The sequence below is a fragment of the Mobula hypostoma genome, chromosome X1, assembly GCF_963921235.1.
Source record: "Mobula hypostoma chromosome X1, sMobHyp1.1, whole genome shotgun sequence".
In the NCBI taxonomy this organism is placed as follows: Eukaryota; Metazoa; Chordata; class Chondrichthyes; order Myliobatiformes; family Myliobatidae; genus Mobula; species Mobula hypostoma.
In genome coordinates this window covers 29168499-29456856 of record NC_086128.1, presented here as the reverse complement: position 1 = coordinate 29456856, position 288358 = coordinate 29168499, and the positions used below count along the sequence as shown (strand labels likewise).

General features: G+C 41.4%; 2 protein-coding genes across 7 annotated transcripts; both read left to right on the top strand.

Annotated features, from left to right (window-relative positions):
• The first annotated feature begins 28744 nt into the window (after positions 1–28744).
• med1 (mediator complex subunit 1) lies at positions 28745–86108 on the top strand. 2 transcript variants are annotated; one of them, XM_063038079.1, is made up of 17 exons: positions 28745–28876; positions 34247–34353; positions 35546–35624; positions 38745–38799; positions 38907–39039; positions 41168–41196; positions 43996–44067; positions 45921–45995; positions 48656–48729; positions 50111–50200; positions 55490–55601; positions 60240–60364; positions 61800–61921; positions 62718–62919; positions 74559–74654; positions 75982–76087; positions 77093–86108. In XM_063038079.1, the coding sequence occupies exons 1-17, from the start codon at positions 28759–28761 to the stop codon at positions 80322–80324; spliced, it is 4827 nt and encodes a 1608-aa protein (XP_062894149.1). In that variant the 5' UTR covers positions 28745–28758; the 3' UTR covers positions 80325–86108. The 2 variants fall into 2 exon arrangements, with proteins under 2 accessions (XP_062894149.1, XP_062894150.1); XM_063038080.1 differs by lacking the exons at positions 28745–28876; positions 34247–34353; positions 38745–38799; positions 38907–39039; positions 41168–41196.
• Positions 86109–124209: 38101 nt separating this feature from the next.
• On the top strand, positions 124210–286731 carry LOC134340475 (F-box/LRR-repeat protein 20). 5 transcript variants are annotated; one of them, XM_063037782.1, is made up of 15 exons: positions 124210–124597; positions 154662–154803; positions 162898–162979; positions 177556–177617; positions 228104–228158; positions 237812–237886; positions 248789–248883; positions 263790–263858; positions 267811–267906; positions 272353–272479; positions 277588–277662; positions 280081–280211; positions 280756–280816; positions 281263–281307; positions 286439–286731. In XM_063037782.1, exons 3-15 carry the CDS (start codon positions 162917–162919, stop codon positions 286541–286543), a joined length of 1059 nt encoding a protein of 352 aa, XP_062893852.1. In that variant the 5' UTR covers positions 124210–124597; positions 154662–154803; positions 162898–162916; the 3' UTR covers positions 286544–286731. The 5 variants fall into 5 exon arrangements, with proteins under 5 accessions (XP_062893852.1, XP_062893855.1, XP_062893853.1 ...); XM_063037785.1 differs by lacking the exons at positions 154662–154803; positions 162898–162979 and having other exon boundaries at positions 124210–124398; positions 286439–286729; XM_063037783.1 differs by lacking the exons at positions 154662–154803; positions 162898–162979 and having other exon boundaries at positions 286439–286727.
• The last annotated feature ends 1627 nt before the right edge of the window (positions 286732–288358 follow it).

Below are 288358 nucleotides of genomic sequence, written 5' to 3'. Positions count from 1 at the left end.
TGTAAGTTCCTGAAATCTCAAGAATGTTGGTGTCTGGAGTTAGGTCATTTGGTGCTTAACTCCTGCTAGGGTCACCCACGTCGGTAAGGTCAGGGGCAGTGAGGGGGCAGGGGGAGGTTCCAGACAAAGAGTGATCCAGCCAAGACCTCAGCGGTGGAGCTGGCGGGAAATGGTGACACATCACAATGACAGTGAAGCTGGAGGAAGGCTACAGCAGTGAAGGATGCCCAGTCACTGGACTCTGACCCCGATCTGTCAAGGACTGTGTGATGGCTACCTGTGCATCAGCCTCCCAAAGTCACACGCTAGCGTTCTCCGTTAAAGGAATCTCCAACTCCATCTCCATCAGAGTTTTTATCAAAAACAATAATAGGAATTACTCTGTGGAATAATCCAGTGTATTTTAATCTACTGCTGATATAGTTTTGTTGGAAATAAAATTGTACCATTGGCAAGTCTATTGCATTCTCCATTGACCCACACACTAAATCCGCACTGACCTGCAGTTGATCACTGTGATTGATGCTACATGCAAGACCCTGTGTGATGTGGGACCGTATGGTTGTCAATCCCATATCACATACAAGAGGCTGAAGCAAGTCTCGCCTGGCAAATTGTTGAAAATTACATTTACAGCCAGTTTGTCAGATATTTTGCCTCAGCCAATTGTCAAGTGTTTCTTATATTTGGAAACATTAAAAATTTATTAAAATACATAATCCATTACTGTCATAGAGCACTGCAGCACAGAAGCAGGCCCTTTGGCCCTTCTAGTCCATACTGAACTATTATTTTACTTAGTTCCATTGAGCTGCACCGGGACCATAGGCCTCCATAACCCTCCCATCCATGTACCTATCCAAACTTAAATGTTGAAATTGAACCCTAATGCACCACTTTCATTGGCAGCTCGTTCCACACTCTGAGTGAAGAAGTCCCCCTCATATTCCCCTTAAACATTTCACCTTTCACCCTTAACCATGACCTCTAGTTCTAGTCTCACCCTACTTGCACTTACCCTATTTATACCACTCATAATTTTATATACGCAATCAAATCTCCTCTCATTCTTCTAGGCTTCAGGGAATAAAGTCCTAGCCAATTCAACATTTCTCTATAATGCAGGTCTTCAAGTCCTGGCAATATCCTTGTAATTTTTTTCTGCATTCTTTCAATCCTATAAATATCATTCCTGTAGGCAGGTGACCAGAAGTGCACATAATGCTCCAAATTACGCCTTGCCATCATCTTATACAACTTCAACATAGGTTAAAAGTTTGATAACTTTTTTAAAGCAGAGTTGAGTCTGAAAGGATATGCCATTGGTTATCACCCTGTAATACCAAGCGAAGTAGAACAAGCTGGCTAACTCCAGACCACAGTGAAAAATACACTTTGTCAGCTTACAGTCAGTGGCCACTTTATTGGGTAACTCCTGTACCTAATAAAGTGGCCACTGCGTGCATATCTGTGGCCTTCTGCTGCTGTAGCCCATCCCCTTCAATGTGTGACATGTTGTACATCCAGAGATGCTCCTCTCCACACAACTATTGTAACGTGTGTTACTCTTACCTTTCTGTCAGTTTGAACCAGTCTGACCATTCTCCTCTGACCTCTCTTTAACATGGTGTTAAAGCCCATAGAACTGCCACTCATTGGATGTTCTTTTTACACCATTCTCTGTAAACTCTAGAGACTGTTGTGCGTGAAAATCCCAGGAGATCAGCAGTTTCTGAGGTACTCAAACCACCCCACCTGGCACCAATAATCACTCCATGGTCAAAGTCATTTAGATCACATTTCTTCCCCATTCTGAACAACGACTGAACCCCTGCATGCTTTTATGCGTTCAGTTGCTGCCACATGATTGGTTGTTTAGACATTTGCATTATCAAATAGGTATACCAGTGTATCTAATAAAGTAGTCACAATGTGTACCTTGGCTTATTAGCCTAACCTGGTGAGGTATGATTACCTGCTTCCAATAACTTCCAGTAATTTACTTATATCTATTTCTCGTTTTCTCATTTCCATGACAGATATGGAATCCGAAGTACTTTCTGACACTTCTATTCCTGGCTCAGTATTACAGACTTTCACACCGGCCTGCCCGCTGACTGAGCTGCTATGCTTCCCAAGGTAAATGGCAAAGCTCGAGCTGGTCAATCCTAGAGAAAGAAAATAAATCCATTATTAGCTTTTACAGGTTATTTCCTGTTGTAACATCAGAGAACAAACTAGTGTTTATTAACGATAAACTAATAACAATGTCCGTTAACCACCAGGAATCTGCTGTCAGTGATAATGGAGACTTCTGAAGAGTGCATTGTTTTAATCTTCACAAACCTCCGTCCTGGGATAATTTATGGTATAAAATATTAAAATACATCTGTAGGCCCATCTCCTCGTAACATAACCTCAAAAACTGCTCAACTTTAATCCCATTTGTGTGCATAAATCTTTACTTTCAGTAAAATGTTGTTAAAAATAATTGATTTTTACATTGTGATTCATTGTCTTTTGCTGGAGAACTCTTCACCATAATTGACTGGCCAACCTTCATGAAGATAACAGAGTTCCTGATTCTCACAGTTCCTTACGGATGGTCTACACTGTAAAGTGTGTCACAGCGGACAAGACTAAAGCCACAGTGCCTTCTACAATTAGGTGAGAAGCTTTCTTTAACTGCCCATTACTTCCCTCTAGTTTTACTCCTCCTTCCCTTTCTTCCATGGTCTACTGTCCACTGTCTTCTTCCTCAGCCCTTTACTTCTTCCACCTATCCCCACCCAGCATCTTACTTTATCCCCACCCTGTCACCCACTGGCCTCAGTTATCACCTGATAGCTTGTACTCTTTCCTCTCCACCTTATTCTGACTTCTTCCTCCCTTCCTTTCCAGCGCCAATGAAGGGTCTCGGCCTGAAACATCAACTGTTTATTCCCCAAATAGATGCCAGATTGTGTTCCCCCAGCATCTTGTGTGTTTTGCTCTGGATTTCCAGCATCTGCAGGATCTACTGTGTTTTCAGTGGTGACTAAGCCCTTTCATTTCGAACTGGAAGGTCAGGTTGTTAATACATTCACTTGCACTTTCTCTTTGTTTTACTCTCTCTCTGTTTTCTAAAATTGAAGACATCGGCTTTCACAACTTTCACATGTGGGCTTTTATAACAAACTGAAGTTTCTCGTACATTTGTACTGATTGCAGCTTTTTATTCTGACTAAATTTAATTACTTGTATTGAAATTCTTCTGTTGTCACAGTGTGACAAGGAAATGGCTGTTATTCTGGGTAATTGCAACTGAGCAAACATCTCCTTTTTACAACATTACTTCACATTTGCAACCACTTAAGATTACAATGTAGATTTGAATTCTCAGAAATTATTTTAAAAATGGCAGATATTACCAAAATCTAAATCTTGGTCATCTTTCAATATATCAGTCAGTGTGATTAATTTTGACTTATATTTGTCTCTCCCGGGAAAGAAGGGTTTCTTCGGCTTGCTGAGGAGATAAAGAGGCTTGAAGTGATCGGAAAAATATGGGCTTTCCACAGGGATCAATGTCTTGCCACCAGGGTCCATCTCCTCCACAATTTTCTTGGTTATGTCTTGAAACATGGTTCTAAAAATCAATAAACATTAAGTGGAAAATTAATGATGGAAATACTTAGCAAGTTAGGAAGCAACTCTAAAGAGGGAAACAGCTAGTAAGTCATAAACAAGAGAAAATCTGCCGATGCTGGAAATCTTGCGCAACACGCACAAAATGCTGGAGGAACTCAGCAGGTCAGGCAGCATCTGTGGAAAGTTGGGAAGACAGGAACCAGGCTCGCTGCAAGGTGATAGGTGTAGCCAGGTTGGTGGGAAAGGTCAAGGGATGGAAAAGAAAGAATCTGACTGGAGAGGAGAGTGGACCATAGGAGAAAGGGAAAGAGGAGGGGGCCCAGGTAGGTGAGAAGAAGTGAAAGATCAGAGTGGGGAATAGCGGGGCGGGTGGGGGGGGTAAATTTGTTCACCGGAAGGAGAGATCGATATTCATGTCATCAGGTTGGAGGCTACCCAGACAGAATATAAGGTATTGCTCCTCCACCCTGAGGGTGGCCTCCTCTTGGCACAAGAGGAGGCTATAGATCGACATATGGGAACAGGAATGGGAATGGGAATTAAAATGATTGGCTACTGGGAGGTTCTGCTTTTGGCGGATGGAGTGGAAGTGCTCGACAAAGTGGTCCCCCAATTTATGATGGATCTCACCAGTGTAGAGGAGGCTACATCGGAGCACCGGAGACAGTAGACAACATCAGCAGATTCACAGGTGAAGTGTTGCCTCACCTGGAAGGACTGTTTGGAGCCCATAGATGCTGCCTGACACACAAAGTTCCTCCAGCATTTTATCTGTGTTGCTTTGAAACAATTGATCACTTTCCACAAACATGTTATAATCAAGAAGTGACTTGCGGAAGAAATCAACAGATCAAACAGCATTTGTGGGAGAACGGCAACTGCTGACATTTTGGTCAAAACCGTGCATCAGGCCCTGAACTGGAGAAACGTTTTGGCTTAAAGATCACATCATTTACACCAGATTCTGAATGTAGGAGCAATGAAAAGTAAGTCAATGTTCATTGAACTAGTCACTTGTGGAAAGTTACCGCAAATAGATTTTTAAAATGATACCACATAATTTTACTCTTAATGTAAAGAGCATAGTGCTAATGAAAGCAACTGAAAATTGCTCATTAAATTTGATTGCATTAGTCATAGTCATACTTTATTGATCCCGGGGGAAAGTGTCCACGGCAGGGGTGATTGATAAGTTCGTGGCCTAAGGTAGAAGGAGATGAGTTATTATCTTCAAACTTCCTGCATAATCACGCAAAGAGTTGAATTGTAAGTGCATGTAACAAGAGCTGTATAACTCATCTCCTTCTACCTTAGGCCACGAACTTATCAATCACCCCTTGTATATGCTGAGTAGTTTTAATTCTATGTGGCATAGTCATTTATTCAAGATTTAAGATTCTTTCTTTCTTTATTAATCTTTTTATTGATTTAAAAAAACATAGATACAATCAAATACAATCAAGAGGAGAATTAGTTCAAATACATATATCAGTAACCAAATCAAAATCATAGATATTGTTAAACTGGTATAAAATATATGATTTAAAAAAAATAACAATTCTCCTCTTACCAGTTAAAAGGAGAAAGGAAACAAAATTAGGTTTTAAATAGAGGGGAAAAAAAACCACTACACTATTAAAAAAAAGTACAAACAAAACAAAACAAGGGACTGGGCCGTCCATTTTGAGGATACAACCAAAAAAAAACGAAGAGAAAAACTTTCTGATCAAATCGAAAACCTCGAAAAAAAAACTTAAAAGAGTAATAAATCCAATTAAGTGAAAATATTGGATAAAAGGTCGCCATATTTTTTCAAATTTATAGGATGTATCAAATGTCCAACTTCTTATTTTCTCTAAATTTAAACAGGACATGGAGGAGAGCCAGTAAAAGACCGTTGGTGGATTAGAATCCTTCCACTTCAATAAAATGGCTCTCCTAGCCAGTAAGGTCGAAAAGACTATCATACGTTGAGCAGAAACAGGAATATGTCCTGCTTCTGATTGGATAATCCCAAAAATTGCCGTAAACAAGTGAGGTTGTAGATCCAAATCCAAAACTCTTGTTAGTGTTTTAAAAACATCTCTCCAAAAGTTATCTAGCTTTATACAAGACCTATACATATGAGTTAAAGTGGCCAGCTCAGTATTACATCTGTCACAAATAGGATTAATATTGAGAAAATACGCGCTAGTTTATCCTTTGACGTATGGGCCCAATGCACTACCTTGAACTGTATCAAGGAATGACGGGCACAGATAGATGAGTTGTTAACCAAATGAAAAATTTTACTCCGTTGATCATCTGAAAATGATTCTTGAAGTTCCAATTCCCAAGCGCGTTTAATTTTATCGTTAGATATCGTTAGATTGGGAGAAGACGGCGGTGCGACGACAGCGCGCGCGGCCACTCCGGTGATGAATATCTGTTATCTGTCAAGTAGGGGACCGTGCACAATCCTGATTTGATGGAGACAGGCGTGAGTGCATAGCGGAACATCTGGAAAACTTTGAAATGTCTGCTTTGCTACCGCTGCTACTGTGTGGTAACCGGAATCTCTGGAGCTGAAGGCCTCAAAATCCTTGGCTGTGCTTGTTTCAGCGGCCGGGGAGAGGTCGAAGGCGCTCGGCAGAGGATGGCGCTCGGGAGGTTGTATCGGAGAGGCTGCTCGGAAGCTCGGAGTTTTCAGATGGATGGACTCAGGGTTGGCTGGGGTCGGCTGCTTCCAAGGTATCGGCAAGTTGACGGTGCCTGGAGGTTTATGGCAGGGAGCTTCTCCCTTTTGCCGCCGCTATCGGGGACTCGGGGACTTTGAGACTTTTTTTTTTACTGTGCTTATGGACTGTTCTTCATCAAAATATGGTATTGCTTTGCACTGCTGTAACTATATAGTATAATTATGTGGTTTTGTCAATGTTAGTCTTTGGTCTGTCCTGTTTTCTGTGATATCACTCTGGAGAAACATTGTATCATTTCTTAATGCATGTATGCATTTCTAAATGACAATAAAAGAGGACTGAGTGTTCTCATAATCTAACCTATACTCAATAACCGTTTATAGATCATAGCTAATAGCCCTTTTTGAAATGGTTTAAACTGAAAGAGAAAATCTATCATATTAGGTGGATAAGCAGAAGTGTAATTTGGTAACAAACCACGTTAAAAATTCCTAATTTGTAAATATCTTAAAAAGTGTACATTAGATAAATCATATTTATCCACTAACTGAGAAAAAGACATTAAACAGTCCCCTAAAAACAAATCTGAAAAAGTTATTATTCCCTTGGTTTTCCAAATTAAAAAGGCCTTGTCCAAGATTGATGGTTTAAAAAAAAATTAAGATAAATATTACTGGAAAGAATAAAATTATTAAACTCAAAAAATCTACGAAACTGGAACAAAATTCTTAATGTATGTTTAATAATGGGATTAAATTCTTGTCTGCTAATCTTAGAAAACAATAAGGGAAGAGGAGCTCCCAGTAAAGAGGCCAAAGAGAATCCTTTCACTGAGTTTACCTCGAGATCCAACCATGAAGGACATTCACGTATATTTAAATAGTGAATCCATAAAGTAATATATCGAATATTAATTGCCCAATAGTACATTCTAAAATCAGGCAAAGCCTTACCACTATCCTTTTTTAACTTCTGCAATAAGGGTTTACTCAATCTAGGATTTTTATTGTTCCAAATGTAAGATGAAATTATAGAATCTATTCTGTCAAAGAACTTTTTAGGAACAAAAGAGAGAACTGCCTGAAATATATATAAAAATTAACAGCAAAACTATCGTCTTAATAGCATTAATTCGACCTATTAATGAAAATGAATAGGAGACCATTTAGAGAGCATTTGTTTGGTGTAGCCAATTAATGGAAAAAAATTATATGTGTATAGATCCTTAAAAGTTTTAGTAATTTTAATACCAAGATAGGTAAAGTAATTTTTAACAATAGTAAAAGGTACTTGATGATTTGGATCCGAGTAATTATTAATAGGAAATAACTCACTTTTATGTAAATTTAATTTATAGCCAGAAAAACTACTAAATTCAGAAAATACAGATAGCATAGAAGGAATAGATTTCCTAGGATCTGAAATACAAACTAATATGTCATTTGCATATAACGAAACCTTGTGTATTTTATCCCCTCTCTTAATACCCTGAATAGTGTTAGAATCTCTAAGAGCAATAGCAAGGGGTTCTAAGGCCAAGTTAAATAATAAAGGGCTAAGAGGATATCCCTGTCGAGTACCCCTATGTAATCTAAAATAGGGAGACTTTTGATTATTAGTTATAACCGCAGCCATAGGAGCTTGATAGATCAATTTGATCCAGGAAATAAATCCCGGACCAAGATTAAATCTTTCCAAAACCTTAAATAAGTAAGACCACTCCACCCTATCAAAAGCTTTCTCCACATCAAGAGAAACAACACATTCAGATTCTTTAGATGGTGAAGAGTGAATAATGTTTAATAATCTTCAAATATTAAAATGTCAATATCTATTTTTAATAAGTCCAGTTTGGTCATTGGAAATAACACTAGGTAAGATATTCTCAAGTCTATTAGCCAAAATCTCAGAGAGAATTTTAAAATCCACATTCAACAGAGAAATTGGTCGATAAGAGGCGCATTCAGATAAATCTTTATCTTTTTTCAGAATCAATGATATTGAAGCTTCATAGAAAGTTTTCAGGACAGTCCCAGAGGATATAGAGTCAGTGAAAATTTGACATAAATAAGGTATATCAGTATAAAATTCCACTGTATATCCATCCGGTCCCAGAGCTTTAGCTGATTGAAGAGAGGATATAGCCCTTGCTATTTCCTCTTGTTTAATAGGTGCATGTAATATATTCATATCTTGAATAGAAATTTTAGGTACATTTACTTTTTGCAAAAAACTCTTCATAAAAGTAATATTATCTGAAAATTCAGACTCATGAAGTTTAGAGTAGAAATCCATAAATGTCTTATCAATTTCATGAGGATCTACCGTTGTAGTTCTGTCAGGTCTTCTTGTTTTCAGGATCTGTCTTCTAGCTATACTTGCTTTTAAATGACCAGCTAATAATGAGCCTGGTTTGTCTCCGTGTATATAAAATTGGCTTTTGGATTTAAAAAGTTGCTGTTCAATAGGAAAAGTCAAAAGCAAATCATGCTGTAATGGAGATCCACCCTTTACTGAAAGAGATCTTCACTAGGCGTTACTGAATAGATTTAAGATTCAAGATTGTTTAACGACATTTGCGGTACACAAGTGTAAAGGAGAATGAAATAATTGTTACTCCAAACAATTAACAGTGTAAATGTGCCGTGGAAAAGTTAGTAAGTACGAAGTGAGTGGTGTTTCCAGTGTTCAACATTAAGAAATAATTAAGCCGCACTAAATGGCACCCGGACTGGATTTACCACATCTGGAAGGAATCATCTTAATTCACGCAGTGATAAATATTATGAAGAAAATATTAAAATCCCTGTAGTTCAACCAAAGATTCCAAGATGCTTACCTTTTCAAACAGGCAGGCTGGTGTACTGGCAGATGGTGAATGGTCCCCAGAGACAGGAGGTAACTTCAGTGCTGCAGCTGTCATGAATAGAGAGCAGCGAATACCACAGATCATAAACTGAGCTCCCCTTTTTTCACAATCACACAGTTTAATCATCGCAGACATTGCAAAACAATGAAACAAAGAAGAACTCTAACAAGCAATGACCAACGACAGAAATTAATCATATTTTGTGAGAAGATGGAAGGGGCCATTTGATCTATTGAGTATATACTGGCTGTCAGAGCAATCCCATCAATCAAATTTCCCTAATATTTCCCTGCAAACTCTGCTCTTACACCAATCCATCAAATTCCCCTGAATTTCCTGCAATTCACCCACATTGGGGAAAGTTAAGGCAGCTAGTTAACCTACCTCTATGTCTTTGGGACATGAGAGGACATTAGAACTCCTGTGGTCACAGGAGGAATGTCAAAACTTCACATAAACTGCGCTGATTTCAGGATCAAACCTGGGTGATCCTGAAACCTTGTGTTTATATTTATTCCAGGGAATCAAGCTTCACATTTTATATTTAGTGATCATAAAGACTAGCTTTATTCGTCGCATGTACATTGAAACATTGAAACTGATTCAAAGATTCTAGATTGTTTAATATCACTTCCAGTACACAAGTGTAAAGGAGAATTAAATAATTGTTACTCCGGATCCGATGCAGCACAAAATAAAACCATTAAGACAAAGAACACAATAATATTATTAAAAAATCACAATAAATATAAATATATAAGATAACTTAAGATTGATTGTATGTCCATAAAGTGACGCTAGGCACAGGAGTGTCTGTACAGAAGGTGACGAATAAACGTAGTGGTGGTTGGGGATGTCGGGGGGAGAGTGTCCGCCTCCAACAGCAATAACATCAGGTTGGTTGAAAGTGTCTTGGGCTCCTGGTTGAATGTTATTTCTCCATGTACACAGCTTCTGTGCGCTGCTTACAGCACAGGCTGTATTTCCAAAGTTCTTAAATCTCTGCAAGGCCATTTCAGAGATCCAAATGTAAAGGATGCTGTAAAAATGCAACTCTCACTTCACCGTCATGTAAAATATAAATAAAATTATCTCATAGAAAATCAGATTAGATTCATTTATTTATTACATGTACATGAAAACATAGTGAAGTACACTCAGTGGCTACTGAGGTACCAAATAAAGTGGCCCCTGAGTGTGTATCTTTTGTGCTGACAACCAATACAGTACAACCTAACAATGTGATGGGAGCAGCTACACACTCCGGCTCCAACACGGTATGTCCGCAACGCTCAACGCAGAGATATGCAGTTCAGAGCATGAAAATATTAGATTAGATTAGATTCAACTTTATTGTCATTGTGCCGAGTACAGATACAAAGCCAATGAAATGCAGTTAGCATCTGACCAGAAATGCAAAGAATAGTGTTATTTACAAAATAACTGCGAATAAAAAGTGCTAGAGCACACAAATATAAAAGTACTGAGACAGTACAATACTGCTTAGTGCTGTGATGTGAGGTTCAGCAGGATCACAGCCTCAGGGAAGAAGCTCTTCCTGTGCCTGCTGGTGCGGGAGCGGAGGCTCCTGTAGCACCTACTGGACAGGAGGAGAGTAAAAAATCCATGGTTAGGGTGAGATGCATCCTTGATAATGCTTTTCGCCCTGCCCAGGCAGCATTTATGGTAGATGTTCTCAATAGTGGGCAATTGGGTGCCAGTAATCCGCTGGGCAGTTTTCACCACACGCTGGAGTGCTTTGCGGTTTGATACTGGACAATTGCCATACCACACTGAGATGCAGTTGGTGAGTATGCTCTCAATGGTACAGCAGTAAAAGTCCGTCAGTATCCTGGGACAGAGGTGAGCTTTCTTGATGCTCCGCAGGAAATAAAGGCACTGTTGTGCCTTTTTGATCAGGATGGAGGAGTTCAGGGACCAGGTGAGATCCTCGGAAATGTGGACACCAAGGAATTTGAAGCTTGATACATGCTCCACTACAGTTCCATTGATGTAGATGGGGACATGAGTATGGCTCCTAGCATGCCTGAAGTCCACAATGATCTCCTTGGTCTTCTGGGTGTTAAGGGCCAGGTTGTTGTCGGCACACCACGAGGCCAGGTGCTGGACCTCATCCCTGTAGGCCGTCTCGTCATCCCCTCAGATCAGGCCAACCACTGTGGTGTCATCTGCGAACTTGATTATGGAGTTAGAACCATGTACAGGAACACAGTCATAGGTGAAAAGAGAATACAGAAGAGGGCTCAGCACACAGCCTTGAGGCACGCCGGTGATCAGGGTGAGAGTGGAGGAGGAGAGGTTGTCTCAGTTAACTGATTGGGGTCTGTTAGTCAGAAAGTCCAAGGTCCAATTGCAGAGGGATGAGCTGATACCAAGCTGACGAAGTTTGGCGATCAGCTTGGAGGGAATCACAGTACTGAATTCCGAACTAAAGTCAATAAACAGCATTCTGATGTAAGAGTTGGGGCTGTCCAGGTGGGTCAGGGCAGAGTGAAGTGCCGTGGAGATGGCGTCCTCTGTTGACCTGTTGGTGCGATAGGCAAATTGATGGGGTCCAGGGTAGTGGGCAGACAGGATTTCAGATGTGATAGAACCAGTCTCTCAAAGCACTTTGCAATGATGGGGATGAGTGCAACTGGGCAAAAGTCATTCAGGCCCGTGGCAGTGGAATGCTTCAGCACTGACACGATGGTGGTGATCTTGAAGCTGGTGGGGACAGCTGCCTGGGACAGGGACAGATTAAAAATGTCCGTGAAGACCCCGGCCAACTGCCCTGCACAGACTCTGAGCACACGGCCAGGTATTCCATCCGGACCAGCTGCCTTCCGTACATTCACCCTGCTCAGGGTGGCGCAAATATCGGAGGTGGAAAGTGAGAGAGGCAGTTCACCAGGTGGGAGATCCGCTTTGAGGGTGACCTCCTTGTTCTCTCCGTCAAAGTGAGCATAGATGTAATTGAGCTCATCAGGGAGGGAAGCGGAGCTGGAAGGGGGCACAGTAGTAGGTGGTTTGAAGTCTGTAATGACCTGTATGCCATGCCACAAGTGCCGGGGGTCTGAGGAGTTGAAATCCTCGATAAATCGCAACAGCAACTATTGATCAAGGATGGGTTAAAGGGGGGGATGTCATGTGATGACGTAGGATTGAGACGTGGAAATCCAGCTCTCCCGTAAAAAATCAGCAAAGAATCATTTAAATAAAGAAAAGTTAATAAATAGTTTTTGAAAACTACTAATAAACTACTCAAGATTATTTTAGGATATGCCTTGTAAACAGAAACAGAAGAAGACTACCGTTTTGACGACACCGCAAGATGGGACGAAAAAAGGGCCTACTACTCCGATGGAACCTTGGGCTCAGGTTGGATCTCCTTCCGAGGAGACACATTTTATCTCTGGCGTTGAAGAACGGAGGGCAATGGCGGCAGCAGCAGTCTCTGGGAAGAAGAGGCGAGAATTGCGCATGCGTAAAAAAGTAGGCATGCGCAAATCAGTACAAGGTGAACTACAAGAACCGACTGCCACTGAAAGTGAGAGTGATCTGGAGTCAGAATCAGACTCCCCGGAGAATACAGATGAAGAAAAGGAGGAAGAAGAACAAGAAGAGATTAAAAGTAAAGGACATCGTGGAGACATAAGAGAGGCCTTAGTGCAAATAATGTTTGAATTTAAATAGTAATAAAAACAGATGTTAAAAACATGAAGACTATGTTTGATAAAGTTATGAAAAAACAAGAGAAAACAGATAAGAAAGTTGAAAAGTTGGAAGGAACAATGGAGGATACCAAGGATAGAGTGGAAAAAACAGAAAATGATATTCTTGCCTTGACAATGGGAAGAAATCAGTTGTGGGAAAAAGTGGATGTGCTGGAAAATTTTAGTAGACGAAATAATATTAAGATTGTTGGTCTTAAAGAAGGTATAGAGGGGGATAATCCAATAGAATTTTTTCAAAGATGGATCCCGGAAAATTTGCAAATGGAAGAGGGAAATCGGCCAATTGAAATTGAACGGGCACACAGAGCTCTAAGACCAAAACCACAACATGACCAAAATCCGCGATCAATTTTAATAAAATGTTTAAGATTTCAAGATAAAGAAAGGATTCTACAGGCGGCTGCCCAAGCTGCCAAGAATAGAAAGGGGCCGTTGATGATAGAAGAGAACAGAATTTTTTTCTACCCTGACATAAGTTATGAACTTTTGAAGAGAAGGAAGGAATTCAACCCAGTGAAAAAAGCCCTATGGGAACATGGTTATCAATTTATATTGCACTATCCTGCAACGTTGAAGATTTTTTTGGCTGAAGGAGAAAGAAAATTTTTTAATGATTATCGGAAGGCGGAGGAGTTTGTGCAAGAATCTTTGAATACTCACCAGACACAAGAAGAAATCTAGGGGAGCAAGATGGATTAAAGATGAAGACTGGGACAGGGAATAGACTTGGTGGATTCTTAATGGCGGAAGAATATACAAATATATTCTTAATTATATGATAGAGGAGAAGAAATGTAAAAGTCTGAGGAATATTAGTTGGGAATATTGACATTAAAGTTTTTTTATATATAATTTTATTTGTTATGGAGGAGCTGGAAGAAATACTGACCAATCATTACGGGATTCGTGTGTGTAATCGTGGCGACAGCCATGGCCCACAAAATGGAGGGGGATAATGTTGTGGTTTTTTTCACTCACAACACTAGTAGGGGGGTATTTTGTTATTTTTCTTTTTATATTTTATCTAACTTTTATTTCTTTCTTTTTGCCTGGATGACTGGAGGGGAGACACATAGCAACATGCTGAAGTTTAAAGAGATTCCCCAAGGAACTATGAGAGTTGAGACATTAAGTAATGTTATAGATTGGAGTAATTTTGTTAAGAATAATGACTAACTTACTGAATTTTTTGAGTTTTAATGTTAATGGGCTTAACAGACCAGTGAAATGAAAAAGAATTTTAACACATATTAAGAAAATGAAGGTAGATATAGCCTTCTTGCAGGAAACACACTTAACAGAAACAGAACATCAGAAATTAAAGAGAGAATGGGTGGGAAGTGTTATTGCAGCTTCATTTAATTCAAAAGCGAGGGGAGTTTTTGATCAATAAAACATTACCAATTAGAATACAAAATGTAATAACTGATTCTGCGGGGAGATATGTGATTATACACTGCCAACTTTTTTCGGAATTATGAACTCTCATGAATATTTATGCACCAAATGAAAATGATGCAAAATTTATACAAGAAGCCTTTTTGAATTTGGCTGATGCACATGATAAGATATTAATAGGTGGAGACTTTAACTTTTGTCTAGACCCAGTTTTAGATAGATTAAACAAGGCTGTTCGAAAGTAGTAAAATTAACCTTATCATTGATGAAAGATTTAAATTTGATTGATATATGGAGGAGAATTAACCCGAAAGAAAGAGACTATTCGTTCTATTCTCACAGACATAAAACTTACTCAAGGATAGATTTTTTCTATTATCAATGAATATTCAAGACAGAGTGAAAAATATGGAATATAAAGCAAGAATACTGTCAGATCATTCTCCTTTAATAATGACAATAATAATAATGGGTAAGGAGGAAGCGAATTATAGATGGAGATTTAGTTCAATATTATTAAAACGTCAAGATTTCTGTGATTTTATGAAAAAACAGATCCAATTTTTTTAATACAAACTCATATTCAGTTGATGATAAATTTGTATTATGGGTTGTGATGAAAGCATATTTGAGGGGTCAGACAATAAGTTATACTCCTAAAATTAAGAAGGAATATATGGTAGAACTAGACCAATTGGAAAAAGAGATTACAAAATACGAAAAAGAATCTCAAAGACATATGACAGAAGAAAAACAAAGACAACTTGTCAATAAGAAGTTACAATATAATATGCTTCGGACGTATCGAACAGAAAAAGCAATTATGAGAACTAAGCAAAGGTATTATGAGTTAGGTGAGAGAGCACACAAAATTCTTGCCTGGCAGTTGAAAACAGAAGAGGCTTCCAAAACGATAAATGCAATTAGAACAAGTGCAAATAAAATTACTTATAAACCTTTAGAAATTAATGAAATCTTCAAAAGTTTTGACTCTGAATTATATCAATCGGAATCACAAAACGATTTTAATGAGATAGAAAGATTTTTATCACAAATAACTCTTCCAAAATTGAATTTGGAAGAACAGAATGGATTAGATATGCCTTTTACATTAAAAGAGGTTGAAGAAGCTTCAGGATCACTTCAAAGTAATAAATCTCCAGGAGAGGATGGTTTTCCACCTGAATTTTATTAAAAGTTTAAAGATTTATTAATTTCTCCTTTTATGGAGTTAATACATCAAGCGGGAAGAACACATAACCTTCCAGAATCTTTTTCGACAGCGATTGTAATAGTATTGCCAAAAAAAGATAGAGATCCTTTAAAACCAATATCATATAGGCCTTTTACTTTGTTGAATACGGATTATAAAATAATAGCAAACATTTTATCTAGTAGATTATCTAAATATTTACCAAAATTAATACATATGGATCAAACAGGATTTATTAAAAATAGACAATCGGCTGATAATGTAACTCGGCTACTTATTCATTTGGCACAAAAGAGGGAGGAAATAAGTATGGTAGTAGCTTTGGATGTAGCAAAAGCATTTGATAGATTGGAATGGGATTTTTTATTTAAAGTATTAGAAAAACACGGGTTAGGAGTACCTTTTATAAACTGGATTAAAACTTTAAACACTAATCCTAACGCTAAAGTAGTGACAAATAGTCAAATTTCAACACCATTCCAGTTAAAAAGGTCAACTAGACAAGGTTGTCCATTATCACCTGCTTTATTTATATTGGCGATAGAACAATTAGCAGAATTAATTAGAATTGATTCAGATATTGAGGGTTTTAGAGTTAATCAGGAGGAATATAAGATTAATTTATTTGCTGATGATGTTTTGATTTATTTAACAAACCCACTGCATTCGTTGCGTACACTATCTTCTAGATTGGAAGAATATGGGAAAGTATCAGGGTATAAAATAAATTGGGTTAAAAGTGAAATCTTACCCCTTACTAAAGGAGACTATAGTCAATGTCGATTAGCAACCCAATTTAGATGGCCGGTAAATGGTATTAAGTATTTAGGTATAAGAGTTGATAATGATATAAAGAATTTATATAAATTAAATTATTTATCACTATTGAAAAAAATTCAAGAAGATCTTGACAAATGGATGATGTTACCAATAACATTAATGGGTAGAGTCAATGCTGTAAAAATGAATATATTTCCTAGATTACAGTATTTGTTTCAAACATTACCAATACAACTGCCCCAGAAATTTTTTCAAGAGTTAAATAAATGTGTGAGGAAATTTCTTTGGAAAGGTAAGATGTCAAGAATATCATTGGAAAAATTGACATGTAAATTTGAGTTAGGACGGTTACAACTTCCAAACTTTAAGAATTATTATAAAGCAAATCAACTTAGATTTATTGCATCTTTCTTCGATGATCGAAAACCGGCATGGATTAGAATAGAATTAGATAAGATAGGAGAAAATACACCCAAAGATTTTATACATAAATGGGAATCTAAATGGATACGGGAAATGAAAGAATTTCCTATATTAAAACATTTGATTGATCTATGGAATAAGATAAATGTTGATAATGAAATAAAGAAATCTTTATTAGCAAGGAGACCTTTGTTCCAAAACAGGCTTATTCCTTTTACAATGGATAATCAACTTTTATATAATTGGTACCAAAAAGGGATTAGATCTATAGGAGACTGTTATGAAGGAGATATATTGATGTCATTTGAACAATTAAAGAATAAATATAAAATATCAAATAACATTTTCTTTTGTTACATTCAATTAAGGGCTTATTTAAGAGATAAACTGGGTCAAACAATGCTATTGCCGAAACCTAATGAAATTGAAACTTTAATTCAAAAAGGAAAAATTTAAAAATTTACTTCTTTTATGTATAATCTGATTCAAAAACAGACACTTAAACAAGGAATCCATAAGTCAAGACAAAAATGGGAAACGGATTTGAATTTTAATATTGATGAAACAAGCTGGTCAAGACTATGTCTTGACAGTATGACAAATACAATAAATATTCGACTCAGATTAGTACAATATAATTTTTACATCAATTATATAGTACACTGCAGAAAATAAATAGCTTAAATTCAAACTTATCTGATCAATGTTTTCGGTGTAACCAAGAAATTAGTACTTTTTTACATTCTACTTGGTCCTGTTCTAAAATTCAATCTTTTTGAATAAATTTAAGAGTTTTATTGGAACAAATTGCTGGAATTCAGCTTCCACATAACCCCATATTATTTTTATTAGGTAACATTGAAGGGATGAAACCGAAACTTAAATTGAATAAATACCAGAAAGAATTTATAAAAATTGCATTGGCAGTAGCCAAGAAGGCTATTGCAGTTACTTGGAAATCAGATTCGTATTTAAGTATGGATCATTGGAATAATGAAATTTTTAGCTGTATTCCAGTTGAAAAAAATACTTATAATTTAAGAAATAAATATGATATATTTTTGAATATTTGGTACCCTTATTTACAAAAGATAGGGTTGTATATATAGGTGCTCCGATGATAAAGATGTTGGTTCTTTGGGGAAAGAAACAAATACATATATTAAACTTATTTTGAATCCCATGGAGCATCTGGAGACCTTCCAATATCCAGGCAGTCTTTCTTTCTATTTTTTCTGTTTTTTTTTCTTTTTCTTTCTTTTCTTATAGGTAGGGGTATGTATCTGGGGGAAGGGTTAAGGGGAAGGGGGAGGGTAGATATTATTATTCCATGTAATCAAGTTTGAAAATTGAATTAAAAAATTATTTAAAAAAAGATGTGCTAAAGGATATTTCCAATCAATATCAAATTTATAAATAAGAGGTCAGTATGGACTCAACAGAACAACTCAAAAGCATTCACACAACAGGATGATGTATTTCCCAGTCACTCAGAACGTGGCCAGAACATGAAACAGCTTCCTCTGTGCAAATTCCCATCTCTGCCTTCCCTTCCGTATAGAGTCCGTGATGTTCCGTATCTATTCTATTGCTAGTCAGCAACTAAATTAGAATTGTACCCTGAAACAGGAGACATAAGTCTGGGGTCACAAACCACATTCTCAATGACTCCTTTGGATTCAAAAATCACCTTTCCTTTTCCTGACTGCCTTTCCCAGTTAATCTTGTGCACTGCTCTCTCAATTACCTGGCTCTCAAGATCAGAGCTGAATTCATGAGATGAGTTCTCAGCATTGGGAATAGCAGAGATAATTGCTAAAAGCCCAACAAGCAAAAACCTCCAATCACCACCAGCTCTTACCCCTCTGCACCTCACAACCAGCATTTCCAACGACCCCTGCAACTTGTAACCAGGACTACCTCCTCACAGACCTACCTGCCACCAAAGATCGCAGTTGTCTGACGAACCTGTGGTAAACCATATTTATTGGGTTACCTGTCTGGACACGCCCCTCTGCTGACTGCCCCTGTGGCTCCTCCCACAGACCCCTGAATAAAGGCGGTTGGGCCATGGCTCCTCCTCTCAGTCCAGGGGCAGACACTCAGCATGCTGGAGGTCACATTTTACTGCGAATAAAAGCCTTTCAGTATTTACTCTACTTCCAGTCTTTTGGAGTAATTGATAGTGCATCAGAACCCTACACCAGGTAGGCAAGGAAGATCGACTTACAGGAATTTCAAAACTCTGGATGTTCAACCTTGTATTGAAATTAATTGAATTGAATTGATTTGCATTTATTGTTCTGTCCAAACCTGTCCGATACCAGAATTTAAATCCTTGCAAAATATAAGCTCAAACACGTATTAGTCCTTTGTTTAAAAAATTATATACACATCAATCAGAATCAGAATCAGGTTTATTATCACTGACTTACGACTCAGTGGACCCCAACCTCCAGGCCACGGACCGATACCGATACAGGGGTACAGCTGTAGCCGAGATGCACCCAGCACATCTTTAAGAAAAAAGCCAAAATAAACAAGCTAATTAATTAGGTGCCGCCCAGCACGTAAATGTTGGCCCAGATCCACTGACATCATGAAATTTGTTTTGTGGCAGCAGTACAGTGCAATACATAAGGTATACAATAAATTATGATAAAATTATACTGAGTTTGATTTCTTTATATATATAAAAACAGAAATATGTATTGATAAAAGACAGCAAAAAATAGTGAGGTGGTGTTCATGGATTCATTGTTCATTCAGAAATCTGATCACAGAGGGCAAGAAGGTGTCCCTATAATGTTGAGTGTGTGCCTTCAAGCTTCTGTACCTCTTCCCTGATGGTAGTAATAAGAAGAGGGCATATCCTGGGCAATGGCAGTCCTTAATGATGGATGCCGCCTTCCTGAGGCATTGCCTTTTGAATCTACTCTTTGATCATATGTTTTTTTCTCCCCTGACTGCTATCCACAAAATTCAGTATCTGCTAAGTTGTCATAGTCCGGTCTGTGAAGTCCGTATTCCAGTTCACTGTCCGGTCCATTGACCCTTGCTCCAGGTTTTCCTGTCTACCCTGTTTCTGTCCTTGTTGAGCTAATTGAGTCAGCTGATGCTAGTTGGGGCTGGCTGCATAAATACCGCCAGAGACCAGAACATGGCTGCTGGATTTTTCTTGTCCCCAATCCTTGTATCCCTTGCTCTGCCTTCTGTCTCCTCTCCCTAAACCCTTGCCTCACCTCACCTCGCCTCGCCTTGTCTTGCCTGCAGTCTTGTCCTGGAGCCGCCCTGTACCTAGCTCCCTTCCTGTCCTTTGCCTCCGCCCAGATAAGCCAGGCCGTCTCGCCGTTACCTGGGGTTGGTTCTGTCCCCTCCTGTCCCTTGCCTCCGCCCAGGTAAGCCAGGCCGTCTCGCCGTTACCTGGGGTTGGTTCTGTCCCCTCCTGTCCCTTGCCTCCGCCCAGGTAAGCCAGGCCGTCTTGCCGTTACATGGGGTTGGTTCTGTCCCTTCCTGTCCCTTGCCTCTGTCGGGTGTTTATCCGCGCCCTGCCCCGGAGGAGCCAAGTTTCATGTCTCCAGCCTGTAGCCTGTAGACTCCAGTCTCCTGCCTGCAGCCAAGCCTAGCCTCGTGTCCAGTCTCCAGCCTTGCCTCAAGTCTCCTGCCTCCAGCCTCTTGCCAAGCCAAGCCAAGTCTCTAGCCTCTAGCTTCTAGCCTGAAGACTCCAGCCTCGTCCTTCCTGCCTGCCTGCTAAGCCTCGTCCTTGCCTAGTTCTGGGTCCGAGTCAGAGGCAAGACCCAGGTACTGGGTCCTTGTCCAGTCTCTGGCTCGGAGTCCAAGCCCAGGCTCCTAGCTCCCTTGTTCAGGCCTGTTCCAGGTTCCTGGTTTTCCTGTCCATGTCCTTGTCCTCAGCCTGTATCCTAGTCCTGTCCCTAATACTTCAGTGTCTGTGTCTTGCACTTGGGTCCGTTCCCAGCCACCACCTTATGACATAAGTATTCCACTTTTTTTTTTGATAGAGGTGTACAAGATAATAAGAGGAATAGACAGAGTGGACAGCCAGCCCCTCTTCCCCAGGGCACCACTGCTCAATACAAGAGGACATAGCTTTAAGGTAAGGGGTGGGAAGTTCAAGGGGGATATTAGAGGAAGGTTTTTTACTCAGAGAGTGGTTGGTGCGTGGAATGCACTGTCTGAGTCAGTGGTGGAGGCAGATACACTAGTGAAGTTTAAGAGACTACTAGACAGGTATATGGAGGAATCTAAGGTGGGGGGTTATATGGGAGGCAGGGTTTGAGGGTCGGCACAACATTGTGGGCCGAAGGGCCTGTACTGTGCTGTACTGTTCTATGTTCTATACAGTAAGGATGTCTCTGCTGCATTTTGGCCAACGATTGCCCCTCACAAAGACATTTCATCAGCTCACCATTTTACAGTACTACTGTTTGCCCGAGTCTGTAGATGTTAGATGTTTTATAAGTTATTTAGATTTATTTAACACGTGTATATCGAAACATACAGTGAAATGTGTCGTTTGCGTTAACAACCAACACACCCTTGGGATGTGCTGGGGCAGCCCACAAGTGTCGCCACACATTCCAGGGCCAACATAGCATGCCCACAGTGTTCAAAACATCAATATGACAAGAAAACAAAACAAAACAACAGCAAAACATGCCCTTCCCTCCCACACACACGAGGGCAGGCCTCCAGCCTCTAGTGTCCAGGTTTTGGTCACTGGGCTTTCATTTCCAAACTACTGATCAACGCTTGGGCTTCAATCTTTGGTTTTGACCCCCCCCCCACCAAGACTAGCCAGCAATGGGACCCCAAATCTCAGGATCGAACTCCAGGCAAGGCAAATGACTGGCCCACATGCCTCCTCGTGCAGAGGTCTGGACCGTGGATGTCCTTTGACACCTGTCCATATTGCTAGACTTTAAATGCAGAACAGGAAGCACAGACTGGAGGCCTCATCACTAACTGCCCCACATCCCTGTCCCTAAACCCCAATCTGACCTCTAACTTCCCACATCACTCTCCCTAAAACCTGTAAAGTACTTTTGGATAATCAGAGGCTCTCCAAAGTACGATATAAATAGAAGTCCTTCATATTATAGGACAGTAAAGAAACATGTCCATGGTACCCATATAAACTCTTTTTGCTCCACAGATGCTGGCAGTTTATTTCTTTCTCCAGATTTTAGCATCTGCAGTCTCTTGTTTCTCTTTATAATGAGGCTGCCTTCAAATAGTCAGTCAAACTTTTAAACATTAGAGTGGGGTGGTGAATTGTTATTTCTTGTCGTTTAACTTTTCTATGTTTGCTTGTTCTGTATTTTTATATAATCACCTACAAACATGTAATCGTTGAGTGAATATTTCAGTGAATAGTAGTTCAATCACTCAAGTCGAGTATGATGTTCTCCTAAGGGATTGTCTATTGGTGGGTCCTCAGGAGGTTGCAGAGCCCAATCTGGGATCCACACAAATGGAGAACGCCTGTGCACGACTTTGTTTAACGCATGGACGCTGATGCATAGACAGCCAGCACATGGTCCTGAGCAGATCAGGGTCAGGGTCCCGTGGCCCGGAGTGAAAGACGACTGGAGATCTGTCACTGCTGCAGTCTTCCTCTGCCTTCACTGCTGTTATGATGTGCCATCTTCTACCAGCTCCTCTGTTGAGGTCTTGGCTGGATCACTCTTTGTCTGAAACCTCTCCTTTGGCATCACTGCCATGGGTGACCCTACCAGGAGCTAAGCATCAAATGAGGAGCTGAGCTACAGACATCGTCATTCTCAGAATCTCAGAAACTCACTAGCCTCTCCATCATGACAAGGTGACCATTAATTACACTACAGTTGCTTCCATATTTTTCTAGAAGCTTTGTAGTTTTCTGTAGTAGGTGCCATACCACTTGAATCTGGCTATTTTATAAGTTAAGTGTGATCACTGATTTTGAGAATGAGAGGACCACGACTGTTTTTTTCTTTGTCTTACTTTTGTTCTCTCAGCTCTCTTGTTCATTTTCCATTCTTGTGTCAATTAATGACCCGGCTGGTGGTGTAGTGGCATCAGCGTCGGACTTCGGGACGAAAGGCCCCAAGTTCGAATCCAGCCGGCTCCCCTGCACACTTTCCGTCCGTGCTGGGTTACGAGCTGGTGATCTCTTTGGAAACTCACCCGGTAGAAGGCAATGGCAAACTACTGCTGTAACTTGCTTCGTACGCGGTTCCCCACTACGTCAGAGAGGCACGGAGGGAAATTGTCCACTAACTGGAGAAACTCCAGATGCGACATACCTTTCCTTTCCTATCAATTAATAAAACAGTCATAAGCAATAGGAGTTATGCCTCATTTTTGACTGCCAAAGAATCTTTGGATCACAAAGGAATCTGTATCCAACAGGGAAAATGAGGAAACAGCTTTTTATCCGGGTAGTAACTGGGGTGTGGAACTTGCTCTCTGAATGGGGTAACTGAGGCAGAATCTCCCATCATAATTAAACAGTGTTTAAATGTGAACCTGAACAACAGTAACCTGCAGAACCACAGGATGGCAGAAATAGCCTGGGGAGTTCTTCAGAGAAAAAGAGGCAAACGTCTTTATTGAAATTCATCCTGAGCAGCTGGATAACAGAGGGCAGCTCACATCATTTACCAAATGTTTAATGGATCCCGGGCCCATGTTACTTGTAAATGAGAATCATTGATTAGTACAACATAGAAACATGCCCTTCAGCCCAATATGTCTATGCCGACTATCATGTCTATCTATATTAGATTAGATTAGATTATGAGGACACGCAGTCCTCTTTTATTGTCATTTAGTAATGCATGCATTAAGAAATGATACAATGTTCCTCCAGAATGATATCACAGAAACACAAGACAAACCAAGACTGGAAAACTGACAAGAACCACATAATTATAACATATAGTTACAACAGTCCAAAGCAATACCATAATTTGTTAAAGAACAGACCGTGGGCATGGTAAAAAAAAGTCTCAAAGTCTCTCGAAAGTCCCATTATCTCACACAGACGGTAGAAGGAAGAAACACTCTCCCTGCCATGAACCTCCAGCACCGCAAACTTGCCGATGCAGCACCCTGGAAACACCCGACCACAGCCGACTCTTGAGTCCGTCCGAAAACTTCGAGCCTCCGATACCGAGCACCATCTCTGCCGAGCACTTCGACCCTGGCCCCGGCAATAGGCAAAGCCGAGGATTTGTGGCCTTCCCCTCCAGAGATTCTCAATCGCACAGTAGCAGCGGCAGCAAACCGGGCATTTCAGAAGTTTCTCTAGATGTTCCTCCGTGCTTCTCATGTCTGTCTCCATCAAATCAGGATTGTGCACAGCATCCTACTTAACAAATACAATATCATTTCAGAGCGGCCGTGCGCGCTGCGTCGCGCCGCCATCTTCTCCTCCCCTCACTTGCCTGAATTGTCTCACTACCCTTCTATGCCCTACTCATTCCGGATCTGTCCGGATACTTCTTAAGTGTTGTTACTGTTCCTGCTTCCACCACCGCCTCTGGCAGCTCATTCCAGGTAGTAACTACTCTGTGTGTGAAAAGGTTGCCCCCAGATCCTGTTTAAACTTCGTTCCTCTTACCTTAAACATGTTCCTCTAGTTCTGGACAACCGTGCTATGGGAAACAGAGACTGGCTTTCTACACTAACTGTCTTCTTCTTAAGCCCATCAGCCACATTGGGGTACGGGCTGCCGAAAGCAGCTCACCTGAGTCCTCTGTCCCGGGCCAGTCTTTCAAGTTGTCCCCAAGTGTAGCCCATCGAAGATCCTTCCTCTCCCAGGGATGAGGTGCTTGGAGCTTGTGCTGGTGTTTCTGTAGCATTGGGTATTTACTGGATGGGGTTGCTAGCCCTAAGCCCAAACCTCCTCTTTTTGCAGCCGGAATTGGGACCGTCCATGACGGAGTTATGCTAACTATGACTCTCTTAGTTTGACAAACCACTATCACGTTATCTGAAACACAAGAAACTCTGGAAACCCAAAGCACCACACACAAAATGCTGGAGGAACTCTGTAGGTCAGGCAGCATCTATGGAAATGATTAAACAGTTGATGTTTCGGGCCGAGACCCTTCTTCAGCACTGTTATCTCTCATCAGGACTTCAGGATCATGTTATCCCTCAGCCTCCTTCGGTCCACGGAACCTTGTCTTAGCATATCCAATTTGTCCTGATAACTCCAATCAAGGGTAACATACCTGTAAATATTTTCTGCACCGTCTCTAGCTTAATCATATGTTTGCTATAGGGTGGCGGGGTGGTGAAACGTCTCCACCAAAGGAGGTGTAAGGTGCTCCTTCCCTCCACTAGCCTGCAGGTCACCCTTGGGCGAGATGTAGCACCTGCTTAGCTCCCAGATCACGGTCACGTGAAGCCACGGGAACAGGTGGTGAGGTCGTATGAGCAGCCGGTGCAGATCACGAGTCCTGGTTATGCGATCACTGACGCCAGGCAGACAATCTCTGAAGAGAATCGATAATGGTTGGGGTCGCCCGTCTGGAAAGACCAAGGTATGATGTGGGTGACAACACGGCACATAATGAACGAACGAACTACATAGCAGGATTGAGGGACTTGTGTTCTAGTGGACATGCATGTGTTTAGACTTAGATACAAACTTGTCCAGATTAAACTCCATCTTATATTTTTTTCTGCATATTTCCAATTGATCCACATTCACAACTTTTCCCACTATCCACAACTTCACCAATTTTCCTGCCTGTGAATAGGTACCTGGTAGAAAACTTTAGAGGATATGGGCCAAATTTGGGCAAATGGGATTCGCATAGATAGACATATTGCCCAATATGACCATAAGACCATAAGATAGTCATAGTCATACTTTATTGATCCCGAGGGAAATTGGTTTTCGTTACAGTTGCACCATAAATAATAAATAGTAATAGAAATAGTAATAGTCATGGAAATAATAAATAGTAATAGAATAGTAATAGAAAATAGCAATAAATAGTTAAATAGTAATATGTAAATTATGCCAGTAAATTATGAAATGAGTCCAGGACCAGCCTATTGGCTCAGGGTGTCTGACCCTCCAAGGGAGGAGTTGTAAAGTTTGATGGCCACAGGCAGGAATGACTTCCTATGACGCTTTGTGCTGCATCTTGGTGGAATGAGTCTCTGGCTGAATGTACTCCTGTGCCCAACCAATACATTATGTAGTGGATGGGAGACATTGACCAAGATGGCATGCAACTTGGACAGCATCCTCTTTTCAGACACCACCGTGAGAGAGTCCAGTTCCATCCCCACAACATCACTGGCCTTACGAATGAGTTTGTTGATTCTGTTGGTGTCTGCTACCCTCAGCCTGCTGCCCCAGCACACAACAGCAAACATGATCGCACTGGCCACCACAGACTCGTAGAACATCCTCAGCATCGTCCGGCAGATGTTAAAGGACCTCAGTCTCCTCAGGAAATAGAGACGGCTCTGACCCTTCTTGTAGACAGCCTCAGTGTTCTTAGACCAGTCCAGTTTATTGTCAATTCGTATCCCCAGGTATTTGTAATGCTCCACCATATTAGCAGAATTAGGCCATTCATCCCATTGAGTTTGTTCTGCCATTCCATCATGGGCAGACTTATTGTCCTCCTCAACCACATTCTCCTGCCTTTGCCCTGTAACCTTTGAAGCCCTGATTAATCAAGAACCTATCAACCTCCACTTTAAATATACTCAATGACTTGGCCTCCACAGCCATCAATTAATTTCACAGATTCGCTAAAGAAATTCCTCCTCATCTGTGTTCTAAAGGGATATCCTTGTATTCTGAGGCTGTGCCCTCTGGTCCAAGACTCCCCCACTATAAGGGACAGCCTTTCCACCACCACTTTATCTAAGCCTTTGAATATCCAATAGGTTTCAATGAGATAACCTGTTATTATTCTAAATTCCAGCTAGTACAGGCCCGGAGCCATTGAAACCTCTTCATATATTAACCCTTTCATTCCTGGAATCATTCTCGCTAACAACTTCTGGATCCTTTCCAATGCCAACAATTCTTTTCTGAGATAATGGGCCCAAAACTGCTCACAATTCACCAAGTGCCATCTGACCAATGCCTTATAAAGACTTAACATCACCCTGGGTTGCAGTCCATCTGATGCAGGTAACTTATCTGCCTTCAGAGTTTCAGCTGCAAGCACTTTCTCCTTGGCAATAGCAATTACACTCACTTCTGCTCCCTGACACCCTCGAATTTCTGGCACATTGTTTGTGTCTTCCACAGTGAATATTGACGCAAAGTATTTATTGAGTTTCTCCACCATATCTTTTAGTTCCCCCGTTGCTACCTCTCTAGCAGAATGGATGATGAGCGCTGAAGAGCTGATTGTGGATTTTAGGAAGGGTATGATGAGGGAACACAAACTCATAGAGGGATCAGAAGTGAAGAGAGTGAGTAATTTCAAATTCCTGGGTGCCAATATAACTAAGGACCTAAACTGGAAGCAACATATCAATGCAGCTATAAAGAAGGGAAGACAAGGGCTATACTTCATTAGGAGTTTGAGATTTGGTTTGTCAAATAAAACTCTCAAAACCTACAAATGAACTGTAGGGAGCATTCTGATCTGCTGCATCACTGTCTGGTATAGGGAGCGGGGGTCTACTGCACAAGATCAAAATAAGTTGGAGAAATTTGTAAAATTAGTCAGCTCTATCATGGGTACCAGCCTCCATAGTATGCAAGACATCTTCAAGGAGCAGTACCTTAGGAAGGTGGCGTCCATCATTAAGGATCCCCATCACCCAGGGCATACCCTTTCACACCGTTACCAGCAGGAAGGAGATACAGAAGCCTGAAGACACACACTCAGTGATTCAGGAACAGCTTCCTCCCCTCTGCCATCCAATTCCTAAATGGACATTGAACCCATGAACACTACCTCATCACTTTTTTAAGCAAACAGCATTATGAAGAAACGCACGCACCCCTCATACGAACTCTTCTCCCTCCTGCCATCTGGCAAAAGGCACCGAAGCATTCAGGCTCTCACGACCAGACTATGTAACAGTTTCTTCCCCCAAGTCATCAGACTCCTCAATACCCAGAGCCTGGACTGACACCAACCTATTGCCCTCTACTGTACCTACTGTCTTGTTTATTATTTATTGTAATGCCTGCACTGTTTTGTGCACTTTATGCAGTCCTGGGTAGGTCTGTAGTCTAGTGTAGTTTTGTGTTGTTTTTTTACGTAATTCAGTATAGTTTTTGTATTGTTCATGTAGCACCATGGTCCTGAAAAACATTGCCTCGTTTTTACTGTGTACTGTACCAGCAGTTATGGTCAAAATGACAATAAAAAGTGACGACTTGATTTGTTATTTTGTACTACTTATTTCAACTTAAAATATTTAATGGGCAGATATATACTTAATGTAACTCAGATTTTTTCTTCTTTCTAAATAAATATGATGTATTTTATTGTACTGCTGCCATAAAGTTAACAAATTTCACGACATATGCCGGTGATATTAAATCTGATTCTGATTCCATGCTGTTTCACTCAATGAAAAATCAATGAATAGTCCAGTTGTCGATCGGCAAGATTACATGGTGTTATTTGGAAAAGTGTTTCATTACATATTTATCCTTTAAACAAATTATCTGCCACCAATTTAGCCGCTGTGATTCTTGTATAGCAACAGAAACGACACCTTGGAAAAACTTGCGATATACTACATTTGTTACATCGATATACAATTTCCAATTGTTTATTAAGCTCCTGCAGCCCGCAGAACAGCTTTTTCAATCAGAAGGACATATATTGCAAAGGACACAGGCCAGTCTATGTCATATACTTGAAAAAAACATTTCCTTGGATTAACAAACTGTCTGCAGCTTCGGCCCCTTTTAGCACCTTTTACCTCCCCCGCCCCCAGGATCGCCAACAGTCCTATACCGAATTATTAGTGCGCCGGAGGTGAGGTCATAATCTGCGCCGAACGAAGGGAGGGAAGGCGAAAATGGCGGCGATACAGGGGTTTCCCGTCTCGATGCCTTTTGGTTACGGCGGCGCCACGGAGCCCCCGGTCGGCGCACAGCAGTCGGGGGCCGTTGAGCGAAGCAAGGATGAGGCGACAGGTGAGTGCGGGGTGGGGGTCTGGGAGTGCACTCGGGTTCGGAGGTCGGCGTCACATCACAATTCTCATTCCTCTTCTTCTCCATCCACGACGCCGCCTCCTCTCCCTCTCCATCCGTGTTTACTCTACCCCTCTCTCTCCTGTTGCCCCCCCGTCTCTTCTTTCACCCCCCTCGTCCCCAGACCCCTTCCTCTAATTCCCGCCCCACCCCCAACCTCCCTGGCCCCCTTCCCTTCACCGCCTGGTCGAAAGTGAGCACGGCAGCAGCATCTCTCTCCAATCAGCTTAAGTGAAAATGGATTGTTCGCATAAAACCAATGTAGTAATTGTTGGAGGAACTCGGGACCTGATGCAGGGTTTCAACTTGAAACATCAGCAGCTCCTTTTCCCCCACAGACGCTTCTCGGCCGCTGTGTTTCTCCAACGGGTTATTTGTTTCCCCTGATTCTAGCATCTGCACTCAGTTGGTCTCCAGCGATTGTTGGAGGTGGCCAAGTTGATCTTTGTAATCTCCTCCAGGTCAGCAGGCCTTGTATGTGGATACACAGTCCTTATAAGGAAATTTTATTTGAAGTTTCAACAATTGGTTTAATAAAATCAAATATCCTTTTATATTTTTAAACTTAATATCGCTAGCTTAGAACTGTTTAAATCTTTCTTAAAATTATGTAGCTAATGTACTGTGTTTATGATTAATCATTGCATTTCATATTGGCCATGATCCCTCAGATTTTGTGATTGATGAATCCTATATTGTCTAATACAAATCTGTTAGGCTTGTATTAGGACAAAGTAAGAAACAACCTGAAACTGTTCCTTATTCTTCCCTTTTGAGAGTTTAAGTTTCTTCAAAGTAAGTTCCGCTTCATGTGGGAAACAAGTTGGACGCCACAGTAGTTTAGCGGTTAGCTATTACATCCCGGTGTGTTGGAGTTTGGAGTTCAATACCAGTGTCCTTGTAAGGAGTATGTATGTTCTCCCTGTGGAATGTGTGGGCTTTCTCTGGATTTCTGCTCATAGTTCAAAGACGTACCAGTTGGTAGGTTAATTAGTCATTGTAAATTGTCCTGTGATTAGGTTAGGCTTAAATCGGGGGTTGCTGGGCAGCGTGGCTCAGAAGGGCCTGTTCCGTGCTATATCTCTAAATAAATCAAATGCCATGTGTGCAGGTACACAGAACATAGTTAAACCATTGCTTGTACCTTGTTTTAGTCATAGCAGCAGAGATCTGACCCAAGAAGTAGTCTTAACATAGAACATAGAATAGTACAGCACAGTACAGGCCCTTCGGCCCACAATGTTGTGCCGACCCTCAAACCCTGCCTCCCATATAAGCCCCCACCTTAAACTCCTCCGTATACCTGTCTAGTAGTCTCTTAACCTTCACTCGTGTATCTGCGTCCACCACTGACTCAGGCAGTGCATTCCACGCACCAACCACTCTCTGAGTAAAAAACTTTCCTCTAATATCTCCCTTGAACTTCCCACCCCTTACCTTAAAGCCATGTCCTCTTGTATTGAGCAGTGGTGCCCTGGGGAAGAGGCGCTGGCTAGCCACCCTATCTATTCCTCTTATTATCTTGTACACCTCTATCATGTCTCCTCTCATCCTCCTACTCTCCAAAGAGTAAAGCCTATCTCCCTTAATCTCTGATCATAATCCATACTCTCTAAACCAGATAGCATCCTGGTAAATCTCCTCTGTACCCTTTCCAATGCTTCCACATCCTTCCTATAGTGAGGTGACCAGAACTGGACACAATACTCCAAGTGTGGCTGCTCCTATTAATACTACAAAAGAACAGACATTTCTTTAGTATTTATAATCCCAACACAGAATCAAAATACTGGAGGAACTCAGTGGGTCTAGCAGCATCTCTGGAGGAAAAAGTTAGTGATGCTTGCAGGTTGTCTCCAGCATGCCATCAGATGTGTTGGTTGTTAACACAAACAATGCATTTCACTCTGTTTCGATGTACACGTGATGATAAATTTGAATACTGAATTCTTCCAGTGTTTTATTTTGTTCTAGATTCCAACTTCAGTTTCTTGTCTTGTATCTTACTAAGGCTCAATGATTATATGTTTGCTGTTTTCAAAAATTTAATGATTTCAAGACTTGAGTGTATCATTCTTGTGCAGTTTTGAGGAACTGTTACGGTCTCAGAGGTATAGACTTTCATTATGGTGTTAAACAAGAGGAGACCCAGGGGAAAGTGATAGGCAGATGAGAAGAGGTAAGAATCCAGAGTGAGGAATAGAAGAGGGGAGGGAAAGGGAAACATTTTTTACTGGAAGGAGAAATTAATATTCATGCCATCAGATTGCAGACTACCCAGATGGAATATAAGGTGTTGCTCCAACACCCTGGGGGTGGTCTCATCATGGCACAAGAGAAGGTTATGGACTGTCACGTTGGTATAAGAATGGGAATTGGAAAGTTCTGCTTTTGATGGGGGTGCTCGATGGAATGGTCTGCCAATTTATGACGGGTCTCACCAATGTAGAGGAAGTACCGGACACAATAGACCCCAGTAGATTAGCAGGTAAAGTGTTGCCTCACCTGGAAAGATTCTTTAGGGTGAATGGGCAGGTGTAGCACTTTGGCCGCTTGCAAGGATAAGTTCCAGGAGAGACGAATAGACAAAGGACTCATGAAGGGAGCAATCCCTGTAGAAAGCGGAGTGGGACGGAGGTAAAGATATGTTTAGTGGTAGGGTCCCTTTGGAGATGACCGAAGTTGCGGAGAATAATGTGTTGGATGCGGAGATTCATGGGGTAGTAGGTGAGGACAAGAGGAACTCTATCCCTGTTGAGGTGACTTTGGAATTTGAAAGTTTGACTTAATACTATAGCACTTCATGGGGTCTGCAGCTAATGCTCAGGGCTCAAAGGGCTATTCCCCTCTGCCAGTCTGGTGCCTCTGATACGTTTGTCCTGGGAGCCATGTTACAAATAAAGTTGATCTTTTGCTAGCGTCTAAATTTTATTTTCAAAATGTCATTGTGTTCTGAGAGCACATTGTGTCAAGTTTAGCTTTACTGAATGAAGTGAGACAGGGTGTTGTCCCTTTTAGAATCTGCTTTTTATGGTGTGATGCTGTGCTGTTTTACAGCAGATGAAAATCTCAATTTTTCAGTTAAGCATAAATTGTGCAGTGTAGGATCACACAGTAGACAAGGAGCAACATTGAATTAGCTAACAACTACACTGAGTGTATGATCAATATCATCTGATCCTAGTTCATGATTACATGCATTCTTTTCAAGTTGCAGTAGACAATGTAAGTTCTAATTTCAATGTGTCATTGTGTAACTGTTTCACAGCTCTTTTGAGCTGATGAGCTGACTTATGGGTTTGATAATTCTCTAAGGGAAAAATGGGCAGTTTAAGCCCATATACTGTGCCATTTGGAAGAAGGAGGGGTGATCGTACAGACGCAAAAGCTTTCTAGAGGGTTTGACAGAGTAAATGGTGCAAGCTGTTTTCCCTTGTTGAAGAATTTAAAAATAAGTTGGATAGCTTCAGAATAAAGGGTTGGAAATGAGGTTCAGAATCAGCCATTGTTTTGAATGGCTTCTCCCACAAAGCCAATGTGTAATCCAATTTGCTACCTCATCTTGAATGCCAAGTGACTGAACCTTGTCCAACCTCCCATGCGGGACCTTGTCAAAGGCCTTATTTGTAAATGGGGGAAGTTTAACAATAGGGAAATATTGTTGCAAAAAAGTTTTTTTCCTCTTTGAAGCAAAGGAGGATGAGAGGTGATTTAATGGATGTGTGCAAGATAAGAGGCATTAATATGAGTGGGCAGCCAGCACCTTTTTCCCAGGGTGAAAATCAGGGCGTAATTTTAAGGTGACTGTAGGAAAGTATAGTGGGGATGTTGGGTATTTTTCCCCCCCACAGAATAGTGGGTGTGTGAATGTGCTGCCAGAGTGGAGATAGAGCCAAATACATTTGGAGCATTCAAGAATCTCAGGCAAGTGGATGAAAGAAAAATGGAAGCTTATGCAGGAGGGAATTATTCAATGATCTTGGAGCAGGGTAAAAGATCAGCAGAACATTGTGGACCAAGGGCCTATATTGTGCTGTACTGTTCTATGTTCTAAATGTACAATTTGGTCCCTTTATTTAAATAAAGGTATAGTGACATTGAGAAGAGATTTGACTAGGCTAATTCCTGGAATGAGGTGGTGGTCTCGTTATGTGGCTGCAGAAATTGCATCATATATTGTTTGAAGTTTAGAAGAATGAAGGATGATATTGAAACTTAATCCTGACGGAAACATTATGTGCATTTTGTGTGTGTGTTGCACAGGAAAAAGTCACTGTTTCCATTAGTGGGAGAATCTCAATGACACTTGTGGTAGTCATTTAAAACTGCTGGATGGTGGGGTGGAGATGCGCCTCTAAAGAAGATGCATAGCGCTTCTTCCCTCTGGTAGCCTGCAGGTCACGCTTGGGCAAGGTGTAGCACCTGCTTAGCCCCCCCACCATCCGATCAGAGTCACATGAAGCCATGGGAGCAGGTGGTGGATGGTCGAATGAGCAGCTGGTGCATATCACAAGTCCTGGTTATGCAACCACTAATGTCAGGCAGACAACCTATGAAGAGTATTGATAATGGCAGGGGTCACCCATTTTGTAAAGTTACTGCCCAGAAGAAGGCAATGACAAACCACTTCTGTAGAAAAAATTGCCAAGAACAATCATCATGGAAAGACCATGATTGCCCACATCATAACAAACAAACAGTTTAAAACCGAGCTACATAGGAGCTCCTTCTCATTGAAGGTGACAGATGTGTGACATTTCTACCTCAGTGTTGCGGAGGCCAGATCAACTGGGGTATGTAAAGAGGAGAGCAATCTGGGTTTGATTCCCACTGCTGTCAGTAAAGAGTTTGTACATTCTTGCTGTTACTATGTGGGTTTCCTCCGAGCACGCTGGTTTCCTCCCATGTTCCAAAGTGATATGGGCTAGTAGGTTAATTGGTCACATGGGTGTGGTTGGGCAGCAAGGGCTCGTTGGGCCAGAAGGGTCTGTTACTGAACTGTATTTGAATAAATAAGAAATAAATTGAAGGCTATATGGAACTGGCACGGAAGATGAAATGAGGCCTGGGACTAATCCACCACAATCATATTGAATAATAGGGTAGACTTGAGGGACTGAGTTGCCTGATCTCCAATTTTGTGTTCTAATGAGGCTTTCTGCTCTTAATGTTTTACTGCAGTTCAAATTAACAATTATAGAACTTAGTTTTTCCAAACTTATTTCACAGCTGCAGAGACCATTGTGAAGCACACCATTCAAAACAGCCATCCTAATAAATGTGAAACTTGTTTTCTTTCCGTTTGTTTCACAGAAGCCGAGAAATTGAGTAAAATGAACTCGTTGCTGGAAAAGCTGCATGCGAAGTATGGTCAGACAAGACCCTGGTCTGAGACAGCAAAACTCGTGCGACAAGCTATGGTAAAGTTATAGAGCAGATTTAACAAGAAGCAATGTGATGATTTGATGCTTAGATCAAGGTTTGCATATCAGTCTGAAGCTGTGTGGACTGGCATATCTCATTATTACTATCAACTATGGGATCAGACCTGATTTGGTGAGGAGTGCAGAAAGGAATGTCCGGATCAACATCAGATATAACCAAGTATAAGGTGTTAGTCCAATGCATTGGAGTACAGGAACGTAGAACAGGAAAGCTTCTCTAGCCTACGATGTTGTGCTGACCTTTTAACCTAATTTAAGATCAGTCTAACCCTTCCTTCCCACATAGCCCCCATCCTTTTTGTTATCCGTGTGCCTATCGAAGAGTCTCTTAAATGTCCCTAATGTATCTGCCCCTACCACCACCCCTGTCAGATCATTGCATGCACCTACTCTGTGTGTATGTGTTTATATTAAAAAAACATACTTTCTTCTAGACACCTTTAAAATTTTAGCATTGCCACTCTGGGGGAAAAAGGTGTTGACTCTTTATTCTATCTACGTCTTTTATGCATATCTATCAAGTCACCCCTCATCCTCTTTCGCTCCAAAGAGAAAAACCCGAGCTCACTCAACCTAGCCTCATGAGACATGCTGTCTAATCCAGGCAGCATTCTGGTAAATCTCCTCTGAACCCTCTATAAAGCTTCCGCATCCTTCCTATGCTGAGGGGACGAGAACTGAACTTAGTACTCCAAGTGTGGTTTAACCAGAGTTTTATAGAGCTGCAACATTACTTTGAGGCTCTTAAACTCAATCACCTGACTAATGAAGACCAACACTTGATATGCCTTCTCTGTTACTGCTCAGCCACAAAACTGGCATACAGTAGAGGGGCCAAAAATCTCAACCAGTGAATCAAACCTAAGTTCTGCAGTCCTACCATAGTAAATTCTAAATGGTGATGGACGGTTAATCAACTAATCGGAAGTGAAGTCTTCAAGAACATTTCCATCCTCGACAATAGTGACACCCAGCATGCAAGTGCCAAGGCTGACCCATTCACAACTGTATTGAGCCATTGATCCATTGAAATAAATTATGAATCAAATCTTGATGGTGGGTATTTTGATATATTTTGTGTAGTGTTGGTAAAATGGTAGTTGACCATTGATTCACATTAACCAATAAGGGTGTCACATTCTATCTACTATATTGTCCTGTTATATAGGAGAAACGAAGTATAATGAACACAGGAGGCCACCAGCATCTTATTGCCTGTTTGGAGACCCTGCAGAAAGCACTTAAAGGTTAGTGAAACTTTTTTTTTTGGCCTGACACTGGCATCTACAAATGTGCAGGATTTATTTTCCTTAAGGTTGTGATAATCTGTGTGTGATCTCTGCAGATCAATTCTGCCCTTTCACAAATCGTGTATATAGTCTATCTGAATTGTTACCTCCATGTATCTGAGAAAAGTTTGCAGATAGTTTTAATGATTTCAAAGCTCAAAGTAAATTTTTCAAAGTATGTATATGTTACCATATGCGTTGATTGATTTTCTTGCAGGCATTACAGGGGGAGAAAAGAAATTCAGTAGAATTGATGAAAAACTATACATAAAGACTGTCAAATAACCAATGTACAAAAAATGACAAACTGTGTAAATAAAATAATGCTGTGAATATGAGTTGTGAAGAATCCTTGAAAGTGAGTCAGTAGGTTGTAGAATCAGTTCAGAGTAATAGTGAATGAATTTATCCATGCTGGCTCAGAAACAAGGTGGTTGTAAGATAACTGTTCCTGAACCTGATGGTGTGGGACTGAGTGACTTGCATGGAATTTCAGAATACCAGTGTTTCCAATATGTGAAATCTGGACTAAAACTGGAGAATGAAAATCCTCTATTATCATTCAGTATTTTTCAAATTGTCAACAGTGGAATTATTTGTTTCCACAATTGGAAGAAAGCTGGTGAAAACGTACACAAAAACATACCATATGCCTAATGTATGTGTGCACACGTGACTTTGGCAGTAAATTGGCTATTTGCTGTTGGACAAATAATGGAAATAAAAGTGTGATAGCTTCTGCCGCATCATCTGCCTGTTACTCTCCACTCTGTCTCACACGCTAAGCTATGAGAATGAAAATGGTTTTAAATCCGGTGATAATTTGTATTAAGTTATGGTTTCTGGTACGGAAGTGGGCCCGTCAGCCCAACTCGTCAACTGTGTTGGCTAGTGAGCTGGTCCCATCTGCCCACATTTGGCTCATAGCCATCTAAACCTCTCCTATCCATGTACTTATTCAGATGGCTTTTTAATGCTGCTAATGTGCCTGCTTCAATCACTTTATGTCAGCTGATTACAAATAACCTCAGCAAGCTGTTCTGAAAATGATCTATTGTTTGCCATGTAAAGGTAGAAGAGCTGGTCTGTGATCATGTATTACCCTGGGCGGTCATTGCTGAAGTAATGTTTTCATACAGTTCCTGCCCTTTAGCCTCCTGTACTAATTAAATCTACAACAAAAGTTAGGTTAGTGCATAAACATATATCTCACATTCTCTTTCATGAGGTGTCTGAGATTGGGCAGACTAGAATTTTATACCTTGGAGTGTAATAATTAAGGAATGACCTCAGACATATATAAAATCATGGGGGGGTTGTGGGTGAGGATAGGTAGGGTGAATGTGGGTAATCTTTTTCCAAGGGAAATCAAAAACTAGAAAACATTGATTTAAGGTGAGAGGGGAAAGATTTAAAAAGGGGTTTGAGGGGCAATTTCTTCACACAAGGTAATCTGTATATAGAAGGAGCTGTCAGAGGAAGTGGTTGGCAGGTAAAATAATATCTTTTTAAAAAAAACAGTAGGGTGGGTACATAAGCAAGTTTAAGGGGAAATGTGGAAACGTGGGAGTAAATTAAATGGCTGTCTAGGTCAACATGGATGAGCTGGCCAAAGAGCCTGTATCCATGCTGTATTAGTCTTCTAATCTATAAGACATTGAAAAGAAGACAGAACAACCCTGCCTGATTTATCTCTTGTGCAGCTCGGGGGTTATTGCAATCAATTGTAGTGACCCTCTTCTCTAAGCATGGTTGAAATCTGCTAAATACACAAACCAGGATTCAACCCTGAAGTTTTCCAACCTTACACTCAATGCTACACTGCTTGCAAGGTCATTTTGACAGGAATTTTATCTGTTTTTTTGCATAACTTGGCATACTGGTACAGTTGGTCAAGCCACTGGCTAACAGCATCAGAGACTCCGGCTCAGCCCTGACATTATGTAGAGGCAGCATGTTTTCCCTGTGATTGTGTGGGTTTGATACTCCTATTTCTTCCCACGGTCCCAGACGTGTGTTGGTAGGTTAATTAGCTGCTGTAAATTGCTCTTGGCACCATATAATCTGGGGTGTTGTTGAGAATGTGGGAAGAAGAATAAAAATTGGGATTAATGTAGGATTGGATTAAAGAAGTGATTGATGATCGGCACAGAACTCCATGTGCTGTGTTTCCATGCTGTATGTCTTTGACTGACTCTCTGGCATATGCGACCTTGCATAACCTTAAATGCTCGCTCTTAAAAATACAACAGACATTCATTGATATTTATGTACAGCCATTTGTTCTCATGTGCATATATACTGGGCAGCTCCAGGTTTATTTTAGGTCCGTGATCTTTACTACAGGAAAATCTTTGAATCTGTGTATCTGCGTTTATCAGTTCCAGACCCTTGGCACTGAACTCAGCAGCTAGCTGCCAAATCCAAAATTTATCGAAAACTTTATAACCATAACAGCAAACTTCTCATCAAGAGCCTTTTCTAAACAAAATGGGTCGCTAACATTCTTAACTGACCTTTACTGGCAATCTATTTTCAGTGGATGCAGTTTAAGAGCCACGTATATAAATTCACTCCACAGCTTGTTCTCTCCTCCCACTGCAAGATTCCCAGTCCTGTCAACCTTACTGCTTCCCTCAAACTCTGGAATTCTGTTCATTCTCCTGCTGCTCCCTCTACCTCATTGGTAGCAGAGCCTTTGAACACTTTGTCTTATTCTCTGGAGCCACCTCCTTAATCCGTGAAGCTCTTTTGGAAAGCCTTCTCTAAACTGATTTCTTCACTTAAGTAGATCTACAGGCATAGTCTTGGTTTATGTAACACCTTAGTTCTTCTGTGTTGTTCTGATAAACATGGTGGGCATGCGATGTGTGGCGACACTTGCGGGCTGTCCACAGTACGTCCTTGGGTGTGTTGGTTGCTAACGCAAATGACACATTTTACTCTGTTTCAATGTGCACGTAATAAATCTAAAACTAATCTCAATCTCATTTTACTTTAAAGCCCATCTATAAATTATTTTTTATACCTCAAATAGTCCTTAAATCTTCTCACTGATGCTAACTCACTGCTTTTCAGTAATGTCTTTGCCTGCAATGACGGACCGTCTAGAGTCGATTGCCAGACAAAACAGGTAAGGGCTAAATTCATATAATTTGGGTACTGTTTTTCAGCTTTTGAAAAATAAAACCGATTATTTCTACGAGTTATAATTCTAAGCCAGCCTTTTTTCTCAACTAGCCTTTGTTCACACCTGAGTCCTTCAGGCACTGAATGCTACATCACGTCAGACATGTTCTATGTAGAGGTGCTGCTGGATCCAACAGGACAAGTCTGTGATGTCAAGGTGGCACACCATGGAGAAAATCCTGTGGTAGGACTTTTGTATGATGCTATTGAAGATTAATGGCTAATTCACTGTTACTAATAATTTTAATCCCTGTTAGAATACTCTTTTTAAAACAGATCAGTTTGTGGTTGCTCAGCAAATAAATAACTAAAGGTATCATTTTAAGAAGCATGGAGAAGTACGCCTTATTTTCAGAAGGATGTAGAGGCTGCAGAGGAGGTTTACTCAGATGCTGCCTGAATTGGAGAGCATCTCTAATGAGGATAGGTTGGGTGAGCCAGGGCTTTTCTCTTTGGAATGAAAGAGGATGAGAGGTGACTTTATAAAGGCATCCGTTAGTCTTGCGAGACCATGGATCTGCGCCTGGAAAGTCTTCACTCTCCAGGGCGCAGGCCTGGGCAAGGTTGTAGGAAGACCAGCAGTTGCCCACGCAGCAAGTCTCCCCTCTCCACGACACCAGTGTTGTCCAAGAGAAGGACATTAGGACCCATACAGCTTGGCACCAGTGTCGTCGCTGAGCAATGTATGATTAAGTGCCTTGCTCAAGGACACAACACGTTCCCTCGGCGGGGGCTCGAACTCACGACCTTCAGGTAGCTAGTCCAATGCCTTAACCACTTGGTCACATGCCCACAATGCTGACTTTATAGATTTGCATAAGAAGATGAGGCGTAGCTAGAGTGGACAGTTCTTTATACAGAGAGTGATAGGTGTGGAATGCACTGTTAGAAGTAGTGGTAGAGACAGATACTTTATGGAAATTTAAGATAGGCACATGAATTAAAGAAAAATAGAGGGTTATGTGGGAGGGAAGGGTTAGATTGATCTTAGAGTAAGTTAAAAGGTTGGCACAATGTCGTGGGTCAAAGAGCCTGTACTGTGCTGTAATGTTCTATGTTCTAAGAATTTTAATTGATTATGGTCGTGGATGTACTACCAAATTTTAAATAAATTTTTAGCATGAAAAATGTTAGAGGGCAGAAGAATTGGACTCTGTGTTATTAATTCAGAATTGCTGCAGACATGGGCTATGGTATGCTTCTCCAAGTCTGATTGAACAGAAGATGAAAAATGACAATTGCTATTGAAATCTAGGCAACTTCCCCCGCCAGGAAAATAAGGAAAAAATAATGGAGATGACATCGTGTAGATATCTGCTTCCCCTGAAAGTGTCATTATCCTCTCCGTGAGAACAACATTGATCCTCGTGTATGTATCACAGTCACAACATACCTTCTGGCCAATGTAGCACTTCCATAATGTGATGGCATTTGTAATCAGGTGATATATGGCAGCCAATTTGTACACATCAGGAAGAAAAATGCAAGGTTCATTAATCTGTTTTTGATACTGGTGGTTGAGGGATGTTGGGTTGGGCAGTTTTGGTCATCACACAATAGAATTGTGCTGAAGGGGATGCAGGAGATATTGTCTGGATTGGAGCATTTTAGTTATAAAGATATATGTGGGCTGTGTTTGTTTTCCCTGGAGTGGAGGAGGCTGAAGGATGACTTGATAGTAGTATGTAACATTGTGAGGATAGACAGACAGTAAGAATCTTCTTTTAAATGGTGAGACTGTCTTAAGAGGACAAATTTAAGAGATTTAGTCCAAATCTGAGGGGGGGATCCTTTCCACAAAGGGTGGAATCTGGAATGGGCTGTTTGAGGAGGCAGTGGAGGCAGATACACTCATAACCTTTCGGAAGCATTTAGGCAACACATGATTCACCAAGGCACAGATGTCTATGGACCTAATGTAGGCAAATAGTATCGATGAATGAAACAATCAGTGCAGATGCAGTGGATTTATGAGCCTGTTCCTTTGCTGTATGATTTGATGACTGTGGATAGCAAGTGTATTAAACGACCCTTCACTTCCACAGAATCTTTTATAATCACCTCAAGCAATACCTCCAAGCAGTATAGTATCCCTCACAGATGCACTGTAAAATACCGTAAGAGTGGCACTGCAGGACCACAGCTAAAATATTTTCTCAAAACTAAAATCTTTTTAGTACCACAGCCAGCCACAAGTTACTAATGACAACATGATGTATTTAACTGTATTGTGTAATACATTGTTTTAAAAGAATAAAAATGGTTGAAAAGATATTACTCCGAAATGACTGATCGTGTTCTGTTTTCCACAGAGCTGCCAGGAGCTGGTGCAGTATCTGAGGTATGCCATTTTTAACAAGGCGCAAAACAAATGTAGCATTCAGACCTTGTGAGTAATTTTAATCTTGGTGCAGGGTCAAAGCCAGTCTGCTGGTAACTACGTGGAATTAGTTAATGTCAGTGAGGGGCTGCTTTAAGCAATGCCAATTCTGCTGAGAAACCAGATTAAGTAACAAGACTCTAATGTTCTGTTGTATGATCTGTGGTTAGTTCTTCAGCTGTTGCAAAGTTTGTATTGAAAATGGAAATGAAAATAGCAGAACTAGCATGTGGTTCCGCTGCTTTTTCCCCCAGAGACAATAACCTTCTGTGACTAGCAGGAAGATGGTTTAGACCCAGCACCGCCTCTGATTGGTGAATGACAGCCGCTGGTCAAGACTTCCCCATCTGATTTGCTTTCGAGATTTAAGATTGTTTAATGTCATTTCTAGTACATAAGTGGAAAGGAGACCAAAATGATTGTTACTCTGGATCCGATGCAGCACACAAAAAGCACAAGAAGATAAAGAACACAATAATAAAAAAAATCAGAATAAATATAAATGAGAGCTTATGTACATGAAGTGACGCTAAGTACAGAAGTGTCTGTATATAAGTGACTCTGACAGGAACTGATAAAGTGGTTGGGGGGAGGTTTGGTGGGTGGAGGTGTTGATCAACGTTACTGCTTTGGAGAGTTAACTGTTTTTGAGTCTGGTGGTCCAAGTGTGGTTGCTACATAGTCTCCTCACTAATGAGTGTGGGGCAAGCAGTCCATGATTAGGGTGGGTGGGACCCTTCTTGATTTTGCTGGCCTTTTTTCTGACATCTTTCTATATGTATATCTGTGATGGCAGGTAGGCTGGTGCCAGTGATGCTTATGGTAGTTTTGACTACCATACACCCTGTGGCCTGCATCTTGGTAACATTGGACAGCAATTTTTTTCAAAAGTGTTGCTTCCTCAGAAATTTGTGTGGTTATGATAGACTACTTGAAGCTGAACACAAATATAATTTCAGATTACTTGTATCATGTAGGAATTTGGAGAAACAAGAAATTAACTTTTATTGAATATAATGCATTTCATTTGCATAACAGTGACGCTTTGCAAGAGTTCAACTAAGCTAAAAATGTTTTGTTGATGATTTTTATTTGTACTCGGTGTCTAAGGCTTCTCGCTTAAATGTCCAACAATAATCAGCCAGCATTGATGGATTCCAGTTGCCCTGATACCGTTTCACCATGACCGCAATGTCCTGGTGAAACCTCTTACCGTGCTTGTCACTGATAGCGCCAAGATTTGCAAGAAATAAGTCTAAATGGGAATGTAGAAAATGAATCTTTAGTGACATGTTGCACCTCATGGTTTTGTCTGCTTGAAGCATGTTGTCAACCAGCTGCATGTAGTTTGGTGCTCTGAGGTTCCCAAGGAAATTTTCAACAATGTCCTTGAACGTCCATGCGATTTTCTCTGGTCCCACTAGAAGTTCTTCGAATTGCCTGACATTGATGATCTGGTTTATTTGTGGGCCAACAAAAATGCCTTCAATAATCTTGGCATCAGTACTCTGGGAACCGTCTGTCTGAAGTATCGAAATCCTTCATGGAAATTTTTGTGCCTGGTGACAGCAGATCCCATCGTTGCAGTCTTGAACCCAGTAATTCTGCTTTTGCCTTTGGCAAACCCAAGTCTCTGACCAGGTCATTTAACTCAGATTGAGTTATCATATGAGGCTCACTTGATGTAAAGGGTTCAAAATCTGTATCACTGTCTGTCATTTTCCATTCCTGGCTCGTGCATCATGACATCTTCGTCTACCTCTGCTTGACTCCATGTCTCCAGTAACTTTGGTACTGGAAGATTATCAACATGTGACACGGGTCTCATGGCTGAAGGGAGATTGGGGTATTCAGTGGATTTGTTGTTTTTAGCAGAGGAACCATGGTCACACTGGTCAGACAGAAGGAACAGTCTGTCATATCATCGGGACAGTGAACGACATTGACTTCCAAGTACCTTTGAGCCAAGGTCTAAGATCAACAGCGCATGTTGCACAACAAATGTGAGGAGCCCATGCTTTGGACCCCAATTTTACACCCAAATTGGAGCTCATAGGGTTTCTTAATATGAGGAGTCATGCTCCATCTTTGAGATTTAAGCGTATACTTGCCACAAATATAACAAAGTATTGCGGCTGTTGCAACACTTGGCGAGACATTTTGCTGTCACAACTACTCTTGAAAATACAGTTACTTTATTATAATGAGTACATACAATATGCTATGAGCGTAGAGCAAGCGCATCAACATGATCGCAAACTGATATCCAAGTAAATGCAATGCACAGAGCAGTGTGTGTGTGTGTGATGCTTTTATAGCCTTTCTAAAACCTGTCCTGCCATGCAGCAACCACCCTGGCTGAGCCTGCCCAGGAATGCCTGGACAAGATAGAAAACTTTTCAGCTTGCATTGTGGGCAACATTTTAATTAACTTGAATTATGAGTTGAAATAATAAATGTAGGTGATTTCAAAAAAAGATGTGTAATGGGGAGATTTCATGGCAATTTTCATGATTAGCAGCCTAAAATCCGTAAGATACACCCAAAAGTATTCAGGAAGCAAAATGTTTGTTGTCCAGTGTAATTTATAAGTCATCTGGATCAGAACAGGTGGATTGGAAATTCGGTCCTAATTCTATCACTCATTACCATCGTTCATTTCTGGAATAATCGCCAATAATTTATAGAATGAAAAATAAGCAGGATTTATATTCATGCCTTGTTTGATTTTTGCATTGTATTTTCTTGGTTCTGTTACAGAGAGAAGAATTTCTTGGAGTTCTCAAAACATCTTAAGGGCCTTGTCAACTTATATAAACTCCCTGGAGACAAGTAAGAACCTAAATAACAATTTCATTTGACATATAGGTGATGTTATTGCTGCTTGCTTACAAATGGATTGTAGGCACTTTTAAAACTTGTATTTATGAAGCCAGTCAAAATATTCACAAGGATGGCAGAAGGAAAACAAGGATTATATAATCTTTCTAAGTTCAGATTGCAATAGACCACCACACTGTCATAAAACTTTTTAATTGTCTGCTTTGTAGGTATCATGTGTTTTCTTACCATGTCAGATCCAAGTGATTTACTTCCAAGAAAGCTGATGAATTTACCTTGAAAAGATGATATGGGCGTGGTATCATCCAACTATTTCTGGAACTTGTTCAGTATTCAGAACTTGATCTAGCGATTAGCCATAGCATAAATTCCATTGAGTGTCTGATAAGTATGTGCAGTTATCTTGTACTTCAATCCTAAATAGCATCGCATGTATATTTTCTAAATTACAATATCAAAACCATCTTGAATAATATTTTACCATCCATAGTCTAGTCAAGATTCATTCAGGACACTCTGACCTAAATTTTTAACTTATAGTACATTAATATTTCACCTTATTTCACCCCTTTCCCCCACCCTTGGTTATCCGTATGTTTAACTGCATTTTAATGTTCGCGTGTGTGAGTGTGTTGAGTCTACCATCTCTGATAAAATTAAGTGATATTGAGCTTGGAACTGCTGAAACGATGTATCATAATGACTGCACTACTTATGCTGTGGTTTTCTCTTTAATATCATCCAATGTTTCTGAATTTTGTTTTTTATTTTTGAGTAAAGAATCAATGTATTTACTGAAGTGCATTTTGAGTCATGGTTGTAACCCAACCAGTAGTAAATACAACTATTGACAGGCTATTAACTTGAGTTTGGAGTGGAAATACAAATTTTCTTGAATGTGATTTGTGTTTGAGAGTTCAGAAGTAATCTGGGGATTGAGTTTAGAAGAAGCAAAAGTTAAGAGTATTTCTATGGAATCTAAAATTAGTTGTGTAGTTTAAGCTCACCTATAGAGAGGAGATGTGCGTAATGTAAGCTTAACCATCAGTGTAACATGGAGATAAAGTCCAATGAAAGGAAAACCACAGAACAGTTCAGATAGTTACAGAGGAAAAGCGAAATAGAACATAATTATTTTGTAAAAATATTTCACTGCCATGAGAAAGTATGCAGATGCTGGAAATCCAAAGCAACACACAAACACTGGAGGAAGTCAGCAGGCCAGGCAGTATCTATGGAAGAGGATAAAAAGTTCCAGCCTAGACCTTTCAGGATTGAGAAGGAAGGGAGAAGATGCCAGAATAAAAATGTGGGGGAGGTGAAAGAGGCTTGCTGAAAGATGATGGGTGAAGCCAGGTGGGTGGGAAAGGTCAAGGGCTGGAGAAGAAAGAATCTGATAGGAGAGGATAGTGGACCATAGGAGAAAGGTGGGTAGAGGAGAGGACCCAGGGGGAAGTAATAGGCAAGTGAGAAGAAGTAAAAAGTCAGAGTGGGGAACAGTGGAAAGAGGGGATGGGAAATTTGTGTACCAGAAGGGGAAACTGATATTCATGCCACCAGGTTGGAGAGTACCCAGATGGAATATAAGGTATTGCTCCTCCACCCTAAGGGTGGCCTCATCTTGGCATAAAAGCAAGCCTTGGATGGACACGTCAGAATGGGAATTGAAATTAAAATGTTTGGCCATCGGGAAGTCCCATTTTCACTTGTTTCCCTGAGCAAGTATTTTTGGATCCATCCAACACAGATCACGAAGATCACCACTGTTTTGACTCCGTGGAAAGGGGTGTCTGTGAATAATGGGAATGTGTTTAATAGGGGAATCTGTTTGTTTACTTCTACAGTAAGCTGAAAACTAAGATGTATTTGGCTCTGCAGTCCCTAGAACTCGACCTTTCAAAGATGGCGCATATGTTCAGGTAAACATTACATTCTTTGATTTGATGCAACTTTTGAGATTTTGTTAATGTGTAAAATGTACAAGGAGTTAACAAAAGATGGGGCAGCACAGTTTATAACATTTTGCACCTCTGTCTGTCTCCCTGTGACCTAGTGGGTTTCCTCTGGGTGCTCCGGTTTCCTCCCCCATTTCAAAGTCATACAGGTTAGGGTTTGTAAGTTGTGAGCTTATATTGGTGCTAGAAGCACGGTGATACTTGCAGGCTGCCCTGAGCACAGTTCTCGGATTGTGTTGATCGTTGACACAAATGGTGCATTTCACTGTATGTTTCAATGTATGTGTGACATTAAAGCTAACCTTTAAAATCTCCATATGAAAATAACTCTAATGTATGTACACTTGCTTTTCATTGGGTGAGGGGAAACACTTGGTTTTAAACACATTCATATCTTGAATGCTCCAGAAAGGAAAGGTAGATGAAATTTGGGTATACATAGAATTTATGATAATATTTCCTTTGTGTACCTGAGTAGTCTACTGATAGATTGCTCATTTGTATTTTGAGAACTGAGCTAAATTTGGCATCCATGTAGATATCATTCATATAAAAATTGTGAACCCTTGCTGCGGATTCATATGCTGCTTTAAGTGTTAGCTGTCTCATTTAGTGACATTTGTGCGTCTATATTGGAAAGCACTCCCACTCCAGGCTGACATTCCAGTCTGTCACTGAGAAAGTGCTGTGTGGTTAGAATGGTCTTTCCACCAATCCATTAACTCAAACCCCTTCCTCTCCCATAGCTCATTTATAATTTTAAAAAAATTCCTGAGAGATTACTTTGGAGACACAGGCCCTACAGCCCATCTAGTCAATGCTGAACTGGTTCATTGCCAATGTCATGAACAATATTTATCTTTTGAAGCAACTTAAACTAATTAGTCATTCTCATTGTCATTTATGGGAACTTGTTGTGCAGAAGTTAGCTGTTTCAATTACAGCATGGTAGCAATAATTACCCCTCAAAGGAATTCATTACTTGTAAAGTACTTTGGGAATGAAATTTTGTCTTTAAACACATTCATATTCTGAATGCTCCAGAAAAGAGCATTTGGGATCTGTCAGAACAGATGGGATGAATTTGAAAGCTGCAGGCATCTGTGTGGGAACGGGACATTTCTTTTTCTCTTTTTCCCCACCCGCAACCCAGAACGTCAATGATCGAGTCTGGTTTGGGCTGAGCAGAGCTGGGAGCACTGAGCCTTCAGTGAGGCCAACTGGTGGTCACTCTTCCTGCATCTGCTCACTCTCTGTCATAGCTATTTCTGTGTTCTCTGAGCTTTTGATCATTCCTGACTTTTGAACAGTTCAGGTTACAAACAGTTCCCAGGAATGCAACCCTATTATAACCTCTATTATATTCTGTTGACAGCCTGCACAGTGCTACATATGTCCAAGTTGTCAGAGCTCGGGTCTTTCTGGGCTGCCGTGGCAACCAAACCCAAATGAAAGGCATTCTCTTACTGAGTCGCAGGAAAGGAATTGAATACCTGGATATATTTTTATCTTCCCATTTTCTTCTGCATAATGTTCCTGCTGAGATTTATTAACTAACCAAGGATTGTGAATGTAAGCTGGTACTGAGAGCCACTTAAGCTATCTAAGTTGCTGCTGGAGTTTTAGATGCTTTTAGTTAGGTTTCTCCCTTCTGAATTTGTTGACCTCTGTAATATTCCTGTGTAAATTTCAAACTTCTCACTCTTCATTGACAAATAATACTGAATAATGCGGCAGTTATCTGATTGATGACCAAGGCCACTGCCTTTGGTTTCTGCTGTATCCTCAGCTCCATGACTAGCATTCCCGACCCAGGAACTGAAAACCCTCCACCAGAGAATTTACACACTTGTGATTGCTGAGGAGCTGTGCTTTCATTTAAGGATCTGCTCTATCACTGAAACCGGCCAACTTGACCTTGCTACTGCTTCACTTTATCTTCTACATGCTTCTTCAATGCCTTTATTTCTTCTGAATGCGTTAATTCTTATTTTTTGCTGGGAAAGTAACTATCTTCTTCATGTGCTGCCGATACTCTGCTGCCCACATTTTTGATCATGTCTTATTCACTCATTGCACCTGTACTTGTTCGCCTTCACCAACAGCTGTTCTAACAATGTTCCCATGGACTTGTTCCTACCTGCCTTCCTCTCCCCTGTCCTCCACCACTGTGTCTGTGGTACTATCCCACCCTACAGACCCTACATATATATGAAACCAGAATATATATAATTGTTTTTACAGATTTTTGTTTTCAGTTGCCTTGTATGCACACTTAGGAGCTTTCTCATATCTCCACCTTACCTCTTGTAAGAAGTAGCTTAAAGCCCATCTTTTTAAACAAACCTGTGTATACTTGCTCTATCAACTGTCTGGAACATCAGATTTTATCAATTTGCTAAAATACTACCACCTATTATCTTGGGATGTTTCATTCTGGTAAGAAGGTTGTAAAGATTTAATTATCAGTATTCAGATGGATGACTTTCTGGTCCAAGTACCCATCGATTAATGCCAACATATTTTTGACTGTGGAGGAAAAAGAGTTTGTGAAAGGTTTAGAAATTTACTTTACAACTTTTTTCTACATTTTTTAATCCATCCATAATTTTAATTTATTTCAGATTAGCCACCAATGCAAGTAACCTTGATACAATACTCCAAGGAAGTGTTGGCTATCTTACACCAAGAAGTGGCGGTATGTTCTTTGTCAATACAGTGGATTCCGGTTAATTGGGACACATCGGGACCAGTACATTTTGGCCCAATTCAGTGGCTGCCCCAGTTAGCTGAAGTTTCGTGGAAAGACAAACTACCATTTAGCTGAGTAACAAATTGTGTATTTAAATGAAATACAGAACCTGTTAGAGCTCTACCAATACTACTACAGTACTATCAAACTGTGTATTAGTTCCTAATAGTTATCAGCGGTGGAATTTCATCCAGTGTACACTGCTGTGTTCTTTTGATTGACAGTAAATGAACAAAATCAGCGCAGGTACCTATGGCAAATAATGGACTGCCTTTGTACAATGCTTTTGATGATTGCATCTTCCAAAACTTCATTGTCATTGTAACATTCGATTTCTTCAAATTCTTCATAGTTCCTAATTTGCTGAAGTAGTGAAATCGTTTCATTTTCACTCCTGACAGTTTCTGGCATTTGTAAGCCTGAGTGCTTGAAACTGCAGTGAGCAAAACCATCCTGAATTACCTTACTGCTTATTTCTTACCAACTATCAGTGACAAAACACATGCAACTGACACTATTTAAAAACTGTTTACTCTTAGCATGGCATAGTGTCTAATGGACACATAAGCACACGTGACTGATGCTAGTTAGAAACTGACAACAATCTCCTGTCCCAATTAAGCAGCATAGTGTCCCAAATAAGCGGCTACCCTAATTAACTGATGGCCCAACTAATTGGAATCCACTATTTGCTATTTTTGAGTAAGGGGCTTGGGGAGGAAAGTGGTGTTAAGTATGTTTTGTGTCTAGTCTCTGAAATATAATGGGCTTTCATATCTTTGGAAAGATAACTTTGAGATTATTTAACAATATTTTGAATTTTAGTTCAATCTCATCATTGCAGGCCAATCCAGTAGCCCTTTAGAGTGGAGCTCTGTCCGTCACCTTTGCAGGCAGTGCTGTAATTGACAGGATTAAAGTTATGTATGGAATTTGTATCTCATAACTATTCTCCATTATCTTGCTGGAGAAATGTGTTGTTTTTAACATAAACTATAGATATTGCCTTGACTTGGACTCATAAGAGATCAATGGTGGCCACGGACTTTTTGCCCTTCTCACTTCTCACCTTTGTAAGCTGGTGATTCATGTTACTTTTGCTGCAGCAGTTCTGTAATTTCTCATACAAGATCCTATTCTTTGCCCCAACTTCACCAGAGAAAGTTTCAGAACAGCTCTTCTTTGGAACAGATGAAACCAACCCCACAAAATATTAACCATTTTCATGATTAGCTGACTAATTTCTGTACTTCAAATGCTTTTAACTTTGTGAGCCAGTTTGTTTATCAATGGATTTTGACTGAAAATATCTTGGCTGATTTTACAGGACACTTAATGAATCTGAAGTATTATGTCTCTCCATACGACCTGTTTGAAGAGGGAACTGGTAAACTTACGAACCTGAATGAAAATAATGGTACAGTTCCAGGATCCTTTTCATGTTGGTGAAAATTAAATGGGTGGGGATGGGATGACTTTATGTCCAGGACAGCAAGTTGCTGTTGGATAGAATTTTCTATGTAAACATGATGCTCTAGTCCAGGAGTGGCAAACGCAAAATGTCTTGCACAAAAATGTTGGCACGCAGCGTGCAGTGCTGCCCCTCGATTCTTTAAACCCCACCCATAATAAAAAGATACACAGTGGTTATCTTTACTGCTAGATGAAGCAGCGAATGATTTTTTTTTTAACAACCTGAGGGCAGTGAGATGTTTTTTTATATAAAGGAAATTTCTCATGCCAGCTAGACAGTCACAAAAACTTAAGATGTTGGATGATACATTTTGAAATCCTCACATTCCTGTACACAAGTAGTAATTGGCTATTAAGTGGTTACAATATTATTTAGAATTTGTTATTTTTCAGATGTCTTTTTAAAAGACTAATATTAAGTTTTGAACAGATTTCCTAAAATGCTTCATTTGTTCCTATCTGTCTCTGTTATACCTTTATTAATAGTAAAACAATGAATTTATGTAAATAGGCAACAAGACTCATCCCTTTTTCACTTTTTTTAAAAAAACTCTACAATTATTGTTACTAATTCATTAATTATGCTAATCTCTGCTCAAAATTACCATGGCACAAGAGAATTTTTTAGAAGATTATCATCAATTTGGCCATAGGGTCTCAAAAAGTTACATCACTCCTGCTGTAGTCTTTTTCTGATGTGTATATATTGAGGGGCGTTAGGTTTTTGTGAGGCTAGAGTATTAAAAGTGGTTCTGCACTATGATTTCATTCTGAATCAAAATAATCAGCTGCCAATTGTACTTGCTGTTTTTAATGTGCATTATTTGAATTTTTTCGCTCTTGTGTCCAAGTAGAAACCAAGCATTCTCCCCTTGATTGTATGGATTTCCTCCCACAGGGGCAACACTGTAACATAGCAGTTAGTGTAATGCTATTACATTGGCAGCAACCCAGGTTCATTTCCTGCTGCTATCTGTAAGGAGCTTGTAAGTTTTCCCCATGACCATATGGGTTTCCTCTGGTTTTCTCCCGCATTCCAAAGATGCATGAGTTAGTAGGTTAATTGGACAGCAGGGGCTCATTGGGCCAGAAGAGCCTGTTACCATGTTGTATCTATAAATAAGTTAATAAACATCTCAAAGGTGTATGAGTGAGCTAACTGGCTATGTTAAATTACCCCATTATGTACGTGACTATCACATAGGATCAAAGAGGAAATTCATGGGTCTGCGAGAGAGAGAGAGAGAAAGGTTTGCAGGATTACTGGGAAATACAGCAGAACTGATGGGACTTGCTCTTCTGGAACCTTCCAGGCCATTTTCTGTGTTTATAGGCAAGTAAGGAATAGGCCGTTCAGCCCCTCTAGCCTCAAACCCAATTGGCTATTCAGTCAAATTTTGCTATCAGGTAACATATTTCCACACCACCTACTTCTGCCCATATCACTTAATATTTTAGGTTGTTCAAATTAAATCTTACCCTGATTTTTAAAAAAATACCAGTAGTCTTAACATTGTCTACTGTTCATTGATCCCCTTCAAAAGCCTTCCATTCTATCCCAACAATTCCCCTTTGATCAAATGTACTCCAAACCTAAATTTCAATGAGTATGTCTGTATGAACACTCAGTTTAAAACTTGAAGTTCAAAGTAATTTTACTATCAAAGTATGTGTTACCATGTAAATACAAAGAGAAACAAATCAATAAAAAAACACAAAGGTGGACAAACAATAGACAACAAATGGTGCAAATACAAAAAAAGAAAAAAACAAATTATGTTCCAGTAAATCTGTGTTGCACCTGTTCCAAACTGCATTGCTTTTCTTTCCCCTCAAAAGTTAAGATTGTTCTCAAATTGTAATGAGCCATTGAAGCCAGGGCTGAAGAGGCATTTATGAATTGACAATATCCTGCAAAAAGCTGACATTACAGAAGTCACAAACGAGAGAAGATCTGCAGATGCTGGAAATCCAAGCAACATACACAAGATGCTGGAGGAACTCAGCAGGCCAGGCAGCATCGATGGAAAATAGTACAGTTTACGTTTCGGGTCAAGACACTTCACCAGGACTGAAGGAAAAGAGATGCGAAGATTTAAAAGATGGGGGGAGGGGAGAAAGAAACAGGGTGATAGGTGAAATTAGGAGGTGGGGGAGGGTGAAGAAAACAGCTGTGAAGTTGATTGGTGAAAGGGCTACAGGGCTGGAGAAGGGGGAATCTAACAGCAGAGGACAGAAGGCCATGGAAGAAAGAAAAGGGGGGAAGGAACACCAGTGGGAGGTGATGGGCTGGCAAGGAGATAAGATGAGAGAGGGTAAAGGGGATGGGGAATGGTGAAGGAGAGGAGAGTTTGACGTTGGTAATGCCCCATGCCCTCTCTTTGCCATTCCCCATCCCCTTTATCCTCTCTCACCTAATCTCCTTCCCAGCCCATCACCTCTCTCTGGTGCTACTCCCCCTTTTTCTTTCTTCCATGGCCTTCTGTCCTCTCCTGTCAGATTCCTCACTTCTCCAGTCCTGTGTCTCTTTCACCAATCAACTTCCTGGCTCTTTACTCCACCCCTCTCCCTTCCACGTTCACCTATCACCTTGAGTTTCTCCCTCCCCTCCCCCCACCTTTTAGATCTACTGTTCATCTTTTTTTTCCCTCCAGTCCTGCTGAAGGGTCTAAGCCTAAAACATCGACTGTAGTCTTTTCTATAGATGCTTCCCAGCCTGCTGAGTTCCTCCGGCATTTTGTGTGTTACATTAAATAAGTATTGTGTTTGAAAGGGAATAACAGATACCTGGGCTACAAACACAAGATTCTGGAGATGCTGGAAATCCAAAGGAATCCATGCATAATTCTGGAGGAATTCGAGGTCAAGCAGCATCTATGGAGGTGAATAAACAGTCAAAATTTGGGGCCAAGGCCCTTCAGGATCTGATGACAGGTTTCGACTCGTAAAATCAACTGTTTATTCGCCTCCATAGATTCTGTCTGACCTGCTTAGTTTCTCCAGTATTTTCTGTGTGTTAGCCTGGGTTTATAAAGGAGCTTTCTGACTAGTGAAGCAATTTTGTAATGTAGGAGCCAATTTGTAATGCTGCCTGATCCACTGAGTTCCTCCAGCATTTTGTGTATAGTACTCTGGATTTCCAGCATCTGGAGAATCTCATGTTTATAAACCCAGGTCTCTTATTCCCTTTTTCAACACATTGCTTATTTAATGTTAGCTTCTCGCAGTACATTGCACTTCATGAATGCTCTTCTACCCTGCTATCCAGAGCTAGTGATGGGAAAAGGTCATGTAAATTAGTAGTATTGGTTGAATGATAAATATTGGCCATAACACACAGAATTACTTCACTATTTTCCTCAAAGAATTGCCTTTGGGTGTCTTTCTGCCCACTGGAAAGAACTGGCAAGACTTTAGTTATTCTTACATCTAAAGGAAGCACCTCAAACAGTGCTGCACTCTTTCAACACAATATCAGTGTCAGCCAAGAGGTTTCTCCTCAGATTTCCACAATCTGATTGAATTTACTACTTACATTTACAGAAGAATTAAATGGTAAACTTGCAGGACCTGGTTGTGCTAACCACTCTAATAAAAAATACTTCTGTTTTAATTTTATTTTTGTTGCTGTTGTCTTAAATCTCCTGGCATGGAAACCTTCACCTTCCAGGCCATGCCATTTTAACATTCATACTTCAGTTTTTATATTCATACCATATTTCTTCCTTGCTTTGGACATTGTGATTCCATGTTTATGGCAATTCATTCACTTTATTAAATGTCTTATTTACAGCTGCTGGCATGAAAGTTTGGAGTCCTTTAATCCCAAAAAATGATGTTTAATTGGCTGCTACCCCATGGCCAAGCTGAATGTGTAGTTGAGCTCTGCTTACCCATTTGCCCAGTTCAGCCTGCCTCTCAGTATCAGTGATACAGCATGCATCAGTTAGTTTTGTCCTCTAGTTCATCTATCCCATGCTGCTTCTGACTCGTACACCACTACTTGCAGTGAAGTAAAATGGTGATGACATTTTTATTTATCTATAAAGAGCATGTGACTTTTCTTCAACAAGGCACAAATAGTTGGATTCTGTCAGCTAGCTGGGCTCTTGCCAGATCTGTCTCCTTTGGAATGCAGCTGCACATATTCACCACATTTAATAAACTATCTGTTCTTTCCTTGCATGCTAGATCCTTGAGCTTGTAACAACTTAAGGCAGCCTAATAGAGGACTTTAATGTCTTTAGTTCTTGTACTCTGGTAGGTGGTATTCTTGAACTCCATATAAACTCAGTTAGATTGAGAACTAACTGTTATTTGCTAAGCACACAAAATTCTGAAGGAACTCAGCAGGTCAGGCAGCATCTATCAATGTTTCAGGCTGAAAACTGATAAGTCCTGATGAAGTATCTCGGCCTGAAATGTCAGTTGTTTATTCTCCTCTATGGATGATGCTTGACCTGCTGAGTTCCTCCAGAATTTTGTTTGAGTTGTTCTGGATTTCCAGCATCTACAAAATCTCGTGTGTGTGTGTTATTTGCTAAATCCTTTGATTATAAGCTAGTTTATAAGTTTAGCAAAATATTTCACCTGATGCAGGGTCAACAATTCCATTCTCATTCTCATTCTCATTCTCTCTCTCTCTCTCACTCACTCACTCACACACACACACACACACACACACACACACACACACACACACACACACACACACACACACACTTTGACCTGCTGAGTTCCATCATCACATTATTTGAATATCTCAATTCCTGACGTGCTCCCAACCAGCACATTGAATGTAGTAATTACAATATTAACCCATATATTAAATAAAAACATGGATGAAGCACAAGAGCATCTGCAGATCCTGTAAATCCAGAGCAACCCACACAAAGTGCTGGAGGAATTCAGCAGGTCAGGCAGCATCAACGGAAAGGAATAAACAGTTGACGTTTTGGGCCGAGGCCCTTCATTAGGACTGGAAGTTAAATGATTAGAATTTCATCATAGTTGCATGATAAGAATTTCAGAAAACTTGTGCAAAGCTCTTTTTTATGCATATTTGATAATTTAGTTGATGTTCATAGACTCCAAAGTTAGAAGGTCTGTAACATAAACAGAATTTTGTTTGCTAATTTTGGTAATGAGCAATACTATCAGGAATTTGACACCTCTGTTTATTTTCTCTCATTCTGTTGATTTTTATTTGTGGCCTATTGTTCTCCCTGTATAGTTCCACGATCCTTGGGCATGAATGTGTTTGTGACGATTGAGGGCCTCACAGGGATGTGCAAACTGCCTATTGCTCCCCTGATCACAGGCTCCCATCCCACAGACAACAAAGGGTAAGAAAACACTGCTGGTATATGGGGCTTATGGGATGGAAAGTAAACCATTCTTAAACATACCAGTTATTGTTCAACCATGTACTCCCATGGTATGGTTTTGTTGTGAATGGCAATGGTCCCAATGCAGATTGATAATTAGCATTAACATCATTAACGTGACGGTGCATGGAAAGTGTAAATATGTCTTAAATAGCATTCAAATTCCAATCTTACTGCCAGTGGAGAGTTTTGCTCTACCTGACTCTGGAGTCAGACTTGGCCTTTGGTTTTTGACCAAAGTCAGGTTCATTATTATAGGCACAAGTATGTGTCTGCACAGGTGCAATGTAAAAGACCCAACATTCACAAGACAAACACAGTAAATATAAGTTATACAATTACACAAGAAAGAACGCAATTAGAACAAAAAAGCTAAGTTAATTGTAGTTCAAATAGGTCCTGCTGTTGCTATGCTGAGATGATTAGAGTTGTGCAGGACGGTTCAAAACCTGAATAAGGCCATAAGATATAGGAGCAAAATTAGACAGTTTGGCCCATCAATTCTAGTCCACCATTCAGTCATGCTTGATTTACAGTGCTTATAAAAAGTGAGCACCCCCTTGGAAGTTTTCATGTTTTACAACATTGAATCACAGTGTATTTAATTTGGCTTTTTTGACACTGATCAACAGAAAAAGACTCTTTCATGTCAAAGCGAAAACAAATTTCTACAATTTGGTCTAAATTTATTGCAATTATTAAACACAATAATTGATTGTACAAGTATTCATGCCCATCAAGTCCGTATTTAGTAGATGCACCTTTGGCAGCAATTTCAGCCTTGAGTCTGTGTGGATAGGTCTCTATCAGCTTTACACATCTGGACACTACAATTTTTCTCCATTCTTCTTCACAAAACTGCTCAGGCTCTCTCAGATTTCATGGGGATTGTGAGTGAACTGCCCTTTTCAAGTCCAGCCACAGATTCTCAATTGGTTTGAGGTCTGGACTCTGACTTGGCCACTCCAGGACACTAACTTTGTTGTTCTTAAGCCATTCCTGTGTAGCTTTGGCTTTATGCTTGGGATCATTGTCTTGCTGAAAAACAAATCTTCTCCCAAGTCGCAGTTCTCGTGCAGAGGTTTTTCTCCAAGATTTCCCTGTATGTTGCTGCATTCATTTTACCCTCTACCTTCACAAACCTTCCAGAGCCTGCGGCAGTGAAGCATCCCCACAGCCTGATGCAGCCAGTACCGTGCTACATGGTAGGGATGGTGTGTTTTTGATGATTTGTGGTGTTTCACTTACGCCAAAAATAGCGTTTAGTCTGATGGCCAACAATCTCAATTTTGGTTTCATCAGACCATAGAACCTTCTTCCAGCTGACTTCAGAGTCCCTCACATGCCTTCTGGCAAACTCTAGCCGAGATTTTGTGTGAGTTTTTTTCGACAGTGATTTCCTCTTTGCCACTCTCCCATTAATGCTGCGACTGGTGAAGCACCCAGGCAACAGTTGTTGTATGCGGAGTGTCTCCCATCTCAGCCACTGAAGCTTGTAACTCCTCCAGAGTTGTCACAGATCTTTTGATGGTGTCCCTGTCTAGTCCCCTTGCACAATCACTCAGTTTTTGAGGATGGCCTGCTCTGGACAGATTTATAACTGTGTCATATTCTTTCCATTTCTTGATGATTGACTTAACTGTACTTCAAGGGATATTCAGTGACTTGAAAATGTTCTTGTATCCATCTCCTGATTTCTGCTTTTCAGTAACCTTTTCACAGAGTTGCTTGGAGTGTTCTTTTGTCTTCATGGTGTAGTTTTTGCCAGGATACTGACTCACCGGCAGTTGGACCTTCCATACAGGAGTATTTTTACTACAATCAATTGAAACACCTTGACTCTACATGGTGATCTCCATTTAACTAATTATGTGACTTCTAAAACCTATTGCCTGCACCAGTGATGACTTGGTGTGTCATATTAAATGGGTGAATACTATGCAATCAATTATTTTGTGTTTTACATTTGTAATTAATTTAGATCACTTTGTAGAGATGTTTTCACTTTGACATGAAAGTATCTTTTTTCTGTTGATCAGTGTCAAAAAAGCAAATTATACCCACTGTGATTCAATGTTGTAAAACTATAAAACATGAAAACTTCCAAGAGGGATTAAATGCTTTTTATAGGCACTGTATTTTCCCTCTCGACCCCATTTTCCTTCCTCTCCCCATAACCTTTGACAACCTTATTGATCAAGAGCCTATTGACCTCTGCTTTAAATATACCCAGTGACTTGGCCTCCCCTGTGGCAATGAGTTTCACAGGTTCACCACCCTCTGGCTATAGAGGTTCCCCCTTATTTCTGGTTGAAAGGAAGCAGCTGTTCTTAACCTCACTGTGTGGGACTTCAGTTTTCTGTACCTCCAAAGCTTTCATTTTGACCACAGTCTAGATAACATGCATAAGCTCCTCCAACACACTAGCTCTCAGCTTGAATGATACAACCACTCTCAATTCACACATAAGACAACCTCCGTTAAGGGCAAGTTCATCCTGGTGCTGGTAAAAATGGGGGAAACTGGAACTTCTGCACATTCCAACCATTTTGGGTGGCCACGTACACTCGGGACAATGTGAAGTCTTTTCTGATTTCCCTTTGGATCTTCTCTGCCATAATAAGGAGACTTTCGATTTGCATTAGGGAGAATATGTCAAGTGGAGTGTCCTCTTTTGTAAAGTTTTCAGGTATTTCCTTTTCCAAGGGTAAATAGGATAATCCATCAGCATTTCCAGATTAGTCAGCCTATTGAATTTGATTTTTTAACTGTATCCTCCAAGAAACAGAGCCCATCTCTGCATTTGTGCTGCTGCTGTTAGTGGAACACCCTTCTGTGGATTGAAGATGGACACTAGTGGTTGATGATCAATAATGAGGGTAAACTCTCTCCCATACAAGTACTGGTTGAAATGTTCTACACCCCAAGCCAGACTCAAGGCCTCCCTGTCAATCTATGCGTAATTTTTTCTCTGCAGTGGTAATGGAATGTGATGTAAAGGCTATGTGGTGTTCACTTCCATCACTCATAACGTGTGACATGATTGCACTATACCATAAGGTGAGGCGTCACAGGCAAGCTTCACTGGGTGACGTGGATCACAATGTGTGATCTGATGTCACTATTTCTTATGCTTTTTGAAAAGTCACCTCACGCTGCTTTTGTCTGTTGCCATTTCTTCCCGATCTGTAATAATGAGTTCGTGGAGCAGAGCACAGTAGACAGGTTTGGCAGAAACTTGCTATAGTAATAGACAAATCCTAAAAAGGACCACAACTGTCACATCCTTTGGCTTTAGGGCATCCACGACCACTGGCCTGTGCTTTTCAATAACCTTTTTGCAGAGTTGCTTGGAGTGTCCTTTTGTCTTCATGGTGTAGTTTTTGCCAGCATACTGACTCACCAGCAGTTGGATCTTCTGGATACAGGTGTACTTTTACTACAATCAATTGAAACACCTTGACTGCACACAGGTCTCCAAAATCAGATCTCTATTTAACTAATTATGTGACTTCTAATACCAATTGGCTGCACCAGTGATGATTTGGTGTGTCGTGTTCAAGGGGGAATCAATTATTTTGTGCTTTATATTTGTAATAAATTTAGATCTGTTTTCACTTTGACACAAAAGAGTTTTTCTGTTGGTCAGTGTCAAAAAAGCCAAATTACATCCACTGTTGATTCAATGTTGTAAAAATAATAAAACATGAAAACTTTCGGGGGGGGGGGATATTTTTTATAGGCACTGTGCATATAACTCGTAATGAATCAAAGAATGCTTAATCAAAAAGTATATTTACAATATTTCCCAAAAATACACAACAGTGGGAGATTTTAGGATCAGAGGGCACAGGCTCAGAATAGAAGGGCATCGCTTTAGAATAGCGATGAAGAGGAATTCCTTTAGCAAAGGGGTGGTGAATCTGTGGAATTCATTGCCGTAGTAGACTGTGGAAGCGAAGTCATTGGGTATCTTTAAATCAGAAGCTAATGGGTTCATGATTAGCAATGACATTAAAAGTTATGGGGCAAAGGCAGAAGAATGGGGTTGAGAGGAATAATTAGCCATGATGAAATGGCAGAGTAGGCTCAATGGGCTGAGTGGCCTATTTCTGTTTCTACTTATAGGTTCCTATGGTCTTAAAAGATACTTTGAGATATAAATTTTTGTTTTCAGATGCTAGTGAGAGGCCTACTTCCTTAAATGTCAGATACCACCAATCTTAACTGCTTGGGTAGTCAGTTTGACTCTTATTTGAAAGTCAGTTTCTCTAACAGTTGAATCCCTGACATGTGAGTCTATGTTGTGTATTCAAATGGAAAAATGGGCTTCCACCTGCAATCTTCTAGCCACCAAATGAATTAAAATTCATTGTTTTGGCAGCTATAGGTGTGTGGGAATAACTTGCGTCTAATAATTAGGGATTTCGTACGGCAGATATGTTAGCTTTCACATTTTGCCTTAAACATGTTGATGGGTTTAATAAGCTTTTGACAGTATTAGAGCATGCAAACTCTGAAGTGCTGTAGGTGCCTTTGATTCCATGTTTGGCTGACTGGTATCTGTACAGTAATCCAAACTTCTCTCTCTTTCAGCACACCTTCCTTCTCTTCTGTGACTAATGCCAACAGTGTGGATCTGCCAGCCTGCTTCTTCCTAAAGTTTCCACAGCCAATTCCTGTGTCAGCTTTTTGCATTCAGAAACTTCAGAACTATTTAGGTTAGTTTGTTGCAGAAGAAAAACTATTGAGGGGTATGATAAATATGAAAGGGGCTGCATTCAATTTGCCCTAGTTACACCGGCTGGTGTTCCAGTATGCCAGAATTTCAAGCCTGGTTTGATGAAAATTGTACATCGGGTCAATGTACTGTTTCTCAGGGTTTGCTCTATTTAGATGATTCATAGAATATCCAGTATCTTCCATACTTCAATAATGACCTTAATTTGTATAGCGCACTGGTTGGGCTATACCGCTAATAATCTAGAGGCTGACACTAACAATCACACTAAATGCTGGAACTCAAAGTCAGGTAGCATCGATGGAGCAGAGTGAACAGTTGATGTTTCAGGCTGAGACCTTTCATCTGACTGGAAAGGAAGGGGAAAGAAGCAAGAATAAGAAGGTGGGGGCAGGGACAGAGTACAAGTTGACAGGTGAGACCAGGTGAGGGGAAAGATGAGTGCGTGAGGGAAGGGAGGACAATCCAGAAACCTGAGTTTAAATCCCACCACGGTTGTAAGTCAGTTAATAATTTGGAATTTGCAACAATAAGGCATGGTGACCACATGAAAATAAATGCAAGAATGTTGTGAAACAAAAAACCAGGAGTTAACAAGGTTACCCAGCACAGGCAGGTTCTGCACAAGAGCTTGCCAGATGGTTCACTGATCTGACTTTGGCTGTGCTAAGTCAGCTGATTCTGGTTTAGACAAAACAACTGAATTCAATATGTTGAGATTAGGGTGAATTTAAAAAGAGCCAGTAAGAATTTACTTTGGGGACCTGTTCAAAGGCAGAAAGCAGCAGTTGTTTGAGGACAGAATCAGGCTTGCCTTCTGTTGTTCTGTAGGTTTCTTTTCACGTACTACCAACTTTTGCATTTTCCCCCAAGTAACTTCCTGTGGTCACCTCCAGGCTTGTGTATGGACAACAGTTCAAGCATTAAACTGGAGCAATTCTACTGCAGAAGATGAACCTTTCAGAGTATAAGAATGAATCTTTGGAGGGCAAGCTGAATCTTAAAATCAACTTTGATATCCTTATCCAAATTCAAATATTTCAGTTAACATGACAGTCTGTGTTAGGAACCACTTTAAGTTCAATTTCAGAAATTTACTTCAGGCTGAAAGTATCATGCTAAACAAGTGCCATCTAGTAGTGAAGATTAGTACTGCAGAAGAAAGAACAGTATTTATTTCTATTGCAACTTATTGACACTATTGGACCATTATGACAAACTTAAGCATGAGTAAAATTGAAAGGAATGGGTAATTATGAATTTCATTCTACTTTTTAGATTGGGAATCACCCCAGAAATTACTCCCAATATACCTAATATATAATTTTTAACAGTAATGTTCCGTGTTTTTTTCCACTATATTTGGCATTGTGGGATCTTCACTATTTTTCTGCTGTATTTTTTTTCTTGGACAGGTGTCACTCTCTTTGATCCTCCTACCACTTTAGTTCCACTTTATGAATTAATCACCCAATTTGTACTTTCGGGGAAGGATGACGGTTCTTCAACTTTGAAACACAACATGCGCTTTTATGCTGTGAGTTGTAACGTTAATATTCTGATTTAGAGACCTGTCTCTTACTTTGAAACATTATTGATTTATTAACTAATATGTATTTGCTTACTGATTTAACTGATTGCAGCAGTAGACATTGTGAGCAGCTTTGGGTCTCATATCGTGGGAAGAATATACCGGCATTGAAAAGGGTCCAGAGGAGGTTCAAAAGAATGATCCTGGGAATGAAAGGGTTAAAATGAGTGTTTGATGGCTTTGGTCCTGTACCCACTGGAGTTTAGAAGAATGAAGGTGGATCTCGTTGAAACCTTCTACTTTGCCTTATAGTCTGTGGTCAATGGACAGTGCAAATGTTGGTCAGTGATGTGCTGTATCTTTGAAGGACAGCACTGGATTTGGCTGTGATTTCCTCTGTAATTGTCGCCATTAACCAAAAGGGCTTTTGTATGTCTTTGTAAGCGTGATCTGTCTGGATAGCATTCATCTCTGTACATGTAACTATAATAAACCAATAAGAAGTTTTAGAGGGCTTTGAATTCCATGAAACAGTTTGATAGTTTAATGCAGTTTTGGGTGCTGTTTCAATTGGTGTTTAGGTACTGTGTGGAAGACATGTAGTAGCAGCTCTCACTTGTGCTTACCTTGAGCAGAATTAAGGGAAGGAGGGAGAAATGAAGACAGCTCTGCACTTTGACACATACCCTCCTCGGATAAAATCACTGATAAATGCATGCTGCTAATTGTGTCAAATCATCATTGCTTCACCATTGAGATTTTATGTACAGCATAAAAAACATTGTTGTTGTTGTTGTTCCAGTCTTTGCCAGGCCAACAACATTGCTATTTTCTGAACAAGGACGCCCCAATCCACAATGGGAGGTGTTTACAAGGTGCGATGCTTCAGAAAATTCCTTTCAGGCACCCAGCTCAAGTGCCTCGGATCTTGGAACTTATCCGGCACCAAGTGGCATACAACACTCTTATTGGGAGCTGTGTGAAAAGGACCGTGCTGAAGGAAGGTAATGGCAACTCTTTTATGTTTGCAGTAACCTGTTGCTCTGAGTTCAGGGGGTGGAACCTGGCTATCCACTTTAATGTGACGGAAACCAACTATTTGACATATTGGGTCAGCTGTACCTTCTGATAGTGTCTGGGTCGGATCTTGCCTTTCGATGCCAGTCAGGCTCAGCATTTTATTCAAGTCTGAACAATTTGCTTCGTATCACTGCCTGTATTCAATGGAGTTTGGAAGAATGGGGGATCTTATTGAAACCTATCAAATAACGAAAGGCATAGATAGACTGGATGTAGAGAGGATGTTTTGTATAGTGGGAGAGTCTAAGACCAGAGAGCACCGCCTCGGATTAGAAGCACATCACTTTAGAACAGAGATGAGAAGGAATTTCTTTAGTCAGATGGTGGTTAATCTGTGGAATTAATTGCCACAGTTGGCTGTGGAGACCAATTCTTTGGGTATATTTAAACAAAGGTTGATAGGTTCTTGATTTTTGCAGGCGTCAAAGATTATCCTAAATCCTAGAATGTTAATGTGCCTTCAGGTTCTTGTACCTTCTCTCTGATGATAGTAATAAGAACAGAGCATGTCCTGCGCAGTGGCCCCTCCATACCAGATGGTGATGCAACCTGATAATGTTGAAATCTGTTGAAATTTGCTTGTGTTTTTGGTGATGTACCAAATCTCCTCAAGCTTCTAATGAAATATAGCCATTGGTGTGCCGCCTTTGTAATTCTTTCAATATGTTGGGCCCAGGATAGATCTTCAAAGATGCTGACACCCAGGAACTGTTCGCCCTTTTCCACTGCTGGCCCCATGATGAGGACTGGATTGTGTTCTCCCGACTTAAAGGGAGGTGGTTCTGTCTGAGAGGAAGTGTGAAATATTTGCTATTGCACCTGATCTGTTTGTAAGAGATAGAAATAGAAGATGAAGAATTAGAACAGAGGGAAAAAGGTGGGGGGGTCGGGGGAGGGGGGAAGTACGGTGCTGGAACTGAATATGAAACACAGCATCTGATATAAACAAGAAAACTGGAAGAAAGCTCAGCAAGTCTAGCAGTGTCTGTGGAGAAAGAAGAATAGACTTAACATTACAAGTTAATACCTTTCATTGGCTCTCATACAAACAGGAAAGGATGGCATTGAAGATCATGAAATCAATATTAGGTTCTCAAGCCTACGATATTCCTAACTGGAAAATGTGGTTTATAAAATACAAAGGGGCAGAGATGGTCAGTCCTTTTCCCAGCATAGTTGGATCTGAAACTGAAGGGTATAGGTTTAAGATGCAAGGTGAAAGAATTAGACCATAAGATGTAGTAGCAGAATTGGGCTATTTGGCTTATTGAGTCTGTTCCACCATTTGATCGTGGGTGATTTATTATCCCTCTCAACCCCATTCTCCTGCCTTCTCCCCATAACCTTTTACACCCTGACTAATCAAGAACCTATCAACCTCTGTTTTAAATATACCCAATGACTTGGCTTCCAAAGTCATCTAAGGCAGTGAATTCCACAGATTCACCACCATCTTGCTAAAGAAATTCCTTCTCTTCTTTTTGTTCAGATACAAGGGAGGGAAGGTTTAGAGGGATACAGGCCAAACTCAGGCAAATGGGACTAGCTCAGGTAGGCACCTTGGTCTGCATGGGTGATTCGGGCCAAAAGGCCTAGACAAATCGGACTAATAGTGGTATAGAAAGGCAACTGAAAGCCCAGGAACACTTGCAGACTGAACAAAAGTGTTCTGCAGAACAGTCACCTTATCTCCATTTGGCTCCTCCATAATAGAGCAGACCATACAGTGAATGCCGTATGCAGTAAACTGAACTGCACCTGTCAGTCACTTCATCTGAAAGGGATATTGATGTCATTGGCTGCTGAAAAGTGAAGTGGTAAAAGGGTAGGGGGTTGCATCTCCTATGGCTGCATCAAAGTGTGCTGTGGAAAGGATGGAATTAACAGGTAGTTATAGAAGGAACAGTTTGGAGTACTGAAAACTTGGGGAGAAGGGGATGATCTGTTGAATGTAGAAGTTGTGTGGTGGAAGAGGAGGACAGGAAATCTTTGCTATGGATAGGAGGAGAAGGAGTGAGTGCAAAAGTGCAGGAAGTGGAACATTCGTGGCTGAGAGATATGTAGATAAACAGAAAACCTCTTAGAGGCACGGTGAGGGAAGTTATTGTCAGAAGCTCCAAATGAGGCAAACTGGGAGAGTGGAATGTAATCTTTACAAGAAGCAGATGGGAGGAGGTTATAGTTATAACAGCTCTGCATCTTTACAGTGACCCCAGTATGTGCAAGGAAACAGCAACGATGAGTGAACATGTGCAAGGAGCTCCATTATTTTATTTTGGTCACGGCTGCTCACGCCATGCTTCCAGTTGGAAGTCACTTTAATTCTCCCTCCCAGCAAAGTCTCTCTGATCTTGCTAAGCTCAAGGCACGTTATAGCCCTCAGGTCTCATTGTTGCATTTAACAATTTCAGATAATCAACCTTTTGATGCAGGGTTGTTAACTTGTAACCTTTATTCCAATTTTCACTCTCCTGATCTACCATTTTATTTTAGATTTCCAGCCACTGCAGTTTTATGGCACTCAATTCCAGCTTTTTGTCTCTGCTGTCAGTCATATCCTGCTTACAGCAACTCCAGACAGATTAGCTGTGATTAAAACTTTTCTTCATGCTCTCTTAGCCAGTACCACCACATTTATTCATTCAGTCTGTCTTGGTCTCTCCCCTCTCACTGTTCACTCTGCCCTCCTCCAATGTAAAATGATTCCTGTCTGGCCTGCTGAGTTCCTCCAGCATTTTGTCTGTTTGAATCCTCTGAAATAACAAGGAACAAAGAGATTGAGACTCACTGATTCTTGAGACTTCGGCAAAAACATGTCCCACTAAGAAGAGTGCTAATTCCGTTGAAAGTGAATGACATTTTCTTAAAATAATCAGGGTTGATCATCTGGGGGTCTTTTGCACAAATGCAACATTTCTTCATATGTTTTTAATTTTATAAATTATATGATTATATGATAGCCCAGTACCCACAAAATCAGTTGTCCTCAGGCAAGAGATTATCATTGCAATTTGATAAAGTGTGAAACAATAATTTAAAATGTATAATATATATGCCAGATGAAAGAGTAGAGTGAAAAACCTCTAAAGCTAAAAGCAGTGAACTTTCAATAATATTTACTCTTATTTTGTGGTTGCTTAAAATGTGTCCCAAGTTTTTGTCAGCACTGTCAGACATTTATAAAAAAATTCATTAAAAAATCAGGCAACCACATGGTCAACTGTATGCCTGAGGACTCTCTTTCCACCCTCCACATCTGCTAAATGCAACAAGGTCAAACAAGCTCCTGTAAGTTTGCTAGTTTTTCAATAATTTTTACATATTGATGTTGCTACTGTCACAACCATGACATGAATGGTTGGGGGGTGGGAATCAAATTAAAGAGGCTAGGCGAGAGGAGGTTAGTTCACAACAGGGGGATGGGAACGAGTGCAGAGAGACGGGTGTAAAGTGAGGGTGGAAGCAAAAAGTACTAAGGAGAAAAGTAAAAGTGGCAGGCCGACAAATCCAGGGCAAGCATTAAAAAGGGCCACTTTTCAACATATTTGTATAAGGGCTAAGAGAGTTGTAAAAGAGCGCCTGAAGGCTTTGTGTGTCAATGCAAGGAGCATTCGTAATAAGGTGGATGAATTGAAAGTGCAGATTGTTATTAATGATTATGATATAGTTGGGATCACAGAGACATGGCTCCAGGGTGACCAAGGATGGGAGCTCAACATTCAGGGATATTCAATATTCAGGAGGGATAGACATGAAAGAAAAGGAGGTGGGGTGGCGTTGCTGGTTAAAGATGAGATTAACGCAATAGAAAGGAAGGACATAAGCCGGGAAGATGTGGAATCGATATGGGTAGAGCTGCGTAACACTAAGGGGCAGAAAACGCTGGTGGGAGTTGTGTACAGGCCACCTAACAGTAGTAGTGAGGTCGGAGATGGTATTAAACAGGAAATTAGAAATGTGTGCAATAAAGGAACAGCAGTTATAATGGGTGACTTCAATCTACATGTAGATTGAGTGAACCAAATTGGTAAAGGTGCTGAGGAAGAGGGTTTCTTGGAATGTATGCGGGATGGTTTTTTGAACCAACATGTCGAGGAACCAACTAGAGAGCAGGCTATTCTGGACTGGGTTTTGAGCAATGAGGAAGGGTTAATTAGCAATCTTGTCGTGAGAGGCCCCTTGGGTAAGAGTGACCATAATATGGTGGAATTCTTCATTAAGATGGAGAGTGACATAGTTAATTCAGAAACAAAGGTTCTGAACTTAAAGAGGGGTAACTTTGAAGGTATGAGACGTGAATTAGCTAAGATAGACTGGCAAATGACACTTAAAGGATTGACGGTGGATATGCAATGGCAAGCATTTAAAGATTGCATGGATGAACTACAACAATTGTTCATCCCAGTTTGGCAAAAGAATAAATCAAGGAAGGTAGTGCACCTGTGGCTGACAAGAGAAATTAGGGATAGTATCAATTCCAAAGAAGAAGCATACAAATTAGCCAGAAAAAGTGGCTCACCTGAGGACTGGGAGAAATTCAGAGTTCAGCAGAGGAGGACAAAGGGCTTAATTAGGAAGGGGAAAAAAGATTATGAGAGAAAACTGGCAGGGAACATAAAAACTGACTGTAAAAGCTTTTATAGATGTGTAAAAAGGAAAAGACTGGTAAAGACAAATGTAGGTCCCCTACAGACAGAAACAGGTGAATTGATTATGGGGAGCAAAGACATGGCAGACCAATTGAATAATTACTTTGGTTCTGTCTTCACTAAGGAGGACATAAATAATCTTCCAGAAATAGTAGGGGACAGAGGGTCCAGTGAGATGGAGGAACTGAGCAAAATACATGTTAGTAGGGAAGTGGTGTTAGATAAATTGAAGGGATTGAAGGCAGATAAATCCCCAGGGCCAGATGGTCTGCATCCCAGAGTGCTTAAGGAAGTAGCCCAAGAAATAGTGGATGCATTAGTGATAATTTTTCAAAACTCGTTAGATTCTGGACTAGTTCCTGAGGATTGGAGGGTGGCTAATGTAACCCCACTTTTTAAAAAAGGAGGGAGAGAGAAACCAGGGAATTATAGACCAGTTAGCCTAACGTCGGTGGTGGGGAAACTGCTGGAGTCAGTTATCAAAGATGTGATAACAGCACATTTGGAAAGTGGTGAAATCATCGGACAAAGTCAGCATGGATTTGTGAAAGGAAAATCATGTCTGACGAATCTGATAGAATTTTTTGAGGATGTAACTAGTAGAGTGGATAGGGGAGAGCCAGTGGATATGGTATATTTGGATTTTCAAAAGGCTTTTGACAAGGTCCCACACAGGAGATTAGTGTGCAAACTTAAAGCACACGGTATTGGGGGTAAGGTATTGATGTGGATAGAGAATTGGTTAGCAGACAGGAAGCAAAGAGTGGGAATAAACGGGACCTTTTCAGAATGGCAGGCGGTGACTAGTGGGGTACTGCAAGGCTCAGTGCTGGGACCCCAGTTGTTTACAATATATATTAATGACTTGGATGAGGGAATTAAGTGCAGCATCTCCAAGTTTGCGGATGACACGAAGCTGGGTGGCAGTGTTAGCTGTGAGGAGGATGCTAAGAGGATGCAGAGTGACTTGGATAGGTTGGGTGAGTGGGTAAATTCATGGCAGATGCAATTTAATGTGGATAAATGTGAAGTTATCCACTTTGGGGGCAAAAATAGGAAAACAGATTATTATCTGAATGGTGGCCGATTAGGAAAAGGGGAGGTGCAACGAGACCTGGGTGTCATTATACACCAGTCATTGAAAGTGGGCATGCAGGTACAGCAGGCGGTGAAAAAGGCGAATGGTATGCTGGCATTTACAGCGAGGGGATTCGAGTGCAGGAGCAGGGAGGTACTACTGCAGTTGTACAAGTCCTTGGTGAGACCACACCTGGAGTATTGTGTGCAGTTTTGGTCCCCTAATCTGAGGAAAGATATCCTTGCCATAGAGGGAGTACAAAGAAGGTTCACCAGATTGATTCCTGGGATGGCAGGACATTCATATGAAGAAAGGCTGGATGAACTGGGCTTGTACTCGTTGGAATTTAGAAGATTGAGGGGGGATCTGATTGAAACGTATAAAATCCTAAAGGGATTGGACAGGCTAGATGCAGGAAGATTGTTCCCGATGTTGGGGAAGTCCAGAACGAGGGGTCACAGTTTGAGGATGAAGGGGAAGCCTTTTAGGACCGAGATGAGGAAAAACTTCTTCACACAGAGAATGGTGAATCTGTGGAATTCTCTGCCAAAGGAAACAGTTGAGGCCAGTTCATTGGCTATATTTAAGAGGGAGTTAGATATGGCCCTTGTGGCTACGGGGGTCAGGGGGTATGGGGGGGGGCTGGTGCAGGGTTCTGAGTTGGATGATCAGCCATGATCATAATAAATGGCGGTGCAGGTTCGAAGGGCCGAATGGCCTACTCCTGCACCTATTTTCTATGTTTCTATGTCAACACTGTCTCTCTTGTACAGAAAGAATTATTTTAAATTATGACATAAATTTCTGCATTTTAAGTAGAGGCCAGAGGCAGCTAGCAATTAGGGAAAACAAGATGGCTCCTGTATACAACTCATGCATGTCATGTAAAAAAAAAAGTGTGTTTTTGTCACTACAGTCAGACGTTAACACCCTCGGGTTTTCTGTCTGGCGGTGGTGACACATAGTTTGACGGTGTTGACAAAAACATCCAAATCATCCTCAGTGGAGGCTTGAATATAATTTCTGATCACAATAAATAGTAATATGGCTTGTAGTTTAAATTAAATTCATAGCAATGTTGCACAATTTCATAGTGATTCCATTAAATTCTGACCTTTTATGTATTTTAGGAAGTTATGGTTAGGCAGCAGCTATCAGTGGAGGAGCAAAGGAGAAGTAACAGGGAATACCAAAAAAAGCAGAGAGAGAAATTATATAGTGAGCCAGAGTTAAAGGAGGAATACCTGAGAAAGGAAAAGCAAAGATGGAAGAAGAGAGTAGAGGATTGGAAGATAAAAACTATCAGTGATTTGAATGAAAGGGAAAAGAGTAAGAGAAAGGCGTGGAAACGTAGACAGCAAGAGTCAAGAGAGCGTAAGAGAAAGGACCCAGATTGCCCAGAAACTCCCCCAGATAGTCCACTGGATCAGACTATACAGGAGCCAGCTCGCAGTAGGCAGTCTATAGCAGGTGAAAGGGAAAGAAAGAAAACAAGAGCAAGATACTTGAGAGAGATGAAACCTTTGAAAAATAAACTTCAAGAGATAATAAAAGATAGGAACAAACTGAAAAAGCATTGGCGACTAGAGCAAACTAGAAATAAAAAAACACAATCATCAAAAAAAAGAGCAGATGCTACAGGGAAGCAAACTCAAAAACACCTCCATTAAGAAAACCTTGCTCTTCCACAACTGTCTCATTCAAGAATTTAATCAAAACAAAAATAATTTACAGTCTGCTCAAACATCAAAGAACTTGACTCTGTCAGGCAGGGTTCTAAAGAAATATCGCCTAATACACCAGACAAAGCAGTTCGGGCTGACATACAACACACTGCGAAAGAGAAGGACTACTGACAAAGAACCCACTTACATTCAAACAATAACCCAGATGGTTCAGGATTTCTACCATAATGCTGCACAAATGATGACTGACAAACAGGACACGATAACATGGAAGAAAATAAAGCATCAGAGAATGATTCTGACTGACACAATATTCAATCTTCACGGGGAATTCATCAAAAAGGAACCAACTGTAGAACTCGGTTATTCATCCTTCTGTGCTTTACGTCCATTCTATGTCACAGCACCAAAACCATCAGATTGAAAGACATGCCAATACCATGAAAATGCAAGCTGATGTTTGATGTCCTAACAGCATATGGTGTTGACAAGTCTAGCAAATTGGAGGATAGTTTTGAACTTGTGTGTTGTTCTCAGACAAGCAAGGCATGTCTTCTGCGCTCCTGCACCCAGTGTCTCCACAAGCACACACTTCCCACCCCACAGCAAGAGTTGACCGATGTTGAGTGGCAGCAATGGGAACGAGTTCAGGACCAAACAGCAGATGGAATTCACTGCAATACAAGACTTGTGAAGCACAATGGCAGAGCTCATCAAACTGTATGAAGACAAACTAAAGAGTGAAACGACAACACATGTGTGCTTGGTTCAGAACCAGTCCAGGGAATAGAGGAGCTTGATACAGAACTGCAATGAAAGCACTGTAATTGACGTGGACTTTTCTGAGGCTTGGAAATATAGTTCTGAGGTACAGTCATGCCATTTTGATCAGAACCTCCCACAGCTCAATCTGCACAGTGGCATGTACACACAAAAGTAGAGAAAGCAGGATTTTGTATAATATCAGAATCCAAGCGACAGGATGCTTCTGCCATTTGGACTCACTTGGAACAAGTCCTCAGAGATATTTGTTTAAAATTTCCAAAAGTTGATACCATTCAATTTTGGTCAGATGGCCCCAGCAGCAGTACAAAAAACAAGAAGAACGTCTCTCTCCTCTGCAATGTCCCTCCAACACTAGGTTTCCAGAGAACAACCTGGAACTTCTTTGCAGCTTCACATGGGAAGGGAGCTCCAGATGGCATTGGGGGAACTGTGAAAAGGACTGCAGACAGCCTTGTACTACGGGGAATGGCGTTGAGCATGGCAAGATCTTCCATGAGATGGTTGGGAGAAGCCTTTGCAGTACTCAGCTCTATTGTATTGTTGAAGGTGACATGCAGACATATGATGCAGTCCTTTCTCAACCACTGAAACCTGTACCAGCAATGAGGAAAATCCATCAGGTTATACCTTACGGAAACAGCATCCATTGCAGATCATTGTCATGTTTCTGTAGTGAGCCACAGATGTGCCAGTGTTTCAGCCCAACTACATTTCAGTTGACTGAAAATACACTTGCCAGGGTACAGGCTGAGGAGAATGATGGCCCTTCTACAATGGGAAAGAACAGAGGGCCTTTGGCAATGCTGATGGAGGAAATGGAGCAGGAACCCCAGAGTGGTCCTGATGGGACTACGACAGATATATCTGCTGGTGTCATTAATTGTGGAGATTGGCTTGCTGTCATTTATGACCAAAACTGGTGGTTAGCAAAGGGCTGTCACTGTGGATGCTCATAATCAAGATGTTCAAGTGGAGTTTTTCCATCCGCATGGGCCCAACACACGCTTCCATCCAAAACCAGGTGGAAAGGATATGTGCTTCGTACCAGTTGAAAATATTCTGGTCAGACTGATGGAGCCATCATCACCACGTCATGCAAGCAGGACGAGGGAGATCTGCCACCTGTCTGCTGAAGTCATGGACTTCATAGAGGAGAAGCATATTAATTGTCTACTTCCTGATAAAGCTGATGGAATGTTTTTTGAAGATTTAAGCCCCAAAATGGATGGAATTTTTTTTTTAAGTTCCTGGTGTGTTTTCTGATGTTTATGCTTAAACATTGCAGTTGTACTGTATTTTGCTGTTTACCCTTGTTAATATTTACAGAAGGATAACATGTACATGACAGATTGTTATTTGTTGTACCAAATTGTTAGGTAAAGTTGTTAAGCAAGGAGCATTGACTTGAGTGGTGAAAACATTGGAATTGTTGTAATTGGGCCACTGCCACCACCATCAGATGGAACTTCCTTTGTTTTAAATTAATATGCTTACAATCTGCTCCTCCAAAACAGTTTATTAAATTAAAGTAATTGTCTCTTTAAAATTAAAAACGTGTTTTTATGTCCAAAATTGTTATTTTGTATATTTAATGCTAATGATAAAAGTTGCATGATGTAAGAGTTTTTAAAGGAGTACACGTGAAATAGTATAAAAAATGAACAAAAGTGAATACAGGTTGCCCCCGTCATCTGAAGGTAGAGCGTTCCTATGAAACGATTCGTAAGCCGGAATGTCATAAAGTGAAGAAGCAATTACCATTTATTTATATGGGAACATTTTGTGAGCGTTCGCAGACCCAAAAATAACCTACCAAATCATGCCAAATAACACATAAAACCTAAAGTAACAGTACATATAGTAAAAGCAGGAATGATATGATAAATACACAGCTTATATAAAGTAGAAATACTTTTCCACAGTCATTGCATGAACTGTTCTCCGTAGCAAAAATCTCACGCAAGCACCGTCAGCAAAACCCAGCACAAGCGCTCTCCAGTAACCTTTAAGCTATGAAGCTGCCAAATCATACCAAATAACACATAAAAATACACGGCCGATATAAAGTAGAAATAATGTACATACAGTGTAGTATCACTTACGGGAATTGGGACAGCGTTGAGCACACTGATGATGGTGTGTTAGGCTGAGTTGGAGGTTGGGGTAGTGCAGTGGTCCCCACCCTCCAGGTAGCGACCCAATACATTGCCGCGAAGCATGCAGGAGTCCAGCGGTAACTGGTTGGCACACAGCACATCTTTAAGAAAAAAGCCGAAATAAACAAGCTAATTAATTAGGTGCCGCCCGGCACGTAATTAATTAGCATGTTTATTTCAGCCTTTTAGCGCGCGCTGATTTTTTCGTAACAGTGAAAACACCTTCTGTTAGCGAAAACAGGGTACTAATGTAAGTCTTTCGTAACAGTGAGGTTTCGTAAAGCGACCATTGGAAAAGCGGGGGACACCTGTATACAACATTTAACAGCATATATGTGTACCTATGGTGTAGACACAATGATTTAAAAGCTCTAAATCTATATAAGACTAAGTAAATAGGAATAGTTAGCTTTTTATTGTGTCTGACTGTGTTGACAAAAGCTAAGTAATGATAGGAAGAACATATTTTATGAAAAATTACAAAATCAGGAGGTTGCACGGAAATATTGCTTGATTACTGAGACTTTGTTCTATAAACATACAAGTTTAGATTTCTTAACATTTAAATATTTTTCTTTTCAAAATTAAAACCTGTTTTATCCAAGTTCTCAAGAATCAGTGATCTGTCTTGATGCAAAATATTTAAAAGAGTGAGTGCTGACTGAAGGACTACTAAATGACCAGAGAGATTCTGGCTTTGTACATATTTGGCAGGAAATGAGGTATGAGGGGGGTATGGTAGCGCAGTATATTGAAAGGATATGATGATATAGTTTAAAAGGTAGAATTATAGAGTGAAAGGATTGAAAAGTTAGTTTTGTCCTGGAACTTGGAAAAAGTTGTTTTCTTACCAAAAATGATGCTTTCAATCTTTGAGATCAATAGTATTGCTACTTGCCCTGCAAGGGTGCCCCAATGTAAAAATCACTGACTTTTAAAATGTGTTAGTTTATGAATATGCAGAGCAATTTTGAAGCTCCACATAAGTTGCTAGACTGAGTTTCTCCAGCATCTTGTGTGTGGCTCCAGATTCCGGCATCTACAATCTCTTGCAGCTCCAAGACTGAAGTGCCAGTCATTAGCAAAATGAGGAAACTGGGATATTATCAAATTTGAATCGAGTTTCCATCTTATCTATCTGAGTAGCATTCTGGATGTTCTTTTCGCTGCAGTGTTCTTATCATTGCAATGTGAATCATGTGTTTGCAGATCTGCCTGGCCGTTTGCAGTTTGAAGTGTGCCCGCTGACTGACACCAGCTTCAGCCTCTCCTTCCAGCACCCAGTCAATGACTCCCTTGTGTGTGGTATGCTACTGAGTATTTCTGCCTATGTAGTCTTGATTACTGAAAGCTATGTAACTACAGACACAACAATAAATAGTCTGGTGTTGTGACAGGAATGCCTTTTTGTTCTCCAAGTATTTCCCCTCTGACTTGTGCTGTAAAGGTATAGAAGCCACACAGCTGTTAACCGATACCTAGGCCAAGTGGCTGTTGTCCTCTGTGATACTCGGTGAGGCGTGGCACCACTGTGACCAGCCATGGTTGCTGAGCCATGGAGCCTGCATCTGCCATCAAACATCCATTTACAGAGATCCTATGCTCCCTGCTCATTTCCTTCAGTGCCCAGAGATTCTACCACTCTCCTACATGTTAGGTGCAATTGAACTACCAACCTGCACATGTCTAGGGTATAGGAGGAAACAAGGGTATTTACTGGGAATCCACATTGTCACGGGGAAACCGTGCAAATACCAGAGGCATACCGGAGGTCAGGATTAAACCTGGATCACTATTGCTGTGAAGGAGCAGCTCTGTTAGATGACTCAGTATGCCTTCTGCAGTGAAATCTGTTAGCTCGGCCACTTAGCCTAGGACCCTCCCATCGACTTCATGTCTGGCAACATATTCAACATGTGGACAAGCCAAGGGAATTGTAGACTGGAGCTATATTTTTTAAAAAGGCCACTCAACTTACATTGCCTGTGCTGCTTCCAAAGCAGAACTGTTCAACTCATCTCACTCCCCTGATCTTTCCTCTTAGCCCTGTAAGTTTTCATCAAAGTACTTTTTGAACTTCTATAACCATTTGGGCTACATTATTAGTGTTGGTTTTCTGCATTTAGAAAGTAATTCTCCCCGTCTCCCTGTTTCTTCACGCTGTTGTTGTTAGAGAAGAGATGCCCTGATTGCATCCGAGAACCTGTTATTCTGCTCTACCATTGAGCTTCTCGATCTCCAGGTACATTACATCTATGATAATCAACTCTTGATTGTTCAGAAATCCTGATGGTGATGTTTCCTTCACTCCCTTTAAACTCATCATGTTAACTGGAATATCTATTGTCCTACAGTGTCACAACTTTTTTAAAAAACTAATCAATTAAAATTGTGTTGGGGTTGTAATAGTACTAGTCCAGCAAATCTGCCAATATGGCACCACCAGAGTCCTCAGGGTGTGGATTACCAGAGTTTAAATATTTCCAAGCTTCATTTTCATTTTAAGCAGTTGTTCTGCTGCTGAGAAACCACCTTTTTTTTAAAAAAAAGTGTCACCACTTGTGGTCATGATCTTCGGGAGTAGCTTCTATTCTCCTTTTTAATTTTTTTTCACTGCTGCTTATTTTACCAGTTGTGATGGATGTACTGGACTCCAGGCAAGTAAGCTGTAAGCTGTATAAAGGACTTTCTGATGCCCTCATCTGCACTGATGACTTCATTACCAGAGTGGTGCAGAGGTAAGTATTTTCTCTGAACCTGGCTCGCCCTAGTGAAACATGTGGCAGAAGATCAGGAGTGGGGGGGTGGGATGGAATGAGGGGGGTGGTGTTATGAGTGAGGACATTCACCAAGTAATTCAAAACCCATTTTGAGGGAGCATTCTGGCATTAATTTCAATGTTGGAGCTAACGTTCTCTGGCTGTCTAATGGGAGGAGGTTTGCTGATTTAAGACAGACACAGACCTGAGAATCTCTAGCTTGATGGAGTTCAGAGGATGACTTAGGCACAGTATTCTGTTCCGAATCAACTATGCTAACTTGATCGCAACTAAGATAGCAGTGTAATACAGCTGCTACCAGACCACTGCAACTGCAGAGCATGAAAGCTCCAATCCGGATATCTAGATAGAGCCTTTTTTATACTTTAGAATAAGAATAAATTGGGCAGTGGAAATAAAAGAATTATTTGACATGTATTAGGATACCTTTCTTCACTGAAGGTTTTAATAGTTCTTAGTTACTTGGTATTGTACAGAATCAGAATCAGGTTTAATATTACTGGCCTGTCATGAAATTTGTTTTGTGACATAATTACGTGCAATGCATATAAATACTGTAAATTGCAATAAGAAATGTATATAAATATTAGGTAATGTAAAAATAGTGAGGTGGTGTTTGTAGGCTGGGTCACTCTCTGTTCAGAAATCTGGTGCAGAGGAAGAGGCTGTCTCTAAAGCTTCTATATCGTATAGCACGAAACATGCCCTTCTGCCCATGTTGTCCATGCTGATCAAGATGCCCAACTAAGCTAGTTCTATTTGGCCCACATCCTTTTAAACCCGTCCTATCTAATTGTCCTTTATGATGTTGTTAACGGAAGGGGGGTTTGCAGTTTTCTGTGTGCAGTCATAGAATTTTCTTGATAAAGAAGTTCTTTATTGAATTCCTCTTTGGTGCGGCCTGACAGTTTGATAAATTCCTGGTGGGTGTGAGTGATTCCTCTGGCCCCCTGTGTTTTTCAGGTGTATGTCCATCCCGGTGACAATGCGAGCCATCCGCCGCAAGGCTGAGACCATCCAAGCAGACACGCCAGCTTTGCCGCTCATTGCCGAGACGGTGGAGGATATGCTGAAGCGGAACCCGCCTCCCCCCAGCAGTCCGGGCTACAGCACACAGCTGGGTAACAACCCACCGAGCGGCACCACCACGCCAACCAGCACCTTTCCCGGGCCTATCTCCACCATCTTCAACTTACAGGGCATGAAGGAGAGGCACGAATCTGGACACGGGGACGACTCCTTTAAGGTCAACCAGAACCCGATCCTGACGAGTTTACTACAGATCACAGGGAGTGTAGGCTCTTCCATCGGTTCGAGCCCTACCCCGCCCGGCCACACGCCCCCACCAGTTTCTTCCCCTGCAAGTAATACCAAGAACCACCCCATGCTGATGAATCTGCTCAAGGACAACCCAAGCCAGGATTTCTCCACGCTGTACGGCAGCAGCCCCCTGGAGAGGCAGAACTCTTCCTCCAGCTCACCTAGAATTGATGTAGCTTCGGGCAGCACAAAGCAGAAGAAGAAGAGGACACGGTCGCAGACAGATAAACCCAAACAACCTCAGACTGAGGAGGACTTTCAGAGAGAGCTCATCTCCATGGACTTCGATGCCCCCAACAGTGTCTTTGATGTGAACCTGGCTGGAGATACTTTGGACACCCCACATATTACCCCTGCCCCCAGTCAGTGTAACACTCCTCCTACAACATACCCTCCAACTGTGGTGCATTCCCAGCAATCAGGCACACAGAGAATGGTACGCCTCTCCAGCACAGACAGTATTGGAGCTGATGTTACAGAGATTCTGTCAGACATAGCGGAGCAAACTACTAAGCTGGCTGCCTCTGTGGACGACTGTCAGTCTGTTGGGACCCCTGTCCGTGATTCTCTGAGCTCAACCCATTCTGCGGTCAATAGTACATTTGATGCAGATGTTTTCCAGGCTGGAAGCAATGAGAATGCGTACACTGACCCTGCAGATTTAATAGCAGACGCCACTGCCACTCCAAATAGTGACTCATCAAACCAGTTTTTTCCTGATGGAGTAGATTTTTTATTGGAAAATCAAGGTGGGAACAATTTTGTGAGCAGTTATTTTGACGAAAACAGCCAAAGTGGTGATATGGATGAGATGAAAAGTTTCCCCTCACAGGGGTCTGCCTCGATGAATGTGCAGGCGATGAGTAGTGACACAGGAGAACGTTCCAAAGGGAGCAGCCACACTGACATGGTGGATTTTAGTATGTTTACAAACAGCAATAAATCATTAGGATCATCGGAGGGGATAGAACACTCACACTCGGGGAATCAGAGCCCTTTACTGAGCACGGTGGAGGTTGCAAAAATGGACAAGTCTCAGAAACAGCGGTCCAGCAAGGAAGGAAATGGCGGAGGGAGCAGCAGTTTGTCTGGAATGGCCATTGACAGTAAACCCGGGAAGCGTACTCGGACTCCGTCAAGTGATGGGAAGAACAAAGAAAAGCCTCCAAAGCGCAAGAAAACAGACTCTGAAAGCAAGTCTCCATCTCACAGCGTGTCGGGTCGTCCCTTCACACCCCCTGCCAGCACCTCTGGCTCCAAGTCCCCTGGGAGCTCCGGGCGATCGCAGACTCCACCCAGTGTGGCCACGCCCCCCATCCCCAAAATTACAATTCAGATTCGCAAGGAGATTGTCGGCAAGTCATCTTCACACAGTCAGTTTGGGTCTGGCCCCTCATCCAGCAGTAAAAGTCACCACTCCCATTCCTCCAATTCCTCTTCAAGCAAATTGAAAAGCAGCAAGTCCGAGAGCTCTTGCAGCTCAAAAATGAGCAGCAGTAGCCTGTATCCAGGGCAAAGCAGTACCAGTTCTAGTCAGTCCAAGAGCTCCTCGCAGTCCATGGGAAAGCCCAGTTCTTCTCCAGTCACCAAGCATGGTTTGACCAGCAGTGGCAGCTTGTCCAGTAACAGCAGTAGCAAAATGAAACCGCAGGTCAAGTCATCCTCATCCCTGGCCAATCCATCTGGAGGGAAGCCCAACGTGTCTCCCTCACACTCAAGACCTTCGGGCAACTCAGAGAAACTCTCCTCTCCCTTGAAACCCATTCCGGGGACTCCGCCAACAAAGGCGAAGTCTCCAGTCAGCTCTGGCTCAGGGAGCTCTCACATGTCAGGGTCTGGTTCTAGCTCGAGCATGAAGCAGTCCTCTGGTATGGCATCGTCCAGTTCCCTGAGCCAGAAACCTCCAACCTCATCTTCCTCATCATCCTCATCCTCCTCCTCATCCTCATCTTCTGCTTCCTCGATGTCTTCATCTCAAAATGCTCACGGAAATTTAATCAAAGGAAAGTCTCCCAGTCGGACCAAGAAGCCGTCTCTGACAGCAGTGATTGATAAACTGAAACATGGTGTGGGTGGTGTTGGTGGTTCCAGTTCCGAAGATGGTACAGATGGTCAAATGGCAGCATCAGCGATGTCGTCCACTCATAACATCCCATCCAAACACAACATGTCACCAGTGGATTACCAGGGAAAACGTGAGAAAAGTGACAAAGAAAGCAAATCCAAGGTCTCTGTCTCAGGGGGTTCTGGTGATAGTGGGAAGAAATCCTCAGACTCTAAGAATGGCGGAGGAACAGGTGTGGCAAAAATCATCATTAGTAAACATGATGGTGGTTCACCAAGCATCAAGGCCAAGGTGACCTTGCAGAAACCGAATGACGGCAGTGGTGACAGCTTGAGGCCACAGATAACTGGAGCAAAGAACTATGGCTCACCCTTGTTCAGTGGTTCAACACCAAAACACGAACGCTGTTCCCCGAGTTACAGCAAGTCCCCTGCCTACACCCCTCAAGGTGGCGATAGTGGCAGTGAGTCGGGGTCGTCCTTTGCAGAGAAGTCCCACCAGAACAGTCCCAGCTCGGATGATGATGTCCGGCCGCTCCCCGAATATAGTTTGGAGAAGCATAAAAAGCACAAAAAGGAGAAGAAGAAAGGGAAGGACAAGGATCGGGACCGGGACCGAGACAGAGAGAAGAAAAAATCTCACTCTAGCATTAAGCCAGAAAGTTGGTCAAAGTCTCCTATATCAACTGACCAATCCTTGTCCATGGCAGGGAGCACATCCATGAACTCCGAAAGGTCATCCCGCCCCAGTCCAGCATTTTTGATTGGTGATGATGATGACCTAATGAATGTGGCCCTGATTGGTAACTGAAATGAAACACATTGTTGATAAACCAAAATAGTCAATCAACAGTACTATGATTGTATTTTGCTTCCAACTACGAGGTTCTTGGCTTTGTCCCATTTGGTAGGTGCCTCGGTCACACAAAAATAATGTTCTAAGTTAACCATTATTTTTAATGTCAGCATCCAGTTATCAACGGTGTATATGAAATTTTCTGTACAATTTTGAGTTGGTAGTCTATGACAAGATTTACATGAACATCCTCTTGTCTTCCTTTACAGAAAAAGGTTGGATCAAATCTAAGTTAAAAGGGGGTCCTTTGCGCAAGGTTTTCTTTGAATTTCTTAGCAGAGCCTAGAATCTCCCAAACCTGGCTCTATCATGACTGTGTTTGCTTGCCACATTTACAGGTCATTTTATTAACCTAAAGCTATTTTAAAATCAAAAGAGGTTGTTCCTTTGTGTGTTAAAGCCTTCTGTATTTTTCTTAAAGTCAAAATGGCCTGTGTGCTTAATTTTCTGGGACTCCCCATAAAGATAGATTTTATTTAACTATTTGCTAGGCCCAGATTCTTTTACATAAAACCTAATGTGCTTTTAGATGCTATTTTTAACTATTTATTAATCTCTTAATTTCAGAATTCAATTCATTTTAACAGCTTCTAAAGCTTTGTTAATCCATTTTGAAAACAAAATTTGTACATTGCTTTAAATGTCCCAGTTGTACTACAGTGCTGTTTTCTTTGATTATTTTTGTGAAAAGTAAGAATGCATTTGTATAATTAATTGTATTGACCTTTTAAAGTTGATAGTTCTGCTTGTTTGGAGAATGTCTCTATCACTTTTCTATAGCCTCTGCCTCAACTGTAAGTTTGAGAATGTGATGTGCAATTCCACTACCCCTCAGTGTTATGCTATGAGATGGATGGTGGAGTTTGCATTTAAACCATATGTTTAACTTAAAGGTAATGTTGCTCTACAAATGTCCAAATTGTTCTCTTTGATGCTTATTTTATTTTCCATAATTTTGTGTCCTCAGTGTGACCATTGAATCCACAAATGTGAAGGTTTTCCCATTTTGCATTAATAACTGCTGAATTATGCTTAATAGGCTTAATAGAGACCTAGTAGACACCTAAAGAACCCTGATCTTTAAGACTTTTTTAACCTTCCAAGAGTTAAAGGAACTTGATACCCAAGTTGAAAAGTTTATCACTGGGAAGCGAGATTATATTCTGTTTTAGGTGAGGGTTCTCACCCACTGGGAGAGTCAGATGGCCAGTGCACTAATGTGTTGATTGGCAATATCAGTTCAAGACCATATATTCAAGCCATGGATCCACATTGCTGAGTGGTTCATAATTAGTCATAGTAAGTACATGAGCTGTTACTGTATCCAGTAGTAATTAAGAACCACTGAGCAAAAATTTTGTGAAACTCTACTTGGCAAATGCATTTATTGATTTCCTCGCCCAGACTTGATCATGATACAAGATTCATATGAAAAGACCCCCCTCCCCCCCCCAATTATCTGAATCATTGTATAGATCAGAACCATTTTATAATTATGGTATATCACATTTTAATGCTCATATTTCCAATGTTTTTACTTTGCTAGAGTAGCCTACTTGGTGCCTTGAAGTCATTCTCCCATTTAGACTATAAGATATAGAGCAGAATTAGGCCATTTGGCCCATTGAGTGTGCTCCGCCATTTCATCATGGCTGATCCATTTCCCTCTCAGCCCCAGTCTCCTGCCTTCTCCCTGTATCCCTTCATTCCCTGACTAATCAAGAACCTATCAACCTCCACCTTAAATGCACCCAGTGACTTGGCCTCCACAGCCACCTGTGGCAATGAATTCCACAGATTTACCACCCACTGGCTAAAGAAAGTCCTCTTCATCTCCATTCTAAATGGACATTCCTCAATTGAGGTTGCATTCTCCCGTCCTAGACTCCCCCACCATTAAAAACATGCACTCCATTTAGGCCTTCCAACATTCAATAGGTTTCAATGTGATTTCCCCCCTCATTCTTCTGAATTGCAGCGAGTAAAGATCCAGAGCCTTATTTTGCTAAGCAGCCTCATGTGTGGCACCCTGTCAAAAGACTTCTGAAAATCCAATTACACAGCATCCACTGATTCTCCTTTGTCTATTCTGCTTGTTATTTCTTCAAAGAATTTTAACAGATTTGTCCAGCAAGGTTTGCCCTTAAGGAAACCGTGCTGACTTTGGCCTATTTATCATGTTCCTCCGAATGTCCCAAAACCACATCCTTAACAATTGACCCCTACATCTACCAACCACTGAGGTCAGGCTAACTGGCCTGTAAATTTTCTTTCTTCTGCCTCCCTCCTTTCTTGAAGAGTGGAGTGAGATTGTATTTCTGAAAGTCAAAATGGCCTGTGTGCTTAATTTTCTGGAACTCCTCATAAAGATAGATTTTATTTAACTATTTGATTTATCTAACTCTTCGCTTCAAAAAATCCGTCATACATTGAAGACCAGTTATATAAATTCTATCACAATGGAAATTAGTGTTGGGGTATTTAACTTAAAGTCAGCCAACAGTTTTCATCTGGGCACGAAGTGCAAGTTATCTCCATTATTTTAAGGTAGCTTGTTGTGGTACTAATGTCAAGTGAACTCTGAGTGTTTCTTTGCTTCCCTTTTTGACCTTGGTGTGACTAAAGCTCAAATGTACACTTATTATACAGAGCCATACAAGGGGCAGCTAATTGGCCCACATAGGTCAAAAGCTGTTGAGCCTAATAACACCCTCCAGCTCTCAATCCATAGGCTTCGATAATTGTGCATTGTGCACACTCAGCTGCTTTTTAAATGTGTTGAGTGTTTCTGCTTTCAGGCAGAGCTCCATGCCTCCCCCATTCTCGGGGTTTTTTTTCCACCAGCAACACTATAAAATTTTTATGTCATTTACTTTAACCCCATGCCCCCTTGTCTTGCCCTCACATTTCTGTTTTCCCTACCACAGCCTGTAATATCTTATTTTTATTTTATATTAACAATACAGTGCATAGTAGGCCCTTCAAGCCACCCCAGCCCAGCAAGCCCCAACTAACCCTAACCTAATTACAGGATCACTTACAGTGACCAATTCACCTAGCCAGTAGCTCTTTGGACTGTGGGAGGAAGCCAAAGCACCTGGAGAAAGGCCACATGTTCCACAGCGAGGACGTACATACACCTTACAGGACGCTGTCGGAATTGAACTCAAGAACGCCCGGAGCCGTAATAGTGCCACGCTAACTGCTCCACTGCCATGGTATCCGAAACTACCTTGACCATCAGCTTGCTTAGCAGAGACAAAGAATCCACCCCATATTTCCCCCAGCTGTAGATTTTGAGACAAGAAGTACCTTGGAAAACACTTCCTTTGAGTGTGAGAATTAGAATATACCTGTCTAAATAAGGTGTGGATCTTTTGTTATGAAGAAATAATAGTAGTGGGAATTCAACTGGCTGTCATTGGGAAGTTTTTTTAATTCAAGGTGACCAACCTTACTAAAACAGGCAGGGGTACAATGGCTCATTGTTAAATCAGTCAAATTTGAAGGAACCATATTGGCAGTATTAAGAAACCAAAAATTAATGGTAACTGAGGTGTGTTTCAAACATTTGAATTAGGTACTGTTATTAATTACAGCTTATATGAAATCATAAACTTTTAAAATATGAAAGTTTCCATGGGTATTGTTTTTGTCATTCTATAAGTCAAAACAGTTTTCCCATTGATTTGTGTAAAAGTCTCAGTCTTGGAAATGGTGCAATACACAATGTTGGAGAAACTGAGTGAGTCAAGCAACATCTATGGAGGAAAATGGGCAATTGCTGTTTTGAATCCAGACTTTTTAATCAGTACTAAAAAAAAAATTGATTGTCCATTCCCTACCATAGATGCTGTTTGGCTTGCTCAGTTCTTCCAGCGTTTTGTGTATTGCTTCAGATTTCTGGCATTTGCAGTCTTTATTGTGTCTCTGTCTTAGAAGTGATGTCCATTTGAAATCATGATGTACTTCAGAATTAAATTGTGAAATGATTAGTTCCTGTTGAGGAGCTCTGAAATGCAGCTGAGTGGAAACGCCATGAAGATGCTGCAGATTTCTCAACTGTTATGTTTTTATGATAAATTGTAAAAGCAGAACTTTACAGGAACTCTACAGTGGCCTATTATGTGTACCCTGGTGATTTTCTTTGCCACCTGCAATCTGTTCTCTTCCTCTCTTCCAGCACCCATCAGAAACTAACAGAATTCCTTTTTAGATTTGTATATTTTTAAAGGTCTCTATTTCAATCTTTAAAATCCTGCAAAACTTATTTAACAAGAACAATTACATGAATCCTTTTTGTTATTTCAAACTGATACAACTGGCTTAATAAAAATGGAACATGGTCGAAATCCACAAATGGTCGGTAGTTGAGAGGATAGTGATTTGGAGTTGAACAAATTCCTTGAAGTAACTGCACCAGAAACTTTTAAAGTAACACACAAAATGCTGGAGGAACTTAGGTCTGGCAGCATCTATAGAAAGGAATTAATAGTCAACCAACTTTTAAACCATCAGTTTCTTTTAACTGCTTCCTGGGTGATTGGCAGTGTGTTCTTTTCTGCAGTTTATAGGTATAAAAATTAAGATTTGCTTAAAATTACAATCATTTCTTTTTATTTATGAATATCAAGTATTGAAACCAGCCTACCATTCAAGGGGTAGGAGAAGATCATGAAGTGTTGAAGAAAATAGTAATTTTATTGTGTATTAAATATTCTGTTAATGTCTCAAATATTAATTACGTCTCTTCAGATAAAACGGTCCCCATTTCAGGTAAAATTTTTAAAAAATCAAAAATATATTTGTGGTTGAAAGATTAACTTAACTGGATATATTGATGTATATATGTCCCTAGTGGTAGTCTGTGTGCCTGCCAAATTGGCACAAGATAATGCTGCCAAGAATCTAGAGGATTAAGGTTATATCTTGCATAAAGCTGAACATCATAAATTAGAATCACAGGCTTTTTTTCTAACCTGTGCTAAGTTTAAATGGTCTGACCATGTCCATTAGGCTAGAGGGAGAGGCCTTCGGGTGCAGTTTATCATCACTGTACAGTGTTCCTGGCCTAAACCCAGTTGAGAAGGGATATTATTGGTATTTGGGCAGATGGCCAAGCACAAGCTGTTGTGGTACTCATCATGTTCAGAGACCCAAATGTGGTCTGGGCCCAAATGAAAGATGCCTACTTCAAGGGCATTTTAGAAGTCATCCCAATAATCATTGGTAACTCCAGAGAAAACTAGGGTCAGAAATTAACTTTGGAACTTCATTCTAAAATTTCTGTTCCACTCTCCTGATCAGGGAACCATTTTGAAATGTCCAGAGGATGTTTGAGATGATTGGTTGCCTGTGTATATAAACAAAAGTCAAAATATTTGATTTTGTTTCAAATTATTTCCACGAACATTGTTTTTTTCAATAAACTATTTTTATACGTATTTTGGCATAAAACCTTGACATTTCTCTATACAGTGATCTTGCAGTGTGTGGGCTAAGGACCCAGTGTTTTCCAAAGCAGATGTAACTAAAAGAAAATGGTTGACTGTCTTGTGCTTTGTGAAGTGATCTTTGCTTTAATATACTCTCTAGCATGTAAATGAGTTGTGAATTTCCTCTTATTACCCAGGTTTGATTTGTGCCATACTTTTTTGCAAAATGTAAATTCCCATCATTTTCACAATAGAGAATGTTACTTTGTAATGTTATTATCCACACTTGCAAATAAACAATTCAGCAGGACTATGTCTCTGTGTGTTTGAATTTCCCATTTGCAGTGATCTCTGGATTCTCTGATGGGGTGTAATTTTGGTTTATAACTAGTTTCAGCTACATAGATTTAATATAATTTGTGGATAAACTGGATAGAGAAGGGCTGTATTTACCTAGTTTCCTAATAATACACCTCCAGCCTCATGAGTATTCAAAACCATCAGAATTAGGATTATCATCACTAACATGTACATGAAATTTGGTTTGCTGCAGCAGTACAGTGGACTGCATAAAATGTACTGTAAATTATTAAGATGGAGAAATATATTTTAAAGTTGAATTTGAATTGACAATTACATCATATACACGAGGAGTAAAAATCTTTACGTTACGTCTCGACTAAATGAGCAGGGGAAATTTATAGTAATTTATAACAAATAGTATGTACAAAAAGAGTAAAGTAGTGTTCATAGGTCTATTGTCTGTTCAGAAATCTGATGGTAGTAATGAGAAGAGGGTATGTCCTGGGTGGTGGGGATCCTTACTGATGGAGCTGGCCGAGTTTACAACTCTGCAGCTTTTTCAGATCCTACACAGTGGCACCTCCAAGCCAGACTCTGTTTGAAGCAGCTGGAATGCTTTCCATAGATGAATAGTTAGCCACTACTGATACTTAATTGCAAAAAATGTCATTACACTTGGTGTAAACTAATCTGAATCTGATATGGTGGACTTGATGTAATGTCTCTGCTTGCCTTTCTCATGTTAAGAAACAATGGCAATCCATTTTCTTTCGAAACACTACCTTGACCTTGATTTTTATTTAAAGGGTAGAGTTTATTGTCTTATACACAGGTACGTATACGCACAGGTACAATGAAAAACTTGCATCAGCATTGCAATCACGTAGCATCAGATGCACAACATTCACAATAACAAACTTGCTAGTCTGAGCTTTTTGTCTGGTGGTCCTAGAGTCTTTAATCAAAGACTTGGGGATGTGGTGAGGTTGACTTCCAATGATGTACTGGGTGAGATCTCTCTTGGAGGTTGCTGAAACGGATGATTTATGTTCCCCGTTGGCTGAAACTCTGCATCCTGAAGCCAATTCAGAGTTTGTCCTTCAGTTTCAGAATATTAAGATGGAAACCTTGCCAATGTACATAGTTGGTCACTGATTTATGAACTTGTGTCCATCCTCCTGCCCCATTCCTTTCTTTGACTCTCAAATCATAAATCAGTGATAATTGTTAGCAATTAGCGTAACGCTCAACAGTGCCAATGATCCAGTTTCAATTCCTACAGTTACCTGTAAGGAGTTTGTACATTCTCCCGATGACTCTGTGGGTTTCCTCTGCATGCTCCAAAGACATGCGTGTTAATAAGTTCTCTGCATGCTGTTGATACCAGAAGCATGTCAACACTTACAGGTTGACCCCAGCATTTCCTCGGACCATGTTGGTTGTTGACACAATGCATTTCACTATGTTTTGATGTGCATGTGATAAATAAAGCTAACCTTAAATCAGTAAAATACTACTTGATTCTTGTGGAATTGTGCCCCATTTTAAATCCAGTTTACACAGGAAGATGACCATTTGGGTTTTCTCTTACAACCCAAATGTGTGCAGGTTGGTAGGTTAACTGGCCACTAAATTGTTCCAAGTGGTTGGTGAGTGGTCGGATTGGGAGTTGGTGGGGGAAATGGGGAGAATAAAATGAGATTACCATAGGATCAGAATAAATGGGTGGTTGATGGTTGGCCTGAATTCAGTGGGGGTGTTTTTGTGCTCTAGGGTTCCTCATATTGAGCATGATAGGTATATGGAATGGACTGCCAGAGGAAGTTATCGAGGTGGTGGGTGCAATTGCAGTGTTTCAAGTTCAAGTTTACTGTCATCTCTGCAAATATAAAATCAAACGAAACAATGTTCCTCCAGACCCCTATGCAGCCACAAAACGTGTGCCTATTCTTTTGCACAGTACTGTAGTAATTTTGTATTGCTACCGCAAAAAAGAAAACAGATTTCACAACGTATGTGAATGATGATAAACCAGATTCTGATACGAGTCTCTATTGTGGACTGAGAGTGGGAAGGGGGCAGGGAGAGGGGAATTATGTTTGGGAAGAGGGGAGGAAGCATTCTGTAATGATTAATAGACCAATTGTTTGGAATCAAATTGCTTTGCTTGGTGTCTGAGGGTTAAATGTCTGCACCCATGGGCCCCCCACCCTTGGCACTCCTCTGCCACCTGTCCCATACCCCTCCCGTGGTGCACCACCTTCACTATTCCCAACATCCTTTGCTCCCGCCAGATTTACAAACACTCTGCAATCCACGTTGACAAATACAGTACTGTGCAAAAGTCACAGACACCATAGCTATACACAGTGCTTATAAGAAGTATTCACCCTGTTGGAAATTTTCATGTTTTATTGTTTTACAACATTGAATCAGTTGATTAAACCAGTTATGATTTGGTGTGTCATATTAAAGGGGAGAGGTGAATACTTATGCAATCAACTATTTTGTATTTTATATTTATAATTCATTTAGATCACTTTGTAGGGACCTGTTTTCACTTTGACACAAGACACTTTCTGTTGATCAGTGCCAAACTTCCAGGTGTGGTGGGGGGGGGGGGGGAATACTTTTTATAAGCCTTGTATATGTGTCCAAGAATTTTGCATAGTACTGTATAGTGCACACAGCACATAAAACAAGATATACCAAGCATTTATAAAATAATTCAAAATGCATACAGTACATAGTACAGGTTAACAGTAAACAGCTAACTGTACTAGTGATGAGACCTCTGATAGCAGAGTATTCAAATTGGTCTCACAGCCTGAGGGAAGAAGCCACTAACCAGTCTAGCAGTCCTAGTCCTGATGCTCCTGTCTTTCCTGACAGTAGTGGGTCAGAGAGATGGGTGGTAGGTGTCCTCAACAATGCTTCATCACAACGCTCTTGGTAAATATAAATATAGGGGAGGGAGACCCAGCGATCCTCTTGTCAGTTGTTTGCTATCCTCTGTCGGGTCTTCAGGTCCAATTCCTTGCAGCACAATGATGCAGCCAGTCAGGATGGTGCTCCTGTAGAAAGTTGTTACAATAAGGGTGAGGAGCCTCAAACTCCTCAAGGTGTAGACACTGCAGTGCTGCCTTGACTAATGAGGTGGTGTTGTGGGTCCAGGTTAGATCGTCTGTTACTTGCAGAGCAAGGAACTGTGTGCTCTTCACTCTCTCCACAGCAGAGCCATTGATGTGCAATGGGAAAGTCCGGTGTCATTTCTTTTGTCTTGTCCATGTTGAGAGTCGGGTGTTTGTTCTCGTACCATTTGTCAAGCCACTCTACCTCAATTCCTCCTTGTTGCTGACGAGGCCAACCACTGTAGTATCATCAGCGAACTTGATGTAGTTTGAGCTGGATCTGGCAGTGCATTCGTGAGTCAGCAGCGGGCTGAGCACACAGCCCTGGGGAGCCCCAGTAATCCACACGATGTTGCTGCCAACTCAGACTGACTGGAGGCTTTCCATCAAGGAGTCAAAGATCCAGTTACAGAGAGGGGTGTTGAATCCCAATGAGGGCAGTTTACCCACCAGCACCTGAGGGATGATCATGTTAAACACCAAGCTGAAGTCGATGAACAACATCCTGGCATATGAGACACTGTTTTCCAGATATGACAGGACAGACAGAAGAGCTAATGCAATGGCATCATCAGTGGAACAGTTTGAGGGTCCAATTTAGCTGGAAGGTGGGATTTTATACTGTCCATTACCGGCTGTTCAAAGCACTTCATGATCTTTGAAAACACAAACAAGACCAAATCTGAAGATCCTGGAAATCCAAGCAACGCACACAAAATGCTGGAGGAATTCAGCAGGCCAGACAGCGTCTATGGAAAAGAGTAAGCAGTCAACAGTTCAGGCCGAGACCCTTCGGCAGGACCGATGATTGTTGAAAAGACATTTAGGGACATGGGACTAGCTCTGATGGCCGTCTTGGTCAGCTTTGATAAGTTGGGCCAAAAGACATGTCTCCATCTTCTATGACTAAGAAGCTCCTCTTGTGTGTATGTTCAAAGGTATTTAATGTCAGAGAAATGTATACAATATACATTCTGAAATGTTTTTTCTTCGCAAACATCCACGAAAACAGAGAATTGCCCCAAAGAATGAATGACAGTTAAACGTGAGAACCCCAAAGTCCCTCCCAGCTCCCTCCCGCACGTAAGCGACAGCGAGCAATAATTCCCCCTCCCCCCCAGCAAAAAAAAGGGCACCTGCTACCGAGCACAAGCGTGAGCTAGGCGATAGCAAAGACAGACTTGCAGTGACCCCAAAGACTATCGCATTTCACCGGAATTCAACAACCCACAGGTTCTCTCTCTCCCTGGCAAGGGAGAGGGAGGTGTCCCTCATTTTCACAGCGAGCGGGAGACATAACAAACAACTCTCTGGTTTACAATGTTAAAAAGTCTGTTTTGTCGCTTCTTACGAGCTTTGTGCCTGAAGATCGCAAAGATCTCGGGTATTTGGGCCCACAGCGAAAGATTTTCCAGCCTCCCCGACGACACTTGAGTCTCCTGCTGTGACACCAACCCACCACCTGTCTCCAGAGCCCTGAGATCTTAGGCTTCCAAATATGAGCCGGACTCTCAGGCCGAACCCTTGGCGTACCGAACAACAACGGCCAATCCTTAAACCCCAAGAACGGGTCCCATTCCTGCAAAGAACCAAAGTCTGCGTGTAACTCCAGGTCAGGGTCTTCAAAAGAACCCTGAAAGGGAAAAATAAGAATATTAAAGATGGAAACAGATTTTGTCCATGTCAAACAGATTTTGAAATTATAACATGAAAGAACTGTAAATGTTCTGAATTTTTTGGTTACTAATTCAAAATATTCTCTAGTGCTAATTCCTATTCAAATCTACCTTTTAACATAGGAATTGCTAGAAAATAAAACTACCCAATGACTGGCCTTTTAATATATCTCCTGGTAATAATTGGTCAATTTCTGATTTGAGATAGTGACACTATGTATGTCACACATTATACTTTGGATATTTTGTAGAGTTCAAGGCTTGAATACTCTGTTGGTATTATAGTTCATTCATTACAATGTACCAAACGAGGCCTTATCTGCCTGTTCCAATACCTGGAAACAAAATGTTTATTCACAGAAAACTGACGGGTATTGGTGCCTTGGCTAACATTTACAGTACTTTGCAAAGAGAAACATCAAATCAGTTGCGTGTTCAAGACAAAACAATAGAAATGCACGTACATTCCTCATTAAACAGGTCACCCTGTAAACAGTGAGGACAGTCAACACAAAGAACATTACTATGGTATTTTTCTCATGCTTCTGATGAGCCGTTGAGGAAAAAATAGGCCTGAAAGTATTTCTGGAACTGCAATGCACTGTAAGCAAATGGTAAGTGATTTGTCTAATAGCACATTGAGAAATGTGGTCAATCCAATACAAGTGGATAAGACTAATTAATGTGTATCTTGAGTCCAATACCCTTTTATTAACCAGAATACATCCTTGTAGCTATTAGAATAAAGATAGTTCACAAGAATAGAAGTAACTAATAAATATTTGCTGTGTCTGAAGGTTAGTGTTTAATGCCAGTTTTGGTCGGATCTGACGATCTAATTGAACCAATTCAATAATTGCATTTATGCAAGTACTGTCCATAACCCAAGCGAAGTCTACAATAGTGACAGCCCTTGACCTGGAGCATAAAACAGTACAGCACAGGCCCTTCAGCCCACCATGTCTGCGCCTGCCATTATGCCAGTCGAACTAATTCTAACTGCCTTCACATGGTCTGTTTCCCAATATTCTCTGCTTGTTCATCTTTGTTAAAATGCTGCTTAAATGTTGGTTAAGTGATAGTTCAACACTTAACCTCGAAGTACATTCCAGGTACTAAACACCATAACAAAACTTTGCCTGGAAAATCTCCTTGAAATATATGCCCTCTAGTATTTGATACTTCCACCCTGAGAAAATAGCAGTAACCATTTGGGATGGCATAGTATCGTAATGCTATTGTAGCACTGGCAACTGGGTTCAATTCCTGCTGCTGTCTGTAAGAAGTCTGTATGTTCTCCCTGTGGCGGCCTGGATTTCCTCCCACATTCCAAAGACATGCGGGTAAGTTGGTGACTTGGATGTAATTGAATGCTGTGGGTTCATTGGGACGGAAGGGCCTGTTACTGTGCTGTATCTCCCTTTTATTTATTTATTTATTTAAAATAAATGAAATAAGAATCTCCCCTATCTGTACCTCACATAATTATATATACCTTTACCTCCGCCTCAAACACTTCCAGCAAAAACAACCCAATTTTGTTCATTGAATGTATTCCAACCCAGGCAACATCCTGGTAAACATCTACTGAGCCCCCTCCAAGGTCTCCACATCCACCCTATAGCTCAGTACAAATATGGCCAAACCAAATCTCCAACAGATTCAGCATCACCTCCAAAGTTTTATGTTTGGTGCTGTAACTGATGAAGACAAGTATACTGTATGGCGCCTTTACCGCCGATGCATGCGTTGCTACTTTCAGGGAACTTGTACATCAGTTTGAACCACGTACATCATATTGATGCATAGAAGGAGTGGATAGCCAGAGACTTTTTCCCCCAGGGCAAAAATGGCTAAATCCAGGGGGCAGAATTTTTGCCATTGGAGGAAAGTACAGGGTCAGAGGTAAGATTTTTCTTTTGCACAGAGTGGGTGAGTGGAACACCCTGCCTGGGGTGGTGATAAGAGGCAGATAAATTAGGGGCATTTAAGAAACTCTTAGAAAGGCACATGGATGTTAGGAATTTGGCGGGCTATATAGGAGGGAAGGATTGATCGTAGAGTAGTTTGAAAGGTCAGCATAACAGCGTGGGCTGAAGGACCTATACTGTTCTATGATCAATGTTCCTAAGGATGGTCATTAACTCTTGGCTTACTCTAGATCTTGGGATATTAATAAAGTAATTTTTTTTCTCCTGGAGGCGAACATGTTTAAGATTGAATTTAGCTGTTTATGAAAAATGACATTGTAAATGAGGCCTATCTTTTCCCCCTATTGTGAAAATTGAAAGCAGGGAAAGAATTGCTTTGCTGGTCAGGGCATTGGGTATAATCATGAAGAGATTGTGCCGCAGCTGTTCAAAACTTTGGTTAAGCCGCACATTGGAGTATTATGGGCAATTCTGATTTCAGGAAGGATGTAAAGGCAGCAGAAGTGCCAGGATTAGAGGCCATAAAATACAAGAAGTGCTTGGACAAACTTGGGTTTCCTTTCCCTGAAGCGTCAGAGGCTGAGGGTAGATAAGGTCATCTGTTCATTATGTGACATGTCATATGACGTAGGCGATCATGGTCTTTCCATGACCATGATTGTCCTTGGCAATTTTTTTTTTCTACGGAAGTGGTTCACCATTACCTTCTTCTGGGCGGTGTCTTTACAAGACGGGTGACCCTGCCATTATGAATATTCTTCAGAGATTATCAGCCTGGCATCAATGGTTGCATAACCAGGATTTGTGATATGCACAAGCTGTATTCATACGACCATCCGTCCCCTGCTCCCGTGGCTTCATGTGACCCTGATCGGGGGCGGGGGGGGCGCTAAGCAGGTGCTACACCTTGCCCAAGGGTGACCTGCAGGCTAGCGGAGGGAAGGAGCACCTTACACCTCCTTTAGTAGAGACGTATCTCCACCCCACTACCCAAGATCACATAGCAGTTTATAAAACTGCAAGACATGGATAAGGTAGACAATCTTATTGCTCTCCTCGGGGTAGGACTATCCACTACTAGAGGACAAGCATTTAAGGTCAGAGGGGTAAAGTTTAAGGGAGTCACCACTTGATATGAAGGCTCCCATGCACAGTATCAAAAGAAAAGCTCCACTCGGGTTGTAGACTCAGCCATCTTCATTACGGCAATAGACTCCCAACCATCAAGGATATCTTCAAAATGCAGAGCCGCAGGAAGCAAACTCAATGTTTTAGGAACAGATTCCTGAATGGTCCATAAATATTACCTCATTGTTCTGCTCTCTTTTTGCACTAATACATATAATTCTCAACAAAAAATAGGGTAATATTTCTATTTTAGATATTAATGATAATTGAAGGAAATGGACAGCTTTGAGTGTGATTTCTCTTCTTAGGAGAGAAAATGAATTGGGAGAATTTCTCTTCCATGTTTGAAGCACCGGTCATAACTAATGTTGGATGTTAGCAGCAGGACAGGCAACATGTGTGGAAGGGGAAGGAAAGTTCACTTGGCCTTTCTAGTTTGCTCTTTTAAGTGTCCTGCTCTTATTCCAGCCATGTGGAATGTGCGTGAGCATTAGCAATGAACAGGGGACCCCTGCGTCACCAGGATTGTATTCCTAGAAAATGGTCTGTATTCCGATTTTCTCTAACTTGCAGATGACCTGGCTTCATAGGTTGGCAAAAATAAATTGTTTTATTTTTAATCCCATGTCTATTCTATGAGAATGAATTCTATTCTGTATCTTAAACGGGTGATTTGAAAATTCCGTAAGGGCAAATTTCTCTTATTTAAATGGCTGTAACAGGGGTTACCTGTATGTTTATTTTTTGTTTGTAATCCGTAGATATCACCCTATATGTGCAATTATTTGGCATGTATCAATTTGCAAGCAATAAGCTAGAAACAAAGAGGATGTGGCTTTCTGCAATAAACTGGCAGTACCAGTTGTTCAAAGGCTACTTACGGTCAGTAGTCAGGGTGATTGCGCTCCCGGTTACAGCATTGGAAAGCACTGGTAGAAGCTTCTAGGATTCTACTTTCTGAGAAGGCAGAAGAGAACTGATCTTTGCACATCAATACTCATGCAGTTCTACAGGTGTGCAGTAGAGAGCATCCCAATATGCTGCATCACTGCATAGTACGGAAACTGCACTGCAGCGGGCAGGAAAGCCCTACGACAGCTAGCTAAAATGCCCAATGCATGACTGGCACCAGCCTACCGCCATTAAAGACATGCATACAAAAAAAAAGAGCTGGGAAAAGGCCCGCTATATCATGAAGGACTGCTCATCCCACTCCCATCAGGGAAGAGGTTACGTAGCATCCACACCAGGACCGTTATGTTCAAAAACAATTACTTCCCCCAAGCCAACAGGCACTGAGAGCGGTAAGCATAAAGGAGGGGGGCTGGCGGTTCTGGTAAACAACAGATGGTGCAGTTCTGGGCATATTACGATCAAGGAACGTGTTTGTAGCCCAGATATTGAACTTTTTGCTGTTGGACTCCGGCCATATTATTTGCCAAGGGAAATCTCGCATGCAATTGTGGTTGTTGTGTACATCCCTCCCTCTGCCAGCCCGACGTCGGCGTGTAACATCATTTACACCGTCATAGCCAGATTACAAACCCAGCACCCGAGTGCCCTCATTACCATCTCGAGTGACTTCAACCAGGTTACCATGGTTAGAACACTGCCCAACTTCACGCAGTATGTGAGCTGTACGACCAGAGGGGAGAGGACTCTGGATTTGATGTACGCTAACGTTAAGGATGCGTACAGCTCCTCTCCTCTCCCCCCCACTGGGAAGGTCAGATCACAATCTGGTGCATCTAAAACCCTGCTACGTGCCTCTGGTGAAAAGTAAACCTGCAACCTCGAGGACAGTGAGAAAATGGTCGGAGAAGGCTTATGAGGCACTCCAGGGTTGTTTTGAGGTGACAGACTGGCAGGCACTCTGTGAGCCACATGGAGAGGATATTGATAGGCTCACAGAGTGCATCACTAATTACATCAACTTCTGTGTGGACTGCAATGTTCCAACAAGAACTGTCCTTTGTTATTCAAATAACAAGCCATGGGTGACAAAGGACATTAAGGACACCCTGAATGCCAAAAAGAGGGCATTTAGAGATGGAAATAGGGAGGAGCTGAGGGCAATACAGAGGGATCTGAAAGCCAGGATCAGGGAGGCTAAAGACAGGTACAGGAGGAAGATTGAGTGGAAACTCCAGCAGATCAACATGAGAGAGGTCTGGAGTGGGATGAGGACCATCACTGGGTTCCGGCAAACTTGCAACAGAGGAGCTGAAGGCAGTGTGGACAGGGCCAACGAACTTAACCTGTTCTTTAGCAGATTTGACATTGTGGCCCCTGCCCATCCCCCACATGAGTCATTTGTTGTCGGTCCCCAACCAACACATATTCCACTCTCCCCTCCTACCCCTCCTCACAGTCCCCCACCCTGCTCTCATGACTATACCCCTTCCCCACACGAAACCACCATGGTAGGCTTCACAGCAGAACAGGTGAGAAGACAGCTGAAACGTCTCAACTCGAGCAAGGCTGCAGGACCGGATGGTGTCAGTACCAGGGTGCTCAAAGCCTGTGCCCCTCAGCTATGTGGAGTACTTCGCCATGTCTTCAACCTGAGCCTGAGGCTCCGGAGGGTTCCTGCACTGTGGAAGATGTCCTGCCTCGTCCCTGTGCCGAAGGCGCCGTGCCCCAGCGGCCTCACTGACTACAGACCGGTGGCATTGACCTCCCACATCATGAAGACCCTGGAGAGACTTGTTCTGGAGCTGCTCCGGCCTATGGTCAGGCCACACTTAGATCCCCTCCAGTTTGCCTACCAGCCCCAACTAGGAGTTGAGGATGCCATCATCTACCTGCCGAACCGTGTCTACGCCCACCTGGACAAGCCAGCGAGCACTGTGAGGGTCATGTTTTTTTACTTCTCCAATGCGTTCAACACCATCCGCCCTGCTCTGCTGGGGGAGAAGCTGACAGCGATGCAGGTGGATGCTTCCCTGGTATCATGGATTCTTGATTACCTGACTGGCAGACCACAGTACGTGTGCTTGCAACACTGTGTGTCCGACAGAGTGATTAGCAGCACTGGGGCTCCACAGGGGACTGTCTTGTCTCCCTTTCTCTTCACCATTTACACCTTGGACTTCAACTACTGCACAGAGCCTTGTCATCTTCAGAAGTTTTCTGATGACTCTGCCATAGTTGGATGCATCAGCAAGGGAGATGAGGCTGAGTACAGGGCTACGGTAGGAAACTTTGTCACATGGTGTGAGCAGAATTATCTGCAGCTTAATGTGAAAAAGACTAAGGAGCTGGTGGTAGACCTGAGGAGAGCTAAGGTACCGGTGACCCCTGTTTCCATCCAGGGGGTCAGTGTGGACATGGTGGAGGATTACAAATACCTGGGGATACGAACTGACAATAAACTGGACTGGTCAAAGAACACTGAGGCTGTCTACAAGAAGGGTCAGAGCCATCTCTATTTCCTGAGGAGACTGAGGTCCTTTAACATCTGCCAGACGATGCTGAGGATGTTCTACGAGTCTGTGGTGGCCAGTGCTGTCATGTTTGCTGTTGTGTGCTGGGGCAGCAGGCTGAGGGTAGCAGACACCAACAGAATCAACCGTAAGGCCAGTGATGTTGTGGGGATGGAACCGGACTCTCTGACGGTGGTGTCTGAAAAGAGGATGCTGTCCAAGTTGCATGCCATCTTGGACAATGTCTCCCATCCACTACATAATGTACTGGGTGGGCACAGGAGTACATTCAGCCAGAGACTCTTTCCTCCGAGATGCAACACAGAGCGTCATAGGAAGTCATTCCTGCCTGTGGCCATCAAACTTTACAACTCCTCCCTTGGAGGGTCAGACACCCTGAGCCGATAGGCTGGTCCTGGACTTATTTCCTGGCATAATTTATATATTACTATTTAACTATTTATGGTTTTATTACTGTTTATTATTTATGGTGCAACTGTAACGAAAACCAATTTCCCCCGGGATCAATAAAGTATGACTATGACTATGACTATCAACACCACCACGTATTAACTCATCCCATCACCACTACATGCACATCACCTAGTGTCCCTTTGTGTACATACAATCAGCCCATGTATATAACAATTATTGTACACCAATTACTTTTGTTTGTATTGCATTCTTTATGATGTATCAGATCCAGAGTAACATTAATTTTGTTCTCCTTTACACTCATGTACTGAAGGATGATAATAAACAATCTTGAATCGTTCAGGAGGAGCTAATTGAATAAGTAGCCATGCTTCGTTGGAGTGCTTGAGTTTTGATGAATTTGTTGAACACTCTACATCATCACCATCACCATCATCATCATCAGGTGCCATGCCCAGTTTGAGCTTTGACTGCCATGGCCCACACACTCCTGTTTCGGGTCAAGTGGATCAATTCATTGGTATTCATTTCCAGTTCTCTGGCTGCTGTCTCCATCTTCATTTGTCTTTGTCTTCCTCTTGCTTTCTTCCCTTCAATCTTTCCCATAATTACTGTGCATTCTAACTTCTCTTTCCTAATCACATGTCCAATGAAGTTACGTTGCCTTTTCATGATCTCATACATTATTTCTCTTTTTGTGTTTGCTCTGTTCATGACATCCTCGTTAGATATTCATTTCATCCATTATATTCTTTGCATCCTCCTCAAAAACCTCATCTCTGCTGCTTCAATTTGTTTCCTCATGTTACTAGATATTGTCCAACATTCTGAGCCATATAACATAACTGGATAAATGTAACATTTCAGTACTCTGAGGCGGGTTGTCATGCCTAGTTTAGTATTGGTCAGTATACTCTTCATTCTCATAAAGGTGTCTTTTGCCATCCCTATTCTTCTTTTGATGTCCATGTCGCACCTGCCATCTGATGTCACCCAGCTTCCTAAGTAGCAAAAGTTGTCTTATGTCTTTCCCGTTTATTCTCAGCCTACAGATAGGATTCTCCTTCTTTTTGGATATCACCATACATTCTTCTTTTTGCAATTGATAGATAGACCCATTTTTGCACTTTCTTCAACAATTATATCAATTAAGTTTTGTAGTTCTTCCTCCGTACTTGCAATTAACACAGTGTCATCTGCATATCTGAAATTATTAATGTTTTCACCACCAACTTTGATTCCCAAGATGTCTCTTATTTTTTGTAATATTGTTTCACCGTACATATTAAATAAATCAGGGAAGAAAACACACCCTTGTCTAATGCCTCTCTTGATTTTCGTAAACTGACTCACTTCTCCATCTATTCTTACAGCGGCAGTTTGTTCCCAGTACAGATTTCTGATTAGGCGGAGGTCTTTCGAATCTAAAGGCATCTGTTAGTCTTGCGAGACCATAGATCTGCGCCTGGAAAGTCTTCACTCTCCAGGGCGCAGGCCTGGGCAAGGTTGTGTGGAAGACCAGCAGTTGCCCATGCTGCAAGTCTCCCCTCTCCACGACACCAATGTTGTCCAAGGGAAGGGCATTAGGACCCATACAGCTTGGCACCGGTGTCGTCACAGAGCAATGTGTGATTAAGTGCCTTGCTCAAGGACACAACACGTTCCTTCAGCTGGGGCCCGAACTCACGACCTTCGGGTAGCTAGTCCAATGCCTTAACCACTTGGCCACGTGCTTTCGAATCTAGATCTAGAGTTTTCTGTAATATTTCAAATAGCTTATTGTGCTTCACTTTATCAAATGTTTTTGTGTAGTTGATAAAACAAACAAACAAATCTTTTTGCACTTGAATAGCTCATTCTGATAGTTTCCTTAACATCAATATTGCCTTTCTTGTACCTTTGTCTTTCACAAAACCACATTGTTCTTTACCTATTTCAGCTTGTATCTTACTTTTAGCTCTTGTCATCAAAGTTCTTGGAAGTATCTTGGTGATATGACTCATTAAACTTATGGTCCTATGTAATTCACATTCTATTGCTCCAGGTTTCTTAGGAAGAGTGATAAATACTGATTTTTTCATCTCTTCTGGTATTAGTCCAGTCTCATAAATGTCATTGATTAAATCAGTAAGTTTTTCAATTCCATAATCTTCAAGGGTGATAATTTGTTCTATTACTAATTCATCTGGACCTGCTGCCTTTCCTTTCTTCATCTTATTTATTGCATCAGATGTTAAAATACCTGGACCTTCAATGTTTTTCTTAATTTCTGGTTTTTCACCTCGATCGGCTTCAAATAATTCCTCAATATACTCAGTCCATCTGTTCATAATCTCATTTTTTTCATGATAATGGTACTGTCCTTTGCTTTCAAACATCCACCTGAAGAACAGAGGAGCTTTTTACCAGTGATATTCTTGATTTGTAGATGTAACCTTTTTGGATCAGTAATAGGGATTCCTTCTATTTGTTCACATTCCTGGAGTCCCCCTCCTCCAGCTCTTTATCTCTTTCACCTATCAGCTTCCCATCTCTTTACTTCACCCACCCCCCTCTCCCTGTTTCACCTATCACCTTGTGGTTCTTCCTCCCCTCACCTTCTTGCTCTAACTTCTCATCTTTGTTTCCAGTCCTGATGAAAGGTCTCAGCCTGAAATGTCGACTGTACTCTTTTCCATAGATACTGCCCGACCTGCTGAGTTCCTCCAGCATTTTGTGTGTGTTACTTGGATTTCCAGCATGTGTAGATTTTCTCTTGCTTGACCTTTAATTACCAGCTTAATTCGTTCAGCACATGTCATTGGTTTAGGTTAATTAATTCAGCACATCACATGCTAAAGGGGCCTGTTTCTGTGCTGGCTGCTTCTGAATTACATGGTGGCAGTACTGTGGTTCTTTAATCCAGAACACTCTACACCACAGTCAAACAAAAAAGCTAGATATTAGACAGTTAAACTAATGTGCATTTTCTATCAGTGTAACTACAAAGTAATTTATATGCAGCAATTGATTGTTTATGCAATACAAATAAAAAGTTTGCAAATTCTTGCTTAAAGAAGAACCAATATTACACACAAAATAACATACCGATGCTAAGTACATCCTAAGATGCAGTGGGACACATCATCAGTAAGGTAACCTGGGGTCATCAAGTGTTTTGGGTCTTTCAATATCGGACTCTCTCACCCAAGCCAATCCTAATACTGCAATTAAAATGCATAAGTCTGTAAAGTAGAAATAAGTCCCATACCAACGCTTGTTAAACACATTGTTCCTGGAATGAATATTTCTTCAGCTCTTCAACAGAGTTTAATGTTTGGCTCCTTGATGATTCTCTTTTAAGAATCTCTGGAGCCAGAGAGACCATTTCTAAAGGGTGTCGATTAGCAGTGAACTTGATCTTCATAAGCCTACATCTCAACTAATCTTGCTAAAATTGCAAACAGAGCATTTCCTGTTTAATGACAAGATATTGTGATAAGCACAGCAGAGTGCTCTGATGTGACCCCCTTGAACAGCCTAGTCTGCCATTTGTTCCTCTGTATATGCCAGCTCACAGAACAATGCTAATTTTCCCCGTAATATGGTTCCCCCTCTATTTCCATAAGCTCCCCAAAAAATATACCACTCACTTGTACTCCCCTCTCCTGCAGTGGCCAGTTGGCCTACCAACCTGTGGTGTGGGAGGGAACCAAAATACCCAGGAGAACCCACATAGCAGCGGGGAGCAATACCTGTTCAGCCCCAGGGGTCTGGATTGAAGAACCACAATATAATTCAGAAGCAGCCAACACAGAAACAGGCCCCTTTAGCACATGATGTGCTGAATTAATTAACCTAAACCAATGACATGTGCTGAACGAATTAAGCTGGTAATTAAAGGTCAAGCAAGAGAAAATCTACACATGCTGGAACTCCAAGTAACACACACAAAATGCTGGAGGAACTCAGCAGGTCAGGCAGTATCTATGGAAAAGAGTAAACAGTCGACGTTCCAGACTGAGACCTTTCATCAGAACTGGAAACAAAGATGAGAAATTAGAGCAAGAAGGTGAGGGGAGGAAGAACCACAAGGTGATAGGTGAAACAGGGAGAGGGTGGTGGGTGAGGTAAAGAGATGGGAAGCTGATAGGTGAAAGAGATAAAGAGCTGGAGGAGGGGGACTTTGGGTAACTGCCCCCCCCCCACTTCATCATTCCCATTCCCCTTTCTCTCTCTCTCTCCTGGCTTCACCTATCACCTACCACCTTGTACTGTTTCCTCCCTCACCCCAGCTTCTTACTCAAACTTCTCATCTTTTTTTCCAGTCCTGATGAAGGCTCTCGGCCTGAAACGTTGACTGTTTATTCATTTCCATAGATACTGCCTGACCTGCTGAGCTCCTCCAGCATTTGGTGTGTGTTAATGAAATGCCAAACTAAACTAATCCCTTCTGCCTGAACAATGCCCATATCAAAGGTTTCAAAGGTACATTCAATGTCAGAGAAATATACACAAGGTACATCCTGAAATGTTTTTTCTACGCAACCATCCATGAAAACAAAGGAGCGTCCCCAAAGAATGAATGACAGTTAAATGTTAGAACCCCAAAGTGCACCCCAGCTCCCCTCCCTCCTGCACATAAGCCACAGCAAGCAACAATCTCCCCTCCCCCCAGAGGCAAAAAAAAAGCTTCGGCACCCGCCACCGAGCACTCAAGCGTGCAGCAAAGCAACGGCAAAGACACAGACTTGCAGTACCCCAAAGACTACTAGTTCACTCGGTATTCGACATACCACAGGCTCTCACACTCTCTCTCCCTAATAAGGGAGAAAGAGATGTCTCCATTTCACCGCGAGAGGGGAGACATAACAAACAACTCACTGGTTTACAATGTTAAAGGTCTGTTGCGTCGCTTTTTCTGAGCTCTGTGCCCAAAGATCTCGGGTCTCTGGGCACACAGCCAGAGATCTTCCGTCTCCCACGACACACTGATTTCCTGCCGAGACACCGACCTTCGATCCACCCGTTTCCAGAGCCAGGAGATCCCCGACCTCCGAAGGTGAGCTAAGCTCGTTGGCCGCATCCTTGGCATATCAAATAATGGCCAGTCATGAAACCCCTAGAGCGGGTCCCATTCCCACAAAGAACCAAAGTCAACGTGTAACTGCAGGTCAGGGTCTTCAAAAAAACCCTGAAAGGGAAATATAGAGATATTAAAGATGGAAATAGAGCTGTTTCCGAAGATGTAAGCAAAGGAGTCGCTGTTAGGTGCCATTTCTCCTCCTAAGCTCCTCCTCCCATTTTCTTCCTATCCAAGGTCCTCTGGAACACCTCTACCATATTTGCCTCCATTACCAGTGCATTCCATGACCCACCAATCTGTTAAAACAAAGCTTCCCTCGCACATCTCATTTGTCACAAATTTGTCCAACCTCTCCTTATACCTGCTCTCTAATCCAGGCACCATCCTGGTAAACCTTTTCTGCACCTTCTCCAAAGCCTGCACATCATTCCTATAATGCAATACTCCAGATGCAGCCTGTCCAGAGTTTTCTAAAGCTGCAATATAATTTTCCAACTCTTGGACTTGATGCCTCGACTAATAAAGGCAAACTTGCCACCCTATCGACTTGTACTGTCACTTTCAGGGAGCTATGGACTTGGACCTCTAGATCTCTGAGTGCCAGCTCTGTGCAAACTAGGGCTTGGTCTTGGACACCCTAGTATCTATAGTTCTGTACACTGTTGCGATTATTCAATGAGCCATTGCAAGACTGACACTGACAGCTCGAACTACTCTTCCAGTCAAGATAGCGCCTGCATACAACGCTCCTTCAGTCAACATCTCCTGGATAGATCATGAAACCATATATTTCACTTCCTTTATGTCTTCTACATTTGTTTTTCATCTTGAATGTGTTTCTGGAACTGTGGTTTGCAGCTTGGAGATTGTTTGGGTGTTTCAGTGCTCTGCCGTCTCCGAAGGGGTTCCGGGAACCCCATTGCTCGCTGACTGAAGTGGCGAGGGAGATTTTATCACTGGTGGATCGCTTTGCTGCTGGGGAGGGGAGACTGCTAGTTTATCACTGATGAGATTGCTCTGCTATGGAGAAGGGAGACTGCCTTTTTATCGCTCGGCTATGGACAGAGGAGACTGCCTTTTTATTGCTGGTGAGATTGCCCTGCTACGGAGAGGGAGAATGTTGCCCAGATTTTCTGCATTTTGGATGGGGACTTGGACTGTGGACTTTTTTCAGTCTTATGGTTATTTTATATTCTATGCTTTTCACCTGATCTTTCTCTTTTTTGTGTGTGGGAGAGGGAGATTTGGGGATCAATGTGCCTGTTCCATTTTTGTTTATTTTTTTGTGCGGTGAGGTAGGATTTGGGGGGTCAATAATCATACTGATAATCTTTTCTTTCCCGGTTTTGTGGCTAGCTGGAGAAGAATTTCAGAGTTGTATACCTTAATAATAAATAAACCTTCGAACCTTTGAATAAGAAGGTGAAGGGAGGGGAAGAAGTACAAGCTAGAAGGTAATAGGTGAAATTAGGTAAGGAGAAAAGTGGGTGGAAAGGGGAGAGTGTTTAAGTGAGAAGCTGGGAGGGGATAGGTGGAAGAGGTAAAGGGCTGAAGAAGAAGGAATCTGATAGAGAGGACAGTGGGCCATGGGAGAAAGGGAAGGAGGGGGGTGATGGGCAGCTGAGGAGAAGAGAAGGGGTAAGAGGGGAACCAGAATGGAGAATGGATAATGAGAGAAGGGAAAGGGGAGAAATTACCAGAAGTTAGAGAAAATGATGTTCATGCTGTCAGGTTGAAGATATTTGAATTTCTTTGATGACTACTTTCCACCAACTGATTCACAGCATTGAGACTTGTACCCGATGCACATTTGCCAATTTTTTTTTCATATGAAAGCTGAACATATGGGCTTATCCGTACCATTTCCTGTAATCTTGCAGCTGTTTCGTGCTTGCCTCTTTTTACTTAATAAAACAGAGAGATACAATCTTGTCTGGTGTGAAGGCTTTGCTCCACTTCTCTCTTAAACCCACTCAGAAACAAATATAAAATTGGTATCTAGCCTTAAATAACAATTTTATTTTTAAAGCTTTAATCGCCAAAATAATTAAATTGTGTTTCTCGCACAAAATGCTGAAGAAACTCAGCAAATCAGGCAGTAGCTACATAGATGTTGCCTGACTTGCTGAGTTCCTCCAGGATTTTGTGTGTGTTGCTCAAGATTTTCAGCATCTGCAGAGTCTCTTGGGTTTATAATCTGTGCTTCTAATAACTTCTGTGGTTCTTTGAGTGATTGAGGAAGCAGAGGATCTTTCCCACTTTTTGTGAAACATTTTATTTTTTGAGATTTTGTGATGAAAAATATGACAAACCAAGCCTTAAACAACAAAGGAAGGGGAATATCTGACTGCTTCTGTCCACACAAGACAAGTTTTAATAATGATTTAATTGATCCATTAAGTTATACTGCACAGAAACAGGCCCTTTGGCCCACCATGTCCATGACAACCATTTTGCCTCTCAACACTCATCCTGTTGGCCCACATTAGGGCTGCCTTTGCAAATACCTCTTAAGTGGAGTCATTGTAGCTGATTCCATTACTGCGTCTGGCATGTATGTAAATGTGTGCTCGATAGATGTTTTGAACTTGTTTACTCTGAATGACAGCTGACTCCATAATCAAGTCTGGTCTGGGCCTTCAACCTGCCTTCATTTAGAAACATAGAAACATAGAAAATAGGTGCAGGAGTAGGCCATTCGGCCCTTCGAGCCTGCACCGCCATTTATTATGATCATGGCTGATCATCCAACTCAGAACCCCGCCCCAGCCTTCCCTCCATACCCCCTGACCCCTGTAGCCACAAGGGCCATATCTAACTCCCTCTTAAACATAGCCAATGAACTGGCCTCAACAGTTTCCTGTGGCAGAGAACTCCACAGATTCACCACTCTCTGTGTGAAGAAGTTTTTCCTAATCTCGGTCCTAAAAGGCTTCCCCTCTATCCTCAAACTGTGACCCCTCGTTCTGGACTTCCCCAACATCGGGAACAATCTTCCTGCATCTAGCCTGTCCAATCCCTTTAGGATCTTATATGTTTCAATCAGATCCCCCCTCAATCTTCTAAATTCCAACGAGTACAAGCCCAGTTCATCCAGTCTTTCTTCATATGAAAGTCCTGCCATCCCAGGAATCAATCTGGTGAACCTTCTTTGTACTCCCTCTATGGCAAAGATGTCTTTCCTCAGATTAGGGGACCAAAACTGCACACAATACTCCAGGTGTGGTCTCACCAAGGCCTTTAGTTGGTATTGAACTGGTTTGACATCTTACTCAAGAAATCTCTTCACTTTGATTGCAATGATTGGAGATTTTGGGCTTCAAGTCCATTGAAACCATTTTCTGTTAACTATAGGTATTTCAAATATTTGAAATGGAAATACTAGGATTAACCTAATCTTTACTATTTAAACGATTTGAGTTGATCATGGTGCAATAATGAAATTAAATACAATATAGCATTAAATTGAAGACCTATCAGCTTCTTCAGGTTCATAAGACATAGCAATGGAATTAGGCCATTCAGCCCATCAAGTATGCTCTCACATTACATTCTGGCCAATTTATTCACTCTCTCAACCCCATTCTCCTGCTTTCTCCTGGTAATCTTTGACGTCCCTACTAATCAAGAACCTATCAACCTCTGCTTTAAATATACCAAATGACTTGGCCTCCATAGCCTTCTGTGGTAATGAATGTCTTAAGGAATTCCTTCTCATTTTTGTTTGGCGTAAAAGATCTTACAACACTAGTCTGCAAAGAAGCAGAGGAGTTCTCTCCGGTGTCATTGGCCTTTGCTGTTTGCAGTGAGTAAATTCCAATAAACAAAATTGGCTGTAATGTTTCCAAAATTAGAAATGAGATCATACTTCAGGAGAACTAAATTAGCTTTAAAGCACTTTGATTTGTCTCAAAGATACAATAATAAAGTAAAGCTTTTAAAACTGGAACAGATATAAAATGCTACACAGGGAAAGTAAGTGGATGTTGTGAGTATTCTGAAAAGAAATACTGAAAGTAAAAAGGTTTTAACAGACTATAGGCCCAATCTTCAGTCGTTACAATCAGATTATAGAGATTTCTTGAATAAATAGTCAGAATGCTTTTGAGTCCTAGAACACTAGAGCACAGAAACAGGCCCTTTGGCCCATTCTGTGCCAAGCTACAATGCTGCCTCATCTTATTGACCTGCACCTGGACCATAGCCCTCCATACCTCTCCCATCCATGCACCTATCCAAGTTTCTCTTAAACATTGAGATCAACCCCGCATCCATCACTTCCGCTGGCAGCTCATTTCACACTCTCACCACCCTCTGAGTGAAGAAATTCCCCTCACATTCCCCTTAAACATTTCACCCTTCACCCTTAACCTATGAGCTCTATTTCTCGTCTTACCCAGCCTCAGTGGAAAAAGCCTGCTTGCATTTACCCTATCATAATTTTGCATGCAAGTAAATAATTACCAGTGCTGAAACCCAAGATTGAACCAGTACCTTTAGATCTTTAGCCTAACACTCTCCCAACTAAGCTATTTTGGCTGCCAATATCAACCAAAATCTTGTTATGAAGTCAGACAATCATTCAAAGTGTAAACAGGCCCTTCAGCGCAGCAGGTCCATGCCAACCATTGAGCACTCATTTCCCCTGATGCTATACAGTACCAATACCAGTCCCACTTCATTACCCCACATTCCCGTCAGCTCCCGGATTGGGAGAATTTACAAGTGGCCAATTAACATACCGAGCCACAGGCATTTGAGGTGTGGGAAGAAGTTGGAGCACCTGGAGAAAGCCCACACAGCCTCAAGGAGAATGTGCAGATCAAAGCCAGAAGGCCGATCGGAAGTCCAGAAGCTGGAGCCCCAAGTCTGCAGATCTCTGCAAATTCACTAGGGGAGTCGAAGGCCCAACATCTGTGAATCCATGAGTCCGCCGGAGGCTGAATCGGCCTGTCCTGGAGTTAGAGGACTGCGTACAGTATGTATGTGGGTGGGTGGGTGGGAGGGAGGAACGGGGTTTGTTTTGCTGTTGTTGCTTTGTCGCTTGTTGTGCTCCGTTTTGTTGTGTTCTGTGTTGTTCTACTGAACATCGGGGGCACGCTGTGTTGCCACCAGAATGTGTGGCGACACTTGCGGGCTGCCCCCGACACATTCTTTTTTTTTAATATAATTTTTATTGAATTTTCAAAAAGAATACATGAAAAAAAAGTATCTACCCTCCCCCCTCCCCTTAACCCTCCCCCCCCCCATATATAGTCCTACCTAAAAAGAAAGAAAAAGAAAAAAAAAGAAAAGAACCGCCTGGTTATTGGAAGGTTTCCACATGCTCCATGGGATTCAAAATGAATTTGGTATAATTATTCGTTACTTTCCCCAAGTGAACAAAGTCTTTATCGGAGCACTTAAATATGCCATCCTATCTTTTGTAAATAAGGGCGCCAAATATTCAAAAATATTACATATTTATCTCTTAAATTATAAGTAATTTTTTCAAGTGGAATAGAACTAGCCATTTCATTATTCCAACGATCCATACTTAAATACGAATCAGATTTCCAAGTAACTGCTATAGTCTTCTTAGCTACTGCCAATGCAATTTTTATAAATTCTTTCTGATATTTATTCAATTTAAGTTTCGGTTTTATCCCTTCAATATCACCTAATAAAAATAATACAGGGTTATGTGGAAGTTGAATTGCAGTAATTTGTTCCAATAAGATTCTTAAATTTATCCAAAAGGGTTGAATTTTAAAACAAGACCAAGTAGAATGTAAAAAAGTACCAATTTCTTGATTACACCGAAAACATTTATCAGATAAATTTGAATTTAATCTATTTACTTTTTGCGGTGTAATATATAATTGATGTAAAAAATTATATTGTACTAATCTAAGTCGAACATTTATTGTATTTGTCATACTGTCAAGACAAAGTCTTGACCAATTTGTTTCATCAATAATAATATTCAGATCTGTTTCCCATTTTTGCTTTGACTTATGGGTTCCTTGTTTAATTGTCTGTTCTTGAATCAAATTATACATACAAGAAATAAATTTTTTAATTTTCCCTTTTTGAATTAAAATTTCAATTTCATTAGGTTTTGGCAAAAACATCGTTTGACCCAGCTTACCTTTTAAGTAAGCCCTTAATTGAAAGTAACAAAAGAAAGTATTATTAGATATTTTATATTTATCCTTTAATTGTTCAAATGACATCAATATACCTCGTTCAAAACAATCTCCTATAAATTTAATCCCTTTTTGGTACCAATTATATAAAAGTTGATTGTCCATTGTAAAAGGAATAAGTCTGTTTTGGAACAAAGGTCTCCTTGCTAATAGAGATTTCTGTGTTTCATTATCAACATTTATCTTATTCCATAGATCAATCAAATGTGTTAATATAGGAGATTCTTTCTTTTCCCGTATCAATTTAGATTCCCATTTATATATAAAATCTTCAGGTCTATTTTCTCCTATCTTGTCTAGTTCTATTTTAATCCATGCTGGTTTTCGATCATCGAAGAAAGATGCAATAAATCTAATCTATTGCTTTATAATAGTTTTTAAAGTTTGGAAGTTGTAACCCTCCTAACCCAAATTTACATGTCAATTTTTCCAATGATATTCTTGACATTTTACCTTTCCAAAGAAATTTTCTCACACATTTATTTAACTCTTGAAAAAATTTCTGTGGCAATTGTATTGGTAATGTTTGAAACAGATACTGTAATCTAGGAAATATATTCATTTTTACAACATTGACTCTACCTACTAATGTTATTGGTAATATCATCCATTTGTCAAGATCTTCTAGAATTTTTTTCAATAGTGGTAAATAATTAAATTTATATAAATTCTTTAGATCATTATCAAGTCTTATACCTAAATATTTTATACCATTTACCGGCCATCTAAACTGGGTTACTAATCGACATTGACTATAGTCTCCTTTAGTAAGAGGTAAAATTTCACTTTTATCCCAATTTATTTTGTAATCTGATACCTTCCCATATTCATCCAATCTAGAAGATAATTTATGTAACGAATATTGTGGATTTGTTAAATAGATCAAAACATCATCGGCAAAAAGATTAATTTTATATTCCTCCTGATTAACTCTAAATCCCATAATATCTGGATCAATTCTAATTAGTTCTGCTAATGGCTCTATCGCCAATACAAATAAGGCAGGTGATAGTGGACAACCTTGTCTAGTTGACCTTTTTAACTGGAATGGTGTTGAAATTTGAGAGTTTGTCACCACTTTAGCTTTAGGGTTAGAATTTAAAGTTTTAATCCAATTTATAAAAGATGTTCCTAACCCATATTTTTCTGGTACTTTAAATAAAAAATCCCATTCTAATCTATCAAATGCTTTTTCTGCATCCAAAGCTACTACTATACTCTTCTCATCCCTTTTTTGTGCCAAATGAATTATACTGAGTAGCCGAGTTACATTATCTGCCAATTGTCTATTTTTAATAAATCCTGTTTGATCCATATGTATTAATTTTGGTAAATATTTAGATAATCTATTCGATAAAATTTTTGCTATTATTTTATAATCCGTATTCAATAAAGAAATAGGCCTATATGATGCTGGTTTCATAGGATCTCTGTCTTTTTTTGGCAATACTATTACAATCGCTGTTGAAAAAGATTCTGGAAGTTTATGTATTTTTTCTGCTTGACGTATTAGTTCCATAAAAAGAGGAAATAACAAATCTTTAAATTTTTTATAAAATTCAGGTGGAAAACCATCTTCTCCTGGAGATTTATTACTTTGGAGTGATCCTAAAGCTTCTTCAACTTCTTTTAATGTAAAAGGCATATCTAATCCCTTCTGTTCTTCCAAATTCAATTTTGGAAGAGAAACTTGTGATAAAAACCTTTCTATCTCATTAACATCATTTTGGGATTCTGATTGATATAATTCAGAATAGAAATTTTTAAAAGTTTCATTTACTTCAAGAGGTTTATAAGATATTTTATTTGCCCTTGTTCTAATTGCATTTATTGTTTTGGAAACTTGTACTGTTTTCAACTGCCAGGCAAGAATTTTATGTGCTCTCTCACCTAACTCATAATACCTTTGTTTAGTTCTTATAATCGCTTTTTCCGTTCTATATGTCTGAAGCGTATTATATTGTAACTTCTTATTGACAAGTTGTTTTCGTTTTTCTTCTGACATATATCTTTGAGATTCTTTTTCTATTTTTGTAATCTCTTTTTCCAATTGATCTAGTTCTGCCATATATTCTTTCTTAATTTTAGACGTATAACTTATTATCTGGCCCCTAAGATATGCTTTCATCGCATCCCATAATATAAATTTATCATCCACTGAATGAAAATTTGTATCCAAAAAAAATTGAATCTGCTTTTTCATAAAATCACAAAAATCTTGAGGTTTTAATAATGTTGAATTAAATCTCCATCTATAAGCCACTTCTTCCTTATCAGCCATTATTATTGTCATTAATAAAGGGGAATGATCTGATAATATTCTTGCTTTATATTCCATATTTTTCACTCTGTGTTGAATATGCATTGATAACCCCTGACACATTCTTGAGTGTGTTAGTTGTTAATGCAAACGATGCATTCCACTGCATGTTTCGATGTACATGTGATAAATAAATAAATCTGAATCAGACACCACACATGGATTGAACCTGTGTTGATGGAGCTACGAGGCAAGTAGTATTGGAATCCTCTGTGCCACTTGTGTTCGTTTCTGGGTCTGCTTCTGCTCATCAGGACAGGCAGCATCGGCAGACAGTTAAGGCAAGAACAATAACCAAATTCAGAATCAAGTGGTGGGGTTAGGAACTGGGGTAATCGGCTACTGAGCTGCCAGTTTTAGAGGATGCAAAACAACAGTATCTTCTAGTAAGATGGCAGTGTGCTTGGTTGCAGTGGCCTCTGGGCCCAGCAAATGGTACAAGTGTTTGTCTTACATGTGTTTCTTATGATTGGAAGACCCTGTTGGACATTAATAATAGAAAATACTGTAAGTCTGGTACTGTAAGACTGACAGCAGAGGAGCTGCATTGCCTTGGGTTATTGCACAAACCAGGATGTCCAGACCTTCATACAACAGTGTCAACATGCTGGAATCTGTGCTAGGTTAAAGGTCAACCCCTGTTGGCCAGCTCTCCCATCAACACTGCTTTCCAGTGTTCGCTCCCTGAAAAACAATCTGGATTGCCTTTGTCTGCAACTGACCCAGTGTGAGATGAGGAACTGCTGTGTGCTTGTTCTTACAGAAACATAGCTCCAGGACAACATCCTATTCACCGTCAAGCTTCAGGCCATGACACTCAGGGACTAGAGCCAATATTATTTTGTGACTGTATGTGCTGGGTTGTAACTATATGTGCTGTGTGTGACTGTGTTTTACAACTTGGGCCTAGGGGAATGATGTTTTATTTAGCTGTATACACGTGTATAGTTGAATGACAATAAACTTGAACTTGAACAGTGGAAGGGTTCACTCCCAGGTGGACTACTGTCTGGAGGCCTTGGAAGTATGAGTCAGATTCTCTCCCACCCACTCAATAGTTAAACTCTTGATTACGAAGAGGGCACAGCAGAGGCTATGCTTATATTCTCCTCAAACACTCAGAGCCTGAGGAGAATTGGTATGTTACCGAAAACTCCAGCAACTTTCTACAGGTATACCGTGGAGGGCATTCTGACTGGTTACGTCACTATGGAGGGGCCACTGCACAGGATTGGAAGAAGCTGCAAGAAGTTGTAAACTTAGCCAGCTCCATCATGGGCACTAGCTTCCCCACCATCGAGGACGACATCTTCAAAAGGTGATGCCTCAAAAAGGTGTCATCCATCATTAAGATGGCACCAATAAGTAGCGACCCTTTGCGTACAGCTCTGATGAGAATCATCAAATATTCCTGTTTTGGATTGCTACAGGTGAAATCCACGGTCACAGCCATGGATGCATCAGTTAACAACACTGTTTAACGACATTTAAAAAATCTATTGCTACTCAAATCTAGTGAACTCGGCGAACATTGGACAGCAGACTCAGGTCACAGGTGCAGTTCCCCTTTAAGAAAACAGAAGCAGGGATGGTGTACTGGTTTACAGGTACAGTTGAAACACAGAAGTCTTAGACCCCATTCCCAATTATCCTGCTAGTCAATATACAGTCTCTGGAAAATAAAATTGAAAACTTCAGAGCAAGATTGCTGTACCACAGGGCCATCAGTGACTATGATGTACTTCGCTTCACGGAAATGTGGCTCACCAGCGCAATTTCCAATGTAGTGCTGCAGCCCGATGGGGTCATCGTTCTCTGCAAAGACAGGACAACTCAGTCCTTTAAAGGTAGAGGAGGTGGAATATGCTTTACGATTAACTCATCGCGGTGCAGAGACATGGCAGTTCTGATTCAGTACTGATCACCCAGCCTGTTTATCTACTGAGGGAGTCCTGTTTATATACCAAGGGAGTTTTCCACTGTCATCCTGGTAGTGGTGTACATTGCATGAGGGATGCTATTGTAACCGGGCGACCATCAGATCCTATTCAGTATCATTAAAAGTGTACTTAGGCATGTATCTGGGTAATGCTAGAGTAGTTGTCTGTGCCTTTAAGGGAGACGATGATGTCTTTACACACGCGTGGGATCGTGGGGAGACCATTTTGCTTTCTACTGAAGACATGGTAGGGCATTGGAATCGGGTTCCTCCCAGAGTGTGCTGGGCACGGTGAGGAAAGGTGAGCATTAATTGACGATATCCTTGTGAATTTGTTTATTCTTGTTGGCAAATCAAGAATATCGGTAGTTTGACATGCTTTACATGTGGATGCTTTAGATTTTCTCGAGTAAATGACTCAACGCTGGATCGCGTGGCTTGGACAAAGTTCCTCACCATCCAAGTAGGTCAGTCTTCCCGTAATTTAACTACCAGGCAATATCCTGTAAAAGTTGTGCCAAAGTGTACCTTTTGTCCAACTTTATTGTATCAGGACTGATTGTGCATGTAACCGCATAACGTGAATGTTTAGTCTCTGTTTGGAAGTTCAGCACGTGTGTACGTCGTAGATGAGATGTATTCGCTTACATTTTTCGCTGTTATGTATAAGATGCAGGGTGGGTGGGATTCTAATGTTGTTTGTATTGTGTTCCTTCAGAATTGCCACTACTGTATTGGTACCGTATTAGTTCTGGTATTTTTTATACTGCATACGCAATTCTGTCCATACACCAGGGTGTGGATCAAAAGTTAAACTGAGATTGTAACGGCAAGAACTAGTTGTAAATTCGTTCATTTTGTTTCGCGACCCTATTCTGGCACTTAAACATCTAAAACAGATAAAGGAATTAAAACCCAAAAAATTATGTGTTGTCCTGAGTGTGTACTTTTCCCCAGGCTACACTATAATTACATAAAGTACTTTTACTGTGCTTTGTGTTCAGTGTTTGGAGTACAACAAATGAGTCATTACTGTTTTTCTTAAACATAAAATGCCTCCGCCATTTTTATTTGCAAAAACCTACAGTGGAAGCAGAGGAGCCAACGCATTTGACCACTGTTATCCCACCATCAAGAAAGCTTACGCGCCATCCCATGCCTACACTTTGGAAAGGCCAAAGTGGTGAGGATCAAGAAGCTATGGTCAAGGGAGGTGTAGGAGGGCTTACAGGACTGCACTGAGTCGGCAGACAGGACAATAATCAGCGACTCATCTTTGAATCTGAATGAATATGCCACAGTTGTCACCTACTTCATTAAGACCTGTGTGGATGAGAGCGTGCCTTCGAGAACATACTGGACAAACCAAAAGCCACCAGAGATTAGTGGTCTGCTGAGGGCTAGATCTGTGGCATTCAAGACTATACAAGTAGTCCAGGTACAACCTGTGGAAGGCTATTTTAAGTGCAGATAAACTATTGCAATTGAGGTTAGCGACAAAACTGGATAGAGCTGAAATTAGAGATGAAGCAGCGATGAAAGTTCGCAAGCCCTATAAAGTGCTGCACCTGTTTGGCCATAGATGGTTCGGGCCACACCGTAACTGCCTGAACTTTACCTGGGTCCATTGAAACACTAGAAGGAGTGAGTATATACCCCAGAAATGACACCTGGTCTTTATGGAACTCACACTTCCCTGGCTTGACATACAGGCTATTATCGAGGAGCTGTCTGAGAACCCTCTGGACATGCTGGGTGTGTTCCTGGTGAGAGAGGGAATATATCATAACATCATCCAAATACACAAAAACAGACTCGTTCAACACTGTTGACTAAGGCCTGAAAACAGCGGTTATTATTTGCCAGACCATAGGGTATCACAAGGTACTCAAGTTGGCCAGTGGAGGTAGAAAAGGCTGGATTCCACTCATCTCCCTCTCACATATGAACCACATTATAAGCATTAGCTTAGAAAGAATGGCTGCTTTCTGGGGATGTTTGAATGCAGAAGCAAGCAGAGGAAGAGGGTAGTAGTTCTTCATGGTGATATTGTTTAAGGGCTAATAATCAATGCAGGGACAGAGTTTGCCATTCTTCATCTTCACAAAAGAAACCCACCTCTAATGGCAAGGTTGATGGGTGGATAAATCCTAAGGCCAATGCCTCCTTGATATACTCTTCCATGGCCATCGCTTCAGGATGAGAGAGAGAAAAGATCCAGCCCTGGGGAGGACTAGTTCCAGGTAAGCGGTCAATGGCACAGTCATATGGCCAGTGTGGAGGAAGGGAGATGGCTATCTTTTTACTGAAGACCTCAAGAGAGTCAGTTTATTAAACTGGAATGCCAGGCAGGTCCACACTAGCAGTTGACATGAGAGGGGATTCACGAACAAGGGCTTGAGCTGGATCCGGACAGGTAGACAGGCCTGCCAGTCCTCGCTCTTGGAGCACCTTTAGGGACTAGTCGATCCATGGGTAGTGTCAAGATAGGCCAAACACCAGTGGCTGTTCAAGTGAATGAAGAAGCCAGAAGGAGAGATGTTCCCTATGGTTGCCTTTTAGCACAAGTTGCGGGAGTTCTGTGGAAAGGTGCATCTTGCTGGTGCCCAGAGGCCAACCGTCCAGGGCCTTGATGTCAATATTTTCTCTCAATTGCTGAGTTGGAACTGTCCATTTTTGATCCAGAGAGACATCTATGAGGTTGCTGGCTGCCCCAGGGTCAATAAATGCCTGAATCTCATGGGTCTGAGACCCCCACAACAAGGAAGCTGGGAGCTTTACACGATTAGGGGAGAAGTTACTCTCCCCAACTCTTCCTGCAGAATATTGATGAATCCATTGGAGCTGCTTCATGTACTCATGCTGAGCTCGTCAATTTCATCAACTTTGTCTCCAACTTCCACCCTGCCCTTAAATTCACTTGGTCCATTTCTGACACCTCCCTCCCCTTTCCCGATCTCTCTTTCTCCACATCTGGAGACAAACTGTCTATCGACATCTTTTATAAACCCTATCAATTCCCATGCCAATCTCGACTATACCTCTTCCTACCCTGTCTCCTGTAAAAACGTCATTCCCCTTTCTCAGTTCCTTCGTCTCTGCTGCATCTGTTCCCACGATGAGGCTTTTCTTTCCAGGACATCAGGGATGTCCTCCTTCTTCAAAAAACAGGGTTTCCCTTCCTCCACCATTGACAGTGCCCTCACCCGCATTTCCTCCATTTTCCAGACATCAGCGCTCACTCCATCTTCTTACCGCCTTAACTAGGATAGAGTTCCTCTTGTCCTCAACTACCACCCCATGAGTCTCTGCATCCAATGCATCATTCTCCACAACCTCCACCATCCCCAATGGGATCCTACCACCAAACACATCTTTACCTCCTCCCTCCCCACTCTCCACTTACTTCGGGGATCACTCCCTCCGTGATTCCTTTGTTCATTCATCCCTCCCCACTCATCTCCCTCCCGGCACATATCACTGCAAGTGACAAAAATACTACACTTGCCTATACATTACCTCCATCACTTCCATTCAGGTCCCCAACCGTCCTTCCAGGTGAAGAACTTGCCTATCACCTTCCCCTGGTGCCCCTCTTTCTTCCCTTTCTCCCATAGTCCACTCTCCTCTCAGATCAGATTTCTTTTTCCTCCAGCCCTTTACCTTTCCCACCCACCTGGCTTCACCTATCACCTTCTAGCTAGTCCTCCCCACCCACCTTTTTATTCTGGCATCTTTCCCCTATCCTTTCCAGTCCTAAAGAAGGGCTTTGGCCCAAAACATGGACTGTTAATCCATTTCCAAAGATGCTGTCTGACCAGCTGAGTTCCTCCAGCATTTTCTTTGTGGTGCTCTGGATTTCAAGCATCTGCAGAATCTTTTATGATGTTGGTGGGGAATATGCTCGCGGGGAGAACCAACCTGTCAGAACTCCCCTTCCTGCTGACTGGTATCCTTTTTTTACTGGGGGCTTGGGACATGAAGCTTGAAAGTGTCTGGATCACCACACAAGAGGCAGGAACCTGTTCTCCTGCGCTGGTCTTGTTCCTCCTGAGAATAGGTGCACCGGCCCCACCTGCAAAGTCTCCTCTGCAGGTTGTGAACTGGGTGATGGGGGAGAGGGTACAGGCAAATGGTGATCTATAGATTATGTAGCTCAGGGCATTTTTTCTCTGCATCACTCAGTTGTCTGGTTGTCAATTTGAATGGTCAGATTAATCGGATCATCCAGGCTGTCCTGCCCATCACGCACCGTGATGTTTAGCTGGACCCTTGTGCTAAGTCTCCTCTGGAAGACAGTGATGGGGGTTCTCTTGTTCTACTCCATCTCCACCACAGGTGGGTGGTACTTTACTGCGTAGCCCCTCACCGTCCCTCTACCTTGCAATGGTCCAGGAGTCGGTGGGCAGCCTCCTGACCCTGTACAGGAAAATCAAAAACGCTCTTGAACTCAACAACAAATTGCCAAAATGACTTGACTGCAGGGGAACCTTGTTCCCCTAGAGCGTTGAACAGCGAGTGATGCGCCATCTAAGAAATTCACCAAGTACAGCACACTACATGCACCAGCATCAAACCAATCAGGCTGGGCTTGGAAAGTCACCTCACACTAGGTAATAAAATTCCTGTGGCACTCAGGTCACTGGAGTATCTGCCTGGTGGAGGAATACTCAGTTCTGGTTCGGATGCTGTTACAGGAGTCAGGGTATTAGTGACTGAGGTTGATGAGGCTATTGAAGAGGATGATCTAGGAGATATTGGGAATGGCCATGACATGGCAAAAGGCTGCTGAATTGCAGAAGCAATAGTGGTAGTGGCTGTCACCTGATTTTGGCCGTCGGCAATGAGTTGCTGGACCATCACTGACACCTGTTCTTTCAGATGGGAATGGGCTTGCTGCTCTGAAAGTAGCTGTTGCACTGCATGATAAATTTTGGCCAACCCAGCTTCTACTTATTTTAATTTCTCCTCTACAAACTTTGGCCTGGACTGCAGAATCAGAATCAGGTTTATTATCACCGGCACGTGACGTGAAATTTGTTAACTTAGCAGCAGCAGTTCAATGCAATACATAGTCTAGCAGAGAGAGAAAAAAAATAATGATAATAATAAATAAACAAGTAAATCAATTACGTACATTGAATAGATTTTAAAAAACATGCAAGAACAGAAATACTGTATATTAAAAAAAAGTGAGGTAGTGTCCAAAGATTCAATGTCCATTTAGGAATCGGATGGCAGAGGGGAAGAAGCTGTTCCTGAATCACTGAGTGTGTGCCTTCAGGCTTCTGTATCTCCTACCTGATGGTAAGAGTGAGAAAAGGGCATGCCTTGGGTTCTGGAGGTCCTTAATAATGAATGATGCCTTTCTGAGACACCGCTCCCTGAAGATGTCCTGAGTACTTTGTAGGCTACTACCCAAGATGGAGCTGACTAGATGTACAACCTTCTGTAGCTTCTTTCGGTCCCGTGCAGTAGCCCCTCCGTACCAGACAGTGATGCAGCCTGTCAGAATACTCTCCACAGTACATCTATAGAAGTTTTTGAGTGTATTTGTTGACATGCCAAATCTCTTCAAACTCCTAATAAAGTATAGCCACTGTTTTGCCTTCTTTATAACTGCATTGATATGTTGGGACCAGGTTAGATCCTCAGAGATCTTGACACCCAGGAACTTGAAGCTGCTCACTCTCTCCACTTCTGATCCCTCTATGAGGATTGATATGTGTTCCTTTGTCTTACCCTTCCTGAAGTCCACAATTAGCTCTTCCATCTTACTGATGTTGAGTGCCAGGTTGTTGCTGCAGCCACTCCACTAGTTGGCATATCTCACTCCTGTACGCCCTCTCGTCGCCACCTGAGATTCTAACAACAATGGTTATCGTCAGCAAATTTGTAGATAGTATTTGAGCTATGCCTAGCCACACAGTCATGTGTATACAGAGAGTAGAGCAGTGGGCTAAGCACACACCCCTGAGGTGCGCCAGTGTCGATCGTCAGCGAGGAGGATATGTTATCACCAATCTGCACAGATTGTGGTCTTCCGGTTAGGAAGTTGAGGATCCAATTGTAGAGGGAGGTACAGAGGCCCAGGTTCTGCAACTTCTCAATAAGGATTGTGGGAATGATGGTGTTAAATGCTGAGCTATAGTCAACGAACAGCATCCTGACATAGGTGTTTGTGTTGTCCAGGTGGTCTAAAGCCGTGTGGAGAGCCATTGAGATTGCGTCTGCCGTTGACCTATTGTGGCGATAGGCAAATTGCAATGGGTCCAGGAGTTCAGACTAGTCATGACCAACTTCTGAAAGCATTTCATCACTGTCGATGTGAGTGCTACCAGGCAACAGTCATTAAAGCAGCCCACATTATTCTTCTTAGGCACTGGTATAATTGTTGCCTTTTTGAGGCAAGTGGGAACTTCTGCCCGTAGCAGTGAGAGATTGAAAATGTCCTTGTATACTCCCGCTAGTTGGTTGGTACAGGTTTTCAGAGCCTTACCAGGTACTCCATCAGGACCTTCTGCCTTGTGAGGGTTCACTCTTTTTAAAGACAGTCTAACATTGGTTTCTGAGACAGAGATCACAGGGTCATAAGGTGCAGCAGGGATCTTCACAGCTGGAGCTGTGTTCTCCCTTTCAAAGTATGTGTAGAAGGCATTGAGTTCATCTGGTAGTGAAGCATCGCTGCCATTCATGCTATTGGGTTTCACTTTGTAGGAAGTAATGTCTTGCAAGCCCTGCCAGAGTTGCCGTGCATCCAATGTCACCTCCAACCTCATTCAAAATTGTCTCTTCGCCCTTGAAATAGCCTTCTGCAAATCATACCTGGTTTTCTGGTACAGGCCTGGGTCGCCAGACTTGAATACCTCAGATCTAGCCTTCAGCAGATGATGTACCTCCTGGTTCATCCATGGCTTTTGGCTTGGGAATGTACGGTAAGTCTTTGTAGACACACACTCATCCACACAGGTTTTAGTGAAGTCGGTAACAACTGCAGCAAACTCATCCAGGTTCAACGATGAATCCCTGAATACAGTCCAGTCCACCGATTCAAAGCAGTCCTGTAGGTGCTCCTGTGTTTCCCTTGTCCAAACCTTCTTGGTCCTCACTGCTGGTGCTGCAGTCTTCAGTCTCTGCCTAAACTCAGGGAGTAGAAGTACAGCCAGGTGATCAGACTTCCCCAAGTGAGGGTGTGGAATAGCACAGTAGGCATTCTTGATGGTGGTGTAGCAATGGTCCAGTGTGTTGTTTCCTCTGGTATTGCAAGTGATCTGTTGATGGTAATTGTTTAGTGATTTTTTCAGACTGGCCTCCCCTCCTCCCTTTATAGACCCCAACTATTGCTGAGTCATCATTCTGCAGATGACATGACTCAGTGTTGTAGCTAAAGTCTGAGGTATATAGGGTAAACAGGAAGGGAGCCAATACAGTTCCCTCTGGGGCCCCAGTGCTGCTTATAGCCATGTCTGACACACAGCTCTGAAGCTGCACAAACTGTGGTCTGCCAGTCAGATAGTCCATTATCCAGGACTCAATGGAAGTGCCAACCTGCATTGAATGGAGCTTCTCCCCCAGCAATGAGGGCTGTAAGGTATTGAAGGCACTTGAGAAATCAAAAAACATGATCCTCACAGTGCTGCCCTGCTTATCCAAATGGGAGGAGGCTCTGTTCAGCAGGTAGATGACAGCATCATCGACTTCAACGTGCTCCGGGTGGGCAAACTGCAGATCGAGCTGACCTGACCAGGGGTCGGAGGTGAGCCAGGACCAGCCTCTCTAGGGGCTTCATGATGTGTGAGGTCAGGGCCACTGGACTGTAGTCATTCAAGACTTTCAGTTGGCCCTCTTGGGGTACTGGGACCATACATGATGCTTTCCACACGGCTGGCACCCTTTCCAGGCTGAGGTTCAGATTGAAAATGCACTGGAGAACTCCACACAGCTGCTCAGCACACTCTTTCAGGACCCTGGGGTTCACACCATCCGGTCCCAATGCTTTGCCATGTCTGAGTTTCCCCAGAGCCCTTCTCACCTGCTCAGTAGTGAAGATGAGTCCATGATGACTGGGGAGTTGGTGGTACGTGGGGCTGGGGGAGGTGAGGATCGGGATGACAGCAGTTGGTACGTGGGGGTGTGGATGGCAGGTTCAGGGCAAGGAGGGGATGTAGACAGAGGTAGCCTGTGTTGTTCATCCACGTGTTGAACTGGAGGAGGGAGGAGTGAGGCGTTGGTGCTGAGGGAGCATTGGGTGCCGTCCTTGCAGATACATTACAGACATTTAGGAGACCCTTAGAGAGTCACATGGAAGAAAGAAAACTGGACAGTTTATGTGGGAGGAAAGGGTTAGATTGATCCTGGAGTATCTTGGCAGAACATTGTGGGCCAAAAGGCCTGTAGTGTTCTATGTTCTATGTCTTCTCTGAGGATTGTCACCTTGTTGGAGAGCAGAGGTTTGTGAGTTCCTGAGATCCCAAGAGTGATGGTGTCTGGAGTTTAGCCATCTGGCACTTAGCTCCTGGCAGGGTCACCCACGCTGTAAGTTCAAGGGGGAGATTCCAGACAAAGAGTGATCAAACCAAGCTGGTGGAAAATAACGACGCAGCTCAGCAACAGTGAAGGGGGAGGAAGGCTGCCGGTGAGAAGGGTCCCCAGATGCCTTGCACTCCAGGCCACTGGACCCTGACCCTGAATTGTCGAGGACCACGTGGAGGCTGCCGGTGCATCAGCCTCCACACGTTGAACAAAGTCGCGCTCTGTCACTCTACACTAAGGGACTGTGTCCTAACATCCTGGTTATGTGGATCTCGGATCAGCCTCCACAGCCACCTGAAGACCCACCAGTAAACAACCCCTGAAAACTCTTTATGGTTCTTTATGGTTATTGTGTTTTTATTATGTTGAATAGGATGCAGAGTAATAATCATTTCATTCCCCTTACACTTATGTACTGAAGAATGATAATAAACAATCTTGCATTTGTGATGAGTCACTTTCAGATATGATTCTGTGAGTGCAACCGCATCATGTAGTTGTTTGGCCTGTCCCACAGTCAGATTTCCCAATTTACTCACCAATCTTTAGATGATTATGCACTCAGTGGACACTTTATTTGGTGCCTCATCAAGTGGCCTCTGAGTGCATGCTTGTGGTCTTCTGCTGCTGTAACCCATCCACTTCAAGATTCAACGTGTCGTGCATTCAGAGATGCTCTTCTGCACACCACTGTTATAACACGTGGTTATTTGCGGTATTGTCACCTTCCTGTCAGCTTGAACCAGTCTGGCCATTCCCCTCTGACCTCTCTCATTAACAAGGCATTTTCACCCACGGAACTGCCACACTTACCATATTTGTTTCCCATTTTGATGTTTGGTCTGAACCATGTCTGCATGCTTTTATGCATTGAATTGCTGCTACATGATTGGTTGAATAGACATTTGCATTAACAAACAGCTGCACAGGTGTGCCTAATAAAATGGCCACTGAATGTATGTAAAAATTAAATAAGAAGTGAAAACAAAAGCAAAAAATAGGGACTAAGTAAAGTCAATGTTCAATTATCAAGGTAGTGTAGTGATTAGCATAACTCTATTACAGCAAACAGCGACTCGTGTTCATTTCCTGCCCCTGCCTGTAAGGAGATTGTACAATCTCCCCATGACCACTTGGGTTTCCTCCAGGAGTTCTGGTTTCCTCCTACATTCCAAAGACGTACCGGTTAGTAAGTTAATTGGTCACATGTATGTAATTGGGTGGGTGTGCTCATTGGGCCAGAAGGGCCTATAACCATGCTGTATCTCTAAAATGAAAAAAATAAATACAATATCTTGTTATAAACACAATTTTGCAGAAGCTGGAAATTGTGAGCAACACTCACAAAATGCTGGAGGAACTCAGCAGGTCAGGCAGCATCTATGGAGGGGAAGAAACTGTTAACGTTTTGGGCCATGACCCTTAATCAGGTCATCTTTCATTCTGTAAATTGGCACTTTTCCAGCATGTGTCAATACTTAGAAGAAGCCAGCTTTTGGAGATCCAGGAGTGGCACTTCAGTGTAATAGAGCAAACCAATCAACCCCTCATTAAATTTAGTCATTATTCTCTTGTTATTGGGAATGGGGTATGGTTATAGGTAGGCGGTGTCCAATGCACCTAAGAGTAGGGCATTTTTCCCCCAAGAGGGTAAGATTTGCATAATTGTCCTGAAGAAATGTCTTGGCTGAAACGTTGACTGTTTTTTCATTTCCTTAATTGCTGCCTGACCTACAGAGTTCCTCCAACATTTTGTGTCCATTTTGTCTCCGGTATTTTGCATCTGTAGAATCACTTGTGATTAAAATTTGCACAATATCTTTTTAAATGCATATCAAAAATTAAAACTTTATATTTTTAGGTCTTTAACAAATTCAAATGTTTTATTTTTCAGGTCTATAATTTCCTTTGTCTTAATTACAGCAAAGCAATTAATTTTATCTGTACTTACATTTTGTATGTATTATAATATATGAGACTTTAAATGTTTGTACAAAATGTTATATCTCCCAGACTGGCAGAGCATCTATTTTCGGGGTCAGCCTGTCAGTCACAGGGAGTGGGCGTGTCTTAGCTGGAGTAATTCCGTTAGTTACAGGTAGTAGGCGTGTCCTTGCCGGGTCAGCCTGTCAATCACAGGCATCCGCCTGGCCCTGCATGTCAGTCACAGCGAGTGGGTGGTGCCAGAATGTTAAAGGGCGCTCATGCCACAATTGTTTTTTTTCCGCAAAAGTGACGTCCGGCCTCTGGATCCCCGCCTCTTTTCCCCGGAGCGGCTCCGTAAGGCCGCCACTGATTGGGTGTCTCGGTCAGCTGGTGGCCTGAGGCGGAAGCGGGAGTTTGGGATGATTTCTTTAACTCCTGACTTTGTCAACGGGGGATACTGAACTGGGAGGGGGGCCGGGAGCAGGGTGGTGGTGCTAGGATCCGCAGTGGGGGTCGGTTCAAACGGGAACGGTAGATTAAGCTGCGGTGAACCGGGAGGCGCGTGCAGTCCAATCAGGTGTGAGGATGCTGGCAGGTGGGTGGAGAGTCCTGTGTGTTTTTGTTTTAATGTTTTTGTTGAAAAGTTGAAGCCGCGAGAGAATAAAAGCGATCAGCACCCCCCCTCCCCAGCAAGAAATAACCCTTCCGCCTGCGGCGAACCGAGTGACGACAAGTGGGGCAGGGGGGCCGGAGCCGGCGGCAGGATGAATGGAGTCACCAAGAGCAGGTTCGAGGTGAGTGAGGCTGGGAGTTAGGCTTCTGTGCCCCCCGCTAGGCCACCTCTTGCAACGGCCCCCGGGAGTGGGGTCGGGTTTGGCCCTGGCCCCGCACTCCGGCTCCTTCCACACCAACCACCACCCCGCACTGCCGCTCCCCCTGCTTACACCAACCTATTCCTTTGTGTGATATGCAACAGCTGATAAATGTTTGCTAGCCTTCTTCCACCTCCCCCCGCCCCCCCCCCCCGGAGTTACTCTTGTGTTTTTCTTCTGTGCGTTTTCCTTCTGATTCTTTGTTTGAGGTAATAGATTCAGCTTTATTTTAGATGCTTCGTTTCCTCTAAGTTTAGTGCAGATTTAAATTTAAATGCATATTTTTATTTGGCTAATTGTGTATCTATATGTGCAAGTATCGTGTGTGTATATGCATACATTTAAAATATATATATATTATATTAGTTCTGGTGGTATCATACGTATGATACATTAAGAGTCTTTTTTCTGTTAATTGTTTTGAAACCTCAGCCATTTAATTTGCTGGTTCTAGGTTAGCAGATCATATAAAGTTTTAAATTTTGGCCATCAAGGAATATAATGGTTTGTTTATCTGAAAGGTGGAGGAGTTGAAATATTGACTTGTTGAGCATGTAAGTAATCCTGTCTGTGATAATTGGTGATAATCTCCTTCATGGATTGCTACAGTGCAACACCAGTGGGTTTGGTCTGTGGTTACTAGTATAGAATTGTTGGTCTTGCTTGAATTGAATGGTGGGATATGATGACTTTGCACTGCGAGGATAAATTTATTTTTGCATTTGGCAAAGTAGACAGCTGTTTAATATGTAATTAATAGTATAATTGATTGTTTGATAATCTGTTTAAAATGTCACTCTGAAAGGTGAAAAATTTGCAGTTCAGGAAATTCAAGGTTTATTTTTTAATTCAGGTACATACAATGTTTTTAAAATTCAGGTACAGTCACCTGCTCTTTTCCATGTTTGTAAGTTTTCTTGGGCTCCCTCTGGTCTTATGGTTAACATTTTATCTTGTGGGGAATGTGTACACGTATCATTATGGTGAGGTAGTGAACTAAACTAGGAAAATAATCCTCATAAGCATGGGACTGGAAAAGACCAGCTGGTTGATGAGGCATGTCCCAAACAATCGCTGTACATGAAAGTGTTGAGACTTCATGTTGGTGACAGAAGTGTTAGAGTAATTAATAGTTCTGGTGGTAAATTGTTAATCTGGAGACCTAGCCAGACTGCTGATCTGGACACTGACTTCAAATGCCACTATGGACACGAATGCCCATTTAATGAGCAGCTCCTTATTCGTGTGTAAATGCCCACCTGCGTATTTTCTTTTCGATGCAAAGGTTTACTGACTAAACAGGTTCACAATAACCTCTTAAAAGGCCTATGGGAAGCTACTCGGTTTGAAGCCAAGGGAGATTACACATGTTTCCTAAACATGGGGAATTTAATAATTTTTATACTTGAGTTTAATACTAATTTATACTAAAGTTACATTAACATGTTCATTTTCTGACCCTGTAATTTAGCAGTGCTGGTAATGCTTTCAGATTGTGTGGGTTTCTGCACAGTATTGCAAGTTTTCTTAATTGGGTGGAAGTTTAGATGGGTTTCTAAAGAGACAAAGGATTGACACAAAGGCCAAGTTAATGTGTCTGAATAGATTTGCTGGGCTAAATGACCTTTGTTCTCAAAACAGATTGTTGTAACTCATTAGGACATTCAAAAGTTATGCTGAGACTTTTGAATTCTTTCATGTGACAGAACCAGTGATATGGGGGGAAAAGTCTTTTTGTTTTAAATGATTATTTTTACTACTGTTACTTATTGATCATTAAGTGGCTGTAATTCAGAATGGAAAGAACTTGCATTAGATGAAACAGTTCATTTTGCACCATACCTGGTTTTTGTGTGTGTGTGTTGGGCAGCACGATCCATAATGTCAAGGATTTAAAATTAAACACATAAATAGGAATGTTTAATATGTTGGTAATAGTGTTATTACAACTTTCGCCACTATTACTGCCAGGCAAAGAAAAGCCTTTTGAGTCATTGCCCAAGTAAGTTTGGTATACCTTTGGGAGTGATGGTGCAGTTCCATTAATCTAAAGAGCTTCCTGCTAACTTGCAATTCTAGCTAAGCAGTTTCTCTTCTCCCTCTTTATACACTCACACTCACTCTTTTTTAAAGTATCCTGGGCCAGACTATCTCCTTTCCAATGTTCTGATCTTGGCTGGACCAGCATCAGTTGGATGGAAAGGAGTGGTAATCAGAAAGTTGACTGAACCAGCCATACTATGGACATGAGCACATTAGAACAGGTATCCTGTGGTGAAACTTGATCCCTGATGTTCCAGTGCAGTTTCATCATTTACAAGGCAGTTCCAGATGGGGTGCAACTCCAGCAGCTTTTGAAGCTGGATACGATCTAGGACAGCAACTTTATTTGTGTATTGTCCATGCTATTGATGTGCATTGGCTATGGTGTATGCCATCCACAGAATGGACTCCTTGCCTAGCCCATTATCTTCCAAGCCCATGACTTTTACATCCAGTGAAAATACCAGGAGCAAGCTCATTAGAGCACCATTAAGCAGAGTACTTTCCAAGCTACTCCCCATCCTGATTTGGAAATGTTGAGAATTCCTTGCCCAACTACACTGAGAAATCTCCACCAGAAGAACTGCAGCTGTTCTTGACCAGCTGCTATTAATGCACACTAAAAAAGCCCAAATATAGGGCTTTATAGGGAGGAATTTATTGATTGAACAGGTAATGGAATTTCCTTTGTACCTTTTGTCACTCAAAAATAAAGCCTTGTTTTTCCCACTAGACTATTAACACTGAGATCTGATACTCAGGCATGTTTTGGAGGGCATTATATGCCTGTGCATTGAATATCCTATATACTCGATGAGCAGTGATCACTTTTTGTTATTGTTCTGTTTGGTTGGTCTCTTTATCCACATTAGTTCCTTTTTGCTTTTAAACCTGCTGCATTTTGCAGTTATTAATGGTCTTGCCTCTTGCTTCAACCATATCAGCTAATATCTATATACCACATTTCTATTTTACATTTGTACAAGACCTTGGTAAAGCCACATTTAGAATACTTTGACTTCTGGTCATCCTGTAATAGTTTATATGTATATCATTAAACTGGAGAGGGTTCAAAAATGATTTACAAGGATGTTTGTGTGACTGGAGGGCTTATAATAGGCTAGGACATTTTTTTCCTTTGAGTGTAGGAGGCTGAGGGGGGTGATCTTGCAGAGGTGTATAAAATCATGGGGACATAGATGAGGAATAGTGACTCTTCCCCAGGATTGGGGAGTCTAAAACTAGAGGGCACAAGTTTAAAGTGAGAGAGGAAAGATTCAAAAGGTATCAGATGGCAACTTTTTCCCACACAGATGGTTCAAAGTAAATTTATTAATGAAGTATATAGTGTATATCACCATATGCTACTTTGTGATTCATTTTCTTGCAGGCATTCATAGAGCAGAAATAATAGAATGACCGAAAAACTACACAGACTGAGGAAGTACAATGTACAAAAGACAGATGAAAATTTAAAAAAAAACTGAAAATGAGTTGTCAAGTCCTTGAAAATGAGTCCATAAGTTGTGGAATCAGTTCAGAATTGTGAGTGAAGTTATCCACACTGATTCAGGTACCTGATGGTTGAAGGGTAATAACTTTTCCTGAACCTGGTGGTGATGAAGGTGGGTATGTAGAAAGCTGCCACTGGAAGTGGTAGAGGTGGGTATAATTACGTTTATAAGGTATTTGAGTGGTTGGGAATATGGACTAGCTCAGTTAGGCAATTTAGTCACCGTGAACAGGATGAAAGGCCTCTTTCCATGCTGCATAATTCTGAGACTCTGATTCTGTTTGCTTGATGTTGAAGGAGACCATTTCGATTGAGCAAATCTATGATGGCTCACAGCAATTTCATTAATTTTACTTGAAGCCTGTATTGTTCACAGTTATAAAAGTTTATGCTTTACAGCTTTAGTCGTAAAATCTTGTCATACAATACTGTCTGTGTGGAGCTTGCATGTTCCTTCTGAGTTTGTTCTGGTTATCTTAACCACTTTATAAAGATGACTGAATGTTATAGGAACTTGACATGAATTTTGAGAGAATTAGGTAGCAAATGTAGTGGTTCATGGTCAGTATATAGTCATAGCTGAAGGACTGTTGTCTGTGTTGTGTGAATCCATGAATGTGAGCTAGAGAAGAGTTTAGACCTGTTCCTTGCGCCATTTATCCAGTGAAACATCATCCTAAAGTTGATATGCAAATATTAATTCTTTTGTTCGGGTGGGGGAGGAATGGAGATGCCTCTCTACCAATGAGGTGTAAGATGTTCCGTCTGTTTACTAGCCTGCAAGTCACCCTTGGGTAAGGTGTAGCATCTGCTAAGCTCTTTTTTTTCCCCCCCCTCTTTCTCTCTCCCCCCCCCCCCCCACAACCAAGGTCGTGTGAAGCCATGGGACCAGGTAGTGATGGTCATATGAACAACTGATGCCTGTCACAAGTCCTGGTTATGCGATCACTGACACCAGGCTTGGAAGAGTATTGATAATAGCTTGTAAAGTTACTGCCCAGAAGAAGACAATGGCAAACCACCTCTGTAGAATAATTTGCCAAAAACAATCATGATCATGGATAGAGAAACGAATAAGAACAACAGTGTGAAGGTCTTCCCACAGGCAACGATCAGATTAAAGACAGATGGAAGATCATGATCACCCATGTCATACAAGACCGTGCATGATGATGCTCATTTGCATTAGCAAGTGAATTGATGTGGGTGTTGAGAGTCCTTCCATCCCACCCCACCTGCCCTCAATCATCATACAGTAACTTCCAGCTCTGAGCCCAATACTTCAGTAATGTCTGGAAAGTTGCAACTTCAATCCACCTTCTGCCAATCCTTGGGACTCTCTCAGCTTGGTAGGGTGCAGGCTGCTTTTGGGTAGTTGGCTGTTTCAGGTGAACGCTCTGAAGTAGCTTGCTGCTTCTGAACAAGTTCCAGTTGCTAGCTGGTGGTTATTTAATGCTGCTGGTTCATTTCTAGGAGACTGTGTGTTCTGGTTGGGCACTGGATACCTGGACAGACCAAATGCACAAGATTATGCATGAATTCTTGACATCTGTCCAGAAGGTTTAAAAGGAAGTCAACCTTCATTCAACCATCAATGAGTTTGAAGCTGGCTTGCTATCAGGTCTTTGAACCACTAGAAGCTGCCTGTTCACAATGAGCAGTCAGACTCAGGAGGAGCAGTTAGCTAGCCTCTAGAGTAGGGGTCGCCAACCCGTCGATCGCGATCGACCGGTCGATCTTTCAGACTTTCCCAGTAGATCCTGAAGAAAAATCAAAAATAAATACACAAATACTGTTGTAATGTGAGCATTATAAAAGTAAGTAATACTAATTACTTACCGGGTTGCGGGGGTTTAGTTCTGTTCCTTCTGCCCAGTGCGCATGTGTGTAGTTTCCCCCGCCATGCACCGCGTTTTCAGCGTAGCCTGTGCTACATCAAAGTGACCAATCAGATTAGATAAGAGTACAGACTGTCGCAAACGTCAATATACGGCAGTGTCCCCAACCTCCGGGCCGCGAAGAATGCAGTGATGCGGTGGTAGTCAGGATGCACACAGCACATTTTTAAGAAAAAAAAAGCTGAAATAAACAAAGACCATAAGACAAAGGAGCAGAAGTCGGCCATTCAGCCCATCGAGTGTGCTCCGCCATTTTATCATGAGCTGATCCATTCTCCCATTTAGTCCCACTCCCCCGCCTTCCTCACCATAACCTTTGATGCCCTGGTTACTCAGATATCTATCAATCTCTGCCTTAAATATACCCAATGACTTGACCTCCACTGCTGCCCGTGGCAACAAATTCCATAGATTCACCACCCTCTGACTAAATAAAAAAATCTTCGCATTTCTGTTCTGAATGGACGCCCTTCAATCCTTAAGTCATGCCCTCTCATACTTGACTCCCCCATCATGGGAAACAACTTTGCCACATCCACCCTGTCCATGCCTTTCAACATTCAAAATCTTTCTGAGGTCTCTCCTCATTCTTCTAAACTCCAAGGAATAGAGTCCAAGAGCGGATGAACGTTCCTCAATGTTAACCCTCTCATTCCCGGAATCATTCTAGTGAATCTTCTCTGTACCCTCTCCAACATCAGCACATCCTTTCTGAAATAAGGAGACCAAAACTGCCCACTGTACTCCAAGTGAGGTCTTACCAGTGCCTTATAGAGCCTCAACATCACATTCCTGCTCCTATACTCTATTCCTCTAGAAATGAATGCCAACATTGCATTCGCCTTCTTCACCACCGACTCAACCCGGAGGTTAACTTTAAGGGTATCCTGTGCAAGGACTCCCAAGTCCCGTTGCATCTCCGAACTTTGAATTCTTTCCCCATTTAAATAATAGTCTGCCCATTTATTTCTTCTGCCAAAGTGCATAACCATACACTTTCCAACATTGTACTTCATTTGCCACTTATTTGCCCATTCTTCCAATCTATCCAAGTCTCTCTGCAGACTCTCTGTTTCCTCAGCACTACCGGTCCTTCCACCTATCTTCGTATTGTCAGCAAACATAGCCACAAAGCCATCTATTCCATAATCCAAATCGTTGATGTACAATGTAAAAAGAAGCGGCCCCAACACTGACCCCTGTGGAACACCACTGGTAACCGGCAGCCAACCAGAATAGGATCCCTTTATACCCACTCTCTGTTTCCTGCCAATCAGCCAACGCTCTATCCACGTATGTAACTTTCCAGTAATTCCATGGGCTCTTATCTTGTTAAGTAGCCTCATGTGTGGCACCTTGTCAAAGGCCTTCTGAAAATCCAAATATACAACATTCACTGCATCTCCCTTGTCTAGCCCACTGGTAATTTCCTCAAAAAATTGTAATAGGTTTGTCAGGCAGGATTTTCCTTTAATGAATCCATGCTGAGTTCTGCCTATCTTGTCATATGCCTCCAGGTACTCTGTAACCTCATCCTTGACAATCGACTCCCAACAACTTCCCAACCGTCGATGTCAAGCTAACAGGTCTATAATTTCCTTTTTGCTTCCTTGCCCCCTTCTTAAATGGCGGAGTGACATTTGCAACCTTCCAGTCCTCTGGAACCATGCCAGAATCTATCGACTTTTGAAAGATCATCGCTAATGCCTCCGCAATCTCCACAGCTACTTCCTTCAGAACACGCGGGTGCATTCCATCTGGTCCAGGAGATTTATCTACCTTTAGACTATTCAGCTTCCTGAGTACTTTCTCCGTCGTAATTGTGACTGCGCACACTTCTCTTCCCTGCCACCCTTGAGTGTCCGGTATACTGCTGATGTCTTCCTCAGTGAAGACTGATGCAAAATACTCGTTCAGTTCCTCTGCCATCTCCTTATCTCCCATTACAATTTCTCCAGGATCATTTTCTATCGGTCCTATATCTACTGTCACCTGTCTTTTACTCTTTATATGCTTGAAAAAGCTTTTAGTATCCTCTTTGATACTATTTGCTGGCTTCCTTTCATAGTTAATCTTTTCCCTCTTAATGACCTTCTTGGTTTCCTTTTGTAAGGTTTTAAAAACTTCCCAATCCTGTCTTCCCACTAATTTTTGCTTCCTTGTATGTCCTCTCCTTTGCTTTAACTTGTGCTTTGACTTCTCTTGTCAACCATGGTTGCATCCTTTTTCCATTTGAAAATTTCTTCTTTTTTGGAATATACCTATCTTGCACCTTCCTCACTTCTCGTATAAACTCCAGCCACTGCTGCTCTGCTGTCTTTCCTGCCAGTGTCCCTTTCCAGTCAACTTTGGCCAGTTCCTCTCTCGTGCCACTGTAATTTCCTTTACTTCACTGAAATACCGACACATCAGATTTTGGCTTCTCTTTTTCAAATTTCACAGTGAACTCAATCATGTTATGATCACTGCCTCCTAAGGGTTCCTTCACCTCAATCTCTCTAATCACCTCTGGTTCATTACACAATACCCAATCCAGTACAGCCGATCCCCTAGTGGGCTCAACAACAAGCTGTTCTAAAAAGCCATCTCGCAGACATTCTACAAATTCTCTCTCTTGAGATCCAGTGCCGACCTGATTTTCCCAATCTACTCGCATGTTAAAATCCCCCATAATTATCATAACACTGCCCTTCTGACAAGCCTTTTCTATTTCCAGTTGTAATTTGTAGTCCACATCCCTGCAGCTGTTGGAGGCCTATAAATAACTGCCATCAGGGTCCTTTTACCCCTATTTCTTGGCTCAACCCATAAAGATTCTGCACCTTTTGATCCTATATCACCTCTTTCTAATGATTTAATATAATTTCTTACCAATAAAGCCACGCCTCCCCCTCTGCCTGCCTACCTATCCTTCCGATACACCGTGTATCCTTAGACGTTCAGCTCCCAGAGACATGCATCCTTTAGCCAGGTCTCAGTGATGGCCACAATATCATACCTGCCAATCTGTAGCTGTACGACAAGATCATCCACCTTATTCCTTATGCTGCGTGCATTTAAGTACAACGCCTTAAGGCCAGTATTTTATACTTGTTGCTTTGATTTCACTGCAACTTTATTGCACTGCAACTCATCCCAATAGCTACAAATTTGCCCCATCACCTGCCTGTCTTCCCTGACATCTTTACTGCTCACCATCTTAGATTTATTTCTGTTTTCCCCTTCCACCGCTCTGTCATTTCGGTTCCCATCTCCCTGCCAAATTAGTTTAAACCCTCCCTAACAGCTCTATTAAACTTTCCCGCCAGGATATTGGTCCCCTTTGGGTTCAGGTGTAACCTGTCCTTTTTGAACAGGTCATACTTCCCCCAGAAGAGGACCCAATTATCCAAGAATCTGAAACCCTGCCCCCTACACCAGTCTCTCAGCCACGCATTCATCTGCCTGATCCTACTATTCTTGCCCTTGCTAGCACGTGGCACAGGTAGCAATCCTGAGATTACTACCCTGCAGGTCCTGCTTCTCAGCTTCCTTCCTAACTCCCGGAAATCTCTCTTCAGGACCTCCTCCCTTGTCCTATCTATGTCATTGTTACCAACATGTACCAAGACAACTGGCTGCTCGCCCTCCCCCTTTAGAATATTCAGGACCCGATCCGAGACATCCTGTACCCTGGCACCTGGGAGGCAGCACACCATGCGGGTATCTCTATCAGGCTCACAGAATCTCCTGTCCGTTCCCCTGACTATGGAATTCCCCACGACTACTGCATTTCTCTTCTCCCTCCTTCTCTCATGCACAACAGTGCCAGGCTCAGTGCCAGAGACCCGGTCACCGTGGGCGTCCCCTGTCAGGTCATCCCCCTCAACAGCATCCAGAACAAGATATTTGTTGCTGAGGGGGACAGCCACAGGTGTGCTCTCCACTATCCGGGCATTTTCTTTCCCTCTCCTGACAGTCACCCAGTTTTCTGCTGTTCCTGTCTGTCCGGGCCCATTCGCGAAGGGGTGAGGGGGGGGGGAAGAGGAGAAAAAAGTTGGTGCTTCGCTCTCGCCTCTTCCCATTTACCGTTGAAGCCAAAGCCCTACACTCTGCTCCCACTCACTCCGCTGCCCGCTGTATAGGGTGGTCTCCTTTTTAAACTCTCCGCGCGGTCCTGTTGACATCACACACCTGCGCAGTCTCGCCCTTCTTGCACTCGAAGTTTTTAAAAAAAACTGCCTTCCTTCAGAATTCAGCTCCCACGATGCTCTGTAGTCCCGATGCAAACAAGCGAATTAATTAGGTGCTGCCTGGCACGTAAATGTCGGCTCAGATCAGATGCGACGCAATCGGCAATTGCTCGTGATATCCTGATAGCATGGCGGGGGCTCCACGAAAGAAGGTGAAAACATACAAATTCCATCCAGAATGGGAAGAGGAATTTCTACTTGCCTTGGTGAAAGACAAGTGTATATGTATGTTGTGCCACCAAACACAAGCACTGACTAAAAGAGGGAATCTGGAGCGGCACCACAACACCAACCACCAGGAATTTAAAGACACCCTCCCCCCAAAGAGCGCAATTCGTGCCTGGAAAGTTGAGGAGCTGAAATCGGGGTTGAAAGCCCAGCAATCGTTTTTCACAAAACATGCTGCTCAAAATAAGGCTGCTATTGAAGCATCATTTCGTGTAAGTCACCTTTTGGCTAAACACAAGAAACCTTTTACAGATGGCGATTTATTTAAGGAAGCAATGGTCATTACCGCAGAGACTGTTTTTAATAACTTTAAAAACAAAAACAGCATCACAACCGCAATACGTAATACACTCTGCTCCGTCTAGCAGAATTAGTCCTTACTCTTAATAATTTCTCCTTTTGCTCCTCCCATTTCCTCCAAACTAAAGGTGTAGCTATGGGCACCTGTATGGGTCCTAGCTATGCCTGCCTTTTTGTTGGGTTTGTGGAACAATCTATGTTCCGTGCCTATTCTGGTATCTGTCCCCCACTTTTCCTTCGCTACATCGACGACTGCATTGGTGCTGCTTCCTGCACGCATGCAGAACTCGTTGACTTTATTAACTTTGCCTCCAACTTTCACCCTGCCCTCAAGTTTACCTGGTCCATTTCCGACACCTCTCTCCCCTTTCTAGATCTTTCTGTCTCTGTCTCTGGAGACAGCTTATCCACTGATGTCTACTATAAGCCTACTGACTCTCACAGCTATCTGGACTATTCCTCTTCTCACCCTGTCTCTTGCAAAAACGCCATCCCCTTCTCGCAATTCCTCCGTCTCCGCCGCATCTGCTCTCAGGATGAGGCTTTTCATTCTAGGACGAGGGAGATGTCTCCCTTTTTTAAAGAAAGGGGCTTCCCTTCCTCCACTATCAACTCTGCTCTTAAACGCATCTCCCCCATTTCACGTACATCTGCTCTCACTCCATCCTCCCACCACCCCACAGGAATAGGGTTCCCCTGGTCCTCACCTACCACCCCACCAGCCTCCGGGTCCAACATACTATTCTCCGTAACTTCCGCCACCTCCAACGGGATCCCACCACTAAGCACATCTTCCCCTCCCCCCCTCTCTCTGCATTCCGCAGGGATCGCTCCCTACACAACTCCCTTGTCCATTCGTCCCCCCCATCCCTCCCCACTGATCTCCCTCCTGGCACTTATCCGTGTAAGCGGAACAAGTGCTACACATGCCCTTACACTTCCTCCCTTACCACCATTCAGGGCCCCAAACAGTCCTTCCAGGTGAGGCATCACTTCACCTGTGAGTCGACTGGGGTGATATACTGCGTCCGGTGCTCCCGATGTGGCCTTTTATATATTGGTGAGACCCGACGCAGACTGGGAGACCGCTTTGCTGAACATCTACGCTCTGTCCGCCAGAGAAAGCAGGATCTCCCAGTGGCCACACATTTTAATTCCACATCCCATTCCCATTCTGACATGTCTATCCACGGCCTCCTCTACTGTAAAGATGAAGCCACACTCAGGTTGGAGGAACAACACCTTATATTCCGTCTGGGTAGCCTCCAACCTGATGGCATGAACATTGACTTCTCTAACTTCTGCTAGGCCCCACCTCCCCCTCGTACCCCATCTGTTACTCATTTTTATGCACACATTCTTTCTCTCGCTCTCCTTTTTCTCCCTCTGTCCCTCTGAATATACCTCTTGCCCATCCTCTGGGTCACCCCCCCCCCCCGTCTTTCTTCCCGGACCTCCTGTCCCATGATCCTCTCGTATCCCCTTTTGCCTATCACCTGTCCAGCTCTTGGCTCTATTCCTCCCCCTCCTGTCTTCTCCTATCATTTTGCATCTCCCCCTCCCCCTCCAGCTTTACTCACTCTTCCTTCAGTTAGTCCTGACGAAGGGTCTCGGCCTGAAACGTCGACTGCGCCTCTTCCTATAGATGCTGCTTGGCCTGCTGCATTCACCAGCAACTTTGATGTGTGTTGCTTGAATTTCCAGCATCTGCAGAATTCCTGTTGTTCGCAATACGTAATATACTGCTTGGCCCTGCAACAGTGACAAGGAGGGTAGGGTCACTGTCAGAGGATATGAATGTTTTTCACTACAGTTTGATGAATCCCTGGATGCAATGCAAACAGCTCAGCTTGTTGTATTTGTCAGAATGGCTTTCCAGGATTTTACAACAAAGGAGGACTTCCTCACTCTTTTGCAATTAAAGGAAAGAACAAGAGGTGAGGATACTTACAATGAGTTTAAAAAATATGTCCGTGAAAATGACATCCCCATTCATAAACTGGTGGCAATTACTACTGATGGGGCCGAGCAATATGCGGTGTGCGCGTTGGTTTTATAGCACTAAAAGTCAGTGCCTACTTTGGGTCAACTTATCTATGTGAAACTGCATTTTCACAGATGAAAATTATTAAATCTAAGTACAGGAGCTGACTTACTGGCAGGGTTGCCAACTTCCTCACTCCCAAATAACGGACAAAAGTAGCAGTCAAATCCCAGGATATTTGTGTTTACCCCGAGAAAGATTACCATGACCATGAAGACTTGCGTGGGCACCTGTGTGCGCATGCGCGTACGTGCCAATTTCTTTTCTTTACCCCACCAGTCGGTTTTGGCTTAATTTTCATTATTTCTACTTTATATAGGCTGTGTATTTATCATATCATTCCTGCTTTTACTATATATTAGTGTTATTTTAGGTTTTGTGTGTTATTTGGTATGATTTGGTAGGTTATTTTTTTGGGTCTGGGAATGCTCAAAAATTTTTTCCATAATTAATGTAGTTGCTTCTTCGGTGTTAAGCATTTCGGCATGAAAGGTCTCATAGGAACGTTCTACCTTAGAGGGGGAAATACGGGACAGTTGGTAACCCTACACCTCTCAGACTGGCTATCTGTAGTTATGAGCCAAATTTCTGGGAACTAGCAGAAAGTATTCAGCCCCAGTCATCACACTGAGTGCAACAGTCAATTTTTATTCATTTATTTTTCGTGTTGAAATAAAATTAAATAATGAAACTTAGAATTAAAGGTGTGAAGTATTGTAATATTCTTAAAGAAAGACAGCTATGGCCTGTTTGATATGCTAGTTACAGTGTTTTCTTGTTTGAATTAATTTGAAAGTTTGACAGAAGTACTTCGTGTAATTCAAATACAATTTGCCCAAATAAAAGGCCTCAAATTGGAAGTACAACCTGAGCTGTTTTTTCTCTTAAACTATTTAGTAGGTAGATCTTGCCTTTCACTGAGGTCGAGGTAGGGGATCTTGGGCTTAAAAAGGTTGGTGACCACTACTCTAGAGTCTATTTGAGGGCTGTTAACTTTCACTAAGATGCCATAATGTAACAGCCAGCTGCTGAAAGCTAATTTGTATTGAACTTGGTATCTGCAGCCTGTCATCTTTAGCAGCATGAGTCTTCAAGGTTAGGTGGGCAAGAGTATGTTCTATCACTTAGAAGTTCAGGATGCAGAATTGGATGAGTGAATGAGGAAGAGAAGTATTACTGGATTTGAGTATTTGTGTTGATTGGAAATCCATGTATCAGTGACCTCTCTTAACAGGTGACCTGTTAAGGGAGTTGGCAGAAGGAGAAAATATTCAGTCATTTTCCCAGCCTCTAACTCGTGCCATATGTGTTCACCCATGGGGCAGCGTGATGCTGAGTGAAAAAACCCAGGTGGCTGTTTTCTTTTCTCCCACACATTAAGATGCTGATTGTAGAGTCCTATGGGTGCAAGCGGCTATGTATTTAAGTTTGTGCAGTGGAAGGTGGCAGTATATTGGTGAGTCATTCAGTAACATCCAGCCTGATTTTGGTTTCATGTCCACACTTGACGATCCTGCAGAACTTGACCACTGCTTTCTAATAGGGAGCAAGTGTGTAGTCAGTTTCCTTTTCTATATACCTAGCTATGGGGTATTGAGGCTAATTGTAAAACTTCAATTGCCATGCTAACTCATCAGAGATTGGGAGTTGTGCTTGAGACTTTTATGGCGGAATGGTACTTAAGACAGATTACTGTTCAGTTGTATTGTCTACCAACAACTACTATCGCCTCTACCTCCAGCCTTGGTAAAATGGAAATGAACCTTTCTTATAGAATTTTGACATTTCTACAGATGAAATGGGAATGATTATCCACCATCTTTAGGTTCCGTGCTGATACTATCAGGAATTACAGAACTGTCTTTCTCATAGTGACTAAGGGTACACTGAAGTTTTGGTGACAGTATTGAGTTGTCTGAGGTCTCTACTTCTCAAGTGTAATAGAGAAGAAAATAAAAATCAATTCAAGGTTGTTGCATGTCAGCTGTGCTTCAGAACTAGTTGCAGCTGTAAGCCAATATGTTCTGATAGTTGGTCATGGAACACTACAGCACAGAAATGTTCTATGACATACTTGCAGAACTGGCATCAGTCTGACAATGTTTTTTAAATAAATAAATAAATAAATAAATAATTACCCAGGCATTCATTCCACGTTTGGCAGATCTGTGATGCACCATGCACTTGCCAATACCGGCTTACTAATGCCCAGTCAGAGCCTTGTTTGGACTACTTGGTGCCAGACCTCAGCATAGCTTTTGTCCAAGAGCTAAATTCAAGAGGTCAAGGGAGAGTGATTGCCCACTACATCAGAAGCTGAAATCAGAGTGGAAAACCCTCCAGGAGTTGATGTCGTATCTTGCAAAAAGGAAGTGAATGTTGAGAGCACATGATCCTAGAGGAGTACTCTGGGCGGTGTTCTAGACTGAATTATTTTCAGCAGCTTCAACTGTAAACTTCCTTCCCCACTTAGCACATTATGATGGATGTTTGGTTGCACAATGTTCATTTCCATTTGCAACTTGGCGTAAGACCCAAGGCTCCTGTACCACTTCACTGATGGCAGCAGTGAGAAGAGAGCTTCTCTCCATCTTGCATTTTGGGATTGCTTGGTTTATTTTGGACCTTTGAGATATGGCACAAATTCAAAATCAAATCTTCAGGCAAGGACCAAGTAATTTACCATTCAACTGTTTAGGAGTCTGTGAAGGAATTAAAAAATGGCTTAAAATTAAGAGAGCTTTTTTTCATAACCCACTAAGATGGTTTGGGTCCCTGTTTATCTGTGGTATTAGATGCATATTTGTGACTGCAGAAGCTAATTGGTCTTTTTAAAAATTCATGCTTGTTTACATCACCCTGCTGGCCATAGATTGCATAGTGTTGTAGAAGTGTTGACAAAAATCGACACGAGTTTAATTGCTTCTAACGTGCACTTTATTCCAACCGCAAACAAATGGCGATTGTGTGTATGTACAAGGGTTAAGATCGTTGTGAATGTTATGTTGCATGTTATTATATTCTGGGGGCAGGATTTGTATATCCTGGGGTCAATAACATACAGCATAACATACATGGTGATCTTGCCCTTTAACAGTCTGGGTGAATTCTGCCTAATAAAATTAAGGAGTCCCTACAGTGTGTACAATATGAAATCAGTCTTGGGGGAATGGGGTAGGGAAATGAGCTCATTTAATAATTTTCACAAATAGTTATTTAGCAATTTCACTTGTAAAATGCCCATTTTTCACTTTTGCTTTTGTTTGAGAACACAAGGACTCCACACAAATCAAAGATTCAAGGTATGTTTGACTATGGGTGTAAAGCCTCTTATGGATAGTATAATGTTCTGACTGGACCATTTGGCAGAATAATCAGTGCCTGTAGTACAGAACTCAAAGGGCTAAAGCAATGCTTGTCTATTGTGACCCACTCCCAGAATCCTGTTTTCCTTAAATGGAATCATGGAGCATTGAAACAGGCCTTTCCACCTGGATGAAAATGTAGATGGGAGGGTTAGTAAGTTTGCAAATGATACTGGTGGTATTGTGGATGGCGTAGAAGATTGGCAAAGAATACAGGATATAAATCATTTGCGGATTTGGGCAGAGAAATGGCAGGTGGAATTTAACCCAGCTAAGTACAAAGTATTGCAGCTTGGTAGGTCAAATGTAAAGATATAGTACACAGTTTAGGATAAGACCCTTAACGGTGATGATGAGGGATCTTGGGGTCCAAGTTCATAGCTTGCTAATAGTGGCTACTTGGGTTGAAAAGTCATGAAGTTGTGTTGTAGCTTTCTAACACAATAGTTAGGCCACATTTGGAGCTTTGCATACAGTTCTGGTCACCCCAGTATAGGAAGGATGTCAAGGCTTTGGGAAGGGTGCAGAGGAGGTTTATCAGGATGTTGCTTTGACGGGCCAATAGCCTAAATCTGCTCCTGTACCTTATGATATTGTGGATAAGGGGGCCTGAGAGTTTGGACATGCTTGAGTTGTTTCCTCTGGATTGGCAGAGGCTGAGGGAGGATTTATAAGATTGAGAAATGTAGATAGACAGGTACCATCTTTTTCCCCAGGATTGAAATGTCTGATACCATTTTAGAAGTTCAGATAGGCATGTAAATGAGGCAAATTGAAGGCCATTTTGTAGGCAGAAGGGATTAGTTTAGTTAGCCTTTTGATTGCTAATTTAATTGGCTTGGCACAACATTGTGGGCTGAAGGGCCTCTTCCTGTGCTGTATTGTTCTATGTTCACCCATGGAGTCTCTTACAACCATCAGCTCCCACCGACACTAACCCCATTTTATTCTCCTTGTGTTCCTGTTAACTACACCCTCTGCCTCCCCCCACCCCCACCAATTTGAAGTGGTCATTCAATAGATCAGGCCTTGTGCAATATGGGAGGAAACTAGAGTACCCAAAAGAAACTCTTGTACTGGGGGGGGGGGCGGGGGTGGGAACACATGGAAATTGGGGAGTGGGAAATGTTGAAGGTGTTAATTCTTTAGGAACTGCAGAGATTTTCTTTGTGTCTTAAAGATTTTTTATACCTTTGCATGTGCTTCAGGCATAGCTTCCAATTGTCAGTCTACCACATCCTGGAGCTACCATTGCAGAATTATGTTGATTGAAATTGGACTTGATGTTGGTTTAGGAGTTACTGGTGAGTAACTTTTTGTTGGTGGGTCTTGTACACTGCTACCATAGGAAAAGTTTGCTGTCTACCCTATCTGTGCCCCTCATAATTTTGTATGTCAATTATTCCCTTGGAAACCTCTGCTTTAAGAAAAACGCAATCTAGCCAGTATCTTGTAATTGAAGTATTCCATCTCGGGCATCATCCTGGTGAATCTCCTGTATGCCCTCTCCAGTGCAATACATCTTCTGTCTACAACCTTCAACTGCATAATATTCCAACTAAGGAGGGTGGCCTTGTCAAGATTATTTATTTTTCTTTCTGTTGATTACTGCCACTTACTGGTTTTTCTCTTAACATCTTTAGAACAAAGGTAGTAAGCAATGACTGAATTTTATGTAAGGAATGTGCTTGTGCTTAAATGTTGTGTATCCCTTGGGGCGGGGAGGGGCTTCTGGACTTGTTCTACCACTGCTAATAAGGATTAGGGTAGGTCTTTGCTTGCAAGCAATTTGTATAATTAATGTCTCTTTAGACATATTTTCCTAGACTAACTAAAGTGATTTAGAGTCGTAGCATCATAGATTTGAGGAATCCAGTGGTATGAACTGCTACAAGTAAATAGTTAACCATAAAGTTGTAGTTGTACAGCGTAATGTGTGTCCTTCTAACTTTCAGTCCAATCCTATCTTTTTGCCCATTTACACCTATTCTGTTTAAATACATTAGATCTGCATTCTTTGCTTTTTTAAGTGAAGTGTCCCTGTTTAAACATCTTTAAAGTGTCTGTTTGGTCTGAAAAACAACTGAACCTCTTGACTACGTCTGTGTGCTTTTATGCATTGAGTTGTTGCTACATGATTGGCTGATTAGATATCGGCATTTGTGAACAAGTGTACTCAATAAAATAGCCAGCAACCACTTTCAATGACTCTTTACCTCATGTTCTCTATTGCTTATTATTATTTTCCTTTTGTTATTTTGTATTTGCAGTTTTTGTTTTTGCATATTGGTTGTCTTCTCTGTTGAAACAGTCTTTTGTTAATTCTATTATTGGATTTGAGTATACTAGCAAGAAAATGAATCTCCTGGATGTATATGGTGACATATGTACTTTTACTTTGAACTTGTATGCATTGTTCCCTGGACAAAATTGTCAGCCAGAATGATGTGAGCTTGTGTTGCAGTCAAGCCTTGCAGCCATGCACACCCTTATAGATTGTACCAACTGATCAGGAGTGGAAATGCAGATGTTTAGTTCTGGCCTTGGGTTGCACAAATGCTGCAGGTCTTGGTCATTATACTCCTGAACATCAGAAATTGATACAGTTCTATAAGTTGCTGTATTCTTAGACAAATGTACTGTTTACGCCACATCTGGATAGCAGTAACAGGATCGGTCTGAGTCAGCGTGGATTTACGAAAGGGAAATCGTGCTTGGCTAATCTTCTAGAATTTTTTTGAGGATGTAACTATGAAAATGGACAAGGGAGAGCCAGTGGATGTAGTGTACCTGGACTTTCAGAAAGCCTTTGATAAAATCCCACATAGGAGATTAGTGGGCAAACTTAGGGCACATGGTATTGGGGGCAGAGTACTGAAATGGATTGAAAATTGGCTGGCTGACAGAAAACAGAGTAGCGATTAACGGGTCCCTTTCGGAATGGCAGGCGGTAACCAGTGGGGTACAGCAGGGTTCCATGCTGGGACCGCAGCTGTTTACAATATATATTAATGATTTAGATGAGGGAATTAAAAGTAACATTAGCACATTTGCCGATGACACAAAGCTGGGTGGCAGTGTGAAATGTGAGGAGGATGTTATGAGAATGCAGGGTGACTTGGACAGGCTGGGTGAGTGGGCAGATGTAGTTTAATGTGGATAAATGTGAGGTTATCCACTTTGGTGGTAAGAACGGGAAGGCAGATTATTATCTAAATGGAGTCAAGTTAGGAAAAGGGGAAGCACAACGAGATCTAGGTGTTCTTGTACATCAGTCACTGAAAGCAAGCATGCAAGTACAGCAGGCAGTGAAGAAAGCTAATGGCATGCTGGCCTTCATAACAAGGAGAATTGAGTATAAGAGCAAAGAGGTCCTTCTGCAGCTGTACAGGGCCCTGGTGAGACCACACCTGGAGTACTGTATGCAGTTTTGGTCTCCAAATTTGAGGAAGGACGTTCTTGCTATTCAGGGAGTGCAGCGTAGGTTCACAAGGTTAATCCCGGGATGGCAGGACTATCATATGTCGAAAGATTAGAGCGACTGGCCTTGTATACTCTGGAATTTAGAAGGCTGAGAGGGGATCTTATTGAAGCATATAAGATTATTAAGGGATTGGACACTCTGGAGGCAGGAAGCATGCTCCTGCTGATGGGTGAGTCCAGAACCAGAGGCCACAGTTTAAGAATAAGGGGTAGGCCATTTAGAACAGAGTTAAGGAAAAACTTTTTCACCCAGAGAGTGGTGGATATATGGAATGCTCTGCCCCAGAAGGCTGTGGAGGCCAAGTCTCTGGATGCTTTCAAGAAAGAGATGGATAGAGCTCTTAAAGATAGCGGAATCAAAGGTTATGGGGATAAGGCAGGAACTGGATACCGATTGTGGATGATCAGCCATGATCACAGTGAACGGCGGTGCTGGCTCGAAGGGCCGAATGGCCTACTCCTGCACCTATTGTCCATATTGAGTGGTATGGCTTTATAATTGTGTAAGGATTCAACTAGTTCTTTATAAAATAAACTGCTTCATAAAAAAGCAGCTTTTACAATGCATTATGTATTGTGAAAGCTACCTGTTTATGAAGTTACTTAGCAAAAGTTGAACTTGATATACTGGTATTGAGCCCTTGGCTGGAGATTAGACACTGGGATGGCGCTTAGCTTTCTGGGATGGCTCCAAATAAATTTGAGCAAAGTAATGTCTCGTTTTACATCTTTGATTTTGAGATCTTTGAAAATAAAACCAGATTCATAAAAGACTTCCTGGAGACTTATGATCACTTGGTTTACATGGGCATAGTCAACATTTTTACTTTCGTGGTTAGTGGTGTGTTACTGTGAAATGTGCCATTTCAAGATTCAAACTTGACTAAGAATGTATTTATCAATCACCTGCACTGTTGAATCTACATCTCAATGTTTAAAACATTCAATTATTTTTCACCAAGGGGTTGTCTCTTCAGTGCTCTGGCCTATACATATTCTTTTACCACCGTAATAAATCTAGCTATTACAACATCTGGCTACTCTTGCATTGCAATCTGTGAGGTCCTAGACACAATTATTTCCCCGTGAATAGACTTTGTACTTCATTGACTTTGTGACATCATGAGATTGTGAAGACATGCATGTATGTGCGCAAAGCTTTTGATTTTTTTTTCCCCTGACATTAACACCAGATTTGAGGAAGATCAAACTAACATTTGGAATGGTAAATGCCAATAAATTAAAATGACTATTCTTGACTCTGAACTGCAAGTTGAAAGCTGTGTTCCAATCTGTGTTATACATAAAGCAGTGGACTGATTTAGAAGAGTCTGGCATTTGGTGATTGCCAGTAGCAATGTAAGTGAAACAAAAAAATTATTTGTGATTTTGGGCACTTCACCTCTGGGTAATTTTTCCATTTGACGTTAATCACCTAGCATTGTAATGCTGTTTAGTTTAGTAACATGAAGAGCAGTCAGTAGTGTAGCCTTCCACTGAGACTGCAAGAGTACGAGCAGTGTGCCAAGATGCATAAATTTAATTCTCTTGAATATTCAACGCAGAGTATTTGCAGGCCCTATCCCATTTTGTCAAAGGTAACTGGTTGGTTCAAAGTAGTTTTGATGAGAGTGTGGAGTAGCAGTATGATGCGTGTGAGCACATGCAATTCCAGGGATGGGTGTAGAGGGTGTGATTATGCTTATTTCAAAGTACAAATATTATCAAAATATGTATGCTATATACAATCTTGAGATTTGTCTCCTGTTTGCTGCCCTTTAGCATCATTGTAATAGATGTTGTAGGGTTAAAGTTCTTTTTGATGATAATTCACTGCTCTTGTTTTATATTGTTGTTCCTCTGTGCCTTGTGGTGCATCTGGCAGTAACCTTGCCGTTTCTTTAGCGTTTGTCTTTTTTTAACGAGGCTTCGCGATACTCAACCCAGCACCGATGGAAAGCATCTAAGGATCCAGCTGGATTCAAACCTAGGAACATTCACCTCAAAGTCCATTGTGGATGCCACCACACCACTAACTGGCCATGTTTTATATTGGCCATTTTATTTCCTATTCCTACATTCTAAAATAAGGGTCTTAAAACCAATTTTCTTGCATTGGCCAGTTATGTGCATGCAGTTTTTGGTTGCTCTAAGGTAATTTGAATTAGTAGTGGTTTGTCCACACAGCCCAGTGCAGTCTTTATACTAACAGAAAATGCAATAGTTTGGAAGATAGCCACATGGCCGGAAGCAATCCAAAATCAAATTAACCATCAGGTTTTTGCAAAATATGCCCCTTCTGTAGTTCTTGGAAATAAAATTAAGCTGATACATTTTTTTGTAAAGTTGCTGTTAAATATGTACAAAAATATTTATGACCTTTGCAGATGAGAATCTCTCCAGTATAGTCTACAGAGCAAGTCAAACAGATTTTGGGTGTCATGCAGTGTCCATGAGACTGGCCAGCATTAAATTCCCAGTCTTGCAGTTCTGTTGGCCATTCCCCAAGCTTTCCCATTGAACTGGAGTCCAGTCCTGATGAAAGGTCACAGCCTAAAATGTTTTTTTTCCCTCCATAGATGCTGCTTGACTTGCTGTGTTCCTCCAGTATTTTGTTTGTTGCTCAAGATTCCCAGCATCTACAGAATCTCCTGTGTTTGTGACTGTATAGTTCTTAGCCTACCCTGCTGGACATGTCCCATGGTCTTGCTGTTAACAGATAACACAAAGACCAGAAATTGACTGAGTGCACATTGGAAGTGAGCACAGCAACAGCATTTTAAGCCTGGAATTTATAAGGCATGCAAGACCATCACTCAAGTGCTGTTAACTGGGATTATAGGGTCAGCATTGTCATGGTGAGCTGGAGGGTCTGTTTCTAAGCAAAATGTCTCTTTCATTGGGAGTCTGGTAGTCCTAAATTATAAAAATTAGAGATGCAGCAAACTATGCCATTGGCAGAAAGTGCAAGAAATAGTGAGTGTAAAATGGTGGATGGCAAAAGAACCAAAAGTGAAATGAGGAAAAACTTGAGCTGTAAGTAGTTATCTGGAATGCATTTGGGTAGTGATGGTAGGCAGTTTGTTTCACTATTCAAAATTCAAATATTCAAAGTATTTGAAAGTAAGTTTGGGTGGACCAAGATGGTGCTGTGAATTACAGCAAAATGTCATGGACTGCTTAAAGTTCCAAATGTACTTTGTAACTACTGTCTGCAATTTGCAGCCTTTAATTTCTTTTTAGGCAGCATACTTTTGGACTATCTTAGTGAATGAGCGATTTGACTGTCTTCTGAAGAACTTGGCAGACTTGACTCTCCCATGCAGGTATGTCACCTTTAAGCAGACAAAGTACATCACCACGGCTGGAAGAGGAGGGGAGGACTCCAAGCCAGACTGAAATGCGGAGGAATGAAACCCCCTCCCTTATCCAGCATTTTGTTAGCGAATGTACAGTCACTAGAGAACAAGATTAAGGACCTAAGGGCTAGATTGCTGTGTTCTGTGTTTCATGGAGACATGGCTCACTCTGGGCACGTTGAATTCTTCAGTAAGACCTGAGGGCTTTTTGATACACCAGATGGATGGGACTGCTGATTTGGAGAAGGGAAAAGGTGGGAGTCTATGATTCACAATAAACTGCTTGGATGCAGCAGTCTTGTCGCACTCTTGTTCCCCTGAACTGGAATATCTGATGATTAAGTGCTGACTGCTCTACATGCCAAGAGAGTTCTCCTTCATGATCCTGACTGCAGTTCATAGACCGCCAAATGCAGATGTTAAACAAGCACTTGATGTATTGAATGCTGCAATTAGCAAACAAGAAACAGCTGACCCTGACCACTTCAGATTATTGTTCGGGACTTGTTTGAAGAAAACTCTGCCCAATTATCGTCAGCGTATCACCAGGAGTCCCAACACTTGACCATTGTTACACTATGATTAGGAATACTTACAGTTCCATGCCCAGACTGCATTTTGGGAAACCTGATTGCTTAGCTGTCCTCCTCTTACCTGTCCTCCTCTTACCTGCAGACAGGGCAAGTCTAAAGACCAAGGCTGCAGAGATAAGGACAAACAAGAGGCTAAGGAGCAGCTGCGGGATTGCTCCGAGTCTGTAGACTGGGCTTTGTTCAAAGACTCATCAGAGGGTATGAATGAATACACCACAGTTATCACTGACTTTATAACAAGTCATAGATGAGTGTTCCTCCAGAAAATCATTCAGTCTTCCCTAACCAAATTTGTGGATGATCCATGAGATCAGTGGCATTCAGGTCTGGCGACCAAGTTTAAATACAAGAGGTCTGGGTACAATCTCCAGGAAGTCGTCTTGCATTGAAGTGCTAATTCCAGACCAAACTTGAATCACTGAAGGATTCTCGACAGCTGTGGCAGAGCTTAAATGCTATCACCTCCAACAAAGTGAAACCATGCAACGTATAGTTCCAAGAAAATGTTTGTGACCTCTTTGCAATTACCTGGTTTTCTATGTGGTCTGATCTTCCTCTAAGTCACAATAAAAGACAAACACAATATGCCTGAAGTAATAACACACAATTGTACTCTTTATATCTTTGTCTTTATTGAACATTGTTTAATCATTCACAGTCCAAGCTGGAAAGATGAATGTGAACCCTTGTATTTAATAACTAATAGAACCTCCTTCAGCAGCAATGACTTCCACCAAACATTTCCTGTAGCTGCTGATCAGACTTGCACCATTCCATTTTAGACCATACAAAACTGTTTCCGTTCAATATTTCTTGGATATTTTGCACGAACAGCCCTCTTCAGGTCATGCCAGAGCATCTCAATTGGGTTAAGGTGTGGTCTCTGACTTGGCCATTACAGAGCACAAATTTTCTTCTTAAATCATTGTTATTGATTTACTATTGTCTTTCAGATCATTGTCTTGTTGCATCATCCAACTACTGTTAAGCTTCAGGTGACTGACACCTACCCTGACATTCTCCTGTAAAATGTCTTAATACAATTTTGAATTCATTTTTCCCTCAACAATTGCAAGCTGTCCAGGCCTATGATGCTCCTTTCACCATACTTCACAGTTGGGATGAGGTTTTGGTGTTGGTGTGCTGTTTCCTTTTCCCTCCAAACATAGTAGTGTGCATTTCTGTCAGAAGTTAAATTTTTGCTTACCTGTCCACAGAACATTGTCCCAGAAGCATTGTTGAGTATCCAGGTGGTCTTTTGCAAACTTGAAAACATGAGATGTGCAGTAACTTTTTTTTTTGCTTTTTGACAGCAGTGATTGCCTCTGTAGTGTCCTTCCATGAACCATTCTTGTTCAGTGTTTTGTAGTGGACACATGAATTGAGACTTTCTGCAGATCTTTATCTGTTACTCTTGGGTTCTTTTTCACCTCCTTCAGCATTGCACATTGTGCTGTTGGTGTGATCTGTGCAGGATGCCCGTTCTAGGGAAAGTAGCAACAGTACTGAGTTTACTCCATTTGGAGACAGTTTCTCTTGCTGTGGGCTGATGAACACTCAGGTGTTTAAATACTTTTGTAGCCTTTTCCAGCTTCATACGTCTCTACAATTCTTCTGAGGTCCTGAAAGTTGTTTTGATTGAGGCACGGTGCATGTAAACAGATCTTTCTTGAGAAGAGCAGGCTCTGTCAGTAACCTGACTTTGTGTGTCATTTTTTTAGTGCAGGGCACCTCTACAACTCTTACTTCCAATCTCATCTCATTGATTGGATCAGATGACTCCAAATAGCTTTTGTAAGAAGGCATTACCCCAGAGGTTCACAGACTTTTATTTGAACCTAGTCTGTGATTGTTTAACTGGTGTGCTTCTCATCAATACTGATTACAAGTGTGTGTTATTAGTTTTGGCAGATTGTGTTTTTGTCTATTATTGTGACTTGGATGAAGACCAGACCACATTGAGTGAGTAATGCAGAAAGCCAGGGAATTGTAAAGGAGTCGCAAATGTTTTCTTGCAATTGTAGGTATAACAGTGCTTTTCTCCGAGATGAGCTCAATGCATTTTATGCTTGCTTTGACCATCAAAGTGAATTTATTATTTAAGTGCGTATGTCACCAGATGCAACCCTGAGATTCATTTTCTTATCAACATACTCAATAAATCCATAATAAAATAATAATCATAATAGAATCAGTGAAAGACTGCACCAACTAGAGTGGTCAACCAGTGTGCAAAAGATGACAAACTATGCAAATACAAAAAAAATCGAAAACATGAGGTGAAGACTCCTTGAAAGTGAGACCATAGGTTGTGGGAACATTTCAATGATGGGGCCAGTGAAGTTGAGTGAAGCTATTCCCTCACATTGAAGAGCCTGATGGTTGATGGGGTAATAACTGTTCCTGAACTAGGTGGAGTGAGTCCTGAGGCTCCTGTACCATCTTTGTGATGCCAGCAGCGAGAAGAGAGCATGAACTGAGTGGTGGGAGTCCCTGATGATGGATGCTGCTTTCCTACAACAGCGTTCCATGTAGATGTGCTCAATGGTAGGGAGAGCTTTACCCATGATGGACTGGGCCATATCCACTACTTTTTGCAGGCTTTACGTTCAAGGGCACTGGTGTTTCCATACCAGGCTGTGTTGCAACCAGTCAACATGCTTTCCACCTCCCATCTATAGAAGTTTGACAAAGTTTATGCATATTCATGTTAAGTGAGAATCTCATATGCGGTATAACATTAAATTACACCAGTCCCTGAAATGTCTGGTGATGCCTGATAATCATGGAGAGCAGTTAAAGCTTTTTTTCCTCCAAAGTAACTATGTAGTGGATGCTAGCTTCTGCTCACTCCTATGGAATGGATCCTGGCATAAGCCCACCTTCTTACTCTTACTCTTTATTTATCCAGTCCTGATGAAGGGTCGAGGCCTGAAATGTCGACTGTGCTTTTCCCCACCACTCCCCCCACCCCATAGATGCTGCCTCGTTTGCTGAGTTCCAGAATTTTGTGTGTGGTGTCCAGCGTAAGCTGTACTATTGTACTTTATTTGCAAATTATTCAATTTTCTCACTTGTGGGATAGAGTAAATCCCCAGTATTCCTGGAAACATTACAAATATGTTTATAAATAATCATAAGAAATCAATACATCGCCTAAGCTATTGAGAAATGACAAATAATGAAATGAACATTTACAAAACTTGAGTGCAACCATATACAATGCAACGCATCGATATACGAAGCTTAATATTTAATGAGTTGGTTTTGTTCTTGAAACCACAAACTCCATGGCCTTTGTTTTTTAAGAGTTGCTCTTGAATATGTATTGTGAATTGTAGTTTGAAGACTTGAAACTGCTCTTACTGAATTGTAACTGTGTATTTACTTTTTAAAATGAAATGTAAACAGCACATTAAGACCTTGTTTTGGAACAGTAATGTACCAATCCATGAATGGTGTCATGTGAGTTTAATCACTTGGCTGTTCAGCTAATGGCCAGAGCAGTGATGCATTGAAATTTTACACTGAATGCAAGATGCCACTTGTTGGTGGGAGGGGACAGGGGAGGAACAAAAGGGGAATAGAATGATGCCAGGAGTATAGTACCATCGTGATTAAGTTGTTGATTTATTATTCAGAGTTTGAACTATTCTCGTGACATATGTTTGAGTCCCACTAGATTTGAGAAGGAATAAAATCTGGAATGGGGAAAGATTGCGACCAAGCTAATAGATTTTTATAGGTTAGTAGCACAAAATGTTGGAGGAACTTGGCAGGTCAGGAAGCATCTATGAAAATGAATAAACAATTGATGTTTCATGCTGAGACCCTTTAAGACTGGAAAGGAAGGTGGAAGATGATGGAATACAAAGGTGGGAGAGAGGAAGATGTATAGCTAGAAGGTGATTGGTGAAGCCAGGTGGGTAAGAAAGGTAAAGGGCTGGAGAAGAAGGAATCTGATAAGAGGAGAGTGGACCATGGAGAAGGGGACCTAGAGGGAGGTGATAGGTAGGTGAGAAGAAGTAAGAGGCCAGAGTGGGGAATAGGGAAAGAGGGGATGGGGAGGGAATTTTTTTTTACCAAAAGGAAAATTCTATATTCATGCCATCAGGCTGGCGGTGATCCAGATCCAATATAAGGTGTTACTCCTCCACCCTGAGTGTGACCTCATTATGGCACAAGAGGCTGTGGGCCTACCTGTCGGAATGGGAATCAGAACAAAAGTGTTTACCCACCAGGTGGGAAGGGGTATAGTCAAGGTAATCGTGGGAATCAGTAGGTTTATAAAATATGTCGGTCGACAATTTGTCTCCAGAGATGGAGACAGAGTGAGAAAGGGGCAGAGGTATCAGAAATGGACCAAGTGAATTTAAGGGCAGGGTAGAAGTTAGAGACAAAGTTTATGAAATTGGCAAGCTCGGCATGGGTGCATGAAGCAGCACCAATGCAATTGTCAATGTAGCATGGGAAGAGTTGGAGAACATTACCAGGGAAACCTTGAAACATTGACTGTTCTACACAGTTTGTGAAAAGGCAGGCACAGCTGGGGCCCATATGGGTGTCCATGGCTATCTAGAGTCTGGAGAAAGTGGTAGGAGCTGAAGGAAAATTGTTGAGGGCGAGAACAAGTTCTGCCAGATGGAGTGTTATGAACTAGTTGGTTAATATAGATTAGTATAGTGGGCATCTAGTAAGGCGGTGGCTCTCAGCATCAGAGTTGCAGGTTTAATCCCAGCCTTGGGTGCCACTGTGTGGGGTTTGTGCATTCTCCCTGTTACCATATGGGTTTCCTCCCTGACCAAAAAGATGTGTGGATTCACAGGTCAATTGGCCTCTGTAAATTGCACCTGGATTGTAAATGGGTGGTAAATGTAGGAGAATTGAAAACAAGTTGGGGTTAATTACTATAAATGGGTAGTTGATAGTTGGCATGCACCCATTGGACTGCAGTGCCTCTTCTTACACTATCTCAAGAAGATAGTTCATCTGGTTGTCCAATTTGCTTTCGGGTAGGTTTTCTGATTATCCTTCTCTAGAGCAACTTTCATATGACTCCAAATGCATTTTTCCCTCTAAGACAACTTTGGGAGAGGATGGTAAATGATCTCAAAATTATATCTTTTATAAACCTACTGTAATTGAAGTCTGCTTGAAGCAGGTGGGTACCTCCAAACTGCTGAAGTGAGAAGTTAAAGATCTCAGTGAACACTCCAGCCAATTGATCAGCACAAGTTTTTAGTTCTTAGCTAGACCAGATGCTTTTCATGTGTTCACCCTTCTGAAGGCTGCTCACATGTTAGCCTCATCCTGAAATCACAGGATCATTAGGGGCCGTGGGAGTTGGTGATGGTTCCTCCAAGTTTTGACAGTCAAAGTCAGCATAGAAGGCATTGAGCAAAGCCCATCTGGGAGCAAAGCCCTTTTGTCTATGTTGCTTGATTACTCTTTACAAGAGGTGATAGTATTCAAGCCCTGCCACAACTGTCGAGCATCCTCTGTTGATTCAGAGTCTATGCCTCTGATCTGTAGCCCTCAGTATATTGTGGATCTCATGGTTCATCCAGGGCTTCTGGTTGGGAAAGACTCTGAATGATCTTGTGGGCAGACACTTGTCTACAACTGTTTTAATAAAGTCTCTGACAACCGTGGTGTATTCATTCAGATCCACAGATGAGAGCTTGAACGTGGCCCAGTTCACGGACTCGAAGCCATCCTGTAGCTGCTTTTCCGCCTCCCGCAACCTCCTCTTTGTCCTAATCTCTGGAGCTTTCCTCTTTAGCATCTGCCTATATGCTGGTAGAAGGACAGCCAAGTGATTCAATTTAATTACTGAAGTCTGGGCATGGAGCAGAAGGCATTCCTTATTTTGGTGTAACATGTGTTGGGCCCTCTGGTGCTGCAGGTTGTAAGCTGATGGTAATTGGCCAGGGTTTTCTTCACACAAGCCTGGTTAAAGACTTGGTGTTGAACAAAGAATCATGTCACTGTTCATTAACTAATGGGGATGTGTTGTCAATGCATTTAATATATTCTCCATCAGACAATCTTGTACTAAGTATAATTTGTAAGCTAGTTTGAGAGCATTTTCATTTCAAAGTTTTCTTTGGGCCTTTTCAAACATGTAATCAGGGTTGTTCACTTGGGTCATAGAATGATTGAGCAGGCTGTGGCTTTCCAGAAAAGGTGCTGAGAAGCTCCTCCCCAGTACTGAGCACATCTACATGGCGTGCTGTCAGCATCATTCATCAGAGACCCCCACCATCCAGTCCATGCTCTCTTCTTGCTGCTGCCATCAGGAATAAGGTACAGGAGCCTCAGGACCCTCACCACCAGGTTCAGGCACAGCTAATGCCCCTCAACCATGAGGTTCTTGAACAAGAGGGGATAATTTCGTTGACCCCACACTGGACTGTTCCCACAACTTATGGACTCTTTCAAGGACTCTTCAACTTGTGTTCTCTATTTCTTATTATTTTGTTGTTTGTTTTGTTTCTTTGTATTTGCTTTAAATGCCCACAAGAAAATGAACCTCAGCATTGTATATGGTGACATGTATGTACTTCGAACTTTGAGGTAGGAGGCTTAAATCAGTTGATTTGAATGGCCTAATGGTGTGTCATAAATTTGTATGAATGTTTTGTATCTCACTAATCCCACAGGTCCAGTTATTTCAATACTGAAATCCTTCAACAATTGCCAGTTGAAATGATGGTGGGGTGAATGTAACTCTTTTGATCTGTTAAAGATGATTTAACTGACCTGTTTAAAGCTGCTTTATTTAAGCCACTTTGGAATGAATGCATTGACTCTTGTGTAGATTGGTTGCTCAAATACATTGCCTGTGGAACAAAACTGGAGTCCTTGTAGGTCATAAATGTTAAATGAATAGCTTGGGCTAATGAAGTAATGTTTTTTTTTGTAACAGGAATCAACAATCAAAACCACTAATTTACAGATCAACATGCTGAAAAAGCATTTTGAAATCGATGTTTAATTTGGTTCAATCTGTCCAATTCTTTAAGAGTGACTGCAGGATGACTGTCTGGAAAAATTACTTCAAGCAAAGGGTAAATTGATCTCTGAAATAGACACTTGGGGAAAACAATGAAGTTAAAATGCCTATTAAAGGTGTGTTGGGTAACTAGGTAACCCATATTGGATGAGTTGATAATTGTCTTCCTTATTTAATTTTATCTTCTATTGTTGCTCAGCAGTCCACTGCTGACTCATCTAGATATTAAAGATCTGAGTCCTTGACTCATATGGAGACAGCAAAACTGGCATCCTGAAACTTCCACTTTCATGTACCACCCTCAAAAACATTTAAATCATTCAAGACTAACTTTGGATGTAGGTTTTCACTTTTTTTTGTTAAACAGAAGATTGTTTTCAAAGGTGAACCATGTTCACTATTTTTAATGTTGCTTAAAAGGCTCCTGTGAATAAGGCTATAATACATAGGAACAGAATTGAGCTATTCAGCCCATCAAGTCTGCTGTACCATTCGATCATGGGTGATTTATTTTCTCTTTCAAGCCCATTCGCCTGTCTTCCCATAACCTTTGACACCCTCACTAGTTAAGTGCCTATATACCACCTCTGTAAATATAACCGATGACTTGGCCTCCACAGATGTACCTCCCTATGGCTAAAGAAATTCCTTCTCATCTCGGGTTTCATTGAGATCCCCCATCCATCTAAACTCCAGCAAGTACAGGCCCAAAGCCACCAATGCTCCTTATACTTAGCCTTTTTAGTTCCCAGGATCATTCTTTGAAACCTCTTCTGGGCCTTCTCCAATGCCAGCACATCCTTTGAGAAATGGGGCCCAAAAATGCTCGCAATAATCCAGGTGTGGTCTGACCAATGCCTCAATACTACATCCTTTTATATTCTAGTCCTCTTGAAATGAAATTTGCCTTAATTTATTACTGACTCAACCTGCAAGTTAACTTTTGGGGAATCCTGCACTAGGACTCAAAGTTGCTTTGCGCCTGAATTCGCACCCCATTTAGAAAATAGTCTACTTTTTTATTTCTTCTAACGAAGTGCAAGACCATACACTTCCCTATACTGTATTTCATCCGCACTTCTTTGCCCATTCTCCTAATCTGTCCAAGGCACCCTATTTCCTGAACACTGTTGGCCCCTTTGTATGGATCTACAATGATTCCAGCCATCCTCTTGGTGTAATTATTCTTCCTTGGAATCCCCTCCACAGCATGATCTTTCAACCATTATTCTGATGCCCGCAACATCATACCTGCCAGTTTCTAACAATGCTACAAGATCATCTACCTTATTTTGTATACTGCGTGCATTTAAGTATAACACTTTCAGTCCTGTGCCCACTATCTCTCTTTTCAATTTTGTCTCCATACTATCTGAAGATAAATTCTTATCTCTTTCTAAACTTTTTGTCATATTCTTTATATTGGAGGCTTCAGTAACCCCTCCTATACTATTTCCCCATTTACTTTATCCTTGTTATTCCACTAGCTCTCACTCCCACTACTATTTAGTTTAAAGCCCTACCCCCCCATCCACAATCCTCGTTAAGCATTTCACCAGGATCTTTGTCCCAGCATAGTTCACTTGGAATCCGTCACACCAAAGCAGCTCCCTCCTTCCCCACTACTGATACCAATATCCTACAAAATGAAGCCCACTTCTTTGAGCCACGCATTTAGCATTCTGATCTTATTAACCTTGTGCCATTTTGCATATGGTTCAGGTGGTAATCCAGAATTTATTACATTTCTAGTTCAGCATTTTAATTTAGTCCTTAGCTACTTAAATTCCCTCAGTAGAACCTCTATTTTTCTACATTGTTGGTACCCACATTGACCACACTAACTGAATCTTTCTCCTCCCACTCAAAATTCCTCAGATCAGGTGAGATGTCCTGAACCTGGGCACTAACAGACAACACAACCTTCAGAGACAGGATAGTATCTATTCCCCTAACTTTACTGTCCTCAATTACAGCTACAGTTCTCTTCCCCCTCTCTCTCTCTTGAATGACTGTCTGAACCACAATGCCATGGTTCATTCAGTTGATCATACTTCTTACAGTCCGCACTCTCAGCCTCACAGGGAGCAGCAGTTGGTTTCGGACCTATTGACCATCTCAAGGCTGAGACTCCTCCAGCACTACTTCTTGGATCCTCCTACCTGCAGTCACACCCTCTTGTCCCTGGCCACTGATTTATATTTTAAGCAGTTAATCCAATGAAGTGTGACTGCCTCCTGATAATCCAGGTAATCCTCCCACTGTGTTCTTTCCTCTCACCCCTTATAGGTTGTGTGTGTGTTCTCTCTCTCAATCTTGGCTCCTCTACCAGAGGCCTGGGAGTTTGAGGGTTCGGCACAGTATCCTTGCTGTTCCTAGTTGTGTGCTCTCCTGGACTGGGATCTCAGATGTTGTTCCCAAAGTTCATTGGAGCCACTCTTCCAGTCCAGGTGTCACAGCTCCAAGTGCTCCTATTATCACTGGGATTACTCAGGCTTTAACTTTCCACATCCTTTCTATCTGTTCTTTCAAGCCCTGGTATTTCTCCAGCTTCTCACATTCTTTCTTCCAGGTGTTACTGTCATTTGGGATTGCCACATCTATTACAATCACTTTCTTCTGTTCCTTGTCCAATGTCTGTTTGGTTGGCCAGTACCTGCTTATCACTCTGTATTTAGAAGACCTACAGGATCCAGCTCTGACACTTTCCACTACCTTCTTGGGTGTTTCCCCATTTAGACTTGAGCATCCAATCCATACTCAGTGTAAATGTTCCAGTACGTAATTCTTGCAACTTGGTTATGCTGTTCAATGTACGCTGTCCCTGCCTGCATCGTGCACCCTGCTACCATGTGCCGGATGGTTTCAGCAGATTCCTTGCGCAGTCTACATTTGGGTCTTGTCTGGTGTGATAGCCCCTTGCTTCTATTGTTCTTATGCTCAGTGCCTGTTCTTGTGTAGCCTTGATTGCTTCTGTGCTGTCCCTCAGCCTTGCCGTTTCCAGCCAGGGGACCTCTGATATCTGGCAATGGTACATCTCATACAATGGCTTGTCCTGCCGTGGCCTTTGTTCCTCTGGCTCTGCTTCACCCACTTCCATTTCCATGTCACCTTCCTGCGGTCTGTGGTATTCTCATAGAACATAAGAACAAAATAAATAGCAGTTGTAGGCTATCTGGCCTGTCGAGCCGACTCTGCCATTCAATAAGATCATGGCTGATCTGGCCAAGGACTCATCTCCACCTACCTGACTTTTCCCCTTAATCATTAATTCCCCTACTATGCAAAAACCAATCCAACCATGTCTTAAATATATTTACTGAGGTAGCCTCCACTGCTTCATTGGGCAGAAAATTCCACAGATTCACCACCCTCTGGGGAAAAGCGGTTCCTTCTAATCTCCGTCCCAAATGTACTCCCCTGAGTCTTGAAGCTATTTCCCCTAGTTCTAGTCTTGCCTACCAGAGAAAACAACTTTCCTGCCTCTATCTTATCTATCCCTTTCATAATTTTTATGTTTCTACAAGATCTCCTCTTCTGAATTTGAGTGAGCACAGTCCCAGGGGATTCACCCCCTGTCTCACCCCCTCATCTCTGGAATCAACCTGGTGAGCCTCCTCTACACTGCCACTGCCTCAAGTAAGGAGACCAGAACTGCACACAGTACTCCAGGTGCAGCCTCACCAGTAGCCTGTACAGTTGCAGCACAACCTCCCTGCTCTTAAATTCAGTCCCTCTGGCAATGAAGGCCAATATTCCATTTGTCTTCTTGATAGCCTGCTGCACCTGCAAACCAACCTTTTGTTACCTTCTCGCAGGTCATTCTTGGGGGCCATCTTCCTGACATACTTGTGGATGTTTCACATTTCTTTCAGGACTGTGGCCTTGACATTTCCAAGTCCCCATCCTCCTTTATTCCGGTGGGTGTGAAGTCCTTTGGACTTTGGGTGGAATCCTCAATGTATTGTTAGTAGTTCCCGGGTCTTGATGTCAGCAGCTTCCAGTTTGTTCCTCGGCCATCACACTATTACAGCTGGGTATCTGATGACGGGTAGGGTGAAAGTGTTGATGCCTCTGATCTTGTTCTTCCCATTCAGCTGGCTTTTAGGACCTGTCTCACTCTTTGGAGGTATTTAGATGCTGCAACCTTCCTTGTGTCCTTATCATGGCTTCCATGTGCCTGCAGGATCCCCAGGTATTTGTAGCTGTTCTGTGCATCCAGTATGTGGCCTTCAGATAACGCAACTCCTTCAGTCTTGATGAGTTTTGCCTCTTTTCACTACCATCCAGCTGCACTTTTCCAGTCCAAATGACATACTGATGCCTCTGCTGTATGCCTTTATTAATGAGTCACATTCACAGAATTTAATTTTATTTATATATGTATGTGTGTGTGTTTAACAGGTTCTAGTCTTGTAGAAAGTTGCAATCGAGCAAATTTGAGCGCAGAAAGAGTCAAGTAGTAACAGTAGACAAAATATCCAGTATTGGCAACATCAGCAAGATGGAGTATTTCAAAAACATGGTAAAATTGAAATTGATTTACTGTTACATGTGTTGAGATGCAGTGAAAAGCTTGTTTTACATACTGTTCATACAGGTCAGTTCATTTATATAGTGTATTGCAATAGAACAGCGTAAAATAATGCAGAATAAAGTGTAACAGCTACAGAGTGCAGTGCAGGTAAACAATAAGGTGCAAGATCATAATGAGGTAGATGGTGAGGTCCATCTTGCCATACTAGGGAACCATTCAATAGTCTTATAACAGTGGGTTAAAAGCTGTCCTTAAAGCCTGGTGGTGCATTTATGCATACAGAAAAGGATGCTTTTTGTGCTGCATCGATTTTATATAAAAAAAAAATAGTGGCTGATGGAGATGTACAAAAAGTCAGAGGACTTCTGTGAGTGCTGGAAATCCTGAAATAAAATTGAAAATGCTGAATAGCAGATCAGGCAGCATCTGTAGGGAGAGAGATAGAGCTGTTGATTTCTTTAGACATTGGGCAAACTGCTTTTCAAGTCGTACCAAAATGCTAGCATGAAGTAGCTAAATTTAATGGAAGTAATTCATAACCAGAGGGTCCTTCGATCTCAAGATTCATGATTGTTTAATGTCAATTCCAGTACACAAGTGTAAAGTAGAATGAAGTAATTGTTACTCCAGATCTGATGCAGCACACAAATTAAGGTAAAGGACACAATAATAAAAAAGCACAATAAGTAAGATGTAGTCTCCTTGATGGGAGTGGGACAAACAGTCCATGAGCAGGGTGGGTGGGATCCTTCATATTACTAGCCTATTTCCAGCATCTTTCTGTATACATGTCCTTGATGGTGGGTAGGCTTGTGCTGGTGATGCATTGGACAGTTTTGATTACCTGTTGTAGAGCCGCTGCAGTGCAGTTTCCTTGTTGACGTGCTGGTTTTGCTACTGTATCTCTTTAAAGACCTGATTTTTATATTGGTACTGAATCACAAGCCTCCCCTCACACACACTAGGTTCTGTTTCTTATGAAAGTAAGAGACATCTAAAGCTCCTGAGAATGTCTTCCACATGGTTGATATTTGTGCTATATCCTGGATGCTAGCAGTTTATTAGGTAGCTATGATCCCTGGTATGCTTCTGAGATGAGAGCTACCTTCATTCACTAGCTCAAAGCAGTAGAAACATGCCACTTTGTACAAAAATCATTCAGATCCACTGGGGTGATTACGCATGTAAACTTAGTTTTCTCTCATGTCAAGGCTTTAACTAACATTGGCTGGGCTCTGTTGGGCAGGCATGCTTGATACCAGGCTTCAAAAACAGGCACAGTAATTAGACCACTTATGGCAAGAGATTACCAGATCAACACAGGAAAGTGTTTGAGATGCCACTGACTCCTTTTTCTATGACTCTACAAAATGGAGAAGGAGCATTCAGTTTGGTTCTTCAAAATCGTGTCTTCGTGCTTGATGTACCCATCTGGGATATTTATCTGGGGTGCAGTGTATGCAGGGCCTTTAGCATTGTCAAGGATCCTCCTATCCTTCCCATAGTCTCTTTGCCCTTTGCCCCCCCCCCCAACCCATCCCACCATCAGGCAGGAGGTACAGTAGTATTAGGATCAGGGTTGTAGGATGAGAAACAACTTCTTTCCCTAAGGCATGAGACTACTGAACTCCCTGTCACTTGCCATGTCTCATCTTGAATATGAAGTGCTGTTATGTTTTGTAACTTCAAACCATTAAACTAATTCATAGGAAGTCCAAAATGTGAGTAACTTTGCTTACTTTAAGCAAGGTCTGCCCATCTCATGTGGTAGAGTGACATATGCAATTCATGTGTTTCTACATATGCATGATGTATTATATAAAGAATGCTTAATTAAACAAGGTATTTACAAGATTGATTAAATATTACATACACAACACTCCTCTGCTTGGTTATAAACTCCAACTCATAGAGAATGCATCTCAAGTACAAACCCCATTTCCAGAAAAGTTGGGATATTTTCCAAAATGCATTAAAACCAAAAATCTGTGATGTGTTAATTCACATGAACCTTTATTTAACTGACAAAAGTACAAAGAAAAGATTTTCAATAGTTTTATTGACCAACTTAATTGTATTTTGTAAATATACACAAATTTAGAATTTGATGGCTGCAACACACTCAACAAAAGTTGGGACAGAGTTAAAATAAGATTGAGAAGTGCACAGAATATTCAAGTAACACCGGTTTGGAAGACTCCACATTAAGCAGGCTAATTGGTAGCAGGTGAAGTATCATGACTGGGTATAAAAGTAGCGTCCATCAAAAGCTCAGTCTTTGCAAGCAAGGATGGGTCGTGGCTCACCCCTTTGTGCCAAAATTTGTGAGCGAATTGTTAGTCAGTTCAAAAGGAACATTTCTCAACGCAAGATTGCAGAGAATTTAGGTCTCTCAACATCTACAGTACATAATATTGTGAAAAGATTCAGAGAATTCAGAAACATGTCAGTGCGTAAAGGGCAAGGTCGGAAACCACTGTTGAATGCGCGTGATCTTCGAGCCCTCAGGCGACACTGCCTAAGAAACCGTCATGCTACTGTGACAATTATAGCCACCTGGGCTCAGGAGAACTTTGGAAAACCATTGTCACTCAACCCAGTCCGTCGCTGCATCCAGAAATGCAACTTGAAACTGTATTACGCAAGGAGGAAGCCATACATCAACTCTATGCAGAAACACCAGCGAGTTCTCTGGGTCCGAGTTCATCTCAGATGGACCGAAAGACTGTGGAACCGTGTGCTGTGGTCAGATGAGTCCACATTTCAGCTAGTTTATGGAAAAAACAGGCTTCGAGTTCTCCGTGTCACAGATGAAAACGACCATCCAGATTGTTATCAGCGAAAGGTGCAAAAGCCAGCCTCTGTGATGGTATGGGGGTGGATCAGTGCCCACGGCATGGGTGAGTTGCATGTATGTGAAGGTACCATTGACTCTGAGGCGTATATTAGGATTTTAGAGAGACATATGTTGCCATCAAGGTGACGTCTCTTCCCGGGACGTCCATGCTTATTTCAGCAGGACAATGCCAGACCACATTCTGCACGGGCTACAACAGCGTGGCTTTGTAGACACAGAGTGCGTGTGCTTGACTGGCCTGCTGCCAGTCCAGATCTATCTCCTTTTGAAAATGTATGGCGCATCATGAAGAGGAGAATCAGACAACGGAGACCACGGACTGTTGAGCAGCTGAAGTCTTGTATCAAGCAAGAATGGACAGAATTTCCAATTGCAAATCTACTACAATTAGTATCCTCAGTTCCAAAACGATTAAAAAGTGTTATTAAAAGGAAAGGTGATGTAACACAATGGTAAACATGCCTCTGTCCCAACTTTTGTTGAGTGTGTTGCAGCCATCAAATTCTAAATTTGTGTATGTTTACAAAATACAATTAAGTTGGTCAGTAAAACTATCGAAAATCTTTTCTTTGTACTTTTGTCAGTTAAATAAAGGTTCACGTGAATTAACGTATCACAGATTTTTGTTTTTATTGCATTATGAAAATATCCCAACTTTTCTGGAAATGGGGTTTGTATATACACAGAATTCTGTATAATACAACTACTATATACAGACATCCACAGCACAGTAAATTTTAAATTGTCTTATTCAGGCCTAAAGATTTAATCGTTATGGATGCTTTGCTCTTGTGGGATAACATCATCATGAAAAGGGGGAATCACTCTGCTTGGCAGGTGAGACTTGTAATTGTGAAACAATCTCAGGTTCCTGGGACCTCCTCTGTGGTGGGTGTAGGAGTTGACGCCGAGACTGCAGGGAGTAGATCTGACGGTGGTAGCCACCTTTCTTCCTTTTTCTTTTAGTTTGTGCATCTTGGGAAGGTGCATTTAGTTCACTGGAGTGTTCTCTTGTCATTGTATTGCTTCCTTTATGATCTGATCTCTCCTCTTGGTTTCCTCATCCACAACATAATCTGACAAATTCTGTTTTCAAATCTCCATCGACTCCTTTTCAGCCTTCCATTCATTCAGCTGGGCTTTGGTCTCTGGATCAGTTTTACAAGGAGCTTTTCATCTCCCACTTGAAGTTCATGCAATAACCATAATGCATGTACAAAAGCGGAATGCTTGTAACTTTTCTGAAGCTCCTTGAGCTCTCTTCCAGCTTAAAACCAAGCCACATTTCGCAAGTAACTGCCTGATTAACATATTGGAAGCTTTCTCAGATGTTGCCTACAAAAAACTGTTGTAGTCGGACCACTGCTTTTGTCCCTTTTATGACTTTATGAGTAGCATGGCTGTTCCTTGGTCCAGTATGTTTTCTAACTAGACATCTGTTTGTCCTCTTGGGCAATGGTTCGTGATGTACAGCATGGAGACAACTGTGGCATCATCCAGTATCTTAATTTGCTTTTAGTTAGCTTCATTGCAGGGGATGTGGCATGTAAATCGTGGATGGATCTGAAATCGAGTTGTAGTTGACTCAGACAATCTTGTCTCCACAATGCTGGTCCTCCTGTTTTTACCACATAGAAGCTATGTGTGGCTTCTTGGTTGTTGAGTTTCACTGTTAAGAATGTCTTTCCGACAGGGGTTATCTTTTCTCCGTTATAAGTTCTTGGTTGGATATCTCCAGGCTTCAGTTCAGTGTCTTTGAACTGCTGTTCAAATTCATTTTGTGGAATGACTGAAACAGCTGAACCAGCGTTCAATTCCATTTTAATTAATTTGCTGTTCACTTCTGGCATAAACCATATTGCTTGTCTGTTTAAAAACGCAAACACGAGGATATCTGCAGATGCTGGAAATTCAAGCAACACACACATTTGTGCTATATCCTGGATGCTAGCAGTCTATTAGGTAGCTGTGATCCCTGGTATGCTTCTGAGATGAGAGCTACCTTCATTCACTAGCTCAAAGCAGTAGAAACATGTCATCCTGACGAAGGGTCCCGGGCCGAAACGTCGACTGTACCTCTTCCTATAGATGCTGCCTGGCCTGCTGCGTTCACCAACATTTTCTGTGGGTGTTGCTTGTCTGTTGTTAGTTTTCACTTTATAAATCTCAAGGCTACACAGTCCTGTGTCACTGTCATCGTTATCAGACTTTTCATCAGATTAGTGCTCTATGAAACTGCAATTTGACTATCTTTTACTCTTGCTTGTGCAGTCCATTTATTTTTCCCTGCCAGATATATTCTTTGTGTGTGTCCTACTTTGTTGCAATTTATGCGAGTTTTGTCATTAAATCTGTATTGATCTGGTGTATGTGAGCCCCTTCCATAATAGTAGCAGTGTGGTTTCTGTCTAGACATTGCAGTTTTGTTCACTCACTTTCATTCCTCACTGCAACTAAATTGCATTTGTCTACTGTTTCCATTGGTACAGCAATTTCAACTACTTTTAAATGTAATTTGTGGTTCAGTTAGGAGCTGTTTTTGAATTCTGTTTTGTAAGATTCCACAAACTATCAATCTCTCAGTGCATTATTAAGCCTATCATTGAACTGACAATGCTTAGACAATCTCTTCAATTCAGCCATGTACACTGAAATGGACTTCCCTTCCTTTTGGTTCCACTTGTGAAACTTGTACCATTCTGCAATCAACGATGGCTTTGGTTCTAAATATTCCTGCATTACATTCACAATATCAGTGAAGTTTATTTCTGCTGGTTTAGTTGGAGTATTTAAACTTTGAAGAAAACTGTATGCTTTTAAACCCAATGCACTCAGCAAAATTTGCACTCTTATCACTGGCTATTTTATTTGCTTCAAAATATTGTTCATTTAGCTCAGTATACATGAGCCAGTTACCCACTGAGCAATTGAAAGCGTCAATCTTTACAATGTCACCAGCCATTTCTGCTTTTATTTATGACTAATCTCACCTGGTACTCTTTATGAATCCATGAATTCTTCCATTTTCTATTTTTTTTTAAAAAAAATTGTGTTGTCCCTTCTGAAGAACACATGCTGCACTGCTTTTTTAAAAAAAACTCTACTTTATCTGCATGCGGTGCACTTTCTTTTTGCTTGTCATTCCTCACTATGCCTCAATAGGTCATTAGCTGTCTCAAGTTAATTTAAAATACTTCATCCCCATTTGTGTTTTGTAACTTCAAAACACTAAACTGATTTGTAGGAAGACCTGAGTGTCTAACTTAGTGTTTACTTGAAGTGAGGCGAGCAATGATCACGTTGTAGCATGATGACGTATGTAGTTCTTGTATTTATACATGTTACCCAAAATGCTTAAATCAAACAATATATTTACAAGATTACTCAAATTACTGAAATATTAAATAGTGCCAATTGCATTATATGGTTTACTTTTTAAACTTGTCGTAAATGCATCTTGTGTTAAATGTCCATCTTGAATATATTTTATAAATTTAATTTATTTGTAATATTGCTCTGTATGTTGTGAGTTATGTGTATTGTCTTGGTCACCTTGGTCCTGAGGAATGTTATTTCGTTTGGCGGTATGTGTATATGGTTGAATGACATTAAACTTTAACTTGGAGATTTGTTTTGAATTTTACGACAGAATTGGCCTTATCCGCACTTCAGAGCCAATAGAACTAGTGTGGAAGTGAATCATTCTCAGCTCCAAGGTCATACTCGTTTTTGGGAGCCATCTCAACGATGGAAGATGTTATGAAATTCATCATCATCTTGGGTGCACCAGCACAACTTTTCATTGTTTGAGGAAGAGTGTGTTTGTAGATCAAGCCATTAATTCCAGCAGAAATCTCAGCAGCTGTCATTTTAAACTTTTATTTAAACCCTGTTCTTCTTGCCCTGTATAAATCCTCCAGTCTGTAGCCTTTTCCCTGGTGCTCTCTTCTGATTCTTTACACCCTTTATATCCTATCACTGGTTCTTCTCCGGTTCAATATCTGTTGCTCCTTTAAACTTTCTCAAAATATTTGGGGACATTTTCTCCCCAGTGTTTAATATGTAGTGTAAGTGCAAGCTATTGCCTGTTTATGCAGAAGTGTAAATGAGGAATAAAATGTTAATGCAGCAAGTACTCTAAAACATTGTGACTTGAATAGATTGTTTAAAAAATGTGAATTCTAATGAGGTAGTGACTTCATGATCATTGTACTTACTGACGTAATTCATTTTGAGTATAGATGGTCACTGTTTGGGCTTAAGTTTATGAAAATGACCTTTAGTTAATGATGGGGGCTGAAAGCTGTTTTTGTAATGTTTGATGCAAGTAGTTTTCAAATGGTTGGAGCAAACTTTGCTTGCACAGCAATCCCTGGAATATCTTTGCTGAGAGGTGACATTATCTCTAATTCATGATTTGGCTTCATTCTAAGTTAAAAGAAAAATGCATCTGATACTGGAAATTTGAAATGATTCAAGTTAGTTGCAGTTAACAGTTTTTGATTTGTCTTAATGACTAACATGTTCATAAGTTGCAGACAAGAAAAAAACTTTAGGGACAAGAACTGGCTGCATGTCATTTCAACTTTCTTGCTCTTCCCACACCAATCTGTCTGTCCCCTGCATTCTGCACTGTCACAGTGAGGCCAAATGTAAACTAGAAGAACAACATCTCTTATGTAGGTAGCCTGCAGCCCAATGGTATGAACATTGAATTTTCCAACTTCAGGTAACCATCACTCAGGTTCTTTTCCCACTTCCACCAGACATCCAGTGTGTCTCTCCCTCTGTTCCCTTGAACCATTCTCCTTTCTAACTGCTGGAGAAGCCTATTGAAGTTCTCCAGCAGTTTGTTTTTTTTTTGTACCAATGACATCTACGTACTGTGCCAGTCACACCAGTAGCTGATGCCATCTTGTAAAATGCCGTAGCTATTGTGTCCTTGGCCTGTGTAGGTTAATGGTCAGAGGGGATATAGAGAAGAAGCAGACTTGCTCATTATCCCTTTCCTCCTTACAGTCCTGATGAAGCCCAAAATATCAACTGTTTATTCCCTTCAGTATTGTGTGTGTTGCATAAGAAATAGATCAGGCACAGCCCCTTACACTTGCATCCCCATTCCACATATAACTGCACATGGAAGTTCACTTCCATCATAGAACAGTTGCATGCAAACCTCTTGTATTAAAGACCTCCCTTGCATGTTAACTTTCAATAATTTGTATACAATGGCACCTATATCTTTCAACTGTACAATTTCTGGAGGGGGAAGGGGAAGCAGGTGATTAGGGAATAAAAGCAAAGGGGATGACCTCAACTTTTCCAAATTGGTATCCTTCACCCCTTCTCTGGTTTGAGTTAGCTGACGGGGCCAATATGAAATTTGCATGCTTTGTCAGGATATTTGCAGGATACTGTTGTGGGGGATGACCTTCCAGGGGAATGCCACGGAGACCAGGTTACTGGCATTGAACAAGGGTCTGTGGTGCAGAAGGTAGAGGGAGAAGAGGGGAGTGGTAGTAGTGGAACTCAATAGTCGGGAACAGACAGGAGATTCTGTGGACGTGAACGGGATACCCAGATGGTATGCTGCCTCCCAGGTGCCAGGGACATCCTGGATCGCATCCACATATTTTGGGGAGGGAGAGCAGCCAGATGATATAGGAAAGAAAAACAATATCATGGTATATCATGGTACCAATGATATAGGAAAGAAAAACAATGAGGTTCTGAAGAGAGAATTTAGAGCTAGGCAGAAAATTGAGAAGTAGGACCTCCAGGATAGTAATTTCTGGATTGCTACCTGTGCCATGTGCTAGTGAGGGTAGAAACAGGCTGATTTGGCAGTCAAGTGTGTGGCTGAGAAGCTGGGGCAGGGCTTTCAGGTTCTTGGATCATTGGGATCTCTTCTGGAGGAGATATGACCTGTATAAAAGGGATGAGTTGTGTCCGAACCTGGGTGGGGGGGGGGCAAATATTCTCGTGGGCAGGTTTGTTAGAGCTGTTGGGGAGGGTTTAAACTAATTTGGCAGGGGGGTAGGAACAGGAATAAAGGGACTGATTAGGACGGATGGTAAAAAAAGTAAACATAGTGTGCAGTCAGACTGTCATGGTGGGCAGGCAGATGATAGGGCAAAATTGCAGCCAGTAGGGTGAGTATTGGTGCATTAGGGATACAGAATCAAAATGGGTACCAAATACAGCACTCAGTGTTATATCTCAGTGCAGGCAGTATAAGAAATGAGGTGGAAGATCTTGTTGCACTATTACAGATTGTCAGGTATGATGTTGTGGCCATCACTGAATCATGGCAGAAGGGTGGTTGTAGTTGGGAGCTGAATGTCCAAGGTTGCATAGGTAGGTAGGCAGAGGGGGTGGTGTGACTCTACTGGTAAAGAATGGCATCAAATCAGTAGAAAGATGTGACATAAGATCAGAAGATGTTGAATCCATGTGGGGTGAGTTAAGAAACTGCAAGCGTAAAAGGACCCCGATGGCAGTTATATACAGGCCTCCCAACAGTGGCTGAGAGGTGGACCACAGGTTACAACAGGAAATAGAAAAGATGAGTCAAAAGGGCAATGTTATGATAGTCATGGGAGATTTTAACATGCAGGTCGATTGGGGAAAATCAGGTTGGTAATGGATCTCAAGAGTGAGTTTGAATGCCTACGAGATGGCGTTTGTTGTTGAGCCTACTAGGGGATGAGCTATACTGGATTGAGTGTTATGTAATGATCTGGAGGCAATTAAGGAGCTTAAGGTAAAATAGCCCTTAGGAACCAGTGATCACAATGTGACTGAGTTTAACTTGAAAATTGATAGGGAAAAAGTAAAGTCTGATGTAGCAGTATTTCAGTGGAGTAAAGGAAATTAGTGGTATGAGAGGGGAGTTGGCCAAAGTAAATTGGAAGGAGATGCTGCCAGGGATGACAGCAGAGCAGCAACGGCGTGAGTTTCTGGCAGAAAAGTAAGGAAGGTGCAGGATAGATGTATTCCTAAAACTAAAATACTCAAATAGCAGAATAGTACAACTGGCTGACAAGGGAAGTCATATCTAATGTAAAAGCAAAAGAGGGCATACAAAAAGCAAAAATAGAAAAAGTCAACATGGTTTCCTTAAGGGAAAATATTGCCTGGTGAACCTGTTGGAGTTCATTGAGAAAATTCCAAGTAGGATAGATAAAGGGGATGCAGTGGATGTTGTATACAGAAGTCCTTTGACAAGGTGCTACACGAGGCTGCTTACCAAGTTAAGAGCCCATGGTATTACAGGAAAGTTACTGGCATAGTTAGAGGGCCTTTTCTGGTTGGCTGCCGGTGATTAGTGGTGTTCCGCAGGGGTTGGTGGTGGGACCACTTTTTATGCTATATATAAATGATTTAGATGATGGAACACATAGCTTTGCTGCTGAGTTTGCAGATGATACGAAGAATGGTGGAGGGGCAGATGGTGTTGAGGAAGGAGGTAGGCTGCAGAAGGACTTGGGACAGATTAGGACGGGTGGCCAACCTTTTACATTCCATGCGTCAATTTTTTTCACGCACAAGTTCAGATGTGATTTTTTTCATGCATGAGCTCTATATTAACATTTTTACAAGAATTGAATGGGGGTACAAGGGTTGTATGGTGCATCTGAACTCGTAAGTGAAAAAATTGAAGCATGGAATGTTAAAGGTTGGCCACCCTTGGATTAGGAGAATGGGCAAGAAAGTGGTAAATGAAATACAATGTTGGAAAATACATGGTCATGCACTTTGGTAGTAGAACTAAATGTTCAGACTATTTTCTAAATGGGGTGGAAATCCAAAAGTCTGAGATGCAAAGGGTCTTGGGAGTCCTTGTGCAGAACACCCTAAAGGTTAATTTGCAGGTTGAGTCAGTGGTTAGGAAGGCAAATGCAATGTTAGCATTCATTTCAAGAGGTTTAGAATACATGAGCCAGGGATGTGATGCAGAGGCTTTAGAGGGCACTGGTGAGGCCTCACTTTGAGTATTATGAACAGTTTTGGGCTTCTCATCTCAAAAGATGTGCTGGCATTGGAGAGGGTCCAGAGGCAGTTCACAAGGATGATTCCAGGAATGGAAGGGTTATCATACGAGGAACGTTTGGCTCTGGGTTTGTACTCACTGGAATTTGGAAGGATGAGGGGGGATCTCATTGAAACCTTTCGATGTTGAAAGGCCTTGACAGAGTAGATGTGGTTAGGATGTTTCCCATAGTGGGGGAGTCGAGGACAAGAGGGCACAGCCTCAGGATAGAGGGGCGTCCATTTAAAACAGATGTGGAAAAGTTTCTTTAGCCAGAGGGTGGTGAATTTGTGGAATTTGTTACCATAGGCAGCTGTGGAGACTAGATTGTTGGGTGTATTTAAGGCAGCGATTGATAGGTTCTTGATTGGACATGGCATCAAAGGTTATGGGGAGAAGATTGTTGGGGGGGGGAGGATCAGCCATTATTGAATGGTGGAGCAGACTTGATGGGCCAAATGGCCTAATTCTGCTCCTGTGTCTTGTAGTCTTATGGTCATGGGTGGGACAGGAGGTGCTCAGGAGGATAGTAGCCTGAATCTGCCAGTACAAAAGCCTCCTTTTAAAAGGTATCTACACTATTTATCACATTAATTCTATAGTAATGAGTTTCACATTGTTACTACTCATTTGGTAGAGAAGTTTCTTCCGAATGCCTGATTGAATTTCCTGCAGATGTATCTTCTCCATTGCTACGTGAACCCAACAATCTGAGCTTGTAATTAGTCCACAGGCAAGAATGATGCACTACATAATACACAATGTATTGGTTTATGATCCAGTAGTGTGATCACTTGAGTTGAGTAAGATATTCTCCAAGGTCTGTTGGTGGGTCCTCAGGTGGCTGTAAAGGCTGATCCAGGATCCACCTTCTGGTGCTATGTGGGCAAGAGTATGTGGTGGCTGTGGTTGGTTGTTGGGTCTTTTGGTTGTTCAAATGATCTAAACGACTAGAACTCGCACTGTAATGATGCTGCTTTGTAGGTGAAAAAGTTAATTAAGTAAATACAGTTTAACAATTCTTTAGTTAAGAATTTCATCTGTTAGAGCATTGTCTTGTCAGACTAGTTTCCAGCTTCGAAGGTTGCCAAATTTCAGATAGCTTTGCAGTGCGATGTCTGTGCCAGCAAATAATTTTCAATGGATTGGAAAATCTGTAATTAGCATGCTGAGCTGGAAAGCTAAAGTGCAGTGTAAAGTATTGAAATTGTATTAAATTGAAATTGTCTTAAGGCAGCATTAATGGATTGCTTCATTTAGTTTTGTGTATTAGGTTTAGATTGTAAATATTGCTGATAATATTTGCTTCCTTTAAAAGGTAAAAATCGAGATACATGGAGGTCATGTACAGTAATGATGTAATTATAAGTGCATTTTTAATTATGGGTATTTGTCCTCTAGATACTGATATTTAGCTGAACAATAGCTTGGTCGAGGGGCTGATTGGCTTAACTCCACCTGAGTTTGTTTGTATGTTCTTGAGCTAAAGGTTGCCACTATTCACCAGCTTACAGTGGTATTGACTTCAGGATTTACTGTAATTAGACATTAAGTTCTAAAAGTAACAGGGTGGATTAATCACAGCTGAGTCTTGGCAGCAGAATATTGAATGTATGTAATATAAAACAAAGGGTATAACATTTATGTTAAATAAAACATTATTGTGAATTAATTTTACCTTTTAAACAATACCCAGTAATGTCTCTAAGCAGCAGTAATTTTGTGACATGTAAATATTATTAGTGTAGTTGGCAAATGGAGGGGTCACTAGCATTGGTACCATTCAGTGACGTATGTCCTCAATACAAAACAGCTTGTACATTACTATTAATTCGGAGCTTGGAAGCTAATTCCTTGTTTACACAATGACCTGCAGTTTAAGCTAGGCTCAGCAGTCTAATCCATAAATGCAGATTGAATGGCCGGTTTGCCCAGATGAGCACCTCTGCATTCTGTGTGTACATATTAAAATTCATTGATGCAATGTGCTCTCTTTGCATTCATGAAACTTTATTGTTCTTCTGAACAAGGGTCTGATTATGGCAAAAGTAGAAGAGAACTGTAGTAGTCGGAAGGGAGATATTCTGACAGACATTCATAACTTGATGCCTCTGCTTGTATTGGCTTCATTCCCTGAATGTAACCCATGTCCATTTCAGTGTGGGGTCATGTTAAAGTTGCCAGCATTTGGAAGATATCTATTGGCTTAATTGAGTGATGAATTGGATTTCAGCAAGTCTGACCTTAATAGGATGCTATAAACAGTTTTTAAAAAAACTACAAGATCAGTAACTGGTGGAGATCAAAGAGAAACACTATGGAGAAATGCAAGGTCATACTACACATTAATAACATTCCTTGCAGCACCCCGCCTCCCACCATAGTCTTAATGAAACTGTCAGTTTGGATTTTCCCACCACATTTGTTTGCTGCACAACTCGCAAACACTGGAAATTTAACTTTATACATTTTTTTTGGTGTGTGTGTACAGCTAACTAGAAGCTTAATGTGCCAGTGTAGCTAATGTAAGCTGCACAATAGCTAGCAAGTCAAGATAGTTACTCCAGATTTCAGGACCTACGCTGCCTTCTGAAGGAACGCAGAATGGGTCAGTCAGCATCTGGTGGGGGGGGGGAGGAATTGTCAAAATTCTATATCAGGTTTCTACTCAACGCCAGCAACTCATTCTCCTCTTCACCCTTCCTTTCTGTCACCCCCCCCGACAGATGCTGCTTGACTTGCTGACTTTCTAAAGTCGATTGTTTGTTGTGCAGTTGCTACTCTGATCAGTTGTGAAAAGCTCCCACACACTTTAATTAGACCCATACTCTTGAGCAAATGTACAGTATGTTGTCTGATTTTTTTTGTTTATGATTAACAATGCGATTGCTGAATTTGCTGTCTGCTATCCTGTAAATGACAGGCTCCAAAACTTGGTGGTACTTAAGGTTTCTTATGAAACAATTCTATCTTCCTGGTATTGTAAAAGTAATCATGGTGCTGACCATGTTATCTCTCAAGTAAATCTCAGACCTCTGCTTTTCAATAAGGTTGAGTTGTTTTGACCTGACTCAGCTATCTGATAACTTGATACCAATATCATACGTCTTAAACTCGTGCTGTTTATTGGATAAGAGCCCTGGCGATAGATTCAACTTGTGATCAGCAGGACTTTTAGACAAGTGCTTGTGCTCTTACCACCAGTTTGACCTGCCATCAACCTAAATAAAACAAAAATTGGCCTTTTTATGAAAAGATAATTTCAGAATTTCAGAAAATTTCTCTATGAAAAGACCAAGGAATTGCCGCCTTGAAGGCGCCATGGGTATATCAATGCATGTCATTGTTACTGTCAAAGTTGTACAGTTCTAGAAATTACAAACCGCAAATGTTTGAATCTGGAGCGATAATCAGCTGGAGGAACTAAATGGTTTAATCAGTGTGTTACTCTGGCTTTCCAGCATATGCAGAATCTTGTGTTACAGGATACAAGGACATTGCTTTACAACAGATGACGAGGAATTTCTTCCGCCAGAGGGTGGTGAAGCTGTGGAATTCATTGCAACAGACGGCTGTGGAGGCCAAATTACTGGGTATATTTAAAGCAGATGTTGGGTTCTTGATTAGTAAGGTTTGTCTAAAGTTACAGGGAGAAGGCAGGAGAATGGGGTTGAGGGATAATAAATCAGCCATGATGGAATGGCAGAGCAGACTTGATGGGCCAATGGCTTAATTCTGTGTCTTGTACGTGGAGGGGAGGGGAGGAGTGAAGGGAAGGTGAGTAAGGGAAGGAATTGTTGACATTTTGGGTTGAAGGTCTGCACCAAGACAGTGGAGAGGAGAGATTAGCATAAAGATTAGAGAGAAGTGTGATAGAAGGGCAGAGCATAGACCACGAAAAGGGTAGGAAGGGAATGGTGGTGAACAAAATGTGGAGGCAAGAGATGGGCAGATGGATGATAGATGGAAGCAACCCAAAAAGAGGCAGATGAAGCAGGTGGTGTTTTGGGGGGGGGTGGTGGGGAGAGAGGGTTTAGAATAGATGGTCAAGGATGAAGACAGCTGAGAGTGAGAAGCAGAAACACAAAATCTACCAGTTTTGGAATCTGATGTTAGGTCCATTTGAGGAGAGGTGAAAGGCAGATAGATCCAGAAACGCATGGGGGCGGGAGAGCCAGTAGGTAAAATATGAGGGTAGTACATTGATGTAACTTGGGGGCGGTTTCTATGGGGAAGGAGGCAAAAGTAGGTATACTTGAGTAACACACAAAATGCTAGTTTAAGATGCAGCATCTGAACGTGGGCAGTAGCTTACTGCTGGCTCTCAAAGCAAGAAAATCAACTAAATACTCTTAATAAAACTGCTTGTATGGAAAGTTGTGGTGAACAATCACCACAGATAACGAAGAGGCGAGCGAAGGTGCGGCTGATCCGAGGGTTGAGGCGTGCAGGTGTGAGACAGAGTCAAAGCAAGGCAGATTACAGGAGAAGATGAAGTTGGAGACGTAGCTGGAGCGAGCGACGTGGAGAAAAGCTGGAGCGCAGCTGTTTCGGAGCCCATTCACCTAAACCAGGAACGAGGCAGAATTCGAGTGGCGATCGGTGCTTGGGCAATTTAACCGCTGGGGCAGATGGACTGAAAAGACAAGGTGTCAGGACCGGAGGCAAGGGTTGAGCTGGTTTTGCTCCGTGACGTTCTGCTTTGCTCTTGGTGCTGAGGCTGTCGTGCCCGATCTGCTCCGGGCTTGGTGTCTGCGAGCTTTGTGGCAATTTGCTTCTGTTTGATGGACTGAGATTATGGGCCTACTCGAGCTGTTCCTGGCTTCGGTTTTATGGTCTTAATTTTGTTCTGAATGCTGACGCTTGCTTAATTGTTCCTTTTTCTGAGTTGGGTGTTGGTCTTTTTTTAAAAATCACATTCTTTGGGTTTCTTGTTTTGTGGCTGCCTGTAAGCTGGTGAATCTAAGGTTGTATAATTTATATGTTGATAATAAAATATACTTTGAACTCAGCAGGTCAGGCAGCATCTTTGGAGGGAAATGAGCAGTTAACTGTTTGGGCAGAGACCTTTAATCAGTGCTGGGTGAAGGGCTACATTAGAAACTGTAACCTAGTTTCAAAGAATTATCCCACATGAAGCTGGAAGGGATTGTCTACATGTATGAACTGAAACGCAAATGACTGTGTCTTTACAGGATTTCAAGTGAATGTGTTGCGTATGCCTGTCTATTGTAATTTGTAATAATTGATTAGAGCTCTAAATTAGATTAGATTCAACTTTATTGTCATTGTGTCGAGTACAGATGCAAAGCCAATGAAACACAATTAGCATCTAACCAGAAGTGCAGAAGGATAGTGTTATTTACAAAATAACTGTGAATAAAAAGTAAGTGCTACAGCATACAAATATAAAAGTACTGAGACAGTCCAATATGGGTGCAATACTGCTTAGTGCTGTGACGTGAGGTTCAGCAGGATCACAGCCTCAGGGAAGAAGCTTTTCCTGTGCCTGCTGGTGGAGGCTCCTGTAGCACCTACCAGATGGGAGGAGAGTAAAAAGTCCATGGTTAGGGTGAGATGCATCCTTGATAATGCTTTTCGCCCTGCCCTGGCAGCGTTTATGGTAGATGTTCTCAATGGTGGGCAATTGGGTGCTGATAATCCGCTGGGCAGTTTTCACCACACACTGGAATGCTTTGCAGTCCGACACGGGACAATTGCCATACCACACTGTGATGCAGTTGGTGAGTATGCTCTCAATGGTACAGCGGTAAAAGTCAGTCAGTATCCTGGGTCAGAGGTGAGCTTTCTTGATGCTCCGCAGGAAATAAAGGCACTGTTGCGCCTTTTTGATCAGGATGGAGGAGTTCAGGGACCAGGCAAGATCCTCGGAAATGTGGACACCAAGGAATTTGAAGCTTGATACACGCTCCACTACAGCTCCGTTGATGTAAATCTGAGATGCATTACTAATCTTTATAATTGAAACTACTTTCACTACAGGGGTGACAAATTCCACCATTTGGAAGTCGGTGGTCAGGCTATTTTCAGGACTGGAACAAAAGTAAATATGGTGAATTCTGCTTAATTGGGCTACCAGTTATTCAGGGTAACCACTCTTAAAGAACAAAAACTAATTGAGAAAATGGCCAGGATTCCCTTCACTTATTTGGGACACCATACTGCTTCATTGGAACGGGAGAGAGTTGCTGAACAGTTCCTAACTAACGTCAGTCATGTGCACTTGTGTGACAGTTGGGACACTACACTATACTTGGAGCAGACAGTTTTTCAATTGTGACAGTTGCATGTGTTAGTTCAAAAAAGCAGAAATTTTGGCAAGATATAAGCGGTAAGACAATTCAGAACTGCTTTGCTCACTAGTTTTGGGCACTGAGGCTTGGAGATGCCATGAATGGGGGGGGGGAGTGAAAATGAAACTATTTCACAAGTTAGGAACTTCAAATAATTTTAAGATAATAACAATCATCTTGAATGTAGCAATGAAAATTGAGATTTGGAGGGGGCAGTTGGCAAAAGCATTGTATGAAGGTATCTTCACTAGGTATCTGCGCTGATTTTGTTCATTTGCAGTCAGTCAAAAGAAAATGGTGGCAACAGTTCCTCTGTTATCGAATAGGAACCAATACGTAGTTTTATAGTACTGCAGAGGTATTGATGGTGGTCTAGTTTGTTCTGTACATCACTTAAATACATAAATTGTTACTTATTTAAAGCTGCTCGGAAATATACCAGAGCCATGTATTTTTAGCTGGTCGTTCCGAATGTGTATCCTGTAGAAGTAGGTTGACAGTCGTGATGTACTATCCACAAGTTGGGAAGGGGATTGAATCCTGCTGTGCTTTGGTATTGTAGTTACTGATCTTATTTGCTTTATACATTGCCCCTATTCATGCATTTGCAAATATATGTACGCTTCTAAGTTGAACACTTTGGATCTAAATTAGTACTTTTAAATGTTTTTTTTATCTGTCAGATGAGATCTTGATGGACAGAAAGCCAAGATTATTCCTAAACTTCAACCTGCTCCACTTTGAATTGATGAGCTTTTTTCTGTGCAACAGCTGAATGTATTTTTCTGATAATTTTCTCCTTTAACCTTCAAGGATGGGTGAGGTAATGATGCCATTTCTCCATTTTACATAATACCAACATCAAACTGCTGGTTTTGATACCTTATTTGTCACTGAATGACCCCTCTGTTAATAGTTGCAATCACTTCTTTGTTCCCTTCCCCAGTTTTTCACCTTTATATGGTGGTGAATTGAGAATGGAGACTCCAGATCAATTTCTATTATTGTTTGTACAAATTTTGGTTCACCATTGACACATTCTAACACTATAACCCTCTGTTTTTTAGATGTTCTCGAATAACGATGAAGCTGTGATAAACAAGAAACTCCCAAAGGAACTGTTACTCCGGTAAGAAAAACACAAGCCTCTTTCTGCTACCGTGTAGAAGACATTTATCAGAAACAATTTTAAAATGCTGAATTGTTACATCTACAAATCATTATTGTTGAATTCTGGTTGATGAATAACAAAAACTGCTGTGTGAAAACTAAAATATGAAATGATTATCACAATTTGAAATTAGCTGATTTTCTGTTGTAGCTTAAATGATTGAACATATACATGTAAACAACAGGAATTCTGCAGATGCTGGAAATTCAAGCAACACACATAAAAGTTGCTGGTGAACGCAGCAGGCCAGGCAGCATCTCTAGGAAGAGGTACAGTCGACGTTTCAGGCCGAGACCCTTCGTCAGGACTAACTGAAGGAAGAGTGAGTAAGGGATTTGAAAGCTGGAGGGGGAGATCCAAAATGATAGGAGAAGACAGGAGGGGGAGGGATGGAGCCAAGAGCTAGACAGGTGATTGGCAAAAGGGATACGAGAGGATCATGGGACAGGAGGTCTGGGAAGAAAGATGGGGGGGGACCCAGAGGATGGGCAAGGGGTATATTCAGAGGGACAGAGGGAGAAAAAGGAGAGTGAGAGAAAGAATGTGTGTATAAAAATAAGTAACAGATGGGGTACGAGGGGGAAGTGGGGCATTAGCGGAAGTTAGAGAAGTCGATGTTCATGCCGTCAGGTTGGAGGCTACCCAGACGGAATATAAGGTGTTGTTCCTCCAACCTGAGTGTGGCTTCACCTTTACAGTAGAGGAGGTCGTGGATAGACGTGTCAGAATGGGAATGGGATGTGGAATTAAAGTGTGTGGCCACTGGGAGATCCTGCTTTCTCTGGTGGACAGAGCTTAGGTGTTCAGCAAAGTGGTCTCCCACTCTGCGTCGGGTCTCGCCAATATATAAAAGGCCACATCGGGAGCACCGGACGCAGTATATCACCCCAGCCGACTCACAGGTGAAGTGTTGCCTCACCTGGAAGGACTGTTTGGGGCTCTGAATGGTGGTAAGGGAGGAAGTGTCAGGACATGTGTAGCACTTGTTCCGCTTACACGGATAAGTGCCAGGAGGGAGATCAGTGGGGAGGGATGGGGGGGACGAATGGACAAGGGAGTTGCGTAGTAAGCGATCCCTGCGGAATGTGGGGGGGGGGAGGGAAAAATGTGCTTAGTGGTGGGATCCCGTTGGAGGTGGCGGAAGTTACGGAGAATAATATGTTGGACCCGGAGGCTGGTGGGGTGGTGGGGCCAACCTTATAGTTCCCACACCTCCACTGCTACCAACCTTATAGTTCCCACACCTCGCACTTCCTGTTTCTACCTCCTACCCAAGATCAACAAACCTGCCTGTCCTGGTCGACCTATTGTCTCAGCTTGCTCCTGTCCCACCGAACTCGTTTCTGCATACCTCGACACGGTTTTATCCCCCCCTTGTTCAATCCCTTCCTACCTATGTTCATGACACTTCTCATGCTCTTAAACTTTTCGATGATTTTAAGTTCCCTGGCCCCCACCGCTTTATTTTCACCATGGATGTCCAGTCCCTATATACTTCCATCCCCCATCAGGAAGGTCTCAAAGCTCTACGCTTCTTTTTGGATTCCAGACCTAATCAGTTCCCCTCTACCACCACTCTGCTCCGTCTAGCGGAATTAGTCCTTACTCTTAATAATTTCTCCTTTGGCTCCTCCCACTTCCTCCAAACTAAAGGTGTAGCTATGGGCACCCGTATGGGTCCTAGCTATGCCTGCCTTTTTGTTGGCTTTGTGGAAGAATCTATGTTCCATGCCTATTCTGGTATCTGTCCCCCACTTTTCCTTCGCTACATCGACAACTGCATTGGCGCTGCTTCCTGCACGCATGCAGAACTTGTTGACTTTATTAATTTTGCCTCCAACTTTCACCCTGCCCTCAAGTTTACCTGGTCCATTTCCGACACCTCCCTCCCCTTTCTAGATCTTTCTGTCTCTGGAGACAGCTTATCCACTGATGTCTACTATAAGCCTACTGACTCTCACAGCTATCTGGACTATTCCTCTTCCCACCCTGTCTCTTGCAAAAACGCCATCCCCTCCTCGCAATTCCTCTGTCTCCGCTGCATCTGCTCTCAGGATGAGGCTTTTCATTCTAGGACGAGGGAGATGTCTTCATTTTTTAAAGAAAGGGGCTTCCCTTCCTCCACTATCAACTCTGCTCTTAAACGCATCTCCCCCATTTCACGTACATCTGCTCTCACTCCATCCTCCCACCACCCCACTAGGAATAGGGTTCCCCTGGTCCTCACCTACCACCCCACCAGCCTCCGGGTCCAACATATTATTCTCCGTAACTTCCGCCACCTCCAACGGGATCCCACCACTAAGCACATCTTCCCCTCCCCCCCTCTCTCTGCATTCCGCAGGGATTGCTCCCTACACAACTCCTTGTCCATTCGTCCCCCCCATCCCTCCCCACTGATCTCCCTCCTGGCACTTATCCGTGTAAGCGGAACAAGTGCTACACATGCCCTTACACTTCCTCCCTTACCACCATTCAGGGCCCCAAACAGTCCTTCCAGGTGAGGCATCACTTCACCTGTGAGTCGGCTGGGGTGATATACTGCGTCCGGTGCTCCCGATGTGGCCTTCTATATATTGGTGAGACCCGATGCAGACTGGGAGACCGCTTTGCTGAACACCTACGCTCTGTCCACCAGAGAAAGCAGGATCTCCCAGTGGCCACACATTTTAATTCCACATCCCATTCCCATTCTGACATGTCTATCCACGGCCTCCTCTACTGTAAAGGTGAAGCCACACTCAGGTTGGAGGAACAACACCTTATATTCCGTCTGGGTAGCCTCCAACCTGATGGCATGAACATCAACTTCTCTAACTTCCGCTAATGCCCCACCTCCCCCTCGTACCCCATCTGTTACTTATTTTTATACACATATTCTTTCTCTCACTCTCCTTTTTCTCCCTCTGTCCCTCTGACTATACCCCTTGCCCATCCTCTGGGTCCCCCCCCCACTTGTCTTTCTCCCCGGGCCTCCTGTCCCATGATCCTCTCGTATCCCTTTTGCCAATCACCTGTCCAGCTCTTGGCTCCATCCCTCCCCCTCCTGTCTTCTCCTATCATTTTGGATCTCCCCCTCCCCCTCCCACTTTCAAATCCCTTACTCACTCTTCCTTCAGTTAGTCCTGACGAAGGGTCTCGGCCTGAAACGTCGACTGTACCTCTTCCTGGAGATGCTGCCTGGCCTGCTGTGTTCACCAGCAACTTTGATGTGTGTTGTTTGAACATATACATATACCTGTATTTAGTTTTTAACTAATCACGAGGCCTTTTGTTCAGTATTGGTTATCCCACTTTGTCTCTTGAAGTTGATCTTGATATTTTTGGTAAATTTCATCAAAGTATTGAACAAGCTGTAAGAAGCTACTGAAAAGTTGTTGTTTGAAACCTTGAACAAAAGCTAACAACAATTCTTCTAGAGCTCTCATCAGCAATGTCTCTGGTTTGGAATTAAATTGTATTATTAGGCTGAGTTAAGTACAAATGCCACTAAATGCATTAAACTTAAGAATGAGGACTTAAACTGGAGGACTGGCTCATGGACCTCCTGGTTTTCTCCTCATGAAGTCAATAATCTGGTTCTTGGCCTTGCTGACATTGAGGGGGAGGGGTTGTTGTGGCACCACTCAGCCAGATTTTCATTCTCCCTCCATGCTGATTCGTCACCAGCTTTATTTGGCCAATGACAGTGGTGTCATCGGCAAGCTTAAATGTGGCACTGGAGCTGTGCTTACTGCAGTCATAAGTATAAAACAAGCAGTGCTTGGGGTCTTGTGGGGCACCTGTGCTGATCGAGATTATGGAGTTGACCTGAACTGATTGGGGTCTGCAAGTGAGGAAACCGAGGATCCAATTGCACAAGGAGGTATTAAAGCCAAGGTCTTCTCGGGCAGGAGTTGATGGGCTTTATCACGTCTCAAAGCACTTCATCACAGTGAATGCAAGTGCTACTGGATAATAGTTATTGAGGCAGGTCACCACATTCTTATAATCGAACCCTGTTTGAAGCAGGTGGGTACCTCGGACTGCTGAAGTCAGAGATTAAAGATGTTAGTGAACACCAGCCAGTTGATCAGCATAGGTCTTTAGTACTCAGTCAGGTACCACATCTGGTCTGGATGCTTTCTGTGGGTTCGCCCTCCTGAAGGATGCTCGCACATCAACCTCGGACTGAAATCACAGGGTATCGAGGCTTTAGGAATTTGTAAATGTTCCTCTGTTTTAAAGGTCAAATTGAGTACTGAAGGCATGGATCTCATCTGCGAGCGAAGGCTTGTTGTCACCTATGTCTTTTGATTTCACTTTGTAAGAGGTAATGGCATTCAAGTCCTTCCACATCTGTCGAACAAACTTCAGTGATTCCTATTTGGTCAGGATTTGCCACTTCATATGTGAGATGGCTTTCTGGAAATTGTACCTGGACCTTTTGTATCTTGGTCACCAGACTTCAATGCCACGGACCCTGGCCCTCAGCAGATTGTGGATCTCATTGTTCATCCTGGCTTCTGGTTGGAAGACTTTTGAATGATTTTGTGGGGACCGACTAATTTACGACTGTTTTTATAAAGTCCATGACAACTGTGGTGTATTCATTCAGAGCCTGAGTCCTTGAACATGGTCCAGTAAGCCAACTCAAAGCAACCCCATAGCTATTCCTCTGCCTCATGTGACCACCTCTTAGTTGACCTTGTCTCTGGAGCCTTGTCCTTAAGCTTCTGCCTGTTTGTAGGTAGGAGAAGCACAGCCAAGCGATCAGATTTCCTGAAATATGGTCTGGGCATGGAGCAGTAGAGGTTCTTTATTGTAGTACAGCAGTTTTCTCATATGTTGGGTCCCCTGGTGCTGTAGGTTTTATGCTGATGAGGATTGGGCAAAGGTTTCTTCAAACAAGTCTAAACTAATGACCAAATGTTAATTGAATTTGAATTCACCAGCTGACAAAATAGAATTTGAGTGCATGTCTGCTCCTCTGTATTACTAGTCCAATAACTTTACTGCTATACTAAAGTTCCTTCCATGGTAATTTAGTAGTGGGTCCTGGTACAAAGTGACTTCTGTTACCTGGAAATGTTGGTTGGGTTCCTCCCACTGTGACATTTGGTGAAATGGCATTGCACACATGCTCCATTCAATCTCTGAAATGGAATTTGTTGCAATTCATTTCATATAGATGTTGTATTGTGAGTGTTTAATGAACAGCTGCTTTCTGGCATTATGGTGCTGAGTCTGTAATAGAATTTATTCTTTTTTAACCCTTGAAATGCAGGTAATTTTGAAATCAAAAGTTGACCAAGCCTGCTCAAGGTTAGCTGAAACATGGCACCCCAAATTGAGTTGTTACTAAGATTCTCATGCCTGGAGATGAAACCCAGCAGCACTTTTCATAGTATAGTTTAAAACAAATTTTGAAGAGTATCTTGATTTCTGAGCATTTTCCATAATTCTGTGTAATGTAAGTGATACTCCTATAGAGCATAGAACAGTATAGGCCCTTTGGCCTCCGATGTGCTGACCTTTTTATTTATTTTGTTTTAGAGATTTAATGAGGAGTAGGCCCTTCTGGCCTTTTGAGTTGCACTACCCAGCAACCCTGATTTAACCCTAACCTAATCACAGGACAAGTTACAATGACTAATTAACCTACCTGGTACATCTTTAGATTGTGGGAGGAAACCAAAGTAAACCAAAGGAAAGACATCTTTGCCATAGAGGGAGTACAAAGAAGGTTCACCAGATTGATTCCTGGGATGGCAGGTCTTTCATATGAAGAAAGACTGGATGAATTGGGCTTGTACTCGTTGGAATTTAGAAGATTGAGGGGGGATCTGATTGAAACGTATAAGATCCTAAAGGGATTGGACAGGCTAGATGCGGGAAGATTGTTCCCGATGTTGGGGAGGTCCAGAACGAGGGGTCACAGTTTGAGGATGGAGGGGAAGCCTTTTAGGACCGAGATTAGGAAAAACTTCTTCACACAGAGAGTGGTGAATCTGTGGAATTCTCTGCCACAGCAAACTGTTGAGGCCAGTTCATTGGCTATGTTTAAGAGGGAGTTAGATATGGCCCTTGTGGCTACAGGGGTCAGGGGGTATGGAGGGAAGGCTGGGTTCTGAGTTGGATGATCAGCCATGATCATAATAAATGGCGGTGCAGGCTCGAAGGGCCGAATGGCCTACTCTTGCACCTATTTTCTATGTCTATGTTAAATGCACGATTCCATGGGGAGGACGTACAAAGACTCCTTACAGAGGATGCTGCGACTGAACTCTAAGATCAATTTAAACCTACCTTCCTACATAGCCCTCCATTTTTCTTTTATCTGTGTGCCTTAAAATTATGCTGGCTCTCCTGTCTTTTATAATCTTCTATACCTCTATCAATCACTTCACATCTTCCATTTTCCAAAAGAAAAGCCAAGATCGCTCAACCTTTCCTCATAAGACATGCTGTCTAATCCAGGCAGAATCATGGTAAATCTCCTGTGCACCCTTTAAAGCTTCCACATCCATCCTATGAGGGGACCAGAACTGAACCCAATACTCAAGTGTGGTCTAGAGATTTACCTTGAATCAGAAGCAGGTTTAATATTACTGGCATATGTCTTTTTTTTTGTGGCAACAGTACATTTTGAAACATAAAAAAACCTAAATTGCTGTGTGGGTTGTGTGTGTGTGTATGCACACGCGAAAAGAGCCATAGCGATGGGATTCCTTAATGATGGATGCCTTATTTTTTGGGAAGCATTTCCTTTTGAAGGTGTACTAGATGCTGTAAGGCCCATGATGGAGCTGGCTGAGCTTACAACTTTCTGCAGCTTTTTGCAATCTGCTGCCATGGCTCCTCCATACTAGTCAGTAGTGCAACCAGTTAGAATGCCCTCTATGGTACATCTATAGATATTTGAGTGTCTTTAGAGACATACACGTCTCCTCAAACGCCTAATGAAATATAGCTGCTGTTGTGCCTTCTTTGAAGATCTATCCTGGGCCCAACATACTGATGCAATTGCAGAGATGTTCACACCCAGGAACTTGAAACTGCTCACCCTTTTCATTGTTGGTGTGTGTGTGTGTGTGTGTTCTCCCTCAGCCTTCACCTTTGCCTTCCTGAATGCCACAATCAGTTCCTTAGTCTTACAGATGTGGAGTGCAAGGTTGTTGTGACACCATTCAACTATCTGAACTATCTCACTCCTGTATGCCTTGTCTCCATCTGCAATTCTGCAAACAATAGCTGCTTCATTGGCAAATTTACAGATGACATTTGAGCTGCGCCTAGCCACACAGTTGTGGGTGTAGAGAGAGTAGAGCGGTGGGCTAAGCACGCATCTTTGAGATGTGCCAGTGTTGATTGCGAGCGGAGAGATGTTACTACCAATTCGCACAGTCTGTGATCTCCTGGTGTGGAAGTCGATAGAGGTACTGAGGCCCAGGTTTTGGAGCTTGTTGGTTTATACTGAGGGTATGATTTGAGTTGAACACTGAGCTGTAATCAATAAACAGGCTGTTCTAGGATTACTATTGTCCATGTGATTCAATGCTGAGTGGTGAGCCAGTGAAATTGCATCTGCTGTAGACCTATAGTGACGATAGGCAAATTGCAGCACGCCCAGGTCCTTGCTTATGCAGGAGTTTGTTCTAGCCATGACCAACCTCTCAAAACATTTCATTAGAGGAGATAGGAGTGCCACTGGGTGCTGATCGTTGAGGCAGCTCACCTTGCTCTTGGGCACTGGTATGATTGTTGTTTTGTAACAGGTGGGAACCTCTAACTCTATCAGGGAGATGATAGATGTCCTCGAACACTCCTGCCAGGTACACCATCAGGGCCTGATGCCTTGTGAGAGTTCACCCTCTTGAAAGATGTTCTGACGTCAGCCTCCGAGACAGAGATCATCAGATGCTGCATGGATTCGCACAGGTGTAGTTTTATTCTCCCTTTCAGAGCATGCACTAAAAAGGCACTGGGAGTATCACAGCCACTCATATTAAACTTCACTTTGTTGAAAGTAATGGCCTGCCAACCTTACCTGAGCTGCGTGCATCCAATTCCATCTCTAACCTCAGTTGCAATAGTTTTCTTCGCTCTTAAAATAGCATTCTGCAGGTTGTACCTGGACTACTTGTATAGTTCTGGATCACAGTCTTAAATGCCACAGATCTAGCCCTTGCAGACTATTAATCTCTTGGTTCATCCATGGCTTTTGGTTTGGGTTTGTCCAGTATGTTCTTGAAGGGGCTCACTCATCCACAAGGTTTTGATGAAATAGGTGACAACTGTGGAATATTCATTCAGATTCATAAATGAATTGTCCAGTCCATTGACCCAAAGCAATCCTTTAAGCGCTTTCTTTACTGTACCTTCTTAGTCCTCACCCCTGGTGTTGCAGTCTTGGTCTTTGCTCGGAGTAGAAATACAGCTAGGTGATCAGAATTTCCTCAGTGTGGGCGTTGGATAGCAAAGTAAGCATTCTTATGATTGTATAACAGTTGGCTCCTCTGTTTCCACAGGTGATGTGTTGGTGCAGTTGTTCAGAGACTTCTTCAAGATGGCCTGATTGAAATCCCTCGTTAATGATAGGGAAGGCATTTGGGTGCACTGTTTCGTGCTTGCTGATTACAGTGCTGAACTCCTGCCTGATGTTGGCCTGAGGTGGGATGTACACCACTGTCAGGATGGTGAAAAGTGCCCTTGGCAAATATAATGGACGACAGTTAACTGCTAGATATTCCAGGTCGGATGAGCAGGACTGAGACAACTACCACGTCTGTGCACCACAATGTGTTAATCATAAAGCATACTCCACCTCCTCTACTTTTAAAGGACTGAACTGTCCTGTATTTGCAGAGAGTGGTGAAGCCATTGGTCTGTAGTGCTGCACCTGAAATGGCAGGGGATAGCCGTGTTTCCATTAAGCAGTTCCTGATGTCCCTTTTGAGGTCTTCAGCTTTACTTTTCAAAGGCTATACATTCGCCAGCAGGATAGTCGGTGGGGGGGGGAGGGGTGGAGGGAGGGGGTCTGATGCCTTGGCATTTCAATCGTATCTGTAGACCACCTCAGCTTCTGCACTTCTGTTTTCTTAAGGAGCAACTGCACTTGTGACCTGTGTCTGCAGTCTGGGGTTCATCGATTTTTGAGTGCTGATACATTTTTTTTAAATGTCTTAAAACAATGCTGCTTACTGAAGTACCCATAGTTGTACCTGTGGATTTCAACTATAGTAAATGGGAATATTTGATGATTCCCATCAGAGTTGCACACACTCATCACTTATTGAGGCCATCTTGGTTTGAAAACTCTTAAACTGAATACCACGATTAACAAAGGCCAGTACACCATATTTTTCAATCACCCAAACAACTTTCACTGCAGATTTGAGGGATTCGGTTCAGGGATGTCTTGAATTGAGTCTATGGCATTCTAAGAGGAGAGTGCAAAAGTTTGGGCACCCCGGTCAAAATTTCTGTTATTGTGAATAGCTAAGTGAGTAAAAGATGAACTGATTTCCAAAAGACATAAAGTTAAAGATGACACATTTCTTTAATATTTTATGTAAGATTACTTTTTTATTTCCATCTTTTACAGTTTCAAAATAACAAGGAAAGTTTGGGCACCCTGCATGGTCAGTACTTAGTAACACCCCCTTTGGCAAGTATCACAGCTTGTAAACACTTTCTGTAGCCAGCTAAGAGTCTTTCATTTCTTGTTTGGGGGATTTTCGCCCATTCTTCCTTGCAAAAGGCTTCTAGTTCTGTGAGATTCTTGCACTGTCTTGCATGCACTGCTCTTCTGAGGTCTATCCACAGATTCTCGACGATGTTTAGGTCGGGGGACTGTGAGGGCCATGGCAAAACCTTCAGCTTGCGCCTCGAGGTAGTCCATTGTGGATTTTGAGGTGTGTCTAGGATCATTATCCTGTTGTAGAAGCCATCTTCTTTTCATCTTCAGCCTTTTTACAGATGGTGTGATGTTTGCTTCCAGAATTTGCTGGTATTTAATTGAATTTATTCTTCCCTCTACCAGTGAAATGTTCCCCGTGCCACTGGCTGCAACACAAGCCCAAAGGATGATCGATCCACCCCTGTACTTAACAGTTGGAGAGGTGTTCTTTTCATGAAATTCTGCACCCTTTTTTCTCCAAACACACCTTTGCTCATTGTGGCCAAAAGGTTCTATTTTAACTTCCTCAGTCCACAAGCTAATTAAGGTCTGAGACCTTGGTGAAAGTTATCTGAGAGCTCAAATCTCTTGGGGTGCCCAAACTTTTTGCATGGTGCTCCTTTCCTTTTTTTCCACTCTAAAATTGTACAAAACAAAAATAATACACTAATCTTGCTTAAAATGTTGAAAAGAATGTTTCATCTTTAACTTTATGACTTTTGGAGATCAATTCATCTTCTACTCACTTAACTATTCACAGTAACAGAAATTTTGACCAGGGTGCCCAAACTTTTGCATGCCTCCTGACTTTCTGAATGAGGCTACCATGGGGAACCTGATTTAATGCCTTACTAAAGTCTAGGTACACCACATTCACTGTACTACATTTTGTTTTGTCACTTCCTCAAAAGTCAGTCGGGCTTGTGAGGCATGACCTGCCCTTCAAAATGCTGTGCAGGCCATCTCTAATCAGACGCTGCTTTTCCAAATGCTCATAGTCCTGTCTCTAAGAATCCTCTCCAATAGTTTGCCCACCAATGATGTAAGACTTGCTAGTCATAATCATAGTCATACTTTATTGATCCCGGGAGAAATTGGTTTTCGTTACAGTTGCACTATAAATAATAAATAGTAATAAAACCATAAATAGTTAAATTGTAATATGTAAATTATGCCAGGAAATAAGTCCAGGACCAACTTATTGGCTCAGGGTGTCTGACCCTCCAAGGGAGGAGTTGTAAAGTTTGATGGCCACAGGCAGGAATGACTTCCTATGACGCTCTGTGTTGCATCTCGGTGGAGTGAGTCTCTGGCTGAATGTACTCCTGTGCCCAACCAGTACATTATGTAGTGGATGGGAGACATTGTCCAAGATGGCATGCAACTTGGACAACATCCTCTTTTCAGACACCACTGTCAGAGAGTCCGGTTCCATCCCCACAACATCACTGGCCTTACGAATGAGTTTGTTGATTCTGTTGGTGTCTGCTACCCTCAGCCTGCTGCCCCAGCACACAACAGCAAACATGATAGCACTGGCCACCACAGACTCGTAGAACATCCTCAGCATCGTCCGACAGATGTTAAAGGACCTCAGTCTCCTCAGGAAATAGAGACGGCTCTGACCCTTCTTGTAGACAGCCTCAGTGTTCTTTGACCAGTCCAGTTTATTGCCAGTTCGTATCCCCAGGTACTTGTAATCCTCCACCATGTCCACACTGACCCCCTGGATAGAAACAGGGGTCACCGGTACTTTAGCTCTCCTCAGGTCTACCACCAGCTCCTTAGTCTTTTTCACATTAAGCTGCGGATAATTCTGCTCACACCATGTGACAAAGTTTCCTACTGTAGCCCTGTACTCAGCCTCATCTCCCTTGCTGATGCATCCAACTATGGCAGAGTCATCTGAAAACTTCTGAAGATGACAAGACTCTGTGCAGTAGTTGAAGTCCGAGGTGTAAATGGTGAAGAGAAAGGGAAACAAGGCAGTCCCCCTGTGGAGCTCCAGTGCTGCTGATCACTCTGTCGGACACACAGTGTTGCAAGCACATGTACTGTGGTCTGCCAGTCAGGTAATCAAGAATCCATGACACCAGGAAAGCATCCACCTGCATCGCTGTCAGCTTCTCCCCCAGCAGAGCAGGGCGGATGGTGTTGAACGCACTGGAGAAGTCAAAAAACATGACCCTCACAGTGCTCGCTGGCTTGGCCAGGTGGATGTAGACACGGTTTAGCAGGTAGACGATGGCATCCTCACTCCTAGTTGGGGCTGGTAGGCGAACTGAAGGGGATCTAAGTGTGGCCTGACCATAGGCCGGAGCAGCTTCAGAACAAGTCTCTCCAGGGTCTTCATGATGTGGGAGGTCAATGCCATCTATAATTCCCAAGATGATCCCTATTACTTTAACAAAGGAATAAACATTGGCCAACCTCTAATATTGTAATGCTCTTGTGGCTTGTGAGGGCACAGAATATAGGCAATGGCACAGCAATCTCTCACTTGCTTCTTGGAATAACCTTGGATATATCCCATTGGGCCCTGTGGACTTGCCTATCTCAATATTTTTCTAAAGTTCCAGTACATCCTATTTCTTCAACATGTTTCAGCATATTAGCCTGTTTTATGCTGACCTTGAATTTGTCAAAGTTCCCTCTCTCTGGTGAATGTAGAAATAATATTTTTCAGGACATCCCCTACCTCTGACTCTAGGCACATAGTTCCTCTTTTATTCCTGATTGTCCCTGCCCTCACTTGTCATCCTTCTCTTCATGTGTACACAGAACGCCTCAGGGTTTTCCTTAATACTATTTGCCAATTCCTCTTGTATCCTCTTCTAGCTCTAAGTCCCTCAAGTTTCTACTGGCTACTTTATAGCTCTTCGGAGTTGGTAAACATGCTTACTACTTCCTCTTGACTAAATATTCCACTTTTCTTGTCAACCATAGTTCCTTCACCCTACCATTCTTTTTCTGTCTCAATGGAACTAACTATCATGAACCCCATGGAAGTGCTTCCTAAACAACTTCGATATTTCCGTTGTGCATTTCCCTGTGAATATCTGTTCACAGTTTATGCTGCCAAGTTCCTGTTCAGTGGCTTCATAATTAGCCTTCCAATTAAATACTTCCCCATTCTGTCTGCTCCTATCCCTGTCCAAGGTTATGCAAAAGATCGGGAGTTGTGATCACTGACTATGAAATGCTCACCAATTGAGAGATCTATTACAAGGTTCATTGTCTAGTCCTAGGTCTAGTATGGCCTTTACACTGCCTTCTACAGTCGACCTATCCACACAGTCAGGAATCGTTGGATACACCCAACTAATTCTGCCCCATCTAAACTTTGGCATCTCCTTAAGTACAAATCTTTAGATGAACTAGAAGTTCTTTAACAAAGATTTTGTGCAAAGTATTGATTTGAGATTTATAAGAAATTATTTTTATACTACTTTTATTTGACTCCTCAGCTTTGAGCACTTGGCATTGTTATTGTCTGGGTGGTAATGTTGCAAATTCACTTTGTGTTTGATGAAACTTGGCTCACTCTCGAGTGTTGGGTTTCACCAGTCTTGCTGTCAATCTTTGAGCCACACTGAGGTTCCATTTCCCTTGCTTTTTTTAAAAAAAAAGTTCCTCAGGGCTAGCTAAAAGACAATGGGAAGTTATTCCAATATTCATCCAACTAGACCACCACTCTATTAATTTATTAACTTTAATTTTTGATAGAAGAGTTGGTGACTTAAGCATAAAACAGTTTGTGACTATGTTCAGATATTAGTCAAATGAATGACATGAGCAAAACGTGTTTTGGGGGTGAATTGTGTGGGGAAGGACAACAGTGAAGCAAGGGAATGTTGCCTTGGGGCTCTAAGGACAATACAACAGCTAATTTGTTTTGAAAAAATGTGGTTGGAGGTGCAATGTGAATTGGTGACACTTTTCTCCTTTAATTCTGTTGTTGAAAGAAGCTGAGGATATCAACTTGGTGTTAATAGTGTCTAAGTCATGGCCCAGAGCTTCAGAATTTAAAGGAACACTATCCAGTCTGTTTTTATAATAGTCATCTAAAAAAATTCTTTATTCTTCGCATTCCCAAAAATGATTTAGGAAGGAAGCACAATTGAATTAAGCAAAATGTAATTAAAATACTCTTTAGCAGTTGGTTGAAAAATACCAAGTATTGGTGTAATCAAGTGGGCAGTTAGGAATGTACATTGTGCTGTTGTGAAAGCTTTGATCGTAAGCATACCATTTATAAATAAATCAAGCCATAAGTGTTGTTGATGCAATTGGATTCATCTGTTGTGCAGCAAGCTCATGATTTGTCCAAGTTCACAGCTGTGATCTCTGGATATTGGCAAAAGCAACATCTTCCATTAACACCTTTCATTAGGGTCCTATAATTTCATGGATTATCCTCATTTCATTTTTTTTTTGAACAGAAGAACATGATTGGCACCTCTCCTGTCCTCTGGAACCTCACCTGTTGCAATTGAGGCACCAACAATCTCCTCTCTTGCCTTGTAAATTCTTTATTGAAGCAAGGGAGGCAAAAGACAGGAAATGATAGGCCAGTTAGCCTGACTTCTGTGTTTGGGAAGATGCTGGAGTCTATTGTTAAGGATGAGTTATCGGGGTACTTGAAGGCACATGATAAAATAGGCTGAAGTCAGCATGCTTTCCCTTGGGAAATCTTGCCTGACAAATCTGTTGGAATATTTCGGAAATAACGGGCAGGTTAGCCAAAGGGGTCAGTGGGTGTTGTTTACTTAGATTTTCAGAAGGTCCTGCTGTACTTCAGGCTGCTAAACAAGGTAAGAGCCCCTAATATTACAGGAAAGATACTAGCATATATAGAACATTGGCTGACTGGCAGGAAGTAAAGAGTGGGAATAAAGGTGGCCTTTTCTGGTTGGCTGCCAGTGACTAAAGGTGTACCACGAGGATTGGTGTTGGGACCGCTTCTTTTCACGTTACGTCAATGATTTGGATGACAAAATTGATGACTTTGTGGCCGATGTTTGTGGATGATGCAAAGATAGGTGGAAGGGCAGGTAGTGTTGAGAGTAAACATGATATCTGCAGAAGGATTTGGACAGATTAGGAGAATGGGCAAATTGGCAGATGGAATATAGTGTGGGGTAGTGTATAGTCCTGCACATTGTAGATGGAACAAAGGTGTCAACTATTTTCTAAATTGGGAGAAAATTCAAAAATCAGAGGTGCAAAGAGACTTGGGAGCCCTTGTGTATGATTTCCTGGAGGTTAACTGGCAGGCTGAGTTGGTAGAAAGGAAGGCAAATGCAGTGTTGGCATTCATTTTGAGAGTACTAAATTATAAAAGCAAGAAATATTGTTAGCAACCAAGAAAGGATGTGCTGGCATTGGAGAGGGTCTAGAGTTTCAGGAGAATGATTCCAGGAATGAAAGGGTTAATGTATGAGAAGCACTTAATGCCTCTGGGCCTGTACTCATTGGAGTTCAGAAGAATTGGAGGGGCGGAGGGGGAGAAATTTCATTGAAACCTGTTAACTATTGAAAGACCATAAGGCATGGGAGCAGAATTAGGCCATTTGGCCTGTTGAGTCTGCTCCACCATTCAATCATAGCTGATCTTTTTTAAAAAAAAAATAAGAGGAATTTCTTTTACCAGGTGGTGGTGAATCTGTGAAATTCATTGCCACAAACGGTTAAGGAAGCCAAGTAATTGGGTATATTTAAAGTGGAGGTTGATAGATTCTTGATTAGTATGAGTGTCAAAGGTTACAGGGAGAAGGCAGGAGAATGGGGTTGAGAAGGATAATAATCAGCCATGATGGAGTGGCAGAGCAGACTTGATGAGCTGAATCTTAATTCTGCTCCTATGTTTTACGATCTTATTCATAACCTGGGCATTCATTTACTGTGATATTCTGTAGTAGACCCAGCTGCACCACCACCTTGATCTCAAAATGCTCCAGCCCGTCAGTATGTCTTACACTAAACTCATTATCCCCCATGTCCCCTCCTTGTGAATACTAATAAAGTATTCTTAATACTTCATCAATGTTCAAGCAGTAACTTCCCTCCTTTATCTTTGAATAGTCTTACACTCTCCCTTGTTACCCTTTTGTTTTTAATGCAAGTATGAAATGCCTTGGGATTCCCCAATCTACTTGCCAAGGACATTTCACTGTCTCTTTAGATCTTTCTAACACCCTGCTTGAGGTCTTTACTGCTGTCTTACTATTCCTCATGGGTCCTGTCAGCTGGTCAAGATGGCACTGAGTTGGCCCAGACTTAGTTGTTTTGATTTTGTTTCTGGGGATGCTTTTCTTAGTGACAGGAGTTAGAGGTCAGTTTAGGTCTGGGGTTCCCAACCTGGGGTCCACAGACCCCTTGCTTAAAGGTCCATGGCATTAAAAAAGGTTGTGAACCTCTGGTTCAGGGACAGGCTGAAGGGGAGTTAGAGGTCAGGGTATTTACTGAATTATCTGGGTTGAAGCACTCTGCAGGCAAAAGTCAGTGATCCCAGAAGTTGTATCACAGGTGCTGAGGAGACCTGTCGCAGGTTGAAAGTCCATATGGGCAGTAAGTAACAAAGATTGGTGACCCCCCTCCCCTCCCCCAATATGGGCCTGGAAGTTGAGGCCCAAAGTCACATCTGTCTAGAGGGCGAAGCCTGAAGGTTGAAGAGTGAAGGTAGAGGCCAAAGAAGTCCTGAGTCTGAAGGAGTCATAAGGGCCCAGGTCACCAGGGTCGGAGAGGTCCATGTGTCTGGAATTTGAGGCCTGAACATGTAATCAACATCCTGGGATGAAGTCTAAAGTTGGAGGCATTTGAATTGTGGCTCAGCTGAGATCTACACATGTCTGCATTATTTTTGATTTTTCTTATGCACAACCAAAATAAAATTTATGATCCAATAAAAACCACTGGCCAATCTGTTGTCACGAAACATTTTTATATTTCCTAAATCTGTACCTATTTTAATCTTTCTTAAATTTCCAAATTAAACAGAACCATCAGAAAACATTGACTTCATTTCAATAGTCATAGGAGTTGACTTAATATTGTATACCAACTCTTACTGATGAATCAATAAATCACAAATCAATTTGCAATCAAATTCAATTTTTTTTACAATAATATTAAATCTAAGCATTGCACGGATTTTGAAAGAACAAGGTCTTTGGGTGCTATAACCACCCAGTCACCAAAAAAAATTGCACTTAATGAAAAAATATATTTTATCTGCAGTCATTAATGTGGATCCATTTATGGCATGGGAGCAGAATTTTAGATTTACTCTATTTGAGCAATTTTACTTGTATTCCACACTTCTAACTAAATAATTGGATTCCATAATAAGAATCGTGCAAGGCTCTAACCTAGCAGCGAGTAATGTGGTCAGTCTAAATCGGAGCACAAGATAAATGGCCAAAATCACCAAGCTATACATTGTTTAAATTGAACTTTATTTTGAAAAAAAAATCTGTTCTCAGCAGCATATTCAAAAGCTTAAATCAATTTAAACCCTTGTCCTCAACTCTCTGGTATAGTACTGAAACAAACTAATTAAAAAAAATGCTACATAACAATAGAGCAGCTTTCAATATAAAGTACCCCAATTTCTACAAGGCACGGGCAAAGCCTTTACTTAGGAGTTTATTGGAGTGGCTGTTGGACACTTTTAAAAGCCAGAAAGTGGGAAGCAGATGTATAGGCACAGAGTTCTAGAGTGATGGCCTGGACTGAACTGAATATTCCAAGTTGCCAGCACCTATATTATGAAAACCAGTCAGAAGACCATACACTGAACCTCCCATACAACATATCAATAAGACATACCATAGTAGAGTCATAGTAATACAGCACAAAAATGGGCCCTTTGGCCCAGCTGTTCGAAATCAACCACAGCATTCTGCTGGTAGACCCAGATGCCTGGGTTCAGTCCACGTCCCCCCAAGCCATTTCCCTCCATGTACCCATTCAAATACTACTTAAGTGCGGCACTTATACCTGCCTCAACAACTTTTTTTAGCAGTTCACTCCAGATATTCACTGTGCTCTGTGTAAAGAAGTTGTTCTCTGGTCTCTTTAAAATCTCTCCCTTGTATTTGTGCCCTCTTGCTTGGACATTCTGAATATGGGGAAGACTGACTGTTCAGCTTATTTTTGAAATTACTAGGGACATAAGCTTCTTTGAGGTCACCTCTGATTCTCCAATGCTCCAAGAAATAAAGATCCAGCATAGGCAACCTCTCCCCATAACTCGTGCCTTCTAGTCCAGGCAGCATCCTTGTAAATCTCTTCAGTACTGTATCCAGCTTGACAATGTCTTTCCTATAACAGGGTGACCAAAGCTATACATAATATTCCAAGTGTGGTCTTAACATTGACTTAAATAATTGCAACATAGTGTCCCTGATGGCATTTTACCAGTGAAGGCCAGCATGCCAAACACCAGTCTGCTTGCATGAACTGTGCACTTGTATTCCCAGGTCCCACTGTTCCATTCATTGTATAGGTCCTACCCTGGTTTGAATATCCAAAATGAATCGCCTCTCTCTTATCTACTTTGAAATGTATTTGGCATTCCTCAGCCCATCTCTCTAACTGATCAAGATCTCTGTAATTCATAGTAACCTCCTTCACTGTCAAAAAGGCCCTCTAACTTGGTATCAGCAAACTTGCTAGGCAGGCCGTGTACACTCTCATCCGAATTATTTACATAAAAAATGAACAGCAAAGGTCGCAACACTGACCCTCGGGGCACTCTGCTTCATAGGCCTCCATGTAGACGATTGACCTTCAAACTTCAAAGTACATGTATGTCACCAAATGCTACCCTGATTTTAATTTTCTTGCAGGCATTCACAGTAGAACAAAGTAACAGAGCAGAATCAATGAAAAACTACAAACTATTGGCAGTCAATTTGCCAAAGACAAACTGTGCAAATACAAAAAGCCAAAAATACATAAAGAAATGATACTGAGAACATGAGTTGTAGAGTCCTTGAAAGTAAGGCTGTAGGTTGTGGAATCAGTTCAGTGCTGAGTGAAATTATCTATGCTGGTTCAGGTTCAACCATCACCCTCTGCTTCCTATCATTGAATCCGCTTTGTTAGCTCCCTCTGAAGCTGATGCAACATAGTTTTCCAGATCAGAATGCCATACGGGACTTTGTCAAAGGCCTTATTAAGATCCATATAGACAACATCCATTCCCTACTTTCATTTATCCTCTTAGTTATAATACCATAAGATATAGGAGCAGAATTAGGTCATTTCATCATGGCTGATCCATTTTTCCTTTCAGTCCCAATCTCCTGCTTTCTCCCCGCTGTCCCTTCATGTCCTGATCAATCAAGAATCTATCAGCCTCTGCCTTAAATGTACATAGAGACTTGGCCTCCATAGCTGCCTGTAGCAACAAATTCCACAGATTCACCACTCTCTGGCTAAAGAAATTTCTCCTCATCTCAGCTCTAAAAGGATCCTCCTCTATTCTGAGGCTGTGTCCTCTGGTTTTGGACACTCTCAGTGTAGGAAACCTCACTATATCCATTCTTTCAAGACCTTTCACCATTCAATAGGTTTCAATTGGGTTATTCCTTGTTCTTCTAAGTTCCAGTGAATACAGACCCAGAGCTATCAAACGGTCTTCATATGACAAGCCATTTAATCCTGGAATCATTTTCATGAACCTCCTTTGAACCCTTTCCAGTTTCAGCACATCCATTCTAAGGTAGGGTGCTCAAAACTGCTCACCATACTCCATGAGGCCTCATCAGTGCTCCATAAAGTCTCAACATTGCATCCTTGCTTTTATGTTCTAGTCTTCTTGAATTGAATGCTAACATTGCATTTGCTTTCCTCACTTCAGAATCAACCTGCAAGTTAGAAGGAGATGAGTTATACAGCTCTCGTTACATGCATGTGCAGTTCAACTCTGAGTGATTGTGCAGAAAGTTTGAAGTTAGCAACTCATCTCCTTCTACCTTAGGCCACGAACTTATCAATCACGCCTCGGAACACCTTTGATCCTGTATTCACCTTTTTCGATTTTTGTTCACCTTTTACATTGCAACTCCTCCTATTGACTGCAATTTTGCTGTATCAACAGTCTCTCCTTGCTAGGCATCTCCCTACACATTGCTTCTGTTTGTTAACCAACTACCTCATCTTTAGCACTATTACTCCAGTTCCTTTTCCCCTCCCAAATTACTTTAAACCCACCTGAACAACACTAGCCAACCTGCCTCTTCAGAAAACCTCAGAGGATTCGTTAGACATGACTTGCCATGTACAAAACCAGGCTGAATATTCCTGATCAGGCCTTGACTATCTACGTGGTGATTCCTTGGAGTGAATTCTTCCTTTCAAATATGCACTGCTATATATTTCCATGTAATTTGTACAGACTTTTATCTTTGAAATGAGCCAATATCACAAAATTCACTTCAACAAAATTCGAAGTCATTGTAGATATATACAGCAGGGAATAGGAAAGTGATTATTTGAATCTGAAGTACTGATTCAAAATGAAGTATTTGTGTTTAGAAAACAATTCTTTTAAGAACTACTTAATTCTAGTTGCTGCGATGGGTTGACTGATGAATAATCAGAGGGAAATCAAGTCTGAGTTTTAGCGATTATTAAATTTAAGGGTTTATTTTTTCAAAAAAAAAGAGCTTTGCATCCATCAGGAATTTTCCTGTCATCTTTCAGTGAAGTGATGCAGTCATCAGAGAAACAATTGAGCTCAGACCTGTCATTAGAGAACCTGCAACTTGACACTTGGAGCTCAGCATCTAAATGCATATGCAGTCTGCACACACTTCAGCTCCAAGACGGATGTTTACGTGACCTTTCTTTTGCATTACAGTCACTGTTGGAATAATTTCCCATTAGTTCCAAACATTCCTATGGGATGGTTGCTGCAACTTTGCAGCAAAAAAAAATTAAGCAGTGTTGGGTTATTGATGTACCATTGTTTGCCAGTATTAGAGAGGATGGAGCTCGCACTCAACATTCTTAAAGCAAAAGTTCCCTACCAACATACCCCCACTTCACTACACTGCCTTTCAACACTGAAGGTTCACAATGAAACCCTGGAAAATTTGGGCCACTTGTTATATCATGGGAGCTACTTCCCAGTGAAGTTAGACATAATTGATTCACCATGACTTTCCATATATTAACACAGCTTCAGTTGATTGAGGAATAGCATGTCTGAAGATCAAGATCCATGACCATCATAAAAGTGCTGTGGATTGAGGACTGGTTGACAAAGAAAACAGCAGAAATAAATGGACTATTTTCAGGTGGAGTGACTAGTGCATTTGACAATTTGTATGAGGGGGAAAAAAGTGCACCAACTCTGTTTGTTGATATCACAAAGCTGGGGTGGTGGGGGTGGGGGGTAAGAGGCCCAATAACATTACGGAGATGGTTAACTGGTGAGAACATGGCATAGAGTATAATGTAAAAAATCATGACATCGTCCAGCTTTGTAGAAAAGTGGAGTATTTATTTTAATTGGCGAGAGAATGGGACCAGGGTTACCTTGTAAACAAATCAGTCAAAGTTAACACGCATGAAGAGCAAACAATTAGAAAGGCAAAATGTATGGTGGCCTTTACTACAAGAGGAATAGACTACAAGATGATATACAATACTGTGCGCCCTAGAATTTTTCCCATAATTTTGTTTTGGATTTTTTTTTGTCTTCTGCATTAGTGTGTCAGTAGAAAAAAGCAAATTTTAGATTTCCAAGCATTCACTTTCCAAAAAATTAAATGTTAGAGAATTTTTTGTATTTCATTAAAGAAAGTAACACGTTAAGTAATAGACCACTTTTCAAATTAAAACTTGATTACTTTATTAGTATATAGTCCAGTGCTTGATTAAACAAAGATAAACAGTTCAATGACATAATGAGTTGAATGAACTAAACAGATTAACTGAAACAGAAATAGGTCTAAAAGGAATGAAACTGGGCGAAGGACAACCAGACTAAAAGGTGAGGGTGTGGCAGATGCGACAGTTTAACCTCAAATCATCAATTCTTACACCATGGTATGAGTGAGCACAGCAACAAGACACAAGGTGCTCATCCTGCATCAGCAAGGTCTCTCCAAAGCAGAAATTTTGTGGCAGATAGGAGTTTCAAGATTAAACGAGAGAAGATCTGCGGATGCTGGAAATCCAAGCAACACACACAAAATGCTGGAGGAACTCAGCAGGCCAGCTAGCATCTATGGAAAAGAGTACAGTCAACGGTCTTCGCCCAAAACATCAACTGTACTCTTTAACGTAGATGCTGCCTGGCCTGCTGAGTTCCTTCAGCATTTTGTGTGTGTGTGTTGCCAGGAGTTTCAAGATGTGCTGTCAGCCATGAAAACTGAATGCAGCAGATGAGAGATACATCAAACTAATGTCACTTTTAGGTGGGAGGAAGTCCAGCACTGCTATCAACTCTGAACTCTCAGAAACCACTGGAACCCAAGTAGACCCCTCTACAGTCCGGAGAAGTCTTCTCAAAACTGGTCCTCATTGAAGAGTTGTTGTCAAAAACCCATTCCTCCTAAGTGGAAACAAAGCCAAGAGACTCACCTACACACAAAAACACAAGGACTGGGGTGCAGAACAGTGGGAACAAGTGCTCTGGACTGACAAGTCAAAATTTGAAACTTTTGGCTCAAACAGGAGGCAGTTTGTCCGTAAAAGAGCTGGAGAGTGCTACGTGAATGAGTATCTGCAGCCAACAGTGAAGCACGGCGGAAGTTCCCTGCAGGTTTGGGGCTGCATTTCTGCAAATGGAGGTGGTGGTCTGGTCAGAATTAATGGAATCATCAATGCTGTACAAAGTACAGGCAGATTCTCATCCACTATGCAATACCATTAGGGAAATGTCTGATCAGTCCCAACTTCATTCTGCAGCACTGCAATGACCCCAAACACGTGGCCAAGTTCATAAAGAACTATCTTCAGTGAAAAGACAAACAAGGAGTTCTGCATCAGATGGTGTGGCCTCCACCAAGCCCTGATATCAACATCATCAAGGCTGACTGAGATAACCTGCAGAGACAGAAGCAAGTGAGGCAGCCAAAGTCTGTAGGAGAACTGTGGCAAGTTCTCCAAGATGCTCTGAACAACTTACCAGCTGATTTTCTTTTAAAACTGCATGGCACTGTACCTAAGAGAATTGATGCAGTTTTAAAGGCAAGGGGTGATCACACCAAATATTGATTTGATTTAATTTTTGTTTACTGCTCTTTATAGTAATTTTCTGATATTTAGAAACCTTTCATTACATTATTTTTGAAAGCAAGTGCTCTTTACAGAATTTTCTTACATATGCTTAAGACTTTTGCACAGTACTTTAATGCCAGTAAGAGGCCTGGTCAGACTGCACCTAAAATATTGCAGAGAAGTCTGGTCTCCCAGCTTAAGAAAGGATATACCCAAGAAGCACAACAACGGCTCACCACACTGGTATGGAGAATGATAACTGACCCCATACTCTACGGGGTATAGAAGAATGATAAGCAATCTCATTGAAGTATCCAAAGTTCCTAAAAGGGTGGGTATTTCTTTCTATTAGAGTATTTAAAAGTAGGAGTATTAATCAACAATTCGGCACTCAAATATTTCATTGTTATTCACTTAAATGGTAGTTTTTCTTTGTTTACCTTTTTAACTCTTTCCATGAAACTTTGGCTAATTGGGGAAGCCGATGTGTCCCAGTTAATCGGAATCCACTGTATATAAGAAAAAAACAACCAAATGACCCCTTGGAGCTGTTTTAAACTGCTCAGTTTAAATCTATGCCTCTCATTTTTTTGATACGTTTCCATGGGGGGCAGGTGATTTTCTCTTTCGAGTCCCATTTTTTCTAATTTTTTTAAAAACTCTCTATGATTGATGCAGCTTTTAAAGAATGGGATTAATTAGGTATTAAATGTTTTCAGGTCTTGTTTGTAGAGGGAAGTCTGTTTTCATTTGAACAACTGTCAACTAAATATAGTTTACCCAAAGCTCATTTTTTTCAATACCTACAAATAAGAGATTTTTTACAGTCTCGAATAAGTACATTTCCTAAAAGTCCTGATAAGAATCTACTAGATGTAATTTTTAATTTGAAACCTTTTTATAATGGATCTATAGCTAATATTTATAATATGCTGTTGGCAATGAGAAGTGTTCCTTTAGATAAAATTAAAAATCTTTCGGAACAAGATTTACAGACTTCAATTTAGATTAGATTAGATTATGAGGACACTCAGTCCTCGTTTATTGTCATTTAGAAATGCATGCATTAAAAAATGATACAATATTCCTCCAGAAAGATATCACAGAATCACAAGACAAACCAGGACTAAAACTGACAAAACCACATAATTATAACATATAGTTACAACAGTGCAAAACAATACCGTAATTTGATAAAGAGCAGACCATGGGCACAGTAAAAAAAAGTCTCTAAGTCCCGATAGCCCCATCATCTCACGCAGACGGTAGAAGGGAGAAACTCTCCCTGCCAAGAATGCCAAGCACCGCAAACTTGCCGATGCATTGGAAGCACCGGACCGCAGCCGACTCTGAGTCCGTCCGAAAACTTCGAGCCTCCGACCAGCCTTCCAACACCGAGCACTGAGCACCATCTCTGCTGAGTGCTTTGACCCCGCCCCAGCCGCCGAGCAACAAGCAAAGCCGAGGACTCGGGGCCTTCCCCTCTGGAGATTCTGGACCACACAGTAGCAGCAGCAGCGAAGCAGGCATTTCAGAAGTTTCACAGATGTTCCTCCGTGCTTTCACGTCTGTCTTCATCAAATCAGGATTGTGCATGGCACCCTACTTGACAGATAACACATATCATTCACTGGAGTGGCTGCTGCGAGCTGCATCGTGTCGCCATCTTCTCCTCCCGCCTTTCTGAGGAAACTTGGAATCAAATTTTTAAATTGGTTAACACTTCATCGTTATGTGCCCGCCACTCTCTCCTACAATTTAAAGTGGTCCATAGGGCCCATATGACTAAGGATAAGTTGTCTTGTTTTTATTTAGATATATCTCCGTATTGTGATAAATGTAATAATGGAGAAGCTTCACTCATTCATATGTTTTTGACATGTCCGAGTCTTGGAAGATATTGGAAAGAAGTATTTCAAACTTTCTCGATACTTTTCAAAGTAAACTTTAGGCCTAATCCTTTGATTGCTTTATTTGGTATTGTTGGAGGAAAGGATACTATTTTGGAGTCATCTGACTTGAACATTTTGGCTTTATTTCTCATGGCCAGAAGGACGCTCTTGCTTAAATTGAAAGATGCGGTCCCTCCTATTCATGCTCAATGGTTACATGATGTTTAAATTTAGAGAAGATTCGATGGGTTAGATTTTTTCTTATATAATAAAATCGCTATATTTCAGTGTTACAAATTAATTAATTTGTAAGAGTATAGAGTTTGTATGCGATTTAGTATAATGTATTGATATATTTTTTCTTGTACTCTGTATTCTTATATGCAAAATTAATAATAAAAGTATTGGGAAAAGAAAAGTGAGGATGCTTGAAGTTTTTAAAATTGTTTTATATAAATAAATCATCGATATATGCAGTTTTCCTGGACGGCTGGTGGCGCAGTAAGATCAGCGCCGGGCTCGAGAACAGAGGATCCAGAGTTCGATCCAGTGACAGACTGCCCCCGTGCGCGTTCTCCATCCGCGCCAGGTTGATGTCGAGCTCGCAACTCGGCCTCGTAAAATAATACTGTGAAATATCTGTGTGAGGAGTGGCGCCCCACACAGCCTTTCGAACTGCGACTTGTAAGGCATGAAAATGTCCGATGCTGGCCTCTCAGGTCTGAGTCAATGTCGTCATCATCATCATCATCATTTGGGGAATTGAATATGTGTACAATGTAATGCACTCTCCTCTGACTCTACCAGAAAGGAAAGCATATGTTTTTTTTAAAAAGATGACTACGCTCACTTATTCTAAAAGGCTTCTTGCAAAATGTTCAATCCCACCAGGAAGAAGAACTTTTTTGTATTAAATACGGTATGTTTCAAATTATTTGGCTTAATTACACCCTAGTGCATGTGTTTTTATTTAAGAATTGAGTTTGTATGCAGAAATCTAGAAGTAAAAGATGGGAATAAAATGGTTGTGAATTTCAGAGGTCTGAGAAAATGTAGATGGAATTTAAAATAAGACATTATTTGCAATACCTCCTAGGATGCTACTGAATGGAAAAGCAAATCTTCCTGAACAAATAAAAAATCAATTTAAAACTACTTTGGAGCCTTTTTGGGAATAGTTTTTGTAGTTTGCATGAGCCTGTTTCCCTGCTTAGGTAGATATTTCAGGATACTATTAGGAGAATTCAGGAGCTTTCTCCCAGAATTTGTTCCCCAATTCTGAACAACCATTTGTGGGAGCTTCCTGAAATGAATTGCTTGCCACATTTCCTAAATCACCAAGGTGACTATTTCATTAGATGCAAAGCACTTGGGAAACTTAGTTTGTGTCATTTTGAATTTTGAAAGTTAAGTTGTTTTCTTACCCCTGAATTAACATGGCGTAGTGCAGGCAGCTGGGGAATTCTGAATCCTACAGTGCTGTCCTGGAGACTATGCTTTTTATTTACATTTGGCAGTGTTGTTGACTGAGACATGCTTTGTAGGTTTCATGTGTTCAGAAGCACTGATAACTAGTGTAGAGTAAGAACGATGGTATAGCAGACCATCCTTTCTCCAGTGTGACCAGGAGAACAGTAAGGAGAGAATAGGAGTAGAATTATACTCTTTATTTTTTGTTTTGTCAGTAACTATAAATTATTTATTTTAAAAGCTGTATCTGCATATCTGGATGGACCACTTTAACGTTTTGTTTGTAGTTACATTGGCTTGTTAAAGTTTACATTAAACTTAATTGTTGCTGCAAATATAAATCCGCAGCTTTCTGGATTGAACCAGCTTTTAATTTGCTCATTTGTATGTAGAATTCTCTGACAGAAAAGGATTTGATTTATTTACCATTTATTCAAGATGTGCGATCAGCTTGCTAAGTATTGCCAACATTTTCACTCATGTTTTAATGAGTAAAAATTAACATCTTAAGTTTTAAGAGCATACAAAGAAAAAATTGTGCTCTTGTCAGTGTTTGGGTGACAAACTTAAAATTCTGCTTTTAGTCTTTTAATGTTCTTGAGACATTGCATAAACCTGTGTCATATCCTTTCCTCAAAGTATATAGTAGATAATGAAGTACAGCTGTTACTCAAATAAATCTGGTACATGTTTTGGGAAAATTAACAAATGTGAACTGAATAATCAGGTTGCCCACTTTTTGTGGTGGTTCCATGTTGAGGGATTTACTTAAAATGTGTCAAATACTGTTTAGCTTGTACAGAAACTAGAAATCAATGGCCACACATTTTAATTCCATGTCCCATTCCCATTCCAATATGTCAATCCATGGCCTCCTCTACTGTCGAGATGAAGCCACACTTAGGTTGGAGGAACAACACCTTACACTCCGTCTGGGTAGCCTCCAACCTGATGGCGTGAACATTGATTTCTCTTACTTCCGTTAATGCCCCTCCTCCCCTTCTTACCCCATCCTTAATTTATTATTTATTATTATTATTTTTTTTTCTCTCTTTCCCTCTCACAATAACTCCTTGCCTGTTCTCCATCTTCCTCTGGTGCTCCCCTCTCCCTTTCTTTCTTCCAAGGCCTTCCATCCCATGATACTCCCCCTTCTCCAGCCTTGTATCCCTTTTGCCAATCAACTTCCCAGCTCTTGGCTTCATCCCTCCCCCTCCTGTCTTCTCCTGTCATTTCAGGTCTCCCCCTCTCCCTCCCACTTTCAAATATCTTACTATCTCTTTTTTCCGTTAGTCCTGATGAAGGGTCTCAACCCGAAACATTGACTATACTTTTTCCTATAGATGCTGCCTGGCCTGCTGTGTTCACCAGCACAAAATATTGACTGGCCATTTCCCTCCACTGTTGCTGCCTGACTTGCTCTTTTCCCTTAGCAGTTTGTTTTTGCTTAGATTCCAGAAACTGAAGTCTTTTGTGACTCTGTTCTATTTGGTTCAAGGAGTGGATTCATTCTTACTGATCACTGTCCAGTGAGTTTTTAATTAAGTTTTTCACTGTCATCTGTATAGAAGCACTACCTAGGCCTTTTTGGAGGTTATTTAAGAGTCGATCATATTGCTGTGGGTCTGGGGTTGCACATTGACTTGACTGTAAAGATGGCAGATTTTCTTTCCTAATATACATTAATTTTGATGATAATCCACTAGTTTTATAATTACTAAGAATAAGTTTCTTTCTTTTTAAATCTTTTTATTGAATAAGTATACCAAAAGGTAAGCCATATAAACATTAATACAATGTTAAAATATAATAAAATTACAGAAGGTATCAATACCAAAAAAAATACTACATACAATATAATTTAAACATAAGAAACCAAGATAACATAATAGTATACTAAATTTTATATATATATATCAATAGAAAAAAAGAAACCCCCCCCCCAAAAAAAACCCACCGTGCAACTAACTAAAAGCAAAGCAAAGCAATGGGCTAACTTGAAACCAAACAGAGTTAAACTTAAAATCACGTCCTCAATCCCGACCTCCATTAAAAACAGTGAAAAAAAAACAAGAAGGGTATATATTACATTAAGTGAAAATATCGAATAAAAGATACCCAAATCTGTTCAAATTTAAATGAAGAATCATAAAGGTTACTTCTAATTTTCTCCAGATTCAAACATAATATCGTCTGGGAGAACCAAAAAAAGGTAGTTGGAGCATTAAGCTCTTTCCAATGTTGTAAAATACATCTTTTCGCCATTAAAGTAAGAAATGCAATCATTCTACGGGCTGAAGGGGAAAGATTACTAGAAATTTTAGGTAGTCCAAAGATAGCAGTAATAGGGTGAGGAGAGATATCTATATTTAATACCTTAGAAATAATATTAAAAGTGTCTCTCCAAAAAGTTTCCAAAGTAGGGCAAGACCAAAACATATGAGTTAAAGAGGCTATCTGCCCCGAACATCTATCACAAAAAGGATTAATATGCAAGTAAAAACGCGCTAACTTATCTTTGGACATATGTGCTCTATGAACAACTTTAAATTGAATTAGGGAATGTTTAGCGCAAATAGAGGAAGTATTAACTAATTGTAAAATCTGCCCCCAATCATCCACAGAAATGATAAGCCCCAATTCCTGTTCCCAATCTACCCTAATCTTATCAAATGGAGCTTTCCTAAGTTTCATAATAATATTATAAATCATAGCCGATGCACCTTTCTGACATGGATTAAGGTTGATTATCGAATCTAAAATATATGTAGGAGGAAGTATTGGAAAGGAACTAAGAATAAGTTTCTTAATTGCAAATTAATTAAATTTGTACTTAAGAGCTGCAATAGATGGATTTGAAATATGGTCTCTGGTTTACTGTGGACTGGCAACTTCATAGCTATACCTCTGTTTCTGCGTGTTATACATATGGGACAGTAAGATTAATGGCAGCATTGTCTATATTTGAATTACTTTCATTGTACAAAATCAGAGATCACTACATAGGAGTCCATTTGACCCATGCTTGCTCTATGTGAGAGCAGTCATGTTGCCCTCCTCATTGTATCACTGAGCAATTACTTATCATCAATTTTTGAATGCCATGATTGAATCCATTGTAACTGCTACTATTGCCAGTGACTTTCATTTTACATCCTGGGTTTCTTTACCCTTCAACCAATTGGAACACTGTCTCAATCTATTTTGTCTCCATACAGTAGTATTGAAAGTTTCCTATCCTATTTTCTGCATGACCTCTTCTGTTTTATGAAGAACCCTGCCATCTGGATCTTTGTAAGAGATATTTTTGTCACCAAGACTTTAAAATGTTGTCAAATTTGGCTCCTTTAGGAGAGGAGGACAAAACTGCAAGTAAATATGTGGAATGCATCAAATGAAGTTTGGAGAACCAGACCATGTATCATAGAAGTTGGGGTTATGAGCCTGAATAGTGAAACATCAGGTTACCTGATGTTACCTGAAGCCTGAGATTGATGTGTTAAATTGCTAGAGCTAATTTTTTTTGCACAGCCTTCGGTGAAGGCAGATTGAGTCTATGTGGTTAATAATTGTGCTGAATCTACCTGTGGGCCTGCAGTTGTGAGCTGCTTAATGTATTACTCAAAGTTTTCTGTTTCAGCTAAAGATCAGTTGGAGAATAGACCTGCTAAATGTTACAGTTTCTTTAGTAATTTTTAAGATCCATTTAGTTTAATTATTAATAAGTAATTAATTTTATACTTGGCATTCTTATTAATTTGTGAATGAAGCATTTTCTAGGCAAAAGTGATTAGATTGCTGAGAACGTTGTCTCTGGTACTGGATCATTTTCATTGTTTGAGGATACATGCAAGGCTCTTCCATACTGGATAATTGTTCCCATGGTGATGGCAACAGAACTTATAAATACTGTATTGGTTGGATTCCTCTGTGGACACTGCTTGAAGTCATTGAGGAAAGGGAATTATTTGTGTTTTAACCACATACCACCTACTAAACTTTTTTTAAGTAGTGGCTTGCACCATTCCTCATCTCTACATAGGGACCTCAAAGTCTCCCTGAAATGTGGTTTGCTGAGCCATTTCCGGTGGTATTTAAAATTTGAAGTCAATAGGCCAAATCAGATAAGGATGCAAATTTTTTTTTACTAATTAGTGAATTAGATAGATTTTTATAATGTAATAACTGCATGGTCATTATACTCTGGATTTATTTAATTTGTGGATTTTAAATTGCCCAGCTGCCTTCTGGTTAAGATGGCACTACCGAACGTGTGCTACAGCTCTCTGGTAGTCAAAAAACTAAGAAATCTGATTAAAAGCATCACTAAAAATACCTTTACTGAGGTAAATTGGATTAAATTATCGCCACAGTGAAGGGGTGAGCGATGGCGAGCCAAGATGGTGTGTTGCAGAATCGTTGCAAGTGGAGTTCTGATGCTTGTACAGCTGACTTGGGAGCAAGGTTGGATTGGTCTGGGCAGTAAAAGGAGAAGTCAGGGCTCGGGCAGGGAAGTTCCGGTGCTTGTTCAACTGGCTTAGGTGTGAGGTTGGATCGCTCTGTGCGCTGAGCTGATTTGAAGAGCTTGAGAGCAACTTTGAGCTGATTGACAGAATCTGGGCCCAGAGCAAGTCGCTGGGCGGCATGGTCTAGGCCCAGAGCAGCAGCGGTGCCTAGATCCTAGTGCAAGGTACAATTCGCTGTTTAGATAATTTAAGCACTGGTGCGGGTTGGAGCCGAGAGCTGATTTCACTTGCTGTCTGTGCTCTTCACATTTCTCTCCAGGGCATGGAGCCTTTCGCTGTTCTGTTGTTGGACCAATCTAAACACCGGCCCAGGTAGACTGAAAAGATAGGGTGTCGATGGGGATGAGAAGCAGTTTCACTAGTTCACCGCAATGGGTTATCTCCCATTTGAAGGCTTTGAAGACTGCCCCGGCTGTTGTGCTTTGTGCCTGCTAATATGATGAACAGATAAGCAAGACTTTGAGCCAACTCTGGGCAGCTCTGGGGTTTGGATCTGAGGACTAAATTTTGGTTTGGAATGCTGTTGTTTGCTTCAATTGTTTCATTGTTTTTCTTTTTCTTGCACATTGGGTATTGTTTTTTTTTATATTTTTTCTTTAATTGGGTTCTTTTGGTTTCTTGCTTTGTAGCTACCTGTGAGCAAGCAAATCTCAAGGTTGTATAATTTATACATTCTTGTACTTGATAATAAACGTACTTGATTTGAACTTGAATTTAAGTTTGTATCTGCATCAACCAATTTAGACCTCTTTATACCAGCCTGATAAATTGCTCCTAGGTTTCCATGATAAACATGAATGAATAAAGCCATGATCAAAAAAATGTGTTCTGGTGTTTGATTTATCCTTAATTTGGTAGTTTAGGGAAAACTGTCCTTTCCAGAGATCAACTTGCAAACCTCATCAAACCAAAAGCCAAGATTAATTGTGCCATTGGACTGAAGTTTGTAAGTTGATTTTCAAGACCTCAGTGAGCAAAAGGTGTGATATGAGCTGTAAAATTTGATAACCCTGTTGTAGAATAATAACTAGATTTTTTTATAGGAGGATAAAACTTAATGATTTGCATTTACACCTTAAATTGTTTTTCTGCTTTAAGTGGAAAACATCAATTAGTGGTCATCATCTTTAACATAAGAACTGGAAATAGTGCTGGAAATAGTAGATCATGCAGCATCTGTGGAGCAATAAATGGGTAATGTTTTTCCTGATCTTTTCAGCATATCTTTTTTTAAATTTCTGATTTCCAGCATCTTCAGTTTTATTTGTCTTTAAACTAGAGTTTTCAGCAAGGATACAGGGCTGATCATGGTAAGAATAGACAGCAGCTGGTAGAGATGTACTTGTCAAAGACTTGCTTTGTAGATACAAAAACCTGCATGGTGCTGTGTGCAGATACGGTTGTGATATCTCTGAACTTTATGCCTCCAACAATATATGGGACATTAGCTTTTATGCACCCTAACAGCTGTGTTATCTGATGTCCTGCAAGTTACCAGCTTCTATCCCCACATATCTTTGACAGACTCTGTGCTGGAAGAGCACTACTTCAAACCAAATGGTTCAATTTAATATCAGAGAATGTATACAGTATACAACCTGAAATTCTTACTCTTTGTAGACATCCATAACACAAGAAACCGCCAAAGAATGAATGATAGAAACAGCAAAACCCCAAAGCCCATTGTAGCTACTTGTAGATCATGGATCTTCAACTGAGTCTTGATTTCCCTGCATAATGACAACTATCATTTCCAGGTACTGTGATGGTAGGACACATAGTCCCAGGGAGAGAATTATCATCATGGTCTTGGGCAATTGAGGGTGACTTGGTTCTATTCTGGTTATTTGAGACTTCTTATAACTCAGTGTGAAAACTTGAAGTTGAGATCAGGTAGATCTATGAACAGTAGTGAAGTCATAATTAAAATTAAGTTATGGTTGAAAATCTAATTTTATTGAATGGCAGTGTAGATTGAAGGAGTCATAACCTAATTTTCTGATATTCTTAACATTATGGGCCTTGAGTTTTACCATGAATTGCATAGAATCAGTGAAAATATGAAAATCTAGTTTGCTATAATTTATCTCGGAGGAAATTGGCAGCTTCTTTTGCTGCCTGCACCCAAGTTTAGATAATTGTTCCTGGGAATTTTTGAATAATTCCTTTAAAAGAATAATATCGGTTTTTAAATAGTTTTCCCTGTAGTAGTGGGATGAGCAGAATAGCTTGTTCTTGCTTTCCTCTACCTATTCCCACCAAATCCCTTTTCTCTCCCTGCCATCCCCCCACCCCACCCCCAAGAAAAACATCCTAATGTTAGTGAAGTAAACATCCTACTTAAAAGAAACATTTGTTTGGGTCACAAAGCCATTACACAATTAAGACTAATCAAAGAAATATTTGTTAATTGTTAAATTTATTACACTAATTTTCTTAATTTCAGCTTATCTACATCCTTTATTGCACAAAGATTAGTTGATTCTGTACAAATTTAGGATGGGATCCAAAACTTTCTCACCATTAAGCACAGTGCTCATAGATTGATAGATAAGGTGGGAGTGTGTATGCAGTACCTGCACGCAAAGCATTGCACATTGCTTTACCTGGCCCAATTGGCTGAGCTATTTTCTCAGCCACCTACTTTGCCAAGACTTAAAATAAAAACACTTTCCAGATTTCCAGCACTGGCCATAATTTAAAACAAATACCGTGGATTCCAGTTAATTGGGACACATCAGGACTAGTATATTTTGGCCCAATTAAGCGGCTGCCCCAATTAGCTGAACTTTCAGGAAAATAGTTAAAAAGGTATTTAAAAAAGACGGACTACCATTTAACTGAGTAACAAATTATGTATTTAAATGAAATACAGAACAAATTAGAACTCCACCAATACTTCTACAGTACTATTAAACTGTATATTAGTTCTGAATAGTTATCGACAGAGGAATTCAACCACTGTACACTGCCAAGTTCTTTTGAATGACTGTAATTCAACAAAACCAGCATAGACACCTAACAACACACATCAAAGTTGCTAGTGAACACAGCAGGCCAGACAGCATCTCTAGGAAGAGGTACAGTCGACGTTTCAGGCCGAGACCCTTCGTCAGGACTAACTGAAGGAAGAGTTAGTAAGAGATTTGAAAGTGGGAGGGGGAGGGGGAGATCCAAAATGATAGGAGAAGACAGGAGGGGGAGGGATGGAGCCAAGAGCTGGACAGGTGATAGGCAAAGGGGATATGAGAGGATCATGGGACAGGAGGCCCGGGGAGAAAGACAAGGGGGGGGAACCCAGAGAATGGGCAAGGGGTATAGTCAGAGGGACAGAGAGAGAAAAAGGAGAGTGAGAGAAAGAATGTGTGTATAAAAATAAATAACGGATGGGGTACGAGGGGGAGGTGGGGCATTAGCGGAAGTTAGAGAAGTCAGTGTTCATGCCATCAGGTTGGAGGCTACCCAGACAGAATATAAAGTGTTGTTCCTCCAACCTGAGTGTGGCTTCATCTTTACAGTAGAGGAGACCGTGGATAGACATGTCAGAATGGGAATGGGATGTGGAATTAGAATGTGTGGCCACTAGGAGATCCTGCTTTCTCTGGTGGACAGAGCGTAGGTGTTCAGCAAAGCGGTCTCCCAGTCTGCGTCGGGTCTCACCAATATATAAAAGGCCACATTGGGAGCACCGGACGCAGTATATCACCCCAGTCGACTCACAGGTGAAGTGATGCCTCACCTGGAAGGACTGTTTGGGGCCCTGAATGGTGGTAAGGGAGGAAGTGTAAGGGCATGTGGAGCACTTGTTCCGCTTACACTGATAAGTGCCAGGAGGGAGATCAGTGGGGAGGGATGGGGGGGACGAATGGACAAGGGAGTTGTGTAGGGAGCGATCCTGCGGAATGTGGGGGGGGGGAGGGAAAGATGTGCTTAGTGGTGGGATCCCGTTGGAGGTGGCGGAAGTTACGGAGAATAATATGTTGGACTCGGAGGCTGGTGGGGTGGTAGGTGAGGACCAGGGGAACCCTATTCCTAGTGGGGTGGTGGGAGGATGGAGTGAGAGCAGATGTACGTGAAATGGGGGAGATACGTTTAAGAGTAGAGTTGATAGTGGAGGAAGGGAAGCCCCTTTCTTTAAAAAAGGAGGATATCTCCCTCGTCCTAGAATGAAAAGCCTCATCCGAGTGCACCTAGTGCAGATAATGAACCACCTTCATACAATGCTTTCGATCATTGCAACTTTCAAATCTTTATTTTCATTGTAACTCTCAAAATGATTGCCAATACCTTAAAATTCTTTATAGTTCTTAACTTGAAGTAATGAAGTTGTTTCCTTTACACTTCCAGCCATTTCTTGCAACTCCAAGCGTGAATGCTTAAAACCCCAGTGAGTAAGACAGTTCTAAATTGTCATACTGCTTATTTCTTGACATCTATCAGTGACAAAAATCACTGCTTTTTGAAAACAAACACACACAACTAACACTATTTAAAAACTGTTTGCTGTAAGCACAGTGTAGTGTCTAACAGCCACACAAGTGCATACGACTGATGCTAATTAGAAATTGTTCGGCAATGACCTCAGGTCCCAGTTAAGCAGGAGAGTGTCCCAAATAAATGAGGGGAATTCCAGCTATTTTCTTGATTAGTGTTGCTCTTTAAGAGTTGTCACAAAAAATTTGCTGCCCTGATTAACTGATGGCCCAATTAACTGGAATGCACTGTACCAAGTGGATTGGTGTACTGTTCCACAGTAACATAATCTGAAAACTCAATCTTACCATCAACATGGTGACACCTGATTCTACCTCTGCACTCTTTCTCTTGGCGCTTATTCAGAAATGCAAAATTGGGTGAGATGGTTTTATCTCAGAGAGCATTTGAATGACCAAAGCTATTGCTCTGGTTACCTATTTCAGCTTCCACATTGAGGTTCTGTTTTAGTGCTCTCCTGATCAGGCATCCAACTTCCAGCTAGAATATAATTTAAGAAATAATTTAAAGGTAAAGATTAGCTTTCCAGCATTTGCAAAATCTCTTCTGTTTAAGATCAGCTTTTGTCATATGTACATTGAAACATACAGTGAAATACGTTATTTGTATTAAATAAAATTAAATCAGAATCAGGTCTACTATCACTGGCATGTGTTGTGAAATTTGTTAACTTAGCAGCAGCAGTTCAATGCAATACATAATATGGAAGAAGAAGAAAATATATAATAAAATAATAAATAAATCAATCACAGTCTATGTATATTGAATAGATTAAAAATTGTGCAAAACAGAAATAATATATATTAAAAAAGTGAGGTAGTGTTCATGGGTTCAGTGTCAATTTAGGAATCGGATGGCAGGGGGGAAGAAGCTGTTCCTGAATCGCTGAGTGTGTGCCTTCAGGCTTCTGTACCTCCCACCTGATGGTAACAGTGAGAAAAGGGCATGTCCTGGGTGCTGGGGGCCCTTAATAATGGACGCTGCCTTTCTGAGACACCGCTCCCTGAAGATGTCCTGGGTACTTTGTAGGCTACTACCCAAGATGGAGCCGACTAAATTTACAACCCTCTGCAGCTTCTTTTGGTCCTGAGCAGTAGCCCCTCCATACCAGACAGTGATGCAGCCTATCAGAATGTTCTCCACGGTAAATCTATAGATGTTTTTGAGTGTATTTGTTGACATACCAAACCTCTTCAAACTCCTAATGAAGTATAGTCATTGTTTCTGTAGGAAGAGGTGCAGTCGACGTTTCAGGCCGAGACCCTTCGTCAGGACTAACTGAAGGAAGAGTGAGTAAGGGATTTGAAAGTTGGAGGGGGAGGGGGAGATCCAAAATGATAGGAGAAGACAGGAGGGGGAGGGATAGAGCCAAGAACTGGACAGGTGATAGGCAAAAGGGATACGAGAGGATCATGGGACAGGAGGCCCGGGGAGAAAGACAAGTGGGGGGGGGGACCCAGAGGATGGGCAAGGGGTATAGTCAGAGGGACAAAGGGAGAAAAAGGAGAGTGAGAGAAAGAATGTGTGTATAAAAATAAATAACGGATGGGGTACGAGGGGGAAGTGGGGCATTAGCGGAAGTTAGAGAAGTCAATGTTCATGCCATCAGGTTGGAGGCTACCCAGACGGAATATAAGGTGTTGTTGCTCCAACCTGAGTGTGGCTTCATCTTTACAGTAGAGGAGACCGTGGATAGACGTGTCAGAATGGGAATGGGATGTGGAATTAAAATGTGTGGCCACTGGGAGATCCTGCTTTCTCTGGCGGACAGAGCGTAGATGTTCAGCAAAGCGGTCTCCCAGTCTGCGTCGGGTCTCACCAATATATAGAAGGCCACATCAGGAGCACCGGACGCAGTACATCACCCCAGTCGACTCACAGGTGAAGTGATGCCTCACCTGGAAGGACTATTTGGGGCCCTGAATGGTGGTAAGAGAGGAAGTGTAAGGGCATGTGTAGCACTTGTTCCGCTTACACGGATAAGTGCCAGGAGGGAGATCAGTGGGGAGGGATGGGGGGGACAAATGGACAAGGGAGTTGTGTAGGGAGCGATCCCTGCGGAATGCAGAGAGAGGTGGGGAGGGAAAGATGTGCTTAGTGGTGGGATCCCGTTGGAGGTGGTGGAAGTTACGGAGAATAATATGTTGGACCCGGAGGCTGGTGGGGTGGTAGGTGAGGACCAGGGGAACCCTATTCCTAGTGGGGTGGTGGGAGGATGGAGTGAGAGCAGATGTGTGTGAAATGGGGGAGATACGTTTAAGAGCAGAGTTGATAGTGGAGGAAGGGAAGTCCCTTTCTTTAAAAAAGGAAGACATCTCCCTCGTCCTAGAATGAAAAGCCTCATCCTGAGAGCAGATGCGGCGGAGACGGAGGAATTGCGAGAAGGGGATGGCGATCCTCTTCTCACCCTGTCTCTTGCAATGTCTACTATAAGCCTACTGACTCTCACAGCTATCTGGACTATTCCTCTTCTCACCCTGTCTCTTGCAAAAACACCATCCCCTTCTCGCAATTCCTCCGTCTCCGCCGCATCTGCTCTCAGGAGCTATAGTCGATGAACAGCATCCTGACGTAAGTATTTGTATTGTCCAGGTGGTCTAAGGCCACTTGAAGAGTATTGAGATTGTGTCTGCTGTTGACTTGTTGTGTCGATGGGCAAATTGCAGTGTGTCCAGGTCCTTGCTGAGTTCAGTCTAGTCATGACCAACCTCTCAAAGCATTTCATCACTGTCAATGTGAGTGGGATTGTGCTGGACAGCTTGCAAGTGTCACCACAAATTTGGACACTGTGTCCCCTCAGTCTGTTCTGTAGCAGATCTGATTGGGGCTTCAATTCTAATTTGCTGCCTGACCTCCATGAATTTTACTTCCCCTCTAAACTTCTCCATGTCCTAGTAGTTTAGGGGGGAAATACAATTTCCAACTTTAGACAGCCTGTACATACGAGCGAGCTTTTGGGAGACCAGCAGGATGAATGGGTATGGATTTGCTGGCTCCTGCAGGCATCTGTTGCTGGGTGGGCATGAGGCATTTTCGCACGCCTACTCTCCCCAGCAGGCTCTGTCAGTCAAAGCTCAAACTGGGCACGGCACCTGATGATGATGATGACTCTCCCCAAACTCCCAATCTGCTTCTCCACCCCCATCCCACTGCTGCAACAATTGGAGGTTCAGTCGAGCCTAGCAGAGTTGGGAATGCTGAGCAGACTCACTTACTCACAGGCTCATTGAATCAGCGAGGCTGAGTGATGGTCGCTATTTCTGTGCCAGTCCACTCTCCTATCACAGCTGTTTTTATCTATTTTCGTCTCATGAACAGTTTGGATTACAGATAGTTCTCCAGGGCAGAACTCCATCATAATCTAGCGACTACTTGAATATGTTTAATGATCTCATACACCCAGTGCTCTGGGGTAGGGAATTTCCAAGTTTCACAAACCTTTGATAGAAGACAATCCCCTTCATTAATATAGGAATCTTTATCTTGAGACTATACCACCCAATTCTAAATTCTTAGGGGAACAATTTCTACATGTTTACTCTATCAAGCACCCTCACTCTAGTGTTTCAAGAGGTGTACTGGATGCAGTTTGTGTATTTGTAAATATTTCCTTGCCATTTTTTTTAGCACATCTCACGGGGGTACTAACCAATCACATTTCTTCAGAAATTAACTTGATCTTTTTCCATTAATTTTCATCAACTTCCATTTGAAGTTCTGTCATTCATACAGTGGTGCTAGAAAGTTTGTGAACCCTGTAGAAGTTTCTCCATTTCTGCATAAATATGACCTAAAGTGTGATCAGATCTTCACGTGAGTCCTAAAACTAGGTAGAGAACCCAATTAAATAAATAATGCAAAAAAATATATATTTATTGAGAAAAATGATCCAATATTACATGTAAGAAACAAGAGAAAATCTGTAGATGCTGGAATTCCAAGTAACGCACACAAAATGCTAGAGGAACCCAACAGGTCAGGCAGCATCTATGGGGGGAAAAAAGTACAATTGACGTTTTGGGCCAAGACCCTTTAGCAGGATTTCTCCAATTGAAGACAATTGCTCTTACTGATGATGAACACTCAGGTCTTCAGAAATGCTTTTGTAGCCCTTTTCAGCTTCATGCATCTCTATAGTTCTTCTTCTAAGGTCCTTTGAAAGTTGTTTTGATCGAGGCATGGTGCTGATAAACAGATCTTTCTTGAGAAGAGCAGGCTCTGTCAGTTTCCTGACTTTGTGTGTCTTTTTTTTATAGTGCAGGGCACCTCTACAACCCACACCTCCAATCTCATCTCATTGATTGGAATACCTGACTCCAAATAGCTTTTGTAGAAGGCATTACCCCCAGAGTTTCACGTACTTTTTCCAACAAATACATGTAATATTGAATCATTTTTCTTAAGTAAATGAGCAAGTAGAATGTTTTTGTGTTATTTATTTAATTGGGTTCTCTTTATCTAGTTTTAGGGCTTTTGCGTGAAGATCTGATCCCATTTTAGGTCATATTTATGCAGAAATAGAGAAAATTCTACAGGGTTCACAAACTGTACATAAGGGAAAAGTATACTGATCAGTGAACCTACCAATCTGAACATCTTTTTGGGATGGGAGAAGGAAGCTGAAGCACCCTCAGATACCTTGGCACAGAGGGAAGCAGCTCCAGAGATCAGGATTGAACTGGGGGCACTGGAGCCATGAGATGGCCACAAAGGTATGGTCAAGGGAGGCAGAGGAGCACTTACAGGACTACCTTGAATTGGTGGACTGGACAATATTCAAGAATTCATCTTTGAATCTGAATGAATATGCCACAATTGTCACCAATTTCAAGACCTGTGTGGTAAATGTGTGCCTTTGAGAACAAACAAATCAAAAGCCATGGTCTTTCATAGTCTGTTGAGGGCTAGGTCTGTGGCATTCAAGACCAGTGAACCAGAACTATACAAGAAGTCCAGATACGACCTACAGAAAGCAAATTTGAGAGTGATAAAACAATTCCGATTGAAGTAGAGATGGAATCAGATGCAAGTCAGCTCTGGCAGGGTTTGCAAGCCATTACTTCCTACAAAGAAAACCTAACTTCATGAATGGCAGTGATGTTTCACTCCCAGATGAGCTCAATGCCTTTACGTATGCTTTAAAAGGGAGAATAAAACCACATCTGTACGAATTCCTGCAGCATCCGGTGACCCTGTGTGTTCTCTGTCTTGGAGACTGATGTCAGACATCTTTCAAGAGGGCGAAACCTCATAGGGCCCCAGGCCCTGATGGTGTACCTGGTAGGGCACTGTAAACCTGTACCAACCAACTGTTGGGAGTATTCAAGGACATCTTCAACCTCTCACTGCTGCAGGCAGTGGTTACCACCTGCTTCAGAAGTGCCCAAGAAAAGTAGGGTGAGCTGCTTCAATGACCATTGCCCACTTGCACTCACATCTGCTGTGATGAAATGCAAGGATTGGGACCCGCTACAAATTGCCTATCGCTGCAATAGGTCTGCAGTGAATGCAGTCTCACTGGCTCTCCACTCAGACTTGGATCATGGACAACAGTAATACCTATGTCAGACTGCTGTTTATTGATTACAGCTCAGCGTTCAACACCATCATACCCTCAGTACTAATCAACAAGCTCCAAAACCCAGGCCTCCCTCTGCAATTGGATCCTTGGCTTCCTCGTCGGGCAATCACAGTCATTGTGGATTGGAAATAACATCACTCCTCGCTGACAATCAAGGATGCATGCTCAGCCGACTGCTCTACTCTCTCAACACTCGTAACTGTTGCTAAGCACAGCTCAAACACCATCTACAAATGTGCAGATGAAACAATTATTGCTGGCAGAAATTTAGATGGTGATGAGGAGGCGTACAGGAGCAAGATAGATCAGCTGGTTGAATTGATTGTGAGCTTCAGGAAGGGGAAGCCAAGGGAACATACACCAGTCCTCATGGAGGGATCAGCAGTGAAAAGGGTGAGCAGTTGCAAGTTGCTAGGTGTCAACATCTCTGAACATTTATCACGCCCAACAACATATTGATGCAATTACAAAGAAGGGATGATAGCGACTATATTTAGTCTGTTATGTCCTGTACATTTCCTGGCCTATGTTTTCTCTTTAACCTGTGTTGCTGTTCCCTGGGACACCTGCAATAACCCTTCCATTGCCAGCACCTGCTGGGGATTGCTTTAAAACAAGGCCACTCCCGCTCTCTTCCCCCATTCTGCAGCCAGTACTACCACACCGTACATCACCCTTTTTTTTCCTTTATCTTAAGTTTAGTTTAATAAATACCTTTTGTAATTCCTGTTGTGGCCTGACTCTTTTGTGTTACTCGAGGTTGTTACATAATGAGGGCTCGTCCAATTTTTAAAATTTTGTTTGGATGGGCCTAATTTGTGTTTACTCCTAGATTTTTTTGTTGTGTGGAGGCCTTTTGTTTGTAACTCTGTTTTGTGGTGTGTTGTTGCTTTGCCATTTATCTCCCTTTTGGTATAACTGCTGCTGGGTGAGTATGGTTGTTTGAGTGCTGTTACATTAATTAGTGCACGAGTACTCTGGTTAGATAGGGGAGTGTTCCAGCTGGACTGAGTAATCAGTTCTTCATACGGTTCATGCCTTTATTATTTTTCTTCTATTGTTTTCGAGGTTATCCTGGGTAGAAACTTGTTCTCTGGTGGGGGTCAGCTTTTCACTACTACATGACCATTAGCCTGATGCCCTGTGCTTCCTGAAGTTTGCTTTTAAGGTCGCCACTTGCCCTGTACACCTCAGAAGGTGGGTAGGATAAAGTAAAGGCTAGGCTTTTACCTGAGGAGGGACGGTTGCCCATTTGTATGTTTGTTTAAATCTGCACTTACTGTGTATTGTTTAGATTAGCACTCAGTCGCCATACTCACTTTGCAGTGGTGGTGGGGTGTGGGGGGACAAAATGAGAGTGAAAGCATTTAGTGAATTAGTTAAGTTGGGTGACTTAAAGTGACTAAATTTTAGGCACTTTTGTGGTGGATCCACAGTCGGCTTATATGTGAAGTTCTACGTTTGAATTTATTTGTAAATTAGTACCATGAATTTTGATATTTAGGATGACTGGCAGGCTCCATTAAAGAATTGTGGTGCTTGTCTGCGGTGAGTAATCTATTCTATGCTACTTTGGTAGATGAGGGGTAACATCTAGTTCTCTTTTTGTAATTGTGGCCTTAGTGGCTATTTTAAATTTGCCACATTCTGTGTATAGATAACTGTGTGCTGTACTGGGCTCTCTTGTGTACATACTCTGTTAGTAAGCACCCCATTCATATGTTTGTGCTGACTTCTGTACTTTGTCAGTACTTTAGTGTAGGGTAGGAAAGCTTTTAAATATGGCATTTCTTGAAGAATTCATTAAAGAACCTTCCGGAGGTGCTTGGGCTGTTTACAAAAGATCAATTTTTACACCTGGCTTCTCATTACAAAATTGAGCTTACCAGCACTGAAAAATAGTTAAAAGGGAGTGTAAAAATGTTCATCGGGGAAGTGTTGATAAATGCTGGGGTTCTTGAGATTAGTTCAATCACCCCCCTGTGCCCTAACCTACTTTGTCAGAGGCTGAGGCTAAGGGAGACAGCACTGCAAGAGAAACAGATGATGGGCACAAGGAACGATTGTTAACGGAACTCCAACTGCACTTAGAATATGAGCATTTCCTTCAGGAGTTAGAGTTTAAGGTGACTCATAAGTCTGATCCTTCTGAATTTGATGTAGGTAGCCATATTAAGTAAGTTCCACCATTTGCAGAGAAGGATGTTGGGATATACTTCTCTCTTTTTGAACAGGTGGCTAGCACTTCAGATTGGCCTAAACATGTCGGACTCTGCTTATGTAGAGCATTTTGAAAGGGCTCAGGAAGCCTCCTCTGCTCTGAGCATTGAAAAGAGCTCAGATTAAAGCGGCTATCTTGAAATCTTAGAAGTTGTTTTCTGAGCCTTATCACCAATGCTTTAAGAGCTATAAGCTTGACCAGCAAACATATGTTGAGTTTGCCAGACAGAGGAATCTGTTTGACCTCTGGTGTTTAGCTCAACAAATAGAAACTAAAGAACAACTTAATCAACTCGTCTTGCTTGAGGGATTTAAGAGCTGCCTGCCTGATGTTGTATCTGTTTATTTAAATGAACAAAAGGCATCAACCCTTGGGCAAGCTGCCATATTGACAGATGAGTATGTCTTAACCCATAAAGTCAGTTTTGGCATTAAACAGCAAGTTGAGTACAGAGGTAAAAGCCTATCCCATTGGACATGATCTTTAAAATCAGTACCCCCTGCTTCACCTTTAGCTAGGAATTTTACATCTGAGAGTGCCACAGCTGACTATGTTTCTACTGGAAGAAGCCTGGTCATCTAATTACTGAATGCTCAGGGCTTAATAAGAAGCAGAGATCTGTGAAGCCTTTAGCTTTTGTGAAAACTAGCAAATCCCTCTCACTGTAGATAGTGATACCTCAAGCAAGAAACATAAATTGGCTGGCTCTTCTTCCTTCCTGATGGATGGTTTTGTTTCTTTCGCCTCTGATCCTGAGTCAAAGCAAACCATTAAGATCTGGAGGGACACAGGAGCTTTTTAGTCTGTGATACTATGGGATGTTTTGCCATTCTCTGATGAGTCTGTTTTGGGTTCAGAGACACTTGTAAAGGGTTTGGTGTAGGTTTTTTGTCCATGTATTTGCGTAGCGTTTTGTTTCCAATCAGGTTTGGTTTCTGGTGAATTTGTCGTTACCTTCTGTTCCCAGATCCCATTTGAAGATGTGTCTTTCATTTTAGGGAATGATTTGGCGAGTGTTAGAGTGCTTCCTGCTCCTGAAGTTAATCCTGTGGTGCAAGAGGGCCCAGATGAGCTTGAGCTGACTTTCCCAGACAACTTTCCTGTTTGTGTTACTACTCATGTAATGTCTAAAAAGATCAAAGCAAAAGAGCTCTGACAGATCTCCCACTGTAACACCTTTAAGGCCAAAGGTGATGTAGATCTAACAGGGTTTGGCCAAGTATTTTTCCCTCTTGTAAACAGTTAGTGCTTGAACAGAAAAGAGACCCTTCTCTGTCTCCTTGGTTTGAAGAGGTGGTCTCAGAGGAAGCAATTGTAGAGGCCACCTGTGGCTATTTTATTAGCAATGGAGTGTTAGTGAGGAAAGTGAAACTCCTCCAGAAAATCTCCATTCAGGGTAATTGGAGTAGTGTTTTATCAAATTGTTGTTCCTGATATTTACCAGTCTGACTATTGTGTTTAGCTCACAATCATTGGCTTGCTTGTCATTTAGGCACTGGGAAAACTCTTAACTGTGTGCTTAGGCATTTCTTGTGCTAAGTCTGTCAAGTTGTTGGTAAGCCTAATCAAAAGATATCTGTTGCTCCTTTACATCCTGTCCCTGCTATTGGGGTAGCAACGTTTTTAAGGGTGAGGGTGTTATGTCCTGTATATTTCCTGGCCTATGTTTCCTCTTTAACCTGTGTTGCTGTTCCCTGGGACACCTGCAAGAACCCTTCCATTGCCAGCACCTGCTGGGGATTGCTTTAAAACAAGGCCACTCCCGCTCTCTTCCCCCATTCTGCAGCCAGCACTACCACACCACCCTTTTCCCCTTACCTTAACTTTAATTTAATAAATAACTTTTGTTTGTAATTCCTGTACTGCTCTGACTTCTTTGTGTTACTTTCTGACAACCGAAGTTGTAACAGAGGCATAGCATCATAGAACACTGTAGCACAGTACAGGTCCATCTTGTTCATGCTGGACTATTAATCTGCCTAGTTCCATTGACCTGCACCTGAAACATAGTCCTCCATACCTCTTCTATCCATGTACAAGTTTCTCTTAAATGTTGAAATCAAACCCACATCCATCATTTCTGTTGGCAGCTCGTTACACACTCTCACCACCCTCTGAGTGAAAAAGTTCCCCTTAAACATTTAATCTTTCACCCTTAACCTATGGTCTCTAATTTTAGTTTTACCCAACCGCAGTGGAAAAAACCTGCTTGCATTTAGCTTATCTATACCCCTCCATTTTGTATAACTCTCTCAATTCTCCTCTCAATCTTCTAAACTTTAGGGAATAAAGTCCTAACTTATTCAACCTTTTCCTATAACTCAGATCCTCAAGTCTTGACAACAGTCTTATCAATTTTCTCTGTACTCTTTCAGTCTTATTGATGTCTTTCCTATCTTAATCCACACTTGCCAGATCCTTTCTGATACCATGAAAATTGGTCTTTCTCCAATTCAGAATCTCAACTCAAGGACCAGTCCTATCCTTTTCCATAATTATCTTCAAACTATTGGCATTATGATTACTAGATGCAAAGTATTCCCCTGCACAAGTATCTGTGACCTGTCCTTTCTTATTCCATAATAGGTGATCTAGTATCTCATTCTCTCTAGTTGGGACATCCGTGTGCTGATAAAGGAAACTTTCCTGAACTCATTTGACAAACTCTATTCCATCCAGCCCTTTTACAATGTGGAAATCTCAGTCAATATGTGGAAAGTTAAAATCGCCTACTATCACAGTCATATTTCTTACAGCAGTCTGCAATCTCCATACAAATTTGCTCCTCTAAATCCCCCAATCTGTTGGTTGGTCTATAATATAATCCCATTAAAATGGTCATCCCTTTCTTATTCCTTAGTTCCACCCAAATAGCCTCAGTAGACGAGCTCTCCAGTCTGTCCTGTCTGAGTACTGTTGTAATGCCACCGTCCCCCTTTAATCCTTCCTGCTCTGTCACGTGTAAAACAACAGATTCCTGAAACATTGAGTCGCCACTCCTGCCTCTCCTGCAACCAAGTCTCACTAATGGCTACAGTTATAACTCCATGTGCAGATCCATGCCCTAAGCTCCTCTGCCTTTCCTACAATACTCCTTGCATTGAAATATATACAGCTCAGAACATTAGTCCCACCATGTTCAACCTTTCAACTACCAACTTTGTACGTAGGCTTAACATCTTTCCTCACAACACTCCAGTATCTGTTGTAGTGCTCTGATTCCCATCTTCCTCCAACTCTAGTTTAAACCGATCCGTGCAGCACTGGCAAACCTTCCCACAAGCACGTTAGGTGCAAACCCTCCCTTCTCTACAGGTCCCGTCTTCCCTTATAGAGAGCTCAATGATCCAGAAATCTGAAGCCCTCCCTCCTGCTCCATCGTCTTAGCTACATATAAAACTGTATGATCTTCCTATTTCTGGCCTAGCTTTTCCCCTCTTCCCCTTTGAACCAGAGAGCCAAGCTCAGTGCCAGAGACCTGACCACTGTGCCTGGTCATTCTTCCTCCTCTCCAGTGCCCCCTCCCCCCCCCCCCCCCCACCAGCAGTATCCTGAGAAGTATACCTGTTGTAGAGGGGAACGACACAGCATTACTCTGAATGTCCTGACTATCCCTGCTCACTACTCATTCTCCCGTTACACAATCCAACGTCTTCTTGGAAACTGTGCCGCACAGAATTTCATTAGGAGTTTGATGAAATTTGGTATGTCACCAAAGACTAGCAAATTTCTACAGATGTACCATGGAGATCATTCTGACTGTTTGCATCACTGTCTGGTATGGAGAGGCCACTGTACAGGATTGGTAAAAAGCTGCATTTACCTCCCCAGCATCGAGGATATCTTCAAAAGGTGATACCTCAAAAAGGCGACATCTGTCATTAAGGACTCCCATCATCCAGGACATGTCTTCTTCTCATTTCTATCATCAAGGTGAAGGTACAGGAGCCAGAAGAGAGACACTCAACATTTAAGGATTAGCTTCTACCCCACTGCCATCAGATTTCTGAATCGACAATGAATCCATATACATAACCTCTTTTTTTTGCTCTTGTTTTACACAAGTTAATTTAATTTAATTTTATTTGTTCTGTGTGTGTGTCTCTGTCTGTCTCTCTCTCCCTCTCTCTCTCTCTCTCTCTCTTTCTCTATATATAAAATCTGCGATTTATAGTTTTTTATTACGTATTGCACTGTATTGCTGCTGCAAAACAACAAATTTCATGACATATGCCAGTGATATTAAACTTGATTCTGACTTTTACCAGCTTAACAATTCTGAGCATTCTGTTCCTTCAGCACTGACCTCTCTTGCTGCTGCTATGTCCTTTTCTTCTTCAGCTATGGAGGTCTTAAGTTATTCAGGGCAAACAGGACTAACCTTTTAAATTGATGATCAGTGTTGGGGAGAAAGTTGAACAGTTAGTTATTAAGGTAAACACCAATGACCAATTAATCTACTAACCGGTACATCTTTGGACTGTGGGAGGAAACCAGAGCACCCAGAGAAAACCCACATGCATACGGGAAGAACAGATAAACTTTCTTACTGAAGATACAGGAATTGAACTTCAAACTCGAACACAGTGAGCTGTAATAGTGCCACGCTAACCGCTATGCTACTGTGACTCCCCACTATAAATTATTATTCCATTAATACTCCAATGCACTTTTAATTTTGTTCTTAAGCTACATAGTCTGATTTTCCAGTGAACCTATCAAGAAAGCACAGGAAAAGAAGCTTTAAATTTCAAGGAAGCATGTGAAACTGAACATATGAGGCCAAGACCCTTTAAGCTCATGTGGTTCCATTATCACCTGATGAGCTAAACTGTTGGGATTTCACCCACTTCCTACTTGACTGTGATTCAGATATAGTGTCTGAAGTACTTAAAAAAAACATTTCAACTGAGAATCTGAAAGTAGTAATTGGTTTTCACCAGCCTTAAACCTCAGATGTTGGGACTTTTTCTGACCTCTTGATTAACCCCGCATTTAGTTGATATACCCTTATGGTTGATCCTGCTACTGCATAGAATCTTGAATCGGAATTTCCCCCTTGTTATGAAATCTTTCCTATTCTTAAGGTGCTCTCCAGGTTTTTGCTCTAAAGCTCCAACACCAACATTTTTAACTAAACTTAGCCATTTGTCCAAATGTCACTTTGTGGCTGGGTACAGAAATTTAGCAGCTTGTCCCTTGAAGTAGTCTGGTATCTCTAGATGTGTTAAAGGTGTTAGGTAAATGCAATACAAAAGATTTCAAATACCTTTATGTGCAGGGAAAGTGTCAAATAATGATCAAAATATCAGCCTGATATTCCATTATCAGGTATTTCTTGAGTAGAGCAAATTGATTTATCATCGAATAAATGTCCTTGATTGTTGCTTCACTATTTTGAAACCTGGAGGAAATGCTTAGACCATAAGATATAGGAGCAGAATTAAGCCATTCAGCTCATTGAATCTACTCTGCAACAACAACGATTGATTTGCGTGCTACTACCATTTGCAGAACCAGAACCAGTGCAACAAACTGTTTTATGTCTTCTTGGGTAGTGCCTTGTGATTAATGCGTTCTTTGCTAGGTGCTGGGGTTAATGTTGGGCCTGGATTTTACCTCATTTAGAGCAGGAGATGTCTAATGGAGTAGGCAAGTGGTTAGTTTGTGAGGTGATAATGCTTTTTCCGCCATTTACACTGGGTTCTGATTTATGAACTTGCAGCCCTCAGTGCCACCCTGAATTCTTCTGTTCTACTTTTTACGTTCTTGTGGACCAGGGCATTGCCTTTTCTCAAGACTTGGAGCACATCCTTTAATCTTGCATTTATAAGGCATTAAGCAAACACTGCAAGAGGTGGCTCACAAAAGGCTTCCGAAAATGAGTGGAGAAAGGGTTCAGCCAATAAATTATGCGTATCATTTTGCTGCAAAATTTAGATCAAATGCTTTAAAGGGGTTTGGAAATAGCTCAGCATCATTTCATGTTTGTCATGAAATGCTGTACATGATTCAGATATACAGTGTCTGAAGTATTTTTCAGCTGAGAACCTGAAAGTAGTAATTGGTTTTATTTTCAAGTATTAAACATACAGTATGTACACATCTGCCTATTTCTTTGCTGTATGTTTTGTATGATTCTTCTATACAGTTATTCCCCGAGTTACGAATGTCCGACTTACGGACAACTCGTACTTATGAGCAGACTGCCATAAAGCCTATTATATTAAAAATTCATTGGCTCAAGGAAAGAGAATGCCGTCCGCCATTTTAAGTTGGATCACGTTGCCGTTAACACTGTGTTGAGTGTGTCCCATTTAACCTGGTTCAGTGCGGTGGACTTTAGGACCCGGGGGAGCTCAGGACCCGCGGCTGCTGCTGAATCCACAGTGTTTCTGTTCTGTTGACGGATGCGGTAAACGGGTTAAAATTATGGATCGATAATTCCTATCTCATGTTTATTTCACTCTGTGATGAAGGATTTGTTGCGAATACGGGTTGGTTCAATCGTTTCAAAGTGAGGGCAAGTTTACATAATATTAAAGTGCAAGGTGAAGCAGCGAGTGCCGATGTAAGTGCTGCAAGTGATTTTCCTGAAATGTTGAAAAAAATTATTGAGGAGGGAGGTTATTTGCCAGGCCAAATATTTAATGTAGACGAGACTGACTTATGCCTGAAAGGACCTACATTTCGAAAGAGGAAAAAAGTGCACCAGGGCATAAGGCATCGAAGGATAGGCTAACCTGTTCCGACTTGCGTAAAATCCGACTTAAAGACAGACTTAGGAACGGAACTCGTTCGTAACCCGGGGACTGCCTGTATAACTATTGGATCAGCATTGCAAAGTAATTAAGACAGCACCAGAACAATATAATAATAGAGGCAGAAGCACTGCCTCTATAATAATAGAGGAGAGGCTAGTCTTGCTCAAGCACGTTGAGCTCAAATTTATTGCCTCAACTGTCAAGTGAACTGAAACTATCTCACCAATAATTGAAACTTTTTTTTGTATGGTTTAACACACTGATGATGGAATTTGATCAACAATGTGAGTAAACAAAGATAACAGTGCCAGTCTTTATTTTCTAATTGTTCTGGGTTCACTGCTCAAAATCAGAGCCCATGAGATCCTATAACCATAGAATGAAAATTATGGATTGTCACTTGTCCTTGCGTGATGATTCTGTAGCCTAGGGAATCCATTACAGTAACCACCAAAACTAGAACCTGTTTTGCAAACTGTTAATGGTGGGAGTTACAATATTTGCAATGACCAGTCCACCTGCATGCACGTGAAATTGTTGGTTTATTTGTTTTTATTTCCATCCAACTCTGTTTCAATTTCTGTCTCTTCCCACAGGATATTCTCCTTTCTGGATGTAGTCACCTTGTGTCGCTCTGCTCAAGTCTCCAGGGTAAGGTTTCTTTAAGTATCTTTCTGTAATTTTTTTTTGAAACTCTGATCCAGTCTGTTCCCAATGGTTAAGCTAATTGAAGAAGTATATAATGTTGATTAAAAAAGAACTAGTTTTTGCCCCTGGTGGAATCAACTGATTCACTACCAAGGAGGTGAGAATTGGCAAGAATTACTGTAACTTACCATCTGTTTTGGAAATGCATGTATTGTTGAGGTACAAGGGAGGCAAACATTAACAAAGGGTGGAGAGGCAATTGGAACATTAATATGAAAGCAATAGAGGGAATATACAAAGATTCATTCATTATAACATAATGCCAATTATGCTGTTGATGAGCTAAAGTTACTTGGGCAACCTAGTTGGTATGATACTTTACAATGAACTATCTGTTTTTGGTTTGTGCTTTACTTTTCCAAGTTGAAATTAATCGTATGTTGCTGGGTTTAGCTCCATGGGGTTTGTGTGGCCACTGGAATGTGTGAGCCCAGTATTATGCATAACTAACTTGTATGTAGGCTCCAGCAAAAACTGCTGGTTAGCATTCATACTGATGGATGGTAACCCGGCTTGTGTTCCTGTTCAAGAACATCAGCCCAACTGTCAAAATTCATTACAGACTCCACTGATCAATAGATTAACACAGTTTAGAGAATACACCTTGTATTGGTTGATTCCAATCCCAAACAAGAGAAAATCTGCAGATGCTGGAAATCCAAGCACCACACAAAAGGCTGGAGGAACTCAGCAGGCCAGGCAGCATCTATGGAAAAGAGTACAGTTGGTGTCTTGGGCAGAGACCCTTCATCACGACTGGGTGAAGGGTCGCAGACCGAAAGCTTGACTGTACTCTTTTCCATAGACGCTGCCTGGCTTGCTGAGTTCCTCCAGCATTTTGTGTGTGTTTGGTTGATTCCAAATAGTTTAGTTGCACACTGAGAGTGGGCCTGTGTAGAACCTTACAATGTATTCTAACACTACTTAATAGAGCTATATAAGCTATACTCCTATAGGAGGCAAGTTTCTATATTGGCAAAATAGTAGTGATCTTGCTAGTTGTGGAAAATTAACTCCCTTAGCCAACTAAAGATGTTTTAACTTATAAATTTTGTTTTGATAACCATCATGCAGTGCGAGATCTTCAGAATATCTAAACCTTTTACTTTTAAATTATGTGCACATCATTGAGAAGGCCAAAATTGTGGGTAATTTAAATTTAATAGGATACTTTATGCTATGATGAAGACTCAGCGAAAAAATGCCTTTTTGGGCACCAGACTGTGATAGCTAATCTTCTGAGAAAAAGATTGAAAGAAGTTCTGATCCAAATCTCCAAGATAACCTGAAGTAATATTTTGAAGATTTTCCATCAACTTTAAGCTGTGATCCAAGTTTAAAAATCATGAATAATGGCACAAATTCCATTCCCATTGCCCTGAAAACTAGGTATTCCCCATGTTTGTTTGATCCTTGTCAAATGACTAATGCTGAGAGGGGAATCTAATATGTGTGTCATTAGACATTACCTGGCCCTGTAAGACTATAATAAACAGCTGGTCAGAGTAAAAATAGTTTGAATCTCCAGTTGATTTTGTGAAAGTTTTGGTCACATTTCATCCTTGAATATCTTGAGACATTTGACTTTGAAGATCAGCCAGTTATGGGTTGCATGCATGAAGAATCTGATTAAATTGTGAGAAATCTGCTAAACATTTACAGGTTTTTGCATTTGACCCAGTTTGTTGGATGGGGCCTTAATGAAAAAGCTGGTCTTTCCTTGCAACTTTTTTTATGCCATTGAATTTGTGTTGTTCTTTTGTCATGGATGTAAAAGAAGAGAGCAAGATAAAAATAAAGTTGCATGTTATAAATGCTGGAAGGAAAGGTAAGACCATTTTGCCCACCTCTCATGACCTGGATGTTCCAAATCAGTATCTGGTTGTATTTTGATCAATCTTCACATTCCTTTTTCACCCTGTTGCAAAGTAATTTCAACCATTTGTCACTACTGAATAAACCTCTTCATTCAGCATTGCCAATCTAAGATTTGTTTATGCTATAGTGTTGCATTTCTGATTTAATAATGAAGTTTCCATCATTAAATGGGACACTGGCAGTATGAATGTGCAATTAGATAATAGATAAAATGCAGAGAGTGTTGGTGAATATAAATATTCATGTTTGGGTAGTTACCGTGGAGAGAGAACTGAAAAACAACACTAATTCCTAACTTCGTGAGCATTTAGAATGTTTTTTGTTTTTTTTCAGGACCTTCAGTATTTTGCTGATTAATGCTGGAGGATAGTATGCACAGTATCCCCTCAGAATTAGTTTTTGGACTGCATTTTAATCTTTTTCCATAACTGATGAAAATTTCAGTGTCTGCTGATGGCATAAGAAATTCGTCAAACAATAATGTGTGCAGATTTCAGGAGGACTTTGAGGTGCATAAGTACAGCGCAGATGAAATACAGTGCAGAAAAGTGTGCATATAGAAGTGTGCATATGATCAGTTTTCTGCATTATTTCATTCTATTATTCAAGACCTAACCATGTCTTATAACCATTTAAATACTTTGTGTAATATGGTTTTCCCACTTCTTCCTTCCTCCTTTTCCCCCATCAGTTTACTTTTAAATGTTAAGTTCATTTTTATTTGTTCTTAGCTGATCATTTTATACTTGATGAGGTTTTGTTACTGCATACCTTCTCTGGTATATTCAGGTACTGTTTGTTTCAGATTTGTGAACAGACCTAACTGCAAAACTTTGTAGTCTCGCTCTCGCTCATGTAACTTCTGCACTTTACTATTCCAGTTTGCCCAGGATCATGTTAGTTTAAATAACTATTACAAATGCAGAAATTGCGATACTTACATTCTCAAGGAAAGGAAGCTGAAGGGTACGAATTATCACATGCTTGTTATGCAAGTTATTTTGAAGTGCTGAGTGAGCTGCCAAAAATTTGGCTTTGGGCCTATTCTGTTACATTTCATGATTCAACATCTTTACAAAGTGATTAAATTCACAAGTGAGTTCAACCCAGAATAATCTGGATCTAATCTGCAGGAAGCAACTCAAACTTCAGATGAATTGGATGGAATAGTTATAGATCCAGAAGATATTTAATGAAGTCAAATTTGGGAGTGCTACATAAAGATAATAGTGGCTTATTTTAGAGTAGCACACATTAAATGTTAGACGAACTCTATGGAAAGAAGTAAACAGTTGACATTTTGGACCAAGACCCTTCATTAGTCCTAAAGAAAAGCCTTAACCTGAAATGTCAAATGTTTATTCCTCTCTATGGATTTTGCCTGACCTGCATTTTGTGTGTTGCCCTATATTTCCAGCATTTAGTTCCATTAAGGGTTTTGAAAGGTATTGAGGATAAAATTGAAAAGAGGGGTTTTGAACTATGAGTCTCCTAATTATGTCTAATCACTGCTGAACAGCAATCAATAAAACATATTATAGCTTTACTTTGGTGTGGTGGGAGGAAACACCATTCAGATTGAATAATGCTGTGGTCAGATTCCCAAAGCACTTTGAATGATAATTGTAATAACACAAAATATATTTTAGTATATCTGTCAGCTGCCCGAGCTGCAAAGCAATAGTGAAGACCAGGCTTTTCTGCTTCAAGATGATTAAGTAGTACATTTTGAAGTCTTCTGGATATTATTTTCCTCTGCAATTGTCACACTAGTAACAGTCAGACAAAATTAATAGAACTGGTTAAAGATAAAATTTAAGATCAATGTTAGGAAATTATTTTTGAAACCATTTAAGTTCTCGATTGAAGGGTTGAAACTGTAGAACCTTCCTTGGCCATTAAAATGGGTGCGCTGCAACCATTGTCACTTGCAGTTTGGTAAAATTTATTGAAAGTTCCTTGAAAGACTGCATACAATTTGACTTAAAATCTAGTAATCTAATCTAATAATATTTGAGGATTAATCAATTAGTATTGAAACATTTATAAATAGTAGTGTTCTGCAACAATTGAAAGCATTCCAAAATGAAGAAAAACTTGTATCTATATGGATTTCTTGATATAAATCTCCATGTCTACATAATGACAGTATTTTCCATTATAACTTCATGTTTTAAATGTAACTGTAATGCTGTCATTTTGTAATATTCTATACAACCCACATTCACTTTGAATATTTCTAGCTCCTTAGATCATTGTTTAAATTTTGTTATTTCACTAGCAACTGTAAAAACTATTTCTATACAGGTTCAAAATAACAGAAAAGTCTGGGAATAGACTTAAATATATACCTACAATTGACTCTGTATTGGGCATTTTTCTATGAAGGCCTTCTCTCAGGAATCAACATTGATCTCTGTTATCCTGAAGGCCTTGAATCAATTTGCACCCCATTGTGTTCATCAAGTACAACTATTGAAAAGGTTTCAAAAGTAATAATTATTCATGTAGTTAATTTGTTTCTTAGGATTTTAAATTAATGTTCCCATAGCCTGTACAATTTCACCATCTTTGAATATTGATTCTTTTGACTTATCTCTAATATAGGAACATCAGCTCTAAAGTAGAAATTAGCAATGTATAATTTGAAATGTTAGAATATGAAATGGGAGTATATGTTTGTGATGCTCAAAAGTGTAGAATTATTATTTCTCTGAGTAAGTCAGTTTGTTTTTAACATTTTGTAAAAAAAAAGGTGGAGATTTATGTAAAAGTATGAAATACTTGTTCTACAAGTAGATAAAACAGTCCATAATTTCATTAGAAATAGCTGATAGGAAGAAATGTTTTTGCAAAATATTATTCAAAACTCTTTTGTGCTCAGAGTTAAGATTGAACAATCTGTGATTTAACTTGAAGAAAATGTAACATTAATCTTACTTAAATCATTGGTTAGAGGAGAACATACTCATTTTTAAAAAAAACTCCCAAGTTATATTAGAGATAAATCTTAAATTATTACATTAGACAGATAAAATATTAGACAGATGAAATACTAGAGTGGTTTTTAATGTTCTGTAATTTGAGAAGGTATTGATACCTAAAAATTTTATTGGACTTCCACTGACAATCTGCAATTTAAAAAAATGCTACTTGGGTACAAGATCTTGAGAAATTGTTTGCAAGATGGGTTTACCCACACTCAGTCATTTAGTGTGTCTCGTGGTAGAAGGGTTTTGCAGTGGATTCTGAGTTTCAGATAATTCTTATTGTCTTTCAAATTTACTATTCAAAGTGGTTAAATTTAGCTCAGAAGTTTTTTTTCAGATTTGGATGTAAAAACGTGAAACATTCTTCATAATGGAACCTTTTTTTTTAAAGACTTGGTGTTTACACATTCTGTTGTGTTACTCAGCCCATGTAATTACATTCATATTTTTTCTTTTAACCTCTCTCCACCCTGTTCTGACCATTGCTTTCTGATTCTTGTCCAGTCTAGCTTTTTGTTTGATTTTCCCCTTCTGCCACTTCCTATGTTCTGCTGACTCACATATATGTTTGGTTTTTGCATTTTGTATTTTTTTGCCCCTGATGAATGGATGCACGGTGTAATAAATTGACAGCTAATAGATGAAAGGCAGGTACCGGGTACTAAGAATAGATGGCAAAATGCAGAACACTCCGGTGTGAGGGCATTGAGGTTGAGCCTAGGAAAGAGTTGGGTAATTGGATTCCAAGATTGGTATGTGAGGGATGTGTTTGGGCTAGGCTGGCACAAATGACGTGGCACGCCACGCTAGTATTTTAATGCTGAGTCCATCAGTGGAGAGGGTGGCCAGACTCGATGGAATTGGGAGTCTTATATGACATTAACATTACAATTTTTAGTCATGGAAAACTGTTTTGAATTCACTTGTAAAGAGGTGGTCATTTAGGGGTTCTCAATGGACCCAGCAAAAAAAAAACAGCTTTCGTGACATGCTTACTTTGCTGTGTTTGCCTTGTTTCTCATTTTAAATTAAAATGTAGAAAAGCTACTGGAACTCGCCCTTAAGAGACTGCTAAATGTTATCCAAGGAAGAACTCATCAGCTGTGTCTTAAGGAAGCACTTGGTCTTAGAACACAGAACAGTACAGGCCCTTCAGACCATAATGATGTACTACCTTTTTAACTTAAAGATCAGTCTAATGCATCCCCCATACACTCTCCTTCAATCACTTTAAAATTACACCTCCTCATATTAGCCATTTCCACCCGGGGAGAAGGGCACTGGCTGTGCACTCTATCAATGTCCCTTATCATCTTGCACACTTCTATCAAGTCTACTCTCATTTTCCTTCACTCTAAGTGCTCTAAAGAGAAAAGCCCTAGCTCACTCAGCCCGACCGGGATCATTTGGCCAAGGTGTGGAAAGATGAACAGATTTCTAGGTGAGAGGTGTCTCTGAGAGTTCTTGATATTGAGCGGCATTCAACTTAAGGGTACTAAATTAGGGAAGCAGAAAAACAGCTAGTAGAGGTACTCCCTCACATCCAGTGACTCTGGTGCTGTCAGTGGACTTTGCACATTCACACTGAGACTATGTGGGTATTCTTCTAGATTCTCTGACTCCCTTTGGATCTCAAAGACAAGTTGTTGACCATTGCAAAATTGCCCATCTATGTGAGTACTAGAATCTTGGGGAGGTTGTTAGGAAGGTGGGGAGAATAAATAGGATTGGTTTAAATGGTGGATACAGACTTGGTGGGCCAAGGACTTCCATCTATGTTAGGCACAGGTGAGATATTGGAAAACTGGATGATAGCTAATGATTTCATTTATTGAAGAAGATAGCAAAAATTAGCCAGATAACTACAGAAAGTGTGTTATGTGTCAGTGTTCAGACTGGAGAAATCCTAAGGAATAGGAGAAAGTACATTTCAAAAGGTAGAGCTGATCAAGGACAGCAAGGGAATCCCATCTCTAATTTGAGTTTTTTTGAGGTGGGTAACTGAGAAGATTGATGAAGGCAGGGGTGGCTGATGCATGTATGGTCTTTATTAACACATTTGATGGGTTTCTGCATAGTAGGTTGGTTCAGAATATTAACACACATGGGATCCAAGGCAAGCTGACTAATAGGATCCAAAATTGGTTTGATGATGGGTGGAGAACAGTGATGAAAATGTATTTTTATGATTGAAGTTTGTGATCATGGTGTACCACAAGAATCAGTGCTTGGACCCTTTTTCTAATGTATATGATAAACTTGGATGTGAATATAGGAGGTATGATTAGGAAATTTGTGAATGACCTAATAATTGGTGTTATGGATAGCAAGAAAAGTTGTCTGAGGCCTCGATATGTTGTAGATCAGATGGAAAGTTGGGTGGATGTTAGCAGATGGAATTTAATCCTGACAAGTGCAAGGTGATGTATTGTGGGAAGTGAAATGGAGATAGGATATATACAGTGCTGATGAGCAGAAGAACCTTGGCATTCAAGTCCTTAGTTTCCCAGAAGTGGCAACACAGGTAGGTAGAGTTTTGAAGAAGCCATATTGGCATGGTTGCCTCATGTTTGTCTGGACATAAAATATAAAAGTTTGGAGGTTGTATTTCAACTTCACAAAACACCACTTGGATTGCACTTGGAGTATGTGTTCTGTTGTGGTTGCCACATTATTGCAAGGGTGTAGTTGTGCCAGGGAGAATGCAGATGAGATTCCTCAGGGTGTTATTTGGATTCTAGGAATTCAGTTAAGGCGATTGGATAGGCATGGTTTGCTTACAATGTAGTGAAGGAGACTGAAGAGGTGATATGATGGAGGTATGTAATTATAAGAGGCATAGAAGGGTAGATAGATTTTTTTCCCACATGAGGGGCATCAAAAACAGGTGGGCATAAACTTAAAGTGAAAGGATTAAGTTGTGAGAGGAAGTACTATACATAAATAGTTGATATTGGGAACCCACTACCAGAAGAGGTGGTGAAGTTCGATACAATTGCAGTGCTTTAAGTGAGATTTACACAGGCACTTAAATAGGCAAGGCATAGAAGGATATGGGCCTAATGTGAGCAAATATTGTAGATGGTAAAAAAGTTGGCATGGACATGGTGAACCAAAGTGCTCCTTTCTGTGCTGTACAATTTTCTCTGGATATGACTTTATATGAGCCTATAAAGCTGAGGTCAGTGGAAAAACAGGAGGAAAACTGCACTATGCTGGAGTCATACTTTATACTGAAGATAAACAAGGTTATTAGAAGCCACATATCTCAGCCCCAGGAACCTGCAGCAGGAGTTCTTCTGATGTGTATTTTGAAATCAAAGGTTGCTTGTTGAAGCATTCCACACACACGTGTACACCAGGTTATAAAAGCAGTGCCTTTGGCTTGAGAAGTGATATCAAGCCTTATGAGGTTAGTGCTGTTGCCTTTCTCATTTGAGGAGAGGGACAGATAACCGCATTAATGGTTGTTTCAGATTTAAGTGCAGTCCACTATGGAAGCATGCACAACATTTTAATTATAGCAAGGCATTTTGCCATTTCAAATAAATATGAAAGAAGTTCATTTCTCCACCTATGTGTAATTTTAGCTGTTACTAACTGTCACATTGCTATGATGCTTCCTGCAATTGTGTTCCCACTGGGCGTATTCACAATGTCTTGAACTTCCTTACAGACCAAGTTGGAAAGCTGGTTGTTCTTTTACAAGTTGATTGTAACACTTTTATAACAAAACAGATAAAATCTAGTTGTTAAGCATAAGACTCTCAAGCTCACAAAGAATAAATTAAACAACATTAAAAACTTGGCCCCTTAGGAATATTTTGCTGTAAATGAAATGTGAATTGATGTATTTATTACTACAACCTAATTAACTCTCTAGCTCTACAGAGCTATCAGATGGGAGAAAATCTGAACTGAATTGACACTGACTATAGTAAAACTGTATGTAGCAAATTATCTAATACAGACTGAAATGTTGATGCATTTCTTCAGTTGATATATAATTCCTAATCAATATGATTGTAGGTCTGCTCAAAAATGGGTAAGTATCTATAGCAGAATTTTATTGTCCATCAATGTTTTGTGTGAGGGTAGGGAAATCATATTAAAGCAGCTGATGGACTGAAGATAAAATAGTGAAAAATGCTGCTGGTGTTCCAATATCCCATTCCGACATTGTTGTAAACGCGTCCTGTACCTTAGTTTGCACAATTCATCATGCTGTAGACAAAGTAAGAATCAGGATTGGTTGCTTGTATGTTTGCATTTTGGACTTTTGAGATGTTAGTCTATGCGCTAATATTGTCATTGCAAAATAACATCTGAAGGTGGAAGGCAAAATAGAAATTCAGACAAACATTTCAAACTGATCTCCATGTACTAATTATTGTAATTACTGACCGGTATTCTGATTGAATGAATAGAAGAACTCCGAAGTTTTTCTAGAAGGGTTTGAAGTCTCTAACTACCTAGTTGATTCAAATTCATGGCCATGATCTTATGGGATGATGCAACTCTCAGGCCGTTGATCATGGTAGAAACTTGGGTTAGAACTGGGGCAAAATTTGTTTTATTTACTTAGGAAATTGTTTTATTAGACACAATCTCAAAAGGGAAACGTTATTCAACTTTTGTTAATAACATCCTTCTTTATAAATCCATTTCTTTACCTCAGTCTGTTTATTCAAATTTTCTCAGATTAATTGAATTATTTTATGTTTTCAGTATTGGAATGTCCTGGCACTGGATGGTAGTAACTGGCAACGGATCGACCTGTTTGACTTCCAAAGAGATATAGAGGTACAATGGAAAAATTGAATATTGCTACAAAAATTGAAATTATCTTCTATTAACAGGGGTCCCCAACCTTTTTTGCACCGCGGACCGGTTTATTATTGACAATATTCTTGCGGACCGGCCAACCAGGAGGGGTGGAGGGGGGGTAGGGTTGCCAATGGACAAGAGTAACTGTCAAATACGTTGTGTTTACCCTGAGAAGACTACAGTTACCATGAAACCATGTGCGGGCACTGGTGTGCACATGCGTGACTTGCACATGTGTGTACGTGCTGATTTTTTTTTTCTACAAATCGTTTTTGGCAATTCTGTTTGGGGGTGGTGGTGTTAATCGCGACCGGAAAATAGAAGATCAGTCAACTATAAGTCACTTTTTAGTGGCTAATACACTCAATTTCGTTTCTAAAAGGGTTTATCTAACGAATTTAATATTAAACACACAGCGCATATTTTCCTTGCATGAATATAGTGATAAGTCAATTACTGTAAAAAGTCACTCGTAAGTCAGTAGCATCATAACCTTTTAAGTAAAGTTTGGATATTAAACACACAGCACATATTTTCCCCGTATGAACATATAAAATCATTGCAACAGATCAATATCACTGACTCAGTGGGAACCCTGGGCTTGTTTCCCTGCAACAACACGGTCCCATTGAGGGGTGATGGGAGACAGTGATACTCGAAGGGGGTTCCTTATGTCCAGTCTATTCCGCAATTTAGTTTTCGTTGCATTCATTGCAGAGATATGTTGGAAATGGAAGCAATGTTTTCAGTGCTTTTGTGGCTATCTCAGGATATTTAGCCTTGACTTTGATCCAGAATGCCACCAGAGGTGTTATGCCAAACATACTTTTCAGCCCGCCGTCATTTGCAAGCTCAAGGAGTAGGTCTCCTTCCCGCACTGACATGGATGATGCATGTGTAATGACCTCGCGTGCATTCAAGCTCAACAGTGGGCGTGACAGGGAATGAGGAAGGGTGCAGCTGACTCATATCACCAAATCATATCGTTTCCTTGCAGCCCGGTAGCACATGCTTTGCGGCCCGGTGGTTGGGGACCACTGTTCTATTAGGTTGACCACAATCTCCTAGAAAAGTATAATTGTACTGTACTTAGATCATCATGAAGGTTCTGGGTGAACAACCAGCAAAAGTTGAACCATGGAACAAAATTGTGAAACATTTGATTAATTGCAAATGCATTACACTTGATTCGTAATGAAAAGCAATTTCCTTTTTGACTACTTCAGTCTGATGTGGTTGATAGTGGTCCTTTTATAATCATGAGGTTGTAAATTCAAGGACTGTTCCTAGTCTTGAAGCATACTTTTTATATGTTGGAGCAGTTCTTGTTGAAATGAGACAGTGTTCAAAGGCTCAGATGACCCTTTCCAGTGGCTCATCCCATGATGTATGGTTCAAAAAAGAACAAGCAGTTCCTGCTCTTTTTCCACCCAGTTCTATCAACCAACCCCCATTACTTGAGTCTACATTTTGTTTTGGAATAAAGCAGTGATTTTTGCATATCTATGTCACATTCCCGATAGTGACTTTACTACAAATTAATTCAATAGTTGTGAAAAGCTTTGGGATTTCAGATGCACAAAAGCACTGAACTCAAATTTGTTGCTTAGATCAAAAATTGATGAATTGTTGGTGATAAATATGAGCTTACACTGCAGTTGCTTACTTGATGTCTTTTGTGTTGATTATAACATTTCAAATTCTATTCCTTTGAGCTAATTTTCAACATTGGAATTGTAGGCGTTTGTGATTGAATCTCAGCTGGGTACCACAATAACTGTTAATAATCCTAGCCCTCTTTTTTTTTGCGTTAATTATTGTATTGTTTAGGACAGAAGTTCTAACTGACATCTTCAACATCTCTCTGGAACAGTCCATTGTCCCCGCAGACTTCAAGATGGCCACCATCATCCTGGTGCCCAAGAGGGTGACCACTAACCTGCCTCAACAACTACTATCCAGTTGCACTGATCTCAACAATAATAAAGTGCTTTGAGCGGTTGATTTCGGATCACATTAAGTATTACCTTCCTGCTACATTGGACCCTTTCCTGTTCACTTATCGCTCAAATTGGTGTACTGATGATGCCACAGCCTCTGTCCTCCACTCTATCCTGTCCCACCTGGAAAATGGTGCCTCAACTGTCAGGATGCTGTTTATTGACTTCAGCTCAGTGTTTAATACAATTGTCCCTTAGAAGCTGGTGGGTAAACTGTCCTTGTTGGCTCTTAACACCTCTCGCTGTAACTGGATATTGGACTACTTGACAGAAAGGCTACAGTCAGTCTGTGTTGGCAGAAGCATCTCTAGCTCCATCACACTGAGCAGTGACAGCCCCCAGCATTGCGTGCTCAGCCCGCTGCTGATTATTTTGCTGATGCATGACTACTCTGCTAGATCCAGTTCAAACCAAATCATCAGTGAACTTGATGATACAATGGTTGATGGCCTCATCAACAATGACAATGAGATGGCATACAGAAAGGAGGTAGAGCGGCTGGTAGAATGGTGCAAGTACAGCAACTTGAGTCTCAGTGTAAACAAGACCAAAGAGATGATTGTGGACTTTAGGAAGATGCAAGCTGACCACTCCTCACTGAACATAAATGTTTCCTCTGTGGAGAGAATTAGGAGCATCAAGATTTTGGGAGTGCACATAATGGATGATCTCACCAGGTCCCTCAACACCTTCTTTGGACAAGAAAGCACAGCTGCATCTCCACCTCCTGAGGAGATTGAGGCGAGCAAGGCTTCTCTCCCATTCTAACCAGTCATTACAGGAGCACTATCGAGGGTGTCCTGACCAACTGCATCACTGCCTGGTACGGCTAGATCCTACAAATGATTGCAAGGACTGCTGAGAGGATCATCAGGATCTCCCTTCCACCCATCAAAGATAATTGTCTGGAGTGCTGTGTTTGCAGGGCCCTTAGTATTAGTGATCCCTCCCATCCATCCAACAAATCTCTTTGACCCTCTACCATCAGCCAGGAGGTATCTTAGCATTAGAACAAGAACAGTTAGGAAGGGAAACAACTTCTTCCCCCAGGTGGTAAGACTACCGAGCTCCCTGCCACCACGCAGGCTGCATCTCTTATGAAGTGGCAGTATCGTTATACTGTTTACTTTTTAGCTTGTGTCATAAATGCACCTTATTATTTGTTAATTTATTTGTGGTAATAACACAACTTATATGTGTTGTGTGTATGAGTTATATTTACTGTGTTTTGCACCTTGGTCCAGAGGAAGGTTGTTTCATTTGGTGGTATATGTGTGTATAGTTGAAAACAGTTAACTGAACTTGAACTTGAGTTAAGGAAATTGCTTATAACAGTTTCATTCTGATATGATAGAAAAAAATAACAATAGGGAGCAAACAGTTCATTGAAAAATCCTTGCACTTCTAAAAGGAGTATTATTTCAAATTAATGCTTATTTACCAAAATTTTCTCCCCAACCCCACCCTATTAATATATTTGTCAAATCAAATAAGCCAAGAAATAAATAATGAACATGTCATTTATTCTCTGTTGAATTGGGGATGTTGGAATTTTCTCCTATGATGTATCCAGGGATAACATAAGAACTGTCTTTCAGTAAGGAACACTGTGTTCAGCTGTATTCTAACGTAGTGTAAACTAAGCAAGTTTAGCTTTTATTGAAAGGTCATTGTGGCATTTTAAAACTGGGAGGTGTATTGCTGTGTCAGCTTACTAAAATTGTCTTTCACATCATCTATTGGAGTGTAGGAATAGAAAAAGAGAATATACGAGCTGCATAGGAGATTAAAATAGAAATGTTATATCATCCCAACAGGCCTGAACTCTTGGTTAGTCAGTGCGGGAAAATTTGAATGAACTTGGGGACCAATGACCAAAGTATTTGGTGGGGTGTGCAGGCATACATTTTGCCCTTATTGAGGTACTTGGTAAAGGTTTCCTGTTTACTTAAATAATTTTTTTTTAACAGTTTGAGTTCTTTCTCATAGTGATAAAGCAACCGGAATGAAATGCTTGTAGAAAGTTAATTCTACTTAATTCATTTGGAGTGTCATAGGCTTTATGTTGTAGATATCTTAATGCAAAAGTGAAATCTATGATTGTACTCTGTCAGTCTTCCTTTCTTGTGTTGTTGAGGGCTTCCAGCATACACATGCATAGATTGTTGTTGCTGCTTGTGTTCTGCTGGGGGGCTTGCTATGTTGGCGCCAGAATGTGTGCTGAAACTTGCAGGCTGCCCCCAGCACATCCTTGGATGTGTTGTTTGTTAATGCAAATGGCACATTTCATTGTATGTTTTGATGTACAGTACTGTGCAAAAGTATTAGATATGTATCTATCTATCTTGGGTACCATAGATTTTATATATATATATCTATCTAGGGTACCTAAGACTTTTGCAGCGTGTTTGTCAATGTGGAGCAGAGAGTGAATTTGTAAATCTGGTGGGAGCAAAGCATGTTGGGAATGGCAAGGGGCGGGTGCAGACACCCCCTGACCTGAGATGCCAGGCTTGGTCATTTGATTCCAAACAATTAGTTTATTGATCATTGCACAATGACTCTCTGGTGCTTCCCTCTCTCTTCCCCTTTTCCCAACTATGATTCCCCTCTCCTTGCCCTCTTCCCACTCTCAGTCCACAATAATGTCCTGTATCAGAATCAGGTTTATCATCACTCATGTATGTCATGAAATTTGTTTTGTTTTGTTTTGTGGCAGCAGTGCAGTGCAATACATTAATGTCTTAGGCTCCCCAGTTATATATATGTGTCTAAGACTTTGTCACAGTACTGTACATACGACAAATAAATCTGAATCTAGAGTCATCTTGCTTAAAAAATGTTGCATGTGGTGGTCCATGCATTACACAGCACCTAAGTCTAATTTTGTTCTATCAGTAAGCATTACTTTGCTGTGGTTGAGACTGGCTGCAAGTTAATTCCCTTGATTTGTCATTATAGCAACTGCATTTTTTTTTTGTTTTGCTGTTGTTCTGTGAGAAAAATTTGATAAATTAATCTCTGATAAATTAACCTGCATGGCCTCTGGGCAGTTACCTGATTAGAAATGTCAAGCAGGTGTTCTCTCCTAAATTTCTTCCCTACACCAGTCAAATCCACACGTGGTTCCAAAAGATCCTGGATCTTAGATAATGCCAGTCAGGAGTTACCTTCTGGATATGGAAATTAGACCAAATATTTGTCCACATTTTGCCTCACTAGGAACAACTTGACCAATGCTTCCCTAGACATTGGGTTGATGGAGCCTTAATGTATGGAACAAGAGGATCAATGCATTTTCATCATAATGCAGTGTGATCTTAGATGATAGTGGGTGGGAAAGGACAAAGGAGTAGACACAGTGTCTGTAAATTGCACAGTGTACAAAAACACAAGAAAATATCACAAGTTGGCCATCAGACCCATGAAACCTGACATGTTCTTTTTATAATGTAATCATGGTTGATCTACACTGGCCTCCCCCTCCTCTTCAGTGCTGTTGGTGCATAGCTGTCTATACCTCTGTCTCTCCATCTGGTCATGATTGGATTTGTTCAGCCCACTCCTGGATCGACATCCCCTTCATAACAGAACCCATCACGGTCAGATCCCCCAATGTTATGCTGGTGTTCTTCTCTGACTACCGCCTTCTCGAGTCTCCTGTTACTAACGGGAGGACCAGGAAGCAGGCAGGGGGACGTGGAAGTTGAACATTAAGCTGCTGACTCCAGAAAACATTAAGGAACTAGAGAGGCAATGTGCAGGTTGGAGAACCTTGAAATCAATCTTTGATTCCCCTGCTCACTGGTGGGAAGTGACTAACATCAAGAGGTTCTTCATCTGCAGAGGAGTTCAGAAAGCAAGGCAGGGTCAGAGGGAACTGTATAAACTCCATACAGTGTTGCAGCAACTTCGCTTTCTGCAGTCGAAGGAGGTGAATGTGAGGGAGGAGTTACAAGAGATGAAAAGCCAGCAAACCCAGCACTTTACCACCAAATCCTCCAAAATCATCGTATGATCCAGGGTCCACACCATGGAACAGGATGAGATATGCTCATGTTTCTTCTTTCAAAAGGTCTATATGGGGACCTCTGCGATCCACAGCCTCAAGAAAGAGGGCGGCTAAGTAGTATCCTCACAGACAGAAATTTTGAGGATCCGTAGATCCTTCTATGCCAGTCTATATTACAGAAAGGCCACAGATACCACAGCTGCCCAAAGCTTTCTGTTATCTATCGTGGAGCTGTTCGTCGGCAGCAAGCAGGAGAGTCTGGACTAGCCACTGACCCTGAAGGAGTTTGCTGGCTCCATCCATTCCTTTGACTCGAATAAAACTCCTGGAAGTGATGGCTTACTGGCTGAGTTGTACTCGGCTCTGTGGGACTGGATAGGCCCGAACCTACTGCAAGTGTACCATGTTATGTTTCTAGCTAGCAGCATGTCAGACTCCATAAGGAAGGCCATCATTGCTCTCATCTACAAGCAAAAGGGGGAAAGGGAAGGCATCAAGAATTGTAGACCCATTTCGCTCTTGAATGTAGACTGTAAAATCCTGTCCATGGCCATCGCCAACAGGGTCAAGTCTTTTCTGGGACCAAACCTATGCTGCACCTGGGAAGAAGATCTTTGACTGCCTCATGCTGCTGAATAACACCATTGCCTATGTGCAAGACGGGCACCTGCCCAATCAGCTTGAACCAGGAGAAAGCCTTTGACAGGATATCACATGCGTATGTGATGGACGTACTCTCCAAATGGGATTTGGGATGGGAATCGGAATTGGATCTAACTGTTCTACACAGGCATTTGTAGTGCAGTACAAGTCAATTTGTGGGAAACAGATAGGTTCCCCATCAAGTCTGGAGTCAGGCAGGGTTGCCCACTCTCTCCTGTCTTGATTGTGTGCTGTATAAATTGTTTGTCGAAGCACTCAGGAAGGATGAGAGCATAAGAGGGGTGATGCTGTCAGGCAGTGGGGGGGGGGAGGGGGACCCAAGTGAACTGCTCCCTGTACGTGGATGGCATCACTGTCTTCTGCTAAGACCCAAGTCAGTTTGCAGATTGATCAGCATCTGAGACAAGTCTTGGGTTGGCATCAGAGACCAGGATTAACTTCATGAAGAGCAAGGCCATGCTCTTTTGACAACTGGCTCGACCGATCCAGTATCCCCTTCACCATCAGGTATGATTATATGAAGGTGCTGGGGATCTGGTTCGGAGGGGCCGTGGTGTTTAACAAGAATTGACTGGAGCAGACTGGGAAGGTGAAACAGAAATTGGGGCTGTGGAGATGACGCTTCCTGTCGATAACTGGGAAGAACCTGGTCATCAGGTGAGAGGTGCTGTCAGGGCTGCTGTACTTGGTGCGGTTGTGGTTCATCCCCCACTTCTCCAGCTTGGGAATCACCCGAGCTGTCTTTAGATTCATCTGGGGATTCACAATGGAGCAGGTCAGACAGATCACAATGCACAAGTCCCTGTACAACGGGGGAAAAATGTACCCAGTGTTGCAGTCACCATAATGACCACCTTTGTGTGTGGCAGCATTAAGCTGTGCATGGAACCTAAATATGTGGGCGTCAAGTACCACTACATGCCGAAATTCTATCGGTACCTGGATGGGTCTGGTCCCGTTGCCTGTCCTTTGTGGAAAAGTTCTTCCAGACCATCACCTTTGACCACAGGCTATCTGGCACTTTTCAGCATGGAACGTCCACAGACATTGCAAGAGAAGGACTCAATAAACTCTGTGGGCTTGTTTGTCAAGCAGACTGTCCACACCATCTGGCAGTGAGAGCCCACTGCCTATGGGATGACTATAGTGGGAAGTGACAATAGCTCACCTCTTCACATAGAGATGGTCTGGAGATAGATTAAAGGTCATGTGTCACATTTCATCCTGAGTTGCTGCGTGACAGAAGACACTGATCTACAGGCTGTTCCCAGGGAAGCACACATAGACAAACACCAAGTGCTGCTGGCAATTCATCAACTTGGTGAAAGATGCTCTTTGGTCTGCCCGAAACTTTGTCTACCAGCACATTGAGATGTCTGTGGAAGAATGCTGCTGACTGACACATTCCAGGCTGCAGGAGTACATGCTGAGGGATGCACTAAAGCTTGGTGCAGCCACCACAAGGGCTTGATGGGGATGGAGCATGCTGTAGGGTTCTTCTACGGGAAAAGGAGGGGCCAGGTGGGGGGGGGAGGAAGCCCTTCAATTATTGTAGTAGTTAAAGTGCCAGCTCAGAATGCCATATACAGTAAGTGGCACCCAGTGCTGTTAATGTATATGAACACTATGGAAAGCATTGACCATGTATGTAAAGAATGAAGGCTTGTATATTCTTGTAATTTTTTTTTATTATGAATAAAGTTTAATTTTGTTAAAAATTTATCCAGTTCTACTTCAAATATTTCTAATGATCCAGCTTCCACTTCTCTGCTAGGGCAGAGAATTCTAAAGATTCCCCATTTGTGAAATTTCTACATACAATACTTCATTTTTTACATGACCATGAACACTTGTAATTATGCCCCCTTGTTGAGACTCTCCCATTAGTGAAAGCACCTCAATATCTATTTTATCAAGCCCTCGTTGTGTCTTGTATGTTTGAATAAAGTCATCCCTCCTTCTAAGCACCAAGGAATACAGGTCCAAACTACTTTTAGTTTTCCTTCATAGGACACCCCTCTCATCCCAGGAATAACCTGGTGAATCTCCTTGGTCCTGCCTCCTATCAATACCTGGTTTTGTAGGTAAGGGGCCAAAACAAAGTAGTATTCCAGGTGAGGCTTTGCCAACACCTACACAATTGTAACAATATCTCCCTATTTTTAAACTCCAGACCAAAATGTTGTTTGCCTTCTTAATTATTGTGAGTAGTGCACTAGAGCACCGAGAACTCTTTGTACTTTTCATTTTCTCTCCATTTAGACGATCTAGCTTGATTTCTCTTACTGAAGTGCACCTTACAATAGTTTTGTAAAAAAAAGCAAGGAAGTGGAGACAATGCACGAAGTGACAGAGAGGAGTGAAAATGTGTTTTGTCTCAATGTAGTACTTGTTAGAATCAGATTTATTATCATTGATCTATATTGTAAAATATGTTCTGTGACAGCAGAATAGTGCAAAAATACTATAGGCTACAATATGAAATATTAAAATAGTGCAAGGAAAGAGCAAAACAGTGAAGTAGTGGTCATGGGCTGTTCAGAAATCTGGTGGAGTAAACTTGTTACATACAATCTAAACAGAATGTGGTACTTTTACTGTAAGGACAGCATAAGAATAGGAGCATTGTACAATTTTACTTATGTTTAATAGCACATACATTTTTGAGCTAATAGTTGGTTAATTAGGCGATATTGTATAATGAACCCATTATGTACTGCACCTGACATTAATTTTGTGGTTATAGATCTGAATGGAATATAACATTGGCTCTATGTACAATGAATATTACATGCAATTATTGTCTGCATAGTGTGAGTGCCAAAGCTGAATTTGTTCATTATATCATGTATTGTGTAAATTCTTCAGAACTGAAAGCAAATTGGCAAATTGATTTGTTATTATCACATGTACTGATATATAGAATACAGTCCATACAGATGATTTCATTATAATAGTGTATTGAGATACAAGGCAAAACAATAACAGAATGCAAAATTAAGTGTTACAGAAATTGCAGTGCAGGTAGACAATAATGTGCAAGGCCAAGATGAGGCAAATTGTGAGGGCAAGAATTCATCTAGGTTCATTAGTTTATAACAGAGGGAAAGAAGCTGCCTTTGAGCCTGATAATATATACTTTGTCTTTTTTGTGTTTTCTACCTGATGAGAGGGGTGAGGAGAAGAGAGAATGTCTAGGGTGGGTGAAGTCTTTGATTACGTTTGCTGGTTTACTGAGACAGCTCATGCTAAATTGATCCTTCAATAATGAGTTCTTCAGTAAGGAGAAAAGATGATGCAAAATGCCATCAACTTGGTCTCCTTCCACACTTTATGGGGTTTTGCTGACACTTTGCAGCCCTGCCAGTCTGGTTCTGAAATCTTAAAAAATCTTTCCAGATGCTGATGAACCAACATTTTCTGTCTTCAAATAAGTCTAGACTGCTAGGCGTTTGCAATTGATCATCTCCCTGACAGCTTGAACCACCCATAATACTCAAATTGGCAATTGTATACTCATACCTGTCATTCCACTGGGTGCTTAACTTTTTAAGACATTAACACCCTTTGTGGAACAAATATTTAATTTGTAAAACACTTTTTTTGATATCCTGGTTGCCCAAGAACATAATCTTCGTGTTTTTATTATGCAAGCTGTAACTCATCATCTGGTGCACTTGCATGTTGAGAAAGTTTGGTGGTTTGATGCAAAAATATAATTGGCTATGTAGGATCATGTCATTTTGATGATGTCTCTAACGCCAAGTTCACATGGGAACTTGGGCAAGTACCTTTTAAAGGCAAAACATAGGAATTTTTTATTGTAGACTAGTCCTTCTCTGAACTTTGATGATTACAACCTGGTAACAGTATATTTTTCTCCTTTTGGTTTGCTAAAGAAGGGGCTTAGCCTGAATGCAGAGAATCTAATTTAGATAAGGGCCTATCTCCAAAATGTTAACTTACCTTTTCATTTTCTGAATCTTATGTGGCACTCCAGCATTTCTCAATTCCTGTAAATTTCTACATCTGTCTTCATCTTATTTTTATACAATTAACTTCCCAGTTAAATATTGACACTTTCTATCATATTTTGATTGGAGAAATGGAATTTTTTCATTTGGGTTTTGAAACTATTTAATTTATCATCTATATTCTTTTATATTGTGTCAAACAAGTGTTATGTTTCTTTTTCTTACACAGGGCCGAGTAGTAGAGAATATTTCCAAAAGATGTGGCGGCTTTTTACGGAAGCTTAGTTTGCGAGGATGCCTTGGAGTGGGAGACAACTCTTTAAGGTAAACTTGTACTTTAAAGCAATTACAAGTAATGTACAACTATCTTTGTTGAACGGTGATGCAGTGGAAAATTTTGAAAGACCGAAGAAACAAGCAATATGTAAAGGTGAAAAAGCATCACAATGGGGATTAGCTTTAATTAATTTTACATTTGTTTGATAGAATGAATTCTTTTCCAGATGTGTATGCTGAGCAAACATAGCACTTGTTCTTTCCAATACATGTAATGATCTTTGAGGCTTCCCAGACAAATAATGTTCAGAATTTTGAACATGGCAACACAATTACATGAAGGGAGCTGCATGCTTGCAGGATCAATCTTTCAGTAATAGGAGGAGGCCATTTTACTTTGTGATCAAAGTGCATCAATACCTTTATTTTCCTTTTAAGCTGCTTGTCACTTAATCATTTACCAAAGAAAAAACATCTGCCCACTTCAATTGCAACTTCCCCAGCATCTCATGAATTTTTGTGCCTAAAATTATGTTTCCGTTCCTCTTTATGCTTCCTGATTTTAGCTCTTGATTTACTCCAAATTTTCTGCCTTCATGTTCTTGGTCTGAACCACATTTATTATCACTGACGTGCAGTATGTCGTAAAATTTGTTGCTATGCAGCAACAGTAAAGTAGGATACATATAAAATACTATAAATTATAATAAGAAATACAGTACCTATAAAAAGTATTCACCCCCTCCCCTTGGAAGTTTACATGTTTTATTGTTTTACAACATTGAATCACAGTGGATTTAATTTGACTTTAATTTTACACCGATCAACAGAAAAAGACTCTTTCATATCAAAGCAAAACAGATCTCTACAAAGTGATCTAAATTAATTGCACTGAAGCATCCCCACAGCATGATGCAGCCACCACCATACTTCACGGTAGGGATGGTGTGTTTTTGATGATCTGCGGTGTTTGGCTTATGCCAAACATAGCGTTTAGTCTGATGGCCAAATAGCTCAATTTTAGTTTCATCAGACCATAGAACCTTTTTCCAGCTGACTTCAGAATCTCCCACATGTCCACTCCAAACTCTAGCTGAGATTTCATGTGAGTTTTTTTTCAACAGTGACTTTCTCTTTGTCACTCTCCCATAAAGCTGTGACTGGTGAAGCACCCGGGCAACAGTTGTATGTGCAGTCTGTTCCGGAGTTGTCATAGGTCTCTTGGAGACCTCCCTTACTAGTCCCCTTCTTGCATAGTCACTCAGTTTTTGAGGACATCCTGCTCTGAGCAGATTTATAACTCTGCCATATTCTTTCCATTTCTTGATGGTTGACTTTACTGTACTCCAAGGGATGTTCAGTGACTTGGAAAGGATTATTGGAAGGTAATGTTCAGGGCAAGGCAGAGTTAGCTTCAAAGTTCAAAGTAAATTTATTATCAAAGTACATGTATGTCTTAGGTGGTGGGGTGGAGATTCATGTCTACTAAAGGAGGTGTAAGGCATTCCTTCCCTCTACTAGCCTGCAGGTCACCCTTGGGCAAGGTATAACACCTGCATAGCCAGTCTGCATAGCACGACCTGCCTTTGACAAAGCCATGCTGACTATTTTAAATCGTATTCTGCCTGTCCAAATGTTCATAAATCCTGCCTCTCAGGATCTTTTCCATCAACTTACTAACCACTGAAGTAAGACTCACTGGTCTATAATTTCCTGGACTATCTCCACTCCCTTTCTTGAATAAGGGAACAACATCTGCAACCGTCCAATCCTCCAGAACCACTCCCGTCCCCATTGATGATGCAAAGATCATTACCAGAGGCTCAGCAATCTCCTCCCTCGTCTCCCACAGTAGTCTAGGTCCCAGTCTCGTCTGGTCCCGGAGACTTATGCAACTTGATGCTTTCCAAAAGCTCCAGCACATCCTCTTTCTTAATGTCTATATGCTCAAGCTTTTCAATCCACTGTGAGTCATCCCTACAATCACCAAGATCCTTTTCCGTTGTGAATACTGAAGCAAAGTATTTATTAAGTATGTGTGCTATCTCCTCCAGTTCCATACACATGTTTCCACTGTCACACTTGTTTGGTCCTATTCTTTCACATCTTATCCTCTTTGTCTTCACATACTCTTAGAATCCCTTGGGGTTTTCCTTAATCCTGTCCACCAAGGCCTTCTCATGGCCCCTTCTGGCTCTCCTAATTTCATTCTTGAGCTCCTTCCTGCTAGCCTTATAATTTTCTAGGTCTCTATCATTCCCTAGTTCTTTTGAGCCTTTCGTAAGCTTTTCTTCTTGACTAGATTTTCAACAGCCTTTGTACACCACGGTTCCTGTACCCTACCATCATTTCTCTGTCCTACTGGAACGTACCTATGCAGAACGCCACATAAATATCCCCTGAACATTTCCCACATTTCTGCCGTACATTTCCCTGAGAGCATCTGTTCCCAATTTATGCTTCCAAGTTCCTGCCTGATAGCTTCATATTTCCCTTTACTCCAATTAAACGCTTTCCTAACTTGTCTGTTCCTGTCCCTCTCCAATGCTATGGTAAAGGAGATGGTATTGTGATCACTATCTCCAAAATGCTCTCCCACTGAGAGACCTGACAGCTGACAAGGTTCATTTCCCAATACCAGATCAAGAACAGCCTCTCCTGTTGTAGGCTTATCTACATATTGTGTCAGGACACCTTCCTGAACACACTTAACAAACTCCACCCCATCTGAACCCCTCGCTCTAGGGAGCTGCCAATCAGTAGTTGGGAAATTAAAATCTCCCATCACGACAACCCTGTTATTATTACACCTTTCCAGAATCTGCCTCCCTATCTGCTCCTCGATGTCCCTGTTACTATTGGGTGGTCTTTATATAAAAAAAACGCTCAGTAGAGTTATTGACCCCTTCCTGTTCCTAACTTCCACCCACAGAGACTCCGTAGACAATCCCTCCATAACTTCCTCCTTTCCTCCAGCCATGACACTATCTCTGATCAGCAGTGCCACACCTCCACCTCTTTTGCTTTCCTCCCTGTCCTTTCCGAAACATCTAAAGCTTGGCACTCTTAAGTAACCATTCCTGCCCCTGAGCCATCCAAGTCTCTGTAATGGCCACAACATCATAGCTCCAAGTACTGATCCAGGCTCTAAGCTCATCCGCTTTGTTCATAATGATTCTTGCATTAAAATAGACACACCTCAAACTATTGGTCTGAGTGCATCCCTCCTCTATCATCTGCCTATCATCCCTCTCGCACTGTCTCCAAGCTTTCTGTATTTGTGAGCCAACCGCCTCTTCCTCCGTCTCTTCAGTTTGGTTCCCACCACCCAGCAATTCTAGTTTAAACTAGTACCGTTAAGTGATGGCAAATGAAGTTGAGTAAGGTTATCCTCCTCTGGTTCAAGTGCCTGATGGTTGAGGGGTAATAACTATTCTTGAACCTGGTGGTGTGAGTCCTGAGGCTCCTGTACCACCTTCCTGAGAGCAGCAGTGAGAGGAGAGCATAACCTGGGTGGTGGGGTCCCTGATGATGGATGCTGCTTTTTTGTGATAGCTGTGGGAGTTCGTGATGATTCCTCAATGTTTTGATGGTCAAAATGAGCATAGAAAGCATTGAGCTCATCTGGAAGCAAAGCTTTGTCACCTATGTCTCTTGATTTCACTTTGTAAGAGGTAATGATGGCATTCAAGCCCTGCCACGTCTGTCAAGCATCCTTCATTGATTCAAGATGAAATTTATGAACTTGGAGGTTAAAGGACATTATCCTGCATTCATAAAACAGTTACCTTAATTTGTGAATCCATTCTAGAATTTTAAATTACCCTATAATAGACTGGGGAAAATGGCTCAGATGGTCAGACTCACTTCAGACTGAGAGGCTTGTAATACTTAATCTACATTGTTGCCTTCTAAGGATGTGGGTAAACATAGAAACATAGAAACATAGAAAATAGGTGCAGGAGTAGGCCATTCGGCCCTTCGAGCCTGCACCGCCATTTATTATGATCATGGCTGATCATCCAACTCAGAACCCTGCACCAGCCTTCCCTCCATACCCCCTGATCCCCGTAGCCACAAGGGCCATATCTAACTCCCTCTTAAACATAGCCAATGAACTGGCCTCAACTGTTTCCTGTGGCAGAGAATTCCACAGATTCACCACTCTCTGTGTGAAGAAGTTTTTCCTAATCTCGGTCCTAAAAGGCTTCCCCTTTATCCTCAAACTGTGACCCTTCGTTCTGGTCTTCCCCAACATCGGGAACAATCTTCCTGCATCTAGCCTGTCCAATCCCTTTAGGATTTTATACGTTTCAATCAGATCCCCCCTCAATCTTCTAAATTCCAACGAGTACAAGCCCAGTTCATCCAGTCTTTCTTCATATGAAAGTCCTGCCATCCCAGGAATCAATCTGGTGAACCTTCTTTGTACTCCCTCCATGGCAAGGATGTCTTTCCTCAGATTAGGGGACCAGAACTGCACACAATACTCCAGGTGTGGTCTCACCAAGGCCTTGTACAACTGCAGTAGTACCTCCCTGCTCCTGTACTCGAATCCTCTCACTATAAATGCCAGCATACCATTCGCCTTTTTCACCGCCTGCTGTACCTGCATGCCCACTTTCAATGACTGGTGTATAATGCACCTCCCCTTTTCCTAATCGGCCACCATTCAGATAATAATCTGTTTTCCTATTTTTGCCACCAAAGTGGATAACTTCACATTTATCCACATTAAATTGCATCTGCCATGAATTTGCCCACTCACCCAACCTATCCAAGTCACTCTGCATCCTCTTAGCATCCTCCTCACAGCTAACACTGCCGCCCAGCTTCGTGTCATCCGCAAACTTGGAGATGCTGCATTTAATTCCCTCTTCCAAGTCATTAATATATATTAATGTAGTGAGCTCAGCATGGAAAATGGATGTGAGATTTTTGGATGTGAAATTCCTGGCAGTCCTGTTTGATGTTTGGGAGGTCAACTAAATGTTGACTAAATTCAGATTGAAATATTTAACACATGTACATGGAAACATACAGTGAAATGCATCATTTGTGTTAATGCCAGCACAACCGAAGGATGTGCTGAGGACAGTCCACAAGTGTCACCATACATTTCAGTGCCAACATAGACTAGAGTGTTCATCAGAGCAACAGCAAAGAAGCCCCTTTCCTTCCTACCACTTAACCACCCAGTCACACAGATGTCCTCCAACCCCAGGACAGGCCGCTTCCCGGGTCTTCATCCTCCACTGGACGTGCAGACCCATTTACATCTGGCCTCCTGATAAATTTCAGATTGCCTCTGTATGATCTACTAAATGTGCTTGATAAATGTGAATTTTGGAAGGCAATTTTCTCCTCTCTCTGTTCTCCCACCCCAATTGCTAATGTCACTGATCTTCTGAAACCAGGAGCAAAGAAACCATATTCACAAATAGTTATTTCTTTTGGACGAGTAGCCTTGTCAAGAAGCATGAACTTATCAATGTACTTTACCTACAAGCTCCATAGATTTGGTGTTCTGTAACTTCATAATTTAGAAACCATTTTGAGAATTTAAATCAAAAGAAAATTGGAAATAAAAAATACTTCAACCATCTGAAACTCTGTGATTAATGCTGTGCTGTGTTCTTTGAACTTTGGATTAAAGTTCACAACTTACAGATCAAAGGTGTTCTCTTGAGGGAGAAGGATTTTTATATCTGGCATTATCACTCACAATTTACAAGTATAATTCAACAAACTCGATTTTAAAAAAAAGTATAAATCTGCCAAAATTAAAACTAGTGAAATGAGAAATTGCTGTGTAATTGTAACAGAACAGAGATCCAAAGACCACTGCTGACTTTGATCATAGGATATTAACAACTGTTCATGGTAAATTCAGAAAAATACTGCTTAATTAGGGAAATGAAAGCCAGCCAGTCAGGGCTAATTATCACTTTCAGTCCACAATACACATTCAGCTTGATCATATTTAACCCTAAATTGAACAGGAGGTTGGATTCTGGCCATACATATTTGCCTCCTTTCATCAAGGTGAAAGATCTTTGCAGCTTGATCATGTTTGTGATGCATACATTTTCCGATTTAATGAAAGACCTTGTCTGTTTCATTATTGCAGCTTTGCATAGTTGCCTGCTAGGCAAATGTCCAAGTGATGTCTTGCTGGTTTCAGATTCAGATTCATTTATTTATCACATTTACATGGAAACATACAGTGAAATGTGTCTTTTGCATTAACAACCAACACAACTTAAGTGTGTGCTGGGAGCAGCCCACAAGTGTCACCACACATTTACAGACATCCCACCTCTTCCAGAAGTTCCGGGAGTCTCCCGCATATCGATGGTGGCTCCCTGATGTCCGTAAATTATATACAATATCCCGGAAATCGATTTTTTTGAGAGAGGGAGAGCGAACATCCTGATTGGTCTCTCTTCGTGCTAAGAGTGGTCCCCAACCACCGGGCTGCAAGGAAACAACATGATTTGGCGATATGAAACGATATGAGTCAGCTGCACCTTTCCTCATTCCCTGTCATGCCCACTGTTGAATTTGAATTTGTGCGAGGTCATTACGCACGCGTCATCCATGTCAGCGCGGGAAGAAGATCAACTCCTCGAGCTTGCAAATGACGGTGCTGAAAAGTACGTTTGACATAACATCTCTGCTGGCATTCTGGATCAAAGTCAAGGCTGAATATCCTGAGATAGCCACGGAAGTACTAAAAACGTTGCTTCCATTTCCAACATATCTTTGCGAAGCAGGATTTCTGCAATGAATGCAACGAAAATTAAATTGCGGAATAGACTGGACATAAGGAACCCCCTTCGAGTATCCTGTCTCCAATCAACCGTTGATGGCACCATCTTGTTGCAGGAAAACAAGCCCAGGGCTCCCACTGATTCAGCAATATTGGTGTGTTGCAATGATTTTATATGTTCATACGAGGAAAATATGCTCTGTGTTTAATATCCAAACGTGACTTAAAATGTTATGATGCTATTGACTTATAATTGACTTATCACTATATTCATGCGAGGAAAATATGTGCTGTGTGTTCAATATTAAATTCGTTAGATAAACCCTTTTAGAAATGAAATTGAGTGTATTAGCCACTTATAAGTGACTTATAGTTGACTTATCACCTATATTCCGGACGTGATTAACACCCCCCCCCCGCCCCCCCCGTCGGCTGGTTCGCAAGAATATTGTCAATATTAAACCGGTCCGCGGTGCAAAAAATGTTGGGGACCTCTGCTAAGTAGACCTATCAGTTTTCTGTGGGCGGGCTTTACAGTCGACCTCAAAAATAATGACAGTGTTGCTCACTGCACTGTTTGCAACAGTGACTTTTCTATTGCCCATGGTGGGTTAAAATGTAAAAAGGCATGCTGAGGTGAGTTTAACAGGTGTTATTCATTCATTGGCATAGCTAACGTTATTTAAACTAGCTGGCTGGCTGCTAAGGAGCAACGCTATTGATGTCCTACGTGATGAGGCCAAACTCCCTGTAGACTTGCTTAAAGTTGTAACAGAATAAACATGATAATATAATATAAGTACATATTTTAATGTCACATTTTCTGCATATACCCAACCTGGTTTACAGATTAGACAAAATCACAAAAGGAAGTATTACATACACCCTTGGAGGTTGACTGGTAGGGGGAAGGGATATGGGGTTGCGGGGGGGGCTGGGGTGCTACCTCCCTGAAATGAGTTTTTGCAGGGTGGGATGTCTGCATTTAGGCACCAACGTTGCATGCTCACAATCTTGGCAGAACAATACAGGTCACAACAAAACAGAACATAATAAGTTACAAATTAATAGCAGCAAAACAAGCCCCTTTCCTCCCTCCCATACATACACAGACCGAACTCCAAACCATAATACTCCACACAAAATACTGGAGGAACTCAGGCAGCATCTATGGACAGCAATACAAGAAGAGGCTGTCTTCTCTCTTTCTTTGCATTCCTGATGAAGGGTTTCAACTGCCCATTAACCACAGCGTAGCTTTATATAGGTCAGCATAATATCATGGGCTGAAGTGCCTTGTACCATGCTGTACTGTTCTTTGTTCTAAGTGGGTTTCAATTCTTTGGGCTGACAAGCTTTGAGAAAGAGGGAGCTGTTTCATTGGATTAAGATTGACTTGAAACTAACTGGACTAATGGCCTTGCAAATTGATTGAGAATCACGTATCAAGGATAATATAGTGGGATTCTTATCTATAGTAAAACAGGACAAAGTAGATTACAGGTAATAATTTGGAGGATGAATTCATGTAGAATGTTTTGTAGATCAGTTGATTGAGGAATCAATGAAGGTACTAGATATTTTAAATGCAGTGTTGCATAGTGAGCGGATTAATTGATCTGGAACTTTAGGGAATGATGTTCAAAATCTGAAAAGGCCTGTGTTTAAAACTTTTTTTAAATATCTCAATTCTGAATAAAGCATAAAATTGCTTTGGTAGATCTGAAAAGTATCAAAAGGCAAGAGAGTAATTAAGCATTTGAAGAAATAATTCATAGTTAACAAATAATATATGTCCCATTTTAAGGTCAAGTTAAAACCTAGGAAAAGTGGTCCAGCAGTGGCCATGAAGAAGTTGTAGGTAGTATTACATCAAATGAAAATGTTGCCAAGAAAGAGAGTAAGACTGAACTTTTAGGAGCTTTTCAGAATTAAGTAAAGGAGAGTCTAAGACATTGATAAAGATTAGGAGAATAGAATGAGAATCTGGGAAAAATGCAAAAAACAGGCCCTGAGATTCTACAGGTATTTAAAAAGGAAAGGAGTAGTTGACGGATTAGGTCTGTGCAGACAGAGATTAGAGAAGTTATATTATGGATTAAAGAACTGGAAGAGAAATTAAACAACATTCATATTGGTACAGGCGACATGGATAAGAAAATGGAGGAGGTCTTGAAGAAGGAATATAGGGAGTTGGGTAGAAAGGGGAACATGAGGGAGAACTTCTTCACTCAGAGGGTGGTGAGATTGTGAAATGAGCTGGCAGCAGAAGTGAATATGGGTTTGATTTCAACATTTAAGAGAAGTTTGGGTAAGTATATGCATGGGAGGGTATTGGAGGCTATATTCAATGTGCCAGTCAATGGGATTTGGCAGAATAATAGTTTGGCACAGACTAGATGGGCTGAAGGGCCTGTTTCTGTGCAGTACTGCTCTATGACTCTGTGCCTTATTCGATTATATCGGGGTCTACTGAGACACCATCTGGAATTTTGTGCAGGCTTGTTCTCTGTATCAGGTGTGATATGGCAACAGTTCTACCAGCTTCATTCATGGGATGATAGGTTTGTCATATGACAGGGAATTAGACATACTGCTGCTATATTCTTAAATTGAAAAAAAAATGCAAGGTATCTTGGTGAAATGTACGAAATGTATTAAGTTCTAATGGGTTTTGACAAAGCAGATGCAGATTTGTTTTCTTTGGCTAAAATGTCTAGAATTAAAGGATTATTTTTTTTAAAAAAGTCAGTTGTTTAACAAAGAGGAGAAATTCCTTTGTACAGCACGTGATGAATCTTTGAAATTCTCTTCCCAAGTCACTCGCATAGATTTTGATGTTAAGGAAATAGAAACATAGAAAATAGGTGCAGGAGTAGGCCATTCGGCCCTTCGAGCCTGCACCGCCATTTATTATGATCATGGCTGATCATCCAACTCAGAACCCCGCCCCAGCCTTCCCTCCATACCTCCTGATCCCCATAGCCACAAGGGCCATATCTAACTCCCTCTTAAATACAGCCAATGAACTGGCCTCAACTGTTTCCTGTGGCAGAGAATTCCACAGATTCACCACTCATTGTGTGAAGAAGTTTTTCCTAATCTCGGTCCTAAAAGGCATCCCCTTTATCCTCAAACTGTGACCCCTTGTTCTGGACTTACTCAACATCGGGAACAATCTTCCTGCATCTAGCCTGTCCAATCCCTTTAGGATTTTATACGTTTTAATCAGATCCCCCCTCAATCTTCTAAATTCCAACGAGTACAAGCCCAGTTCATCCAGTCTTTCTTCATATGAAAGTCCTGCCATCCCAGGAATCAATCTGGTGAACCTTCTTTGTACCCCCTCTATGGCAAGGATGTCTTTCCTCAGATTAGGGGACCAAAACTGCACACAATACTCCAGGTGTGGTCTCACCAAGGCCTTGTACAACTGCAGTAGTACCTCCCTGCTCCTGTACTCAAATCCTCTCGCTATAAATGCCAGCATACCATTCGCCTTTTTCACCGCCTGCTGTACCTGCATGCCCACTTTCAATGACTGGTGTATAATGACACCCAGGTCTCGTTGCACCTCCCCTTTTCCTAATCGGATAATAATTCACCATTCAGATAATAATCTGTTTTCCTATTTTTGCCACCAAAGTGGATAACTTCACATTTATCCACATTAAATTGCATCTGCCATGAATTTGCCCACTCACCCAACCTATCCAAGTCACTCTGCATCCTCTTAGCATCCTCCTCACAGCTAACACTGCCACCCAGCTTCGTGTCATCTGCAAACTTGGAGATGCTGCATTTAATTCCCTCATCCAAGTCATTAATATATATTGTAAACAACTGGGGTCCCAGCACTGAGCCTTGCGGTACCCCACTAGTCACTGCCTGCCATTCTGAAAAGGTCCCGTTAATTCCCACTCTTTGCTTCCTGTCTGCTAACCAATTCTCCATCCACATCAATACCTTACCCCCAATACCGTGTGCTTTAAGTTTGCACACTAATCTCCTGTGTGGGACCTTGTCAAAAGCCTTTTGAAAATCCAAATATACCATATCCACTGGTTCTCCCCTATCCACTCTACTAGTTACATCCTCAAAAAATTCTATGAGATTCGTCAGGCGTGATTTTCCTTTCACAAATCCATGCTGACTTTGTCCGATGATTTCACCGCTTTCCAAATGTGCTGTTATCACATCTTTGATAACTGACTCCAGCAGTTTCCCCACCACCGACGTTAGGCTAACCGGTCTATAATTCCCCGGTTTCTCTCTCCCTCCTTTTTTAAAAAGTGGGGTTACATTAGCCACCCTCCAATCCTCAGGAACTAGTCCAGAATCTAACGAGTTTTGAAAAATGATCACTAATGCATCCACTATTTCTTGGGCTACTTCCTTAAGCACTCTGGGATGCAGACCATCTGGCCCTGGGGATTTATCTGCCTTCAATCCCTTCAATTTACCTAACACCACTTCCCTACTAACATGTATTTCGCTCAGTTCCTCCATCTCACTGGACCCTCTGTCCCCTACTATTTCTGGAAGATTATTTATGTCCTCCTTAGTGAAGACAGAACCAAAGTAATTATTCAATTGGTCTGCCATGTCCTTGCTCCCCATAATCAATTCACCTGTTTCTGTCTGTAGGGGACCTACATTTGTCTTTACCGGTCTTTTCCTTTTTACATATCTATAAAAGCTTTTACAGTCATTTTTTATGTTCCCTGCCAGTTTTCTCTCATAATCTTTTTTCCCCTTCCTAATTAAGCCCTTTGTCCTCCTCTGCTGAACTCTGAATTTCTCCCAGTCCTCAGGTGAGCCACTTTCTCTGGCTAATTTGTATGCTTCTTCTTTGGAATTGATACTATCCCTAATTTCTCTTGTCAGCCATGGGTGTACTACCTTCCTTGATTTATTCTTTTGCCAAACTGGGATGAACAATTGTTGTAGTTCATCCATGCAACCTTTAAATGCTTGCCATTGCATATCCACCGTCAATCCTTTAAGTGTCATTTGCCAGTCTATCTTGGCTAATTCACGTCTCATACCTTCAAAATTACCCCTCTTTAAGTTCAGAACCTTTGTTTCTGAATTAACTATGTCACTCTCCATCTTAATGAAGAATTCCACCATATTATGGTCACTCTTACCCAAGGGGCCTCTCACGACAAGATTGCTAATTAACCCTTCCTCATTGCTCAAAACCCAGTCCAGAATAGCCTGCTCTCTAGTTGGTTCCTCGACACGTTGGTTCAAAAAACCATCCCGCATACATTCCAAGAAATCCTCTTCCTCAGCACCTTTACCAATTTGGTTCACCCAATCTACATGTAGATTGAAGTCACCCATTATAACTGCTGTTCCTTTATTGCACAAATTTCTAATTTCCTGTTTAATACCATCTCCGACCTCACTACTACTGTTAGGTGGCCTGTACACAACTCCCACCAGCGTCTTCTGCCCCTTAGTGTTACGCAGCTCTACCCATATTGATTCCACATCTTCCCGGCTTATGTCCTTCCTTTCTATTGCGTTAATCTCTTCTTTAACCAGCATTGCCACCCCACCTCCCCTTCCTTCATGTCTATCCCTCCTGAATATTGAATATCCCTGAACGTTGAGCTCCCATCCTTGGTCACCCTGGAGCCATGTCTCTGTGATCCCAACTATATCATAATCATTAATAACAATCTGCACTTTCAATTCATGAACCTTATTACGAATGCTCCTTGCATTGACACACAAAGCCTTCAGGCGCTCTTTTACAACTCTCTTAGCCCTTATACAATTATGTTGAAAAGTGGCCCTTTTTAATGCTTGCCCTGGATTTGTCGGCCTGCCACTTTTACTTTTCTCCTTTGTACTTTTTGCTTCTACCCTCACTTTACACCCCTCTGTCTCTCTGCACCGGTTCCCATCCCCCTGTTGTGAACTAACCTCCTCACTCCTAGCCTCTTTAATTTGATTCCCACCCCCCAACTATTCTAGTTTAAAGTCACCTCCGTAGCCCTCGCTAATCTCCCTGCCAGGATATTGGTCCCCCTAGGATTCAAGTGTAACCCGTCCTTTTTGTACAGGTCACGCCTGCGCCAAAAGAGGTCCCAATGATCCAAAAACTTGAATCCCTGCCCCCTGCTCCAATCCCTCAGCCACGCATTTATCCTCCACCTCATCGCATTCCTACTCTCACTGTCGCGTGGCACAGACAGTAATCCCGAGATTACTACCTTTGCGGTCCTTTTTCTCAACTCCCTTCCTAGCTCCCTATATTCTCCTTTCAGGACCTCATCCCTTTTCCTGCCTATGTCATTGGCACCTATATGTACCACGACCTCTGGCTCCTCACCCTCCCACTTCAGGATATCTTGGACACGATCAGAGATATCCCGGACCCTGGCACCAGGGAGGCAAACTGCCATCCGGGTCTCTGGACTGTGTCCACAGAATCGCCTATTTGACCCCCTTACTATCGAGTCCCCTATCACAACTGCCCTCCTCTTCCTTGCCCTACCCTTCTGAGCTACAGGGCCGGACTCTGTGCCAGAGGCACGGCCACTGTCGCTTCCCCCGGGTAAGCTGTCCCCCCCAGCAGTACTCAAACAGGAGTACCTATTGTTAAGGGGCACAGCCACCGGGGTACTCTCTATTACCTGACTCTTCCCCTTCCCCCTCCTAACCGTGACCCACTTGTCTGCCTCCCATGGCCCCGGCGTGACCACCTGCCTGCAACTCCTCTCTATCAACTCCTCACTCTCCCTGACCAGACGAAGGTCATCGAGCTGCAGCTCCAGTTCCGTAACACGGTCCCTTAGGAGCTGCATCTCGATGCACTTGGCGCAGATGTAGACGTCCGGGAGGCTTGGAGACTCCAGGGCCTCCCACATCTGACACCGAGAACAGCAAACTGCCCTCACACTCATACTGCCCCTCTCCTCAAATAACAACAGAAAATGAATGCCAAACCTTCCTCGCCTCGCCCATTTCCGCCTAAGCCCGTTGAGCCGAAGCCCTTAAGTCTTCACTCTGCTCCTGGCTCACTCCACTGCCCGCAAACTACACTGCCCGCTCTATGAGGCTCTGTTCCTTTTAAATCTGCCGCGCTGCACTGCCCGACGTCACACGCCTGCGCAGTCCCGCCTCTCAGAACGCCGTTGGAGAAAAAAAAATAACGAAATGGCGATCATCAAGCCATATAGCACTAAGAGCAAAGGTCATCTGTGATTTTATCTTCTCTGCTGCTCAATGAGGGAGCAAGTGGTCAATTTCAAAGTAAATTTAATTATCAAAGTACATATATGTCACCGTATACTTCCTTGAGATTTATTTTCTTGAGGGCGTTCACAGTCGTACTGCACACAAAGATGTGCAAAAGACAATGTTGTGCAAATGCAAAAAGGTAAAACTAATACTAATAAATAAATAAGTAATAAATACCTAGAATATGAGTTATAGAGTCTTTGAAAATGAGTCCATATGTTGTGGAATCAGTTCAGTGTTGGGCAAGTGAAGTTATCCACTCTGGTTTAGGAGCCTGATTGTTGAGGGGCAATAACTGTTCCTGAACCTGGTGGTGTGGGACCTAAAGCTCCTGTACCTCCTTCCTGATGGCCGCAGCGTGAAAAAAGCATGGTCTGAATGGTGGAGGTCCTTGATGATGGATGTTGCTTTCCTGCATCAGCATTCTTTGAAGATGTGCTCAGTGGTGTGGAGGGCTTTACCTGTGATGTTGTGGGCTGTATCCACTACTGTTTGTTGGTTTTTCTGTTCAAGGGCATTGGTATTTCCAAACCAGGCTATGAAGTAACCAGTCAGTATACTCTCCACTATGCATCTATAGAAGTTTGTCAAAGTTTTAGATGACATACCAAATCTTGGCAAGCTACCTCTACTTCTATTTCTTAGTTGCTTTCAGAACCACCAAATGAAACTAGAAGTGTAGCTTTCATATGCAGTCTTGTTCTAAGGTGAAAATGTGAAAGATACCAGCCACATCATTGTATTGTATATGATAGTACTTATGTGACTATAAAGCTCCTATCAATGCATGTCATTGTTTTTCAGGGTAGAGCATGGTAGTGATTCAATGCTAGTGTAATGCATTTGGTGAAAGTTTTTGTTTCTAACTTTGCAATACACTTGAAGTGCAAGTACACTTTGTAACATCTCTATTTTATTCTTCCAGAACCTTTGCTCAGAATTGCAGGAATATCGAACAGTTAAATCTGAATGGATGCACAAAAATCACAGATGCGTGAGTAAAGCATTTTACAATAACAGGCTTGTAGCTTTTGTTTTCTGATGTGGGCCTGGATAAATGGTAAAGGTTACAGTGCAAGCTGTGACCAAAACTGGAAAGAGTAGGAGAGAAATGATGTATCAGTAAATAACTTACTTCCTTTGATGCAATGATGTGCTGTTAACTTTCAAAAAGGCAGCTTTTTATGTTTGTTTTCCAAATCCAGCGTCTACCAATATAACTGATGAGGTGTGAATTTCTGGCAAGTTACTGTTAAAACTCTGGATCATGAATTCATGAACACAGTGAATTACAAGCTAGTTTCTATTACCAAAAAAATGTTGTTTTTGGCACTGCCTCCACAAATAGTTGTCCTTGTAGCTTGGGTTTTATAGTTGCAATACTTTAGACAAAACCATAATTGATAAAAACTTCTGAGGTACTCCATGGAATCTAGAAGTTACTGTTGGTAATTTCCTTGTCATTTGCTGCTTTCTCCAATATAATCTTAAGAAATAAGTAAAATGGTGAAAACTTAGCTATTTAGTGTTGTATAAATCAATAACACCATTAGACATAGCAGCAGAATTAGGCCATCTGGCCAATCAAGTCTGCTCCACTATTCCATCATGGTTGATTTATTTTTCTCCTCAACCCCATTCTCCTGTTCTAGCCATAATGTACTGCATACTAAAATTATAATGACATCTATTTCATAGCATATTAAGCTACTGTTAGCAAATGCCCTTTCCTTGAAAGCACTTATCCTGAACACTTAATTTAAAAAAAAATTTTAGTTTAACTGTATACTTTCATCTGCTCCTCAGTCTACCGGTGCTGTTGATCCTGCAGTCCAATCATTCATGTGTATGTATGCTCCCTAAATCATATTTTAAAAAAAATGCTTGGCAGTACCAGGAACCTGGTGTTACCTGTCTACAGTGGGTTCATAGAGTGCGAAGAAATCTATACAAACTTCTTCCTCCATGCTCCTTTAGCAATAAAATGGTGATGTCATTGCCAAGGCCACAGTGGTATCCTCCACACCAAGCCAGTGAATAATCCTACAGCACAGAAATGGGCCCTTCAGCCTAACTTGTTCATGCCTTCTAGATGCCCATCTAAGCTAGTCCTATTGCTTGCACTTGGCCCATATCCCTCTAAACCAGGGGTTCCCAATCTTCTTTATGCCATGGACCCCAACCATTAACCGAGGGGTCAGTGGACCCCAGGTTGAGAAATCCTGCTCTAAACCTTTCCAATCCATGTATCTGTCCAAACGTCTTTTAAGTGGTAGGCTGCTGCAGAAGATTAGATTAGATGGAATCCGGGGAAAGCTAACAAATTGGATATGCAATTGGCTTGATGGTAGAAAAGACCTGAAGTAAAGCCTGGTTTATACTTCTGCGTCAACGCATCGCCGCAAACCCTCTGCAAAGCCGATGCAGAACCCTACGCGAGAGCTTGCGTTGCTGCGACGCGCACCTCTCCCAAAATGTAACCGCGCGTTGCGGCAATGCAGAACACAACAACTGTGATTGGTCTGCTTGGTAGCATCGCATTTCCTCCTACGCTGCAATAGCTTCCTATTGGGCGACTGAAGGGAAGGGAAGGAACTCTGGCTGTAATGCTTTCCATAAAGCTTTACAGACCTCTGAAATTATGGAGGACACATTTCACACGAAAAAAAGACGCTCGCATCTTGTTTACCCCGAGACTACCATGACCATGAAGCCTTGCGCGGGCAGGTGAGTGCGCATGCGTGACGTGCGCGAATTGCAGAGTGACGCAGACACACCAACGCACAAGTATAAATGCTCACAACGCGCGTAGGTCACTTGCGTAGGTTATGCCGTCCAGTTAACGCAGAAGTATAAATCAGGCTTAAAGGGCGATGGTGGAAGGTTGTTTCTCAGACTGGAGGCCTGTGACTAGTGTCAGGGCTGGGCCCATTGTTACTTGCCATTTATATTAATGATTTCGATAAGAATGCACAAGGCATTCTTAAGTTTGCAAAGAAGGTAGTATATTGGAAAAAGGAGAAGGTTATCAAAAATTACATGGGAATCTGAATCAGTTTAGTAAATAGGAGAGGAATGGAGTTTAATTCAGATAAATGCGAGGTGTTGAAGATTGGAAAGAAATCTAGGTCAGACTTTCACAATGAATAGCTGGGCTCTGGGGAGTTATTGTAGAACAGAGGGATCTTGACGAACAAGTACATGATTCATTGAAAGTGGAGTCACAGGTAGATGGTAGTGAAGGAAGCTTTTGGCACACTGGCCTTCATAAGTCAAGGCATTGAGTATAAAAGTTGGGAGATGATGGTGTGGTTGTACAGGAAACTATTGAGGCTGCACTTGGAGTATTATATTCAGGTTTGGTTGCCCTGCTATAGGAAAGATGTTATTAAACTGGAAAGAGTGCAGAAAAGATTGACAAGGGTGTTGCCAAAAACTTAAGAGACTGAGTCGTAGGGAGAAGTAGACTAGCTAGCACATTATTCTTTAGTGTGTAGGATATTGAGACATGATCTTATACAGGTGTATAAAATCATGAGGGGCATAAGTTGAATGGATTCATTCTTTTTCCCAGGGTTGAGGAAATGAGAACTAGAGGTCATAGGTTTAACGTGAGAGGGGAGAGATTTAATAGGAACTTGAGGGGCAACCTTTTTGAAACCTTTTCCACTGTATGTGGAATGAGCTGCTGAAGGAAGTGGCTGAGGCAGATACAATAACAAGTTTAACAATACAGATGGACCATTGCATGGATTGGAAAGGTATAAAAGATGTGGCCCAAATACAAGTAAATGGGACTAGCTTGGATAGGACATCTTGGTCGGCATGGATCAGTTGGGCTGAAGGGCCCTTTTTCCTGCTGAGTAACTCTGACTCTAAATGGTACTTTTGTACTTGCCTCAACCACTTCCTCTGGTAGTTTGTTCCATATGTGTGTGAAGAAGTTGCCCCTCAAGTTCATTTTAAATCTTTCACCTCTCATCTTAAATCTCTACTGCATAGCATGCTTCAGCCTGACTAGCAACTACTTTTGAATCAGAAATTTCTGGGTGGGGAAGAGCTGTGCAACAAAACCAAGAAAGGAGCAGACAACAGTTTCCATCATGTCCAACAGAAGATGATGAGAGGGGCTAGGACACATATAGGCATCCAGGGAGGTTTCAATTAAAGTCTAATGAACTTTGTTTGAATGTACTTCCAGAAGTCATATGACAATATCTATCAACACTGCCATTTACTATATCTATTACATGTCAGACTGATTTAATTGATTTTCTTTTTACTTAGCAATCAGAGACCGGACTTTAATCACTTCAAATGTGTCCAAATGCTTATAAATCTGTTTCTAATGACTGATTCTTATAATCTCCCACCTCAAGAAGTCAAATCTGCAATTACAAGCCTGTAGTTACTGTTTTCAGTCCTGCATACTTAAATAATGTAGAGAGGTTTTTTTGTTTGCAAACCAGTTATCTCGTCCCATGCTGCCATTGTGATAAATTAGTATTCACATTGGAAATTGCTTGCTATGCTAAAAATGCAGGATTAAATGTAGTTGTGGTTAAGTGATGTTAATTTTATTCCCCATGGCATTTTGTTGCCGCATATTGCCTAACCCTAGTTGTCTATTACGATCACTCTTCTAAACAAAGCTGCAAAAAAGTTTATTTTCCTTCCAATGACCTTGCACTTCAAACAGTGTATTAATTTATACTGACAAGTGAAGTTTTAGTAAATCTTTCAGTCAAGCAAAACTGTGCGATGATTTCTTTCCCCCCAGTGTGTTGTTGCTATTATTGGAGAAAAGGGACAAAAACAGAAAATAATTGAAATACTTAGCCTCAGTGAACAGAAGAGGACGTAATCCTTTTGACAGTCTTGTGGGAAAATTGACATGGAACAGTTCAAATGGATTCTTGATCACTTTTTGTGTTCTTGTTTTACAGAACCTGTACTAGTCTCAGTAAATTTTGTTCCAAGCTAAGAAGTTTAGACTTGGCTTCATGCACATCTATCACAAATCTTTCTTTGAAGGCTCTGAGGTGAGTTTCGGTGATAGACCATTTTGTTATCAGGGTCATTTTCTTTTTATTAAACGTTTTCAAGTAGTTGTCTGTGATTTTTTAATTCCATGTTTGTACTTGCATTTTGCATTGCCAATCAGTAAATTAATGCAAAGTTAGACATTCCACTGAGTTAATGAATAGTAATCAGTTGAATAATCTGATGGTATTTGGATAATGAAAGTACCAGTGTGAAGTGGATAAACTATTCTGAAGAGAAGTAATTAAACAGAAATTGTATTACCACAACATCATAAAATAGCTAACAAGGACCCAAATAAGGCATTAAAAATCTCATGAATGTGATATTGTGTTGGGAGTCAACATTAAGACTGCAAGCACATAGTGGAATTTGCCTTTCTTTAATTGAAATAATAAAATTGTTTATTTTCAAAATACAAGAAAAAAAGCATTGGAAATTCTCAGCAAATTACCCAACATCAGTGGGGAAAAAATAGATACAAAAACAAGTATTGAGATAGTGAAGCAGTGGCAAGAAGGAAATGTCGGTGATAGGATAGCTTGCAGGGTAGATAAAATTACACAAGATAATAGTATAAAATAGAGCAAAAGAAACACGATGCATCAGGAGACGATGTAAACTGCAATGATGTAATCATTATCACCAAGTGGGTGTACGGAGGAATGAGTGGTGTTTGATCAAAAATTAAGTCCGGAAGGCTATAAAATCCATAATGCAGAGATACAGTCAGTTCCTCATCCAGGCTCTGAAATGTATGAAAGAATTGATGTCCATTTAGAAAGAAATGTCTAAAAGAGATTTAAAAGTTAAAAACTCTTTGGTTTCTGTAGAAATACAGAATTGAGATAAGGTATAAAGGGAAGGCTTAGCACATGAACTATAAAAATCACCTTATATCTTCAGTTTTCCTGGACTAGAAGATTTACAATGCTCTGTCAAGGAGCAGCTGCTTGCCTCTAATGCAATGTAGAATCCCAAGACAATTAGTTACATAATGGTAATAGTTTTGTAGGTTAAATATCTCCCAACAACTAAAAGCACAACAAAAACCTAACATAGTAGGTGCAATACAAATATCCCCCGCTATCCGAAGGTAGAGCGTTCCTATGAAACGGTTCGTAAGCCGGAATGTTGCAAAGTGAATAAGCAATTACCATTTGTTAATATGGGAGAAATTTTTGAGCGTTTGCAGACCCAAAAAATAACCTACCAAATCATGCCAAATAACACACAAAACCTAAAATAACAGTAACATATAGTAAAAGCAGGAATGATATGATAAATACACAGCCTATATAAAGTAGAAATACTTTTCTGCAGCACTGTCTAGCGCAGCGAAAATCTCGCGGAAGCGTGGCGCAAGCGCTCTCGGCAGAAACATGCTCTCCAGTAACCTTTAAGCTATGAAGCTGCCAAATCATACCAAATAACACATAAAAATACACAGCCTATATAAAGTAGAAATAATGTATGTAAAGTGTATTATCACTTACCAGAATCGGGAAGACTCCAAAAAATTACAGCTTCGTTGCAGTTAAACACTTGCTTATACGAATAACCACCTGACGCAATCGGCAATCGCTTCTGATCTGGGCCAACATTTACGTGCCGGGCGGCACCTAATTAATTAGCTTGTTTATTTCGGCTTTTTTCTTAAAGATGTGCTGGGTGCATTCCGGCTACCGCTGCACCACTGCATTTTTCGCGGCAATGTATCGATCCACGGCCCAGAAGTAGGGGACCACTGCTTAAACTATGAAGCTGCCCTTGCCTCAGAAACCGATCAAACCACCCATGACTACCTTTAAATTCCACTTTCGCAACACTTTCATCACCATCGTCCAGTGCTTTCTGTTTCAACTTATTGAAAAGACTGACTGATTTCTCCTTAAGTATAAGAAAATTTAACGGAACACCACACTTTGTACACCCATCAATCCATTCAAGCAATAGACTTCTCATTTTATCCATTATTGGATGCTGACTACGAGAGACCACTTTGCTACAAGCAGAACCAACAGTAACATCGGCAGCTTTCAAGATTCTTTCTCTCTGCGTATAAATAGTGTGAATGGTGGACGCAGGCATGTTCAACGCGCAGACAGTGTCCTTACTTCGTTCACCACGATCGAAATGCTTAATTATGTCTAGTTTTACGCTAAGTATAACACCCTTACGAGCTCTTTTAGGCTTTTCCGATACTGTAGAACTCATCTTGCTAACAGATGCACAAAATAAATCGAGATAAAGCACGTGTTTAAGCAATGCCGGCTAGAATGCAGTTCCAGGGGAGGAGCTTGGCTGTTTGGGCGCGCGCTGCCTTTTTTCATAACAGTGAAAGCACCTTCTGTTAGCGAAAACAGGTAACTAATGTAGGTCTTTCGTAACAGAGAGGTGTCGTAAAGCGAACATTCGGAAAACGGGGGCCACCTGTACCTTAATGGATTTTTTCCTGGAATAATATGTGGGCTCAGAGTTCAAGTCCTGTCATGTCTGTTCAAGTCTTGCATTTTTGAGAATTCAGTTTGAAGTAGTTATAAAGCTACTCAAGTGCCATTTTAAAACAAAAAAGGTTCTTTGTTGCTCATTAACTGTTGCTTGTTTTAACCATAGTGTAGCTTGAATTCCATGTGAATTGACCCTGTAAGCCCTTCTGCTAAGCACAGCAATGCAAAATGAATGCAGCCTCACAACACCCACTTGGAGGAATGAGGGATGTTGCTGACAGTCTACAGCGGCAGGATTTAATATCCTTCCATGAACTGTAAACAGCCTTGGAATTATCCATATAAACAAACGCTGTGGTTAGATTAAATACTCCACTAGGCACTACTTTGATTCTGTGCATTGATTATAGTATTTCACTGAAATTTCTTAGTCTTCCCATAATTTGAAAAGTGTCAATTTCTGGTTATTGCAGTTCTCTGGAGAGTGTTGTCCCTTTCTTTGGTAGTTTTGTCATTAGAAAGTCATTTGCAAAGATTATCAAGGAAATATTATGTTTTTTTTTAAATAACACAATGTAAAAGACCATCTAATTTCAAAGCAATGCAACTAGTAAAGTAATATACTTGCATGACTGAGCCACAAGGAAAATTAAACTTGCTCTGTCTGCCTTTACTTCTAGTACTATTCCTTGGTTAAGTTGATCATTACATTGGGGTGGAATTTGTTAACAAAGTTTGGAATTCTTATGCAAATACAAAATTCTCAGACTCTGAGTTCCACTAGTGAGCACCTAGGTTTGCTTTGATGCTGGAATCCAGGTGATGAAGTGCAGGTTTGCAGAATTTCCCAGTGCCTAGTCTGGGGAAAAGGGCTAACAGAGGACCCACAAGCCCTTTTATTTTAACGGGCAGGGACTCTAAGGAAGAATGGAAAGAAAAATAGATTGCTTTTTAATTAATTTTGTGTTTGCTTTAATATCACAACTCTGAATGTAAATCTTTTAATAAAATTGAGTCATTAAAAATGGAATTTCAGGGGGAAAATGCAGAAACCTTCAACATTTTTGATGGCCGGCATAGCTGGGTTTTTACAGCTTGTCTTGGGCTTTGTCAGTTATTTCATTGGTGGGGCTTGTTCTGACCCATCTGTGTGACAGAATTTGAATACACTAGATCCTGCTGCTTTCCAGAACCTTAACTTTTTGTATCTGGACTAGCCTTTCATGAAGTTCAGTCTCTGCAAATCGGGTGAGTGCACAAGTTAAATACGCCTTACTGATGACTGTGAACAGCTGAGTGGCACTTGAAGTTTTAGACCCTTCCTTAAGTTAAAAGCTGCTGTTAGATTTGGGGAAAATAAGTTCAGAGAGGAAAAATTTCCAGCAACCTACATGGTACAATTCCTCAGATTTAGTCTGGTAAAGTGGCTAGCTCATGTAACTGGAACAAGCTGAGCGATGTACTGACAAATATTCTCTGTAATTTCTGGTTCAGTAAATCCATTAATAAAATAATAGTGATTTTCCTTGTCAAATTGTACCTATTTTATATTGGTGGGGAAAGGAATCAATGTGATACTGCATTTGGTTTGTAATGTTTTAGGATAATATTCTGTGGTTGTGATTGAAGCATCTGAGCTTAGTTCTCTTAGTGGTACGACCTTGCAATACTTATACAACATCTATTTGATTGCCTCTGTTAAAGTCGCAAAGTAAGTCACGTTTTTGGAAAGTAATTATTTTTCACTCTTGTCAGCTTTTCTCATTTAGGGTTTATTGTGATCATCCACTTTGAGCAGGAGCCTCATTCAGTTGAAGCTCTAATAAGAGTATATATTATAATTCAATTGCCAATCCATTCTACCAGTGAATGATGTTGCTTGCTTAGGTGCTCATTAACATGAACCTGTCCTTGTATAGTTTGTTACAAATGTGATTTTATTTTCCACCACTATTACATGTCTGCAGTTATTTTTGAAGAATTGTTTGTTTCCAGTGAGGGATGTCCACTTCTAGAACAGCTGAATATATCCTGGTGTGATCAGGTGACGAAGGACGGAATTCAAGCCCTGGTGAGAGGCTGCGGTGGTCTGAAGGCTCTGTTTCTTAAAGGATGTACACAGGTCAGCACAGTGATCCATTGTATGTCTGCCAGGCAAAACTGCTGCAAAATTTTATTTAGACTGACAATAATAGGTAATTATTTAGCCTTCAGGTTTCATTTTTTTTCTTTGTTGCTGTTGTACTTGCTGTGATTTACAAGGGGTGATTGATAAGTTCGTGGCCTAAGGTAGAAGGAGTCAATTTTAGAAAACCTAGCACATTTATTTTTCCTACATTTACACACTTAGTCCAGCGGTCGTGGAGCATACGGATCCCTTCTTTGTAGAAGTCGGCGTCTTGGACCTCCAGAAAGTGGTCCACAGCAGGGGTGATTGATAAGTTCGTGGCCTACGGTAGACGGAGGTGAGTTATTAACTTCAAACTTTCTGCATAATCACTCGTAGGAGGAGTCAATTTTAGAAAACCAAGCACATTTATTTTTCTTACATTTACACACTTAGTCCAGCGGTCGTGGAGCATACGGATCCCTTCTTTGTAGAAGTCGGCGTCTTGGACCTCCAGAAAGTGGTCCACAGCAGGGGTGATTGATAAGTTTGTGGCCTAAAGTAGAAGGAGGTGAGTTATACAGCTCTCATTACATGTACGTGCAGTTCAACTCTTTGAGTGATTATGCAGAAAGTTTGAAGTTAATAACTCATCTCCTTCTACCTTAGGCCACGAACTTATCAATCACCCCTGCTGTGGACCACTTTCTGGAGGTCCAAGACGCCGACTTCTACAAAGAAGGGATCCGTATGCCCCACGACCGCTGGACTAAGTGTGTAAATGTAGGAAAAATAAATGTGCTTGGTTTTCTAAAATTGACTCCTTCTACCTTAGGCCACAAATTTATCAATCACCCCTCATATAGCAGCACAACGATTGAACTGAACAGCTTTTGCAAGCAATTCAACAGTAGATAGTGTTAAAATTTTTTTAAAAAAGTCTCGGTAAGTGCTTAAAATGTTGAAGGTGGTAGGTGTTGTCACTGCTATGATTTGGGACACAGCTAATTTGTATCCTAAAAAGAATCCAGTCAACATTTTGTTATTTTATAATCTTTAACTTAACAGTCCTCATGCTCTGACAGTAGTCAGTCCATCGTGGTGATGTCAGGAGGATTATTGAAACAAATGGAACTGACTCAACATAGAGACTGGCTTGATATAATTAGATGGGCAAATAGACTGGCTTAAGGCTTAATGGCTTATGTTGCCTTTTAAAGTTGTCATTTATGCAGAATATGAACCTATGCATTGACTACTATTGTCACTTATTGAAGCCTGCTTCCTCAGTTGTCCCAGTAGTTAAAGTATTGTCTCAGGCGTTTATTGATCGTTGAGTTGAATTTCCGTTTTTCCAGTATTGGTGCAATGTTTTACTTTGCACTGAATAACTACTGAAAGATACCTTGACACTAGAGTGTAGTGAAGTATGACTCCCTCGAGCTAAAAAAACCTTCTAATTTGCCTTAGAATCAGGTCAAGTTTACACTTGTTTTTAATGTTTGTTGTTGATATACTGCTGAAATGGCTTTGTGCCAGTTGGTCCTCACCTCAACAATCTCACTGCTGAAATGGAACAAATCTGCAGAACTAATGAAAAACTGCTTAATTCACATTGCCTCCATTCCAGTGCCAAGAACACCCCGAACATGGTTTGGGGACTGAGTTCCAGGTTATTCATTTTGCCTGTGAGAAGATGGGCCTTGTGCTCAACACCTGCAATGCTGAAGTCCCCTACTGATTTCCTACTGTACCACACTGACCTCCTACACTAATGATTCTTGGCAAGACCTGGAAAATGTGTAACACTTTGTATATCTGGTGGGGAGGGGCCCTCAACAATGATGAAATTCACTACAATCTTCATCCTAGCATGGCCTTGTTGTCTGAGGAAAAAGGCTATTTAAAGCTACAGGCATCAAATGGAGCACAGACCTGGTGGTTTTCTGGGCAGCAGTAATTCTTGTCCTTTTATATGCTTATTGTATTGGCGCGTGGCCAAGTAGTTAAGGTGTTGGTCTAGTGATCTGAAGGTCACTAGTTCGAGCCTCAGCTGTTGTGTCCTTGAGCAAGGCACTTAACCACACATTGCTCTGCAACGACTCTGGTGCCAAGCTGTATGGGTCCTAATGCGTTCCCTTGGACAACATCGGTGGCGTGGAGAGAGGAGACTTGCAGCATGGGCAACTGCAGGTCTTCCGTACAACCTTGCCCAGGCCTGCGCCCTGGAAACCTTCCAAGGTGCAAATCCATGGTCTCACGAGACTAACGGATGCCTATAATAATAATATGCTTTTTTGTTTAGAGATGCAACATGGTAACAGGTCTTTAGTCATAGTCATACTTTATTGATCCCGGGGGAAATTGGTTTTCATTACAGTCGCACCATAAATAATAAATAGTAATAGAACCATAAATAGTTAAATAGTAATATGTAAATTATGCTAGTAAATTATAAAATAAGTCCAGGACCAGCCTATCGGCTCAGGGTATCTGACCCTCCAAGGGAGGAGTTGTGAAGTTTGATGGCCACAGGCAGGAATGACTTCCTATGACGCTCTGTGCTGCATCTCAGAGGAATGAGTCTCTGGCTGAATGTACTCCTGTGCCCACCCAGTACATTATGTAGTGGATGGGAGACATTGACCAAGATGGCATGCAACTTGGACAACATCCTCTTTTCAGACACCACCGTTAGAGAGTCCAGTTCCATCCCCACAACATCACTGGCCTTACGAATGAGTTTGTTGATTCTGTTGGTGTCTGCTACCCTCAGCCTGCTGCCCCAGCACACAACAGCAAACATGACAGCACTGGCCACCACAGACTCGTAGAATATCCTCAGCATCGTCCGGCAGATGTTAAAGGACCTCAGTCTCCTCAGGAAATAGAGACGGCTCTGACCCTTCTTGTAGACAGCCTCAGTGTTCTTAGACCAGTCCAGCTTATTGTCAATTCGTATCCCCAGGTATTTGTAATCCTCCACCATGTCCACACTGACCCCCTGGATGAAAACAGTGGTCACCAGTACCTTAGCTGTCCTCAGGTCTACCACCAGCTCCTTAGTCTTTCTCACATTAAGCTGCAGATAATTCTGCTCACACCATGTGACAAAGTTTCCTACCGTAGACCTGTACTCAACCTCATCTCCCTTGCTGATGCATCCAGCTGTGGCAGAGTCATCCGAAAACTTCTGAAGATGACAAGACTCTGTGCAGTAGTTGAAGTCCGAGGTGTAAATGGTGAAGAGAAAGGGAGACAAGACAGTCTCCTGTGGAGCCCCAGTGCTGCTGATCACTCTGTCGGACACACAGTGTTGCAAGCACACGTACTGTGGTCTGCCAGTCAGGTAATCAAGAGTCCATGATCCAGGCCCAACAAGCCCACATTGCCTGATTATACCTATGTGACTGATCAACGTACTAGCCCATGCGCTTTGGAATGTGGAAGGAAAGCGGAACACCAGGCGGAAACCCATGCGTTCACAGGAGAGTGCGCAAACTCCTTACAGACAGTGGCAGAATTGAACCCGGAACGCTGGCGCTGTAAAATGTTAGACGAACTGCTACGCTATCATGCTGCCCTACTGTAGGCAGTGCAGTTCCTGAGTGCTGTACTACCGACAGCAAATGCTTTTAAGATTATGGAGTGATGCCATTAATGTTGTGACTGCAGAATCTTCTGTATTCACTGGAAGGATAACTGAACCACTGTCATCTCACTCTTTCTTGCAAACACCTGCAGTTGAACTCATTCAGTTACTGTGGCTAAACCATGCTCTTTACAGACGTGACATCTGATCTGAATCTTACAATAAGAGATTGAGATTGTTTCACCAAACTGCTGAAGCAACATTCTGGATAGCCATGAGAATATGGAGTTCAGCCAATAAGAATGCACAAAAGTCCAGTGTAAATGGCAGGAGCCTATCACCTCCAATTACCAACCTACCTGATTCATGGGGCATCTCTTGACCCATTAGCCTCATAAAGCAAGCAGTTCTTGACTGTGAGAGATAGTCAAAGAAGGAAGATACTATGGATGCAGGGTTCCCCAACCTTTGGTGTACAGACCCCTCAGTTAATGGTAAAGATTCATAGCATAAAAATGGTTGGGAACCCCTGCTATAGATGAATCTTGAGAGTTTAATTTTTCAAAAAACGTTGACTTTTTTAAAAATCAAAATCAACAACATTACAGTTCCAATATTAGAAATAAACATTCTAGCAGAAATATTTGGGCCAGGTCTCATTTATAGGGGGAGAACCAGATTTGTTGTTTTAGGCCGATGACTCGTCAGAATTAATTCGCCTGAAACCTATTATAGTTAAACAGCATGGAAATAAGTCCTTAAACCACTGAGTTCATGCCAACCATCAAGCTAATCCTATGCTAAATCCCATTTCATTTTCCCATTAATTGCCCCCCCCCCCCCGATTCTACCACTTGCATACATACTTGGGACAATTTACAATGGCTAATTAACCTACCATACTGCAAGTCTTTGGGATGTGGGAGGAAACTGAAACCCCCCCAGGGGAACCCTCATGACATAAAAAGAAAATACAAATTTTACCCACAGCAGTGAGGGCCAGGACTGAGCCAATTTCACTGGAGCTATGTGGCAGCATCTCTGATAGCTCTGCCATTGTGCCATCACACTGGCTGTTCTTACTTGGAATCTCAGTTATGCTTAGTGTTCTGTAGTTTCCAAATAAAGTGGGCAGGCAGGATAGTGTAGCCGTTAGTGTAATGCTGTTACAGTGCCAGCGACCCAGGTTCAATTCCCACTGCTGTCTGTAAGTACATTCTTCCCGTAACTGCGCGGGATTCCTCCAGTTGCTTCAGCTTCGTCTTGCGTTCCAGCGACGTGTGGGCTAGTAGGTTGATCAGTCACATGGGTGTAATTGGGCAGCATGCAATCATTGGGCCAGAAAGGCCTGTTACATGCTGTAAAATAAAATGAATAAAAGTGGAAACAGTGGTATGTTGCATTGAAGGTTGGATCCAGTAATGACTGAATTATTAGTTCTATTTATGTAATGATTTATAGTTAATCCTTGTTACCTTTTGAGTCAGTAACTTGTACATCTTAAAATAACTTGTACTTGTTTTCTTCGCAGCTTGAAGATGAAGCTTTGAAATATATTGGTGCTCACTGTCCTGAGTTGGTCACCCTGAACCTACAGACTTGCTCTGTAAGTGCATCTGATGAAAAAAGAGGAAAAATATTTTGCTTATGAAACACAAATAAAACCAAAATGAGGCTAAACATTACTAACTCCCTCACCCCACCCCCGTGGTTTGCAGAAGAGCAAAGCATATTTTGCAAAAATGCAAGTAATGTTAATTTGCTGATGAAAAGGTTACATCGTGTCAGAAAAATTTGTTCAAAATTCCAGCCAAATTTGCAATATTTACATCAATGTTTTTAATTACCTTAATGATTGTTCGGCTATGGTCGGGTCTTGCTACTTCAGTCAGAAACAGTTCATTTTTTTCTCCCTTTCCTCACCTCAGTTTAAGACCATAAGAGATAGGAGTAAAATTAGGCCATTCAGCCCACTGAGTCTGCTCCACCATTCTGTCATTGCTGATTTATTATCCCTCTCGACCCCATTCTCCTGCCTTCTCACCATAACCTTACTATCAAGATATATCAACCTCCACTTTAAGTACACCCAGTGATTTGTCCCCACAGCCGTCTATGAATGAATTCCACAGATCAACTACCTCTAGCTAAATAAATTCCTCCTCATCTCTGTTCTCAAGGGACATCCTTGTATTCTGAGGCTGTGCCCTCTGGCCCTGGACTCTTCCCCCCCCCCCCCCACTATAGGAAGCATCTTTTTCATGTCCACACATCTAGGCCTTTCAATATTCGATAGGTTTCAATGAAATCCCTCTCATTCTTCTAAACTCCAGTGAGTACAGGCACAGAGCCATCAAACACTCCTCATACATTAATTCTTTCACTCCCAGGATCATTCTCGTGAGCCTCCTCTGGGCCTTGTCCAATGCCAGCACAGTTTGAGGCATTTGCTGTCACATAAAAGGGGTGACAGGTTCCACCAGTGCAAACCACCCTTGATTTGCTTTTGCCCAAAACTGTTGGCTTTAATGGGTCAATCCTGAAACATTGCTTTTTCCCTATAGACCTGCAAAATATCTCTCCTCGGGGGCTTACCTGGTACCTTTTTGAAAGTCCCGATTATCTCCATTTTGACAACTTCTATAAGCCGTGAGTTCCAAAATCATAACTATTCTGCTTCAACAACAACAAATAGTGTAGGCCATCCAGTCCCTCAAGTCTCTTCTTTATTTCATTAAGATCACGGCTGATCTGATCTTTGGCTTCTCTGTACATTCCTGTCTTTTGAGACATAAACATGCTGAAGGGTTCTGCTTCAATTAGTCTTTTTAACAAGCTTACAGTTTTATTCCACCACTATCAAAGAAGTAGATACAGTGTACACAATCTTTCATAAAAGGTTAGCACAGCCCTTACAGATGTACTGTAATTTATTTAAAGAATTACGCAGATGTTTTAAACAGTGGTGCTATTGAACTGTAAAACTGTCCAGTCTAACAGTTACCATTACATTGTTTGTGACATTATCACCTTCTTAAACCCATTTTTTTTGTAAAGTTGCAAATGCCATGCTCTTAAACTACTGTATATTAGAACAATCTACAATTTGTTCTCCACAACATTTTTCTCAAAAAGCTCCATTCTATTCTTGCCAAGCCACCAGTTACTGTTGTTCTCAGAGTGCAGTCCTTTGCTCCTTTATTAACTTTGGATGCTTCTTGTATTTTCTCTGAGAATGTTGGGGAAATCTGTCTTCCTGACACTTTTTCACAGAGGAAACACAAGTTGAATCATTTCAAATCCACTTCTACTTTTCATGTTGAATCATTAAGTTTCTTGGTCTGTGACACCTATCTTGATGCTTAATCTTTTTTTCAGTTGTATAAATGCATAATTGCAGTTTACTCTGCGAGCAGTCCTCCAGTGTAATTTGTATTACTGAACTTGTCATTGTATGAATATCATAATATTTTAGTTTTTATTACCATAGGAAGGTCAGAGCTCTCTACAGTGATAAAAACCTGTTTTTCCTAGCACATTTGCAAGTAGTTGTTTGTAATTTTCTGCCCACTTCAAGCCCTTCCCTCCATTCTCTTTAATCCTTTTCCTGGAAGCCTGTAACTTCAATCAATTAAGTCATTCGTATTTAAATCTTTAAAAATGTGGTTTTCAGGGTGGGGCCTGCAGTCTATTTAATATTTTCTGGCCGCTCCATGATTATTCTCCCTTCTGTTCAGCCTACTTTTTGAATCTCTTTTCACCCACTGTCAACATTGTGCGCCATGTACTGGCAGAGAGCAAGAGGGAGTGATTCCCCCCCCCCCTTTGGAAATCTGCTGTTGTGGTAAAATGCGGCAAACAAAAAGTGAAGGAAAATGGCCTTGTTCACCTACTGCTACTCCCAGTGATGATCAGGAAGCTGGTGAACAGGGCATCCCAACCACCTGTGGCACAGCACAGTGTCATGTGACCACCTCAAATACCCCTGTAAAATTTTACTTTTGTTGTGATTTTTCCTTTGCAGCAGATCACAGATGAGGGGTTGATAACGATTTGCAGAGGATGTCATAAACTGCAGTCACTCTGTGTCTCTGGTTGCAGTAACATCACTGATGCTATTTTGAATGCATTGGGACAGAACTGCATTCGACTTAGGTAGGCAAGAAGCAATGACCACATCTGTGTCTGTGTAGCTGAGTTGTATATTGATAATATATTACACTTTCTTGGATACTGTGCCTTAATTCTCTGGCAACCATTTTCACTGGTGTGTGACTGACTTTGTCAACTCTATACATTGAACATGACTTGCATTATAAAAACAGAATTTAGAGAGTTGGATCTTTGTTTTTCCCAATTGAATTTGCACCATGTGATAGTTTCATGTCTTTCTTAAAGTGCAAATTCCAAGAAAAAATTATAGGAAGTCCTAGAAATAAGCATGTTTGATTTGTATCTGACAGGTGGAGAAAGGATGCATTACTGTTATTAATTTAAATATCATTTCTTGAACTATCATGGGTTAAGTTAAAGTCAAAATAATGAAAAAAACTTGCATTCAATAAACAATTTGACAAACTATTATAGCTAATGAAATTTTTTTTATAGAAATGGACACCATGATATGAAAACTGGCCTATATAAAATGGTAAAATTGAACATTTTTCCTCCCTTAATGAACTTTGAAATTATTTTTCAGAATATTAGAGATTGCTAGATGTTCACAGTTAACTGATGTGGGATTTACCACATTAGCCCGGGTAAGTTCACCAATAACCTTTTGCATTAAATTGGTATTTTATAAGCCTAGAGGGTAATTGTCTATCACATGGGATGTACACAGTCCAGTAGTATCAAGTCAACTTAGGTCACAGAGACTTTTTATTTTGAAGTGTTTATAACAAGACTACTGTTGAAATCAATCAGTCTTGTGGTGCGGTATTGTGGTTGACAGTTTGCGTCAAACTTTTTCCAGGGAGGAATGAGGAAAAGATGTGAATCATTTTCAGGATACTGATCCTGGAGCTTATCTAAAGCTTAACTGCAGGTTAGATTTTTGCTGAAGTTCCGTTTTGTTAAAAATCATTCAACACTCAGATACAAAATCCACAAAAGATCCTGTAGGTTGCTATAAAAACAAGCATCAAGGGAAAAAAGACCACTTGTACACTTCCTTAATGTGAATACATCTTGTTTTCATTTGTAGAATTGCCATGAGCTTGAGAAGATGGACCTGGAAGAATGTGTTCAGGTGACTGCTTTTACTGTTTTTATTTATTTTTCCTTTAGTGATTGTGATTTAAAAAAAAACTCACAAGAAGCACCCAATAGTTTGGGCAGCATCTGTGGTATGGACAGAGGAGCAGAGATTTTTTAAAAAAACATTCAGTTATGAACCTTCTACTTACAGCAATTTTGGTGCTGACCATTCTTTGCCAAGTTCCAATGTGAAGATGATTTAAAATCTAAACTGAAGTTTGCTAGCATGAAAGGAAGCTGAGTGTAAACCAGAAGTGTTACTAATAGCCAACTCTATTCACCTATTAATACTGTTTATAAAGTGAGCTTGTAAGTACCTTCTGTCGATGTCCATTGGCTATGGATTTAAAGAGAAGAACAAAAATTACAGGGTAAATGTAAGGAAATATTTTGATAATCTGGAGTTCACTGTCTGTGAAAACAGCGGAAGCGATAAGGATTTCAGTAGGGAATTGGGGTGAGCCCTTGTGGGAAGGATACTAACTGCGTTCTACAGGAATGGAACTGAATATATTGTTCTATGTGCAGCCAAAAATAGCTCAGCAGGTCAAATGTGGTATCTCTATCTTTGTTGCATCAATGCATGATTTTCCACATGGTATTCATAGGAAGTAGAGCAGTGAAACTGGGTTTGAGTTTTAATTATAATCAATGCCATCATATTGGAAGTGACACACACAAAATGCTGGTGGAACGCAGCAGGCCAGGCAGCATCTCTAGGAAGAAGCACAGTCGATGTTTTGGGCCGAGACGTTTCAGTCGACGTTTCAGGAGGGGGAGGAATAGAGCTAAGACCTGGAAATTTGATTGGCAAAAGGGATACTCTCCCTTCTCCAGCCTTGTATCCCTTTTGCCAATCAACTTTCCAGCTCTATCCCTCCCCCTCCTGTCTTCTCCTATCATTTCGGATCTCCCCCTCCCCCCCCCCACTTTCAAATCTCTTACTATCTCTTCTTTCAGTTAGTCCTGACGATGGGTCTCGGCCTGAAACGTCGACTGTGCTTCTTCCTATGGATGTTGTCTGGCCTGCTGCGTTCCACCAGCATTTTGTGTGTGTTGCTTGAATTTCCAGCATCTGCAGATTTCCTCGTGTTTGCATTATATTGGAAGTGAGGCAGTTAATCTTATTCTCTGCTAACCAGGAAACTTGCCCCTTTATCCAGGTATCTAGACCCACTTGGACTAGACTCTGAGCATACATTGTAGGTTTTCATTTTGTATAGAGAATCAGACCAGATCTCTGAAATTCTTTCAAAGGGGAGATCATGGACTATTGATGTTAAGTGACTGGTTAAAGGAAGCATATGAAATGGTTCACTTGGGAAGGAAGAATAACAGAAGAATGAAATCAGTTCTTATCTGTATTGAGAAAGATTGCAGAAAACTTGAGCAAAGTGGGATTTAGGGGTGCTTGTGCATGGAACACAGATCTAACATACAGGTGCAGCAGGTCTCAGGAAAGCTAATGGATTACTTTGATTTCACGAGGTTTGGTGTATAAAAGTAGGGAAGTCTCGCTACAGCTGGGGAAGGCACTGGTGAGTCTGGAACATCTGGAATACTGTGTATAATTTTAACACCCATATTTATGGAAGGGCCTCATCTGTAGGTGGTTCAGATAAGATTGACAAATGTGATCCTGGATATGGAAGAATTGTCTTGAAGAAAGGTTGAATAAGTTGGCTTTGTACTCATCAGAGTTGAGAAGAATGAAAAACTGTTGATAAAACACTTCTGTTTCTTAGGAGGGTTGACGGGGTAAATGCTGTGAATGCTTGGGGAGAGTTAGGGTCAGAGGATAGTTTCAGTAACAAAGTATTCATTTAAGGCGTGAGATGAAGATTTTTTTCTTTTTTTCTTTTCTTGCCTCAGGAAGCTATAGAGGCTTATGTCTTGAACATGTTCAGAGTTGAGAAGGATAGATTTTTAGACAGGAAGTGAATCAAGTGTGACCTGGTACACTTATTTAAGCCACATCTACCCTACTGGGGCATAGGCCGCCAACATTAGTTCGCCAGAGTCCTCTGTCCTGGGCTGGTCTTTTGCATTGTGTCCAGGTGTAGCCCATCTTCTTGGTGTTGCCTTCCTCTCACAGGGATGAGGTCTTCAGAGCTTCTGTTGGTGTTTCTGTATTACTGGGTTTTTACGGGATGGGGTTGCTAGCCCCATGCCCAACCCTTCTCCTTTTGCAGCCAGACTTGGGGACTGTCTATGGCAGAATTTGACCTGGAACACCAACACTCTTATTGAGTGGCCAAGCAAATTCAAGGCCTTGTTCTTCTGATGGACCTATGAACCAATATTCTTGAAACTGATATTTCTGTTTGTTCGGAGCCAAGTTTACTTGGAGTCCAAGGTGATTCTTAACTCCAGTATCAGGAATAAATCTGCTATTACCATGATGAGAGAATAAAGTCTAGTGTTTTTTTCATTTTCCCAAGAGGCCTCTAGCAAAACTCATGCCAGGTCATTGCTGTCTTTCCGTTGGTACTCCACCAAACAATAGTGGTTCTTCCTGCCTGTCCTTTAATTTGTTTCATGTTCTATGACTGGAAGCAGCCGTGTTCAGTTTCTGCTCAACTGGAATTGCAATGTAAATGATCCGACTTACATAATTGAGGTTGTGATGTTGTAATTTTAACCATAGAACTTCAAGTGGAGACTAAACACAAATACTATTATCAGATACCGTGACACCATGAAGCATATTCCAAAAAATGCAGTTAGTGGGCTAGAGTGCACTTATTATTGGCTGGTGGTTACACTGAGAATTGCCAGCCTGCCACGGTACAGAAGTACAGAGTGCACTTGAGGTCTGATGCATTGGCTGGTGGTTATACAGTACTGAGAAGCAGCTATTATTGGCTTGTGTGTACATTGAAAATCAGCCACGGTGCAGAAGTACAGAGCGCCCTAGATGTCTGATGGCACTATCTGGTGGTTACACTTAGAATTGTGAACCAGCCACGGTGCAGGGGTACAGAGTGTGTTAGATGTTTGATGGCACTGGCTGATGATTACACTTATGTGTCAGTCATTATTGGTTGCTGGTTACATTGCAAATGAGCCATTTTTGGCTGGCAGTTACACTAAGAATCAGCCATGGTGCAGAAGTACGGAGTGTCCTCAAGGTCTGATGATATAGTTTATATGTATGTTGATCCTGCTAACACGTTGCCCTTTCTGTGTTACACTATCATGTCTACCCTATCTAAAAATCGTGACCTCACCCACCCCGCCCCAAATGGAGAGGAGGATTGTAGAGAGCTGAATTAAACTGCTGTGGTCTTTCTTTAATTTTGTACATAACAGAATTTTCACCCTCTAATTATTTCTATTTTGCAGTTCAGGCAATTATTAGTATTGATGTATTTGTTCTTTCTGACAATGGCAAATGAATCCAAGGAAAATTGGACAGTTTTTTTTGGACAGCATTTGTTTGTGGACTCAGTACCTATTGCCTTTTGAAAACAAAAATGGGTATAATTTTGTAGCATGATACTTTTCAAACAAAAATATTGTTCATTTCTGATACAACTACCATAGAAAGGTAGACAAATTTGGCTTTTGGAATTTATTTCACATTTATTACAAAAATTTACATTTTGGTGATTAAGTGGTTTGTGAAATGTATTGTCTTGGAAGGTGCATAAATGGCTAACTAGTAGATCAGTGGAAAATGCTTAAGTGAAAACTACAGAATAAGGTAATAGCAACACACATCAAAGTTGCTGGTGAATGCAGCAGGCCAGGCAGCATCTCTAGGAAGAGGTAATGTAATACTCTGTTTGTAGACTTCATAATTTTTTTGAAGTTTATTGTCATAGGCATACATACCCAGGATCCAAATGCTATGAAAATTAGCTTTTGCAGCAGCAGCACAGTACAGTACTTTACAAACATAACATAAATTATATAATCTTAAATTAACCTAAATTTTACTCTAGGTACACAACAGAATAAACAAAAATAAACATCGTAACCTTAGTACAAGTTGAGAGAAGTATAGTCCGAGGTAGAATTAGGGTTTCAATAGGTATATTTAATGTCAGAGAGATAGATAGATATATATCCTGAAATTCTTTTTCTTTGCAAACATCCACGAAAACAGAGGAGTGCCCCAAAGAATGAATGACAGCTAAACGTTAGAACCCCAAAGCCCCCCCAGTTCCCTCCTCCCATGCACAAGCAGCAGCAAAGCAACGATCCCCCCCACCAGTAAAAAAGCATCTGCACCATCCACTAAGCACTCAAGCATGCAACAAAGCATCAATAAAGATACAGACTTTCAGTACCCCAAAGACTACTCGTTTACCGGGTAATTTGACATACCTCAGGCTTCCTCTCTCCCTAATAAGGGAAAAAGAGGTGTGACTGTTCTCACAGGTCAGTTCAAAAATGCAGTGGCAAAAGCAGATGTTGAACCTTGAGGTGTGGGCCTTCAGACTCCAGTACCTCCTGTCTGATGACAGTAATGAGAAGAGGGCATCCCAGATGGTGAGGGTCCTTGATGATAGATGTCACCTGGGATATTGTCTCTTTTGTTCTTAATGGTGATGAGAGCTTTACCCTTAATACATTTGTGTGATAAATCTGTTAACTGAAGTTATAGCTTTTCATGTGTGCCCTGGAATGATTAGTTTCTCTTTTCTTCATTCGTCCCCTTCCTGAAGATGGTGACTCTTGGCTACATTCTCACTTAGGTTCATGTCTTTGATCTGTGACTCAAATTACTCTTTTTGGGAGCCTGATTTATCATCTGTTTGAGGCATCAAGACTAAACTATTGTTTAGTGTGGCCCCAGTAGTTGGAAAATTGGAGCTGAGAAGCGGACACCATTGAAATAATGGATACCGATTAGAAGCAGATACATCTGCGGGTTATGCTATACAGTATATTCCTTCTTACACAATGATTGAACATTTTTCTATCATGACATTGAGGCATGAAAGTATATAGATGTACTCGGTTTTAGTAACCAAATTATTGCAAAAGAAAGACTAATCTTTGCACCTCATGGTGTAGCAGCTAACTATTACAAAAGCTGATGTTATCTGAAGCAGATACAGTCGACCTCAGTAACCCATGTTGAGTCATTACTTTTTTTGTTTTCTCTCTGACAGATTACAGACAATACTCTAATTCAGCTTTCTATTTACTGTCCACGGCTCCAAGTGCTGGTGAGTAGGAACAGAACAAGTATTCACTGTGCCAAGTCTGGTCGCTGATGAGGTTGTGGCTCCATACGTCCACAAGTGTTCAATAACCCTTAATATCCTTACTTAACAGACAGCTTTGTCTCTGTTTTGGAACTTTTGAATTTAATCCAGGATTCATGGTTTTAGCAAAATGGCAAGTTCCAGGTTTCTATTAATCCTGAACGAAAACATTTCTGACATCACTCCTAATGAGCCTATTTCCAATTTTATATTCTGTTCTAGGTTCCCTATTGTAAGAAATAGTTACCACCTACCCAACGGTGCCTTGTGAAAGTATTCAGCTCCTAACCCTTTGTTCACATAATGAGTATTATAACCAGGGATTTTGATCAATTTAACTGAAAATTTTTATTTGTGTTTCACATGCTCTTTATTTTACACTAGAGCCCCCCCCCAAGAAAATAGGGAAAATTGTAAAGCATGAAAAACTAAAAATTCAAAAACTGAAATGTCAGCAGTTCAAAAGTATTCATCACCTCTTTGTTCAGTACTTAGTTGAACCACCTCTCGCAGCTATTACAGCCGGTAGTCTTTTTGGGTAAGTTTATTAGCTTTGCACAGCATGATGGAGTAAAATTTGCCCATTCCTCCTTACAAGATTGCTGAAGCTGTGCCAGGTTAGTTGGGGAACTTCGGTGGACAGTAATCTTGAGGTCTTGCTAGAGATCTTCGATCAGGTTAAGGTCAGGACTCTGACTGGGCCACTCAAGGACATCAATTTTCTTCATTTAAAGCCACTCCATGGTTGCTGTGGCAGTGTGCTTTGGGTTGTTGTTCAAAGGTTCAAAGGTCCAATTTAATGTCAGAGAAATGTATACAATGTACATCCTGAAATGCTGTTTCTTCGCAAACATCCACGAAAACAGAGGAGTGCCCCAAAGAATGAATAACAGTTAAACGTAAGAGCCCCAAAGTCCCCCCCAGCTCCCCTCCCTCTCGCGCGTAAGCGGCAGCAAGCAACGGTCCCCCTCCCCCACCAGCAAAAAAAAAGCATCAGCACCCACCACCAAGCACTCAAGCATGAGCAAAGCAATAGCAAAGACACAGAATTGTAGTTACCCCAAAGGCTTTGCGTTTCATCCAGCTTTCGACATAACACAGGCTCTCTCTCTCTCCCTAATAAGGGAGAAGGAGGTGTCTCCGTTTTTCCCAGCGAGCGGGGAGACATAACAAACAACTCGCTGGTTTATGATGTTAGAAGTCCATTACGTCGCTTTTTCCGGCTCTGGTCCCAAAGATCTCAAAGATCCTGGGTCTTTGGGCACACAGCAGTAGATTTTCCGACTCCCCCGATGACACACAGGTCTCCTGCCGTGACACTGACCCTCGATCCGCCCGTCTCTAGAGCTCCGAGATCTTAGGCTTCCAAATCCGAGCTGGGTTCTCAGGCTGAACCCTTGGCGTGCTGAACAACTGCCAGTCCTGAAACCCCGAGAATGGGTCCCATTCCTGCAAAGAACCAAAGTCAGGGTGTAACTCCAGGTCAGGGTCTTCAAAAGAACCCTGAAAGGGAAAAATAAAGATATCAAAGATGGAAATAGAGCTGTTTCCAAAGATGCAAGCAAAGGAGTTGCCGTTTAGTGCCATCTTAACTTCGCTCTGCCTCTGTTGTCTTGCTGAAAGATAAACTTCCTCCCCAGTTTAAGCTTTCTGGCAGAGGTGAGCAGATTTTTATTCAGCATCTGTCTGTATATAGCAGCATTAATTTCCCCATCAAATCCGATCAGATTCCTAGTCCCTGCTACTGAAAAGTATCCCCATAGTATGATGCTACCTCCACCTACTTTACAGTAGGAATGGTGTTACCTGGCTGATGAGCAGTAT

Bases quoted from the DNA above. Each gene is read 5' to 3' on its own strand.
- med1 (XM_063038079.1), top strand. From the start codon at position 28,759: ATGGCGGCGATACAGGGGTTTCCCGTCTCGATGCCTTTTGGTTACGGC. The intron at 41,197-43,995 runs GTATGCCATTTT...GTTCTGTTACAG, and splicing joins GAGCTGGTGCAGTATCTGAG to AGAGAAGAATTTCTTGGAGT. The intron at 48,730-50,110 runs GTATGTTCTTTG...CTGATTTTACAG, and splicing joins TCTTACACCAAGAAGTGGCG to GACACTTAATGAATCTGAAG.
- LOC134340475 (XM_063037782.1), top strand. From the start codon at position 162,917: ATGGATGCTTTGCTCTTGTGGGATAACATCATCATGAAAAGGGGGAAT. The intron at 162,980-177,555 runs GTGAGACTTGTA...TCTGTTTTTTAG, and splicing joins GGAATCACTCTGCTTGGCAG to ATGTTCTCGAATAACGATGA. The intron at 281,308-286,438 runs GTGACTGCTTTT...TCTCTCTGACAG, and splicing joins ACCTGGAAGAATGTGTTCAG to ATTACAGACAATACTCTAAT.